Here is a 288,358-nt window from a genome sequence, read left to right as displayed (position 1 = left end):
TAATAGTATCCTTACTATTTGACTTCAGCTGCCTGGGTTTGATCATAAATTCACCAAAAGAAATATCCAGTGACAGGAAGAGATAGATTTACAATTTTCCCTTGGGATCCCAGACATAAATTCAGTTTTTTCTTAACGCCCAAAGTTGCAGGTGCTTTCCATTTTTACAAATACATTTTCATATGACTTGTCTACTACGGCATGTTATAAATAAATTTCAGTTATTTCATTTTTCATAAAAGGCTGTGCATTAAAATCCCATTTCAACGACTAAGGCTTAGAACAAAAGGAATGCTATTCCAATTACTACTGGGCTCTTCATCAGCACACTGAGTGTTTTATTCATCAAGGTCTTCCTGTGGCACTCAAGTTCTGTTTCTAACCTATTCGGTGTGTTCTTTCCCTTTCAGAATATTTTTTACTCCATGATTTCTCCTTTTTCTCTAAGAATCCTTTCACTTAAGCAATACTGGCTCATTTTTCAGCAAAATTTTTATCCTCACTCGGCAAATAAATAAATAAATAAATAAATCACTGCAGTTGCCACCTGTTGGACATTTTCAATTTCCACAATTTCCTCTCAATAAAATGCTGACCAGAATTACAGTAATTCTGAAAGTGTTCTCACTAGCTCTTTATTTAACGCTAGAATAACTTACCACTGATGTGCTATTTCTTTTGATAGTTATACATTCTAAGACTGCACTTTACTACCGCCAAATCGAATGCAGATGGTTTCAATGTAGAAGCCACAATCTAGCCTCGGTCTCTTTCCTGATCAGTATTCTTCGTGGGGCTTTCACTTCAAACTGTTGATCCCAGGAGTCTCTGGCCTTGTCTTTATGACTTATCAATTTTCTACACAAACCACCTTCCCCTCTCAAAGGGTGAAACACTGAGATTATTACAAAATGGCCCCCTTTATACCATCATAACCACTATTCTTTTGCATTTGTCATCACTCAAATCACTATGTTTCAAATACCCATCCCTAATATATCATGCAGACATCATCAGGTTGAGTGTAACATTACTTCTTGAGCACTTACTTAACTTCCTCTCTCCTCCCACCGGTTTTTCAACATTCACTGTACTTTTCCCATCTGTACATGAAATGCTGATTTGCTTTTCCCCATCTATCCTAAATTAGACCAAAACACAAACCAGGCCCTCCACCTTCTCAGCTACGAAGACTTCATAAACTCTGTGTACAGTGGTGTCGTGAGAAAAACTAGTCAAGAGAAAGATAATCCCAGGATAAATGTTGAAAATTTCCATTAAGTCATTGCAGCAGGTTAATGGTGGCCCTCTAAAAGACATGTCCACATCCCAGAAAGTGTGAATTTGATCTCATTTTGGAAAAGCAGCTTTGCAGATGTAGTCAAGTTAAGGATTTTGAGGTTAAATCATCCAAGATTTTTCAGGTGGACCTAAATCCAGTGGCAAGTGTCTTCATAAGAGATACAAGGGGAGACACACAGAGAAGGCCATGTGAAGAGGGGAGCAGAGATTGGAGTGATACAGCCACAAGCCAAGAAACACCTGGAACCACCAGAAGTTGGAGAAGGCAAGGAAGGATTCTCACCCAGCACCTCCAGAGGGAGCGTGGCCCTGCGAACACCTCGTTTGGGGACTTTTGGCTTCCAGGCTGTGTGAGAATAAATTTGTTGTTTTAAGCCATCCAGTCTGGGGCAATGTGTTACAGCAGCCCCAGAAACTAATAAACCCATTGTGATTACATACAGCTTATTTAGGAAGAAACATTCAAGTTAGGACTCCTGAATGCAAAACTTGTTAGGATCACAAAAATTTGGTCACCTAATAGTTCATTCATCCAGTAAGTATTGAACACCTATTGTTTGCCAGGTCCTGTGCTAATTATTGGGAATACACAGGAAAGTGGGGGGCGGGTGGGGGGCGAGTGCTGTTCCTGCCTGCATAGAGCTGACATGGTTAATATTTCCAGTCCAAAATGAAACCAAAGGCAACTCCAATTTCTAAAGGAAAATAAATCTTGGAAATGTTTTTTAACTCTAAGTCCTTAATTATGTATAAAATAATTAATAACATGTGAGTAAGTTTTCTTCCAAGTACCCAGCTTCAAAAAAGAAGTAAAAAAAAAAAAAATTGGTCAAATATATTTGTGACTTTCCTGAGTTTAAGTCTTTGGGAAAATGGTTAGAAGTGCACAATGAACTCCTAAATGACAACGGTGATAAAAATGAATATACCATCATTCGGAAGCGTTGTTTGTTTGCCTGTTTGTTTTGCTTTTGTTTTTGTTTTTCCCGGAAGAGCTCAACACACTTCTTGTATGTTGCGTAAACTTTTTTTCTTCACTGTAGCCTGGACAAATTCAGGAAATCCATGAGGTGGAGTGAAGCATGGAGATCACCTGCTTAACCATACCCACATCTACTGAGAACAACAACTATCATTTATGGTGGCAATTATTTTCCAGGCACTTTGCCTAATGGTTTCCACACATTTGATCTAAAAACATCCCTAAGAGGGAGGTACCAATGACCCACTTTCTTTGAAATCAGCTATTTACCTGCATTCATGAAAACCTCATGCCCCTTCCCAGATAAATGACCATGGATTTTGAAGTTTCTGTAACTCCTCTCTTACTGTTCCTCTCTACCTTCGCCTAGTTTTCCTCCCTTGCAGTTAACCACTGAAATGACCATGACTGTCTTAGAAATATGACCCAAAGTGATCATGGGTCTCCAAGAGTCTCCGTTTCTCATTAGGTAGAGCTGAGGGTAGAAACAGCTCCAGGCTTGAAGGGACTTTTTTTCTTACAGCCTGGGAATGACCACCATCTGCTCTAACCTCCCATGTTACATTCAGACATAATACACACTTTCCAACATACTGTCATTGAGATTCTCCTCACCCTCCCCTCTCCTCTATTACTTCCCTTCTGCTTCATCCTTCCTGTGGTCCAAAGCAGTAGCAATGCCAAATGGAATCTATGGTGGAATTAGCACAGAATTTGCAGATTGTCTGATGCCTAATGGCCCGTGGTAAAAACCTAAAAGATGGGGCTTTAGAGCCACAGGGAATCTGTCATTACAAAACTGTATCTTAGGGGCGCCTGGGTGGCTCAGTGGGTTAAGCATTTGACTCTGGCTCAGGTCATGATGTTGTGGTTCGCGAGTTTGAGCCCTGCGTCAGGCTCTGTGCTGACAGCTCAAAGCCTGGAGCCTGCTTCAGATTCTGTTTCCCTCTCTTGTTGCCCGTCCCCCACTAGTACTCTGGTCTCTCTCTCTCTCTCTCTCTCTCTCTCTCTCTCTCTCAAAAATAAATAAAAACATTAAAAATTTTTTTAAGTTGTATCTTAAAAGGTACAACTGGTACCTAAAAGGTGCAAGACCACCAGTTTCAGAATCTCCTACAGTGTTAGAAAGTCAGCTTCTCAGACTTCATCTCCCCCAAGCTTACTGAATCAAGAACACAGGCTTGAGACCTGGGAATCTGCACTATTAAGATTCCAAGTTGTTTTTAATATGCCCTAAAGAGTAGAAACCATAAGACAAGGAAATTCTCCTAAGCAGTGATCACTCGGTGGATTTATGCTGGTGTAGGTATAAAGGAGCAAGGAGGCAAGGAAAGAGGACAGAATTACCTCAAAAGACAAGCACCAAACCATATGACAACTGCTGGGTCTAGTGAAAAGAATACTGGATTGGGACCCCAAAGGCCTGGGTTGTATGCTCAACTCTGCTGCTCATTCATTCAAAATGTGTGTATTAACTATCTACTCTGTAGCAAACACTGAAGGAGGCTCTGGGGATACAGCAGTAGGCAAATCCCTGACTTCAAGGAGCTCATAAGAGAGACAATAACAAGTATGCAGTATATATTGTTTAGTAATATATGAGTGCTCTGAAGAAAAACAGAGTTGGGGATAAAGAGTGATGGAGGTGATGCTATTTTAGAGAGGGCAATCAGATCTGCGAAGTAGAGGAAATGAGGTAGCAATCCATCCTCGTATCTAAGGACAGAGAATTCAGCTGGAATGAAATTTGTATTAGGATGGAATAGCTAGTGGGAAGCTTTGAGGAAAGGAGTGTGTTTGTTGTATACAAGGAAGAGAAGGAAGCTAGTGTGTCTAGAGCAATGTGAGTGTCTTATGGACTAACTCTCTTCATTCCAGAAGCTTTATTTTCTCAATATGCATTTGTAGGTTAAAGTTAATTTCCTGTGTTTTGACCCATAGTGGGCATGGTCTGTGAAATTCCGATTTAATTTTCTAAGTACAAGGGTGACTTGAGAAAGGTCCAAGTTTGTGCATCAACAAATTAATCAGCTAGCCAACTACATAATCCCTGCTGCCATGGTTTTACAAACTTTCCCTGACATCTCTATCTATAAAGTCATCCTACCGAGCAAGTCAGAAAAGTTCATTGTATCTCAGTAGCTACTATTTCTAGTAACTTATTCTCTTGAATGCACAGAGAACCCTGGAGTTCAAGTTCCTAGCCATGAACATACAAGCATAGATTTGTTTGTCAGATTCGCTGAGGGTCAACGATCTGGATACCTACTCAGGCACAGAAGGGTTTGGGAGTGGAGATGGGGTGAGGAGGAGTAGCTACAATAAAACTTCATTCCTATAGGGAAAAGGACAGAAAGAAGAAAGCAGAGAGATGTCTTCCTATGACCAGGACTCATCATGGGATCCCCACCAAATCCTGGGCAGCGTAGAAGGCAGTATGAGGACAGCATGAGGACTCTAAGTGTGCACACAGCAGGCTCCAAGTGATGGAACCCCTTGAGTGGACCTTGAGATAAAAATACAGAGGAAAACGGGTTCCTGGGTGGCTCAGTCAGTTAAGCATCTGACTTTGGCTCAGGTCATGGTCTCGCGGTTTGTGAGTTCAAGCCCTGCGTCAAGCTCTGTGCTGACAGTTCAGAGCCTGGAGCCTGCCTCAGATTCTGTGTCTCCCCCTCTCTCTGCCCTTCCTGTGCTCATGCTCTGTCTCTCTCTGTCAATAATAAATAAACGTTAAAAAATAAAGAAAAAATACAGAGGAAAAAAACTAGAGACAAAAATTCAAAAATAAATTTCAAGATTGAAAGAATCTTTTTTTTTTTTTGCTATACATGAAGTAAACCCCATTTCCAATTTAACTTACATTAGTGAACCTTTCTAATTCACCACTCAGCTGCCTCTCCTAGGTCTCTTCTGTCTACCTCTCTTCTTCTGTGGGACCCAGCAATCTGCCTAATTTCTAGTCACACAGAGTCCTATTGCCCAGCATCATAGCACCTTTAAATAAAACAGCAGACCTCTATAGTTCCTTCTGGTGTATTTGTTTGTATTTAGGCCATAGTTTTTTTACTCGGGAAAAAGAAAAGATAACCTCTCAAAGATAAATCTGGCTAGAGATGATCTTCTTGGTTTGAAAATGAAGACAGCTAGAATGGGCGATCAGGGAGAAGGAGATGAGAAACGGTCTTAAGAATAGATATTTCCATGTAAAGTACTAAATTGAACAGACACCAATAACAATAGCAGCAAAACAACAACTACAAAAATATGATCTAATCTCTTTGGATCTGGTAGAGAATCCATCCAGGTATTCAAGATCTATCAAGTAACTATACTCTAGGCCACCGAGCTCAAAACCATACTCTATGAGATTCATCAATTCAGAATTTGAATTTATCAATAGGTACACTTTTAGAACCAATAATAATCGGCACCGTAGTTGCCCTTGTGTTTGTATTACTACCAAAAATAAAAAATTCATCTCAAAATTATGTTACTGCTGGACTCCACTGAGTGAAACCAGGTGCTTTCATAGGACTGTTAGCATGTTTCTCAAGCCAGATTCTAAACATCCAATCTCCTATCCACCTGAAGTATGCAGTTATAAATGCAGCATAGAAAACAACATATTTTCATGATTCTACACCCATCTGTCCTTTTGACATTGATTTGCTTCAGAGTTCAGTCCTTTGTCTACTCTTTTTTCATTCTACATACGTGTCTCTGGGCAGTTTCATCCACTTCCATAGCCAGAACTACCATTTAAATGTTGGTTAATTGCAGATCGATCTCCAGCCCAGACTCACATGTCTGAAGTCTACCAGGCATCTACAGATATTCCATGGGGAAAAGAAACAGGAGAAAAGAATGAACTAACATTTGTTGAACATCTACAGAGCTCCAGCACCTCAGACTTGGCTCAGTATCATTTATTACCCCCAAGCTCTGCCTCCTCTTGCATATACTTCATGCCTTCATGGTTCACTTTTTACCCAACCACTGAGACCAGAAACTGAAGAGAAGTCAACTTAGACTCCTTGTTCTCACCTGACAACACATTTCACTAGTAAGAAGACTTGCTAGATTCTGCCTTAAAAATGTTCTTAATATAATCCTTTTTCTATCCCCACTGCCCCTGCCAGCTCCTATTCCTTTTCACGGGGGTTTATGTAGCCACATCAGCTCTTCTTTCTCTCTCTCATCTTGACTTCAGCAAATTTATCAAGATTGTAAATAGAATCATGTCCTTCTCTTGCTTAAAATCTTTCTTTTTTTGTATGAAGTTTATTTATCTATTTTTAGAGAGAGAGAGAGAGAGAAGATGAGCAGGGGAAGGCAGAGAGAAAGAGAAAGAGAGAATGCCAAGCAGGCTTCATGTTATCAGCATGGAGCCCAATGGGAGACTTGAACTCATGAACCGTAAGATCATGACCTGAGCCAAAAACAAGAGTCGGATGCTCAACCTACTGAACCACCCAGGCGCTCCTTCCTTAAAATCTTTCTATGACTATCGATTATCCTCACACAAAGTCCAAACTCATCTCCTGCCGGTCCCTGTTACACAGCACCAACACTGACCTGCACACATTTTCCCAAGTATGCAACATTCATAGTACAGTGCTTTTGTGCATTCTTTTTTGATGCCTCCAGAAAACTCTCTCTGTCTTCTCTTTCTCCTCACCTACTTAAGTGTCCCTTCTCTGTACCAGCATGGTTATATGATAACATTTACCATGCATGCTCTTTTCCTTAAAGTGATCTTTCTGAACTTTTACATTGTGAACTCCTTGAAATCAGACACTATGTCTATCAACCGTATGTCCCCAGCATGTAGTGCAGTGCCTGGAACCTAACAGGCTCTCCAAAGAATTCGAACAAACAAGTTAATGTGTCCCAAGTTCCTTTACCCACCTGTGGCACATGTGAGATAGGAAGCTATGACATGTTGAATAGATCATAAGACTCATGGAGCAAAGTATCAATGGCTAAAAAAAAAAAAAAAAAGGTGTCAATGGCTAAGTGATACCATGACTATTGCACATTCCTAATTGAAGTTCCAACGGTAGCTCAGTCACACATGTTTTTTTTTTTTTTAAGTTTGTTTATTTATTTTGAGGTGGGGAGGGAATCCCAAGCAGGCCCCACACTGTCAGTGTGGAGCCTAATGCAGGGCTGGAATTCACAAACCATGTGATCATGACCTGAGCCAAAACCAAGAGTCAGGCGCTTAACCAACAGAGCCACCCAGGCGCCCCTTCAGTTACACACAGTTAAGGGATTTTTCTCTCATCTCTTATATAAGCATATTTCTAATTAAAAGACAAAACTAGTTAATCAGAATAGATGAATTTTACATAAAATAAAAGGGTGCCTTTGTGACTTAGAACAGCAAATGACAAATGGAGACTCAAAAACAATGAAAAGTTTGGAGGCGATCTTATAGAAAAGTTAGTGGCAAAGCTAGAAGGAAGGAGGAGTGTTCTATTCTCTACACCATACTGCCTCCCTGTGGGAGGTTTTCTGGACAAGGACGTGCCTAAAGAAAAGCAAATCCAATTTTACCAATTGTAAAGTGGTTGTTGCTAGATTTTATGTCCATTTATACCAAAAATCCACTCCCAAATACTAGGCTGTGAATGGTGCCAGGGGGGTGATGTGTTTTCTGAAAGACTGCTGCCCACTTTTACGGATTTGGAATAGAAACATTTTGTTAATTTAAAAACAAGTAGCCCTGGGGATGATTTTTACAAATGTCAAGACCAAGAAATGAAATAACCACAGTCTAATTGTTTTGTTTTTACTACTTTGAATAATTATACTTTAAAGGTCTTAATCATTTAATTTACTTATGAGAAATATATAATCCTAAGATCAATGTCCCTAAAAGTCAAAATTGCAAAAGGAAGACCTTCCATTTGCTATGTACCAAACACAACATTTTTAACTTAGTTTTTAAATTATTTAATTACAATGATCAAAAAATCAATATAGTCATTGAATGTTTCCTCCCTGCCTGGGAGCTCTCCTGAAGTAGAGCTTGACAAACCTAAAAAACATCAGATGTACTTCTGCAAAAAATGGTACAACCAATGTGAGAAACACTACAAAAGTCAATTTTCATTAACCTGGCAGAAAAAGTAATTCATGGAATGCAACTTTTCAAAAGAAAAAAATCTTATGTTTTAGGCACAAAATACGTTTTTCCTGATTTCAGGACTTGCTTATTCAAAGCATGCCCCAAGTTTCTAACAATATACAGGCATCATTCAAAGTCTTCTGCCTTCCACAGAAGTCTTTGAGCAATTTCCAGAAATGAAATAATTGCTCATGATCTACCTTACTGCAAATATCTGAAAGGCTCTGCTTTTGAATTTCCGGAATCTCGAAAGTATTTAAATTCATGACTTGTCTATTTCCTGACCAGTTCTCTTTGAAGTGGTTCTGAATCCATGCTATTATTTGAAAAGTCTGGCTGCCAGTAAATAGTTGCTATTTCCTTGATGTCTGTGAAGCTGCTTTCTTTCCTGTGACCTTTACCTGTGGTACCTCTCGCCGAGACCACGTATGCACGTATAGGTCTGTGTGCTCTGGTCCCTACATGCGGTCCTTGTTAGCTGCTTTTACTGCTTTTATCTCAATGGGAAGGGAAGCACAGCCACAACATCGACCCAGCTGAATTCTTCTTCTATTTTCCCCATAGGTCAACTTCCTTTACTTAATGCACACATACAAATAAAAGCTGGAGTAACATTTTCTTTTTAATGATGGGCAACAAAAGTACACATGCCATGCACATGACCAGCACATGAATTCTGCATTTCTGTACTAGTATTATTAAATACCTCAGAGATTAATAAAGACAACAGTGTGCATAATGTTTTCTTTTGAGCAATCAGAGGCATTAATTCAAGACATGGCAGGAGAAAGAGTTAGCCTGAGGGGAAGATTAAGAGAAAAGAGAGAGGAGAGCTAAGGGAATCTGCCGGGCACTCTCTCAGAAAACAAAGGCAGATACTTAAACATATTGCAAATTTAAGCCAAAGGGAAAAATGGATTGCTGGCAAGAGGAAAAATGCGGAACAAGAAGGAAAGCAAGAATATTTTCCATTTTCTCTCCTTTATACAACTGGGCTTAAAAGAGAGACTCTTCTTCTGAGTCAAACCACCTGGATTTCATCTGGAATTTGCCACTAATTAACTGTATGACCTTGGCCAAGTCAACCTCTCTGGAACAAAGTTCCTTTGTATTTGAAGTGAAATAATAATTATATAATTATTAGATAATTAGGGCCGTTTGGGTTCTAAAAATCAAAAGCACATTCAAGGACAACTGAAGAAGGCCGTTCAAGGATAATTCAAGGAGATGGGATTGAATTACTATTCTCACTTTTTTTAAATCAGATACTGAACACAATCTTCTCTTTAAGAAAACTCCACATGCCCCTAGATAAAACTTCACTGCTCCTCATTAGGAATGAAGGAAGGAGATGGGAAGGAAAGAGAAATAGAAGCAAAAGAAAGAGCTCAGAATAGAAATAATCTGTGGGAGAGGGAAAAGAAGAGGGAGAGAGCACCGGCTGGACAACAGAGAGAGAAGGAGGGAGACCCAGGAAAAGGGAACACTTTGAGACCTATAGATATAGATTTTCATGGCATATGCAGGGAGCAATATGCTATTTGGTAATGATAAATTTGACACGTAAGGAGCTAGAGAGCAAGGCTTTCTGTGCTAAGGAACACTGATTTTATCCTGTCACCAGTAGGACTTACCGCAGGGTTTTAAGCAGATTAGCAAAGTGGGTAAGAGCATGGCCTCAAAGGCCAGACTGCCCAGACCAAATCTTGTCTCTGTCACTTGATGTTTGGGTCATTTGGGGGAAATACTTTACCATTCTGTGCCTCAGTTTCCTCATCTGTAGAGTGAGGATAACAATAGCACCTGTCAGTGCCTGGCACAAAGAAATCATTCAATAGATAAGGACTATGACTAGTACAATCAGATTTTCAATTTATCAAGGTAATTCTATGGGATAATTAATAATTTTAATTAATGTGGAAGATTGAGACAGAAATATGGAGCAGATGTTGGACTAAGCATAAGAATTCTCTATTAAAAAAAAAGAATTTTCTAAAGAATGTCATATCTTTTCTCCCTCTGAATGAATAAACCAAAGTCACAATGACCTGTTTGAGACTCACAGAGGAAATATGTTTGGGATTGAAAATATACAATGGATTAGAAATTATTGTACTGGTCAACATGACCTAGCCAGGGAAATGTTTTTATTATATCATTCATCACTAATGTTATCTCCTTTAATCAAATTAATCACTGGAGATGAAAACAACTATCCCCTAATTTGTCCGTGTGGGTTCTGGGGTAAATAAGCCAATGAAAATGAAGATACTGTCTTATAACTTTCAGCTGCAGAGGATGTGGTTGAGTAAGAAGCTGGTCTTATTGCTAGGATGGAGATAAAACTGGGAGCCATCTCTGAGAACTGGGTCCTGTGAGCACGGGACTCCCTGTGAATACTATATTGCCAACTTGTCGGGGTGATGATGGCCCAGTAACCAAACCCACTCCTCTTGCTTTTTCCTGGCCAGTAAATATGGGAACCTGTACAATGAAGCCATGAACTGGAAGGAGATTTTAAGCCCATCCCTACCCTTCCCATTCTATTGGGAAGAATGCATATACCCTAAAAGATTCTTAACCTGGGACCACAAGAGAAGGAATGGGAGTGTAGAGGGAGATGATGATTAATATCAACTTAGTGTTTTCCCATGTATGTTTTTCTGAATCCAACAAATAGGTCCCTTTTCCATCTTTCAATGCCTGGAGTAAAGAGGGCTAGACTTGGTCAAGTCATGCATGTGGGTTAGGGGAATTGGAATCAGCTCTTTCTCAATTATTTGAGTCACCCAGGAATAACTCCAATAGTATAAAGGCTCACAGCTCTGATAGAAGCTCTATTGAGGGCAGGAAGAGTAATTAACAAATTATCACAATAGCCCAGGCAGGAGGTAATGAGGGGTTGAACAATGGAAGTTACCAAGGCAGATGTAGGAGTCAGCCTGGAGAAGAGGGGCAGCTGCTGCGTGCGGGGCAGCGTGGTATAGCAGTCAAGATTGTGCACTCTGGAGCCAGATGGGACAGATTCCAAATGTCAGCTCTGTCACATACCAGCTATGTGAGTTTGGACAAATTATTTCACTCTTCTGTTCCTTAATTTCCTCATCTAGAAAAGAAATATAGGGAAAAGCAGGCCAGATCTAGAAGAGAGCAAGGGAAGCCCGCACTTGCATAACCCTGAGAGGGTGGGCTTCCTTAAATTTTACTCGCTGGGTGCCTCACTTGACCCACCCTAGTTCCAGCCCTGGTAAAGAATGCCTACTTCATAAGGTAATCATAGAGATTAAATAAGTTAACATATGCAAAGTATTAAAGGGTACTCTTTATATGTTTAAGAGCACATAAGAAATGCAAGATAGTAGACACTATTATTGATTAGGTTTGAAGGGTTAATGAGAGGAAATAAAATTTTAAGTGGACTCCCATTTTTTGGTTTAGGTGATGTGATGAATGTTATTGTCACATGCCAAGAGAGCAAGACAGGAAAAAGAACAAGCTGAGGCCAAGGGGTGAAATTGACGGTTGGATTTGAGGTTATGCACAGGGCAAATGGGTGCAGCTAACCAGTAGCAGTTAAATAACCACCTCAAGGTACCTTACTGGCACCCAAAAGTGACGATTAGACATACACTCTCAAAGAGAATGAAAGATGCATTGGTGGCAGCAACAATGGAAGTGGATTACGTCACCCAGGAAGCCAAAGTGGGTAGCTAGTTTTGTTTCTGGGAGACAGACCCCTTATACCTTATTACCAAAATAGCCATGAAGACACAGAAAGAGACAACACCTCTCAGTACCCTGACACAGGCCAAATTAGCAACCTAATTCCAGAGTCTAGGAAGTATATCTACTTAAAACTAAGCTGAACACACAAAATAGACCACCAGTGCTAGACCTCCCTTTGTCTGCTTGCCCAAAAGTCAGTAGGGAGCTTTTCATCCTTTTCTACCACTGTACAAAAAACATGGAAAGCCAGCTCTGACTGCTGCTTTTTTTTTTTTTAATATTTCTTTATTTTTGAGAGAGAGATTGAGAGAAAGAGCACAAGCAGGGGAGGGACCAAGAGAGAGGGAGACACACAACCCGAAGCAGGCTCCAGACTCTGAGCTGTCAGCACAGAGCCAAATGCGGGGCTAGAACTCACGGACTACAAGATCATGACCTGAGCTGAAGTCGGAGGCTTAACGGACTCAGCCACCCACGTGCTCCCAACTATTGCTTTTTAAAAAACACCAGACAACTGATCTCTTGCTACCTCTGTCAATTCCTCACTCTTCTACAATCCAATGAGAAACTAACTTCCAGGAATCTACTGAGAGCGAGTGAATGTGCAGCGGTTGGGGGGGAGTGTTAAGAAGAGAATGGGGTGAGTGGTATGATGCCTTCTGGGAGTCAAGAAAGGTCTTAGTTGCAGTGCATGCATGGAATTGTGTTTGTTTCCCCTGTCCTACTTCTTTACTAGTACTTGAGTTTAAGTGGTAAATGAAGAATCTATTTCAGGAGAGCCAGCATGGCTCAGTCAGTTAAGTATCAATAAGCTTCTGAGTCTTGATTTCAGTTCAGGTCATGATATGAGGGTTGGTAGGATCGAGCCCCTGTATCTCTGCCCCTCCCCACCCGTACTCACTTTCTCTCAAAATAAATAAACTGTAAAAAAAAAAAAAGAGTCTATTTCAGCAAGACCAACTGGAGTCAACCAAAGGCTATAAAGCCATGGGAAATGAGCTGGCTGTGCACACTATTTGCCTTAAGCACATTGGAGGAGATTCTTCTAAAGCCACTAGGTAGAGAGAATAGAGCCAAGGGCAACCCACACATCTTGTGTTGTGAAACACCAAGTATGGATAGGTTTGTCTTTTGAGAAAGCAGAAAAAATACAGAGCTCTATAAGGAAAATTCTTTATAGGAAATGAAACTTTTTAATAAAGACTCAGAGGAACCATACTGCAGGAGGCTGGAAACATTTTAGATATTTTGGTATCCTTAGCAGAATACAAGGGTACATTATTTCTAATAGACAAGAGGAGAAAATAAATGAGTTGAGACTGAAAGACAACAAAATAAGATAAAATATATGTGAATAAGGAAGGATGGAAAGAAATTAAAATTCAATAATATAATTTATATTCTTATAGAAGGCAGTAATATATTATTGAAATTGTGAAAAATCCAATCAGTGTGATGAAAGAAAAATTTGAAAAGACAAAGAGATAGTGATAAAAGAGAGAATAGCATACTCAGGGAAAAGAAAACAAAGATTTAAAGAATTTTAGGATCCTAAACAAAAAGATCATTATAACTGGATCCCACACAATAATTAAAGACTTAATTGAAGAAAACTTTGTTGGCTTGAAAATAAAACACCAGTTCTCATATGATGAGATACCATGTTCTAGTAAACTCAATAAGAGGATATAGCTAAAATCACTTGGCAAATACATGAATGGCAAAGAAAAATACAAAAGGTATACAAGGACAGGGAGGATACTTTTCCAAAAGAATAAAACTCATTTGGGGGCGCCTGGGTGGCTCAGTCGGTTAAGTGTCTGACTTAGGCTCAGGTCATGACCTCAGGGTCCGTGAGCTCGAGCCCTGCGTCTGGCTCTGTGCTGACAGCTCAGAGCCTGGAGCCCGCTTCAGATTCTGTGTCCCCCTCTCTCTCTGCCCCTCCCCCGCTCATGCTCTGTCTCTGTCTCAAAAATAAACATTAAAAAAAATGAAAAAAAAAAAGAATAAAGCTCATTTGGCCATTAGATTTACCAAATAAAACACTGAATGGCAAAAGAAAAAAGGAAAAAGATTGTGCAACAAAATTTTATACTCAGCTACTGTGTATAGGCAACAAAATATATTCTCAGTGACACAAGGGCTTAGAAACACACTATTCAAAGATCTTCTTGGAAAATCTTACTTAGAAATTTCTTCCAGCAAAAATAAATTAATCACTGTTTAGGAGGCTTCTGTGTTCTGACTCAGAAATATAGTCGGATGATGTAAGATCAGGTGGATTCTGCAGACTGGAGAGGAAACCTTGACTCTGTTTCCCCAAGCTTCTACCTGCTGCTTCCTCTCCTTCCCCAGATCAGGAAATTGACCTCGTGCCACCCTTTATCCCACAGTTCTCCTGGAACCTACTGCCATCTTTGATAGTTCATAAAACAATAACTGATCCTATTCTGTTACCTCCTTGCAAATAATGAAGGAACTATTTAAATGGTTAGACATTGTGCTGAAAGAATAAATAAAATCTTTTTACTTACCTTCCAAGCAAGAACTGCCTAAGGAAACATAATGATTATTTCCATTCTAAAGGAACTTGAGTGATGATTTTCTGTAACATGAAAACCCATATTGGCCAGACAAAATTGTTGAGATTTTTTTTCCTTTGGAAAAGATTAATAGAACTCTTGCTGCAGATGTGAGCTTGCCAAGCACCTCTTAATGCAATCTCACAACAGTAAGAAAATGCACAAATGCTAATTACAGCTGTCTCTGGGGGGATAAAATTAGCGGGAGTTATCAGTGTGGATGATGACTAGTTATGATGTCAAGGAAGTCAAGGGGAAAGATGTAATCAGATTATCAGATCTACAAAGGCCAAGTATACCAAGGCTTAAAGGCCTCTTGGAATTGGCAAGGCAAGAGCTGTTTCAGTAGAATGGTGGAGGCAGAAATCAAATGGAATAGTCTGAAGAGTGAAAGTAAAGAAGAGAGGTAGGGAGCGTGAAAAATATCAGAGGTTGAGTGCTGAAGGTAGCTGTCATGGGGCAAAGGCAGAGTTCTCATCCAAAACATCTAAAGCACTATACTGTTGGTTTCCTGTGCAACTACCATTCTCTTGCCTCTGAAAAATCATCCTTAGTATCCTTTGGAAATCCACGTGGTTCCAATAAATCTTACTCTATTTTTCTACAGGAGTGGCTCCCACGGCCCTTGACTAAGCCAGTTAAGGGATTCTATTCCCCTGACACAGTGACTGGTTCATGGGCAGATGTGGGGCCTACTCTGGTCCAAACACAGGGATAATCGAGATTTTTGTCAGGAATTCTGGGCACGGATGTCAGTGCTGTCCATGTCGTCCCTCTGAGAGAAGTATTATATTTCATGTGAATTGTGCCCCCTGGAGTGGCATGACATAGGGGCCCTCAGAGATGTTCTCTCGTGCTCTAGAAAAAATGTACTGTAAGGATATAACATCTAGAAGCTAAGGCTATCTTGTGACCATGAAGAAAGTGAGGAGAAGGACAAAGCCAATATGTAAACAAGCTGAGTGACTTGAGAACAAAACTGAGTAAATCACAAAGCAACAAGCAAGAACACAGACCAAACTTCCGCTATAGTCTGTCCTATCTCTGGATGTTTTCCTTAACATGACCCCATAAATTGCATTTATTAACCCAGTTAGAGCTTTTTCTATTACGTACAACAAACGTTATTCATATGATATAATACTCTGCTTCCTTGTTGGTTCTTACTGCCAAACATTCTGCACAAAGGCTTGAGTTCCATTTTTTTTTACACAAGCAGGCACAGCCACCTACATTCTCCAGAAGAATAAAGGTAAAAATTTAGTAGGACATTTCAGGAATTTACCCATGCCTGGGCCAAGAAGGAAGACAAGGCAAGCCTTTGAAGCCCACCTTATTATAAAGTCAGATTTGAGGCATACCCGGCGTACCATCATTTTTCTTCTACTTCCCTTAATGTTCCCAGTCCCCAGGGAGACAGCCTGCTGTGAGGACCCTGAAGTTCCTGTTCTCCACATTTCCTCCAGAGTAAGCCCATGTTCATGCCTCACTCAATGCATTGCTTAGCCTACCATTAGTAAACTTCCCATTTTCTCCTGCATGTGTATTATTTCTGCATGTTATTCTATCAGTCCATGAAAGTGGAAAATCCTTTAGGTTAATTCTGAAAACAGACATCCAGCTCAGGTTTCTTTCCATTACACCACCATACACAAATGAGTGTCTTTTCCACTGGTCAAAATTTACTAAGTAGGTCTCAATTTAAAGAATTAAAAAGAAAGGAAAATGCATGTTAAACCAAAAAGAATTTAAGAAAAAAGGCAACCCTCAAACCCAAAAAATAAGACTTGCTGTGCCCCACTCTGGAGGGCATTAGCATAATCCTCTATACTCCATGTTTGCCTTTAATCATACTTTGTCTAATGGGGGGTTTCTCTCCTCATGTGAAAGTTGTTAAGTACGTACAAGGTAAAAGCAGCCCATATCTCCTTGATCCTAATACTTCCCAATAGTCTAATTTTCAGACACACAAGGCCATGTTCAACATGAAGTACAGCATAATGATTCCCTCCCCTCTGAGAAGACAAAATTACTTCAAAGTGCTACTCAGAGAGGGGGAAAACTTCAGCTTGACTTCTTGCTATATGGTCATTTACCTACACCATACTCCCCTCCCAAACACACACACACACACACACACACACACACACACACACACACACATACAAAATAATGCACATCCAAGAAATTTTCATCTGGACCCAGGAAAATAACACCTTAAAGACATAGGGGATAAATAAGTATGGAAAATAATGTGTCATCCATGTATTAATATCCAGAGGAAATTCCACTACTAAATCTGTTCTGTCATTACCAGCTGAAGAGATTATATTCTATGGCCCTCAGAAATGCAGTTACCAGCTGGACTGCTAAGTAGTCTACTGGATAGAAGGTAGGTCTCTGGAGAATGACCTAGTTCTATAAAAACACACGGTGAAGAATTTTTAAATTGCTATTGTTGAAAAGACACAAAAATGATCACTTGCTCATATTAACTTCAACATCACTTTCTAGATTACAAATAACCCTTAGAGTATTTTAACTTTTTTTATCACGCTATTTTAATCACATAATATATTTAGCTATTTGACTCCTGATGTCCATTTTGCAAAGACACTGTCCTACAGAAACCTTGGGTACTACATAAATCAGGTCCATTTCATTTAAAATGTGATACTAGACTTCTGAATTAATTACTCTGAATTCTATAAAATAAACTGATTCAAGATTAGCAGTAAAATAAAGGAAAATATACTTACTGGATTTACAAATATATCTCCAGTTTAAGACCAACTATTTAAAAGGTTTTAAAATGTTTTTTTCTATATTTGTATTAACCCAGGGACTCACTAACTTTCATAATACCAAGAGCTAAGAAGAAATTATGAACAAATACTTTAGAAAAGCAAACCATTGGAGAGCCAATTAAGTTATTCAAAGAAATAAAGCCCTCATTGTTTATTAAATTTAACATCAGATGTTGCTTAATGACTATTTTTTTTTAAGGAGGCTCCATGCCCAGCATGGAGCCCAATGCAGGGCTTAAACTCACAACCCTAAGATCAAGACCTGAAGTGAGATCAAGAGGCATATGCTTAATGGACTGAGCCACCCAGGTGCCCCAATGACTTTTTCTTTGCAGACTTTTTCGTTACATGTAACCTATGCTCTTAAGAAAATTATGTTATGGGACTCAAACATGAAATTCTGTTGGACTCTGCAAAAGACATTTTCTTTCCCTTTCTTTCTTTCCCAGGAAAACACTTTTGAAAATCTTTTTTATTTTTTATTATATTTTTTTCAATATTTTATTTTTAAGTAATCTCCACACCCAGTGCGAGGCTTGAACTTACAATCCTGAGATCAAGAGTTGCATGCTCCACCAACTGAGCCAGACAGAGGTTCCGAAAGTCTTTTTTGATAGCTAGTAATCTCCACAATATTTATAGGGGAAAAAAAAAAACCTTCACTGCCTCTGTATGGTACTATTGGGCATCTCCACACTCATGCACGGGGAGTTCAACTATCCAAAATTAATCCTAATGGCCCATCAATCAGTGAATACATTCCATCCTAGTTGGAATCTTAGTCAGAATTTTATGGATTATATTTTAATGCATAATTTGTTCTTAACTGAAAATCTTAAAATCACTATCTACTTATTTCAACTGGCAATTACAAATTTTACTGATGCTCTGCAGAAGAACTCGAATACATTATTAAAAAGATAAAACGTGAAGTTCACACTTTGTGAAAACCACAGCCAACAAATGATGCCGGTATTTGTTGACTTTAACTGGCCTTGCCTATAGAATAGCCTAGAAATTTCCAGTTCCATAGAAAGAGAATTAATATCAAAGTATGTCTTGTGCCCATGGTTTGGAGATGTTTTTATAGGAAAGCTAAACTATGCAAATCTTGCATAGTCTTCCTGTCGAATTGGAAAGATAATAAGAGAAGCAATAAAACTGATAAACACAGGCCTAATGTGTGCATGTAGGCTAAGTTTCTTAAAGCTATCTACTGTAATCTATTTGTCTGAAATAAAATTTGAATCCCAAACTAATAAGCTAAAAGATGCGTCTGATTAGAAATGGCATTTATGGCAACTTGCAAGGCCAGCACTTTGGGAAGAAAGTTTGGAAAAACATATGCTCAAGATGATTCACTGCAGCATTGTTTTTTAACAGAAAAATACATGTATTTGTTAAGTAGTTATAGGTATTGATTTTTGTCATATGCCTTCTTATCATTCATGGGAATAATCACATGATTTGTTCCTTTTTAGTTTTATATAGCGCATTATGTTGGTAAATTTTTTTAAAACTGGAAAATTACTACATTATGGAAATAAACTGCATTTTGTAGAGATGTGTTATTTGTTGTGAAGATGAATTTCACTGATAATTTAATGGTGTTATACTCAGGTGAGTAACAAAGATTTATTTTCTTTAAATCGACTTAATTTTTACACCCTGTCCTCATCCACGGTTGCACTACCCTCCCCTAAGTAGTGTAAAGGGCTTGGAGTCTTACTGACTGAGGACTGAAGATTTGAGAAGGGCTGCCTAAGCCTCCGCTTTCCCTCTCTACCATTACCCCAAGGCTCCCTGGTCTGCCCCACAAAGTCCCTGCAGGTCCAGCCGTGGTTCAGCTGCTCCTCTGCCACACTGAATGAAGAGAACAATGGTAAGACCAGCAGTGCCTAGCCGGCTCAGGTGGTTAAAGTATCTTACTCTTGGATTTCCACTTAGGTCATTATCTCCCAGTTTGTGAGTTTGAGCCCTGCCTCCCTCCAAACTGAGAGCACAGAGCCCGCTTGGGATTCTCTCTCTCTCTCTCTGCTCCTCCCCCACATGTGCTCTCTGTCTCCCTCAAAATAAGTCAGTAAACTTTTTTAAAAAAGGAATAATGGTAAGACCAGTCTGATCACAGGTGCTCCCCAGGACCAGCAGTAAGTGCAGACCTTGGAAGAGGTGGAGCCCACAGAGCTTCATTTCCCCGCCCAAGCCCTAACATTCCTTTAATGGTAGTCTGAGGGAACGTCCTCCCATTTCCGAGTTCTTCTCAGAGGCCTTCCCTTTCACCTCTCCCTCCAAGACCCCTAACACACCTCCTCAATAGGCCCTGGCTTTTAGAAGCCAGACCTGAGAAGAAAGTGACTGGAAGTCAACTCTGGCTTTCCAGATTGCCACAAACTTCCTCTGAGGCAAAGAAGCACAGAGCTGGCCACCTGCTTTACTGCAAAGGGAAAAATGACATGAGAAAAAAACACACACATTAAATTTTTTTTAATATTTTAATGCAAATAATTTAAAAAGTCGCCTGTCACACTAATATTTTATTTAATACATTATTACAGATAGGGGCGCCTGGGTGTCTCAGTCAGTTAAGCATCCGATTCTTGATTTCAGCTCACAGTTCATGAGACTGAGCCCCACGTCAGGCTCTGTGCTGACAGTGTAGAGTCTGCTTGGGATTCTCTCTCTCCTTCTCTCTCTGCCCCTTTCCTACTTTCTCTCTCTCTCTCTCTCTCTCAATAAACTTTTTTTTTAACGTTTTTATTTATTTTTGAGACAGAGAGAGACAGAGCATGAACGGGGGAGGGGCAGAGAGAGAGGGAGACACAGAATCGGAAGCAGGCTCCAGGCTCTGAGCCATCAGCCCAGAGCCCGACGCGGGGCTCGAACTCACAGACCGCGAGATCGTGACCTGAGCTGAAGTCGGATGCTTAACCGACGGAGCCACCCAGGCGCCCCTCAATAAACTTTTAAAAATGAATAAAAAATACAAAATAAACTATTATAGATTTTCATAAACAATACTCATCTATGCTTTCCTTTTATGTACCATCTTTGTATAGTTTGGGTAGCATTGTTATAATAGCTCTTATTCATTTTCCTTTTTTATGAGAGAGAAAGTATCTGAGCAGAGGAAAGGGGGGTGGGGAGGAGAAGCGGGGGAGGGGAGAATATCCTAGGAAGGCTCTGCGCTCAGTGAGGAGCCTGAAGTGGGACTCTATCCCACAACCCTGGGATCATAACCTGAGCCGAAATCAAGAGCTGAGCTACCAACTGAGCTACCTAAGTGGCCCGAATAGCTTTTTACCAAGCGTTTAGAAGCATACCTACACCCCCTGGATTCAAATTTAAATAGAATTAGAAGTTCCTTCAAAGTGTGCTAAAATAAACCTGTAAACTCATCTGAGCTAGGGGAAGTTGACATTTCAAATTTTATCAATATATTCCATAACAAATTATATATTTAATTGTTCTCCTTCTGAAAATATTGGTACTTTTTATTTTCCTAAAAACTTATTTCTTTCAGATTTTTAAGTATATCTGAAAAGGTTCAAATAAGTTACTATCTTAAATCATTTTAATTTCCTTTCTCTTTAGTAATTCCCCACTTATTTCTAATTTTGCGAGTTTATGCAAAAGATTGTTTTTAAACAAAGAAAAAGTGATGAAGCATATTAAACAGAATAATTTATAGATTAAAAAGAAGAAGAAAATTCACAAACACATCTTAGGGAAAAGTAGAGAGAAGAACCAAATTCTGAGCTTCTTCATATGCCTTCTAAAGTGACAAATGACACCATACTGAATTTCATTTGCACATCAATTTGAATTCAGGTTGTTCTGAGTCCTGCTTAGGGAAGATTTAGTCATTTATGTGCTTAGAATGACTCGCTGTTTAATAAGTATAAAATGCTATCTAATTTTGAAGAGATATTTGCACACCATATTCATTGCAGCATTATTCACAATAGCTAAGATGTGGAAGCAACCTAAATGTTCATTGGTGAGTGAATAAAGAAAATGTGGTATATATAAACAATGGAATATTATTAAACCTTTAAAAAGAAGGAAATCCTGTCATATCCAATATGGATGGACTTTGAGGGCATTATGATAAATGAAATGAGCCAATCACAAAAAGAAAAATACTGCCTGATTCCATTTATATATGATACCTAAAGTAATCAACCTCATAGAAACAGAAGGTAGAATGGTGGTTGGCAGGGGGTGGGGGTTTAGGGAATAGCAATGGGTATTCAATAGGTGTAGGATATCAGCCATAAAAGATGAAAAATTCCTAGAAATATATTGTACATGTGCATATAGTTAATACTACTATACCCTACACTTAAAAACAGTTAAGATGGTAAATTCATGTTGTGTGTTTTTTGCCACATTAAAAAAAAACGCTATCTACTAAGATAAATACCATATGATTTCACTCATATGTGGAATCTAAAAAACCAAACACATGAATAAACACACAAACAAACAAAAAAGCAGAATTAGACTTATAGAGAATAGACAGATCGTTGCCAGAGGGGAAGGAGATGGGGAGAGGGTAAAATGGGTGAAGGGGAGTGGGAGACACAAGCTTCCAGTAATTGAATTAATAAATCACAGAATAAAAGGCACAGCGTAGGGAATATAGTCAGTGAAATTGCAATGGTGATGTATGGTAACAGATGGTAGCAACACTTGTGGTGAGCACAGCATAATATACACTGAAGTTGAAGTACTACATTGTACACATGAAATTAATGTGACATTACTCAAAAAAAAGCTATACTCAGCTATACTCAAAAAAAATTGTAATGCTATCTAGTGACCTTCTAAGGAAAGTTCACTAATTTTTTGTATTTGTTTTTGTGTCACTGTCTTTTTTTTTTTTTTTTTCCAGTTGTAAAGACGTTTATACTAACATTTTTGAATTCTCTCACCAATCGGTGCTTCTCTGTAGAATAGATTTGGAATAGAATTCTTCTAACCACAATTCAAACAATAAAAGTGAAAGGACACCTTTTCATAAAACAGCAAACTTGGGGTTCAAAGGGCCTTGAAGAGAGTGGTTTCTCAAGAAGTCTTCTCTGAAATGAGTGGAAGCATGGGTTTTGCGAGGTTATATAAATTACAGGCTTTGCCCAAGCAGTTTAATCCTTAATCTAGACCAGTAGTTCTAAACCTTGACTAAATATTAGAATCACCTGGGGAACATTAAAACTCTTGCTCCTTAAGGCAGGACTCAGACCAATTAAATTAGAATCTCTGGGGCTGAGACCCAGGCATCAGTGTTTTGTTTTGTTTTTTTTAATTTCCCCAACAGGCAGTCAAAGTTGAGAACACCGATACAGGCTCATCTGATGTACAAGCCATCAAAAATGAGAAAGTTTATTCAACTGAAGCACATTCATCAATTTTATATACCAAACAGAATAACTATTAAGTTCTCAGTGAGAACTTTCACTGAGTTAGGTGCCAGTCAAAAATTCTAGAATATTTCACATGACATGAATGTGTTATAAAGAGCTCCAAGCATAAGGGGTATGCAAGCAAATTTTCCATTTTCCTGTACATGATATGAAATAGCTCCTTTCCATGGCTGTATTTTAGTTGAAGATAAATATGACTGGTCACGGTAAAGTTGTAGAATTTGCAAAGGACTTCCAGTCTTTCCTGTTTCTACCTTTCTCCAAATCAAGTCAGATGCCACCTTACCACCTCACTCTACCCCAGCCCGATTGCCTAAGATGACCCTCTGTAAGGGAATGGGCAGAATGCTGAATTTTGTTTCTTTTCCTTCTGTGCGTCATTCATACTGATGTGCTACCTACCCTGCATTTTAGGCTTCTGTTTTTAATTTTATAACTACAGGCTCTCACCCAACATGTTTACAAATGGAATCTGCGTTGGCATCAGGACGCATGGATGGGGGGTGTGGTGAAACTCAGTTTGTGCCTCCATCAAGGTCTCCAGTCCCTGTTCTAGAAGGTTTGGAGAAATGCCTGGAGGGGCTGAAGTTGATGGTCTCAGATTTCCCAAAGTTAGTGAGAAGTTTGTTTCTTCCCAACTGTCCTATATCAACTGGGGACAAGGAGTGTGGAAGACCCTGGACCTCTCTATCAATCTCCCCAAGAACACTCCCCTGTGGCAATCAGATCATTCCAAGGCAAACCCAGGATAAAGACTGAGAGCTACCAAATGTAGGGAAACGTACCCAGGAAGCCTCAACTCAAGGCCATTAATGAGAGAGGCAGGGCTGCAGGGACCTTCAAGTTTGGTGGATTAGGTGGCCCCTAGGGCTGAGTACTAACCCTGGACTGACTGTTTTATCTGCTTACAAGTTTAACCCTCCCCCACAGTGTCGGGTGGCAAATATTATTATTCTCATTTTGAAGATAGGGAGATTGATCCTCAAGAGGTTAAGTGGCTCACCCCAGATCACACAGTTATTAAGTACCTATGCAGCTTTGTGTACATTCAAAAACTGAGAAGTAACATTGCATGTAAACCTCCAAATTCCATCATAAGTGTCTAAATCATGGCCAAGACCAATCTTCAAAAAGTTGGGACATAACAATTAAGTGTCATCTGACCCCTTTCACTCCAACTTTGGAAGATTAAAATGTAGTGCACTCATTTCTATTTTATAATGTAAAGCATTAAAGAAAAGCAATAGAGATTTTAAAATTCATCAGATTGCACATGGTAGGGGAAGGGTGGTTACTGGTTATTGAATTTACAGTTACATCCAAATTTAAATTTTTTTTTAATCTGGTATAGGCATTTGCTCTCTCATCTCCTAAATTATTAAAGGGATTCTTTTTTAAGCAAAGCTAATTTTTGAGATTTCCATATTACATTTTAAATATTACAGCCATAAAAGCCCAGAAACACAGACTGTGGCCTGGGATACCCCAGGTGGATGGAGTCCCAAAAGTGATAATATGATTTATTCTGAACAGTAATGTATCCAGCGTGCATCAAATTTTTATCCTTATACTTTAGACACTTGTCTACCAGGCATATGTTATAAAATACACATAGATGTATTCCTGCGGAGAAAAGAAATATATAGATAGGTATGGTTTGTCCAAAATAGTGTAGAAAAAAATATGTGCATACATGTCATTTCTGACAAGGCTGTTTTGACACAGCTGTGCACTGATGCAGCTGTTTCCATGCAGGGGATTTTTAAATACTGCCCAAAAAACAAACCATTAAACCTTCAGCTGTTTCTATTAACAAGTAATGTGTGAAACAGACATATACTTCCCATTCTAAAATCTCTCCACAGCCTTGCACCTCACCCTTCTGTAGATCCCCACCCCCTGGGGTAGAACACAAGGATTAAGTGGGGATCTGGAATGAGGTGGGGTCAGAGATGGGTTGAGGATGAGGGATGGAGTGAGGTTAGGCATTGTCTGGCAGACAAATTATATGTGACCAGAAGTTATATGTTTACCACACTTACTCATCTCAGAGAAGGCCATCCATCATTCTTAGCAAAGTGCTTGTGCATTCTCTGAGAATTCACTTATATCTTAAACAGTGTGCTAAATTTACAATGGGCATACTCCTTTACAGTCATGAATAAACAGACATCGTGTAAAAATGCTACTTCATCTGTTTTACATTTGAATATTTAGAGAACATTGTGGATACCTCTGAGTTTGGAGATTTCCTAATTACGCACACTTGATTTGATTGGATGTGTACCACACAGTGAGATGGGAAAGGATCTTGGAACTACCATGATTCCCACACACACAAAAAAACTTCAACCTATTTTCTAGCAGTTCTCTCAATTCTTAATGAATTTTTTTCTATTTACAAAAGTAATGCATACTTAAAGAATTTCTGGAAGTAGATAAAATAAAGAGAATGGAGAAACGATCAAGGATAGTCAGGGGTATCCGTTGCACCCGTTACACAATAACAAGTGATTTAACATTCTAAAAGAGAAATGTTACTACCACCAAGTCAAAGAGGATCAGTCCAAAGAACCATCTGAAACTAGCTATTTTAGAAAGGCTGCAGCAACATGTCTGATTTGGAGAAATGCCTACAGATGGTCACACCTAAATCCTCTTTTCCAACATATTGAAGACATGTCTTTCTCTCGTATACTCCTTTTGCATTTTTCATTCAATTGCTTTACTAAAGTCTCCATGGAGTGAAATCAATAAACTTTTTATGTCCTTGCTCCAAGCAAAGCTCTGACGATTGACTTTGGCTATCTTACTAGAAAGAAATATATACAAGTTGCCCACTATATTACAAAAGACTACCTACTAAATTAGTTAGGACTACATTGTACACTATTACTAATTAAACAGATAGTCCTGATTTGGTTGTCTAATTGAAAACACTGTTAGTGGGTGAGTGCGTTCCTAGCTATAATTTAGAACAGCAAAATCTATCTTTGGGCTACTGTGGAAGCCAATGTGTATATCCATTGTTCAGTATGGAAACTATTTCTCCTGAAAGAAGGATTTGGCGTTTTACCTTTGGGGAGTTCTTTGTATGTCATCTGGTTTCAATTTCTTCATGGGCTTCATGCCCCAGTGAGTGTGTGTATATGTGCTTGGGTAAAACATAAGTAAGCCAAACATATCACTGTTGATTCGTATATGTATGAATATACATCCACATTGTTTCAAAGTAAAACTATTATACTAACGTACATACATACAAGAATGGGAGGAAATTGAAACCTGAAGACACAATGTATAAAGTTGTAAAATCAGGATTGAGTTTACAAATTCCCTATATTAGGTCTACAGCACCACTGCACAACTAACAAAGTAAAAATCAGAAAATCAAGTGTGGCTAATCTGTATAAAGCTAATTATTAAAACCCTGCCATTTCACATGGAGCTGCTTAGCACATAAATATATTACTTTATTAAATTTCTTTGAGCCCTTCCTGAATGCTAGGCACTGGTTAGTCATTAGGGATATAGTCAGGCACAAGATGAACTAAGTCCCTGATCTCAAGAAGCTTACAATCTGGCAGGGTAGACAGACAAAACAGGTAAACAAATAATTATATATAATTTCAGATCATGATAATTTCCTTAAATAGAAATAAAGCAAGGTGGGGGACTTCCGAATGACTCTAAATCAAGGGACAGAGTAATGATATTTGAGCAGAGACATGAATGAAATGAGAATTAGCCACGCAGATGTAGGAGGGAAACATGTCCGATGGAGGGGAAAGCAAATAAAGAAGATTTAAGACACAAAAAACATGGTGTGTCCAAGAATCAGCAAGGCCAGTGTGGTTGGGAGAGAGTAGGAAAAGAGAGAGAGGAGAATTAGGCAAGAACTGGAAGAGGTCCTCTCAGACAGAGGAGGAAGCAGTCACAAAGGAGCAGGAGGGGCCAGCAAGGTAGGAGTGTGTGTGGCATCATGGAAGCCAAGAGAAAAAAAGGCTTCCGGAAGGAAGAAGTGATATACTGCGTCAAATGATGCCAAGAGACCTAGTAAAATGAGAACTGAGAATTAATCATAAGATATGGCAAACCACAGTTGTTTCAGTGGAGAAGAGATCATTTCCAAGAGTTTTTTAAGCAGAGAAATGGAGTCCTGGCTTTAGTGGAACATGGGATTGAGAGGTGTTTCTTCTGAGAGACACTATGACATAATAAATGGCCAATGTAAAGTTCAACAACAGTAACAAAGATAAATCTTGCACTATTTCTTGCACGGCATTAGTGTGCAAATATCACGCACACACACTCCCACACTGAAATTCCCAAACACTGACTTGTTTAGTAATGCTGTCAGATCGTTAACTTCCTGTCTGTATTTCTCTTCACCTTGTACCCTAACCTACAGAGATAATTTGCTTCCCAGGGATCCTGAATGTATTAACAATATAACTTACTGTAAAAATACTCCAAAATGCCATCTTGAGGAACACACCAAAGTAAGTCAAAAATGATCATTTCTGGCACAAAGAGCATATGATTGTTCACCTTTTGAGATCCAATCAGAATGTAATCAATGTTAGTATAACTTTTTTATTCTGAACACGATTTTGGAAGAAATGTGTGTCTCCTCCAAACACATACAAACTGCTCTGAAGGACACTGGCAGAATATGTAAGTCAGCACATATATAAAGACCAGTGGATTTATGGAAAGAGTACAGGTGAGAAACCAGACAAACAAGATGGCATCCCAGCTCTGTCAGGTACTAGCATTTTACCTCAGCCTCCCTGAGCCTCAATATCCTCCTTTGTACAGAGGAAATAATGATGTCCAGCTCGGAGCAATGTTATAGGAAATAAATGAGTAAAAAATGTAGGTAGACTGTCTGGCACATATACAGTGTGGTCAATAATTGATTTTTATTATCAATTCAATTAGGTATGTTTTCATTTATAGTACTATAATATTTTTATCCTCCTCCAATGTTCTTTCATTGCATAAAGGTGCAATGATGTACAGTAGTAAGGCATTAAATTCTTAGAATTAGTTCCCTACAATCAGTTGAAGCTGATAGACTGCAAGAAAGCTGTTATCTCTTCAGTGGTAACTACTAATTCCTTTAGAAGGAGGAGGAGGAGGAGGAGGAGGAGGAGGAGGAGAAAGAGAAGGAGAAGAAGGAGAAGGAAAAGGAGAAGAAGAAGAAAAGGAAAGGTACATCGAGCTTTCTATTGGAAAGAAAATCTGTTTGGGAAATGATCGTATAGGAAATTTATCCTTGTAACCAAGAGAAAACGTACTAGAGCAGTAGTATGTAGTTGTTGTTGTTTATTTATTATTGTTTATTTTGAAAGAGAGAGAGAGCACAAGCAGGGGAGGAGCAGAGAGAGAGAGGGAAGAGAGAGAGTATCCCAAGCAGGTTCCACCCTGTCAGCACAGAACCTGATGCAGGGCTCAAACCCACAAACCATGAGACCATGACCTGAGCCAAAATCAAGAGTCAGATGCTTAACTGACTGAGCCACCCAGGCCTTAGAGCAGTTGTTTTTAAACTGGTTCCCAGACCTAGGGGCTCCTTGGAGGTGTCTTAAAGGCCACAGTGGGGGTAGGACTGGAGAGGAGATGTTCCGTAGGGGGTGGGGGTTCACTCTGCCTCGACCAGAGCACTTCCACTGACATCTGTGTAGACTTTGGACTCTACATCAGATTTCATTTGAAGAAACACTCTTAAGCTAAAAGGACATTTGAAATCCTTGCCTTAAGAGGCCACAGTGATTCACTACTCACTCAAGTCCTTTCACTGCCATTCTGAGTCAACAAATGTGATTTAAGTAATCACTAAAACCAGACATAAAATTAAATTACAAACACAGTGCCTAATTCAAGTTGGAAGTGAGGCTTAAAATTGAGTGGCATTAAAGAGAGTTGCTAGATATCTCAAATGGTTCACTCATGAGGCACCACGTCATTGAAGACACAAGGAAAAAACTTGCTTAGCTTTACTTCTTGTACACTGTCCCATACAGTCAGTAATAGGATTTTCTCCTCTTCAACAGTCCCCAGTGTAATGGTGAGTTGGAAAATTAACTCTAAATTTCCTCTTTTCAAATGCTCATAACTCAACTAACCCTTGAGGGAGAAATTCTCACACACTTTCTCAGGGTGAGGGCCATGTGATTCCCATTGTCTTAATGGAAATCACACTTCTCAAACCCTACAAAAAGACTTTAGCAATTTAGGTATCCACATTTCCATAGCCAAAGCTGTTGCTTTTAATTTCCTCTGGGTGTTCTTTCCCTCCATTAAAACTGTTGTTAGATATTTATGATGCGTATCCAGACACAAGATACTTGTAGAGCCTCTCTTTCCTCCTCCCATGGTGTCTGTCCATAATACCACAGTTTCTTTACCCCAATAATCTTCTACTTGGTACAAGAATTATGTACTAGTCAATTAATTCATAATAGGCATAGTCCCACTTATCGTAGAGACTATGAACTCATATAACTATTATGCCCAAAACTTTACAAATGTGAAACCTCTTTTAACTTCAAATATCTTAATGGATTTCCTCTTAAGAGTAATTGCACTGTTGGCATCTGAACATTAGAAAACACACCATGGCAAGAACACACTATGGATTATAAAGTCCTAATAATGAACCTATACTTGCTTAATTTTAAAGTAGGTTTATGTATGTTAATCACAGCATACATCTGAAAATAGGACATATGTGTGAAATATATCATGTATCCAATCTACAGACAAGCTTAGCACAACCATGGATTTGTAAAGCCTTCATACCAACTCTGGGTCCTCCAGAAATCCTCACACTACATGTTGCAAACTTCTTGTAGAGGAGAAAGTACATGGTCTCTGGAGCCAGAAAATCCTGGCTTAAATCATAAGTGTGCCTCTTCACAGCTACATGAATTTATCCTGATTCCCAGCTTGCTTATCTGATAATTTTAACTTCAGGATAAGGGCTGTGTACATTAAAATACATATAGCATTTAATATGCAATAGTAATAATGGCTACTATTTGTTCCATGTTTACTATGCATGACATATTAGGCTGACCCAATTTGCATATCTATACATTTCTAAGACATACACTTATAGACAACAGTCTTATGAAGTAGATTGTCATGGTCAAGAGAACCCACATCAGAGTCTAAGCATCTGGATTCAAATCCAGGCTCCAGGTATCTAAAATCTACTAGCAACATGACCGAGGACAAGTTATTTAACTTCCCCAATATTTTCTTCCTCATTTGTAAAAGGAGATAACATAGTGCTTACTCTACGGTAATAATATTAAGCAAGTGCTTAACATAGTGCCTGGCCATAGTAAGAGTAAGTATTAGATGGGATTATTATTATTATCATTTTATAGGTGAGGCAACTGAGTTTGGTGGACTAACTTGCCCAAGGTCACATAGATAATAAAAGGCAGAACTGGGACTCTAGTATGATTTCTCTAATACACATTTAATAGGTGTTGGCTTCTTTTAAACATATGCTTGCTCTTCCTCCTACCAGTCCTACGTAGGTTCACCTCTCCTGGCTAATTGCAAGGGAAAGTCAACTCAATCTAAACAATAAGCAGCTGCAATGGCTCCAGTCACAGGCCAATTTATGCAGACCACCAGGAGAATGAACTCTGTTTTCCCACATGACCCCTTCCAGGGAACAATTAAGACAGAACCAGTGAGGCAACAAAGACTTAAAAATCCTTGGGGCACCTGGGTGGTTCAGCCAGTTGAGCTTTGGACACTTGATTTCGGCTCAGGTCACGATCCCACGGTCATGGGATTGTGCCCTGCCTCAGGCTCTGAGCTGAGTGTGGAACCTGCTTAAGATTCTCTCTCTCTCTCTCTCTCTCTCTCTCTCTCTCTTTCTCTCACACACACACACACACACACACAAAAGAAAAAAGAAGAGAAAAGAAAAGAAAAGACATGAAAAAGAAGAAAGGAAAGGAAAAGGAAAAGGAAAAGGAAAGAAAAGAGAAAAAGAAGTCTTGCAAATCCTTGACTCATTGTATTGGTTCAACCCAGCTGCAGGTTAGACAAGCAGCAGGCACAGTTTCCAGAAGCACTTCAAGCACACAGACCCAATAAATCCATGAACACACAACCCAGGTCTATGCTCCATGATTTCTCATCTTTCTCCTCTACATAAGCCTCTCTAAGATGCCTTTGCCAAGCTTCCCTCAACATGACATTAACCGAATCAGGTTTTCACACCTTTCCTGAATATTAATGCGTTGATTTACATAAGAATATTCTCTTCATAATATATTTACAGAAGGAAAATGCCCTCATACCAAGCCAATTCAGAGTGGTGCATGCCCAGTTAATTCTTTTCAGAAACCTGGACTCAACTTAGTGAAACCCCAAATACCCACTCACCCTACTCGTAGGGTCAAGTATCCAGATACCAGGCAGAAACCTTCCTCTAGATCTCATTGGCCAGATTTATCTTATTGCTGACGATATTTCCACACAAAATCCCCAGCCCTAGACACTTCATTATAATTAATTCAACATAAATTAATCAAAAATTAAGAGTTCAGACACAATGTCTTTCATAAGACCTTCTACCGCATGCAAGTGTGACTTATAATCCTTAAGTTATATTTCTATTTTAATATATCCCAGTCCCACCCAGTAGCCTTGATACAGTCTCTCCTCTCTATCAGTACAATGGCATCCACTTCTCATTCATACCACATGGGACTTGCTGTTTAAACCTGACATCAGAAGTATCTGAAAAATTCCAAAGGATTGGAGGCGTAATGAAGTTCTCAATACCAGCTTTGTACCTCTGCGTGATGCAAAGACTGAACTTTGATCACATGACCTCAAAGTCCTTCACCGTCTGCTTTCTCTCTGCATACCCCTGAGAACTAAATTTTTTTGAGTCCTTTCTTCTCAAAGTTATTCAAAGATTCAAATTTGGGGTTTGGTCTCAAGTTTACATACACTCCCAAAGAACCCTCATTTCTGAGCAATATTCTAAGGGACCACGCTTTGTGATCAGTAGTACAGCCTCTCTATCGTGTGCCTCCATTAGACAAAATCGTCACTGAAATACAAGCAAAGTGGATTAACATGCCCTCAGCAGAAACAGATAAACACTGTACTGAAAGCTTGGTCTCTATTACTGCTGAGATTGTTAATAGAGCCTTTTTAAAGATTATAATTAAAATTTCCATTAGAAGCATGCAAAGCCTTCTTTGCCAAATTGAAAAGGACAAAACTAGTACAAAGAGAATTTCCAAGTTTTTGAAAGGTCATTATGAACACTAGGGTTTGGTTTTTTGGGTTTTTTTAACTATTTAAAAAAAACTTTTGGCACCACCTCTTGAAACAAGTTGAAAGACAAAATAAGCTAAAATGTGAAGCCTGTAACCAGGGTGCTCAGTCAGCCAGTTCCTTGCCAAAATAGTCCCAGTTTCATAATTCTGTCGCATTACTCTCGCCTTTCATGTCTGAAGAACTTTCCTTTGATGAACTCCCCTTGCACTGTGGCACTCCACAGCATTCTCAAGGTGAACTGGGAACTTGGGACCACCGTGGCAGGGCGCTTCCCCACAGGGCAGGCCTTCAGGAGGAAGACAGACAGATTCGCCCAATTTAGGGCTCTCAAGAAGCCCTGAGGATCTAACAATCCAAAAATTGGGCTAAAAAGCAACAATAAGCCTCAATCTGGAAGACGCCCAGCCAAAGCTGTTTTCTTCTCCCAAAACAAACTCACAACAGTTGTATTACTTTTTTATTTTAACTCTGATAAACTCTCTGAACTTTCTGCTTTATATACATGACCAAATTTAACCACTAATTCAAACAGATGGTTGGCAATTAAGTCAATTACTATTATTGGCTGCATAATAATCACAGGAGTTTAGAAGTCACCTCCATCCAGCTGGAGCTCAAAGGGTCAAGAAGCCTTAGGCAGGCATCTATAAAAAAGCTGAGGGAAGAAACTTTTTTGTAATCTTGTGAGGCATCAGGTTTCCAGGCCGATGAGCTGGCCTGCAGTCTCATTGATAATCCTTCTTAGAGGGTAAGGAAATAGAGTATGAAGACTGAGAATTTATTTCAGGAACTATACTAGGCATTGCACAGTTTAAAGGAAATAGAAATAAGTGCCATGGCCTAAAGGAATCTGGGGATTTTGAGCAAAATGGCTTCCTGGCAAATCATGGCAAATCCCTTTCCAAGCCAAACCTGTTTCTCTTTTTAAAGTAGCGAATAATCAGCACCATTCGTACCCACCCCTCCCCCCGCCCCCCCACACACGTTTTCTCTAGCAATCAGCTCTCCTATTCTTCCAAATAATCACTATCATATAATGAGCACCAAGCTAAATGCTTCCCATCTTTTATCTCATTTAAACCTCACAACACTCCAAAAGGTAAATATGTTTCCCTTCCTGCATAGATGAGGAACATGGAAACAAAATTTTAGAGAGGTTAAGCAACTTGCCCAAGTTTGCAGGTGGTAAATAGTCAAAATGAGATTTGGACCCAGTGAGATTTGGACCGAAGTGTTTCTAGTTCCACAGCCACTTCTAACAACCACTCGTTCTAGTAGGAGGAACAAATATCTAGTAAACCCTACAACATTACACTTCACTTTTTATAATTCCTTATATTAATATTCCATTATTTAAAAAGGTGTGAGGCAGAAAATAGCATCATTTAAAATGCTCAGAATACTCACAGTAACATGAATTAGTATCCACAAACCATGAGCTGTGGGTCCTAATTTACCACAAAATCTTGTAACTCCTAATTTCTTCCTTCCTTTCTTTCTTTCTTTTGAGAGAGGGAGAGAGAGAGAGAGCGAGCAAGGGCACCAAGTGAGCGAGGGGCAGAGAGAGAGGGAGAGAGAGAGAGAATCCCACAAGGGGCAGAGAGAGAGAGAGACAGAGACAGAGAGAGACAGAGAAACAGGGCTCACCTGAAGCAAGGCTTGTGCTCACACAAGCCAGGGCTTGAGCTCACCCCATGTGGTGTTCGAACTCATGAACCGTGACATCATGATCTGAGCCGAAGTCAGATGCTTAACTGACTGAGCCACCCAGGCACCCCATATAATTCCTAATTTTCTTGGCCCCCAAATTTTGAAGGGTGTTTCTGATTTTAAGGCAAGAGATACCATTTCAAGTAGCTGAGTTTCAGAGGCAGTGGAAAGATTATCTTTCCTTTTTCCAAAACAAAAACTTCCTCTTCGTGATACTTAAGATTTCTTTAATCCTTAATATAACAGCAAAACAGGTAACATGTGTATAAAATTCAAACTAAGATGGGAACGACCAAATTCATGACCATTCCTGAAATCACATTTGAATGGAAGAGTGAAGCAGGGCCCTGATACAGTCGTTCTCAAACTTGGTATCAATCAGAATGACCCAGAGAGAGTACTAAACAGACTGCTGGGCTCTGTCCCCCATTATTGATTCAGTACATCCGCCATGGGACTAAATAGATTCTCATGTAGTAATTTGAAAAATACGATTTCCTCATCTCAAAACACTTCATGCTGCACTTCACCATTAGTGAATGGGAGGTAAGGGATGGCTCATTTAGTCAAGAATGAAAAAGAATTAAAATTCAGAAGCTTAGATTTCTCTGGGCATGAGTGTGTTTTGGTTTGTGCTGTGTTTACTCTTAGAAAAATGTGGCATCCCGTTTTTATTCTCAAAGGGCTTTAAATGCTTATTTTAAAATGTCCTTTGAAATCAAATAGCTCTTTAAAGGCTGTATTTTGATGATCTGATTGTAAATGAATGAAAAGCATATGGATTAAGTCACACATGGTTTTAAAGAGTTACAAAAGTGTCTAACGAGACACATTGAGAGTTTACCAAATTTAAATGTTTGAAAGAAAAAGCCACAGGATAGAAGAAAGCAAGCTGACTCTACTCTATTTGAAAGGCTAAGATACCTGTATGTAAATATCTATACATTAAGAATTTGAGCATCACCGTTAGGTATCTGTATTTGTCATTTCTGCCAAGGGTCTAATATGTTCTCATAGTATTCCAGCTTAAGAAAACCATCCCAATACACAAATATAAAACAGAAATTCTTTCCTGAAATAGGAGTTTCAGATGAGATAAATACTATTTTGCTTTCTGACCATGCCTAAAATTCAGTACCTAATTGTTATAACCATGGTAATTGTTATAACCATTAGGGAATTATGTACATATACAACAAATGTGTATTTAAAATGTATTTTAAATATTTAATATTTTTTCTCTTAGAGATTTACTTTTTCTCCTCCAAGACCACACTCTAGAATAATGTTACCCTGTGCTGATTGCACAGAGTGAAGGGATAAGGCACAGCAGAAAAGGGAGAAAAGCAGAAAAGATTCAAAGGGAGGATCTACTTGGATTTGTATTCCGAAGCCAATGAATTTAAGTCAACTGAGAGAAAAGAAAAAAGGTTTGGTTAGGGGGTTTGAACAGGTGGGTTTCTATGTCTGTGGGGAAAGAAGTGGAAGCTATGTATTAGTGGGGAGAGTGGCCAGACTAAGAGGCTGGGCCCAGAAGACCCAGAGACAGAAGTGCAACACCTATTATGAAAGCAAAGTCAGCATCTGGGCTGCACTTGAGTGAATGTTAAACATGACTTCTCCTCTGTTACCACATCATCATCCTTTTCTGTAGCAGTTAGAGCTCTTTGGTTGGAGATAATCTTACATTACTGATTTATTCCTTATGCTTATTTTTCATGGTCAGTCTGTCCAGAAACATGTCTATGTTATTAAAGTTATCATGCTACTAAAGTTTTCAAGGAACCACATTTCAGTTTTGATGATCATCTCTGTTGTTTTTTATTTTGTCTGCAGACTGGGTTGCTTTTTACATCATTTTTGTTATTCCTTTTCTTCTGCTGTTTTTGTGTTGCTTCTGTATTCTTTTCCTATCTTTATAAATTGAATGCTTAATAGTTTCATGTCAATTTTTTAAAGAAATACATTGCAGGCTATAACTCTCCCTCTGAGTGCTGCTATAGCTGTATCTCACTAATTTTTATATGCACTAGTTTTATTATCATTTACTATAATTATTTCAAAATTCCAATTTATATTTCCTCTCTATCCCCTAGTTTAGTTACAATTATGTTTTCTAAGTTCCAAGTGTGTAAGAATGTTTAAAATATTTTATTATCAATTTATAATCAAAGGGTATTTTGGGTGGGAAATATGGTCTTTATGAAATCAATTAATTGAGCCATTTTTATACGTTCCATGATGTTCCTGGAAGAAAAATGTGTGTTCTCTAGTTTTGGAGCTTAGTGGTATCTAAATCAAGCTTTTAAACCATATCATTAAAATTTTCTATATAGTTATTAAATTTTGCCTTACTGATCTATTATTTGTGACACTCCCACACACCTATATATAAGCAATTTTATTAATTGTGCCTCATCTCTCCTATATTTCTTTTTGTGTACACAAGCTGATACATATGTTTTATTTTGCCTTCTCTTACACAAAAGATAACATACTATATATACTTTTCTGTGCTTTGATTTTTTACATTTAAAAATCTATCCGAAAAATCCCCTCAATAGCCAAAACAATCTTCAGAAAGAACAAGGATGAAAGTATCACATTCTCAGATTTCAAACTATACTACAATGCTTTGGTAATCAAAACTGTAAGGTAGGGGTGCCTGGGTGGCTCAGTCAGTTAAGCATCTGACATCAGCTTAGGTCATGACCTCATGGTTTGTCAATTTGAGCCCCACATCAGGCTCTCTGCTGTCAACACAGAGCCCACTTCAATGTTTATTTATTTTTGAGACAGAGAAAGACAGAGTGTGAGCAGGGGAGGGTCAAAGAGAGAGGGAGACACAGAATCCGAAGCAGGCTGCAGGTTCTGAGCTGTCAGCACAGAGCCCAACGCAGGGCTCGAACTCACAAACTGTGAGATCATGACCTGAGCTGAAGTCGGCCACCCAACCAACTGAGCCACCCAGGCACCCTGCACAGAGCCCACTTCAGATCCTCTGTCCCCCTCTCTCTCTGCCCCTTCCCTTCTCACATGCTCTCTCTCTCTCTGTCTCAAAAATAGACATTTAAAAACAAATTTTTTAAAAGTAAGTTAAGGCACAAAAGCAGACACATAGAATCAATGGACAGAATAGAGAGGCCAGAAATAAATCCACATTTATGTGATCAATTAATCTACAACAAAGGAGGCAAGAATATACAATGGGAAAAGGACAGTCTCCTCAATAAATGGTGTGGTGAAAACTGGACAGCTACATGCAAAAAAATTAAACTTGACCATTTCCATACACCATACATAAATATAAACTCAAAATGTCTTAAAGAGTTAACTATAAGACTTCAAACCATAAAACCGTTAGAAAAAACACAGGCAGTAAGCTCTTTAACATTGGTTCTCATGATATTTTTTTTGATCTGTCTCCTCAAGCAAGGACAACAAAAGCTAAAATAAACAAATGAGACCACATCAAACTAAAAAGCTTTTGCACAGGAAAGGAAACTATCAACAAAACCAAAGGGCAACCTACAGAATGGGAGAAGATATTCACAAATGTTATATCAGCAAGGGGTTAACATCCAAAATATATAAAGAACTCATACAATTCAATAGCAAAAAAAAAATCTGACTTAAAAATGGGCAGAGCACCTGAAGAGACATTTTTCCAAAGAAAATCTATAGATGTTCAACAGGAAAAGATGTTCAATATCACTAATTATTAGAGAAAAGCAAATCAAAACCACAATGAGATATCACCTCACACAAGTCAGAATGGCTAACATCAAGAAGACAAGAAATAGCAAGTGTTGGCGAGGATGTAGAGAAAAGGGAACCCTCGTGCACTGTTGGTGGGGATGTAAATTGGTGTAGCCACTATTCCTCAAAAATTAAAAATAGGACTACAGTATGATCTAGCAATTCCACTTCTAGGCATTTATCCAAAGGAAACAAAAACACTAATTCTAAAAGACATTTGCATCCATATGTTCATTGCAGCATTGTTTACAATAGTCAAGATTTAGAAGCAACCTAATGTCCGTCAGTAGATAAATGGATAAAGAAAACATGGTGTGGGGCGCCTGGGTGGCGCAGTCGGTTAAGCGTCCGACTTCAGCCAGGTCACGATCTCGCGGTCCGTGAGTTCGAGCCCCGCGTCAGGCTCTGGGCTGATGGCTCGGAGCCTGGAGCCTGTTTCCGATTCTGTGTCTCCCTCTCTCTCTGCCCCTCCCCCGTTCATGCTCTGTCTCTCTCTGTCCCAAAAATAAATAAACATTGAAAAATTAAAAAAAAAAAAAAAAAAAAAACATGGTGTGTGTGTGTGTGTGTGTGTGTGTGTGTGTGTGTGTGTGGGTATATTTAATGATAATGGAATATATATAGATGTAAGTATATACTGGAATATAAATATATGTATGTGTACAATGAAATATATGTGTATATATGTAATGGAAAGTTACTCGGCCACAAAAAGGAATGAAATCTTGCCATTTGCAACAAAATGGATAGACCTAGAGGGTAATATTATAAATGAAATAAGACAGAGAAACAAATACATATGATTTCATTCACATGTGGAATCAAAACAAACAAAACAAATAAACAAAACAAATAAAACAAAATAGAAACAGACTCAGATACAGAGAACAAACTGATGGTTGAGGTTGAGGAGAGAGGGGTAGGGAAATGGGTGAAATAGGTAAAGGGGAGAGGCACCTGAGTGGCTCAGTCGGTTAAGCAACTGACTTCAGCTCAGTTCATGATCTCCCGGTTCGTGGGTTCAAGCCCTGTTGCAGGGTCTGTACCGACAGCTCAGAGCCTGGAGCCTGCATCAGATTCTGTGTCTCCCTCTCTCTCTGTTCCTCCCCTGCTCATTCTCTGTTGCTCAAAAAATAAATAAATGTTAAAAAAAATTTTTTTAAGAAATAGGTAAAGGGGATTAAGAGATACAATCTTCCAGTTACTAAATACATAAATAAGACATGGGTATGTAATGCCCAGCATAGGGAATATAGTCAATAATACTGTAACAACTCTGCATGGTGACAGATGATAACTAGACTTATTATGGTGATCATTTTGTAATGTATACAAATATCAAATCACTATGTTATACACCAAAACCAATAAAATATTGTATGTCAGTTATTCTTCAATTAAAAAAAGCACTCTATATGTATTAATAGGTTTGCTCCTTATCCTTTTCTATAGCTATGTGGTACTCCATTGTGTAAATGTACCATAATTTAATCATAATGTACCAGTGTATAATGTATGAGCATTTAGGTTGACTACAATATCTTGTAGTTACAGATAATGCTTCAATGAATAATTTTTTTACATATATTTTTGTATTTTGGGAGGTATATCTTTATGGCAAATTCCTAAAGGGGCGTTTTTGGGTCAAAGGGGAAACGCATATGTAGTTTTATTAGATGTTGCCAAATTCCCCTCCATAGAGGATGTAACATTTTGGCAGTCCCATCTGCAGTGAATGAGAGTTCAGCCTGGCACTTCCTCACAGTCTGGCCACCAGAGTATGTTGTTAAACTTTAAAATTTTTGCCAACCTAATAGGTGAGAAATATTACCTCAGTATACAATTGATTTGCATTTCTCTTATTATGAGTAAAGTTGAACATATTTTCATGTTTGAGATCCATTTTATATCACTTTTGTGAATTGTCAGTTCATGTCTCTTGCTCATCTGTCAATTGAATATTTGGCCTTTTCTCAAATATTAATTTTTTTAATATACATGAGATATAAGCACTTTATAATACATATTGCAGATGTTTTTTTCATAGCTTGTCACTTGGTGCTTTTTTTTCCATGAAAAAGGTTTGTTTGGTTTTGTTTGGTTTTGTTTTGTTTTTTTGTAAAATGGATCAGTCTTTTCTTTTATTGCATCAAGACTTAGATCATATTTAGAAGACTTTCCCCTATACATGGGTTATAGAGGAATTCACCAATGTTTTCTTCTAGTTTCATTTTTTACATTTAGATCTCTCATCTGTTTGATGCTTATTCTTATGTGAGGAATAGATCTAACATTTTTTTTTCCAAATAACTATCCAGTTGTCCCAAAACCATTTATTTAAAATTCCATCTTGGGGCACCTGGGTGGTTCAGTCGGTTTAGCATCCAACTCTTGACTTCAGCTAGGTCATGATCTCAAGATTCATGAGGTCAAGCCTCACAATGGGCTCTGCACTAACAGTGCAGAGCCTTTTGGGATTCTCTCTCTGCCTTTGTCTATCTGTCTGTCTGTCTCTCTCTCTCTTTCTCTCTCCTCTCTGCCCTCAAAATAAATAAATAAAATTTTAAAAATAAAATAAAATAAAATTCCATCTTTGTCCCAATTTTAGACACTACCTTTGTCCTATGATAAATTTCTGTATCTACTTGAATCTATTTTGAACTTTCTATCCTATTTCATTGATCTGAATGTATATGCACCAGTACCTCATTGTTTTCATTACTGATTACCTTAATTATTGAAAATCTTTTTTTACACAGAGCCATAGTAGTCCCTCCCCTCCACCACCAACCCAAGGTGCTTCCTTTTGAGTGTTTATTAGCTATGTTTATGTGTTTCTTTTTTCACACAAATTTTATTACCAATTTGATTTCCTCCAGGTAAAAGGCTTGATTGTATGTTTGTTGGGATCACTAATGTATAAATTAACTTCACGAGAATGATATTAAGATGCCTTATCCAAGACCAAGGATGTTCCGTTTGTAGTATTTAGGAGTACTTTATAATTTCCACATAAGTTTAACACATTCCTTAAGTTATTCCTAAGCTTTTATCTTTGGAGGTGGGAGGGTAATAACTGTAAATGGGTTTTCCCTCCACTATAACTCCTAAATAATTATTTGTGCATAAGAAAGCTATTTCTTTTAGCCTATTAATTTTATATCTTGCTGCTTGGTTAAATTCTTTTAATGTTTAAGTTACTTTTATCATTGATTCTCTGGGGTTTTGTTCAGGTATCTATCTGCAAATAGTTGTTCCTTTTTTGCAATTATTATGCCCCTGCTTGTTTTCCTTTATCTAATTATACTGGCTCATACTTCAAAAAAAAAAAGTTAAGGAGTAGTGAAGATGGTAGGCTTACTTGTCATGGGCCTGGCCTCTGTGAGAATGTGATTTGTAGGATTTAAGTATAATTTTTATGATATTCAGGAAGTATCCATTTATTCCTATTTTCTACAGTTTTTATTAGAATGGAATTTCATCAAAGTCTTTTTCAGCAGCTATGAAAGTATTCATATGATTTTTTCTCTCCTGGGATTTATTATATAGTGAACCATATCAATAGATTTTCTAATATTGAATCATCTTTGCCTAATTGATATAAATCCCACTTGGTCATGGTTTATTGTTTCCTTGATGTGGTGATAGGGTCTATTCACTAATATTTCACTAAAGATTTTGCATCAAGGGCACCTGGGTGGCTCACTCAGTTGAGCAACGAACTGACTCTTGATTTTGGCTCAGGTCATGATCTCACAGTTCATGGGATTGAGCCCCATATTGGGCTCTGCACTGACAGCATGGAGCCTCCTTGGGATTCTCTCTCTCCCTCTCTCCCTGCCCCTACCTCTCTTTCTCTTTCTCTTTCTCTCTCAAAACAAATAAATAAACTTAAAAAAATTTTGCATCCATATTCACAAATGACACAGTGTTGCTATCTTTATCAGGCCTGGATATCAATGTTATACTCACTTCATTTTAAGAATTTGGATATTTTTTTCTCATTTTCTTCTTTTTTCATACTCTAAAACAATTTATATAGCATTGGGTTTATCTAACCCTTAAGGTTTAATACATTTACCTTATGAAAACTTCTGGGCTTAGTAGTTCCATGATAACTTTCTCTATTTCTCCTTGAATATTGGTCTATTTAGAAAAAAAAAAAAAATAAAAATAAATAAATAAATAAATAAATAAATTAATTAAAAAAAAAAAAAAAAAAAAAGGGGCGCCTGGGTGGCGCAGTCGGTTAGGCGTCCGACTTCAGCCAGGTCACGATCTCGCGGTCCGTGAGTTCGAGCCCCGCGTCGGGCTCTGGGCTGATGGCTCAGAGCCTGGAGCCTGTTTCCGATTCTGTGTCTCCCTCTCTCTCTGCCCCGCCCCCGTTCATGCTCTGTCTCTCTCTGTCCCAAAAATAAATAAACGTTTAAAAAAAAAAAAAAAATTTTAAAAATTTCTACTGGGGTCAATTTTAGTAAATTTGATTATTCTCTATTATCAATGTTTAATGTTAATATATATCCAATAGATCTGCCTCATTGATTATGTTCATTAGCTCTTCTATATTCTTAGCTTTTTTTGTCTACGTTGACTATCTTGTATTGTGAGTGCTATATTGAAGTGTCTATTATTTCTTTGTCTTGGCATTTGTAGTGGGTTGAACTGTGTCCCCCCAAAAAAAGATATACTCAAGTGTTATACCTGTTAATATACCCTAATTTGGAAATAAGGTCTTTGCAGATGTAATTAGCCAAAAATCTCCAGATGAAATCATCCTGGATTTAGGGTGGGCTCTAAATCCAACAACTAGTGTCTTTATAAGAGAAAGAAGAAAGACATGTGGACACAACAAACACAAACAGAAGGAAGAAGGTCAGGTGAAGACAGGCAGAGACTGAAATGATTTAATTATAAACCAAGGAATGCAAAGAGCCTAAGAAGCTAAGAAGAGGCAAGAAGGACCCCTCTCTAGAAACTTCAAAAAGAGTGTGGTCTGCGAACACATTGATTTCATACCTTCAGAACTATGAGAGAATAAAATTCTGTTATTTTAAGCCAACAAGTTGCAGTAATTTGTTAAGGTAACCATATGAAACCAATACAGCACTTAAGATATAACTCGGCAGATAGAAAATACTTGTCTTCTATATTCTTTTCTTGAGTTTCTTGAAAATGCTTCCCAACTATATAATTTGTTTTGATAAATTTAATGCTAATTTATTTCTTATATTTATTAATAAATGTAAAGACTTTTAATTTGTCTTTACAGTCTTATAATTTTATTAGAATAACTCACAGAGTTCATTGTTTTGAGTCGATTTTCCCAGAATTACCATGAGCTTTTTCAATAGTTAGGTTTAGGTTTTCTCTCATTTCCCTAAAGTTTTCTTGGATTATAGTTTTGAATATTAGTTCTGTTTCATTGTTATGTTTTATCTTTTCCAGTGACTCCAATTATACTTAGTTTGGATTTTCATCACCTTTTAATTTAATCATCTTTGCTGGCCCTTTTACTTCCTTCTTTATATTATTTTTCTCTTGACTATTTTTCTACCTTTTAAAAATGCCTTTTACTAAATTATCATTTAAGTCTATTCTCCATTGGGCACCTTGTAATTTGGTCTTCATTGCTGAGATTATTTTTTCCTTCAGTATCTTTCCCAATTTCAATCAATCCTCAATACATTTCTTACACTTTTTAGTATTTCTGTTCTTAATACTTGACTTTTTTATTCTCACTTGATTTTTTAATAGCTCCAAATGCTTGCCTGATATCAAATTCAGTGTGGAGTATTGCACTGTAACTTTCTTCTACCCATTGATTGATTCCTTGGGGGAAATTTTCATCAGCTGAAATATTTTTATTTTCACTTTTATTTTCTTCTTCCAGTACCTTCCAACTGAGTCTGATTTTATCTGTTATGCGTTAGGATTTCTAGTTCAAGATCACCCTCTTCTGTCAGTAGGGTGAAGTGCAGTTTCTTTAAATGAATTACATTGTTGGCAGGGTGAAAAGGAGGAGTGGGTGTGTTTTCTTTTTCTTTTAATTTCTGGATGTTTCTTAATTCTTCTTTATTACTTCCTTCTTTTCCTTCTCTGCCATTCTTCAGGGAAAATCCCTTTTCGCTATTTGCTTGGAAGTGTTAAGAGTTTTAAAAGGTTATATATGGTGCTTCAACAGTTCCTGGTACCCGGTGGGTACACATTAAATGTCAGCTATGATTATATATTTAGAATACTGAAGTCTAGATCTCATTCCCAATAGGGCCTTCAACCTAGACTTCTCCTTCTCAAAATCCCTAGAATCAGCCAGGTAGACCTTTATCTACTTTATCTATTTTCCATAACTCCATCATCCAATTTGATTTCAGCATCCACATACCACTTTCACTTTCTGAAACCTCTTTTAGATTCTGGCTTCGTTGTGTGTTCAAAGTTCCCTTATTGCATTTCATAAAAACAGTAATAAAAAAAACTAAAACATTTATAGGACTCTTCATAGCTTCCATTCGAAAACCAAGATAACTTTCCATCCACATCTGATAAGAAAATTCCCTGCAACAGCACTGAGAACGTAGGCTGAAGGCTGCCTGTTGGAATTTATATCTATCCAAGCACTAAGAATGTGTATGATTCCTGTCTTTCCTGTCCATTTTGGATAATCTTATTGCAGTAAGCTAGAACAGTCTATGTTCCAAAGAAGAAGGTAAAGCCCTTGACAGCCAGCTGCATGGGGAGAATGGGAGAACAGTCCCACACCCATATGTGTATAGAAACAGCTCAGGTACTTTGAGTATAATTGCTTTACACTATAACCTTTGCCAACTATACAAAATCAAAAGCTTCACACCCGAATTCCCTCTAGGGAATTTATTTTATTATTTCTGAAAACTGAAAACAAAGCATCCAAGGCAAATAATATTTTTTTTAATGGCAGGAAATAGGAGATGGGGGAGGAAAGACAGCATAGGGAAAGGAGAAGACACCAACTCCAACATATTCTAGTGTAAGGCTTAGAGAAAGTTTTATTGTATCTATTGTTGGTCAATATCCTTTTCTGTAAAAACTCTTTTTTAAGCCTATAGGTCAAAGTCAGCCAGGTTTCCTGCTAAAAAGCCACCCTGCTGTGAATAATATAGAGGAGAAAAAAGTAGAGTCAGAGGACTGAGTACAGACTGGGCAAAGGATAAAGGACAAGATAGAGCTAGAGGCCAGGTCTCTGAAGGAAACACTTGAGCTAGATCCATCAGGTTGTTGCAAAGTGACATGCAAAATAATACGAAAACTACCAAAAACTGGCAAAAAGTATGCTTGGATTTTTTTTTATGTAACCTAGTAAAAGGACTGAGTTTTGCATCAAAGTTTGTACGAAGCTGGAAAGGATCCCAGGCAGATGACGAAATTCCTACATCTAGGTTATGATAGGAATGGAGTCTCCTAAAAGGTTATAGTAGGAATTATGTCTCAACGCAATAAAAATTTTAAGGTATACAGTGGGAGGAAATAAATATGTTTTCTGTATGGAAAGATGGAAAATGTAGAGAAATAACACTACAAAATGTTGTTGTTTAATACCAAGGTCTCTTTTCATAGCTCCCTCAGTGGCTTCGGTTAAGGACATTGGCTCTGAAATACTTATGATAAGTATTGAAGGTATTGGTCCCATCTCCCAGGACCACCATCAGTAGGAATAGAATTAATACCTGCTAATCAGCCCAGCATTGTATTGCCTCAAGCAGTACAGGTGGCCACATCCAGATGAAATGCAGAAATCACACATCCCTTCTATTCCTGTGTGTTCTTGCCTAGTGATCTGTAATTCTCCTGGCTATAAACTATTCTTTCCTAGCAACAACATACCATGATTTCACTTATTCATTAATACCAGCTGCTTAGCAGTGCCTGAAGGTATCAGAAGAAATATGTGTCGATGTTTTTACCATATGGTTTTTTAAAAGCTGATGAAGCCCTTTCATGTAAAGCTGGGGTTGGCCACGCACAATGTGCACACAGCAAAGTCCAGCAAACCTAAATGGGGACCAAGGTTCCCTATAAAAGGAGAGTTCTATTGTCTTCATCACTTTTGGTTTATGACCTTCTTTGTACTTAGGTACTAAGATTATCTAAAAATATCTCAGGCAGTGTCACCACTATGAATTTATAAACTGTGTTCCAAAGAGTGTTCCTTATTTCAAGAATTAAACCTAAAGGCAGGGGGTATGATAACTCTTTGGGTAATAATGAAATCTCTTGTCACAAAGGTGTTTCTGGCTGACAGTTATTTGCATTATAATTTCTTATTTCAGAGTCATGCTGAACGATAATACTTTATCAGAGATGTTTCTATTATGTGGAATATATTGTTTTTCAGTAACTAAATGCCTATTCTGGTCCAGGCATATTTTGTGCTGAGGACATGATGTGAGTAAGTTAGACACTGTCCCCATCTGCACAAAACTATCTATGGGAGAAAACAGATGCAGCATCAATGATGTGAGTGCACTGAGTGTGACGAGTTGGAGAAAAGGGTGTATATAACAGGTGAGCCAAATCTAGTCTGTGAAGCCAGAGAAGATGACGTCCTAAAGAAAGTGATATTTCAACTAAGACTTACTGGGGACAGAAGTGTTGGAGTTAGCTAAACAGTCGGAAGAAGGATTTTACTGGAAGAGGGTACATGGAACAGGGGCAAAAGAGGGCATGCCTGAGTGGCAAAGTTCAAGACACTTACAGATGTTTGATATGGCTGACCTAAATAAGCACGTGAGAGATGGTGAGAGGTGAGTCAGGACGTGTGGACACTGTTCCAATCATGATAAGTATATTCAACTTTATGTCAAACGCAACAGAAAGTAATGAGAGCAGGGGACAGGCTTGATCAGATACACATTTTCAAATGATCACTCTGGCAGTTGCTGGGCAGGGGAGAAAGCGGATGAGTTGCCGATGGTCTGTACTAGACAGTAGTTGTGAGGATGGAAAGAAGTTGCAATCCCCTGAGGTATGGGAGTGACAAATTGCATTTCAGTTCCCAGGCACTGGTTTCCCCATTCTGCCAAACATCTCCAACCCCAAAACCATGTACATTTTTTTGTCCATTCTCTCTGTGCTAAGAAGGCCCTGCCAGGTACCATAAGCCATGGCTGTTGATAATAAATATGACCAGAATTTTAGCTATAGCTGCCAGACAAATGGAACTAAAACAGACCAATGCAGTGCCTGCAGGGATAGGGTTTTGAGACTTACCGTGGGATCAGAATGGAGGTGACAGCGAGAGAGAGAGAAAAGGAGTGGATGGAAAAAGGAATCACCAGTTACCCCTTCATCTGTCTTCCAAACAGTCATGAGAAAAGCACTCTTTTGATAAATGTGGGGGCGTGCACCAAGGAAGCCCGACACAGCCAGATTTCCTTCTGCAAGATAGATCTTAAAGCCTTGCTGAATTTGATTACCTAAGAAACACTCTTGGCGATGAAGATTTAAGAGCAGAAAACCAAATGAAATCAATACCAGAAGATGCTTTTTGGAGGCCATTTCACACTGTGGCAGCTAGATATGCATGAGATCCCAAGACTAATCCGAAGGCCTTCCACTGATGGAATGGCTTACCGTCTGTTATGACTCAGAGACCTACACCCAGGCCATCACATGGTGTCGTGTGAACACTATTGATCAACACTGATTGGCAGGCCAAAATTATTCACATCTTGGCATTCAGTCAGCCTTCAAGGAGAGAAGCAATGTTCACCTGAGTGTAATTTTTTTGGACAAGGCAGGTGGTAGCTGACTGACAATAGGATATCCAGGCAGATGTTTTAAAGTTGAAGAAAGTTGACACTAAACTGAAGAAATGTTATGAATGTATAATGAAATATAAATCAAATGAGCAAACATATCTGTAGAGCAACACAAGATATCCAAAGATAACACCAAGCTTATGTACTTATAGAAGCTGATGAGTTTTTTAATTAACTTTTTTAAATAAAAGGTCAACTTGACACTGAATGTGATAGAAAAAAAAAAAAACTTAATAAAAAGACCACCCAACCACTGAAGCTGCATCAACAAAACAAAAAATTTAAGCAATCGTTACATATTCATAGATTTTTTAAAAACAGCACTTACATGCATGCAGAGTCAAGAGAACTTTTGACCAGAATCTAGTGTTCTCAATCATTTCAGAATCATAAATATGACCTCAGCCAATGGTTTTTGCTCCTCACATGAAGCTGAATCCTGGGTTAAAATAAAAACACTAAGTTTCTCCTCAATTCAGTTTGGACATCATCAAAAGCCCCAACAAAAGCACAAAGTTCTTTGCTCTTGTCATTTCTTGGCCTCAACATAAGCAATTGAAATTACTTTATTGGTCAGGTAAAGAAGAAAGGAAAGGCATTTGCCTTCACATTTTTATATCAGTTGAACTTAGGAGAATTTGCTACTCTAAAGAATAGCTCTGGAGAACCAAAACTGGCTACAATTTTTTTTTTACCTCCTTCCCACCAAGAGGTAGAATCTAAGACACCTCCACTTAAATCCTGGACAGCCTCTGTGATTACTCTGACCAATAGATTATAGGAGAAGGAATGGTGGGGCAGTTTCCATGCCAGAATATGGTAGCTGCTACTTCCTGTCACTTCCAACACTCAGCCTGGGAGAACCAGATGCAGTGTAAAAATTCAACTATGAGACTGCCATACTGTGAGAAAACCCAGTCTTGCCACTGGGAGAGGCTTCATGGAGAGACAGGTGCCTGGCCAGTCTCGACCTGTTCCAGACAAACCAGTCTAGGTGCCCAGGCACGGAGTGAGAGGTCATCTTGGACTTTAGTCCAGTTGAGCCTTCAGATGACTCCAGCCCCATGTGACATCTGACTGTAACCACATGAGAAACAAACAAAGAAACAAACAAACAAAATTGCTGTTTAAGGTACTAAGTTTGGCGTGGTTTGTTACAGGAATAGCCTTTTGTCAAAATCTTGGTGCAATGTTCAATAGTTAAATTCTACAGACTTGTGTCGTGAGAGTAGCTCCTAGCCATAGGTAGCTGTTTAAATTTGAATTTATCAAATTTAATATTTAAAATCCAGTTTCTTAGTCACACTAGCCACATTTCCAATGCTTAACAGCCACAAGTGGCTGATGGTCCTCTTATTGCATAGAGCAGATTATAGAACATTTCCATTATCACAGAAAATCCTACCAAACAGCACTATTACAGAACAACCCAGAGCAGTACTCATGCTGCTCTGTAGAAGGATGAGGCTGAGAAGGTACATTTTGACAATGCATTCTGTGCACATACACCCAAAACTAATTCAAAGCATCGTTCTAAGACCTAGATCTAACTGAACTGAGGTAAGAAATTAAAAACTAGATTCAAATATAGATGAAGGTTGATAACACTTGTCCAGGTTTAATTTTTCATAGCACGAATCCAAAAACAAAACCAAAACCAAAAACAAAAACAAAAAACAAACCTATTTGTTAATGGCATTCTTCCAGCAGTAACTGGTCTCGTTTTGTCACTGAACATGGGAGAGATTCTTAGAGGAAAAAATTATCTCAAGCTTAGCCTTGCAAAGCCGAGGCAGGCATGCTGCTGTAATTGAATAGGACATTATGCAGAATTCATAAAGGCTTTTGCCTGACAGAGAATCATTAAGATAAATCAACTGGAAAAGAACAAGGATCCGGTACCTTGGCACGGATCCATAAAAAATGTTGCTTTTCATTATGAGATCCCCTTTGTTCCTTGTGGAAAATTCTGAATCTACGTGGATGTATATGTATATGTCTACATGGGAGAGCTACAGAGAGAGAATAGACAGTTAGGCACGCAAACCAGTTATGCATATGTACATGCACGGGTATGTCTCTAGAAAGAGGATACTAAACATGTCATCATTTTAAAAGCCTTTGGGGCAATTTGATGTTTTTTTATAGGTAAAGATCAAGCTATACAATTTCAAAAGTGATGGCTTTCTAATGACATTTAAGATGGGAATAAAGTTTGGAGCACCTGGATGGCTAGTTGGTTAAGCGTCCAACTTCGGCTCAGGTCATGATCTCACAGTCCATGAGTTCAATCCCTGTATCGGGCCCTGGGCTGACAGCCTGGAGCCTGCTTCAGATTCTGTGTCTTCCTCTCTCTCTGCCCCTCTTCTGCTAGCATTCTGTCTCACTCTCTTAAAAATAAACATTAAAAAAATTAAAAAAAAAAAAAAACAAGATGAGAATAAAGTTTAAATCAAGTGTGAGGTGAAGATTCAAGACTCATGAGAATGTAAGATACGGGGTATTTTATTTTATCTTGTGTGGGTCCAGAAGGAATTCCTGCCTGCGCTCCTCCTCTTTTCTATGTCCTCAAGAACGTTTGTTTATCTTCATACACCAATAAGCCTCAACCACCACCATCTACGAGGGCTGCATACTTATTCTTTATTTTTGGATGAGGTGTGAAGGTGTATTTACAGCTCCATTTGTAGATATCCTAGGACAAAAATAATGTCTGCAGAATAGCTCCAAGTTTGGCAATGTTGACTACCAAAACTAAAACTAAAGAGACATCTTTTTCAATATAAATACCTAATGATCCATACTTTCCATGAGAAGCCACTTTTGATTTCCTAAATTACATATCTGCTACGTGGAGCAGAGAATGGGGGGAAAGAATATGATAGAGGCTTGAACTCCCATCCCAAGAGCCTCTGAGACAAGGCATTGTATGCAATCCATCACAGTTATCGGCTAACCAAACATATTAAAATGCCATGGGAATCTAATCTAAGGATCTTTGTATCCAGTGTTTCCATATAGAGGAATAATTCCTGCAAGGACAAAACATACCAGATAACAGTGAGCCTGCTCCAGTTACTTCAGGAAATGAGCTGAGTGAAATGATTTTAGGTCTAGGCTATAAAGGCTTTTTTATGGTTCTAGCTGAACACACCAATACCATACCCATATACTATAACCTTTCCTTTTTCCCCCTTCTTGCCTCCATTGAAACAAGAAGGGGTACATATGATAGCCAAAGGAATAGCCCTGCAACTTAAAAAAAAATAATTTTTTTAAATACCTTTGAGCTTAAACCAGGCATGGAAAATTTCAACCCAAAAGATTAAATTTGGAGAAAGTTACTAGCAGATGAGGAATAAAGTTATAATGGAAACCACATTGCAGACACTATTATATATGAGTCATTACTAAAAATGTTGCTTTGTATATACAGTAAGCTATATATATACTGTATGCTACAAATTTATTGAGATCAGATCTAGGCATTATCTTGAAAATGTCCACTAATGTTTGCAAAGCATTATAACCTTTATAAAAGAAAGATACTATCCTTTCCTTTAAAGGATATTCAATACAAATTTGTGGCATTGAATTAAATTTGGATTGCATTATTTTCGATTTTGTGATAACCTCATCCGTGCTAGAATTAAGGTTATCTTTTGTAACTACAAAGAAAAGCTCTGATTTCCTTAAATAGTGCCAGCAAGATGCTAGAGATGAAAGTAGACAAATTTAATTGGAAACCAATTTTTAAAATTTAATAAGTTATCTGTGTGCAAATACATGTTACCAATAGCAAATAACTTTAAACTACCAAAACAGATGAACTTTCAGAGAAGTTAGCCCTAAACTTTCCGTGCTTCGAAATTTATACCCTCCTCCCCGATATTCAATGAAGGGGTGGGATACAGCCAGATGGGAAGATGGGATGGATAAGAATAAGACTGATCATCAAAAAGCTTCCTTCCATTGGTGGTGTCCATCTGAATGACTAAAAAAAGCCATTTGCATCTAATACAGGGACTCTGTTAATACAAATCAAACATAGGGGCGCCTGGGTGGCTCAGTCAGTTGAGTGTCCAAGTTTGGCTCAGGTCATGATCTCACGGTTCGTGGGCTCAAGCCCCTCACTGGGTTGCTCGCTGCTGTCAGTGCAAAGCCCACTTTGGATCATCTAACTCCCTCTTTCTCTGCCCCTCCCCTGCTCACATGCACACTCTCTCTCTGTCAAAAATAAATAAATATTGTAAAAAAACATACATACACACACACACACACACACACACACACACACACACACACACATAAACCAAACATAGGAAGAGGTCATAATGTTCCCGAGCATATAAGCACCATGAACACAGGGACAGTCGTCAACTCACTGCTATGTCCTTATCAATTATAATAGTGACTAGCACATAATGGTTGCTTGATAAATATTTATTGAAGTCTTCCATGAACAACTAAATGACACCAGCTTTATCATTTCACAAGGAACAGGATTGAGGTTATTTTAACAGAAGGAATTTCCTTTACTCTTGTGCTGTCTGGGGTAGAATTAATCATGACCTTAGAGATGTGTTTGGTCCTTGGTAACTAGCAAGGAAGCAGCAACAACTCCAACTGATGGGGAAACTGAGCTGGAATTGGAATCCACATTCCAGGAAGGACCTCCCTTAATATGTGCAGGATCCAGAGCAGGAGTATTGGCAAAGCCCTCCAGCCAAAGATCACCAGGGAGGCCTCTATACTGCGATGGGAATTTGGGGAGAATGTTTATCATGGGGAATGTGGGACTTCTTATTAAGAGATTACTGGAAGGTGGGGTGCCTGGCTAGCTCCACTGGTTAAGCGTCCAACTCTTGGTTTCAGCTCAGGTCATGATCTCACGGTTCATGAGTTCGAGCCCATATTGGGCTCTGCAGTGACAGTGTGGAGCCTGCTTAGGATTCTCTCTCTCCCTCTCTCTCTGCCCCTCCCGTGCTTGTACTCTCTCTCTCAAAATAAATAAATAAAAATGTTTAAAAAGTTACCAGGTTACTGGAAAGAACATTCAGGATTTGGGCTTGTGTTAGGTGACTTTGAGGAGAGTTTAAGACAGTGAGACTTTGCTCAGGATTAGATGCCGGCAGGAAACGGGTATAATTTTATATTTGAGGATCTTAATATTCTTATCTACAAAATGAGAAGAGAGTGGAAAAGAAGTGCTGGTAAAGAGTAGCAGTCTCTCATAATAGCTAGGAGAAGGAGATGTTTGCTCATTTTTCAGTTTGAAAAATATTCTTTTTTTTATTATTATTGAAATATAATTGACACTGGAAAATATTCTTGTACCCGGAACATGGTTCCAGAGTGGTCCCGTTTCTGTCTTGCTCCATCACAGGCACAGGGTGACCTGGTCTGATGTCAGCATCCTGTGAAACCGTCTCTGTCCCATCGACACGACAGCCTGGCTGCAACCAGGTCGGCGCCTAGCCACCTGATCTCAGATGTACAGAGCTGTTTTTCTCCTTCCCAGCAAAGATGCAGGCCATATATCATTTATCTAAGTATTTAAGCGTTAAATCTCAACCAAACCATTGAAAGAAGTATGTTTAATCCTCCTACCTTGACAAATACATTCATAACAACAAAACTGAAAAGATTGTACGAACCTGTGGTTTCACGTGACTTAGAGTTGGCAACATTTTTTAAATGACAGAATTTAATCACTATATTGCATATATGAATGTTCTGTTGATGAGTCAGTGACATTTTGTGTGACTAATAAAATACCTGTGTTTTTTGTAAATTATTATGTATTTGTTTCATAAAATTTTCTTAGCTACATTTCAGAAAAATCATTAAATATGTTGTTACCGTGACCACTTTTACATAATGTGTGTTCTACCACCAATAATAATCTAATAAATTTAAAATAAAATATAATGATATTTAAAATATATAAAATTTGAAAATACAAATTTAAAAATTAATTAAAATACATAAAATTTGGCAATACCGTCATCAAAAAATAAGAAATAAAATAAAAATTTTAACTTAAAATCTTCTGTATATTTTTTCAAAAACAATTCTTTTTTTCCAATATATTCAAAATTATTTCAGAAATCAAAAGGCAAAATAAAAATTATTATTATGGAATATCAAAATATCAAATAAAATTATGTAAATCAATATAAATATTAATACTTTAAAATATAAGTAAATCTTCTTAAATACATTTATAAAAGTCAAATTATTTGTGATTCTAGCATTCAATATCCCTCCAATTGCCAATGTAAATAATTGCTATCATTCTTCACCAATATAGTACATCTAATCCAACATGTATTAAAATGTAAGTGAGGAATTGTAATGTTGAAAAGTGATCTTAACAGTGAAGAAATGGGCAGAAAACATGAATAGACACTTCTCTAAAGAAGACATCCAGATGGCCAACAGGCACATGAAAAGATGCTCAACGTCGCTCCTCATCAGGGAAATACAAATCAAAACCACACTTAGATATCACCTCACGCCAGTCAGAGTGGCCAAAATGAACAAATCAGGAGACTATAGAAGCTGGAGAGGATGTGGAGAAACGGAAACCCTTTTGCACTGTTGGTGGGAATGCAAACTGGTGCAGCCGCTCTGGAAAACAGTGTGGAGTTTCCTCAAAAAATTAAAAATAGACCTACCCTATGACCCAGCAGTAGCACTGCTAGGAATTTACCCAAGGGATACAGGAGTACTGATGCATAGGGGCACTTGTACCCCAATGTTTATAGCAGCACTCTCAACAATAGCCAAATTATGGAAAGAGCCTAAATGTCCATCAACTGATGAATGGATAAAGAAATTGTGGTTTATATACACAATGGAGTACTACGTGGCAATGAGAAAGAATGAAATATGGCCCTTTGTAGCAACGTGGATGGAACTGGAGAGTGTGATGCTAAGTGAAATAAGCCATACAGAGAAAGACAGATACCATATGGTTTCACTCTTATGTGGATCCTGAGAAACTTAACAGAAACCCATGGGGGAGGAGAAAGAAAAAAAAAAAAAAAGAGAGAGATTAGAGTGGAAGAGAGCCAAAGCATAAGAGACACTTAAAAACTAAGAACAAACTGAGGGTTGATGGGGGGAGGGAGGGAGGGGAGGGTGGGTGATGGGTATTGAGGAGGGCACCTTTTGAGATGAGCACTGGGTGTTGTATGGAAACCAATTTGACAATAAACTTCATATATTAAAAAAAAAAAAAGAAAAGAGAAAAATTAAAAAAAAAAAAGAAAGAAAAATGAAAAAGTGATCTTAAGCAATCATGTACAAACTGTTGGAAGTGGCTCACTAATTTCTTATGTATCTCTGGACCCAGAAATTGGAGCATAAAGAGAAGAAAATGGGCTCTCAGCACTGATGGGAAATGATACTTCACTCTGCAAGAAGCTGTTGCATTTATTCTATCTGAAAAGCTGATTTTGAGGAAGAAGAGTTTGGTGAGTTCATTAATTCGTCTTTTCTCTTACCTAGGCATCTTTGCCGTTCAGATCCTTCCTGCATGCTGAAGTAGTTTCTATCTCTGATAATGACAGCAGCACAACCCATGTGGCATACAGACATGGTCACCTTCTGCTTCAAGGACAGAGGGCAAGAGATGAAGAAAGCATTTCACAGGCCCTGGACCCTGAGTCATGCTGTAACTGCACTGAGCTCCAGAACTCAGGGGGCAGAGGTGCCCAGCCACTTTTAAATAAATCTACTTTGTGTGTGTGCATTTATGATAAACAGGGTCTTCCAGAGCATGAGGTTTAGTCCAGCGTCCCCTTTTGCTCTCATCCCCTACATGTTCCTCGTCTCTTTCAACTCAGTCAAGTTTGGCCAGAGGACAGTGCTCATGAGTAAATACCAAAGCCATTGGAGTTTGCAGAACACTTGTAAAAATCAGAGAAATTTCCCAGAGCAAAGAAAACATATCGGGATTTGAGGGCTGAAACCAGAAGTCTGCAGAAAGAGGAACAGGGATGAAATAGAGAGAGAGCAAGGGGGTGGAGAGGGGTGCTCAAAGGGGTTACTCTTCTACTGAATGCCTAAATCTGTAGGCCTTGGTGGCACAGGGGTGATCAGTAAGTTATAGGCTTGCCTCACTCTTCTCTGCACCACTGTTTTTGAGGTACAGCTGACCTGTTAGTAAAATCACTATGCTCACATCAGTCAAATAGAGATTTGCTCCTGAAAACCTGCAAGAAATGCTGTTCAGTGCCAGTTCTTCACTTCATCCTTGGTCCTTATAGTTACATGCTCAGTTCTCCCTACATACGCACAGGTGGGTACAAGTAACAAAATCTCAGGATGTACTATTCTTATTCTGGGCTAGGCTGGAGGACCCTGGACATTAGGGAAAACAGAAATAGAAATGGAACTCACACCCTTATGAAGTGGCACCTGCAGGTCTGCAAGGTAAAATGGCTATTCCTATAGACCTCTCAACGATAGTAAACATTCAAAGGTCAGAACATAACTGATTAATAACTCTGCAATTAAGGGGGCGCCTGGCTGGCTCAGTCAGTTAAGCATCCGACTTCAGCTCAGGTCATAATCTCGCAGTCCGTGAGTTTGAGCCCTGTATGGGGCTCTGTGCTAACAGGTCAGAGCCTGGAGCCTGCTTCGGATTCTGTGTCTCCCTTTCTCTCTGCCCCTCCCCCACTCACTCTCTGTCTCTCTCACTCTCAAAACTGAATACATGTTTTAAAAAAAATTTTTTTAGAGTCTTGTACAGTCATACGCCACAGAACATCTCCCTAGCTAATGTTTTACGGTGGAACATCTTTTGGTTCTCAATACGTAACTTCATGGAACACATATATATACCTCTCAGCACAACTTATTTTGGCTGGTGTTTACATAAAAAAGATTTACATTTGTATCTCTAAAACTAATTGTATTGGGGTTCTTCATAGAAAGAGAACTAATAGGATATTTATAGATATACATAAGAGGAAATTTATTCTCAGATTGGCTCATAAGATTATGGCAGGCCAGAAATCAGCTGATCTGCTGGCTGCCTGCTGGAGGCCCAGGAAAGCTGGTGGTGTCCAGTCTGAGTCTGGAAGCCCAAGAACCAGGGAAACCAATGGTGTAAGTCCCAGTCCAAAGACTCAAGAATCAGGATCACTGATGTCAGAGGGCAGGAGAAGATGGATGTCTCAGCTCAAACGGCAAATTTGCCCTTCCTCTGCCTTTTTGTTCTATTCAGGCCCTCAAGGGATTGGACGATGCCCAGTTGCATTGGTGGGGTCGATCTTCTTTACTCAGTCCACCAACTCAAATGCTAATTTCTTCCAGAAATGTGCTCACAGGCACACCCAGAAATAATGTTTTGCCAGCTATCTGGGCATCCCTTAGCCCAGTCAAGTTGACACATAAAATTAACCATCACATTCATTACAACATATTAAACAAAATGATGTATAGGAAAATTCTGCAATTCCAAATACAACTAACTGTTAAAATGTCAGACTCTATACAAATGTTTTTAAAAGGTGAAGAATACTCACATAGGGGAAACTCGACATGTTGCAGCATGCAAAGCGATTATTTATCAACGACTATTTTTGTTGTTTGGTGATAAGGACACAATACGGTAAGCATTTATTACTTATACACATAAGTAATATATATAATTACTGGTTTAGTTCCACTTAAGGAAATTGGTGGAGAGGGAGTGGTATATCATACTTATATTTCCTATTTAAAGTGATAAGAAGTGAGCTCCAAGTCAGCATTTGTTGTACAGAATATCAGAGTTTCAAAAATGATTTTCTGATTTTAACACCAGCTTTTTTTAACAAAAGTTACATTTCATTTTATTTCAGTAACTCAGGTGGCAAGGAGGATTCATTGGTCACCCTGTCTTAGGGGAACATAAAGTACCCATGTCCATTCTTTTTTTTTTTCTAAGTTTTAGTTATTATTTATTTTGAGAGAAAGGGAGCATGCACGAACAAGCATGAACAGGTGAGGAGCAGAGAGAGAGAGGAAGAGAGAGAATCCCAAGAAGACTCCACGCTGTCAGCACAGAACCCGACACGGGGCTCAAACCCACAAACTGTGAGATCGTGACCTGAGCCAACATCAAGAGTCGGAGGCTTAACTGACTGAGCCACTGGGGCACCCCGCCATGTCCATTCTTACACCCTGAGAAATTAGCAAGCTTTAACTGCTTCTCATTTTGGGATGTGTTCATTGGATAAACAAGGTCAGAAGATTGCTTTTCCTCTCCATGTCAGCAAATACCATGGTGGCAAGAAGGCCTTTGTAATGTTGCAAAAGCTATCAAAGGTTGTGGATGCTGTAACAAATGCTGTTTGCACAGGCGCTGGCTACCAGAATTCAGTAGCCTAGAGTAACACCATCCAAATATTTCCTGAGGGCTCTCCACGTACTGAGATTATGTTAATTGTTTAAACACAGGTAACAAACAGAAAGTCCTAATTCGTCTTCCCTTGGAGTCAAAAATGAACACACGAAAGTGCTAAGGCAGTTTTTCACAAGTGGACGCGGTACCCGATGAAGAGCCTGCAAGACCTTTGTTTCACTACAAAAGGCATATCCACGACTCCGTGACTGAGTAGGTTCACTTTGGTGAACCGTGAGCTGGAAATGTGCTCAGAGTTTCTGGGACCTCGTGTTGTGACCCCTCCGATTTAGACCTTAATGCTGTCAAAGATACAAAAAATCATTCTTCATAAATAATGAGAGAATGATAACAGAGGTGCTGTTGTTTCTGAAACCCCATCGTAGTTGCAAACGTATGAGCCGAATTCTATTTTTAAACGAATCAGTATATAAAGATGGGTCTGCTCAAGGCATGTACAAGGAGGTAATCCGCTTCAAAAATCTCTGTACTTTATAAATGTGAAAGTTCTGTGTGTCTCTGTTTTTAACTCAAATATATACAATTGGATGAATTTTATCAAGGAAAGATCATAACTTTTGGTCTAAGCTTGTAACGAAGCAAATTCCTATTAATACTACAAGTATATTGGGACGCCTGGGTGGCTCAGTTGGTTGAGCATCCGACTTCAGCTCAGGTCATGATCTCGCGGTTCGTGGGTTCGAGACCCGCGTTGGGCTCTGTACTGACAGCTCAGAGCCTGGAGCCTGCTTCCGATTCTGTGTCTCCCTCTCTCTCTGCCCCTCCCCTGCTCATGCTCTGTCTGTATCTGTCTCTCAACAATAAATAAGTGTTAAAAAAAAATATTACAAGTATATTAAGGTATCTAAATACAGAAATATTCATCACACTTTCAAAAGGGGCTGACAATCAACTTCTGAAAAAAACATTTTTTTCTTTCCACGCACAAAAAAGAGGTTTTCTCTTTTTTTAAGTTTATTTATATATTTCGAGAGAGAGAGAGAATGCATGCATAAAGTGGGGGAGGGGCAGAGAGAGAGAGAGAGAGAGAGGAGAGAGAGAGAATCCCAAGCAGTCTCCACACTGTCCATGTAGAGCCCAATGTGGGGCTCAAACTTATGAATCACGAGATTATGACTTGCACCAAAGTCGGTCGGATGCTTAACTGACTGAGCCACCCAGGTGCCCCCAAAAAAGAGGTTTTCATAGATACTCAAGTAAATGCACACACACATGCATGTATGATTTTGTGTTTTCAAACTAAGGAGCAAGTATTTGGATCCTAGATTATCTTTCACATGTTGTATATTAGTTATGTCCCTTATTGAACACTCCCCAAATAAAAACTGAAGCGCAAATACGTAACATTCGCTCTCTTCTCCCACAAACATTCAGATTTATGGTGTCTAACCTAAAGTAGATACTCAAATTTTTGTTTTCTTTCCTTTCTTTATAAAGAAATACAAAAATAGGGGCGCCTGGGTGGCGCAGTCGGTTAAGCGTCCGACTTCAGCCAGGTCACGATCTCGCGGTCCGTGAGTTCGAGCCCCGCGTCGGGCTCTGGGCTGATGGCTCAGAGCCTGGAGCCTGTTTCCGATTCTATGTCTCCCTCTCTCTCTGCCCCTCCCCCGTTCATGCTCTGTCTCTCTCTGTCCCAAAAATAAATAAACGTTGAAAAAAAAAAAAAAAAGAAATACAAAAATATAAAATCCCTTCAGGTATTGCAATGGGATGAGGGTAGACCTCAGCTCATAATTGTGACCCAGACTGGGAGACTTTATGGCAATGAAAATAAATAACTTACCAGCTACAGGTAAAAACCAGAATGATTTTCACAAACACAAAAGCAAGCATTATTAGACTCCAGACAAAAGAAGGCATACCATATGACAGCATATATATAAAGTTTTTAAAAAGTAGGCAAACCAAACTCTGATACTTAGGGATGATAAAACTATAAATAAAAGCAAGGAAGTGACCTCCCAAAAAAGAATGTGGTTTGCTTTGTGAAGGAAGGAGAAATAATGACTGGAAGGGGGCATTCAGGGCATTTCTGGAGCAATGGCAACATAAGTTTCAGGGAGTTCATGAAATCTATGAAGCCTATCCATATACCCCTGGTTTTAAACATGAACATGAATTCCAGAGGGCAATAGTATCTGAGTATCTGACTGGCAGGAAAAGATACAGCTTAATTAGACAAAAAGGAGCCAGAACAAATTTTTTTCTCCTCAAGCTTCAATAAAACTCTATAATGTAGACGGTAGAAATTGCACCATCGATCGTCCACTACGAAATTTTCAAGTATAGCATCTCTTACTTTTTCTTTTTTTTTTTCTCTCTTATTCTTTCTCATACCCAGAAAAATGGCAGTCTTATGAAGAACTCCTCAAGACTAATGCATAATCCTGACTTCCCCTCTAAATTGTTAAAAGAGAAGCTAAAGGCTTTCTTTGCAATTACTTCTTCCCTGTGTATAGTCCTGACCCAGATGGATGAAAATAGAAATGTAGTAAAGCAAAGCTGATGAGACAGCTCCAGGCATGGGACCAACCTCTCTCGCTCAGATCTTCCCTGGCAAATGGATCTGAGACACTTGAACAAGAAAGAGAACAAAGAAGACCCTCAGAGCTCTGACATGCTCCATGCTGTGCTTGCCAGGAAGCCCCCACCACATCACACTGAACCAGATCATCATTCATAGATATATGGCCATATTCTCTCATCTTAGCTCCTCATCCCAAAATATACTCATCGGATTATAACTATAAGCCTATTTATGCCGCCCCCTAACCCACCATTCTTTCCCCCACTCCCACAAGACTGAAAGGCTCACTTAAAACTTGATGATGTTTAAGGTTATAAATACAAATATCTGGAATCCCACATGTCACAAAACAAGCTGGCTACTACGTGCTGTAGCACAGAGTTGGAGGAGCAGATTTGAGTACTTAAACTGGTGTTTGTTCCCTCTGCCTCCATGGTCTACATCCTCATTGCCCACCCAAGTGCCACATCAGAGAGGGAGGCAGGCTCTGCCTAGAAAATATGGGAAGACCAAAATAAGATACAGAATGAAAATTTATGAATCTCTTATTGTGTGCCAAGAACTTTGAGTTAGCCACTTTCAAATATTTTAGCTTATCAACCCCAAAATTCCTGTGAGATTTTCATGTTATAGGTGAGAAAACTGAGGCTCACAGAAGTGAAGTAACTTCCCCAAAGACATACTTGGCTTTGACTCTTGTCAGAGAAAGAAAACATTTGGCTCAGAGTCATATTGAAATAACTGTTTAACCATAGCCAACCGTGAGCTACAATCAAGGACACAGTCAGTTTATGAGCTTAAAATCAAGATCCCTCAATAATACTTTGCTAAGGATCCCTTCCAGGGCCACCTTCAATCTGTCTTGGGAACTTAAACGTTGTGACAGTTCCTTGCATGACAATCTTACCTAAGGCTTCTATGCTTCCATTTTATATGAAATGGGGAAGTTGCAATAACTGACTCTTTCCTACTTCCTAGGCAAATATCAAGAGCCAAAACAGGTTCTGTGGGTGGGGCTAATTAAACAGAACTTCCAGGGGCGCCTGGGTGGCGCAGTCGGTTAAGCGTCCGACTTCAGCCAGGTCACGATCTTGTGGTCTGTGAGTTCAAGCCCCGCGTCGGGCTCTGGGCTGGTGGCTCAGAGCCTGGAGCTGTTTCCGATTCTGTGTCTGCCCCTCCCCCGTTCATGCTCTGTCTCTCTCTGTCCCAAAAATAAATAAACGTTAAAAAAAATTTAAAAAAAAAAAACCCTGTGGAGTCTGATGCTAACCCTAAGTAGTTGGTGTCACAATAGGATGGAATTGTAGGACACCTGGTTGGTGTCAGAGGATCAGAGAGTTGGAGAACTGGTGTTGGAAAAGACACCACATGTTTGGTGTCAGAAAACACTTGAGACCAGTGTTCACATTTTCTTCAATATCCATAAAGTTTTATTTTCTTTTTAACAATGTGAGCTCAAATGTAAGAGTGTAACTTCCTGAAATCTATAAAGAAGTTTTAAGGCAAAAAATGTAATGGCTCTGTTCCATACTTACTGTTTTTTCCCCCATTATTTCTGGAGCAGTTGCTAATGCTATTTAATATATTTGATTTTTTCTAATGTAGCAATATTTCAACATTTGTTTTTTGATACTTAGAGTTGAGCAGGAAGATACAGACAGGATATTTTATAAGAAATGGTAAAACGTCATCAAATATTTTTGAAACAATGAGTTTTAAAAGTATGCTATAGGGGCGCCTGGGTGGCGCAGTCGGTTAGGCGTCCGACTTCAGCCAGGTCACGATCTTGCGGTCCGTGAGTTCGAGCCCCGCGTCGGGCTCTGGGCTGATGGCTCAGAGCCTGGAGCCTGTTTCCGATTCTGTGTCTCCCTCTCTCTCTGCCCCTCCCCCGTTCATGCTCTGTCTCTCTCTGTCCCAAAAATAAATAAACGTTGAAAAAAAAAATTAAAAAAAACAAAACAAAAACAGAACTTCCATTTTGATGCCTTGTTTTGCTCAGGCACAGAGACATTGATCTGGAGTATGAATTCTAAGCAGGTACAATGAAGGACGGAGAAGCAACTTTGGTTGTATGATAAATAAGGAGAAGGAATTCAAGCTCATAAAATATAAATGCCAGTACAAGATATCTCTCACTTTCATTTTCTCATTGTGCTAATTTTCTCACTCGGTTATTATTTTATCATGTTTTCCCATATGAATACTCATCATATATCTTAAGTATTTTTAGAAAAAAATCAAGAAAAAAAATTAATGTCCATCCATACAACCCAAAGCAATCTACAAATTCAGTGCACTCCCTATCAAAATATCAACAGCATTTCTCACAGAACTAGGACAAATAATACTAAAATTTGTATGGAATCACAAAATACCCCAAATCCTCAAAGAAATCTTTAAAAAGAAGAACAAGGCTGGAGGTGTCACAATCCCAAATTTCAAGATCTGCTACCAAGCTGTAGTAATCAAACCAGTATGCTACTGGCAGAAAAACATACACATAGATCAATGGAACAGAATAGAAAGCCCAGAAATAAGTCCACTTTTATACGGTCAGTTAATCTATGACAGAGGAGGCAGGAATATACAATGGGAGAAAATAGTCTCTTCCATAAATGGCGCTGGGAAAACTGGACAGCTACGTGCAAAAGAATGACAATAGACCACTTTCTCACACTACACACAATTATAAACTCAAAATGGATTCAAGATCTAAATGTGAGATCTGAAACCATAAAACTCCTAGAAGAAAACATAGACAATAATTTTTTGATATTGGCCGTAGCAACATTTTTCTAGATATGTCTCATAAGGCAAGAGAAACAAAAGCAAAACCAAACTATTAGGACTACATCAAAATAAAAAGTTTTGCACAGCAAAACAAAATAAATCAACAAAATGAAAAGGCAACCTACTCAATGAGAAAAGATGTTTGCAAATGATATATCTAATAAGGGGTTAATATCCAAAATATATAAAGAATTTCTACAACTCAACACCAAAAAAATAATAGTAATAATTTGATTAAAAAATGAGCATAGGACCTGAATAGACATTTTTCCAAACAAGACACACAGATGGCCAACAGACACATGAAAAGATGTTCAGCATCACTAATCATCAGAGAAATGCAAATCAAAACCACAGTGAAATATCATGTTACACCTGTCAGAATGGCTAGAATCAAAAAGACAAGAAACAAGTGTTGACAAGGATGTAGAGAAAAAGGAACGCTTGTGCACCATTGGTGGGAATGGAAATTGGTATAACCACTGTATAAAACAGTATAAAATCTCCTCAAAATATTAAAAATAGAAGTATCATATGATCCAGTAATTCCACTACTGGGTATTTACTCGCAGGTAATGAAACACTAATTTAAAAAGATATGTGCCCCCTGTGTTTATTGTAGCATTATTTACAATAGCTACAAGTGTCCATCAATAAATAAATGGATAAACAAGATGTGGTATATATATACAATGGAATATTACTCAGCCATAAAAAAAATGAGATCTTGCCATTTGCAACAATGGATGGACCTAGACAGTATTATGTTAAGTGAAATAAGTCAGACAGAGAAAGACAAATACCGTATCATTTCACTTATATGTGGAATCTAAAAAACAAAACAAATGAACAAAAAGCAGAATCAGACACATAAATACAGAGGACAAACTGATGGTTGCCAGAGGGAAGGGTATAGGGGATGGCTACAATGGATGAAGGAGAGTAGGAGACAGAGGCTTCCAGTTATGGAATGAATAAGTCACAGGAATAAAAGGCACATCATTAGGAATATCGTCAATGGTATTGTGATAATGTTACATGGTGACAGATGGTAGCTACACTTACGGTGAACATAGCATAATGTATAGACTTATCAAATCACTACGTTATACACCTGAAAGCTAATGTAACACTGTGTGTCAACTATGCTTCAAAAGAAAAAAAAGAGAGAGAGAGAAGTTTTTTTAAGTTGTGACAGATACTAGCTAAATGCTCAATAATCTCTTTAATTATGCCCAGGAATTCAGGGAAAATACATTTCCCAGACTTCCATGCCCTTAAATTTGGAATGACGTGACCAATCCTGAACAGTAGAATGTAGAAAGGAAGCCATAAAGACCCCTTTCAGGCCTGGCCCTAAAACCTTTGCACGATCATCTCTGCTCTGCTCTTCCACAGTGACCAAGGAAATCACAAATTGAAAGCAACAGTGTCAAAAAATATGATATACATGTTACCTGCAGACTGTGATAAGTGCAAGCAAGAAACTGTTTTTGTATTAAGTACCAAGATTTTGAGATTGATATACCAGTTAGTATTGCTTATTGTGATTATGTGTTAAGCTCCTATTGTTCTACCTTTTAATACTGGCAAAACAAAAGGTGGAAAAAAATAATTTTTGAAACCCTAGCAAAGAATTATACAAACCTATAGATCATTGAAGCTCCAGGATCTATTTCAGCTTCTAGCAGAATTCCTGACATGACCCTCTGTTACTCATTTTCTTGTTCCATACATTTAGCTCTTTCTTTTCAGAAGCTGCCACATCATGTTAATATCTTGAGATTTTTAGTTGGTTGAATGGGACCTATTTCTCACCCCACACCCCAGGAAAGGCATGTTCACAACCTATTCCCCAGAGACTCTGAATGTGAACTTATTCAGAAAAGGGGTCTTTGCGGATATCATTAAATTAAAGATCTTGGGATAAGATTTCCCTGTATTACCCAAGTGGATCCTAAATCCAATGGCAAGGATCCTTATGAAGTGTAAAAGACACAAACACACAGGAGAAGGCCATGTGAAGTGGGAGGTAGAGACTGGAGTTGTGCATCTGTAAACCAAGGGACACCTGGAGCCACCAGAAACAGGAGGAGGCAAGGAAGGATTGTCTGCTGGAGACTGCAGCAGGAGCATGGTCCTACCAGCACCTTGATTTCAGACTTCTGGCCTCCACGATTATGAAAGGACAATATTTTGCTGTTTTAATTTTTTTTAATGTTTATTTATTTTTGGCAGAGAGAGAGAGAGACAGAGCATGAGCCGGGGAGGGGCAGAGAGAGAGGGAGACACAGAATCTGAAACAGGCTCCAGGCTCTGAACTGTCAGCACAGAGCCCGACGCGGGTCTCAAACTCACAGACCGCGAGATCATGACCTGGGCCGAAGTCAGATGCTCAACCGACTGAGCCACCCAGGTGCCCCAATATTTTGCTGTTTTAAAGTGCCATTTGTAGTAATTTGTGATGGCAGCCTTAGAAAATGAATACAGGCTTCACCTTCCCTACAGATTGACCAAAGAGTATGATGCAGGGTCCCCAGTTGCCCCAACCTTCTTCTAAGGAAAATATCATGGGCTCCTTTGTCCAAATGGATTTTTACTGTTCATTACTATTGGAAATAAGCCAGCGATGACCAAAAGTAGTAACTTGGAGAAATTACAAAAGAAATTTTTAAAAAGCTTTTTTGGTGACTATTCAACTCTGTGCTCTTGACATCCCTGATTATATGACACCCAGAAGCCAGGGTGAACCTCTGTTCTCTACATTTATTTATAAGAGTCAAGCTCACCAAGCTCACCAAACAGCCTCTTCCCTCAGTGATCTCCAATTTCTTTTTTTTTTTAATCGTACGTTTGTACTTACTAGTAGTTTTTGAACACACACCCCCATAAATGTGTATCTTTTTTATATTTTTGTGATGAAACACACATAACATAAATTTTACCATCTTAACTATCTTTAAGTGTACAATGGGGTGACATTAAGTACATTCACAATGTTGTGCACAACTTCCAGAATGTTCTCATCATCCCAAAGGGAAATTCTATAGCTATTAAGCAATAACTCCCCATTCTCCGTTCCACTCAGCCTCTGGTAAGTTCTATTATACTTTCTGCCTCTGCATTTGTCTGTTCTAGGTACCGCATATAGGTGGGGTCATACAATATTTGTCCTTTTGTATCTGGCATATTACTCAGCATGTTTTCCAGGTTCATCCCTATTGTAGCATGTTTTTGAGGAACCGTCATGCTATTTTCCACCGCTATGGTATCATTTTACATTCCCACCAGCATTGCACAGTTTGCAGTTTCTCTACAACCTCACCAACACTTATTTTCTGTTTTTTGGATAACAGCCAACCTAATGGATGTGGTCATTTATTTTTAATGCATGTATCCATTTTACTATAAGTCTTTGTTATTTATGAAATATAAAACTAGAAAATCTGAATTTTAAACTTGAAAAAGATAAATATAATCTATATTTTTAAACAAATTTAAATTTTATTTATTAATGCTTCTTAGAACATTGTTCATACTTCAAACTTAACATTCATATTAATGATTTTACTGTACACAGGTGATTCAATATAACTTGTTCTATTTTTTAGACCTCAGTTCAACATTTTGTGATATCACTGAGTTTTAATGGCTATCATCTGAAAAAAGGCCCCCTATGCAGATATTTATACCCACATGGAAAAACTATATAATTGGTTATAAACCCAGAAGTTTAATTTTCAATGTTTTCCTGTTAAAATGCCACTGATATTAGTCTGTTTCTTTGTAAATGAATCTGAAAATATTGCATTTTCTTATTATTATCAAATAGTTTCAAAACTCGCTAACACTCTCTATTTTGAAGGATGTTTTTCAACAGAAAAATTGGATTCCAATTTTCTAAGTTTGAAAGAAGAAAATTTGTATGTGACACATTTACATTGTTTTTGACAATAAAATCACATAACAGTGGGAACATTTCCAAACATCCAATTTCAATATGCTTTGTTCATAGCAGGAGTTTCTTTTGAAAAGCAATTACTTTCTTTTTCATTGTTAAAACATCACTTTAAACTTGGAGGATAGATTAAGTATGTTTATATTTTCAAAAAACGTCTGCTGGGTAGCATACTATTGACCAACACTTGTCAGCACAGAAAAGGACAGCAAATTTAGAACACTTGTCTTTTTGTTTAAAAAAAATGCAAAATTCATCTTTAAGTTAAACAGCTCTTTAGTGTTTTGCCATGAGAAATGTAGTACAACTGTTAGGATACAAAAGGATTTCCACAGCCTCTCTCCACCTCATTACAAAAGCCACTATTTTATTTTGTTTCTGGAAAACTAAGTGTACCAGTATCATGGAAAAGGCAATACTTCAGGACAGGATTATTGCAAATGAAAGAGTGTGGGGGCCAAGTCAAGCTCACTACTTGGTGGGATTTGTGCTTAATAGTCCAAAACTATCTCCCTCCTAGCCCCATAATGTGGCCTTGCAATTTAACTTTGCAGCTCCTTCCATCAAGAGACAGAGACTATAAGGGTGCCTGGGTGGCTCAGTAGGTTGGGCGACCGACTTCAGCTCAGTTCTTGATCTCACAGCTCCTGAGTTCAAGCCCCACGTCAGGGTCTATGCTGACAGCTCCGAGCCTGGAGCCTGCTTCGGATTCTGTGTCTCCCTCTCTCTGTCACACACTGTCTCTCTCTGTCTCTCTCAAAAATAAATATATATATACATATATATGTATATATAAAGAGATAGAGACTACAGGGGACCCTCAAACAACATGGAGGTTAGGCATGCCCCCTCACCCCCTGCCCACCAGCCAAAACTCCACCTACAACTTTGGACTCACCCAGAACTTAACCAGTAATAGCCTTGCTGTTGACTAGAAGCCTTACTGATAACATAAAGAGATGATTAACACATATGTTGTATATGTATTATATACTGTATTCTTAAAGTAAGCTAGGGAGAAAATGTTATTAAGAAAATCATTAGGAAGAAGGGTCCCTGAGTGGCTCAGTCAATTGAGCATCCGATTTAGGCTCAGGTCATGATTTCACAGTTCGTGAGTTTGAGCCCCACGTTGGGTTCTGTGCTGATAGCTTGGAGCCTGGAGCCTGCTTCAGATTCTGTGTCTCCATCTCTCTCTGCCCCTCCCCCACTCGTGCTCTCTCACTCTCTATCTCAAAACTAAATACACACTTAAAAATTTAAAAAAAAAGAAAAAATCATAAGGAAGAGAAAATACATTTATGGTACTTTAGTGTATTTATCAAAAAAAAAAAAAAACTTGCATAGCTCAAACCCATGTTGTTCAAGGGTCAACTGTATTTCCCCTCCCCTTGGATCTGGGCACCCTTGTGACTTGTTTTGGCCAATGGACTATGGCAGGAACACCAGAGGGCAAGTTTCAAGTATGGGTCCCTAGACACCGAGTGCTTCTGCTCTTGCTCTTGGAATTCAGCTACCAGGTGATCACGTAGAGGCTTCTTAGAAATGCAAATCTCTCAGCCTTTTCCCCCAGAGATTCTGCTTCAGTGGGTCTAAGGATACACATTTTTAAAAAAATGTTTTAATGTTTATTTACTTTTGAGACAGAGACAGAGCATGAACAGGGGAGGGGAAGAGAGAAAGGGAGACACAGAATCCGAAGTAGGCTCCAGGCTCTGAGCTGCCAACACAGAACCCCATGCGGCGCTTGAACCCACCAACCTTGAGATCATGACCTGAGCCGAAGTCGGACGTTCAACCAACTGAGCCACCGAGACGCCCCTAAGGGTACACATTTTTATCAAGCATCAGAAGCAATTCTGATTCAGGAAGTCTTCAGATAACACTTCAGAAAACCTGTGGATCTTGATTATGGAACTGAAATCTAAGCATATTATAAGAACCAGAAAATACATAAGAACTCATAAGGCTCACTAAGAGCCTAAAATGTGTGCCAACTTTGCAAAATTCTTGAGCTGGAATCTAGTCCTGACTTTGCATTTTACTAGCTCCCTGATCTTCAATAATTTCCCTAACCTCTTTAAGCTTCAGTTTTCCTAAATATAAAATGGGAATTTTATTTAGCTCTTAAGTCTATTGCAAGAATGAAATGAGATAAGCACTCAACACATAACCTGGTGCACAGATGTTTAACTATTTATTATTCTTGTCTCATTCTTATATTGCTACCTTTAAATAGCTACTCCTCAGGGCGCCTGGGTGGCTCAGTCAGTTAAGCATCCAACTTCAGCTCAGATTATGATCTCACAGTTCATGGGTTCATGCCCCACGTCAGGCTCTGTGCTGACAGCTCAGGACCTGAAGCCTACTTCAGATTCTGTCTCTGCACTTCCCCCACTCATGCTCTGCCTCTCTCTCCTTCAAAATAAATAAACATCAAAAGAAATTTAAAAATATAAATAAATAAATAAATAAATAAATAAATAATAAACAGCTAGCTTCTCCTCTCAAAGGGCTAATTTGCATTTGTAGACACCTTCAAACCCCTCAACAGAAACCCTGTGTCACACAAAGTTAGGCTCTGGAATCAGTCATACCCTGGTTCCAGTTCCAAACCCCACATCTATTAGCATGTGACGACTTAACCCAAGTGTCAGTTTTTGCATCTGTGAAACGGGAACAAGGGTATGACCTTATACCACAGGGTTGTAAAGATTAGAAGAGTTAATGTATGAAAAGCCCTTCACCCAATGCTTAGCACGTTGTAAACCAGAGCAAATATTGCCTATTAGCTTTATTTCCTCAAGGCTCATCCTCACACACCCTGAAATTTCAATCAAGAAAAGAACACCTGCAGTTTTCCAAGAAACAACCTAGAAATTCAATGGTAAGGCTGCATCACAAGTGTTCTTAGAATTTGGTGGGATTATCCTGTCACATGACAGTGTTAATAGAACGATTAGAGGCAGGACCACTGGAGGAAAGGAAAAAGAGGACCCTTCCCTAGAGGTTTTGCTGAGGCACCAACTCTCAAAGCAGACACATCTAGTATTTGGAGCTGCACCAAAAGGAACAAACTTAGTTTTGCTGGCCTTGCATTGCCCAAAGCTCACCTGTGAGAACACTGAATGCAAAGCATTTGTGGCCACCGCAGACCAGGTCAGAGCTGCGAGGCCCAGGGAGTTATTTGGGTTAATGGTAGAGGCATCCTCTCTTCTCCATGACTTCTTTCAGACCTAAGCCAGGCCCTCCAAGCCTGCCATCTGAAAAAGCTCTTTACCTGGTCCTTCTGCCCCTTGTTCTTCAGTCCCTCCTCTCCACTCAGCTCAGCGTGGCACAGTTATTTACCAAACCCTGCTTGCCTCCTTTTACACTTGTGGGTAAAAACCTATAGTGGCTGCTCCTATTGGGTCCGATATAAATGTCTCATTCTTACTGCAGTAGGCTTTATCCCTCCACATGTATGAAATTCCTCTCAGACATGTTCATAACAACATCAGCAATTCCCCGACTACCAGAGGTGTGTGAAGGTGGTGCTCTCTCAAACATGCAGGTGGCCCAAGTAGATGACTTGGAGTCCAGCAAAATTTCCCCATACCCTGACACCTGACATCGTATCTCATTGCATCCTAGCCAGAAGATAACAAGATCCTTTAGGTTGTTTTAATATGCATTAATAATAAATCTAGCATATCCAATCATTTTCCAATTTTTTGGTTTTCTCACTGCTTACATTTTATTACTTTTTGTGGCAAGATATTCTCTCTCTCTCCCTTTCTCTCTCTCTCTCTCTCTCTCTATATATATGTATTTAATGTTTATTTATTTTTGAGAGAGAGAGGAAGACAGAGTGTGAGTGGGGGAGGGGCAGAGAGAGAAGGAGACACAGAACCCAAAGCAGGCTCCAAGTTCTGAGCTGTCAGCACAGAGCCTGATGCAGGGATCGAACCCATGAACCGTGAGATCATGACTTGAGCCAAAGTCGGACACTTAACCAACTGAGCCACCCAGGTGACCTCAATTTTCTCTCTTTTAAATCAATTTCAGCTTTTAAGTATGTTCCCCTGGTTATTGCAAAAAGTCACTTGCTTGGATAGATTCTCCCATAATCATGTCCTGTGTCTTACTTCAGGATTATAGGGTGGGAATCCTCCACAAGTGATCCTTGGCAGTGAGCTGTCTCTAATGGTAAGGGGATGCCCAGGCTCCAGGAAGTGTGACAAAGTCGCCTTGCATTTCTCAGAGCATGAAGAAAACTCATAACAACAACAGCAACAAACAAACAAATAACAACAACAACAAAACTAAAAAGACATAACTATAAACACTGAAAAGCTTGCCTACTGGCCTTTGGTGCTGAGTATTTTTCTGAGAATTATTTACGGGAAAGCAAATATGTTTTAACCTTTTAGCAAAGGAGAAAGACTTCTCAAAGCCTTGGTTCAGGAGAGGACCCAGGTTCCACCTCTGGCTCTAGCTGAAAATATGAAAGTTTCTTTCTTTTTTTTTAATGTTTATTTTATTTTGGAGAGAGAGAGAGAGACAGCATAAGCAGGGGAGGGGCAGAGAGAGAGGAAGACACAGAATCTGAAGCAGGCTCCAGACTCTGAGCTGTCAGGACAAAGACTGATGCAGGGCTTGAACTCGCGAGCTGTGAGATCAGAACCTGAGCCTAAATAGCACGCTCAACCAACTGAGCCACCCAGGTGCCCCGTAAGTTTCTTTCAACTCAAATATTTCTCAATGTGTCCAAAGAGCCAGGGTTTTATTCTGTGATTCTAAACAATATTTTCTCCATAAACCACACTTCTGAAGCTGATAATCAATTCCAAAGCTTAACAAAGCCTTTAATTAGAATACATACCCAAGTCAAAATATATAACCTTTTAAACAAACCAATTCAAAAGAACTATCCTCCTCAGCTTATTGGATAAAGATATCAAAGCATAGGGTACACAAGAATGACACAAAACACATATTCAAAATTCATTTTCTGGGGCACCTGAGTGACTCAGTTGGTTAAGCATCCAACTCTTAATTTCAGCTCTGGTCATGATCTCATGGTCATTGAGTTCAAGCCCCATGCAAGGCTCTGTGCTGACAGTGTGGAGACTCTCTTTCTCTCTCTCTTTCTCTCCCTCTCTCTCGCTCTCTGCCCCTCCCCTGCTCATACTCTCTCTTGCTCTCACTCTCACTCTCTCTCTCTCAAAATAAATAAACATTATAAAATAAAATAAAAATAAAATGTGTTTTTCCAGCTTCAAACCAGAAATATTAACCTAGGTGACTTTAATACAGATGAGTCAAGGCTACAATTTGAAAAACATTTCTTTAGACGTTAGACAACTGAACAGAAATTGCTAAATACCATCCATCCGATCTTGTTATGGAGCTTGCCAAGGAAGTTTTCCTGTCTGCTTACCAGGCAGGAAAAAAAAAAAAAAGAAATTTTGTGTGGCTAGCTGTGTCCTCTCTCGTATGAGGCAAGCAAAGCCCCCACCCCAGCAGAACTTCTCTTATGGCTCCTTGGCCCAAATTTGGTCCTTGTGGCAATTATAGCTACAAGGGAGTCTAAGAAGCCTAGTAACAAGACTGTCAATGATCATTCTAGGTGCTTCATGACCCGTCCTCTAGGGCTTAGCACATTGCCACCCTCAATACAATCAGAACCCTGTCTGAAAAGAAGATGGAATGAAGATTAAACGACTCATAGTGTCTATCTCAAAAGGGAAGGAAGCAAACATGTTGAATACCTACTACATGGAAAGTTCTGGAATAAGTACTTAGACTTTTTTTAAAAAATATCATTGAGGAGGGGCTGGGATGGCAGAACAGCATGAAAGTTTCTTTTTGCATCTCTCATCCCTGAAATGTAGCCAGATCAACATTAAACCATCTTGCACACCTAGAAAACTGATTTGAGGGTTAACACAACAACCTGCACAATCTGAACCAGAGAACTCAGCAGGCACATGGCATGGAAAGGTGAACTGGGAGAGAGAGGGTAGAGAGCTGTTTTTGCTTGCGGAGAGAGGATGGAGATGGAGGGAGAGTACAGGAAAGCACCCCACACACACAAAGCAGCTAGAGAGAAAAGAAAGAGTAAGCAAGGGACTGAAAAAGGGAGAAAGGAGAAAGAAGAGAGTTTAAATTCCATTAAGACTCTATAACATGGGGAGCACAGAGTCTGAAACTCCACAGCTCGATACCTGGCAGTGCTGTGGTGGGAAGGGCGAATCCCCAGGAGCAGAGAGTGAGGTCCAAGGGGTCCTCCAGCCACACGGGGAGAGGTGGTTCCCCTGCTGGAAGAACATTTGGTATAGGCTGTGCGGCCCCCGGCACCCCCCCCTCCACAGGCAAAAGTCCCAGCAGACCCTAAAGAACAACCACATTTGCTGGTGTTGGAACAAGGACGTTAAGGTGGAACTGATACCAGACGTTTGTTGAGATCTTCCATAATCCCTGAAATGCTGCTGCTTTACAATCACGTGAACTTTTTCTGGGGAAAGCTGGCACCCAGCCGCAGTCTCTGGGCAACGGCAACAACACGGTCCCACAAACATTCCTGGGTGCAGCCAGCACCTAGACATGGCTTGGTGAGACCCTCTCCCAGAAAGTCTGAGCAGGACAAAGCACAGTCTGTCAGAAGTGAGGGGTTGGGAAACAGCCGCATCTGAGATAAAACTTAGGAGGGACGTGCCACTTGGCAACTTGTCGGCTTGGTCATGGACAGAGTAAAAGTGGGAAGTGGATGGAAGCCAGAGACAAAGGAGGGGTGCTTGTTGCCATTCAGGGAGAGCAGAGAGTTCTGATACTAAGACTGGGTAGCTGGGTGACACCATTTTCACCCCTCCCATGCATGTGCATACATGCCTACAGGTGCCACAGCAATCCATGCAAGTAAGCTAAGCAACACCACCTAGTGGAGAACAGAGCCATTCCACTGAGCCCTGCCCAACTGGGCCAACCTTGCTCTTCAGGAACACCACAAGTCTCTCTGCCTGCTTAGTTTATGGACTATAAAGCACTTCATAGTGTGACTTCTAAGGGAAACCAATGTAATTTCAATTGTATTAAAGTCTCTTCTCTCGTTCATCTTTTCAATTTTTTTCTTTTCTTATTCTTGAATACAGAAAGAGAAAAATCATTTTTTATTTTCTATTTTTACTAAAAATATTTTTCATTACTTTTTTCTACAATATCTTTTACTTTTTTGTAAAAATTTTATATTGTATTTTACTTCCATCCTTTCATCTTATTCGATTTTATTGTATTCATTTTTTCAAATTGTCAAGTTTTCCTTCTTTTTTCTTTTCTTGTCTTTCCATTTTTTCCCCTAATCTATCAAGCTCCTTTCAACAACCAGACCAAACACACCTAAGATCTAGTATATTTTATTTGAATTTTGTGGTGTTTTTAATTTTTTAATTTTAATTTTTTACCTTAATAATCCCTTTTCTTCCTTCAAAATGACAAAATGAAGGAATTCACCCCAAAAGAAAGATCAGGAAGAAATGACAGCCAGGGACCTACTCAACACACATAGAAGCAAGATGTCTGAACCAGAATTTAGAATCATGATAATAAGAGTACTAGCTGGGGTTGAAGATAGAAGAATCGCTCTCTGCAGAGATAAAAGAAGTAAAAGCTAGTCAGGATGAAATAAAAAATGCTATAACTGAGATGCAATCTCAAATGGATGCCACAGCAGCAAGGATGGATGATGCAAAGCAGCAGAATCAGTGATATAGAGGAAAAACTTACAGAGAACAGTGAAGCAGAAAAAAAGAGGGAAACTAAGGCAAAAGAGCATGATTTAAGAATTAGAGAAATCAGTGACTAATTAAAAAGGAACAACATTAAAATCATAGAGGAGTCTCAGAAGATGAAGAGAGAGAAAAAGGGGTAGAAGGTTTATGTGAGCAAATCATAGCAGAAAACTTTCCTAACTTGGGGAAAGACAGACATCAAAATCCAGGAAGCACATAGGACTCCCATTAGATTCAACAAAAACCAACCATCAACAAGGCATATCATAGTCAAATTCGCAAAATACTCAGGCAAGGAAAGAATCATGAAAGCAGCAAGGGAAAAGAAGTCCTTAACCTACAAGGGAAGGCAGATCAGGTTTGCAGCAGACCTATACACAGAAACATGGCAGGCTAGAAAGGAGTGTACTAGAATATATGTATTCAGTACATTGAATACATATATTCAATGTACTGAACTGGCAAAATATGCAGCCAAGAATTCTTTATCCAGCAAGGCTGCCACTCAAAATAGAAGGAGAGATTAAACGTTTCCCAGAAAAACAAAAATTAAAGGAGTTCATAACCACTAAACCAGTCCTGCAAGAAATTTAAAGGGGGACTCTCTGAAGGGAGAAAAGATGAGAAAAAACAAATAAACAAAAAAGACCAAAAGCAACAAAGACTAGAAAGGACCAGAGAACACCACCAGAAACTCCTAACTTTACAGGCAACATAATGGCAATAAATTCATATCTTTCAGTACTCACGCTAAATGTCAATGGACTAAATGCTCTAATCAAAAGACATAGGGTAACAGAATGGATAAGAAAACAAGATCCATCTATATGCTGTTTACAAGAGACCCAGTTTAGATGTAAAGACACCTTCAGATTGAAAGTAAGGGGATGGAAAACCATCTATCATGCTAATGGTCAACAAAAGAAAGCCGGAGTAGCCATACTTATATCAGACAATCTAGACTTTAAAATAAAGACTGTAACAAGAGATGAAGATGGGCATTATGTCATAATTGAGGGGTCCATCCGCCAAGAAGATCTAACAATTGTAAACATTTATGCTCCAAATGTGAGAGCACCCAAATATATAAATCAATTAATCACAAACATAAAGAAACTCATTGATAATAATACCATACTAGTAGGGGACTTCAACACCCCACTCACAGCAATGGACAGATCATCTAAACAGGAATCAACAAGGAAACAATGGCTTTGAATGACACACTGGGCTGGATGGACTTAACAGATGTATTCAGAACATTTCATCCTAAAGCAGCAGAATACACATTCTTCTCCAGTCCACCTGGAACATTCTCCACAACAGATTACATACTGGGACACAAATCAGCCCTCAGTAAGTACAAAAAGATCAAGATTATACCGAGCATACTTTCAGACCACAACGGTATGAAACACGAAATCAACCACAAGAAAAAAAGAAGTTAAAGAGGAAAGTAAAAAGTACAAGGAAGCCAATGAAAATGATAACACCACAGCACAAAACCTCTGGGATGCAGCAAAGGTGGTCATAGGAGGGAAATACATAGCAATCCAGGCCTTTCTAAAGAAGGAAGAAAGGTCTCAGATACACAACCTAATCTTACACCTTTAAGACCTGGAAAAAGAACAGCAAATAAAACCCAAAAACAGCAGAAGACAGAAATCAATAAATATTAGAGCAGAAATCAATGCTATCAAAACCAAAACCAAACCAAACCAAACCAAAACAAAACAAAACAGTAGAACAGATCAATGACACCAGAAGCTTGTTCTTTGAAAGAATTAACAAAACTCATAAACCCCTCGACAGTTTGATCAAAAAGAAAAAGAAAGGACGCAAATAAATAAAATCAAGAATGAAAGAGGAGAGGTTACAACCAACACAGCAGAAATACAAACAATAATAAGAGAATATTATGAGCAATTATACGCCAGTAAAATGGGCAATCTGGAAGAAATGGACAAATCCCTAGAGACATATACACTACCAAAACTGAAACAGGAAGAAATAGAAAATTTGAACAGACCCATAACCACTAAAGAAATCAAATTAGTAATCAAGCATCTCACAAAAAACAAGAGTCCAGGGCCAGATGGCTTTCCGGGGGAATTCTACCAAACATTTAAAGAAGAATAAACACCTATTCCTTTGAAGCTGTTCCAAAATACAGAAATAGAAGGAAAACTTCCAAACTCTTTCTATGAAGCCAGTATTAACTTGATTCCAAAACAAGACAAAGACCCCACTAAAAAGGAGAACTACAGACCAATTTCCCTGATGAACATGGATGTAATAATCCTCAACAAGATATTAGCCAACCGGATCCAACAATACATTAAGAAAATTGTTCACCACGACCAAGTGGGATTTATACCGGGGAGGCAGGTCTGGTTCAATATCCATGAAACAAACAATGTGATTCATCACATCAATAAAAGAAAGGACAAGAACCATATGATCCTCTCAGTAGATGCAGAGACAACATTTGACAAAATACAGTATCATTTCTTGATAAAAGCCCTCAAGAAAGTAAGGATAGAAGGATCATACCTTGAGATCATAAAAGCCATATACAAAAGACCCACCATTAACATCATCCTCAATGGGGAAAACCTGAGAGCTTTCCCCCTAAGCTCAGGAACAAGACAGGGATGTCCACTCTCACCACTGCTATTCAACATAGTATTGGAAGTCTTAGCCTCAGGAATCAAACAACACAAAGAAATAAAAGGCATCCAAATCGGTCATGAGGAGGTCAAACTTTCACTCTTAGTAGATGACATGATACTCTATATGGAAAAGCCAAAAGATTCCATGAAAAAGCTGCTAGAACTGAATCATGAATTCAGCAAAGTTGCAGGATATAAAATCAATGCACAGAAATCAGTTGCATTCCTATACACCAACAATGAAGCAACAGAAAGAGAAATCAAGGAATCAATCCCATTTACAATTGCACCAAAACCCATAAAATACCTAGGAATAAATCTAACCAAAGAGGTGAAAATTTATATACTGAAAACGATAGAAAGCTTATGAAAGAAATTGAAGAAGACACAAAAAAATGGAAAAATATTCCAAGCTCCTGGATAGGAAGAACAAATTTTGTTAAAATGTCAATATTACCCAAAGCAATCTATATATTCAATGCAATACCTGTCAAAATAACACCAGCATTCTTCACAGAGCTAGAACAAACAATCCTAAAATTTGTATGGAACCAGAAAAGACCCCGAATAGCCAAAGCAATCTTGAAAAAGAAAACCAAAGCTGGTGGCATCACAATCCCAGACTTCAAACTGTATTACAAAGCTGTAATCATCAAGACAGCATGGTACTGGCACAAAAACAGATCAATGGAACAGAGAACCCAGAAATGGACCCACAAATGTATGGCCAAGTAATCTTTCAGAAAGCAGGAAAGAATATCCAGTGGAATAAAGACAGTCTCTTCAGCAAATGGTGCTGGGAAAACTGGACAGTGACATGCAGAAAAATGAGCCTGGACCACTTTCTTACACCATACACAAAAATGAACTCAAAATGGATGAAAGACCTAAACGTAAGACAGGAAGGTTTCAAAATCCCAAAGGAGAAAGCAGGCAAAAACCTCTTTGACCTTGGCTGCAACAACTTCTTACTCAACACATCTCCAGAGGGCAAGGGAAACAAAAGCAAAAATGAACTATTGGGACCTCATCAACATAAAAATCTTCTGCACAGCGAAGGAAACAATCAGCAAAACTAAAAGGCAACCAACAGAATGGGAGAAGGTAGTTGCAAATGATATATTAAAGGGTTAATATCCAAAATCTATAAAGATCTCATCAAACTCAACACCCAAAAAACAAATAATCCACTGAAGAAATGGGCAAAAGACATGAATAGACACTTCTCCAAAGAAGACATCCAGATGGCCAACTGACACATGAAAAAATGCTCAACATCACTCATCATCAGGGAAATACAAATCAAAACCACAATGAGATACCACTTTACACCTGTCAGAATGGCTAACATTAACAACTCAGGCAACAACAGATGTTGGCAAGGATGCGGAGAAAGAGGATCTCTTTTGCACTGTTGGTGGCAATGCAAGCTGGTGCAGCCACTTTGGAAAACAGTATGGAGGTTCCTCAAAAAATTAAGAATAGAACTACCCTACAACCCAGCAACTGCACTACTAGGTGTTATCCAAGGAATACAGGTATGCTGTTTCAAAGGGACACATGTACCCCAATGTTTATAGCAATGCTATTGACAATAGCCAAAGTATGGAAAGAGCCCAAATTTCCATCATTGGATGAATGGATAAAGAAGATCTGGTACATATATACAATGGAGTATTACTTGGCAATCAAAAAGAATGAAATCTTGCCATTTGCAACTACATGGATGGAACTGGAGGGTATTATGCTGAACAAAATTAGAGAAAAACAAGTATCATATGATGCCACTCATATGAGGAATTTAAGATACAGAACAGGTGAACATAAGGGAAGAGAAGCAAAAATGATATAAAAACAGGGAGGGGGACAAAACTAGAGATTCTTAAATATAGAGAACAAACAAGGTTGCTAGAGGTGTTGTGGGAGGGGGGATGGGCTAAATGGGTAAGGGGCATCAAGTAATCTACTCCTGAAATCATTGTTGCACTATATGCTAACTTGGATGTAAATTAAAAAAATAAATTATAAAAAAAAAATCTCATTTAACGTAATACCCCCAACTCCCCTATAAATGAAGCTCTTTGCTTTTACCATATCACCTCTGCTCTCTTTCAGAGTTACCCAAGTATAAGTCCTCACTCTAGAGCCCTTTCTAAAAAGATGGCCTTTTAAAACTTTCCATTTAATATAATTTTAATCAGTCAAAATGGAGTTTTCAAGTTTGTCTCTAAGCTATATTTTCTTTTATTGAAGTTCTTTGTTCTCTTTTATTTATCTCTGGTAGTAATAGAAAACTTTTCATGAAAACCTTGAGCGCAATATTTTTAATCCATTAGAGATATGAATAAAAGGAACCAAATCCCTTCCCTATTGTTCCAAAGATGTAAAAATATAAAGAACTTAAGACCCCCAGTACAGCCATTATTCACTATATGGTGACTGCCTTGAGAGATTGGGACATTAAAATTTTTCTTTTGTTCTCGTTTTTTGTAAGGAAACTAAATGCAAAGAAAAGTGTTAATACAATGCACAGGATACAGATTAAAACATCAAAGTCAGGAAATGCAGAGGTGAATGATTTCATAGGAAACTTAGCTCGTGTCCACTGACCACAGGCATAATAATCATCTGTCAGCCCTACTCATCTGGTGTTTCTGCTGCTAAGTTGACCTTCTGGCCACCAACCTTTATGAATCTGTATTTTCCTGGGCAGTTGTTATAAGTACAGAAGTGAACAAACTACTATTGGAATTATTGCTTATTAAAATTCATATTTATTTTTACTCTCTGCAATTTATCTACTTTAAAAATATAATTATTTGTAATCACAAATTTTTAGTTTCTATGACCAGAAGAAATGTTGCTGAATCAACAAGATGCTAAAAACTCTGGTCTATTCAGTAAACAGTTCAGTTAACATAGCCCTGAACTGAGTCAGATTGAATGTCTGACAGTTGAATTATTTGGACATTTAAGTGTCATAAACAACCAATCTCACTCCCGTAATAGGAAACAATTGAACATACATCACCCTGATTTATTTGACTTTGTGGGGTTAAATCTGCTGAAGGTCTTGGATGCCCTCCCCTTAGCCATCTCCCCCTATCTTCCTACTCCCCTCCAAGTCAGAGAAGGGAATGGAAAGGTGAGAGATAGAGACTAAATATGGTGTGGATTGCTCCATTTCCCAAGCCTGTCCCCTCCTCTAGTAGAAACTCTGCCATCAGAACCCCATCAGTCTAGAGCAGAGGTTGGCAAACTCCTTCCAAATAAGGGCCAGCAAATATATTCAGCTTTTCAAGCCAAAAGGTATCTGATTCAACTACTCAACTCTGCTTTTAGAGCACAAGAGCAGCCACAGACAATAAACAAACGCGTGTAGCTATGTTCCAACACAACTTTATTTACAAACACAGGCAGTGAGCCAGGTCATAGTTTGCCATCTCCTGATCTGGGGAACTAGGCTTATCTGTTTCGTTTTGGTGTTTTTTTTCATATTTTATCAAGACTATGGTCCATTTTATAGCTTGGTAACTCAACTTTTTTTTTTTTTTTTTTTTTTTTTACTATATATACACTGTTGCCTAATTCTATTTTATATCTTGTCACCACTATTCAAATTGATTCTATCATTTATCCTCATCATAAAGTTTCTAACCCCTAGTCCAGATGCCTTTATTTCTCTTTACCTTTAACCACAACTCCAATTTCCCCAGCCATTGTCCACTGGGGAGTACAATTGAGTCAGGATACTTGAGCTGTAATACTTGTATTAATCAGTGATTTCTGGAGGTATCTGGGTGTCTCAGTCAGTTGAGTTTCAGATTCTTGGTTTTTGGCTCAAGTCATGATCTCATGGTTTGTGGAGTAGGCTCTGCCTAGGATTCTCTCTCTTCCTCCCCCTCTACCCCTGCCCACTCTCACACACACTCACTCTGTCCCAAAATAAATAAACTTTTTTAAAAAATTAGTGATTGCTATTTAACAAAGCACCCCAAAACTCAGTGGCTTAAAACAATCACTTATTATTTTTCATGAGTCTCTGGGTGAGCTGCTAAGTTATGTCTATCCTCACTTCTCCTAATTTTCTCACTTATTCCTGGTATTATTCCAAATGAACTGATGAAACTATTTCATCTAACTCACCCCTCAAAAATTCATTGAGGTTTTAATTGCCTCAAACACTTAATTGTGAGAAGATTGACATTTCTACGATATTGTCTTTTCACCTAGTACCATAGTATACCGCTCCAATTTTTTAAGGTCCTGCTTCATAGCTTTTCGTAACATTTTATAGTTTTATTCAACTAGACCTGTTTCTTTTCTTTTTAATTTTGTTGCCAAGTATTTTACAGGTTATGTGGCTACCATCTGGGACAGGTTACGTGGCTATCATCTGGGACTGGGGCATTTTGGGTTCACAAACTTGAGAATTTCCCTGTGAAATGTGAAACCGGCCCCCATAGCTGGAGGGCAAGGAGAGAGGGAAGAAAGAGACTAGGCACTCTACATTGGGAGATGGCAAGCTTAAGAAGCAAGGGAACTTACCTAGGAAGCTTCTCTTCGGCAGCCGGAGGACGAGATCTCCCCCATCAGCCCACCGAAATTTTAAAAGATTACATAACAGCCTTAACAGGATTCATTCACACATACTGTCCAGGTGGTCCCCCTAACACACAGCTCTCTCAGGTCGGCAACCGTGGAAACGCGAAGCGCAGGGGAGGGGTGAGGAGCCTCCAGCTGCCGGCCCGCCCACTGTCAGTTCCTGGGTCATTTGGCGGTCACGCTCACCCGATGACCTCCTCCGACAGACATTTTCATTCGTAGTCAAGTATTATTAATACAGAAATTTTTGGTTTTGCACATTTTGGGTGATTTTGGCTTTTGCACATTTATCTTACACCCAACCTCTTTACCAAAGTTAACTTTTAAATTCTCGTCTAGCAAAATCATGTTATACTCAATTTTTATTTCAATTCTCATTTTTAAACTTTTGTTTTCCCCTTCTCCTTTCTTAATATTCTTTACTATGTCAGTTACTGTTATAAGCATTAAACAAAATAACACATGTAAAGCACTTAGCAGTTTCTTGAAAATAAAATAGTAAGTACTCAGGGGTGTCTGGGTGGTTCAATTGGTTAAGCATCCGACTCCGGCTCAGGTCGTGATCTCGAGGTTTGTGGATTTCAGCCGTGCTTCAGGCTCTGTGCTGACTGCTGAGAGTTCTGGAGCCTGCTTCAGATTGTGTCTCCCTCTCTTTCTGCCCCTCTCCTGCTAGTGCACTCTCTCTCTCTCAAAATAAGTAAAAATATTAAAAAAAAAAAAAAATAGTAAGCACTCAGTAAACATTAGCTATTAAGATTTCAATGATTTAAATTTTTTGCTATTCTTTATTCATCACCCTACTCTTAGCTATGAGATCTTTTCACTATGAGCAGGAAAAGAATCCCTATGTGGAAAAGTCTGGGCAACAGTATATAATTTTGTACCTCATATTCCTAATACCATAATACCTGTTATATCCCCAGGAGATGCAAATAATTAGCTAGTAAATGACGCACCACTTATATAGTTCAATTCTAAAAGTCAAATATATTTAAGATTTTTGCTTTAATCAAAGGTGTCAAACAAGCTGAACTCAGCTTTTATCTGAAGTGTAATGCTTGTAAAATGCAGCTTTAATATAACTGATGTTAATTAAAGCAGACCTTCCTCATTAAACTTAATGTTGAGAATAAACTTTCTTTCTAATCCTGATCTACCACTCCTCATATTTTAAAATATATTTCATTGATCTCATTTTTCAAAGTGCCACCATTTTTTCAATGATTCCTTTCTTTTGCATTTGAATTAGTCTATGCTTGTTTTAGACAAATGTGTGTATTTTTCTGCATTTTCCCCTTGCAAAAATGTACTTGTTTTCTTAATCTAGAAAACACAGAAGTTAGACACAAGGAAAATGCAAGGGAAAAAAGCATGGCTGAACCAGGAACAGTGTTTGGATAGTCTTAGATTTGTTGGTTGCTTTTTTTTTTTTTTTTTAACGGTTATTTATTTCTGAGAGAGACAGACAGGTGGAGAGACAGGGAGACAGAGGAACTGAAGCAAGCTCTGAGCTGACAGCACTGAGCCCAGTGTAGGGCTTGCACTCACAAATCTTGATATCATGACCTAAGGTGAAATTGGACCCTTAACCGACTGAGCTACCCAGGTGCCCCTTAGATTTGTTATCTAACATGTATTTGTATTTAGTCACTTTGTGAAGTGGGCTAGAGAACAGTGTTACTATGCACATATTACAAGGTCTTGTCTCAAAGATATTGGGATCACTGTATTTCTTGGCCAAAAGACTACATCTTTAAATATGATGATAAAAGATTACTTTACACACACTGCCTCATAATTCCTGACTATGACCTTCACAGGTAAGGAAACAGGCTTCATGAAGCTGCAGGTCACAACCAACAAGGAATTGGTCAAATTTTATTTCCAAGCCTGAATTCTTAAATCACAAAACTGTACTCTCTCTTAAGCTTGTTCCTTGGCTTAAGCCAAAACATCTAAATATCTAAGCTTTTAACTTTTTTCTTACTCAAATTTCTGTAACGGCTGTATGAGTGGCTCATTGGAATTAGCCCACAACATGTCGAAAATCAAATTTCTATTTCTGCACCTATGTAGAACATTTATATATACATGCCCCTAGATCACACAAGATAACACTAACCACACTGAAGATGAAAGTCTTGTAGGGCAAACTCTGGGCAGCCAGGCAGTGAATCCAGACATGTTGACATTAACTCCTCTTGCTTGAAGCGGCTGGTTTTTCTTGGGGAACTGATTGCGCAGCAAGGCCTCAGTATGCTTACTTTTAACAGATGCCTATGTTCTTTTGGGCAATTGGAGTGGTTGTGCTGCTGGGGAGAACAAACACTTTTCAAAGAGTTTAAGCCAGAGCTGTTGTGAGGAATGCAGTGAGGGAGCTCATATTCTAATTCATTTCAATGCAGAGAAGACAGATCATTACAGATGCTCAGTGCTGGTGCAGGTCTGGGAGAGAGGTCCGTGATGAAATTTTCCATGTTTCATATTTCCTCAAATCTAGGCCCTCAATTCTGGTGCCATTTTCCTTGGGAATTTGGGGAAGCAGGAAGTCAGGATAAGAAGGAGGCTTCAATCTTAACATACCCCTGCTTAGTCACTCCTCAAGTACATATCTTTAGGGAAGCCAGCTTTTACCTCAGTCCAGAAAACACTCGCTCAGAGTTAAGTGGGCAGGATGTTCCTTGTGCCATTTTTATGTAATTATATTCAAGACAATAATGTGTGGATCAGGGAATGGAATCCAGCAGAAATATAACCCAAGAGGTTTGCAGGCCCTCCAAGAAATATACCACACACAGAAAAGAGACCCAGTGGCCAAATACTTCCTTACTTTGTGAGCCAACCAACCCCTGGATACATATGTGCTAGTAAAAATAGACCATGTGTAAGAACCATGACTTCCGAATTTTTCTTGATAAAGTATCTGAATGCTGACTTCCAAGAGACAGACATAATTGCTCCCCTCTTAGATGAAAATAAAACTCAAATATGTGGTCTGGATTACCAGAGTAGAACAAAGAATTGACAGATTTAAAACATTATTTTTGCCAAGATGATTGCACTTTCTTTTCCTCCTTTCTTTAAAAAGGAGTGTTTTTCCATTCTCTTTTCCAGCTGATGGATAGATAAAAAAATGGCACTGAGATTTCCAAGACCACTTGGCAGGAGAGGTTGAATGTAAAAAGGTTGAATGTTTTAAAGATTGGTTTGGGCTCATTTTTATGGACTGGGAAGAGGAAAAATGAAATTTGTATCAGATATTTTGATTAAAGATACACAAACCAACATGTGAACTAGTGGAAATCATTGGGTGCTTCTATTTTCTTCCCCATTTCTCTGCAACACACAAGTGGGTGGCCAATCCCAAGGGCCCAGGGGCATAGAATTACGTTTTCATCATGTCTCTCTTTGGCAGGCTGGAGGCCAGGGGGTACAGTGGGGACCAGATTCAGGAAAGGACAATTACAGATAGAATAGAAATCTACTTTTTAGAACACATTTCATCCTAATGCTATTAATCGTAACTTCTTTTCTTCATGATCTCATCTTGATTTTATGAGTATAAAGGACAAGTTTCCTAAGTGCCAAGTTTTTAAAGATGTTTTTCTTCTGTATTTTTAACTCTTAAATACACAGCTGACAGTAAAAATCATCTTGAAATTTAGCAGTATCAAGATTTTTGTATGAAATACACATTTTCCTCCCATGCTTATGTTATGATCAGGGAGCTTGATGGCAAACAAGAGAAACTCCAGATAATTTTGGTAGCAAAGAAATTTATAGGAAGACTATTGGGTATCTTAGAGAATTGATGGAAAATGCAAGAGAATGAGGCTCAGAAAATGGTATGGAATGAAATGAAGCTGATATGGAAGACTGACCCAAGGTCACACCACTGGAATGTTGTAGACGGGATACTACTTCTGCACAGGAGACCCCATCCCCACGGGCTCCACTTCCACTTGACATCACAGTCCCCAGAATCTCAACTCTACCGCTGCCACCATGAATCCATGATTCGTTTTGTCTCTATATCTTTGCATCACTTCCTACACATTTTCAACACTTTAGGTAGGAGTTTCTAAATTAGCTGAGGTGCTATGTTATACCTTAGCTGTTTGCAGTTGGAGAGGGAAAATCTATGGGGCCCTTCAACCTATGTAGACTTATATAAAGGAGTTCTCCCTTAAAAAAGAGATCTAGAAAATGTGGCACCAAATTAATACCAACTGTCACTTTTAATTGTTCCCGTAAACATATCCATCCATATAACTCTCTACATCACCTAATGAATATTTTTATTCAGTATTCACGAGTGAATAAATCTATCCACTAGAAAATATCTACTCATAGCCTCCATTTTTTTCTATTTACCAACTTTCTCACTGATTCCTTCCATAATCCAATTTTACTGTTTTTACATTTTTCCTTCTATCTCTTTGCCTAGTGATATTTTATTCTCATTTACTTTAATGACAATACACTATCTCCATGTATACTCTGCCATCTCATTTTAATGCTAAATTTTTAAAGAGTAGATCATGATTATTTCACAGAAAGTATGCTTGCAAATCAAAAATGCTGGCATCTCAACCAAAATTGTATATCCAGCTCCTAAATAAACATCTCCACTTGAATAGTCTACTTGAGGATATCCTACAAAAGCAAACTGGATACGATGCCCCCTCCCCAAATGGACCATCATCTCCCTAGCTCTATGGCTAGTACCACCACCTTAGGGTGTTTAAGAATATTAGAGATATTTGGGGAATCTGGTTGAATTTTTGGACAGGATGCATTATCATTTTTCCATTTAAAAATTCACTATGAAAAACAGGAGCTAATTATTAGATTCAAGGAATGGAAAGATGCCTGTATTTTCCCTCCTCCGTCAGAAACTTTTCACAAGAAGGAAAGGTTAAGTGTAAACAAAACAAAAAACATCATATAAATAAGAAGCCAAAAAGTTTAATGTTATTGAATAGATCGAAAGTTCATTCAGGGCTTACACAGATCATAAGAATAGATTATAACAGCTAAGAGATCAATAGCTTCCTGGAAAGAAGGAAGGAAGGAAGCAGTTTATATTTTTCAATGTAGAAAAAGAAAACCTAATTGCTACAGATGTCTTGTAAAATTCCCCAAACGAAGTCTAGCCAAGTTTATTGTTTAGTGGACTTTTTCTTTTTCCAAGGGATGAAAAATGAGATTCAATGTGTATACTATTGGTTACAACTAATATAACAGCTTGAAAAAATCATAAGACAGAAGCATAAATATAATATAAAAAGACAAGATTTTAAAATTGCACTGTAAGAATATTAACTATAATAAGTGGAAAAGATACATTAAAACCAGCAGTGTATTACACTAGTTCAAAACAAAACTCGTAAGGCAGACCAAAACTGACGCTAGTTAAGGAAAGTGGTCTGTGTTGAGGAAGCATGTCCAGACAGACACCACCACAAAAAAATGCCAACAGGAACTACGTGGTCCCTTCGTTACTCAGTTAAGTGTCAAAGGTAGAGTGACAGGGTCAACAGCTTAAGCTTTCTCCAAGGATTTGTAGTATTCCATCAGCACAGTCCAGGCTTTGGGAGCCATAAAGCCTTCCGGAGGTTTCTGGCCTTCTCGGGCAAGTTTGCGCATTCGTGTTCCTGAGATAAATTCAAAGTCTTCATGGCTGAAACAGAAAAAAAAAAAAAAAAAAAAAAGAAAGAAAGAAAGTAAGAAAGAAAATTACATCCCATTTCTAGAATCTTATGGATAGTGAAACTTAAAAATTTTTTTTCATGTTTATTTAATTTTTTTGACAGCGAGGGAGACAGTGTAAGCAGGGGAAGGGCAGAGAGAGAGAGAGAACCCAAAGCAGGCTCTAGTCTCTGAGCTGTCAGCCCAGAGCCCAACACAGGGCTTGAATCCACAAACCTCAAGAATGCCCTGAGCCAAAAAGTCAGACTCTCAACTGATGAACCACCCAGGCGCCCCAGTGACAGTGAAATTTTAAAAAGCATTTCTTCTTCTGTTCATGGTAGATAAGCTTAATGGAAACAAAAAGATCTGGATAAAACATAGTACTGTACTTGTAAATGAATGTTCAATCTGATTTCAAATCTGTCATTGAACAAAAACCACCATACTATCAAAATACCCATTTTTAGAACTAGGAAACAAATTTTAATTGAAATATCTACTGAGATCACTGAAGATTCACATGTAATTGTAAGATATAATACAGCAAGCTCTCATCTATCCTTTATCCAGTTTTCCCCAATGGTAGCATCTTGCCAAACTATAGCATAATATCACAATCAGGTTATCAGTATGAATACAATTTACCAATCTTATTCAGATTTCCCCAGTTTTACTTGTACTCAATTCTCTGTGTATTTAGTTCTGTACAATTAAAAAAAATTTTTTTTAATGTTTTTATTTATTTTTGAGAGAGAGACAGACAGAGCATGAGCAGGGGAGGGGCAGAGAGAGGGGGAGACACAGAATCCGAAGCAAGCTCCAGGCTCCAAGCTGTCAGCACAGAGCCTGACACGGAGCTTGAACTCACGGACTGTGAGATCATGACTTGAGCCAAAGTCGGATGCTCAACCAACTGAGCCACCCAGGCACCCCTAGTTCTGTACAATTTTATTACATATGTAGGTTCACATATCCACCACAGTCAAGATGCATTAACAGTTCCAAAACCTTGAAGATCCCTTGGGGTGTCCTTTTATAGCCATACCCATCTCCCTCCCTCACTTCCTCTTCCTCAGCCCATGGGAACTACTAATTTAGAACTAGAAATTAAAAACAAACAAACAGGGGCACCCGGGTGGTTCAGTCGGTTGAACGTCCGACTTTGGCCCAGATCATGATCTCACAGTTCGTGAGTTTGAGCCCCGCGTCGGGCTCTGTGCGGACAGCTCGGAGCCCGGAGCCTGCTTCAGATTCTGTGTCTTCCTCTCTCTCTGCCCTATCCCCACTCGTGCTCTGTCTCTGTCTTAAAAATAAATAAAACATTAAAAAAAATGAAAAAAAAACAAACAAAAAAACCCATTAAATCCAATTTAGTTATGCAGGCAGAAAGCTCTTTAGGAAGTCTGACTCTGAAAGGTTAAACGTATACTGGAACATTAAAAGAAAACTAATTTTTTAATAGCAAAAACAGGTAAGTAGCAATAAATGATACTCTTCCACTGATACCACCGAAGTATTGTTAGTTTTTCTCATCTTCTTATATTCAAAAACACACAAAGGCCCTTAAACCATTAAGCACTGAGCATGTATGGCTATGGCACAGATTGTCCACTAGTAATTTTATCCTCTTCCCCCAAACAAAAAGAACCAACCTAGATAGCAGACCAGGACCCAGCAAGAGCTCTGGATCACTCGGGTCACCAGATCACAGGCTATGTTTGCTCCTAGCTAACAGCTGTATGTTCCCTCCCACTTCATTATTTGTGGAACATAAATCATAAACTGCCACGTGCTTCTAGAGAGATGCCAAGTATATTTTCTAACTAATAATTACACTTCTAGGAACCTATGTTAAGGAAAAAATCAGATGCACACAGCATCTATGTACAACATCTTTATGTTATGCATAAAGATAGCTAAGTGGAAGTTGTTTTAGGATAGTAAAATACTGTAAATGACCTGAAGGTTAAAGTTTCTAAATAAATTATGGTTTAGCCCTGAGTAAAAGAATCAGGACACAAAACTTTCTATGCAATACAACTACAATTCTGTTAAAAATACAGAGGGTGTGGAGAGAAGGCTATTAACAAATACACCCAAGGGGCGCCTGGGTGGCTCGGTAAGCTGTCCAACTGTTGATTTCAGCTCAGGTCATGATCTCAGCTGTGAGCTTGAGTCCTGTGTTTGGCTCTGCTCTGAGTGTGGAGGCTGCTTCCGATTCTCTTTCTCCCTCTTCCTCTGCCCCTTCCCCACTCAAGCTCTTGCTCTCTCTCTCAAAGGGGGGAAGGAGGGAAGGAACGAAGGAACAAAGGAAGGAGAAATATATGCAAACTGTTTTGTTTTGGAGAGAGAGACAGAGGAAGAGAGCTCCAGCAGAGGAGTGGAGCAGAGGGGAAGGGGGGAAGACAGAGGGAGGGAGAGCGAGAGAGGGAGGGAAGGAGGGAGAGAATATCTTAAGTAGGTTCCATGCTCAGTGCAGAGCCCAACGCAGAACTTAATCCCACGACCCTGGGATCACGACCTGAACTGAAATCAAGAGTCGAAAGTTCAACCAACTGAACCACCCAGGCGCCCCTACCTAAATGTTACAGTGGTTATCTCCATACAGTATTACCACAGTGCTATTAATTTTGCTCATGTTTTCTGTAGTTTTCTAAAAATGATTTTTATCAATTATCAAAATCAAAAAAATCAAATAATTTCTATAACGAGTTAAAAGTTTATTTAAAATAATCTCCAGCCATTTGATTTTAAGTAATTTTTAAAAATTTAACCTTAAATTAACCTGAAACCTCAATACTGCCCCTGATGAAAGCAGATAAATAAGGTCCTGCTATACCATTATGCTTCCTATATTGGTCTCAAAGTAGTTATAATGGCTATTAACTCACACTTATGTACCAGGCATTAACAGTAAAGAGTGTATCTGGATGGTGCTAGCTACACAGAACACATTCAAAACTATTTCTAATTAGGAACTCAATAAATATTTGGTGAAATATAAAAGAATGCAAAAGTGTATGCATAGAAAAATTTTACTGGTTCAATATAGAACGGTGCATATCTGGTCTTAAATGAGTCACTACTCTTCATCTTCTGGCAAAAAAAAGGGAAATGTAGGATTTCTGATTGCTGTGGTTAATTTAAGCTACTTGTATATTCCCTTTTATCTAGTTGTTCCCACTAGAAATTTCTCCATAACTTTCACAACGATCTCTTCCATAATCATCTGCACATCTACCTTCTCTCTGACCTTGCTCACCTCCACTTCAGGCAGGGGAACCCACATACACCTTCCTAACCTGGCTCACTGTCTACCTATGAGCCCTCAGATTGTGGACTCCAGACCAAGAAAGAAATACTGTGATTTCCTCATGATCCAAACTGTGCATTGGTTTCCAGTCTCTCCTTCTGCTTTTCTGATTCTGTCTGCGTGCTCAATGACCCCACTGCTCACTGGGCTTCTAAACCTTGGAACTGGTTTTATCACCACCAGGCTCTGTGCCTGATCACAATTATCATCTGGCCTGGCTCTATGCCTGATCACAATTGTTAGTTCCTAAGATCAACATGACTCTTGGTCCTGAATCTAGTTTTACCTCTTAGGATTTGCTGCTGGCCCCCGTTCTGGCCTTTCCAACTCCAGAGTGAGATACTCAGACTTTAGTAATTGCCCCAACCCCCTTTGAAACATATCTAAGAATTTTACTGTGGAATATCATACATATAGGACATCAATACAAAATAGTATGACTTGGGCATCTGGGTGGCTCAGTCGGTTGAGCGTCTGACTTCGGCTCAGGTTATGATCTCGCGGTCCGTGAGTTTGAGCCCTGCATCATGCTCTGTGCTGACAGCCCAGAGCCTGGAGCCTGCTTCAGATTCTGTATCTCCTTCTCTCTCTACCTCTTGCCCAATCACATTCTATCTCTCTCTCTCACTCTCAAAAATAAACATTAAAAAAAAAAAAAAAAAACCATTCAAAATAGTGTGACTCATTTCATCAGTCATAGGAAAAGCATCTCTAACTATTAGGCAGAAAGGGACTACTTTAATTCAGGCATGCAACATCTTCCCCTAGTCACCCTGTGTGCTCTACCTATTCCCTCAACTACAAGAAAGACAGGAAGATATACCTATGCATTCAACTCAATATATAAACAGCTCTCATCTGCTTAGGTAAAACATATTTTAAATGTCTATATAAATTTTCAGAGATGATCAATAAAAATGAAAGGCTAACAGACATTGCTTAAAAGATGGATTCAAACTAGTTTAAATTTAGGGGTCTCTCTCACTTCTATCATCTGTTCAATGTGTCAGACAAGTCAGATCTACTATAATAAACTGGCCCATGCAGATGGGCTGGTTACCACAGGGAAATAAGCCAACCCCCTTCTCTCATACACATGACAACCTGAGGGGAGAAAAGAAATTGACTGCATGTGAGATGGGCCTAGACAAGAAGCAAGACTGGGAGACAAGATTCCAAAAAATTCAGTAAGGTTGGGGTTAGAAACATAATTTGTAAATTTATCAACACTAAAATGAAGACTGTGTTAGAGAAAACAGGTAAGCTCTCCAAAAAAAGATGACTCAGCAGAAGGAAAAGCATTTGTCAAAGGAGTAGGAAGAAAACCAAGGTGATATGGAGGTCACAGGAGAAGAGAAATCCTAATGTGTTAAGGCCACAGAGAGGCTGAGAAAAGGACCATGAGGGGGAAAAAATAACTACTGGATTTACAAATTGGAATTTAAATCTTCTTAACTGAAGAGTTTTAGTAGATGGCAAAGGAAAGAGATGTGGTGGTAAGCTGGCAGAGATACAGAGTGGAAAAAGAGATGAGTTTTTTTTTTTTTTTTTAAAGGAAATGGGAGGTTTCAGCAAGTGTATAGGTGGAAGAAAATAAACGGCAAGACTGAGAAAAGGAAGGAAGATGAAAGCCAGGAGAAAATGAAACATGAAGAAGAAAAGTCTGACATGAAGAACACAGGAAGTGGGGCTTTGACACGGAGGAGCAGCAGGAGTGAAGGAAGGTAGAAACAGGGATGGTTTGGGGTGAGAAAAAGACGAGGCAGTTAATGCAGCACACTCCCAACCTTCTCAATAAAGATGTTGAGACTGCCCTCAAGGAGAACAAGAAGCTGTGTGGGAATGGATTAATAATAGAATCCGTCAACACTACGGACTTTCTCTCCAGGCCAGCCAGGTTCCACCTGAGGTCAGAGAGGAAGCCAAGAGGGTGGAGGGGTCCAGAGAGCTTTCCAATTGTATCTAAACATCCTCACTCCAATCTGATGTAAAATCAGTTAGTTTAGTTAGAATCTACCTGACAAAACACTGGTTGAATGTTGCAGGTCCTCAGAAGGTTCACTGATCAGCTCCCTATATAAGCTTCACTAAGGAAAATTATGACCCTGGAGATTTATGGCCACGTAAATCTTAAACTTTGATTTCAACAAAGGAAATCTTGTGTCCCATGCATAAAGTGCTTGCTCGTGATGGCAATGAGAACGAAGTGAGAGTACAGCTTTCTGGATGACTGTCTTGACTATTTGATTAAAGGAAAAACGCCAGACCAATTACAGCCCTTTCTTTCCCCTAGAATGCCAAACTGTCTGGAATCCAGAAGTCTGCTTGCATTCTTTCTGAAATTGCATTTTAAAACCAAGGTCCCTGGGTACCTCTTTTCCTGACTCTATTTCACACTCCATCTGCCCCGCATGCCACAAGCATTTCTTCATCACATGAAATGGGAGTTTCTGTTCCCACATGGTGGCGGTTCCACTCCACCCTGGCTACAGAAAACACATTTATTTTCCTCTGCCTCATACTTGTACTGTCACATAAGGATTTTACTTTTTATAAGAAGTCAGGTGCAAGGACTTCGTACAAGAGTCACATTATCTAGAATCAAATCATATTTTTCACAATTCATCTTTAATTAGACATGACCTTACAGAAATAACTGAGTCAAGTAAAAACTCAGGCATTTGGGGAATAATCTAAATTTAGCTCTCAACTTTACCTGGGAGTAATCAGGAATCTGCCACAACAGAAAGGCTACCAAATAAATGACCCTGAGGGCTTTCACTACAAAGCAATTCTAATAAGCCATCTAATTACACTAGTTAACCAATCTCCCATGGTGCCTGGAAAAACAACAACAACAACAACAACACACAAACACACAACTATGTTTGATTTTTTTTCCTTCTCAAAACCACTTGGTCATAGCTTCTTACAGTCCACATCTCTTAAAGAAAGAAAAGGGATGGAATGGCAGGGAGAAGGAAAAACACGCCATCTAGCAAGCTATGCGGGGACCCTGTGGACCAGCATCCTGTCCCACGTGGGATATACTAACTACATGTGGCCAGCATCTTGACTAACTCCGAAGTACAATGACTCTTGGCCACTTGTTGAAGATTTTAAATCTTTACAACCATCTGCTGTCTCTTAGTCCACACATGTGGTCATCAGAGCCACCAGCAGCATGAGTTGTTCAAATGGACAAGAGCTGGGGTCAACAGATGGCCCATCAAGTGTACCTTTTGAGGGTTCGTTATTCAATTAGTATGGGCTTTGTAAAAAAAGGTAACTAGATGATAAGCAAGCAGAGGAGCAAAGGGGAATTTCTTCTCTGATAGAACTAAAAATCATAGTGGTAACTTCTAAGTGAATCAAATGAACTATTTGGGGTCTAACTTTTCATCCAACTTGAAAGAAGCTCATATATGACACTGTGTCGATCAAAACACTAAGAATTCTTGGGCGTGAGGTCAAAAAGTCATCTCTCCAAAACCAGATAAACAGTTATTTATGGATTTCTTTCTCAGAACCAAAAAAACCACTGGCTGGCAATGTATGTGACAAATTTAACAATGTTTAGTTTCAAACCAAAGACCAACTGAAATACACAAAAAATTCAACTATCTAGAACCTACCTAACCAAAATCCTTAATTCATCATACTTCCCTCCCAACACCCCAATCTTTTAAGTAAAAGCTAGAGAACAGTTCCTATCAAACACTCAGACAGGTAACAAATTTCTAGGGGTGCCTGGGTGGCTCAGTTGGTTAAGCATCTTGACATGGGCTCAGGTCATGATCTCACAGCTATGAGTTCAAGCCCTGTGTCAGGTTCTCCCTCTCAGCACAGAGCTCACTTCAGATCCTGTCTCCCTCCCTCTCTGTCCTTCCCCCACTCTCGCACACGCTTTCTCTCAAAAATAAACATTAAAAAAAAACCAACAAATTTCAAGGACCGTCCCTAAGTGCACTGCAGTCAAGTCAATTTTCTTTACCAAAAAGGGTCACGAAGACTATAATCTACCACAGTGTAGACAAACAGAGGTTTTGAACTGAGTGCCAATGGACAGGTTTCAAAAGGATCCATAAATACCTTAATGGCCAAAATGGGGCTTCTGTGCTGGGAAAGAGCATATCAACTTTCACCTGGTTCTGAAAGAAGCCTCTGATTACTCAAGAGTGGATGGTGGATCTCAATTTTTTGAAAGTTAAACTCAGAAGCTCTCAGGTGCCCATCATCCAAATAAAATTGTCTGGTATGAGGTACATGGCTGAAATCCCATTGTATGAAAACTTCCTCTCAGCAGACTGTAGTGACCTCTTCTGAGCACACGCTGATGTCCCTGAGTGCTGCTCTCTGTATACAGCCTGTTTAGTTGCAGTAGGTTATAGAGACCGAAATAATACATTTTCAAAGGGTTTTCAAAATTAGTAACTCAAGCAGCTTAGGCATCCATGAGTTAACCAGAAAATTAGGTAAACCCAGGACACTGCTAGATGGCAAGGACACTGCTTTGACTACATTAAGTAATTTCCTTTATATCTGTCACCAGGATTTCTTCATCTTGTTATTTGCTTTCTACTTTTAAGAAACATGTGAATATCCTCATTTACTTAGAAACCAGGATATCTGTTACTCTCAAAACATCTAGATCAGCTCCAAATACAAAAGTAAAAAGAAGTCTCTGGAGTAAAAAACAAAAACAAAAACAAAAACAAACCCGTATTTTTGACTTGTGACTAATGACAAAATAATTAAAAAGAAAATAAGTACCCAAACATGCCAATATTGTTACAAACCTCTGATTCTCAAGAGAGGTGATTTTGCAACCTCACTTCCTCCTCCCCAGGGCACACATTCTAGAATGCCGCGGATGGCACCCCTTCCCAACCAATTATCTGGTCCCAATGTCAATAATGCCAAGGTTGAGAAAGCCTGTCTGCTAAATGGCATGTTGTTAAGAAAGAAATTGATTTGATATTGTTATACTAAGTAAATCCCAGTCGTACCCCAAAAGGGCAGAAAGCATAAAAAAAATGAGGAGACCCCAAAAGTCATGGGAAAAAAACAAAGCAGAGAGAAAACAAAAAATCAAGACATCAGACATGATGATTTGTGGCTCTTTCCTCCTGGAACTCTTTGCAGTAAGACCAGTGACAACACGGCACAGCTCCACAATCTGAGGGGAGATCATGACCAGGTCTCAGTAGAGCAGCATTTGAAAGTACAGATACGGAAAAACTCTGCTCCATGTGTGCGAGACAACGGGGTAGAAGGGGTGGGACCAGATATGACAAGCAGATGCTACCTGCCCTCGGTGATACCTAAGGACAGAAGTTGTGTGAGGAAGCCTCTCAGCCAGTCTTGTTCCACAGCACAGAGGGAACCTTCCCAAGCTTCCTCACTCGGCCCTGTGCTGCACACACACCATTGGGACTTGTGGCATGGTACGGTACCAGAACGAATAATAGAATGTATACAGAGAGCTTACAATAAATACGTGCTTACATGAGCTTAACATGGAAAGATGCTCATGAAAAGTAAATAATTAAAAGCAGGGTAAAAAAAATCTATTATAAACTCAACTATGTTAAATCAACGTACAGAAAAAGAATAAAACTCAAAGCACACACATAAAATAGGTGACTGCCTGAGTGTTATTTTTCTTTTCAATGTTTCCATAATGATTTTATTGGTTGACCACTGGAAGAATGCATCCTATTCATCTGTTACCCCAAATTGCATCAAAATCAGGGTACCCCACTCACCCAGAAAGGAACTTTCTAGGAACAAAGGTTTATGACTAAGGCCTATTTTCCTTCCACCAGGCTGGAGTGTTAAGATCACCTTGGATTGCTCTCCGGGGAGACCCAGATTATTCTCCCCTAAGCTCTGTGGGAACTCTTTCCCAAGAACTGTCTCATTTGCTCTTTCTACTTTTCCCCTATCACACATGTCCGTTTATCTCATAAGAGTAGTCAAAACTGGTCAGGGCTCTGAGGTGTAGGGAAGGAGCAGATCTTTGGCCTTCTTTGGTTCAACGCTTCTTTGGCGTCCTTGGCATTAAAAAAATAAATCTTCCATATAGTCTATTCCAGCACAATAGAGTGTGATTGGGACCTTTATATTGGTTACCCTCCTCCCCACCAATGTCTTCTCTCTTTCAGATGTTGTAACTGATTAAAAAAGGCAGGACAGGAGTACTACTGGGTTTTATAATGAAAATACCACAACATCTCCTTAGGATGTCCTATCTATTATTCCTAATATTAACCTCCAAAGAAAAAAGTTACTTTTATTTTACTTCTAGAAAACTTTCTCACTTCTCTAGAATGTCTGCAAAAGAGGGGTCTATGAAAGAATGAAGACAAATAATGTTACTACCACTATAGGTCATTTGTATGGCAAAATAGTGAAATTACCTGGGTCTAACCTAAATTACTGGAGCCCTTTAAAAGCAAAGACTTTTCTCAAATAATAGAAGGGAAAGTCAGGGAGATTTGGAGTGGGAGAAGGATTCACCATGAAGGAGATTCTGTTGCTGGGATGGAGGTGTCTAGAAGAAAGGATCTAAAATGGCTTCTAGGATCAGAGAGCAATCCTTAGCCAACAGCCAGCAAGAAAATGGGGACCTCAGCCCCACAACTGCAAGGAACTGAATTCTGCCAACAAGGGTCACCTTGGAAATGGATTCTTTCCAGAACTTTCAAATGAGAGCCCAGCCTGGGCAGAGAATCCAATGCAGTCCACCCAGACTTCTGACCCAAAAAACTGTGAGACAGTAAGGATTGTTTTAAGCCACTAAATTTGTAGTCATGTGTTAGCACTAGAAAACTAACACAATTAGCAACTTGGAAACAATGAAGTATAGCTTTAAAAGTCATTGCACAGAAACCACTAGAAAAGATGAGCTTTCCTGTGGAAAGCACATAAAAGAAGGGAAAGCTATATGAAAAAGTGTCTATAATTAGAATATTTTTTAAATGACACTAACAGTATGTGAATTAATATCAACTTCAACATTAAAGCTATGGAAACACTCTACTGATAATGTGGAAATAACCAGACTGGAACATTTTCGTCCACCTGTCCCTTCATATACCCATTTCCACAAGGCACTCTTACTCATGTGTGCTCTTTTTGTTAAGTTGCCATTTCAATAATCTGAACCATAACTTTGAATTTTTTTACCCAAATACTAAGAAGATCTGCATAAAGGAGAAAACATTACAAATAACTGAGAATTCTAAAAGTTTGTTTGTAATATCTGAAAGAATGGAGTTCAGTCTTGTAGTCCTAAAACTAAATTTCCTTGAGTCACTATTATAGCAAATACGAGCCTACTTGAGCTTCCTAAGTATAAACAGATGATTTTTATCATTATTCCTATCAATATCTTACTTGAAATCTTCATAAAGTTTGTTTTTGTTCTCCCTAAGCCTTGTCTTACACTAGTGTTTAATTAAATCAAAAGCTGCAAAATCATTAATTACATAAAAGCTGGCACTGAATAACATCCATTAATCAAACATAAGACAACCTCATATGTGCATAATTAATAACTGTGTTTTCTCACTACATCAAAGACTATCGCCTTTCCACAAAATTTTAATCACTTTCCAACATGTTCCCATCAACTTAATTATATGTGAACACAAATATAAAAAATCAGAAAACTAAGGCAGTTTTAAGGCTTCCCAAGTTACAATTTATTAAGATTTGGTAAACTCAAAAAAATTCCAAGAAAATGAGCCACTCATGCAACTAATATAGAATTCATCACTGGAAAATCTTATGAGAACTGATGTAATTATTTAGCTTTTGAATGATTAAAAGAGAGACTTAAAGCAATACTACACAGATTTAACAAAACGTGAAAGTTATCAAGGGCTTCCCCCAGCACGTCTGTCAACTACATACAGATGGGTTCTAGGTCCTGCGGGTGATTAAATCACCTGATCATGCATGCAAAGAAACCACAGTAATGAAACATCAGTAAAGGAGAAGTGAGAAAGAAAAGCCCAACTCTATTTAGTTTTGTTTCCTTAACTCACGGACATGGAAACTCACCTAAGTTTTAACCATGTGGCCACGGGCAGAATGATTCTACTTCTCTCTCCTCACTCTGTAAGTGACTGTTACTTTCAGAAGAAGATTATGTTCATAACATCTTGTACACAAACTAAACAAACAACTGCATGCTGGATCAGAAGTAAAGGGTTTCCTAGCCCAGCATTCTGTCTCTGACACTGTATGTTTTACAAATATGTAGAAAGCAATGCTACCCTCCATGAGTCACACTGAAGGGTCTGCAGCTGGGGAGCTTACAAAAGAACTGCTGGGGTGTAGGCCTCTCCCCGAAATAAGTAAATTAGAATCTCTAATGGAGGCACTAGATAATTTTAACCACAAAAAGACAGGACTGTATTGGAAACTTTTTACTTTCCTTAACATTTAATTTATATTTTCAGTTTCAATCACCTTTTGTGGCAATATAGTTCAAGGTTTACTCAAATTGTTTTTATTTTTTTAATTCTTTTTAAAAACTGTTTTTGCCAGCACAGAGCCTGATGTGGGGTTAGAACCCACAAACCATGAGATCATGACCTGAGCCGAAATCAAGAGTCGAATGCTTAACAGACTGAGCCACCCAGGTGCCCCTTTACTTAAAATTCTCTTGTTAAAGCTTCTGAGGCATCCCTTTGGAAGAGAAGGGCCCATTTGCGACTCTCAGCACACCCCTCTTATAGATGCCCTGTTTGTGAGACAGTGACATTGCTCTGTGTGCACATACATTATGTAAGTGTATGTACACATACATACATGTATAAATAGACATACAAACAACATACACATGCCTATATATTTTTAGGCTGGAACAAAACAAAACATGCCACGATTTAAAACTATTTCTATGTGTTGGCAAATCCTGATCTTTTATAAAAGTAAAAATGGTCTGGATTATTGCAAATTCTTCTCTTGGTTTGGTTCAGAAGTATACTAGAATCTGGACCACATTTCAGATTTTCAGAAAATAATAGTCTAGAATAGCTCCTGTCTTGAATTCCACACCTAGGCCCCAAAGTGTACTTAGGAGTTCTTTTACACTTGCCTGTATCAGTTATATAAGCCCTTTCTGTTCACTGACTCATAAAATTTTCCTGCATTTTAGCTCCAGTTCATCACTCAGAAAAGCCTATCATCTAAAATTATGCATTTTTTCTCCAGCAGTATTTATGCCTTAAGTGAAAAGCCAATAAATCTCTCAAACTCTACTGTAAATAGCAGTATTTCTTTACCCAATTTACCGTTAATCACAAAGAAATTAAATGACACCAAACTTCATGTCACTTATAGAGACAAGAGAATGTTTTGATCTTTAAAAGGTTTCTTTTTCTTTCTTGTCCATCCCCATTATTACAAAATGGGCTACACCAAATGAGGACACAGGGTCAGGATCAGTGTTCTCTGTTCCTGTACACAGAATTAACTATAAAGTATCATGGAAAAAAGGATGAGCACTCTCAGATTAAAGGTTATTAGACCATGGACAATTTTCAATTAGTACCTATCAGTAAAGATAAATGTAAGAAAACATAAATAAAAAAGTACTTCTCCATTCTACTTGCTGCACATGAATTGTAATTTGTACTAAAAAAGCATCAATCAACAAAACAAGTATCTGCTAAAAATGTAAAAATAACTAGATGCTACAGATCATGGAAAGAACTACAGATTTTGAACTAAGATGGAATCAACTCATCTACTGCCATCATTTTAGAGATGAAGAAACAAGGCTAGTCACACAGCAAAGAAAGAGCTAGAACCCATAACTTCCTATTCTAGAGCCCTAACGTGTCACTCTAAATTTAGAATGTACTAACAACTGGGGCGCCTGGGTGACTCCGTCAGTTCAGCGTCCGACTTCGGCTCAGGTCATGATCTCATGGTTTGTGGGTTCGAGCCCCATGTCAGGGTCTATGCTGACAGTTCAGAGCCTGCAGCCTGCTTCGAATTCTGTGTCTCCCTCTCTCTCTGTCCCTCCCTCACTTGTGCTCTCTGTCTCTCAAAAATAAATTTATTTAAAAATAAATTTAGAATGTACTAACAATTGTTATTATATATAAATAAAAATTAATACAATTTTTCATTAAAGGGACACAGATACATGTTCAACACTACCAATAATTTGTACTAAAAGCTTGTTAGTGTTTTGCTCCTCCTAGGATCTTTGAAGAAAGAAGTTACACTCTTCGTGGTCAAGAGCAAAGGCTCTGGAGTCACACTGCTTGGGTTCAACTGCTGGGCTGCCATTTAACTGCTCTGGGCCTTATAAAAGTTATTCGAACTTTGTATGCCTCAGCTTACTACTAATTTATAAAATCGGGATAATAGCACCATGGGATTGTTGTAGGGATTAATTTAATGCCTATAAAGCAATTAGGACAGTGTCTATCACATAAGTGATTGCATAAATTCTCTCAATACTAAGATATTTGGGGCTTACCAGAGTAATCATCTCTACTACATGCTCCATAACATACAGGAGATATGGCAGAAATAGTCATGTCAATACTGCCCTTACACACTCTACAACAAAAAAACTGAACCACTACATGCCATTTATATATGAACCTGAAGCATGAAACCAGATTCAATTTTTACTTCTACTTCTAACTGCTGGAATACTGAGAAATTAGTTTCCTTGGTTTGGCCTTTCTCTGAAATGTGTACCACAAAGTTGGTACAACAAAGTGATGTTATTATAAAACTGAGACAATACTTTAAAGCCCTGGGAGCAGCTTAGAGCACAAGGCGTTTCATAGATTTGTGACAATAAAACTTACTGTTCAGAGTCATAGTAGTCCATACGCTTCTTTTTCTTGTTGTAGGCTGCAACTCGAAAGGGAACTATTTCCAAGGTGATGAGCCCAGGGGCCATTGTCAGCACTTTGGCACCATGAGTTGGCTCATAAAGATCCTTCCCTGTTTCGGGATGAGGCATGCCAGCGGGGTCTCGTCCGACAATGTAAAAATTGGCTCCTGCAACCATCCGTGCTCTACAATGCCACTGGACCTAGAATAAAAGTTTTCATACTTGAAACTATGCTTTTATGCCCATACTTAGAAGTAGTAAATGGGTAATAAATGTGTGCATACAGATGGTCTCAAACTTACAGTCCCTGACTTTATGATGGTTCAAAAGTAATATGCATGCAGTAGAAACCACACCTTTAACTTTGAATTCTGATCTTTCCCCAGGCTGGCAATAGGCAGTAGGATCCTCTCTCAGGATGCTGGGCTCACCAGCCACCAGTAGGCCATGCAATCAACCCACACACTTACCTGTACCCATAGAACCATTCTGTTTTTCACTTTCAGTACAGCATTCAATAAATTATATGAGAGAGTCAACACTTCATTATAAAATAGGCTCTGTGTTAGATGATTTTGCCCAACTGTGCTCATGTAAGTGTTCTGAGCACATTTAAAGTAGGCTGAGCTAACCTAGGATGTTCAGTAGGTTAGGTGTATTAATTGCATTTTTGACTTAATGGTATTTTCAACTTATGGGTTTATCAGGACATAACACCATCATAAGTTGGGGAGGACTTGGACTACCTATACAATCAATATCAGCAGGAAATCTCAACAAATTTAAATATTGTCCTCTTGGGAAGCCAGAAATAAAATTGGCAAGCCCTCCCCGCAAAATCTAAAAGTATGAATGTGTACAGACGTTTATGTACATGTATTTATAAATATTTTTGACTTAAGAAACAAGTAAATGTATATGCATATATATGTACGATTTTAAAAACCACTACCTGCCATTTATATATAGTTTAAAACCTAATCTATTGCAAGTCAGGGTAGCGGTGGACCCTTCGAGGGAAGAAACTGGAAGGGGCTTCTGGGATAATGATATTTTTTTTTCCCAGTTTTACTGAGTATAATTGACAAATAAAATGGTATATATTTAAAGCATTCAACATGATTTGATATACATATATACTGCCAAATACTGATCACAACCAAGTTAATGGACACATCTATCACCTTGGAGTGTGTTTGTGATGAAAACAATTAAGATATACTCTCATCAAATTTCATACATACAGTATAGTATTATCAACTATAGTCACTGAGCTGTATATTCCAAATTCAGAGCTTGTAAGGTACACACTCTTCTTTGTTACACTTGAATAGGTTTTTAAAAAGCTATTGGATTTCAATTATATGAATACTTACATAAACTGGTACTGAGAAACCCTACAGCCAAGTGACTACTACCAAAGATGCTAGGTAAGAATAATAGCAAGGGTTGGTTGTGACCACACAGCCATGCTGCATCCAAAACCAGCTCTGAAGCTCTGATGCATTCACAGTAGTGCTTGTTTAAAAACAAAATTAGTTTAACACCCAGAAAACATGGAACTTTAGAAGCTAAAGTAATTTTAAAAACCATTTTAGCCATGTAAGAGATCATCATTCTCACTAACATTTGAAGAAATGAGCGCCCAAAGGTTAAGTGACTTATCAAGAAAGTGCAGAGGAAACCCAGTCTAGAAATCTGTTCTCAGCTCCTGGGCACTTGAGTGGCTCAGCTGGTTGAGTGTCTGACTCCTGATTTTGGCTCAGGTCACGATCTCACAGTTGTGGATTGATCAAGACCTGTGTCGGGCTCCATGCTGGGCGTGGAGGCTGCTTGGGATTCTTTCTGCCCCCTCCCTCTGCCTGTCTCCCACGTGCACATGCACACACACATGCACACTCTCTCTCTCATAAACAAACAAACAAACAAATAAGAAAAAGAAAAAGGAAAAGAAAAAAGAAATCTGGCCTTGGCTCCCTTTCAGTGTTAGGCTCCACTACTTAATGATTTACAAAACCATTTCTGCTCTATCTGAAAATAAGATAAAAATGATGACCACCCACACATCATTGTCCTTTGATCTCTCAATACTTTGATACCAAGACATACTTTTATTGAAACAGTTTAGAAAGTGCAATAGCACAAGGACAATCCCAGACCCTGTACCTGAAATGATCACCCTGAGGAGTTCTAGCTTTTTAAGCTTACTGATATTTACCTCTGTGTTTCTAAGGTTTCATTTTTAAGTAATCTCTACACCCAACACTGGGCTCGAACTCCTAACCCCGAGATCAAGAGTTGCATGCTCCAAGCCAGCCAGGAGCCCCTACCTCTGTGTTTCTAAATGGCATGTGTATACTGCTGATCTATTTAATTTTAGATATTATATTACTTCTATGTTATTTCTATTTCCTACTGTGATGATGCTTGACTCACTCCACTGTCCTTATTCCCTACCCCATTTATCCAATAAATATGGTGATATCATCACTGTTGGTGAAATTCATTTGTAAAATGGTAATTACAACTGTATTTATCTCAGAGTTTTTAAGAAAAGTAATATGGGGAAATGTAAAAACTTAGAATAGTACCTGGTATAAAGTACACAGTAAATGTCACCCATTATCATCTTTATTTCATCCCCCTCCTTGTACAACTGTTTGTTTTTCCTATAGTAAAAACTATCTTGATTTTTTTTCACTCACTTACTTTCCCAACTACCTGTATTTCTATGTACCTTATACTATCCTTCCTGAGCACACAGTTTAATATAACCCTCAGTATATCTTGCAGTGTGGTCATGTGGCAGAGATTTGGTCCAAAAAATAAGAGCCAGGGTACCTGGGTGGCGCAGTCAGTTAAGCGTCTGGCTCTTGATTTCAGCTCAGGTCATGATCTCACAGTTCATGAGTTCAAGACCTACATCGGGCTCTGCGCTGAGAATGCAGAGCTTACTTGGGATTCTCTCTCCCTCTCTCTCTGTCTCAAAAGATATAAACTTAAAAAAAAAAAAAAAAAAAAAAAAAACAACAACAACCAAGAGACCCAGAGTGATGTGTACCACTTCCAAACAAGGACCATTCAAAAGCTGCCTGTGCACTATTCTAGTTCTCTTTCCCCATATGCTAGCTAAATAAAGAGGACCCCAAGGTCCTATATCTCTTCTACTATTCAGCATTACTACTGTTTGCAACAAGCTGTAATAGTTCTGTACGAACAAGATGACAAAACACAACGATAAAAGACTTGTGTTCCTCATAGACACCACCTCTTCCTCCAACCACCCTGATTCAGTCCTTCATGAAAATACTGCTCACTCCTCTCTGCCCCTTCACTGTAGATGCAACTAGTTCAGACTCAGAATTTTTATCAAAGGGTCAGTCAGAATCAAATCATCAATGAACCATTTTGCAACTTCAGTTAAATGGAAAATCATTTCAGCCTCATGCAAATTAGCTACTGCTTACAGAGTTAAATTAAAAGACCAATCTACATTCTCTGAATTTAGGTGAACTTACTTTGCTCATTAAGTGTTTATGTCTAGGTACTTGAATCATTCAGGTACCAAATGGTTTATGAACAAGGAATGTATAGCTTAATTTTAATATGTAAGGAAGCTCAGATCATTTAATCCAACCCCCTCTGCCCTTTTAAAAGGAGAGGAAACCAAACCCAGAAAAATCAGTACCTTACTGAATCACAAAGCATATCGGTGGCAGTGGCCAGTTCTAATTTTGTCTTATAAAATAACCAGAAAATTGAATTGCCTCTTCGAGTTCTTCTAGAGGTTAAATGAGTAAATTAAATGTAAATACAACAAGCATAGACAGAGTCAACACTGTCCTGCAAATAACCTGAATGATTTCAATTTATATTCTAGTGAATGGTTTCCCTATGAGAATACTTTTAGCATTATAACAACCAGGAATGAGCAAATCACATGTAACACTTCCAAGAATGACTGGTGTGAATCAATTTACAACCCACTGAAAAGGTACAATATTTTTCAGTCAAGAGAATCCAAGTCCGCCCACAGCCATCCTATATCCGGTTTAGGAACACAGGCTTTAGAATCAGGCTGTCCTAGATTTAAACCATAGTTTTGCCTCTTAACGATGCAATGTCCTTAGTTGATTTCCTAATAGAAGCCTCAATTTCCATTTATAAAAATGAGAGGGTCGCTGGGGGACTCAGTTAGTTAAGCGTCTGACTTGGGCTCAGGTCACGATCTCACTCATGAGTGAAAGTCCCGCGCTGGCCCCTGTGCTGACAGCTCAGAGCCTGGAGCCTGCTTCAGATTCTGTGTCTCCCTCACTCTCTCTGACCCTTCCCCATTCACACTATCTCAAAAAAAAAAAAAAAGTATAAAAATGGGAAAGATAATGTTTAACACATAAATTGATGGGAGATTTGAAAGCACTCAAGACAGCACCTGACCCTCAACAAAGGACAATCGCAAACACCGCTGCTATTACTCTGTGAAACAGTCCATGACAATCCCAGTTGCATTTAATTGCTTCCTAGCCAGTTTCTAAAGAAAATTCATTTGCTCTCTGACAAAGAGGACATGCTGCCTAGAAGGTGGTCACTAAAACCCAGTGAGAGCTGCCTGGGTCTCTCTCTAGCACACCGAGGTCAAAGTGTATTATTGCGTTCTTATGCCCAGTGGCAAGCATGTTTGGAATACTGAATGCATACCGAAGAAGAAATATAAGATGAGGTCTACAGGTTTCCTACAGAGCCTTCTAAGGATCCATAAACGGCCAACCTAACAGCAAATGACTTATTTTCTGCTTTACTTGCATCCGTGTGCCAAACACAGATTGGCTTTTTTCCTGATTACAAAAGTAATTTAACTCCTATGTGGCAAATAGTGCTGGTTGCCTATACAATAACTGATTTCTCTTTGCCCTTATCTATTTCTTGATGACAAAAACCTCATTCTAGAAGATGAAAACGCCAAGCCCTTCCTTGCCATACAGCGTGGGCATCTGAGCATATAATGCAACCTCTGGGGAAGTCTGCTGGAAGACTTCTGAAAAACTTTTTCCAAATAAAATCCTCAACTCTTACCTGAAAGTATCTTTACTTCATCTTTATTTTTGTTTGAATACAGAATCCTATAGATTAACAGGCTTTCTGTTTTTCTCTTAAAGACGTCACTGCATTGTTTCTACTTCGTATTGCTCCTGAGAAGTCAGACCTCCTTGCCCCCATCACTTTGCTTTTAAGGCTCCTCTTTATATCATTAATTTTCAGCAGGTTGACTGCTTGTCCCTAAGTGTGGTTTTCTTTGGATTTATCCTAAGATTTATTAGGCTTCTTGAATTTGTAGGCTAATGTTTTCCATCAATTTTGGAAAACTTTTAACCATTTTTTCAAAAACCTTTTCTGCCACGGGCACCCAGGTGGCTCAGTCGGTTAAGCATCTGGACTCTTGATCTCGGCTAGGTCTTGATCTCAGAGTGAGGTCCAGCCCAGCAGTGGGCATGAAGCCTACTTTAAACAACAACAACAACAACAACAACAACAACAACAAAAACAACAACAACAACAACACGAAAAAACCTCACACCTTTTCTGCCACATTTTTTTCTCTCTCTCCTCTTTTCAGAACTCCAATTACACATTTGTAAGATGGCTGGATACTGCCCACAAGTCACAGAGGCTCTGCTCATTTTTTTCCCCATCTAATTCCCTTTTTCTTTTCTCAGGTAACTTTGAGTGACTTCTAGCTCATTGACCTTTTATTCTGCCACCTCTAGTCTGCATTTAACTCCATACAACAAATGTTTTCATTTCATATCTACTTCAGTCTTTGAATTTCCATTTGATTCTTTTTTTATATAGTTTCCTTTTTTTTTTTTTTTTGAGATTTCTTATCCATTAGACCATATTTGCTTTAAGAAGTTTTAATGCTCTTAACTGCTAATTCTTACATCAGCATCATCTCAAGGTATGTTTCTAGTGACAGTTTTATTCTGAATTATAGATCACCCCTTTCTGCTTCTTCATATTTTAAACAATTTGTTACTGCAAGGTGGACTAGCACATGATTTCTTCTAAGAGGTCTGAATTGTGTGGTTTTCCTTTAAAGTGTCAATAGCTTCATTCTAGCCCACAGGTAATTTACTGGCACTTCTCATTTTTTTGAGGCTTTTTTTTAATGTTCATTTATTTTGAGAGAATGCACAAGCTGGGGAGGGACAGACAGAGAGGGAGAGAGAATCCTCAGCAGGGTCTCACTGTCAGTGCAGAGCCCGATGCAGGACTTGGATCCCATGAATTGTGAGATCATGACTGGAGCTGAAATTAAGAGTCGGATGCTTAACCAACTGAGCCACCCAGGCGTCCCTTCTGAAGTTTGTTTTTAATGTTTTTGGGCATGTCACTCTAGCTTTTTGTGCCAATTGTCAATCAGTTGTCTCTCAACTCCAAATTCACCCTTCAGTACTTGTTCTGAGACAACAGATTGAACTCTTTTAACACTATGCTCACTGTAAAAAAGAAATGCTTAGTTTTATCAGTAGAGGGTATCAGAGACATTGTAGTAGGAAGGGGTTGTCCAAGTGGCCTGTGTATGGAGGATATGGGTGGCACTCGGGCCCATGGGCAAGCCCAAAGTACACAAGCCTTCAACGACCTCAAGCCCTAGCCTGAGCCCAATGACCACCTCATTGCTGCCCTCCTAGTGCAGACACTGGTGCATTCCAAGCCTCTCAGCAGCAGTAGCTTTCTGAGTCCTGCCATTCACCCACCCACCAGCCTGTGCTCACCCGTGCCCCAGAAGGTTATTTCCTGCATCCACCTCAACACAGCTATCACACTCTGTGCACTGCTCTGGCAGCAAGAGGGCTCCCTCCCAAAGTCCTGACCCACTCAGCACTGGTTTGTCAGCCTCAGCTAGCCTGTTCATCAGAGGGTTGTTTCCTGCTTTCTGGTTTCTGTGAACCAGTTATGGTCCAGACAGTCTACTGAATTTCTCCACCATGTGGTGGGATGAAACCATGCTTTCTCTTTACTTATTTATGGGGGCTGGGAGGGCAGAGAGAGAGGGATAGAGAATCCCAAGCAGGCTCTGTGCTGTCTGCGTGGATCCCAACGCAGGGCTCAATCCCACGAACCGGGAGATCATGACCTGTGCCAAAACCACAAGTTGGACACTCAACCAACTGAGCCACCCAGGCACCCCTAAACCATGCCTTTTTCAATGAGGTCTGAAGCCCAGCTTTAGGGAGGGGGATTTCTTTTCTAAGTTTATCTCTACTTTTGTAATCTCCCTCAACCCTAGGGTACCCTTCAGAGTTCACTTTACATTTTCATAATTACTCTTCTATTGAAGTCTAGTAATTCTTTAAACTTCTCCTGTTCAAATTCTACCTAATATTGAGGTCCAACAATTATCTCACTTCATTTTCAAATAAGGTTTGAGAAGTCTCTTATCAAAATTTTACATAGACTATGGACTACTTAGAATCAATAACTGTAGGTAAAATAGATATTTGCTTGGAATTTCCTCCCAAAGTACATTGTGGGGGCTAAGGTTTATTCAAATCTTTAATTTCTATATTGTAATCCAAGTCAGAATTAAGTTTTGCTGTTCAATAGTGTGAATAGGGAAGTAGTTCATAATTCAAATTATAATGGACTCATATTACATTTATCTATGCAAATATTAATCCTATAATGGCTGCTCCTTGCCACCCTCATAGATTTATTAAGATATCGTGTGACTAATGAACCAAAAGATTATTGATGGACACAAACCCAAATTATACATCTCCATACACACAATTTATATTTAGGCAGATGTGGGTGGAATCTAAGTGATCAGCAGGACGCGGTGAGCCCAGCGTCCTCGTACTCCGCCATCTTCTCTCTCTCCCATACACAATATTTATAATGTAAATATCTTAGAATTGCTCTTGTCCCATACTGCTCATCCCAATATGTCCATCTTACCCAGAAAAGTGTCACATATCCATTTATTTTTCTCTTACCCATTTTTAATTGACATCCCTTTTGACAAACATAAAGTCCATTTGTTCCCTGACTCCATTAGAAAAATAGCAGCCATCACCTATCCCCCTACTCTCAAACCTGGCAAAGATTTTGGTAAATTTTATTTTCAGTAGTTTCTGAAACAAAAAATGAACAAACTTTCCAAATTTAAAATTATGTTATCGGGGTGCCTGAATGGCTCTGTTGGTTGAGCGTCCAGCTTCAGCTCAGATCATGATCTCATGGCTCGTGGGTTTGAGCCCCACATAGGGCTCTGCACGGACAGCTCTGCTTTGGATTCTGAGTCTCCCTCTCTCTCTCTGTCCCTCCCCTGCTCGCTCGCTCTTGCTCTCTCTCAAAAATAAACACTTAAAAAATAATAAAAAATAATAAAAAAATAAAATTACATTATAAAAATATATAACTAGAAATACCACCTCTTATAATACCACAACTCCTACCTACACCATCCTCTCCTGCCCCAGTTGAGAAATCCCACTATCCCAGAAGCCTACCAGATTAAGTATATATGTTCAACTTTTCTTATTAAGAATATTGAGAATAATAAGTAGAACAATATATGGCCAACTTAAATGACCGATTTCTTTATATGTTTATACCGACATTTGCTTTTAGAGAAGTGTAATAAATTTTATCAAAGTCAACATTCCATATAGCAAAACTGAAATACTCAACTGGTTTATAAAAGAACATTAGGCACAGAAATGATTTTCTTACATAAATGTGCAAATTTTGTTTTCCAGACTATCTAAAACGTACTTATTTTAATAGTACACAAAAATTCTTTAGAAAGTCAAATCCGTGATCTACTTTTGTTGGGTAAAAAGACTACCTTCATTCATCTCATGAATTGCATGTTAAAATACCCCTCTCTTCTTTGTATGTTAATCACTCAAATATTAATCTATTTTCTTGAAATTCCCAAATCATAGTGGCTTGCCTCCTGATTTCTCAGCAGTAGGCATCATTTTAAACTCTTCAAGTGACTGGAAAATCTAGAGAGACAAATGAAAAAGGAGGTTCATCCTTCCCATCATTAGATTCTGGTTCTAATGGCTTTCTATCTTAATGGTGCAACTAGTACTCTAAATGCTTCTACCAATATCTATTACTCTGTATGGTATTCAGTCCTGACAAGAGTCACATTTCTGATGTACAATGCAAAAATTACAAATTCTACTTAGATGTTTAATTCTCCAACTTGTAATTATACACAACTTAGAATGACTCTCACACAATCCTCAGAGTTGAAAGGGAGTTTTGACTGTGGAATCCAAATCCTTCCTTCTGCAAATCAAGAAACTGAGATCTGACATTCAAATTACAAGTTTTTCCAAAGGTCCCCTTTTTCACAAGGAATCTCAGCTGAGTCTTCGAACTAATACAACTCAAATGTAAGAGATGTATTTGTTCAGAACCATAAGCAACCAAACTAATTTTATTTATAAATAATGCTGTCCTGGTTGAGCCCAGCCTTGCCGAGTGGGAAGATTGGGGAGGGGAAATTCTCCCATGGTGGGTGGGAGTAAATCCACCATGGCCCAGATTGCCCCTCTTGCTCCTGCCTGTCAAGCCCAGGGTCCCAAAATTTGCTTTTAAAAAGAGACCAAAGAGCTTGATTTGCTTCTGCCTCTCCACTCTCTCAGCGAGTATTATTTTAAGGAACCAAAGGTGGTAAGGCACTGGAAAACATTTCATGAAGTCCTTTACCAGGGTCAGAGAAGATCAAAACAGGTACCAATTACTGAGCTCTTCCTAATATGCTAGTCACTGCACAAAGTGTTTTATAAATATTATCCCATTTTATACATACAGCACATTGATCAGTTACTATTCCTGTTTTATAAATAAGTACACTGGTAACTTAGAGAGTTTTAGTAACATGTCCAAGGCTGCAAAATGAACAACTCAGAGATCAAGTATTATTCCTGGGCATCTCCAGCCCCCAAATCCATGCATACCTATTCTTACTGAGCCTTTATACCGTGTCAGGCCCTACAGTAAGATGGAACGCCAGCAGAAAAAAATTCTAGTTAGCACTGTATTTAGGAAAGAAACAGTGTAGATTAAATAATTGCAGGAAACCTCGGAAAACCAGACTAACAGACAATATTAGAACATGATGCTGCTTTAGTAAGAAACCAGAACAGATGCTGAGCAGAGAATCTATAGAAAAATCAGGAGAAAAAAGGGATTATTTTCCACCATGAAAAGCATCCTAAAACACTTATAAAATTTAATGTCTCTGAATTAAATTAGTAACTTCAGTTATCAAGAAACTATAAATAAGCTAAAAATATATAAAATATCAGACTATACAGATCCTCAAAATTATTATTATTTTTTTAGGTTTATTTACTTTTGAGGGAGAGAGAGCGCACACAAGCGGGGAAGGAGCAGAGGGTGGGGGGTGGTGGGGTGGGGGACAGAAGATCCAAAGCAGGCTCTGCGGTGACAACAGCAAACTGAATGTGGGACTTGAACTCATGAACCACGAGATCATGACCTGAGCCAAAATCACATGCCCAACCAACTGAACCACCCAGATGCCCCTCAAAATTACTTTCAAAATAAAAATACATCAACAGATTCTAAATGTTTTCGTGCAACAGACCCCATATCTGCTTATCCAAAAACCTGAAATCCAATTTTTCCCAGCTTTATTAAGATATAATTGACATACGACACTGTGTGAGTTTAAGGCATACAACAGGACATATGTACATTTTGTGAAATTACAATTAGGTAACACATCCCTGTGAAAAATCAAAAACCCCAAACGCCGAGCTTTTAAAACTAATTTAGTCGTAAAACCCGATCAAAACTGACATGAAATTAGTTACGGGCTCTACTGATCCCACTCGGTGTGAAGAGTCATTCACTACAGAAATATTAATGTGCTTTATATCCCAGGGGAATTAGGTAATACATGACCCGAAAGATTCTGGATAAGAGACTGTAAGCCTGTGTTGCACTACTCTAGAAACATGAATAATATAAATGAGAAGACAAAATTATCAAAGACCCCAGAGAGGGTCAAAGTTTATAATTAAAATTTGGGAGTCTATGGCTCCTATAATTAGGCTCAGATCTCAAGAAGTAATGTCCCTTTAGGTGGTTGGAACTCTTAGAGAAGTGCTTACAGGGAGAACAGATGTATATCCTAACAGACATCCTACTTACGCTGCAGATCCTGGTGCGAAGCACCGACTAATTAAATAAACACACTGGCATCCAGGTGGCAATATGCTCCTACTGTCCCCCACGTAGGGCATCTGCTCATTTACACAGAAACAGTTTCTATTAAGGAGTCATTTACTCATGCATGGATAACTTCCACAGCAAAGAGAAATCGCTACCTCCAACTGTATGTTTCCTCCAAAATTCGACTGGTTAACCTCATCCAAATGTCTTAAACCAAGGATGTAGCTATTAGCTGCACACATTCACGTTCCATAATACATGGGACTTTCAGCACTCTCATGCATTTATTTATCCTTCACAAAAATGGATTTAGTATTTTGTGAGATAGGACAACCACAATTTCCTACAGTCAACGGATACCTCACAAAAATGAAAATGCATGCACATAACACCTTTTCAGCATTAGAAAAGTAACTCTCCCTCCACATGCCTCCCCCACCCACCCAATTCCTAAAATGGAATTTAGGAATCAAGCCATTAAATCTTTACAGACTGGAAAATCAGGGACATCCTGTTGATAACCAAACAGGCTTAACAGCTGCTCATTGCTCTAAAAAGCATTTGTGCTAGGGAAACAAATCTGGTACCAATGCCTTCTAAATGACCTACAGAAAATGATTAAAGGAAGAGTCATTGTTTTTATTTTTTTATTATTATTAGTTGGCAAATAAGCATTACTGGCAGACTTTTTCCTGATGTCACTGGAAAAGCTACAAAAAAATGAGTGTTTTTTTAATTACAGAAAAATTTTTCACTTAAGGCTGTGAATAAGCCAAATAAGTCAAACACTCAAGGGCGGGTGGGGGGGGGGGGGCGGCGGTGCACTTGAGATAAAGAAATAGTTTTCTTAAGTCACCCAATCTAACAGTTTATACCTGCCAGGTCGTAAACAGTAAAACATTTAAGGGGTTTAAAATACAAAGGTGTTTACTAGAACTTCTAGTTTGTTCTTTAAAAGTTCAGAAGTTAAAAACTGCCCCTTGCTCAGGTACCAGATCAGTGCTTCCTGACAAGAGCCACACCCCTTAGCTTATAACTAATACTCCAGATAGAGACCTACAAGGCAGATAACAACTTTAAGGTGCTTTTATACTCTTCTAGAAAACGTGAGACCTCTGTGCAGGCACCTGACTTCTTTGCCCTCCCACCCACTGGCAAAGCACAGGCCCCTTAGGGACTTCCGGGCAGCAAGGAGCTCTGGAGAAGAGAACAGCAGGCCATGGAATCAGGCCACAGTTTCAGCACCACTCTGCAGTCATGCTGGTGAAAGATCTGACTCGCTTTTTGACCTAACTCTAGACAGGCTCCTCTAAGCCCTCAGTGTCCTTCCATGCGACCCAGCTTTAGCAAAACTCTTGCCAAGTCAGGTTAGCCAAAACTCTCCATCCTCGACATGTGATAAAATTCTTCTTCCTCACCTGCACCCCCCAACCAAGTGATACTGGATCGGGTGGCCTACTTTCAGCAAGAATCCTGCGACGTCTGCTTAACTGGAATCATCCCTTGCTCATAACTTCTGATGTTTCCTCTTGGTAATTTTCTAGCCACTGACTAGCCCCCTCCCAACCACCTCCCCACCCTTTCCCCACTACCACCCACTCTGCCCTTTGGCTGTCAATCCCCACTTTAGCAGTATTCAGAAGTGAGCACAGTTTTATACTGGACTCTTTTCCCTATCGTAATAGTTCCTGAATAAAATCTGCCTTTACCACTTTACTGTCCCACTCTTGATGTTCTCTGATGGACCACCATTGCTACTTGGCCTCTCTGAGCTTCAGTAACCTCATCTGTAAAATGAGAACAAAGCTGTCTCATTGAGTTGTTGTGGGGATGAGATTATACAATGTAGGCAAAGAATCTATTCAGTGTGACAGACACACACCCAGGCACTCAAAAAGTGGTTATTTTCATTGTCTTTTTATTATTTATTTTCACGTTCTTTATATATTATCTCAAACACCAAAGGACATTCCAAACCAAAGGACATGAAGTCTGTTCCAGAGGAGGTCACCCCTCCAAAGCTGAAATTCTAGGACTTCACACAGATTGACAAGTGCCCTGAGGTATAGGCAGCTCCCATGATGTGGGGACAGAATCCTAGGGGTGTTGAGAACTTGCAGCAAAGCAGTTTGTTATTGTTTTTAGTAAAGACGGTTGATATTATTATCATGTGCTGTCACTAACCAGGCAATGTATTAAATGATTTACATCATCCTATCCACTCCTAACAACAACAACAACAAAAAGATAGGCAGATATTACTAATACCATGAGGCAGGTATCATAAGAATACAAAGAGCAAGAATACAGATGGACAAAAATATCTCACAACCCACAATTCTAGGCTGTGATGAACAAAAAATAAGTTTGAAAGCCACTGTGTACAAGTTCCTCTTCCAATGAACACCAGACAGGGCCATCTGACCTCACTGTTTTGGGACTCTTATAGGATGATTTAAGAATTTATTTCCAAATTCTTTTTCAAAACATATGTGGCCACTTATTTCAAAACATATTTTGGGGTGCCTAGGTGGCTCAGTCAGTTAAGCATCCGATTCTTGGTTTCAGCTCAAATCATAATCTCATGGTTCATGAGCTCGAGCCCTCCACGGAGCCTGCTTGGGATTTCCTCTCTTTCTCAAAGTAAATATTTAAAAATATATATTTTAACAATATACCACAAAATTAAAAAAAAAAAAAATTGTGGAAGTTATAGTACATGGCCCTGGACCCAGACTATCTATAGATAACTCTGTGATCTAGAAAAGTTTATTAACAGCTCTACCTCAGTTTCCTCATCTGTAAACTGAGAATAATCATACCTACCCTCTTAGTGTTACTAGAAAGAATAAGTTAGCTACTACACATAAAATCCCTGAAATGTTGCCAGGCAAATACAGTAAAAACTCAATGAAAATGAGCTATTATTATTTTCCATTTCTCAATCATTGTATATAAATACAACTCATTTCCCACTTCTCCATTTCCTCTCCAGTAAAACTGGCTCAATGAAAACATTTTTGAGGTTGGCTAAGAAGTAGTAAAGTATTATAAAATGTGAGGCTAAATAGGCTAAAGGAACAAACTGGCTAAAATGGAAGAGAAGAGATAATCATGTATAGTGAGGACATAACTTATTTTCTCACTTGGGAGAGTAGAATGGTACAACCACAAGGGAAAACTGATGGACAGCATGTGCTGAAGCTGAACAAATGCATACCCTATGACCCACCAATGCTAGCCCTAGGAATATACCAACACAAATGTCCATGAAAAGACATGCACTTAAAATCCTCATACTAGCACTATTTTTTTTTTATGTTTGTTTATTTTTGAGAGAGAGCCAGGGGGAGGGGCAGAAAGAGAGGAGGACAGAGAATCTCAAGCAGGCTCCACACCATCAGGGCTCGAACTCACAATCCGTGAGATCATGACCTGAGCCAAAATCAAGAGTTGGATGCTTAATCAACTGAGCCACCTCCAGGATTATTCTTTTTTTTTTTTTTTTTTTTATGAAATTTATTGTCAAATTGGTTTCCATACAACACCCAATTGTTTTTCCAGCATTATTCTTAATAGCAAAGCACTGGCGATTGCCCAAATGCCCACCAACAGAATTGGGTATAGTCACACAAGTACGGTAGTACTTAGTGACTGTACTAAGAATAACCACACACGATGTGAGTTTCAGAAACACAATGTAAAGTGAAAGAAACCAGACACAAAAAAAGTATATACTGCATGATTTCAGTTATAAAAAGGCTGGACTGGATGTTGTGATGCAACACTTGGGTCCCCCCAGGAAAAGAGGACTCTTTCCTAGCTTCTGGGAGAGGGGCCAACACACACCCAGCAGCTGTCAGCCTTCTTCAGAAACTGCCTCTGCAGAAAAGAGCAACAGTGGCCAAGGGCATGCCCCTTCCCTGGGCAGCCAATCACTGGTCAACACAGGGGCATCAGTGACTATTTCTTCTGCAACATGGAACATCTCTGAGGGCCTTTCCATGACTCCATAGGGTCAAATCAGGCTTCCGCTAAGACTGAATCACAGCTCAACTTTTCCCTCTACCCAACCCCACTCCCTTCCTCTCTCTCCTCTTCGATGACCATTGATCCCAAGGGCTCTCCCTAATAAATTTCCTGAACTCTGACCTTGCTCTCAGAGTCTGCTTCCCAGGGTATCCACACTTTGGCACAAGCAAATTGGACCCACGATGTAAGAAGTGAGGATAGCAATGACCACCTGGGGGAAAACAGGGAGGGAACAAAAGGACAGGAAGGACAGCATCTAGGGTGCAGATTAATAGTCTTTGTTTTTCAAAGTCTGGATGCTGGCCGTATAACTGTTCAAATGGGAGAAATTCATTGAACCATACATCTGTAAAACGTGCGCTGCTTCCTACGTATGCTACACTTAAATATGAGGTTCAAATAAAATAAGACAAACTAGAAAATGACCTGGAACAGACCCTTTAAAGAACATTTAGTCCAACCTCCCTGTGCACCAGTTAAATAATCATTTATTGTGCATTTAAATGTAACCCAGAGAAGTCCAAAGAAGCCTAACCTGAGATTACAAACCAACCAGTGGCAAACCACAACCATGCCTGGACCCCCCGGCAGCAGGCTTGTAGTGTCTTCACCAGACAATGCCCCAACGGGTAGCCACAAGAGTCAAATCTGAGGCCAAGGAAGGGCCTGTTAAAGCCAGCTCACCAACAAGTCAGCTATGCTTGCCAAAAACTCAACCCTTAGATAAGCCAAAATGCTTATCCCCAAATGTACCATTACATACCTTCACCTTTGAATCTTCCATAAGAAACAACCCAGGTTCTGAAATCAGAAGATGTAAAAACCTTTCCGATGTAGACAAAACAGCATGCTTCCATCCTCTGTTGTGTTCTCTCAAGAATGCATAATCTGTTTTTACCATAGCTGGCTGTTTTTACTATTTATCCTCTCAGCCTCACCTTTTTAAAGGCAATTTTTGGTTTATTTAAAATGTCATCTCTCTTCCCCTTTTACATAAGGACAAAGAAACGAAACACAAAGAGAACAAAATATATCCTGAATTGGGATGGTAAAGCCCTTCCCTTTCCTAAGTAGCCTATTCCTGACGCTGGTCACTTGGGTCACTCCCATTTTCAAAACCACTCATCCAAACTCCACAGAATTTCAGACCAAATGATTCCTTTAAAATGATGATGAAGACAACACCAAAGGAAAGGGTGTGGAACTACTGAAACAAAATTCGTTACTTTTTCTCAAAAACAATTTAATCACTCTTTGAGATATAAGAACTAAAGGTCGCAGTGGTCTCTAGGAAACTTAAAGGGTGATCACTGCCCCATTTTCATGAACGTTTGATACCAACAAAGAGAGAAGAATATTAGGAGTTTTATCTACTGAAGTTTCAATGCATTATTTACATTGGATCTAAGAAGAGAGTCAAATACATTTTAATCTTTCAGCTTTTTTGTTATGATTGTTTTATCTTTGTCGGTTTTTCTTGGATAAAGAGTAAGAGTGTACAACCCCGCAACTAAGTTCCAATGAAAATTTTTAGGCTTGAGCCTAAAAGCCAAACACGCTTGGATTTCCTAAATGTTTTTGGAGGAAGACATCACAGAATATACACAAATTATTTAGATCTTTTTTAAAAGGGTTTGCCTCCCAAGTAAATATAAATAAATTGATAATGTGCACTTCATCTTGAAAATTCAACAAGAAGCTGGCTAGGAATTTGCCACATACTGTTTCTTCGGTCAATCATTGATTTTTTCATCCATTCAACAAAATTTTTTTTGAATGCCTATTCTGCCTTGAAGCAAAAACCTGATTAAGTGTTCTTCTATATGTATGCTCATAAAAAGATCTCAAAACATTCTTTTTGCCCACTAAAGAGAACTCCAGAACCCTCCTCCCACCAAATATCAAGAAGTAATTTTGGGGCGCCTGGATAGCTCAGTCAGTTAAGTGTCTGACTCTTGCTTTGGTTCAGGTCATGATCTCACAGTTTAGGAGTTCAAGCCCTGCATCAGGCTCTGCGCTGTCAGTGCAGAGCCTGGTTTGGATTCTGTCTCTCCCTCTCTCTCTGCCGCTCCCTGGCTCATTCTCTCGCTCTCTCTCAAAATAAATAAATAAACTTAAAATAATTTTTTTTAAAAAAAGTAATTTACTTCCTGACTCTATTCTGCTCCAGTCTTTTATAAACAGATGAAAAATGTTTTCTGAGAATTTTTTAAAAGGTACCATGCCTACCTTCCCACTAAAATACCTGTGGCCCTTCCAAAATTTAGAAGCTACAAAAATCAGACCAAATCTGTTTCCAGGGAAGAATGACAGTACTTTGTTAAAGGACTAAGATGGGTATTATCAGAGCTCAGTCTGTAACCTAGCCAACAGTTTTAAGGGGTACCTCTGTCACACCTTCCCAAGCTCACTGAGCCATCTGTCTGCAGGGAATGTTCCCTCCTTCACAAAACTGGGACCAAAAGCCAAGTCTCTGTCTTCTTGTTCACAAAAAGGCTGCTTTTCTGGGGCCACCTCTAAAGAACATTCCCAACAGAGCATGAGAGTACTCCAGGCAATGACTGGAGCAGACCAACAGATCAGAGAAATATCCACTCTAGCTGTATTAGTAAATGTGATTTCAACTGTGCTGCAGTTCAAATCTTAAAAGCAGTCTACCTCAGTTGGCCCAGCATACATCATGGGAGATGGGAAGATGGCCACCACTGTTGTTTCTGGATTCAGGACTCCTTCTTCCAGTACTGCAGCATGCTGCTTCATACGCCACATCAAAGGGACATCATCATCCTTGGTCCAACCCCCAAGAGGGTGAAGGAGAAGGACAGGGCGCCGATAGCCCCTCTCTAGAAGTTGTTTATGGGTATCCTGCATTAACAGAGCATGTCCATTGTGCACTGGGTTGCGTAATTGAAATGCAAAGACAGCATCTGAAAAGAGAATTTCCAGAGTCAAGAATAGTACTTTTCTAACAGATTACCTTCCAAAGGATAAGCAATTCTTCCTAAAGCTTGATGCTTAGGATTAAACAAACATACATGCCCACAATCAGAGACTGGTGAAAAACATATACTGCTTTGACCTTTTACTCCAAGGCAACTTGACCTCTACTTCTGCTATGTTTTTACTTTACAAATTTTACATGTCTGAGGATGTGTAATAGAATGGTCACGGATTTACAACAATTGCTTTCTGCATTCATGGGAAACGAGAATAATCACCAGACTTTCTGGTCCCAACATCCTGGTTCAGCTGCTCACAATGGATATAATTTCTTGGCCTGTGCCTTAACTACCCACCAGGTCAATCCCTCCATAGTACCTAAGACACTGCATTATTCAAAGGAGACAGGAAGGTAGAAAAATTTATAGTTTAAAAAAGTTACTTACTATCCAAATGTGCTCATATACACTGATTTTAACTTTGCTTGACTAGAACCCTATGTTGTTTTGTGATGCCAGGTCTAGATTTTGTATTAGTTTTTAGCAACAACACTATCCCTCACAAGAGCCATTGCTATTACCCAAGCAATGAAAACTCCTAGACTAATTCTGCTTACAACCCTGGCTTTACTCCCACATGGAGCTTGCTAACAGGCTATGTTCTTAGAAAGCATGGTTCTTTGGAGTCATAGAGAAATTTCACAGAACAGAGTGGTGAACCCAGTTAGAAGAGCTGTGTGTTTTACTGCCCTCACAACATGTGGTAGAGCATCAAGCCATGTTGGTCGAAGCCTGACTCAGAAGAATTATCTTCCCCTCTTCTAACAACTGTAAGCCAAATCATACAATGTCTTCCCCAATCTGTTCTGAATTCTGTCTTCTATCATGATGACAAAAGGCCACAGGAGGAAATTTGTGGCACCTTATTTGACCAGCAGTTTGGGTTTTTTTGAGCGCGGGGGTGGGAGGGGGGGGCACACATCCTGCGATATTCCAAGATTTACAGCATTATTGTTATGCTTTGAAGTTGTTAGGTTGTTACCTTTTATACATGAACAAGGCTGGTTTTCACCCATGAAATAGCTGATACAAGGTACAAAGAATAAGAAAGTCTTGATACAAATATATGAGCATTTAAAACTATTCTGCCTTAAGGAGATGGGAAGACGGTACACACCTGAAAGTTTTTCTATCCTGAATTCACTTCAAATTTTGTTTTATATATGGATATAAAAAGATCCCCAAACATCCCTTTGACCATTAAGTAAAACTCCAGAATTCCTCCTACTCTGGGAGCAAGAAGCAATTTTACCTCCTGACTCTATTGCATATACTCTAGTCCTTCATAAAAGGACAAATGAAGAATGTATATATTTCCCCACTTAGGAGATTACTGCCTGACCTTACCCCCTCTGATTCCGGCCTAAGTCTGGTCACTCACCTCTCTTCCCTTCACTTTATGCTGCCCATTCTTTATAAACAGCCTGATCTCAACAAACACACTTAGTAAGCATCAGTGAATCCTCCTCCTGGGCCAATGGGAGTCACTGCACTGATAGGGAGCGGGGGGAGACTCCAGACTCACACCTCAGGGAGTGGGGAGGACTCTGGGCCAGCACAAGCCTGCAGGACCACGGCCCATATATTGCTTATATACAGCAAGGGAGGGCAAATACGTAAATATAGTAAGGATAATGGGAGCCAGGATTCTCAACTGTAGGAGATGGTGGCGCCTGGGTGGCTCAGTTGAGAGCCACCCAGGTTGGTGGTTGAGAGTCTGACTTTGGCTCAGATCATGATCTCACGGTTTGTGGGTTCAAGCCTGCATCAGGCTCGCTGCCTGATGGCTTGTCAGCGCAGAGCCTGCTTCGGAACCTCTGTCTCCCTCCCTCTCTCTGCCCCTCCCCGACTATTAAATTAAAAACATTAAAACAAAAAACTGTAGGAGATGGAAGGCATAAATACGGAAAGGAGAAAGGCTAGAATAGACTATGTGGTACTGAATTAGGACTGAAAGTATCGGCATGAGCTCATGGTCTTCACCTATAAATGTGTGGGGTTATTTGTGTGTGTGTGTGTGTGTGTGTGTGCATATACATATACACACCTCTTAGTTCTGTCCACTGAAAGGTCCTGCAAGCAACCACTACCCAAGGACAATGAGCAAAATGAAAGCACAAATTTTCTATTCTAAATACCACTGGCAAAATGGCTGATTCTAGGGCTAGGGCAAGGCAAGTACAACATGAGCTGGAATATCTTGTGTGTCATAAAGAAAGGAAGTGCTCAGAAAATGAGTGGGTCAACCAGTATGACCCAATGACTAACCCCAATGGCCAACCCAGGACAAGTTAAACACCAACGTAAATAATAATGCTAATGATGGTAATGAATTGTAACCTACTGAGTAAAACAGGAATATGTGAGTCCATAAAGAATAAAATAAACAAGGGGCACCGGGTGGCTCAGTCAGTTAAGCATCCGACTTCGGCTCAGGTCATGATCTCGCGGTCTGTGAGTTCAAGCCCTGAATCAGGCTCTGTGCTGACAACTTAGAGCCTGGAGCCTGCTTCAGATTCTGTGTCTCCCTCTCTCTCTACCGCTCCCCCGCTCATTCTCCCTCTCTCAAAAATAAATAAACATTAAAAAAAATTTAAGAATAAAATAAATGAATAAACCAATGGGAGAGAATGGAATACTCTACCTTATGGCAGAAGGTCAACAAACAAATGTAGGAAGGATGATAATTAGAAAACTCACCGCTTGGCAGTATCTGGTTTTTGTTTGTTTGTTTTGTTACTTTCTATAATTTATTTATTTTTTATAATTTACATCCAAATTAGTTAGCACATGGTGCAACAATGATTTCAGGAGTAGATTCCTTAAGCCCCTTACCCATTTAGCCCATCCTCCTCCCCCCCCACAACCCCTCCAGCAACCCTCTGTTTATTCTCTGTATTTAAGAGTCTCTTAATGTTTTATGCCCCTCCATGCTTTTATATTATTTTTGCTTCCCTTAAAACTAGTGGGTAAAAGTTTGATAATAGGATATTTATAGTTTCAAAATCTCTCTCCAAAAATACTTCTTAGTAAGTACAAAATTTGTTAACTTTACAGCAGGAAAACCTGGCAAACACAATCCTAAACAAGAGAGAAATGTAAATTTTTTTTAAAAGTTAATCTTAAAAAAAAAAGTTTAGGACAAATCAAAATTGTGAGCCACCAAATATGATGCACTGAGAACTCACAAATGCTTCCAGTAGGATCTCTGACAAAATTGTATAACCTGAATCTAACTGTGAGGAAACAGCAGATAAATCCAAACGACAGACATTCCACAAAATAAATGATAGGTACTCTTAAAAAATGTCAAGGTCATAACAGACACAATTCCAGACTGAAGTAGACTAAAGAGACATGACCGAGTCCTGAACCAGAAAGGAAAGGTGGCAAAGAAAAAACATGATTGCTGTTGTTGGGTTTTGCTCTAAAGGACCTTCTTAAGACAATGGCAGCATTTGAACAGAGTATATGGGTTTGACAGTGTTACATCAATATTCTTTGCCAGAGTTTGACAAGCATGCTATGGTTAGGCAGGAGATTGGAATTTTTAGGAAAGGCATGTAGACATACTAAGGGATAATGAGGCATCCCCTCATGTCTACAACTTTCAGACAGAGTGAGAACAAAGCAAATAAAGCATAATGTTAGTAGCTGTGGATTCTGGCTGAATGTACAGGAATTTCTGATACTATTTTTGTAATTTTTCTATACATCTAAAATTATTTCAAAACAAAAAGTTAAAAAACGTAAAAAATTATGACAAGAGACATATGAAGCAAATACAATGTGTGGACCTTATTTACATTCCGATTCAAACAAACTATTAAAAAAAGTGACTACAAGGAGGGGCACTGGGTGGCTCCATCAGTTAAACACTAGACTCTTTTTGGGGGGGATTTTATTTATTTTGAGAGAGACAGATACAACGCAAGTAGGGGAGGAGCAGAAAGAGGCAGAAAGAGCGAATCCCAAGCAGGTCCTGACCTGGGGCTCATACTCACAAAACTGTGAGACCATGACCTGAGCCAAAACCAAGAGTAAGACGCTTAACTGACTAAGCCACCCAGGCGCCCTAAACATCTGACTCTGGATTTCGGCTCAGGTCATGATCTCACAGTTTGTGAGATCAAGCCCCACGCTGGGCGCAGTGCACAGCCCCAGAGCCTGCTTGGGATTCTCTCTGCCCCTCCCCCACCTACACACACACACACACACACACACACACACACACACACACACACTCTTTGTCTCCCAAAATAAATGAACTTTAAAAAAAATTTCAAATTTGGGGTGCCTGAGTGGCTCAGTCGGTTGAGCGTCCAACTTCAGCTCAGGTCATGATCTCACAGCATGAGTTCTAGTCCCACGTCGGGCTCTGTGCTGACAGCTCAGAGCCTGAAGCCTGCTTCAGATTCTGTCTCCGTTTCTCTTTGCCCCTTCCCCACTTGCGCTTACTCTAATATAAATAGACATTAAAAAAAAAAAAAAAAAAAAAAACCTTTGGGGGCACCTGGGTGGCTCAATCGGTTAAGTGTCTGACTTCAGCTCAGGTCATGATCTCATGGTTTGTGAGTTCGAGTCATGCGTCAGACTTTGTGCTGTCAGTTCAGAGCCTGGAGCCTGCTTCGGATTCTGTGTCTCCCTGTGTCTCTGCCCCTCCCCCGTTCACACTGTCTCTGTCTCTCAAAAAATGAATAAACGTTAAAAAAATTTTAATTAAAAAAAAAACCTTTTAATTAAAAATTTAAATAAATAAATAAATAAATAAATATTCCTGGCAAGAAACTAAACCCACTGTTCTACTGGTGGCTCAAGGTCCACACCAACATAAACTCACACTGTCAGATGGTGTTTGCAAGATGAGGGTGCGTTAGCACTGTGCTCATTAGCTTCTGTCCTCCTTAATCAGGAACAGGCATCTATCTTTGAATAGGGCCCCTGGGTGATATATCTCAGGTACGACCACTACATGCCTAGACTTCAATCAGATCAAATCTGATTTTGCAAAATCACCATTTGGCAGGATTATTTATACGACAGGATGTGCAAAAGGAAACATATAGAATAAACGGTCTCAAAGACACATATTTCACAGATCCTTGTAATTTATTATCTATGCAGGCTTTCTTTCCAAAAAGAATTAATCTAGCTCCACACTGAACATTTAACAGATAAAGTTAAGACAGATGACTCAGTAAAAATGCGTTAGCAGCATATGAAGGACTTTACTGCCAACATTTCTTCCAGGTAGAATTATTTCCTTACTATCCACTCCTCAGAAATCTATCTGCCCATTTTTTCTTGCCAATATTACCAGGTCTTTCCTAAACTTCTAGTCAATCTCTTCTAACTATTTATCAATGAATTACACAAATGGCTTTAGCTGTTAGTCGCAGGCTGTATTTTCATCCCTACCATCTGGTTTGTCCACTAGAGAACTTACCTGGATGAACAATAGGAATACCTGATCCATTGGAAGCTGACACCCCAGGATATATTGTCCCAACTAACACAACCCCGATGCATCACTATTAAATTTTCCTCCATCAATTTTCCATCAAGGATGGAAAAAAAAATTATGAGCCACTATGGACCCGGGGCCACTAATACTTACAGCAACTGTCATTATTGCCTCACATCCTCATCCTCATTTTCTAAAGGACAATGATTTTCCTAACTGTCACACACAATGAGTGTCAAATATTTGCCTTTCTACTTGTAATTCTTTATGGCTTAGTTTAAGACTGTTTTAACTGTGTTTGAAAATGGGAGATGATCTACAAGATGACTAAAATTTAATATTTATACTTCTGATTTCCATCTCTTTCTAGACCTCTGTCTCCATGTTCCTGGAAAAAGACCAGAAATTCTATAATCTTGACTTCTAGAAAGTACACTGTGAAGCTGCTGACACCATGCATAAAAGCAAACTTTTTCTGTAAAAAGCCAGAGTGAATCGTTTAGGCTTCACAGGCCATGGGGGATTCTGCTGTAACTATGCCAACCCTGCCAAAGTGGTGCAAAAACAGCCACAGACGATGGATAACCAGTGAGTATGGCTGTTTTCCAATAAAACTTTATTTACAAAAACTGGCAGCAGGCCAGATTTGGCCCGCAGACTGCTGTTGACTGACCTCCGATAGACAAACGCAATGGGGCTGAGAAGTCTACAGAGCACCGCAACCAAGCTGACCGGTGTGAGCCAAAGTGTTAAGAGAGGAAAGCAGAGACGTGTCTGGGGAACAGAGAAGCATTCACTTTGCCAAAGGTGGATATAAAACCTGGCACAAGATTATTACGTAGAATTTCGAATGCCAGGTTAGGAAGGAGGCAGCGTACTCAACAGGGGCTGTGACTCAGTCAGTCATGTTTTATAGAAAATGGGTCTCCACAGGACTGTGCAGGATTGACGTCGGAGAAGGTACAGCAAGAAGAGAGACCACAAAATTAGAAGACTGCTGCTGAGGAGCATGTTCCCACACTTCCATGTAAAATAAAACTTCCACCAACTCTTCCTCACGCTTCATTTATTCCTCCCCCAGGATTCTGACAGGCTCGTCTGACAGACACAACCTACGCGCTGGGGAATGGGGTCACACTGTGGCAACAGTGAAGGCAGGCGAACCCCTTCCCTCAGACCTCTCCCCATCCCGCGCCCCCCATTCCTGAGGTCACCGAGCGCTCCATGTCAGTGGCTCCTGAATCTGCATCCTCTGACTACAACTCTCCCCTGAGCTCCAGACGGTCTCCCCGGCTGCCTCCTAGCACTCCACAGGCACCGGAGTCTCCACTCCTGCCGACCTCCCTGCAGGCTCTGTTCCCGCCCTCCTACATCAAGTGCAGCCAATCAGTGAATCACGCTGTCCCCAGATCTCAGCTCCACTTGCTCCATTACAGCTGCACACATCAGCCTTCACTGCCCCTTCACCAGACGCGCCTACGAACTGGTCCCCCTCCCCCATCCAGACTCTGTGCACCTGCCAGGGCAGCGAGAGGTAGGGAAGAAACCAGTTTGGGGACAGGACAGAAATTCTGTTTTAGATATGCCTTCCTGAGGTAACAATGGTGAAACTGGTCCTACCCCCAGGACCAGTACAATCTAGTCAGAGGAGGAGAAGCAAACATTCACTAATCAGAGGAGAAGTGTATGATAAAAGGAATACAGGTCCTTCAACTCCAAAAGAACATGATTAGATCTTTGTCTTCAGAAGATACGCCTGGTGACAGCGTGAAAGATCAAGCGATGGAAGAAATGAATGGGACCGCATTCATTTACTTAACCAATTCTTTCCTGTTGTTACTTAGTGAATACGAAACTCCTGCCAAATCCAATAGGCACTTTGTTTTAAAGGGTCCTGATCTGGGGTGCCTAGGTGGCTCAGTGGGTTCGGCTCAGGTCATGCTCTCACATTCATGAGTTTGAGCCCTGTGTCAGGCTCTGTGCTGACATCTCAGAGCCTGGAGCCTGCTTCAGAGAGAGAGAGAGAGAGAGAGAGAGAGAGAGAGAGAGTCTGCTTCAGTGTGTGTGTGTGTGTCTCTCTCTCTCTGCCCCTCCCTTGCTCATGGTCTGTCTCTCTCTCAAAAATAAACGTTAAATTTTTTTAATAAATAAATAAATAAATAATAAAGTGTCCCAACCTCTCCACTGCTTCTGACAAAAAACACCGACCCCACGGCCTTCACAGTCTCAGGGCCTGCCAACCATGGCACCAACCTTTTCTACTTCATCTTCCCCTTGACCCTTTTAAGTAAAAACCATGAAACACTAAGGACATTTGGGGGGGAAAACTGCCTACAAATGCACTATCCTGGATTCCAGGAAGATGGCGGCGTAGGAGGACGCTGGGCTCACCGCGCGTCCTGCTGATCAATTAGATTCCACCTACACCTGCCTAAATAACCCAGAAAACCGCCAGAGGATTAGCAGAACGGAGTCGCCAGAGCCAAGCGCAGACGAGAGGCCCACGGAAGAGGGTAGGAAGGGCGGCGAGGCGGTGCGCGCTCCACGGACTGGCGGGAGGGAGCCGGGGCGGAGGGGCGGCTCGCCGGCCAAGCAGAGCCCCGGAGTCTGGCCTGCAAAAGCGGAGGGGCCTGACGGACTGTGTTCCGACAGCAAGCGCGACTTAGCGTCTGGGAGGTCATAAGTTAACAGCTCTGCTCAGAAAGCGGGAAGGCTGGAGGACAAAGGGAGGGAGAGCTGCTGAGCCCCCGGACGACAGAGCTCAGTTTGGTGGGGAACAAAGGCGCTCGCCAGCGCCATCTCCCCCGCCCATCCCCCAGCCAAAATCCCAAAGAGAACCAGTTCCTGCCAGGGAACTTCCTCGCTCCGCGCAAACACCCAACTCTGTGCTTCTGCGGAGCCAAACCTCCGGCAGCGGATCTGACTCCCTCCCGCTGCCACAGGGCCCCTCCTGAAGTGGATCACCTAAGGAGAAGCGAGCTAAGCCTGCCCCTCCTGCCCCTGTGCACCTTGCCTACCCACCCCAGCTAATACGCCAGATCCCCAGCACCACAAGCCTGGCAGTGTGCAAGTAGCCCAGACGGGCCACGCCACCCCACAGTGAATCCTGCACCTAGGAGAGGGGAAGAGAAGGCACACACCAGTCTGACTGTGGCCCCAGCGGTGGGCCGGGGGCAGACATCAGGTCTGACTGCGACTCCGCCCACTAACTCCAGTTATACACCACAGCACAGGGGAAGTGCCCTGCAGGTCCTCACCACGCCAGGGACTATCCAAAATGACCAAGCGGAAGAATTCCCCTCAGAAGAATCTCCAGGAAATAACAACAGCTAATGAGCTGATCAAAAAGGATTTAAATAATATAACAGAAAGTGAATTTAGAATAATAGTCATAAAATTAATCGCCGGGCTTGAAAACAGTATACAGGACAGCAGAGAATCCCTTGCTACAGAGATCAAGGGACTAAGGAACAGTCATGAGGAGCTGAAAAATGCTTTAAATGAAATGCAAAACAAAATGGAGACCACCACAGCTCGGATTGAAGAGGCAGAGGAGAGAATAGGTGAACTAGAAGATAAAGTTATGGAAAAAGAGGAAGCTGAGAAAGAGAGATAAAAAAATCCAGGAGTATGAGGGGAAAATTAGAGAACTAAGTGATACACTAAAAAGAAATAATATACGCATAATTGGTATCCCAGAGGAGGAAGAGAGAGGGAAAGGTGCTGAAGGGGTACTTGAAGAAATAATAGCTGAGAACTTCCCTGAATTGGGGAAGGAAAAAGCCATTGAAATCCAAGAGGCACAGAGAACTCCCTTCAGACGGAACCTGAATCGATCTTCTGCACGACATATCATAGTGAAACTGGCAAAATACAAGGATAAAGAGAAAATTCTGAAAGCAGCAAGGGGTAAACGTGCCCTCACATATAAAGGGAGACCTATAAGACTCGTGACTGATCTCTCTTTTGAAACTTGGCAGGCCAGAAAGAATTGGCACGAGATTTTCAGTGTGCTAGACAGAAAAAATATGCAGCCGAGAATCCTTTATCCAGCAAGTCTGTCATTTAGAATAGAAGGAGAGATAAAGGTCTTCCCAAACAAACAAAAACTGAAGGAATTTGTCACCACTAAACCAGCCCTACAAGAGATCCTAAGGGGGACCCTGTGAGACAAAATACCAGAGACATCACTACAAGCATAAAACATACAGACATCACAATGACTCTAAACCCATATCTTTCTATAATAACACTGAATGTAAATGGATTAAATGCGCCAACCAAAAGACATAGGGTATCAGAATGGATAAAAATACAAGACCCATCTATTTGCTGTCTACAAGAGACTCATTTTAGACCTGAGGACACCTTTAGATTGAGAGTGAGGGGATGGAGAACTATTTATCATGCTACTGGAAGCCAAAAGAAAGCTGGAGTAGCCATACTTATATCAGACAAACTAGACTTTAAATTAAAGGCTGTAACAAGAGATGAAGAAGGACATTATATAATAGTTACAGGGTCTATCCATCAGGAAGAGCTAACAATTATAAATGTCTATGCGCCGAATACCGGAGCCCCCAAATATGTAAAACAACTACTCATAAACATAAGCAACCTTATTGATAAGAATGTGGTAATTGCAGGGGACTTTAACACCCCACTTACAGAAATGGATAGATCATCTAGACACACGGTCAATAAAGAAACAAGGGCCCTGAATGAGACATTGGATCAGATGGACTTGACAGATATATTTAGAACTCTGCATCCCAAAGCAACAGAATATACTTTCTTCTCGAGTGCACATGGAACATTCTCCAAGATAGATCATATACTGGGTCACAAAACAGCCCTCCATAAGTTTACCAGAATTGAAATTATACCATGCATACTTTCAGACCACAATGCTATGAAGCTTGAAATCAACCACAGAAAAAAGTCTGGAAAACCTCCAAAAGCATGGAGGTTAAAGAGCACCCTACTAACGAATGAGTGGGTCAACCAGGCAATTAGAGAAGAAATAAAAAAATATATGGAAACAAACGAAAATGAAAATACAACAATCCAAATGCTTTGGGACGCAGCGAAGGCAGTCCTGAGAGGAAAATACATTGCAATCCAGGCCTATCTCAAGAAACAAGAAAAATCCCAAATACAAAATCTAACAGCACACCTAAAGGAAATGGAAGCAGAACAGCAAAGGCAGCCTAAACCCAGCAGAAGAAGAGAAATAATAAAGATCAGAGCAGAAATAAACAATATAGAGTCTAAAAAAACTGTAGAGCAGATCAACGAAACCAAGAGTTGGTTTTTTGAAAAAATAAACAAAATTGACAAACCTCTAGCCAGGCTTCTCAAAAAGAAAAGGAAGATGACCCAAATAGATAAAATCATGAATGAAAATGGAATTATTACAACCAATCCCTCAGAGATACAAACAATTATCAGGGAATACTATGAAAAATTATATGCCAACAAATTGGACAACCTGGAAGAAATGGACAAATTCCTGAACACCCACACTCTTCCAAAACTCAACCAGGAGGAAATAGAAAGCTTGAACAGACCCATAACCAGCGAAGAAATTGAATCGGTTATTAAAAATCTCCCAACAAATAAGAGTCCAGGACCAGATGGCTTCCCAGGGGAGTTCTACCAGACGTTTAAAGCAGAGATAATACCTATCCTTCTCAAGCTATTCCAAGAAATAGAAAGGGAAGGAAAACTTCCAGACTCATTCTATGAAGCCAGTATTACTTTGATTCCTAAACCAGATAGAGACCCAGTAAAAAAAGAGAACTACCGGCCAATATCCCTGATGAATACGGATGCAAAAATTCTCAATAAGATACTAGCAAATCAAATTCAACGGCATATAAAAAGAATTATTCACCATGATCAAGTGGGATTCATTCCTGGGATGCAGGGCTGGTTCAACATTCGCAAATCAATCAACGTGATACATCACATTAACAAAAAAAAAGAGAAGAACCATATGATCCTGTCAATCGATGCAGAAAAGGCCTTTGACAAAATCCAGCACCCTTTCTTAATAAAAACCCTTGAGAAAGTCGGGATAGAAGGAACATACTTAAAGATCATAAAAGCCATTTATGAAAAGCCCACAGCTAACATCATCCTCAACGGGGAAAAACTGAGAGCTTTTTCCCTGAGATCAGGAACACGACAGGGATGCCCACTCTCACCGCTGTTGTTTAACATAGTGCTGGAAGTTCTAGCATCAGCAATCAGACAACAAAAGGAAATCAAAGGCATCAAAATTGGCAAAGATGAAGTCAAGCTTTCGCTCTTTGCAGATGACATGATATTATACATGGAAAATCCGATAGACTCCACCAAAAGTCTGCTAGAATTGATACATGAATTCAGCAAAGTTGCAGGATACAAAATCAATGTACAGAAATCAGTTGCATTCTTATACACTAACAATGAAGCAACAGAAAGACAAATAAAGAAACTGATCCCATTCACAATTGCACCAAGAAGCATAAAATACCTAGGAATAAATCTAACCAAAGATGTAAAGGATCTGTATGCTGAAAACTATAGAAAGCTTACGAAGGAAATTGAAGAAGATTTAAAGAAATGGAAAGACATTCCCTGCTCATGGATTGGAAAAATAAATATTGTCAAAATGTCAATACTACCCAAAGCTATCTACACATTCAATGCAATCCCAATCAAAATTGCACCAGCATTCTTCTCGAAACTAGAACAAGCAATCCTAAAATTCATATGGAACCACAAAAGGCCCCGAATAGCCAAAGGAATTTTGAAGAAGAAGACCAAAGCAGGAGGCATCACAATCCCAGACTTTAGCCTCTACTACAAAGCTGTCATCATTAAGACAGCATGGTATTGGCACAAAAACAGACACATAGACCAATGGAATAGAATAGAAACCCCAGAACTAGACCCACAAACGTATGGTCAACTCATCTTTGACAAAGCAGGAAAGAACATCCAATGGAAAAAAGACAGCCTCTTTAACAAATGGTGCTGGGAGAACTGGACAGCAACATGCAGAAGGTTGAAACTAGACCACTTTCTCACACCATTCACAAAAATAAACTCAAAATGGATAAAGGACCTGAATGTGAGACAGGAAACCATCAAAACCTTAGAGGAGAAAGCAGGAAAAGACCTCTCTGACCTCAGCCGTAGCAATCTCTTACTCGACACATCCCCAAAGGCAAGGGAATTAAAAGCAAAAGTGAATTACTGGGACCTTATGAAGATAAAAAGCTTCTGCACAGCAAAGGAAACAACCAACAAAACTAAAAGGCAACCAACGGAATGGGAAAAGATATTTGCAAATGACATATCGGACAAAGGGCTAGTATCCAGAATCTATAAAGAGCTCACCAAACTCCACACCCGAAAAACAAATAACCCAGTGAAGAAATGGGCAGAAAACATGAATAGACACTTCTCTAAAGAAGACATCCGGATGGCCAACAGGCACATGAAAAGATGTTCAGCGTCGCTCCTTATCAGGGAAATACAAATCAAAACCACACTCAGGTATCACCTCACGCCAGTCAGAGTGGCCAAAATGAACAAATCAGGAGACTATAGATGCTGGCGAGGATGTGGAGAAACGGGAACCCTCTTGCACTGTTGGTGGGAATGCAAATTGGTGAAGCCGCTCTGGAAAACAGTGTGGAGGTTCCTCAGAAAATTAAAAATAGACCTACCCTATGACCCAGCAATAGCACTGCTGGGAATTTACCCAAGGGATACAGGAGTACTGATGCATAGGGGCACTTGTACCCCAATGTTCATAGCAGCACTCTCAACAATAGCCAAATTATGGAAAGAGCCGAAATGTCCATCAACTGATGAATGGATAAAGAAATTGTGGTTTATATACACAATGGAATACTACATGGCAATGAGAAAAAATGAAATATGGCCTTTTGTAGCAACGTGGATGGAACTGGAGAGTGTGATGCTAAGTGAAATAAGCCATACAGAGAAAGACAGATACCATATGGTTTCACTCTTATGTGGACCCTGAGAAACGTAACAGGAACCCGTGGGGGAGGGGGAGGAAAAAAGAAAAAAAAAAAAAAAGAGGTTAGAGTGGGAGAGAGCCAAAGCATAAGAGACTGTTAAAAACTGAGAACAAACTGAGGGTTGATGGGGGGTGGGAGGGAGGAGAGGGTGGGTGATGGGTATTGAGGAGGGCACCCTTTGGGATGAGCACTGGGTGTTTTATGGAAACCAATTTGGACAATAAATTTCATATATTATAAAAAAGAAAAAGTAGTTCCCAAGAAAAACCAAAAAAAAAAAAAAAAAGAAAAAAAAAAACAAATGCACTATCCTAACGTAGCTGTTTTTGGTTGTTTTGCACAATCCCCTAGTTTTCTCTCTATACATACATTTTTTTTTTTTTTTTTTTTTACAAAGTTGTAATCAGATGTGTATGTTTTATATTCTGTGTGGCCATTTCGGGCTGATCACTTGTTTCTGACATCCTGTAGTCCTCTCAGAGCAATAGGTTCATTGCTGTGTCTTATGAAGTGCTTTCTTTGCATACTCATTCGGGAAACTCACCCCTTCGCCTGGATTCAATTACTGTGTGCACACAGATGGCTTCTGTTAGCTGCATCTCTAATTCTGACCATCCAATTCATCAGTTATAGAGACTTATTACTGAAAGCATTTCAATACATAACGTTCACTGCTGTCCCCTCTCCTGTCAATCCTTCCACCTTCACTATTACTCAAGCCAAACACAGGTCTGGCCCCCAAAACCTATTCCTTCTTATTTGATGTCTACATAAAGGGACAACCCAGTAAAGCAAGTTCTCTCCCCTTCCCTCTAGTCCAGGAGCCAACACACTAGGAAACAAGTACAGTCTGATCCCTTTCCTTCCAGCAGGTGGGAGGGGAGGAACACAGGAAAAGGTTCTCAGCACGTGCTGACTTGTGACAGGGAAAGGAAATGACAACCACTAGCTCCTCCTGGTGGTAAGAGCATGAGCACTGACCCCCGGATTCATGTAGGAGGACGCGGGGTTGCAAATGCCACTGGGCTCAAAGAACCTGGCTCCGACCCTGCTCTGTGGCTTCTTAGCCCAGTGCGCACAGACAACTTCAGTTCTGGCAGCAAGGCTGTTCCGAGCAACAGATGAGGTGAGGAGCGAGAAGTGCTCCTGACTCCCAGTCACCCTTCCCCCAGATTTCTCCAAACAGTGTTCGCTGCCCAGCCCACAGTCAGAGCCTTGGTATGCATCCCAACCACTAAACCCAGAATTACAACATCTTCCTGCTTCCCTCCTTTCAACTTCTTCTCTGTAAAACTGTCCTACATGCAGCACTAATTAATAAGTCTCTCCCAGTCCCACTCGAGCTTTATTATCGGCCACTTTACCCCAAAGCTCTAATAATAGGCATTTCTGATTTTCCCTAAGTCAATATAGCAGCTAAACAAGAGTACAGACAGTAGTTCTAGAGTTATTAGGGAAGGTTGTGTGTTTAATGTTTGTTTTTGTGGGAGCTTTTTTGAAGAGAGTTGCAAGTAAGAAAGAGTTTGGTTTTTCTTCCTTCCTCTGGACCATCATAAATTACTGATCTTTCTTTCACTTAAACTGCTTAGAAGGGGGAAAAAGAATCAATAAGACAGGGCACTTGAGTAAACATGAACATATTAGTTAGCATTTTTCACAAAGTGATACTCTTATACCCCAAAGTATGGCAGCAATAAATATTTTTCCATTCTCAAGCCTAGAAATGCTTTCAAATTATAGTAAAAAAAAAAAAAAAAAAAAAATTGAATGTATTGCCAATTGGGCTCTGTCCTACTTGTTCTCCATTCTCCTTCCTGCCTAGTCTGTTGTGTGTCTGTGTGTGTATCTGTGTGTCAGGCCATGGGGGCTGTACTCCTGCCTCCGTGATGTGCGAGACATTAACAGACAACCAGAGAACAGAGAAAGTTTGTGGGGGGCTCTTGCTCCAGCACCATTCTGCCTCAGCACTGTGATTCTGGCCTCCATCCCCCTACAACCGGGGGGTGAGTAAGGGCATTCTGGCGACAGCCCCTCCTCACAGCTCAGTTCCTTTCACCCAGCTTCAGAAACACAGTCTCCTAGCGTCCTCAGGAGGGGTAACACTACACGAAGCTGCTAATCACTGGAGGCCTCAAGTTTCCTCCTGGGTTCCCTTAACCCTGACCACCCTTCTTCAAATACTTCGTTAAATTATGTTGACAGCCTCATCTGAGTGTGCCTTGACCTGACTGACAGAGGCTCCCTGCACCCAACTTCGAATCACGGTATGTCCAGTTCGCTGTCATTTATGGTCCAGAAAGTCTAGTGCCTTCACAGGCAAACTATCTGCTTCTGCCTCAGCCTTCTCATGTATTGTTCCCAATTTTGCGTAAAATATCCACCTGCCGTCTCCATCCATTCTAGTTTGTAGTTCAACAACTCTACAAAGCTTTCCCAGATTTCTTCAACACTGTGATACTATACTAGCCTGGAAGGAGTTATGTCAACTTTTTCTTATTGGTAATCCAATAAGAGAACAATATTCTGTGTGTAATAAATACTAACTGGCTCTCACTTAGGTTAAGTGAAATCCATTCTTCCTTTCCAAGACAGTGATCAACCATCAGTGACTCAAAGAACCTGCCCTCTGGGACTGTGTCACCTTGCAATCACTGATGTGGTTATTAAAGACTTCTCAATCCTTCCAAGCTACAGAACAGTCTCAAAGAAGCAGAAGTGATCATAATAATGAGCACAAGACAACACCCCACCATCAGGTAATCAAAATTCTTCTTCTAAGATGCAGGAAGGAGAAAGAGGGAGAGGTAGGAAAACAAACCCCAAGTAGAAGAAAAAATAAAGATTGTGTTTTTCTCTCCTTGAACTATGTAGGAGATATAGGCACATCAGCAGAGGACTTGTTAATGGCCTCCTAAAAGAGGGAACAAGATTACAAAAGAAACTCCTGGTCTGTTGCTTGTCTTAGTCTAAAATGGAAAAGTAAACAATAATACTCCACAATCTTTGTTGTCTGATGTAAGGATAATTGGCTCTCAGCTACTTTAAACAAAGTTGCAATCACTCATTATGCAACAAATTCTCTAAATGACCTAAAATGTTTGGCTCGAAAAGAAGAGCATAAAACAGATGTAATATTAAAGACTCCAATTATGAATAATTCCTTGATAAGACCCCTCATCAGTGCCAACAATGAATTTACTAACATGAATTACAGTTATGAATTCAAATTTTGGCAAAAAATTAAAGTAAATATGGTGTGGTCTCAGCACGCTTTCCATTAAACATGTTCTTGTTTACCAGGAAAAAAAGCAAAGGCCTATATGTCTTAAACCATCAGATGATTATGGCTGCATATGAAATAAGATCCAATTCGAAGTGTCTTAAATAATTCACGCATTCACAGTCTTTGAATAAGAAATCTGGATATAAAGGACTCCAGGACTAGACCAGAAACTCAGTGTAAGGTTCTCATGGATTCTCACAGATACAAAATAGCTACCTGAGCTGCAAACACTGTATCCTTCCATGACAGCATCCCAAGCAGGAAGAAAAAGTATAGGAAAAGAGGACTTTTTGTCCTAAGCCCGTTTCTTCTCAGGAAGAAAAACCTTTCCCAGAAGCCCCTCTCTCTTACATTTCAATGCCAGAACGGACTTACACAAGGACCCTTAAATTGGTGACTGAAGAGAATGAGGTGCCATCACTGACCTACAGCAATCACAATTCCCCTACGACTGGCCCAAAGCATGTTAGCAAAAAAGAAGAAAATATATTATCGTACAGGCAGGCACCAAGTGTAGCATCCAGAAAAACATCTGCACACGTAGTTTCAGTCATGCTTCAAATTCAGAGATGAGTGAAGTTAAGGAGGGGTGGGGGCAGGGGCCCTAGGCTCAGATACCCTACATGGGCCAAGCAGAAACTGTGAACAAATGAGGCAGGCTGGGTGGGAACTGCACAGCTCTGAACAGTGTGTGGCCTCCAGTTCTCCACTGATTTTACACTCTTATCTCAAATATCAGTGAAGTACAGTAGAGTTTAAGAATAAACAGACATTCGGGGCACCTGGGTGGCTCAGTCAGTTGAGCATCAGACTTCGGCTCAGGTCATGTCGTCATTCTCACGGTTCGTGAGTTCAAGCCCCGCATAGGGCTCTCTGTGGTCAGTTCAGAGCCCACTTCAGATCTTCTGTCTCCCTCTCTCTCTGCCCCCCTCCCGTGCATGCACGCATTATCTCTCTCTCTCAAAAACAAACATTTAAGAAAAAAAGAATGAAAAGATATTCTTTCTCTAACCTTTACACAAATAGGTAAGACTAGCTTCAGACTCAGAAATTATGACACATTAACCTGTTACCATGTACCCTTTACAGTGCCGCAAGCAACTTATTTCACTTTTTAAAATAAAATGTTATGTGTTAGGTATCACCTGTCCTCATTTTTACAAGTGAGGGAAGTGAGCCTTAGAGAGGAAAGTAATTTCTCAACAACCACATGACTTCTGGGTGGTGAAGCGGGAAACAACACGACTACCAGGACCTGGAGTTCACAGAAGCTAAACACGACTCAGGAAACGAGTGCTCTTGCCCAGGTTCTGTAGTCACTTGAGAAGGAGGCTCCTGGTTAACAAATATGGCTCAGTGGCCAGCTAGTTCCTTACAAAGCAACCATTTTCACTGGACTTTTCTCAGCCGTGTCCACTCCATTTCTACACAGAAAATATTTTAAAAGGCAGCAGCAATGCTTAGGGCTTAAGCACTTCGGTAATGGGTGAGAATTCATTGGTAGCATGATTGCAGCAATCTTCAGATCTTAAAAATGCCTCCCAAACTCTACAGCGAATGCTGGTCCCTGACATGGAAGCTTGAATTTGTGAGTGTGGGTGCACCAGTGTAAACACATCATTTACCTACCTCTGTGTGAAAGACCTACTATTCACAAACTGTCAGATAAGAAAATCCCTGCCTCAGATAAGATAGGGTCATAAAGAGCAACGGGGCGCCTGGGTGGCTCAGTCGGTTAGGTGTCCGACTTTGGCTCAGGTCATGATCTTGCGGTTCACAGGTTCGAGCCCCACATCAGGCCCTGTGCTGACAGCTCAGAGCCTGGAGCCTGCTTCGGATTCTGTGTCTCCCTCTCTCACTGCCCCTCTCCCACTTGCAATTTCTCTCCCAAAAATAAACATTAAAAATAATAAAGAGCAGCATCTATGGAGTCTACTCATACTAGTCCATTTCACCCTAATCCAGAAATCTGAAACCATTATTAACCTACTCTTCAACACCTTTTCCTGTTATCTCCTTTACATCTCTCTCTTATACACCATACGCTCCAGTCTTATTTGTTAATGGATCCTCAGCACTTGCACCTGGTATGAAGGTGCACAATAAACATTTGTTGAATGAACAGCAAACATGATATTGTTTATGCAGTGATATGTTAGACTCATAAGATATTCCAATATATAAGTGAATTACTCAATTTCTCTTCCATAGCTGTATTCAGCTTTAGCATATGAGTTTTATAAGACACAAATAAAAGGTCAATCTGTAACTGGCAAAACCATCTTCCAAATTACACCAATCTAACAGAACTACATAGGTTGGATTAGATCAACTACCTCTCCCAACACATTCCATTCTACATTTACTCATCATTCTCTTTCACACTTCAGTAAGTGTTGGAAAAAATAGAACATTCCCATCAAGCAGAAACTCCAGGCTAAGTACCATGTTAGATAATCAGATCCATGTCTTACCAGCATTCATATCTTTAAACTTCTGCTTTAGCTCAGTAGGAGTGAAACGATACTGATCAAGACCATCATTCCAGCGAATTCGGTCCAAGACTTGAAGATCTCCTCCAATCAGCCAATCTCCTTGTTCCATAACCATCTAATGGGAAGAAAAAAAAATTTTTTTAACGAAAACAAGATCAAAATAAGGAAGAACATTTCCCTCACATGAGCTACATATAGTTGTAAACTAATCTTAAGGCCAATGGTAAACATGTTTGGCTTATCAACTGAACTGGGATTAGAGACGCATTAAAATTAGAATGTATTTGGGGCACCTGGATGGCTCAGTCAGTTGAGCGTCTGACTCTTGATTTCAGCTCAGGTCATGATCTCATGATTATGAGACTAAGCCCCACATCGGGCTCCATGCTGAGCATGGACCCTTCTTGGGATTCTCTCATTCTCGCGCTCTCTCGCACGCACTCTCTCTCGCTCTCTCTCCCTCTCTCTCTCTCTCTCCCCCTCCCTCTTCCCCGCTCATGCTCACTCGCTCTCTCAAATAAAATTAAAAAACAAAACAAACAAAAATTAGAATATATGTTATAATTTCTCAGAGGTCTTGTGACACAACTAGGATATTTACATCGTAAAGGCAAACAACGTCAAAGTAAGTAATTATGACTTGTTATGTAACAAAACATTGTCTTCATTGTTGTACGCTGTTGTAAAGAAACCTTTGTAACCCTGAGTAAGCCCACCCCTCCTCTGACTATTTAAAGCAATGCTGATGGAGCTGGACGCAAATCCATACCACCTCCACATCACCTCTAATTTCTCACAACTTCACTCATGTTCCTTCCCAGCATCTGAGAGTCGGGGTGTGACCTCTGGGACCTGTCCACTTCCACAGCACAGCTGAAACTCACCCTTCCCTCCCTGGCTTCAGCTTAGGTACTAATAATATACCCAGACCACTGTAGTCCCTTCCTACGGGGTCTATAAAGTCCCTCGCTATAAAGTCCCTCCCCATCCATCAAATCCTTCATTCGATAAATATTTACCAAGTAACTCGTACATGCCAGGGCCTTTGCTGGGCACCGGGAAATGCAGCAGAAAATGGGAGAAAGATCGAAGAGACCTTACGTTCTAGTGGGACACTGAACAGAAGCCAGACAGGCAGTGGCCAGTGACGAGTGTCACAGAGAAAATAACTGGGGCAATGGAACACAGTGCCCAGGGAGCAGAGTGAACGACATGTAAGAGCAAGGGGTCCGTGAAGGTCTCTCTGAGGAGGGTGGCACTGAACCCGAGAGGACTAAAAGGAACCAGCCACGGAGGTAAAGTATTTCAGGCAGAGGAAGAACAAGTAAAAAGTGCTGGAGCAGAAACAAAAGCCTGGAGCATCTGTCCTTGAGAAGCAGCCCAGGGCCAGGAAAGTCAGAGCAGGGATAGGAGCAGAGGTAGAGAGAAAGAGAGAGACAGACGGACGGACAGACAGACCGACCGACCGACCATGAGTTAGAAGGTCAGGGCTGGACCTCGTCGGGACTTGGGTTTTATTCTATTGACAACGAGCAGCCCCTGGAGAGTTTCAGAGGATAGAGTGCTATGCTCAGATTTATATTTTTGAAGGCTCACTCCGGCTGCTCCAAGAACAGAAAGGCAGTGGGCATAAGGAAGCGGCATTCCAGCCAGAGCACAGCAGATGGTGTAGGCTGGAGACCTGGAGAGCTCGGACAGTACCAGTGCAAGTGGTGGTGGGATGGGGATATCCTGCACAAGACCACCAGGCCAAGCTTCTTAAAGTGCTACTTTGTGACTGTCTCATGCTCCCAGGCTGCCTGTGACCTCCACTCCTAGCAAGGCAGAGCAGCACAAAAGACCCAGGACAGACTCTAATCCTGACTCCTAACTGGTGCCTCTGCAGGTCTGGGCAAGCCAAACCCAAAAGAAGACTCCTCAAGTTAAAGAAAACTGGTCTACCTCCAAGGATCATTGTAAGGACCAAACGACAGAAAGGCAGTTTGAAAAGCATAAAGCATAAATATATGTAAACCACGTGATGACTGAACATTTTAACATCTCAGGGTAGAATGCTAAGCCTTCTCTCTTCCCAAGGTCCTCTCTCCCGCTTAATAACCAGCCATTTCTCAAACACATGGAGTCTTTGCTCCTCCTGATCCCTAAAACTGGAATTGTGTTTCTCACCGTTCCTTATCGAAATCCTGCTGGTTCCTCAAGGTTGCATCCTAACAAGTTGTGCAGATTACCCTAAATAGAAGCGGCACATGCATCAGTAATTACTCTCTGCTATAGATTATGGAAGATGGCTCTGAAGCCCCAAAGTCCTTAATTCATTTTTTTTTTAATTTTTAATGTTTACTTTTATTTTTGACGGGGGGGGGGGGGGAGAGGGAGAGAGAGAGAGAGAACGAATGTGAATGGGGAAGGGCAAAAGAGAGGGAGACACAGAATCTGAAGCAGGCTCCAGGCTCTGAGCTGTCAGCACAGAGCCTAATTCAGAGCTTGAACTCACGAACCAAGAGACCACGACCTGAAGTTGGACACTTAACCGACTGAGCCACCCAGGCCCCCTGCAAAGTCTTTAATTCAAATCAGACCCTCATTCCACTTATTAGCTCTATAATTTTGGTCAAGACATCTATCCCCTGTAGGTCTCAATTTCTCCCTGTGTAGGATAGAAATGCCACCCATCCTATAGGTTTGCTACGCGGTTTGAAGAATTTACATAAGCATGTTTTGTAAACCATTAATAACTGTAGAATTATGGAGTACCTGAGTGGCTCAGTCGGTTGAGCATCTGACTTCAGCTCAGGTCATGATCTCACAGCTCCTCAGTTTGAGCCCCGTGTCAGGCTCTGTGCTGACAGCTCAGAGCCTGGAGCCTGCTTCGGATTCTGTGTCTCCCTCTCTCTCTGCCCCTCCCTCACTTACAGCCTGGAGTCTCTCTCTCTCTCTCTCTCTGCCCCCACCCCAACCCTGCTCATGCACTGTCTCTCTCTCTCTCTCTCTCCCTCAAATAAACATTAAAAAAAATTTTTTTTAATAACAGCAGAATTTTAACTTTGAAGAAACATCTGACACCATCACTAGTTCAAATTCCTTATTTTCTAAAACAATATATCTCCCTATTTTAAAAAGTGTATCACTTCTTATCCTTCATGGGATGAGATTTAGGACATTGTCAGGATCTAAACAGACGTCATAAAAAATTTTCTAGATAAAGCTACTAAAATTTCACTTAATTTCTTTTAAAGCTCATAGTGTACTTTAAAACAACTGACAGGAATTTTACTTCAATAACATTTCACACATAATACATAAAATACACGAGGCCCTCTGGGAAGACTAAATGGATTTCACTATTTTCATATCGGAAAAACGTTCGACTGGAAGTCCAGACTAGATAAAATCACCCTGCCATGGGCTCCCATAGCACCCTGTCTTCAGAGCCGACCTGTAAGCACATGATGTCTGCTCCACCACCAGCCAGTAAGCTCCAAGCCTATAAAGAACGTGCCTGCTGTGTACATCAGCCATATATCCCCAGAACTAGCACCAAGCTCAGTGCCTAATGCAAAAAAGATTTACTGAACAATTATTTATCTGCACCAAAATGACAAGATCATGGTTCATCACACTAATCTAAGATCCAGTGCCCTTTCTGCAAAATAATTTTTTTTTTGACAGAGAGAGAGCACCCGCATGCACAAACAGGGGAGGAGCAGAGGGAGAAGGTGAGAGAATCTGAGGCAGTCTCCACGCCCAGCGTGGATTCGATCTCACAACTGCGAGATCGTGACCTGAGCCGAAATCAAGAATCAGACGCTATTGACTAAGCCATCCAGGCGCCCCCCCATTCTGCAAAATATGAACAATTCCAACAGAAGAGTCAACATATGGGTGATGCCCGCACTGCAGCACAAACACTATTGGCAAATCAAGATACAAGGCAGCAAGGTTTGCTCAGGACCTTGATGTAGGGATGGTTCTTGCACGTTGTTCCCCACTGCCTGGCACAGCGCTCCTCCTTCCTGTGCTCAAAAAACTCTGGGTTGCGAAGAATAGCCACACGGCAGCCCTCATACATCAGAGCAAATGCGGTGCAGCCGTCCAGCCTCTCTCTGTCTTCATGAGTAGCCGGCAGAACTATAGGTACTGACAAGTTAATGACACCCCCTGCAGGACACAAGAGAACATGAAGCACACAGCTTGGATTACTCAACAGGCCATATATCCACCTTCCACTTCAGGGGATGCTCTTCAAATAATACAAGATTTATGGGTCAGTGACAGTACCTGGCACAGAAAATCAGGAGAGAGAACAACCCCCCCACCGCAAACAGGTTTAAAAAAAAAAAAAAAAAAAAAACCAGCAAAACATTAAGAGCGTCAACACCGTGTAGCAATGTACTTCCCACACTTTCCACAACAATTCATGAAACTGTCTTTGGGAAGAAAAAAAGTGGTATAAAATCACAGACATAGAAGAAACAGTTTAACAAGGAAGAATCAACTGGTTAAGCCTGGTGTCATCAAAATATACTGAGCACCTCCAATATATGAATAAGACAAAAAATGTTTTCAGGGCCTTTCTAGGAAAATGTAAATCCGTTCTGATAACTATACTTCGAGTGGCAAGTATACTTGAGTCTGCTGGGGATACTTGGGTTTCCTTGAGAGAGGAAGACAAAAACACCCAAAAGGTTTTTTGATTTCTTCGTTTTTAATCAGAATTAAACCAATACCAGTGATTACTGGCCAAGAAACAAAGGAAGCAAGTGTGTCTATTTCAATCCAAATATGTTGTCTATGAGACAATAAGCACATCCTCAGTTTCCAACCTTTCAAGTTCTAAAAGTTTTTTTTTTTTTTTTTTCCTACTCATCATGCCCAGGTTAGAAAAATAAAATGCACTCTCAAATTCATATGTGGATCTTATTTACAGACCAGATAAAAGCATACTTTCTTGGAAATCATGGCTTGCCTTCCTTGGACAAAAGAGGTCAACAAAAATCAGTGATAACTGCTTGGCTGCTTTAAAGTTACCACCACTAGGTACAGTTTAAAGGGGAAAATTAATAGGTAGATTTGCAGCAAACACAAGGCTAAATCATTCCTAAGGAGGCAGTCCACAAAGATTCTGCCATTGGTTCCAAAGAAGAAAAATCAAAAAGCAATATTTAACACTTACATTTTTGTGATACAAGTTTCTTGAGAAGAATGACTAGGAGTTACAATTTCTGGTATCAGTTTCATTCCTTAGTTAAAAGTCATAACACAGAAAAACGTGCTGGCTATTTTATAGGCTTAGTGACATTTAAAAATATTTTATTTAATGTAACAAATTAATCTTACCAACAGTATACAAAGTTCTGGGTAGCTGAATTGTCAGTAAAATATATTAAACATCAATGCCTTTGACAATTTTTTTTTTTTTTTTTTTTTTTAGTGCTTTAAAAGAGGAAGAAGAACCATCACTTTAACCATCTATTTCAGGACTTCTTTGTTTTGTTTTTAAGATTTTATGTTAAGGAAACTCTACACCCAACTTGGGGCTCAAACTCACAACCCTGAGATTAAGAGTTACATGCTCCACCAACTGAGAGGCAGCCAGGCGCCCCTATTTCAGGACTCCTTAACTTGGCCTTGCTGATTCCTTATTAGAACACTCAAGCAAGCAGGGGCACCTGGGTGGCTCCATCGGTTGGGCTTCCAACTTCAGCCCAGGTCATGATCTAACGGTTCATGGGTTCAAGCCCCATGTCGGGCTCTGTGCTGACAGCTCAGAGCCTGGAGCCTGCTTTGAATTGTGTCCCCCTCTCTCTCTCTCTGCCCCTTCCCTACTCACACTCTGTCTCTCTCTGTCTCTCAAAAATAAATAAACATTGAACAAAAATTTAAAAAAAAACACACAAGCATGGATTTCAGGACAGCAAAATTCAGGATATATGTGCACTTTCTCAGAGAAAGGCCTTCCATGATGATCAGGTGGATACAGCAGAGGGAAATTCTATTTGTTTCTTAAATCCATTTTCAGCCCTTATGCCCAGGGAAACCTGCATATATAAACCTGCATATCTCCCTCTGCAATAAATCACAATCCAGAAAACAAAACAAAACAAAAAGATCTCACAGTTCACTTCAAACATTCAGTACCGATGTAACTTGGTCTTAAAATACTATCTTGCGGGGCGCTTGGGTGGCTCAGTTGGTTAAGCATCCGACTTCACCTCAGGTCATGATCTCATGGTTCGTGGGTTCGAGCCCCGGGTTGGGCTCTGTGCTGACAGCTCAGAGCCTGGAGCCTGCTTTGGATTCTGTGTCTCCCTCTCTCTCTGCCCCTCCCCGACTTGCGCTCGCTCTCAAAAATAAATAAAACACTTAAAATGCTACCTTCATTAAAGACATCACCACTACTTTTTAGAGGCAGTGATGAATTGCTGCCCCTGTGAAATTTCTCTTCCATACTCAATGTACAATTGAATGCAGAAGCTCTTACCATCCAGAAGACAGTCAAAATGAAGGCACTGCAAGTACTCCCTCTCTCTCATAAAGCCATTCAGGGGGGTTGCCCAACCTTCTGCCAGAACCTGTACCCACTGCATATCCACCTAGTAAATGAGACAGTAAAGGAAAATGCTCTACTTCATATGCTTATGAACAAAAGCAGTAATAACCTTTAAGAGTTTAATCTGGAAAGCAATGGAAAGAAACACCTCAAGAATGATTATAGATTATACAAATCTAATAAAGATTAAGGGCACTAGGAAAATGTGCATCTCTCCTAATAAATGTGCATAACATTAGTCTTCAAAGCATTTCTAATAAGGATGGCATCTCCTAAACTAGTGGCTCTCAAACTTTAATATGCTAGAAGAAACCCTGGGAAGGCCTTTATTACAACAGAGATTGTTCCACCTCCACAGATTCTACTTCAATCGCTTTGCTGTGGGGCCCAAGAATTTGTATTTTTAATAGGTTCCCAGAAATGCTAAATGATAGTCTGCAAGTTATACTGTGACAACTAATGCCTTAAACTAAAACAAACTTTACATAAAAATATTTACCAGAACAAGTGCCTGACCAATGACAGGGCACCCTTTATTTTATAAAGATTATGTTACGTCTTCACTTTTAAGATTTCTAACCTATCCTACCAGAACGTTAAGGAATTGATGGACTACATACTGTTAACAGAAGCTGGATATGCTCATTTTTTAACTGTGCGTGTGTGCAGCAGTGGCTCTCAAATGAGAAAAGAGAAAGCAGCTGGCCAACTGGGTGCAGTAAAATGTAGCTTACCATTTATTCCCAAAGTATGTGGGCCAATGTATTCCCCTCCTGTAAGCCACAGGATAAATTATATACATAGACCAAATTGTTTCACTTACTTTCAAGTTTTCCTCTTACCAATTATTTCTAAACCTTGGACAGTGGCCACTATTTGTCTCTACTGGAATTCAATTCTAGATGGTATGTGTTATGGACTGAATGTCTGTGTCCCCCCTCAAATTCATATGTTGAAGTATGTGACTGTATATGGAGATGTGGCCTATGAGGAGGTGACAAGGCTAAATGAGGTCATAAGGGTGGGGCCCTAATCCAACAGGTCTGGTACCCTCACAGGAAGAGGGACACCAGAGCTCACAGCTATCAGCAAGCCAGAAAGAGTCTCACCAAGAACCAAATCAGCCAGCACCTTGATCTTACACTTTTCAATCTCCAGATCCACAAGAGGGGCAATTCTTGCTGTTTAATCCATCTAGTCTACGGTATTTGCTCTGGCCCCCCAAGTTAATACACTATCCGACTTAAGATGGATTTTTTAGTTAATTACTTTTCATAACTGCCGTGCAAAGAACAAGCCACTACATTAAAAGAGCTACTGTGGGGGCGCCTGGGTGGCGCAGTCGGTTGAGCGTCCGACTTCAGCCAGGTCACAATTTCGCGGTCCGTGAGTTCGAGCCCCGCGTCGGGCTCTGGGCTGATGGCTCAGAGCCTGGAGCCTGTTTCCGATTCTGTGTCTCCCTCTCTCTCTGCCCCTCCCCCGTTCATGCTCTATCTCTCTCTGTCCCAAAAAATAAATAAATAAACGTTGAAAAAAAAAATTTTTTTTTTTAAAAAAATAAAAGAGCTACTGTGTTTCTGTGTTGTAGAGCTCTGCTGACCTGGACTCACAATCATTCATCCTCATTCTGTGTATATATATGTACGTTCACTCCATGCAAAGTATGTCAATGACAACATCTGTTCCTTTGCGACGGCCACCTTCCTACGTGGCTCTGTTCTCCGGCTCTCCCTCTCTGCTCCCTCACAATGTCCTGGCTTCTGGTCAGAGACCCAATCCCATAAAGCACATCAAATAATCTACTTCTAATCAGGGATTTGAATAATTACTTAAAGAGGCCTTCTCTAAGCCCAGAAATTTGTTGGTGCTTAAAGATTTGGTGCTTCCCTGGGTGTTCTGGATTTTTAGTAACTAAATGAAAGGCTGGGAAATTCAACTTCTGGTCCAGCTTCTTATTCATCTCTCAATTTTAAAAGTACATCTAAAGGATATAATTTAAAATTCTCTAATATTTGAAAATGATAAATTATAGTTTCCAATGTTGTTGTATCTAGTTTACCTCAGTAGGTTTTTTTTGGCGGGGAGAACAGTTAATGAGAGCTAAGACATGCACATAATGACTCTTACCAAAATAAGAGATTCAAGGTTTTGGCAGAGGATTATGAAACATGTTTGGAGGGAAAAATTGTTCATTTTAATTACTATATAGTACTTTGAAGCTTTAAAAACTCATTCCTTCTGATAAACCTAAAACTTTTACACAATCTTTGATCTTTGCTATTTCAAAATAGATAAATCTTATGACATTAAATACATTAAATACATTTCCAAATCCTGGAAATTGTGACATAAACTACAACTAACCCCCAGCCACCAGTACCCATGCCCTTAAACATAGCTAAAAAACAAAGTATACAGACAATGAGTATATATTAAGGCTAAATCACTAGGTACGAAGACCAACAAAGCACTTACTTTATTAATTTTCAATGCTGGCAATGTTTCTGCATCTGTTTTTGCCAGATGGAGTTTGTTTTCTGGCACATACAGTTCTTTTACTTCGTAAGAGGCATCCACAGGTACGATATCCTATACAACAACAAAAGTACAATTAAATGTTTGCCTCAACAATTTAAAGTTCTCCAAAGGGTGTCTTGATGAAGAACATTAACATTTCAAAGTGAGACTTTATAAAAAAAGCATAAAAGAGGGCTCTGACTGCGGTGCCCCCTCCCCAATTTTCCTCATGTCAGCTCTCTCAACAGAGAATATCCCACATACAAGAAGTCACTGAGTATCGTGTCCCATTGCCTAGTGAAAAGAATGAATTCCAAGAATGTGCCACATATGTAAAACCCAGCAACTGCAAAGAAGAGGTGACCTCAACTAAGAGGGAACAATAGAAAGAACTTGGAAGTAAATACAGTCACTCTGAATACAATCATTATTATCTTTAACATGTCACCAAACCATTTTATTCCAGCTTTTGTATGCATCTTTATCACTAGCGATCACCTTCTCAGTCCTGCCACATGAAACCCAAGAGTATGTCAGCTTTACTTCCACTCTGGCAGTTTAGGGAACAGCACTTTTTGGTCCCATATGAAATGCAGTCTGGAAATTTTTATCTGAACTCCAAGTATGCATTTACACAACATTGGGGCAATGCTTGTCTCTCAGAATATACAAGAACGTATTTGTGATTACCACAACATAGCTCTTGAGCTGATCTTTACAAGGCTTGTTCGCAACGCTTATCATACCCCAAGGAATAATTACTAAATGTGTTTAATTACTTCAACTTTCTTTTAAGCCAAATCTATTAGGTAACCTTTATAAGCATACAAAATTGTCAACGATTAAGGACTTTTCATACATGTGTTTTGTCCAAGCAATACTTTGTTATTCAAAATAGAGGAATACTGAAGAGAATGAGAAGATAAGCCACAGAATGAGAAAAAATATTTGCAAAAAGCATATCTGAAAAAGGACTGTTATCTAAGATACACAAAGAACACTTAACATTCAACAATAAGAGGGGCGCCTGGGTGGCTCAGTCGGTTGATCGTCCAACTTCGGCTCAGGTCATGACCTCACAGTTCGTTGAGTTTGAGCCCCGTATTGGGGTTCTGTGGTGACAGCTCAGAGCCTGGCTTCAGATTCTGTGTCTCCCTCTCTCTCTGCTCCTCCCATGCTCATGCTCTGTCTCTCTCTCAAAAGTAAATAAACATTTAAAAAAAAAATTTTTTAATTCAACAATAGAAAAACAAACAGCGCAATATTTAAAAAATGGGCCAAAGATCTGAACAGAAACCTTACCAGAGAAGATCTACAAATGACCAAGAAACAAATGAAATGATACCTTACATCACGTCAGCAGGGAAAGGCAAATTAAAACAAACAAGAAACCACCACACAGCTATGAGAATGGCCAATATCCAAAATACTGACAAAAACCAAACGCAGGTGAGGATGTGCAGTAACAGGAATTCTCATGCACTGCTGGTAGCAATGCGAATGGTATAGACATTTTGGAAGACAGGTTGGCAGTTTCTTACAAAACTAAACACACTCGGGGCACCTGGGTGGCTCCATCAGTTGAGTGTCCGACTTTGGCTCAGGTCATAACCTTGTGGTTTGTCAGTTGGAGCCCTGCATCAGGCTCTGTGCTGACAGCTCAGAGCCTGGAGCCTGCTTTGGATTCTGTGTGTGTGTGTCTCTCTCTCTGCCCCTCCGCCCCCCTCTCAAAAATAAACAAACATTAAAAAAAAAAAAAAAACCTAAACACACTCAATTGTGCTCCTTGGTATTTACCCAAATGAGTTGAAAACCTATGTCCACACAAAAACCTGCACAGATGTTTCCATCAGCTTTACTCATAATTGCAGGACTTGGAAATAATCATAATGTCCCTCAGAAGACAAATGGATAAACTGGGACATCCAGACAACGAGTGCAGTAGAAGAAACAAACTATCAAGCTACGAAAAAGACACTACAGAACTTTATACTACATATTACTAAGTAAAAGGAGCCAATCTGAAAAGGCTCTATACTGTAAGATACCAACTATATGACATTCTGGAAAAGCCAAAACTATGGAGACACTAAAAACATCAGTGTTGCCAGGAGTTATGGGCCAAGGGGTGGGGGTAAGCAGATGAAGAACCAGAAAAGAGGGCATTTTTAGGGCAATGAAATGATACTACGACAGTAGATAGTGTCATTATACATTTGTCAAAACCCACAGAATTTACAACCCTAGTGTAAACTATGAATTTTGGATGACGATGTTACACTAGGTATATCAATTGTAACAAATGTACTACTCTGGTGAAGGGTATTGAAAGGATAGGCTTATGGGGGAAGAGAGCAGGGGGTATATGGGAACTCACTGTACTTTCCACTCAGTTTTGCTATCAACCTAAAACTGCTCTTAAAAATAGTCAATGGGGGTGGGGAGGGGTTGGCACCTGGGTAGCTCATTTGGTTGAGCATCTAACTCTTGATTTCAGCTCAGGTCATGATCCCAGGGTTGTGGGATCAAGCCCCTTGTCAGGCTCCAAGTGGAGCACAAAGCCTGCTTCAGATTCTCTCTCTCCCTCAGCCCCTCTCCCACAAATGCTCTCTAAAACAGAAGTTAAAATAATAAAATTAGCCCATTAAAAAATGCAGAACAACAAAAGTAATTCAAAGTATCAATGGTGAGGGCCCCTGGGTGGCTGAGTCAATTAAGTATCCAACTTCCGCTCAGATCATGTAAGTTGGAGCCCTGTGTCAAGCTCTGTGCTGACAGCTTGGACCCTGGAGCCTGCTTCAGATTCTGTGTCTCTCTCCCTCTCTGCCCCTCCCTTGCTCAGGCTCTGTCTTTCTCTCTCTCTCAATAATAAAATAAACATTAAAATAGTTACTTTAATTTAAAAAAATAAATAAATAATAAAATAAGTATCAATAGAAGAACCAGATTTTTGAAGATATACTCTATTTTCCTGAGGAGTAAGTATGGGAAGAAACTTCCAACTTATATTTGGACTTATACTAATATCTTCAGTAGAGGAAAAAAGCAATCAGATATGTATATCAAAGCTAGCTGATCTCATAGAAGACCTAGTGCTACTATTCAAGTAGCCCCTATGGATTCTGAAAATCTAGAAAGATTTATTCTCAGGGCACCTGCGTGGCTCAGTCGGTTAAGCATCTGTCTTTGGCTCAGGTCATGATCTCACAGTTCCAGTTCATGGGTTCGAGCCCTGTGTCAGGCTCTGTGCTGACAGCTCAGAGCCTGGAGCCTGCTTCAGATTGTGTCTCCCTCTCTCTCTCTCTCTGCCCCTGCCCACCCCCTCAAAACTAAATAAAAACATTAGAAAGATTTACTCTCCCACATTTCTCCTCAAAGATGAAACAAAAGAGACAGTTTGGCATCAGCTAAATCGTATGCCAAAATCAGTCTCCTCCTACTGGTAAATTCAGGTCCTCTGATCTTTCTCATGATAAAACCAAGGATAAAGAGAGTAAACATGAAGGAAAAGAAAAAATAAGTAATAAAATTTCAACACAGGAAAGAAATTAAAAAAAAAACACCACTTGCTACGATACCAAGTTTAGCTAATTGCTCTGGTGTGCAGACATGAAAGGTATTTTTGTCCCTTGAGCATCCCACTGCTCAGAGGAGGAGGCAAGTGGAAAAGTGAGTGTGTAAAACATAAACCATGCACACAGCCCAGGGCACTTCATATACCTTCCAGGCCTTCTGCAATGAAGCAGCCAGCAGGCATCCACAGCTGCAGGCTATTCATTGTGTTTACATGGCTAATACTACGTGAGGACATTAAAGACAACGGTGAAGGAAGAATGACAGCTTCCACCACCTGCCTCTATTTTCTCTTCTCTTTGTAGGTTTCAACACTATACAACCTGTATTAATGAGGCAGATTGTTTGTTTGTTTGTTTGTTTTTTTATTTTGAGAGAGAGAGAACAGGTGAGAGGGGAAGGGGCAGAAAGAAAGGGAGGAAGAAAATCCCAAGCAGGCTCTGTCAGCACAGAGCCCAATGTGGGGCTCAAACTCAGGAACTGTGAGATCGTAACCTGAGCCAAAATCAAGAGTTGGACATTCAACCGACTCAGCCACCCAGGTGCCCCAAGGCAAATTATTTCTAATGATGCCAAGCAAAAGAGGGCATGTCTTAAAGTTTGCCATTGGGGTCTAAGTGGTAAGTATACATTCACAATTTATATATAATACTTGATTTCACTGTGTACCTGAAGAGGAAATCACATATAGCAAAGTCTCTTGTTTTTCTGGTATGTCAATTATATCTCAATAAAACCGAATGAAAGAAGACTCTTCTTATAATCTAGCAAAAGAAGTAACTTATGGTCATCCATTCTGTGCATTCTAATTCCAGGAATTACTGTTAGTATATTTATTTTAAATTATAAAAGAGCAGTAAAGAGAATTTGGAATTGAGAAAACAAATCACCCCACATACAGTTATCATTGTCTTTTTCGTATATTCCCTTCCCATTACAGGGCACCGGTAGTTTCAGAAGTCTGTACAAAACCTATTATTTCATCAACTAGAAAATAAAAATTCAGGATCAACTTTTCCTGCACAAACAACTTGACATGCATTAGGAGAACTGCACACACCCTACCATGTTCAATTAGCTTCTTAGAAATGCAAAAGCTCTCAGAGGTCTTGAGACACACCCATTTTTCCAGCTGCAAGATAAAGACCAGAAATCCTCCACACTAGGAACAAATGCTAAAATGACATTACACAAAAAGTCAGGCATTCATTAACAGGAAGACCATGATAAAAGTTCACAAAACAGACTTAAAACCAGAAACATTAGAGACACAGTATCTTCAAAACCAAAGATATTAGCATCTGTGAACCTGTCTCCTCCTCAACTGTTTAAAATAGATATATATGCATATATGGTACAGGCCTGTTGTGAAATTCAGTAATTTTAAATCTCTGAAGTGCAGTGGTGCCTGGGTGGCTCAGGCGGTTAAGCATCCGACTTCAGTCAATGACCTCTCGGTCTGTGAGTTTGAGCCCCGCCCTCATCAGGCTCTGTGCTGACAGCCCAGAGCCTGGAGCCTGCTTCGGATTCTGTGTCTCTGTCTCTCTCTCTGCCCCTCCCCAGCTCATGCTCTCTCTCTCTCCCAAAAATAAACAAACATTAAAAAAATGTTTTTAATAAAAATAAAATACCTGAAGTACAGGGACTAACATTAATGCCCACTACCATGCTAGGACATACTTAGCATTGTCCTAAGGGCATATGAATGAATCCACTTAATCTTCATGCAATCCTACCTATGAAGATAGAAACATTCTCCTTTAACAGATTTGGAAATTGAGGCTCAGAAGAGGTCAATAACTGGCCCCCAGTCCCTGCCATACTATCTGCCAATACACTTAACACACAAAAAATATTCAATAAATATAATGTGCTTGCTACGTTCCAGGAGCTGCTCTAAGCACTCTGCATATACTAACTCATATAGACTCCTCGGTACAATTCTAAGACAGGTATGGTAATTCTCATTGAACAGACAAGGGAATTGAAGCCACAGAAATTAGGTATTTTATGTAGTTAATTGATAAATATTACAACTGGGATTCCAACTAAGGTCCAAATATTATCCCCCCTCCCCCCAAAAAAACCAACAACAACAAACCTTTACTGTCTCTCTCATGAAAACTAAGTTATGAGACATTCTGTCACACAAATTGTTCTTAGTTTATCTTCTTAGTTCATAATTTCCCAGGAATTCTGGTCTGCATGTGATCTTCACAAGTTGATAAAGTTCTGGACAAAAACTAAAAATACTCAACATTTCAATTAGTCCTCATCACTTCCATGAAGGTTAAGTGAGGGATTTTCAACCAACTTTTTTCAAAACCCAGAATCCACAGTCGGGCAACAACTAACATAGGGAACCCAGGGAAGAGAAGAATTTCACGGACACAAACAACTCTACATAAAGTTTTCTTTGCCATTTCTGAAAGTTACATTATTGTAAGAGTGGGAGATCTTTTTTACGTTGCAGGAGTTGACTATTCTGCTCTGCCACCGCATTTACCGCTGAAAACTGTCAACAGTTTTGGAGGGCCACAGGACAGCATCCAACAGACCAATCTTTTTTACCCCTGTTGGATGCAACAGGGCGTGCTGAGCTGGTTCCCAAGGCCGGCATCACTAGATTCGGCTCACAAATAGTGACAAACAGCAGCGGCACACACTGTCCACCATGATGCTCCAGGCACGTGGCTCCAGGCACCTTGCTTCCACCCTGGAAACACCCCTCTCCAGAACCACACTGGACACTGGGGAACGTGAACCCACTCCCGCTGAAGAGACGCTCAAAGTAAGAACTGAGAACAAATATTTCTATGTATCACGTCTTCCTTCCAACCACACCCTAGGTTAAGAGAACAAATATACAAATAATTTGTGAGAAAATCTAAGTGTCTCCAAGGAACTTGTTTGAACATCAAAGAGTAGTATCAATACTATGAGCTCAAATTATTTTTTTAATGTTTTGTGTACTCATGCAGCCATGAGCACATTTGGGATGAATACATTTTTAGTAACTTGCTACATTATATGCATGGACATGGAGGCTATAATAATCACTTTCCTTTCAAGAAAGGGGAATTTTTTTTCATTTTGAATCAAAATCATTTTTTTCATTACAAGCATTACCCATAACTGTTCCCTTTTCAAAATTCACGTCCAGCAAGATTTTTAAATGAATTTAGCCTCCCAACTTAAGTACAAAATTCTTCCAATGCTTAACTAAAGTCAAAAAAAATTCAAGAGGTTGCTACCGTTTTTCCCTTCCAAAATAAAAAAAAAAAAAAAAAATACATCAAGTGAATATTTTTTGAATCAGCACAAACATAACAGCACGAATCAAAAGAAACATGGAACATTTGCTCAAAGAATGCAAGTTCTATATAGATTCTATGTGTAGAAAGAAGAGAACACTCTACGAGGAATACAAAAAGAATTTTTTAAATGAAGACACAGCCAGTTTCTAGCACATTCTACTGACAAATCTTTTCAGTTTCCAAAACCACTGCCAAACATCTAAAAGGAGCAAAACCACCTCAAAGTGAGACAAGATATCTGGACAACATAACGTGAAGTCCCAGCCACATGAGCTATCCATTCTATTTGGGATTCATTAGGATTTCCAGAAACACAGTCAGCTGTTAGGAAACAATGTGTTCTTCTTCGCCTCGTACACAGAAAACTTTTTATTTCAGGGAATTTCCTCTAAAACAAAAATAGACCACAAGCCAGGCCACGAGCAAGAGTTTATATACCTAAACCCCTCACGTCCAGTCTTAAGAGCACCACAGTCACCCAGCTTTTAAGGATAAAGGGAATACAGGGGAAGCTCTTCAGTAGGGGGTCATTAATTCACATGCTACCAGGAATCACCTAGATCTAGAAATATTGAAATATTATGAATGTTTAAATATTAACTTAATTCTAAACTGTTACATGGGTATTCAAAAGTGGTTTGTTTGTTTTTTTTTTTTGCTTGACTAAACACAATCTAAGAGCTAACACACTGTATCTGTAACCTTTGTTCAAAAGAACAATTGTTTGCTTTTATCTGGAAACTGGCAGACAGAACATTCACTACCTGAAAATAGTAGTAATCTTGCCTTCTCTTTTTAATCTTCCTAAAGAACTGTGAACACGTTAATAAACATTGTGATTCCACATTCTAAGTTTTGCCTTTAAGTATTTTCTGCACTTTTTTCTTCAGCCAAATCTGCTCAACAGATTTGAACACTACAGCTCATTCATATTTTATGTAACTATTAAATTTCTATTATCTAAACTACATGCATCCAAAGCATGAACACCAAACGACATTCTGGCAACACTTTAAAACTGAGCTGTGAAGTCAGGTTTTTATGTGCAGTATAAAATCCATTTAGAGCACTAAACCACCATTTCATAAAAAGACAAACCTTTAAATAATTTATAGCACTAGTAAATCTAGAGTTCCTAGCAGATTTAAAAACAGTATTTAAAATATCACTTTAGATTAAAACCAGCAGCAAGAATCCTACTTCCTTATGTCATAACACACCAAGTTAAATGCAATCCCAGCAGGCCATCTAGTGACCATTCGAGGGTTTGGGGAAAAAACTTAAATCCAAAATCCTCAGCATTTTTCAGTGCCTTCTACTTTCTTGAATAAAATGTGAAGATACACCAACAGAAGCACATTAAGAAAATAAAGATGCTCTGACCAAACACTTGAGAAATGAAGTATTTATATAAACGAACACATTTCCTTATTCCAATTATAGTACAAAGACCAGACAGAAAGAGAAATAAGACAATCCAGGGACGACTGAGAACATACAACATTATGCTGATCAAAATACCCATCATCCTAAAATACCCCTTGTACAGAACATTAAAAACAAATTTTTCTTGGACAGCGAAACCAGTGCCATATCTCAAAGAACGTAAAAGAAACAATACCTGGTAGAATTCATTTCGGGAAGTCTCTCCAAAGCAATACCAAGCATCAGATAGAAAAATTCCTTTGCTAGCTATCATGGAGACAGCACTTCTCAAACAGCTGGATCGTCTAGAAAGCCGCAACCATGCTATCCCTCTCTGCTCCAATAAAAAGTCTGCCATGGGGGCGCCTGGGTGGCTCAGTCAGTTGAGCATCCGACTTTGGCTCAGGTCATGGTCATGATCTCACAGTCCGTGAGTTCAAGCCCCGTGTCGAGCTCTGTGCTGACAGCTCAGAGCCTGAAACCTGCTTTAGATTCCGTGTCTCTCTCTCTCTCTCTCTGCACCTCCCCCACTCATGCTCTGTCTCCCCCTCTCTCTCAAAAAATAAACATTAAAAAAAAAAAGTCTGCCATATATTACAATGGGAACTATATATTTGGTCTTTGTCCCTGGTTCCTGGCACAGAGTGCTTAAAATTCATGGAATCTCCTAACTGGAAAGTGTGTTTGATATGATAATGTGATGATTCCAGGCTAAGGGGGTCCTCAAAAAAGACCACACCATACTTAGATTAGAGCGTTGGAACTTTCAATTCTGTCCCCAGAACTCTGGGCTGGGGAAGAGGCTGGAAACTGAGTTCAGTCACCAGTGGCCAAAGACTTAATCACGGCTATGTGATGGAACCTCCATAAAAGCCCTAACGGTTAGATTCAGAGAGGTTCTGAGTTGGTGACAACATGCCCACAAAGGGCATGGAAGCACCACAGCTCTCCCTGCCCCATACCCTGCCCTACACATCTCTTCCATTTGGCTCTTCCTAAGTTGTGTCCTTTATAATAAACTGGTAATGGTAAGTAAAGTGCTTTCCTAAGTTCTGTGAGCTGAATTATTCAACCAGGGGATAGGGGGTCTGGGTAACCCCTGAATGTACAGTCCGTCAGGCAGAAATGTAGGTGTCTGTTTGCAGCTGGCAGCTGAAGTGAAGGCAGTCTTGTGAGACGGAGCCCTTCACCTGCAGTGTCCAAACTAACTCTGGACAGTTAGTGTGAGAACAAAATCGAATTGCTAGACACCCAGTTGGTGTCAGAGAATTCGACAATTAGTTGGTAAGAGAGTAAGACAAACCAACCTCAAAAATCTAACACACTGAGGAACCCGAAAAAGAAACAAAATGTACTTAGCTTTATTATTTTAGAAATAAGATTTTCTTCTATAACCCAAGCCACTCATTTACTATTTAGATTTAGGTGTCAGTACATAAGTAAATTGTAATTCATCTGGCACGATGGGCCCCAGCTTTGCAAGTTAAATTAGGTAACTGACAATCACTTGTTATTTCACACTACATAGAATACACATTTCACACTAATCAGAGACAGGCACAAGCAATTTACTTCTTTACAAGGTCAACATTCCTTCCAATTCAGACAGTGCTGCCTCTGATCTGCTCTGAAGTACTCTGAAAGTAGGCTAAAAAATATGAACTCCTTCTAAGACCCAATACTCTCAAGTTCTCATTCCCAACTATGCTTAGGAAAAAAAAAATGGTCAAGGAATGTGAAAAAGACCCACAGAAAAGACTGATACTTCAGACACAAACGAGAAATGGAAAGAATCTAGATAAAAGGCAAGGCAGTTGGGAGAAGAATAGGCTCTTGGATCGCAGAATCCAACACACCGTGTTCAAATCTGACTCTACCCCCCCCCCCCCCCCCCGCTTCCTGGGACAAACAGCTTCACTTCTCTGACTTGTTTCCGCATCAGTAAAATGAGGATAATTATAACTTACTTCTCAGAGTTTTGATATAACATTACATGTATTTTTTTTAATTTTATTTATTTTGAGAGAGGAAGAGACAGCATGAGTGGGGGGAGGAACAGAGAGAAGGGGAGACAGAGAATCCCAAGTAGGCTCCATGCTGCCAGCTCAAAGCCAATGCAGGGGCTCGAACCCAAGAACTGTGAGATCATGACCTTAGCCAAAACCAAGAGTCAGATGTTTAAGTGATTGAGCCACCCAGGCGCCCCCAACATCAAATGTATTAATGCTACCAGAACAACTACTGAAGGCCTTGCCTGTGTGGGAGTTCTCTTGGACTTCTATCTTTGCCTGCCACTTTCCCTTCTAGCGCACACAATTCCATTCATACGCATAATGCTGATTACTGCACAACCTCTAACTTCATATCCTCACTCCTTGCTCTCAGCACTGCACTCGACATCGTCATCCCCTTCACTTCCCAGTCTAGATTTGTGCAACCAGCTCTACCCTGACCTCCCATGAGCCACCTCTGGAAAACCCCACAAATGCCTCTGTGATGACAATGAGGTTGTGCTGCATGTGCCACCCTGGACCACCAGGGAGGATCTGCTTCGGAAGGTGCAGACCACACGGAATTCCCTTGCCATCAGGGTGCAGCAGGCAAATGGACTCCTTGCATCACCAACCATCAACTCCAAGCTGAACGTCAGGTGCTTACTGGTTTACCCATGTGCCCTAATGTTCGTCTGAGGTTCAACTTTGTGGAAAAAAAAAAAAAAAAAAAAAAAAAAACAATCAAAGGAGAGTAAATGTCAGAACAGAAGTAGTCATGTACGGGTGTGTATTTCTTCCCTCAACTACATTCATAAATTCTACATCATGCTAATAAAAGAAAAAATGAATTTATACATTCTAGTCTACAACTATAAATAATGGTAACTAAAACCAAAAATTAAGATCCATGAGGCAGAATTGTTACCGTTTAATACGATGCCACATCCCCAGAGCTTTACAACAGTACCTACTATGTAAGACACTAAGTATATGTTAAATTAACTAACAGGATCGGGGTGCCTGGGTGGCTCCATCGGTTAAGCATCTGACTCTTGATTTCAGGTCAGGTCATGATCTTGTGGTTTGAGTTCAAGCCCCATATGGAAGGACAGTGCAGAGCCTGCTTGGGATACTTTCTCTCCCTCTCTCTGTCCCTCCCCCATGTGTGCTGTCTCTCAAAAAGAAACAAACATTAAAAAAATTTTAAATTAACTAACAGGTTCAACCAAGTAAAACACAGAAATACATACTTTTAATGAGAAGTGAAGTCCTATCTTTTCCCCAAATGAGGGTGATACCAAAAGAAAGCAATTGCATTAAGAAGCCATTTGCATTTCTTCTGTCACCACTGAGCTTTAGGATAAAAATAAAAATTTTTTCATGGGGCACCTGGTGGCTCAGTCAGTTGGGCATCTGACTTTTGATTTCAGCTCAGGTCATGATCCCAGGGTCATGGGATCAAGCCCTGCATCGAGCCCTGCACTGAGCATGGAGCCTGCTTGGGATTCTCTCTCCCTCTCTCTCTCTCTCCCCTCCCCCTACTTGCATGCTCCCTTCTCTCTTTAAAAAATAACAAACATGGGGCGCCTGTGTGGCGCAGTCGGTTAAGCGTCCGACTTCAGCCAGGTCACGATCTCGCGGTCCGTGAGTTCGAGCCCCGCGTCGGGCTCTGGGCTGATGGCTCAGAGCCTGGAGCCTGTTTCTGATTCTGTGTCTCCCTCTCTCTCTGCCCCTCCCCCGTTCATGCTCTGTCTCTCTCTGTCCCAAAAAAATAAAAATAAACGTTGAAAAAAAAAATTTTTTTTTAAAAAAAAAATAACAAACAAATAAATAATTTTTCAAGAGAAAATTTCCCCATCTTAAACTAATATAACCAGAACACCTTTCTGGTTATAGATTTAATTACATTGCACTTTAGGTATGATGAGAACACTGTTGAAAGTAAAAGCCAGAGGCAAATGGAAATGAATCCTAGGAATTCATACACCCAGAATCCTAGGTATAAAATACAATATGTCCATAAGCGAATTACTTAGTATCTCTAAAACACCGCAGGGGTTTACTGTATTGAATAAAACCAGAGTACTTACACAAAATACTCAGCACAAAGACCACTTGGGAAACTGTCACATCACAGTCAAGTGAGAAGTGGCTGAAAGCTAAACTAGGAGAAAGGTCACTTCCACCCAGCTTCTAACAATCAAAACAAATATTTTAAAAGATACAAAGCAGGGCTCCTGGGTGGCTCAGTAGGTCAAGCTTCTGACTTCAGCTCAGGTCATGATCTCATGGTTCGTGACTTCTAGCCCCAAATAGGGCTCTCTGCTGTCAGCACAAAGCCCACTTCAGATCCTCTGTCCCCTCTCTCTCTGCCCCTCCCCTGCATGAAAGCGTGTGTGCACTAATATAAACATTTAAATATATTAATAAATAAAAGACACAAAGTCCCACACATATGACCCTTAGATACTCAGTAAATGTTAGTTTTTTTATCTAGACAGAATGAAACTGTCCAATCATCGACTGTCTAGCAGGTACAACATAGACTACCATCTATAAAGAAGAACAATTAGTATAATTATTGATTAGGGGCAAACACATTGGAAGCAAGGCTTTAATTAAAGCCACAGACACTAAAGCAAGCAACAACAGCACCAAGAAAAAAAATAGTAATAATACTGTGGCAGAATAAATACATAAGGACAATAATAAGAAAATACGTAGCTTGGAACCAAACTGTGGAGAACCTTGAACACAGATCACCTTAATTCTATAAACCATGGGAAAATCAGTAAATTCTGTAGAGTAAAAAAAAAAAAAACAAAAACAAAACCTAGACTACACTTTAGAAAGATGAGTTTGTGAACGATACAGGATGGAAGAGAAGGCATATCAGGGGCGCCTGGGTGGCTCAGTTGGTTGGGCGTCTGACTTCAGCTCAGGTCATGATCTCGCAGTTCATGAGTTCAAGACCCGCATCAGGCTCCCTACTGTCTGTTCAGAGCCGGCTTCGGATCCTCTGTCGCCCTCTCTCTGCCCCTACCCCACTCACACAAGCTCACTCTCTCTCTCTCAAAAATAAACATTAGAAAAAAAATTTTTTTTAATCTTTAAAAGGCATATCAAACTGGAGATGGGGTGACCAGTTAAGGAAATATCAGGTAGTACAAGCTGAAAATCATACAGGGGCAGTTTACCCTCAATTTTTAACCACTGGGGACAGGGGAACTGCAAAAGTCCTGGGCATGACAGGCACTACCTGAAGTCTGTGTTTTCATTTCACAGAATCATGGTTAAAAAACAATTTAACACTAAACACAGGGTGAGATCCTAGTACAGGACAGGACCTTAGTGGAAAAACCTGTGAAATACAAGTAAATTTGTCATGTAGTTTACAGTATCTTACCAGGGTCAATTTCTTAGTTTTGAGAAATGTTCTATAGTCATGTAAGGTATTAAAATAATAGGAAGCTGGGTGAAGGATATAAGGAACTCTCTGTACTCTTTTACATTTACAGAAAAGTTTTAAAATTTTCTCAAAATAGTTTTAAAAAACAACAAAATCACCTGCTCACTACAGAAAAAGACAAAAAAAAAAAAAAAAAAAACCTCCATGTAGGTGAAGGGTCAAACCCAAAGGATGCTATTCTATGTAGGGCCTCAAAGAAGTGGTTAGGAATGAAAGTAAAGACAGAAAGGAGATGACACAGCACCCATCACACGCTAAGTTTAATAGCCCCTTATATATATAAGTATCTGAACTACCTGGTTTTAATGTTTTATTCATTTTTGAGACAGAGAGAGACAGAGCATGAACGGGGGAGGGGCAGAGAGAGAGGGAGACACAGAATTGGAAGCAGGCTCCAGGCTCTGAGCCATCAGCCCAGAGCCCGACGCGGGGCTCGAACTCACGGACCGCGAGATCGTGACCTGGCTGAAGTCAGACGCTTAACCGACTGCACCACCCAGGCGCCCCTGAACTACCTGGTTTTAACTGGAGTCCCTAAAATGGCTTCAGAGATTCATGAGCCCCCTACATTATATATGAGAGTATCAATGTGTATTTCCCTGAGGTTCTATAAAACAATTCAGAATCACTGACTAGAGGGACACCTCGGTGGCTCTGTCTGTTAAGCATCTGACGCTTGATTTCAGCTCAGGGTATGATCTCACAGTTCACGGGATCAAGCTCTGCTCTGTGCTGAGCATAGAGCCTGCTTAAGATTCTCTCTCTCCCTCTGCCCCTCTCCCCCACTCGTTTGCTCTCTCTAAAATAAAAAAATTTAAAAAGAACCAAATTATGATATAATTTCTGTAATGATTATCGAAGTTTAATAATTCTAAGTGTCAATATACTGGATACAACAGAGGAATGACTAAACTTGAAAATAGAGTAAAAATTATTAAAGCTGACAAATTAAAAAGAATGAAAGCACAGAGCACATAAACGCTGTGGGACAGTATTACATTGCCTAACATATGTCTAACTGGAATCCCAGGAAAAAGAGAAAAAATAGGGCAAAAGAAATATTTGAAGAGACAGTGGCCAAAAAGAGTTTTCAGAAAGTAATAAAAGAACAAATCAAAGAACTCTAAACTGAAAGAAAAAAAAACCTAAAAATATTGAAAGACCCAGACACACCATACTCAAACTGCTAAAAACGAAGGAATAAGAGAAAATCTTGAATTCAGGTGGAAATAAAAGGAAACATTACAAGGAGAGGAGCCAAGAAATGAACTTCTCATCAGAAGCAATGCAGAGGACCACAGAACATAGAACATCATCTTTAAAGTACTAAAAGGGACAAAACCCGTCAACTCAGAATACTATGCCCAGTGAAAATATCTTTTATTTTTTTTAATGTTTATTTTTGAGAGAGAGAGCGTAAGCAGGAGAGAGAGAGGCAGAGAGGGAAGGAGACAGAAGATCCGAAGCAGGCTCTGTGCTGACAGCAGTGAGCCCGATGAAGGGCTCAAATCACAAACCATGAGACCATGACCTGAGCTGAAGTTGGGTGCTCAACCAACTGAGCCACCCAGGCACCCAAAAAAATCTTTTAAAAACGAACACGTGAGAAAGATCTGGAATAAAGCCTTTCCAAACTCATTCTTCTGTGCCTCCCAGAACGCTCTGTGCACACTGAAACCATGTTTCTAACACATCTCTAGCAGCTGCACCCTCTTATCCCCACTTCCATCACCAACAGTGTAAATCCCTCAAGGACAGAGACATGGCTGATTAATCTTTGTATTGCCAGTGCTCAGGACTGTGACAAAATAAGTAGTGAGCTTCTGACAGACGTCTGACTGCTGACGATGAAAGAATGGATAATGAAGAGGGAAGCCAGAGGCACCGCAGCAGGAGCAGCAGCAGAGCTCAGAAGCCGATTAACAGGAAACCCAGACAGCAGAAAGACGAAGCACAGAAAACCTCCCAGGATGGGGTCTCGTGAGCCTGCAGACTGTACACCAACATATACGGAGAAAAACATCGGAGCAGTGCCATTACACATTCACATTATTTCTACGCATTTGGCGAAAACGTTTAGGGAAATACATTCGGGAGTTCCAGGTAAATTATCTGGCAGATATTTTATAATGTGAAACCAATTCTAAGGCCAAACATCTATAATATATCCAGACACAGGTAATGTTTTTAAGTTGATGTCTAATACATCCAGTAAGAAATACTAGATGACAGAGGTCATCTTATGGTAATAAGATGTGAAACATCAAGAGGGGGTTCAGATGCCCCAGGCCACAGTTAAAACAGAATGGGGCACAGTGATGCATTGTTGTCTGTGTACCACTAAACAGGAGTTCCTGCACAGCACTAGGCAGCAAAGGTGGGGACACCGTGACTAGGAGAAAGAGTAACAACTGACGCCCACCCAAAGGCCAGGTCCTCCCTGAGTTAAGTGCATGACCCTCCACTGGGCCCATGGAAGTGTGAAGAAAGGAGCAGGGAAAGAAAGAAAAAGAATTTCTAGGGGGCACCTGGCTGGCTCAGTCAGTTGAGCATCTGACTCTTAGTTTCAACCCAGGTCATGATCTTACCATCTCATGGGTTCAAGCCCACCATCGGGCTCTGCTCTGGCAGCGCAGAACCTGTTTGGGATTCCCTCTCTCTCTCTGTCTTTCCCTCCCCCGCTCACTCTGTCTCTGTCTCTCTCAAATAAATTAAAATAAAAAAAGAATTACAAAAAAAAGAATTAAAAAAAAAAAAAGAATTTCTAATTATGGAGACTGCACTAAACTCTGAGAGAATCATGTATCTAATAAATGGCTTGAGTCCTTGGGAAAATAGCCAGCCTCTTTATGCTTCTACATGCTCCGGAACCAAAGAAAGATCTTTATGTCCTGGAACCTTTCCCTTCCTAAAACTCAACCATAAGGATATCATCATGTTGCACAGGCTAAGATCTGGGCACTCGCTAAGTGTCTAGGAAAAGTTACCTGCATTATGTACAATAACGTCGGGGCGCCTGAGTGGCTCAGTCAGTTGTGCATCCAACTTCAGCTCAGGTCATGATCTCATGGTTTGTGGGTTCGAGCCCCACATCAGGCTCTGTGCTGACAGCTCAGAGCCTAAAGCCTGCTTCAGATTCTGTGCCTCCCTCTCTCTGCCCCTCCCCCACTCACACGTTGTCTCTGTCTCTCAAAAACGAATAAACATTAAATAAAAAAAAAAAATACAATAATACCAAGTTGTAGAGCTAAATAATCAAGGCTGAATATTCTCTATTAGGTATTTGTGTGGTAAAACTACTGGTAAAATAAAAGATTTTTTGGCTCCCAAGCCTCCTATGGTTCACGTTGACCAACGTATTTCATACTGTATACACTGGGGCCCCCACAACACCTAACACAGGGACGTACACTCTCAGAAAACTGTCAGCACCATATACTACATATTAGCATCACCTGTTTTTTTGTTTTGTTTTGTTTTTGGCGGGGGAAGATCACGAGATGAATATTATTTATTCTGATGATTCTCTCTTTGACCTTCCCTTACCCGTTCCTGTAGAAGTTCCACAACCTGCTGGACACAGTCGTTCACATCACAGGAGTCTGTTTTCAGCACCAATTCTGGAGCCTCTGGTTTTTCATACTCAGAATCGATTCCAGTGAAACCTACAAAAGGTACCAGAGCATTGAAGGGGGTAGAAATTAAAACAGGCTTGTTTCTTTGGTGCAAGTCTCTGCTATGGTGAAGTTCATATTTACACTACCCTTCTGAGTTACAAGGTTATAGTATTGAAACTTCTTCCTTGGGAGAACACTTCTGATTAAACTTTTGTTTCTCCTTTAAACATGTACAGGTAATTCTCACTCACAGTCCAACAAAGTTGCCACGGACACTAAGTGAGTGACTACTGAAACCACTGGCCCCTAGGGGAAACATGGGGTCAGCTTCCTGCAAGGCTCAGTCATCAACAGATTCTTTTTGACACTTCTTTACAATATGAAAGCTAAAACAGGAAGGCTGGGTGTCACTTTGTTCAACTTCAGCTGGGAACGTGTACTCGGGTGGGAGGACTAAAATTTTTGCCACTTTGTGTGTGTCCACAAGTGACTGCCTAAGCACCATGAGTACTCATGTGGGGGGTTAAAAATTTTAGCGGGTAGGAAAACTTGCAAATATGGAATCCTCAAATAATGAGGATTGACTATAACTTCTTCTGTCACCTTTTTTCTTTTAACTAAATGCCCAAACTGCCTATGAATAAATAGGAATAAATACCAAGTGATCCAGGGCATCTCAATGTCTCCATAGGAAGACAGAATACAGTACTTAAACCCTAGTCATAAACCAAACTAGATGAGGTTTTTTTTTCCTCTCAATGCAAACACTGACACCAAGTTAATCTGTTCATTATATTCACAAGGATTATCTACAGCCAAACTGAAGCTGTGAAGGCTGCTTCTGCTACCAGGATTAAGTGTTCAAGACAAAGTAACCACTATTAGCTTAAGCAAAACGTAACTAAGGGAGCTAATCCTGTCACATCACAAAATACATTCTACAATCAAACATAATCAGTTTATGTGTCAACCACTATTTAGATTTCCCCTTTAAATATGTTACCATGTAATTGCCAAAGAGAAAGAATACAGGATGATTCCCAAGAATGGGCTAGCTGAGTTGAAGATATGTTGTTCCTATCTTACACCCTTGACATGACCCCCTACAGAAGTCATTTAAGGCTTGTCTGCCTTGAAGTGCTTAGGTCAACCTTGGGGTTAAAATGGTAAACATTACTTTAAAATCATTACTATTGGGGCACCTGGGTAGCTCAGTCGGTTGAGCATCCGACTTCGGCTCCGGTCATGATCTCACAGCTCGTGAGTTTGAGCCTCGCGTCAGGTTCTGTGCTGACCGCTCAGAGCCTGGAGCCTGCTTTGGATTCTGTGTCTCCCTCTCTCTCTGCCCCTCCCCCGTTCATGCTCTGTCTCTCTCTCACAAAAATAAACATAAAAAAAAAAAAGTTAAAATCATTACTATTGACAGCCTCTTCTCTGCTGTCATGCCAACCACCCCATTGCGGCATATTCAATAAACCTCTATCTCCTTAAAAAAAATAACTAAAATAAAATATAATAAAGTAAAATAAAATAAAACAAAATAAAATAAAATAAAATAAATTACTATTAAGAGGTGCAGTCACCAAAAGAGTTCTAAAATGTAATAGACAAGTCTACAGCCCACTTGTTTTCTTCTATTTCATGTTTCTAAGTATCACATGAAGACCTGAATCCAAGAAGAGATTTCTGCATTATCAATATTCCTAATAGTATTTAGTGGTGAGTCACAATAGAATAGCTAGGGAAAAATAATTCTGGTTAAAACACTAGTTCTTAAGCTCGAATTCTCAAATGCAGCTAAACAATGCAATCGCCAGGTCCCATCTGCATTAGATTCTGATTTGGCCTTGGCACAGGATTTTTTAAAGTTCACTCAAATAATGCTATTGTGCGGCAAAGCCTGAAAACCACGGTGTTAGAAGATTTGGCTTATTTTAAAAGCCCAGGAATTCTCTTTCTAGCTAATTTATCCCATAAATGATTATAATAAATGTATGCTTAAGCAAAACATTTATATTTAAGTAAATAACAACTACTTGAGCAGTAATCATGAAAATAATCATTAGAATGGCTGACACAGGGATAGTTATAGTGTCACAAAAAGCCCTCTAAAAGCCTGAGGTCTGCTGAATGTATACAATCTCTTCTGTCCTTGAACATTTACCATCACAGCTCTGAAACAGCATTTACCATTCTGAAAATGAGTAAACGGTTTTTAATTTTTTTTTTTCAACGTTTATTTATTTTTGAGACAGAGAGAGACAGAGCATGAACGGGGGAGGGTCAGAGAGAGGGAGACACAGAATCTGAAACAGGCTCCAGGCTCTGAGCTGTCAGCACAGAGCCCGACGCGGGGCTCGAACTCACGAACTGTGAGATCGTGACCTGAGCCGAAGTCGGACGCTTAACCGACTGAGCCACCCAGGCGCCCCAGTACACGGTTTTTAAATACTAACAACTCCAGGGGTGCCCGGGTGGCTTGGTTGGTTGATCATCCACCTCTTGATTTCAGCTCAGGTCATGATCTCAGAGTCACGGGATGGAGCCCCATGTCAGGCTCCACGCCGAACACGGAGGCTGAGGTTCTCTCTCTCTCTCTCCCCCCCTCTCCCCTACTCATGCGTGGGGCTCTAAATAAATACATACATACATGTGTACATACATACAACTCTACAATCGGGGACTCTAACACATATTTTAATCTAAGGAACATTTTATTAATGTCTACCGAGAGGAATAGACAGAAAACAGTCAAGAAAGTAAGTGGGGCGCCTGGGTGGCGCAGTCGGTTAAGCGTCCGACTTCAGCCAGATCACAATCTCGCGGTCCGTGAGTTCGAGCCCCGCGTCGGGCTCTGGGCTGATGGCTCAGAGCCTGGAGCCTGTTTCCGATTCTGTCTCTCCCTCTCTCTCTGCCCCTCCCCCGTTCATGCTCTGTCTCTCTCTGTCCCAAAAATAAATAAACGTTGAAAAAAAAAATTTTTTTAAAAAGAAAGTAAATAAGTAACACAGAGAAAACTAAGCTACTACAAACACACTCCCAAATATAGAATGCAAATTACAAATAACTCAAGGTATTTTGCATGTGGTCTTACTCATCTTTCCATCTCAGCAGCAAACACACAGCTTGCAAGCAGGTAGCATTGATCAATGTGTGTTGAACATCCAATTTCCACTCCATCTTCTAATCTATCCAATAAGCATTTACTATGTGTGTAACTCTAACGATACAAAAATATTCAAGATGTTATCCCTGTTCAAAAGTAGTTTACTCCAGCCAGAGACAAATCTACCTCCCTCACCAATCCATCCTTGCAAAAACAAAGCCAACTAAAATTAAAATAAGATTCAGATTTCAAGATCCCAGACACATCATTTTGCTTCTCTTTGCCAAATCTGTATTTTGAGAAACTGAAGTGAAAAGTGGCCATCGACAGAGACAGGCGGACACAGATGATGAAGAGCTGAACTGGTTTCCCTCCTAATGTCGTCAGTTATTCAGGTCAGGCAACCTGTTCTCTTTGAGTCAAGAAAGCACAGGGTGAAACTGAGTTTCCCTGGTGGCACAACTGAATGCCAGCCTTGCCTAAGGAACCAGGTTTCACCACAGCAGGTGGAACTTGCCCCACACTTGCCCCAACTGGTTAAGCATCCCCAGGTCCAAATGTAGAAGAGCCCAGAATAACAGCATAGTCCTTCCTGTTCCACCTTTTGCTATGCAGAACCAGAAGCTGAGTGACAAAATCTTGAATTCACAGAGCTCCTGTGATAGTCCCAGGCTATTATACTCCCTATTGGGAAGGCAGCAGTTACCTGCATGAATCATTGATCCCTACACAGCGCTGAGTAATCAATCCCTGGCACGTCCTCTGTTGTTAACAATAATAGAACAGAACTAATATTAAACGATACCTAGAAGATTAATATAATTGGTATCAAAGGTCACATCAGACAGGTTCTAAATGTCTCCTATGTCCAAATGTTCATCGTAGCTGTCACTTTAGGAGCAAAGCATAAAAATTTTTAAAATCAAGGTATCTTCATTTTGATGGAATCAGAGATATATTAATTCAACCTAATTAAACAAATGTACACCGAATGAATAAGGGACCATTCCACACCATGATATAAATAAGAACAAGGCACTGGTTTTGCTTTCAAAATGTTTACAATTCCCATGATCTATGGAATTTCCTTCATTTTCACCGGAACAAAAAGCAGAAGTGGCAGCAGCTAGCAATTGCTATGCAGTCTAATGCACCTAATTATACCAAGTAGGTTTCCAACAGCCCCAGAAGTCCCAACCTTCTAAAACTCTGTCTTGGGAGTAGGATTCCAACCTGACCAATCATTCCCACTGAGTATTACACACGGTGCCAGGTACTGCTGGTAGGCTTCAGAGACACAAGAGCGTAGTATTAAGGCCCACTTTTTCTTCTCAAGGAGCTCCAAGTTGTTTGAATATTCCCAATCTCTTAGCAAAGACGATCAGTCTCAGATATGGCAAGATAAAGTATGCAAAGGGGCGCCTGGCTGGCTCAGTCAGTAGAACATGCAGCCCTTGATCTCGGGGTTGCATTTGAACCCCACACTGGGTGTAGAGATTATTTAAAGTCTTAAAAAAAATGCAAGCAAAGGGAAACTTACCTTTAATTTCTCCGGCCCGTGCTTTTTTGTAGAGTCCTTTAACATCCCTCTGTTCACAAACATGCAGAGGAGCATCAACAAATACTTCAAAAAACGGTAAACTTGCACCCTCATGAATTTGCCTTGCATTGTTGCGATCCTTAGAAAAAAGGTGTAGAGAAACATAATAAAAGGTGCTCATACGAATCAAAGGTACTATAAATGATCAAGGATGAGTAAAAGTGCTTTATCAGCTGAGGCAGTGGAAAATTAAATATTAGACAAAACTTAATTTATATTTTAAAATATAAACAAAAAAAATTTAACCCAAGAAACTATTTCTTCATAACGATTTTTAAAATTTGATATTCTAGGGGCGCCTGGGTGGCGCAGTCGGTTAAGCATCCGACTTCAGCCAGGTCACGATCTCACGGTCCGTTGAGTTCGAGCCCCGCGTCAGGCTCTGGGCTGATGGCTCAGAGCCTGGAGCCTGTTTCCGATTCTGTGTCTCCCTCTCTCTCTGCCCCTCCCCCGTTCATGCTCTGTCTCTCTCTGTCCCAAAAATAAATAAACGTTGAAAAAAAAAAAAAAATTAAAAAAAAAAAAATTTGATATTCTAAAAATCCAAGATATTGGGGAGTTCCAGGAGGGAAAACAACAGATGCCCTGTAAAAACTTTCACCTAAATTTTACAGGGAACCACAGTCAAAGCCCAGCCTGAATGCAGGTGCCATCAGGCCTCTCATAACATGTTCAATCTTAGCCTGAGCCAGAGTCCATTCAGAGTCCTCAAGGTGGTTTATCTCCTTGCCAAATACAAGGTCCTGCGACCACTTCTCATCTCTAGCACTCCCAAAACTTTACTTTTCTGTCCTGCCCCGAACCCAACTCTCTGGTAATCACCTTCACTGCTCCGCCCTGTCCTCCGGAACGGTTTCCTAAGTCAACTTCTTCTTTCTGTCTAAGCTAAAACTGTTTCCCCCTTAAGATCCACTCATCTTTCCATACTCAAGGCCAACTCCACATTCATATTCTGGACACAAGCAGCGCCAACATTTCCAAAGCCAGCCCTGCAACTCCCGCCACTCTATCCCCACACAGCTCATTTTGCCATTCACATTTCTTATGGCCCCTACTTCCACTGTCACTCCTCTTCCGCATTTCAAAATGAAGATCCGCAGGCACGAATGCTCTCAATCTCCTGTCAGCCATATAAATGTATCCACATGCCCAGCAACCTTTGTCTCCCTCACTCCTGCTACTCCTTCCTCCCTTTGAATTCCAGAGCCACCCCTCTAATGGACCTTCCTCAATCCATTCCCCCCTCCATCTGAAATCCTCCTCTTCCTTCTCTGCCAGCTTTTTCCCCTGGCAACAAGTCACTTATCCATTAAAAACAAGTGAACTGCGGGGGCATCTGGGTGGCACAGTCGGTTGAGCGTCCAACTTCGGCTCAAGTCATGATCTCACAGTTGGGTGTTCAAGCCCCACATCCAGCTTGCTGCTGTTAGCAGGGAGCCTGCTTCAGAACCTCTCTCCTCCTCCTCTCTCTCTGCCCCTTCCCTGCTTGGGCTCTCTTGTGCATGTGCGCACACGCTCTCTCTCTCGTATAAACGTTTTTAAAAAAAGTGAACTAGGGGCGCCTGGGTGGCGCAGTCGGTTAAGCGTCCGACTTCAGCCAGGTCACGATCTCGCGGTCCGTGAGTTCGAGCCCCGCGTCAGGCTCTGGGCTGATGGCTCAGAGCTTGGAGCCTGTTTCCGATTCTGTGTCTCCCTCTCTCTCTGCCCCTCCCCCGTTCATCTCTGTCTCTCTCTGTCCCAAAAATAAATAAACGTTGAAAAAAAAAAATTTTTAAAGAAAAAAAAAAAAGTGAACTAGGGCGCCTGGGTGGCTCAGTAGGTTGAGTGTTTGACTCTTGATTTCAGCTCAGGTCATGAGCTCACAGTTTGTGGGTTCAAGCCCCACATCCAGCTCTGCACTGACAGCCAGAAACCTGCTTAAGAGTCTCTCTCTGCCCCTCCCCCACTCTTAAACACGCTTATACTCTTTCAAAATACATCAACATTAAAAAAAAAAGTGAACAAATCACAAAAAAATCCCTTAATCATAAGTACTCTTCAGCCTTTGAATTACAGGACTTTCTGCTGCTGTTCACACTACTAACTCTATATATTCCAGTGACGCTATTTCCTAATCATTCCTATGCAGGCTCCCATGGCTCCTCCTACTTCCCCATCCCTTCAACACTGGTGTTGCCCACAGCCCATTAGGAGCCCACTGCTCACATTAAGTCAGTCCTTGAGCACTTTCTTCAGCAGCCTTCACAGTGTCGACTACAACATATACACTAATGCTTCAGCCTGAGCCCTACCCTCTCTCCTGGAAGTAAACACACCTTTCCAACCTCCTCCTAAATATACCCACCTGGAGATCTCACAGGCACCTGAAACTTAGTATGTCCATAATGGCATCCACCCTCTTTTCTCCCCAGCTGGCATCCCTGCCTATACTGCCCAAATCAAGGATGACAGTACTATTCACCCAGAATCCCAAGAGTTGTTCTGGTTCCTTCCCTTCGTTCCACACCCCACCCCCTCTGCCTTCTGCCACGAAGTCCTTCAGATTTTGCCTCTATTACACCAACCCAGTCTGCACGTCTTCCCTACTCCCGAGTTCAACCTCATTCCTGGCCAACTGCAACAACATGCTTTTAATCAGTCTGCTAGCTTTTAGCTTTGATCTGCTCAAAGCCATACCCTAACACTGTCCCTAGAATAGCAGAGGATGCAAATTCAACCATGTCGCTAACTTTTCAGAGATTCCCTACCACCATCAGGGTAAAACCCAGGCTTCTCAGGGAGAGGCTTCAGGTATTCTATACCTGGCCCCACCCTTCTCAGTCTTACACTTGATATTCTATTAATAATTAACACCTGGCTGTTACCAGGTGTTTGGACCTTAGGCCTTAGCCACCCTCCCTGCTCAAAACCCTCCACCCCTCTCTTCTGGCTAAAGCATGTTCTCCTCATAGCACAGTTCTGTGCTGACATCCTCCAGGAAGCCCAACCTGCACGCCCAGGCTGACGGAGGGCCCTTGCTTCCTCTGGCTTCTCAGAATACCTGCTATATACCTATCATAGATCTTATTCTGATATTTTTCATTAGCTATAATAACCACAGCATGTGGTAGAATGATTAAGGTGTGACCTTAACTGATCCCAACTGTCCTTTTACATGAATGTATTTCCAAGTTTCTGTCCACGGCTCTCTTCTCATTCTATACAACTCTTCTATATATATATACTCAACTTCGACTGGGTTTTAATTAACAAAGTTAGTGATTCCTAAATCTATCTCAATTCTACACAGCTTTTCTGAGAACCAATTTTCCAATGACCTGCTTACTCTACTAGGATTTCAAACCTAACCCACCTAAAATGAAATAGTCCTCTCCTCCCCTCCCCTCCTGTATTTCCTAACTCAAACATACCATCTTCTATTCAGAAAGAACCATCGGGGCGCCTGGGTGGCACAGTCGGTTAAGCGTCCGACTTCAGCCAGGTCACGATCTCGCGGTCCGTGAGTTCGAGCCCCGCGTCAGGCTCTGGGCTGATGGCTCAGAGCCTGGAGCCTGTTTCGGATTCTGTGTCTCCCTCTCTCTCTGCCCCTCCCCCGTTCATGCTCTGTCTCTCTCTATCCCCAAAATAAATAAACGTTGAAAAAAAAAAAAAATTAAAAAAAAAAAAAAAAAAAGAAAGAACCATCATTCGTGCTCACCCCAAATTCAACAATCAAGCAGGCACCAAGTCCTACCGATGCTACAGGCTTAAGAGCCCTCAAATAGGCCCCATCTTTTCCATTCCCATTGTTGCTGTTTGAATTCACTCTGAAAGCCTCCTCACCAGTCTCCTATCTCCAGACCACTCTCATTCCAAGCTTCAAAGGTGACCTTACTAAAATGCAAACCCTGAGACAGCATTCCTTAGAACAACCTCGAACTGTCAAGTTTTGCCCTATGGGGCAAAGTCCTGAGTCAAGGTTCATCATCGAACCTCTGCAAATAGCTCTAGCTTCATCTCCCCTCACATTCACCCTGCACGGCAGTCGTAACAAAGTACCTACAGTTCCCCAAAAGACCAGACTCCCTCACATTTCCATGCTGCTGCAAACACTGTACTATGTCTCTGTTAAAATAGCTTTCTCCCTCTGGTCTCAATAGTGTGCTCTGATTCATCCTCCATCACTCATTTCAGGCATCATCTCCTCTGCGATTCTTCCACAGCACCTCTCATATACATTTACCTGCCTCAACATATTGTAATTGTTCACATCTCTATGATCCCACCAGACTGGCTAGGAACTATCAGGTTTATTTTCAGAACCAAGATGGCCAAGTTCAATGGTGACATAGAATAATACACATATCCTATATCATATGGTTTGATGCAAATATCACAGATTTTGACATGACCTAAGCACAGTCCAAACCTCACTCTCTGTGCTTTTAGAAGTGAGAGCAACAAATTTCGCTCCGTACTATGGAAACAAGGGGGCCAAAAAGCAGATCAGTACATACTTTTAGAAATCCAGCTGAGAGCTCTCCAAATCACGTTACTTTCTCCTCTTCTAAGAGTTGCAAAGATTTCCAGAATGTGCAAGAGTATCAGTTGTTACATTACGATGAAACTGTTTATATCAAGGATTCAAGAACTCAAACAACTATCATTGTCTTACACACTTCATGATCCAGTATACTTTAAACGGATGTATTGATGCTGATCCCAATGTTTCAGGCAAATGAAAAGTACTTAGTCCTCACAGAACCCTTTAGGACTCCTGCCATGGTTCAGTTAAGTGAATCTTTACAATTAACACTCCATCTGATACTTACCTGTAACTCTTACAGTTCATGTTTTATTTTGGCTTTAAAGAAAAAAGTCTATGTAACCATCCAAATTCATGATACAACACTAGAATTGTGCTATTATTTATATTTACTCAATACTCAGTACACACCAGGCACCATGCTGAAAGCTTTGAACGCATGATTTACCTAATCCTCAGAACAACACTGGGAGGTAGGCATTATCTGAGCTTAGGAAAGTCAACTCAACCAGCCAAGGTCATAACAGGCAGAGGTGAGATTCCAACCCATTGTTTCTGGCTCCAAAGTCCCTGCTTTTAACCACATAGTAATTCACCTGCTCTTTCACATCTGTACTATGCTGTCATTTAACAAACACTAAATATCTACTGTATTCCAGAAGCTGGGCTTGGCATCAAGATTATAAAGATAAATAAGATGTAGTTTCAGCCTTCAAGGAACCAGTGGGGGTTAGAGGCAATAAAGCATGGTGAGTAAGAATATGGATTCCAATGACATTGTCTGGGTGCCTTGCTCTACCATGTACAGTGACCCTGGGTAATTTACACCTTTTTCCTCATCTCTGCCTTCTTCATTGGGTGATAAGAACTACGTTGAGTTCATTCATGGTATACAGCTGGCGTTTAATAAATGTTAGCTGCTATTATTTTCATTACTACCACCACCACCACCACCATGACTGCTGCCACTATTACCACCACCAACCAATGAACTAGCATTTGTAATAAAACAAAGGGTTAGGGCACAATAACAAGGGCACCAAAGACAGGTACCCCACAAAGGCTGAGGGAGAAAGGGAAGGCACTCAGGAGGAGGAGATGCCTAACCTGAGCCTGAAAGCATGAACAGGAGTCAACTGATGGCGAGAAGAGAACGATCGATCGAAGGAGAAGAGTGCCTTCCAGGTGGGGAAACAAAAATCTCACGTGAGAAATGACATGATTTTTTAAGAGAACTACAAAACAGTGAATTAGTGCTAAAATAAGAGGAGGAATGTGATGAAAGAGGAGAGTGCTTCTGTCTGTGAGCAAAGAAGCCATGGTCAGGCACATGTTAAGAAACTTAAGACTTTCCCTGGGTGTCTGACACACATTGAGTATTCATTATACATTTATTGAGTTGAAAAGTCAACCTTGAAATAATGTGGCCACTGGCTTGAGGTCAACAAGTTTGGTTATACTTTGGGAGGCAGGGGCAGTCATAACAGGTTTTATTAAAATGGAATTTACTCAGAAAGTCCCAGCACAAAAGTGTTGTAGGTTAATTATTTTAATTTGAATTTAGCTTCGAAGCATATGTGAGCGTTTCAATTACTTGTTTTGCCTGAGGCCATCTCACTCGATGATGTCAGAACAGTAATGGTACAAAAGCCACATACCTGAGTATAAGGGGATATAAAACTTGTGATGCACACTAAGCCAGCATCTGCAAACAGCTTAGCAACTTCTGCAATGCGTCGAACATTCTCTTCTCTGTCTTCAGGACTAAAGCCAAGATTTTTATTGAGGCCTTGACGGATGTTGTCACCATCCAAAGTGTAGCATGGGATACCGTGGCAAACCAAGTACTCCTCCAGAGCCATGCTCACTGTGGTCTTTCCTGCTCCAGACAAGCCTAAAATTGAATAGTCCAAGCACATTTCATATGCAATGTTAGGAGACCACTTAGTAACAAAGAATTTAAATCACTGGCTTCATAACACTCATTACACGTAGCAATCCCTCAGTAACATTTATCCCACATTTCTCTACAAGATTTAGATCTTAGCTAGAAAAACATCTATAGTTTAAATAAAGTAAGCATTTATGTTTTTTAAATAAATAGACATTCACGTAAAGTAGTACATTTGCAGTTCAAATAGTTCTAAATTGTACACTTCAGGTTTACCCAACTTCTTTGTTTTTTGGGTTTTTTTTTTTTTTAACTTTTTTTAATGTTTTATTTATTCTTGAGAGACAGGGACAAAGCATGAGCAGGGGAAGGTCAGAGAGAGAGGGAGACTCAGAATCCGAAGCAGGCTCCAAGCTCTGAACTGTCAGCACAGAGCCTGACATGGGGCTCGAACTCACGAACTACAAGACCATGACCTGAGCTGAAATCAGACACTTAACCGACTAAGCCACCCAGGTGCCCCTGGTTTATCCAACTCGTAAAAAAATGTTTCAGGGCAGCTATAACCACCAACTTAAACTCCGCGATTATTTCTTTGCCCATTCTTTTCTTTCCCAAATAACTTCTTTCAGATATAGTGCAAAGTAAAATTTATCCTGCTCATATTTTGTCCACTGCTCTTTAGACAAGATACACAGCCTTATAGTCAGGTCCACTGCTCTCTGAATGCAAAACAAGTTGTCATTATACAGGTTCTCAGGAAGCTTTATGGCCTCTTTCACATCATCATGTTCATAAATGGTAACACCTCGCATTAACCCCAGTTTATTGAACCCTGCAGCATTGTAACACCATTTTCAAATACCCTCTGGCCACCAGCCTGACGCGCAACAGCAGGCCTGCTGGCCATTTTACCCAAGACTGCAGCACTGTATACTCAAGTATTTGTTTTTAATAATTCCTGTCTGTGCCCAAAGGCATCCTAGAAATCACTCCGTTTCAGATATGCACTTTGTCCTCCTGTTAACACTACTCCAGAGCTGCATGCCAACTTAAAAACTGAGTTACATGCCCAAATTATTTCTGGTGAGGGAAGAAAAAGGACAAATGAAGCTATCTCTATATCCTAGGATCAATACCTCTCAGAGACAACCATAGATAAAAGTATCTGGGAATCCAATTTAAATTAACCTTGAAAGAATATCCTCATTTCAACTCACCTTCCTGTACCAATGATGTTTATTCACTAAACAACAAGAAGGAAAAGGAAAGCATACATTCATGCAGAAATACGTGCCATCTTACTGAGTATGTAATTACAGAATTCATAACCAAGGTGGTTACGAGGCAAGAGATAATCATGTATGGATTCCCCTGAAAGACATTATGATGGTACAATTGATATGTTAAGAGAATCAATGGTGTTGAGGCACCTGGGTGGCTCAGACGGTTAAGTGTCTGACTTCAGCTCAGGTCATGATTTCACGGTTCATGAGTCGGGCTCTGTGCTGACAGCTCAGAGCCTGGACCCTGCCTGGGATTCTTTCTTTGCCCTTCTCTCACATGTGCGCCCATGCATGTGGTCTCTCTCTCTCTCTCAAAATAAATAAATAAACTAAAAAAAAAAAAAAAAAAAGGAGGATTAATAGTATTAGTTGCTTTATACATTAAAAACCTGTATTAGTTTTATATTAAAAAATTGTATTAAATAAAATAAATATTAAATATTAAAATTAAATATTAAAAATTAAATATTATTAAATAAATAAAATTAAATTAAAATTGTATTAATGAGCATTGCAGACATTTTCCAAAGATGCCCACAACAGAATTTCCAACCCTGCAAACTATTGGACAATGTGACATCGCCACTGTCACATCAATAGGCAGAGTCTAAATCTCTACTCTTGAATCTGGGCTGGCCTTAGGACTCACCTGTTGCCAAAAGGATGTAGTGAAAACGACAATGTGTGACTTCTGAGGCTGGGTCAGAAAATGCTACCTGGACACTCCGTTTGAGAGAAGCCCACTATTAATACCCTGAGGCCACCGGGCTCAAGACATCACTAGCAAGTGTTTCAGCCAGCTAAGCTCCCAGCTGACAAGTGGCATCAAGTGAGTTCGTGATCACGGACGCCAGCCAGGTGAGCCTTCAGAGAACTGCAACCAAGCCAGACATCAGGGCAAACCGCCCAGCTGAGCCCTCCGGAAGTCCTTACCCACAAAATGGGAAGTGAATTAAAATGGTTGTTTTACACCACTAGATCTTGGCTAATCTCTTACACAGAGACAATAACTAGAAAAAAGAGATGGAGACGGGGAGGAAAAGGAAAAACAGTTTTCTGCTTTTTATTGTTTTTAACCACCAGTTGGACACTAAGCATCAGAAAGAAAAAAAAAAAAACGCTGAAACCGGAAATCTTAGACTTTTCACACAAAACAACCTAAATCATAATAAAAGTACCTATTTATACACACATATATATATTATATATATATAATACATATATACACACATACACATACATACATATACATAGTTTGAAACAAAGAATAGACTACTGAAAATTTTAGTTACTGACACAGGAAGTTTCGTTGAGATTACAGTGTACACAGACAAAAAGACAAAAAGCTAAAGCAGTTAGAGAAAATTAGCAGATAATTACAAAACAGATAATCCAAAACTTAGATAAGGAAAATGTGTATACCCGAAGAAAAGAAACCAAATGTACGAGATTGAATAATCCCCCACCTCCAATTCATACACATCTGGAACCTCAGAATGGGACCTTAGTGGTAAATAGCGTTTTTGTGGATGTAATTAAATTAAAACGAGGTCATATAGTACCAGGATGGGCACTAAATCCAGCGACTGGTGTCACTGTGACAGGGCCATGTGAAGACGAAAGCAGGAGACAGAGTACTGCATCTACAAACCAAAGAAGGCCAAGGACTGCCAGCAACCTCTGGCAGCTAGGAGAGAGGCCTGCAGCAGACTCTCCCTCAGGGTCTCTAGAAGGAACCAACCCTACCAAAACATTCATCTCAGACTCCCAGCCTCCAGAATGGTGAGAGAATAAATTTCCGCTGTTGGAAGCCTCCCTGTTATTTTGATGTGATTTGTTAGAATTAGGATGGAGAGAATTAGGGCTAAGACCCCTCCTAGGTTATTGGAGATGGATCCGAGAATTGCGTATGCGAACAGGAAACATCACTCAGGCTTAATGTGTGGTGGAGTACTTAGGAGGTTGGCAGAGGTGTAGTCGTCTGGGTCTCCTAGTACACTAGCCCTGGTAAACTAGTACGCCAACCAACGTAGAAATATAAAAGAAAGTTTATCTGGAGTACAATCTGAGAAAAAGCAAACTATGTTCCAGGAAAATGACAACCCACTCAATACCCCAACAGATCCTGATTAAGCTACTGAATTGTGAGAAAAAGAAAGAAATCTTTACTTCCGGGGCACCTGGGTGGCTCAGTCGGTTTTAGCAGCCAACTTTGGCTCAGGTCATGATCTTGGGATTCTTGAGTTCGAGTCCCACGCTGGGCTCGCTGCTGTCAGCACAGTGCCGCTTCAAATCCTGTCCCCCTCTCTATCTGCCCCTCCCCCGCTGTGCACTTTCTCAAAAAGAAAAAAAAACAGAAAAAGAAATCTTTACTTCCAATTCCAAAAATATTGTCAAAAAAAAAAAAAAAAAAACAGCAAAGGCTATAGAAAATTTGACAACATAATTAACAAGCTTGATCTAATGAGCATATCTAAAAACACTGCACGTATCGGGAGAATAGATGTTGTTTTCAAAAAAATTTTTTTTAAGTTTACTTATTTTTGAGAGACAGAGAGAGACAGGGCATGAGCAGAGGAGGAGCAGAGAGAGAGGGAGGCACAGAATCTGAAGCAGGCTCCAGGCTCTGAGCTGTCAGCACAGAGCCTGACATGGGGCTCAAACTCAGACTGTGAGATCATGACCTGAGCCGAAGTTGGACACTTAACCAACTTAGCCACACAGGCACCCTGATGTTCTCTTCAAATATATATTTATGAAAACTGATTACATACTAGACCATAAAGCAAGCACCAAAAAATCTGATAAACAGTATTTATAAGCATCATTAGTGGTAAGATAAATGGAATATACCACACTCAAGAAAAGGATTACCCAATATTCTAAAGATCAATTTTCCTCAAATTGACTTTTAGATACAATGGAATCCCAAACTGAATCCCTATCAAATTTTAGAGTTAAAACAATCACAAAGTTTATACAATAATGCAAAGAGCCCCCCTGCCCCACCACCAAAAAACAGTCAAGATAGTCCTGATGAAGAATAAGGTAAGAGGACTTATTCCACTGGATTTCAAGACTTATAAATATATAGTAAGACAGTGTGGCAATCACAGAGGAACAGAAAAGAATAGATCAGAGAGCCCAGAAACAAATTCACACCTAGGTGGAAACCTGACATAACACTGTTGGCACTGAGGGGAAAAAAAAAAAAGGATGCCCCTTCATCAATGTATGCTGTTGAGACAACTGATTATCCGCATGGAAAAAAAAGAAAATAGACCCCTCCCTCACATATACACAAAAATCAACTACAGATGGATAAAGGGCCTAAATGAGAAAGGCAAAACTGCTAAAAGAAAATATAGGAAAAGAAACAATTTTTCAGGCTTCCAGATGAAAAAGGAAACCTCCTAAAAAGGAAAAAAAAAAATCAAATTAGTCTCACACTTCTTCACATCATTTAATACCAGATTAAAATGGAGTAATGCTTTAAGAATTCCAAAACACAGTATGAACCAAATATATATTTTATCTAGCCAAATCATCGTAAAAGTCAGGCAGACATTCTCAAAAATAAAAAGTCAGGAAATTCAGGGCTGCCTGGGTGGCTCAGTCAGTTAAGCATCTGACTTCAGCTCAGGTCATGATCTCCCGGTTCCAGAGTTTGAGCCCAATGTCCGGCTCTGCACTGACAGCTAGGAGCCTGCTTCAGATTGTCTCTCTCCCTCTCTCTGCCCCTCCCCCACTCACACATGTGCGCACACTCTCTCCTCCTCTCTCAAAAATAAACATTAAAAAAAGAAATCTCAGGGAATTCAAAATCCAATGGAGGACTATCTTACAGAAACAACAACAGAACACTAACACTTAAAACTAGACCCAAAGAGAGAGCTCATGAGTGGACACACCATAATAAAAGGACTGATGATGAACTGGTGGATATAGAATCAACTTACAGAGCTCAAACAGAAAACAATCATGAAAATTTAAGACGTGAGAACAGAATGTGTTATGAACGTAGACAATGGAAAAGTAACAATTTAACAACAAAATAAACTTAAGAATAAGGAGATGAGAAGAATGTGAGGATGGGGTCTTCTTTCCTACAGAAACAATTAGACTTGTCTACAATTGAAGCATATAATTAAAAATACACACACAGGGGGTGCCTGGGTGGCTCAGTAGGTTGAGCATCCCACTTCGGCTCAGGCCATGATCTCACGGTTCGTGGGTTCGAGCCCCACATCGGGCTCTGTGCTCAGAGCCTGGAGCCTGGTTCAGATTCTGTGTCTCCCTCTCTCTCTGCCCCTCCCCTGCTCATGCACTCACACTCTCTCTCTCTCTCTCAAAAATAAATAAACATGAAAAAAAAATTTTAAAAAACTCATACACACAGAAAATAGGAATGCTGCTTTTCACCCATCAGCAAAAATTTTAAGGATTGGTAATATCCATGTTGATGAAAGGACACTTGGAAATGGACCCTCTCCCACACTGTTGGTAGGGGAGTAAATAGGTATAAAATTTTGGTGGTTAATTTTAAATACAATTAAATATTTTTAAATTAAATTTAATTTACAATTAAATACAAAATCTTAAATACAATTACTAGAAGTGAAAGAATCCGTCATTCTTATATGTTTATTTTTGAGATAGCACAAGTAGGGGAGGGGCAGAGAGAAAGGGACAGAGGACCTGAAGGAGGCTCAGTGCTGACAGCAGTGAGCCCAATGTGGGGCTTGAACTCACGAACCACAAGATCACGACCCGAGCCTAAGTCAGGTGCTCAACCGACTGAGCCACCCCAAGAATCCATCATTCATAAAGCCACCTCCAAAATCTAGATCAACTGACCCTCTCACCAGCCCGCGCTGGCTGACCCGAAGGGAGACTCTGGGAGAACCAACGAAAAAAACAATCAGACGCCAAAGCAAAAATTCTTTTTTGTGAAATTCTTTATCACTGTTTCTCTTCATATCGTTTACATCATTAGCTTCTTGAAGGCAGAATCCAGGTCTTGGTGCATACAAAAATTTATAGAATATAACATAGCTATTAACTAGAAAGTAGTTTTAAGATGCATTCTGGTTTCCCCCTTTACTTCAATAGCAATTCTGTAAAGAACAAAAGGAATTACCAAAAGGAAATAGGTTATAATTAAGCAACGCTGCCAGGTACATGCAGTGATGTTCCAGACACAAAAATAGCTCAAAATTTAAATAAATACCCTTAATCCTTGTTCAAGACTGTCTATAAACACTGCTTTTGAAATTAACTGGTTTATTTCTCTTGATCTTACCTGTCAGCCAAACTGTGCAGCCACGAAAACCACCTCTGGTCCCCACGACCTGACCTCTCTTGTTCCTGCTGACATGGTGAGCTTGATAGGTGACATTAGTTGCTCTCTGCATCCCCTGGAAAAAATTAAAAAAAAAGAAAAAAAAGAATTCTGATTTACCTCAGTCCTTTAAAAAGTAAATACACATATTCCTTGCTGTCGCTATTCTATGTAACATGCCAAAAGCAAGGAAAAAGATTAAAACTAACAGTTTTCGTTATAGTACCTAAGCATGGTGTTCAGTGTTTTGCCAATTAATTTAATTAATAATTTAATCAACTCAGCTAGTTTAATATTTGATTTAATTAATTTAACCCTCTGAGCCACCCAGGAACACAAAAACTCTTACTCCTGTGTTTTTACAAATGAAGATGTTAAACCTGAGAAAAGCTAAACAACTTGCCCAAGTGCCAGTTAACAAGGGAGCAGTGGACTCCATAACCCAGTCTTCCACTCACTTAGGCCCTACTAGTATACCATGTGAACTAAACAGGGTCCCTACCCTCACTGAGCTTACATCACACTGGGGGAGACAAAGCAGTAAAACTTGGTCGTATCAGAGCATGACAAGTGCGACTGTAAAAAATAAAACATGGTAAGCTGAAAAGAGACATCAGGGATGAGTACCTCTCTAGACAGGATGATCAAGAAAGGCCTCTAAGAAGGTAGCATGGAAGCAGACTCCTAAACAAAGTGTGGAAGGAATGTCTGTAGGCATCATGAAATGCACAGTAGTAAGAGCTTTTGCGTTCCTGGGTGGCTCGGAGGGTTAAATTAATTAAATCAAATATTAAACTAGCTGGATTATTAATTAAATTAATTGGCAAAACATGAAATTCATTGCTTATTTGTAGCTATTCCACAAAAAAAAAAAAAAAAAAAAAAAAAAAGGAATGCAATCATTTTCCCAAATATTCTTCAACAAAAATGGCATAAATTTATACAGGTCTCAAAGTATCCAAATGGACATTTCTCCAAGCAAAAAATACAAATGACAAAAAAAGCAGATTAAAAGATGTTCGACATCATTAGCCACCAGAAAAATGCACAGCAAATCAAAACCACAAAGAGATATGTATATGATCCACCAGGAGGGCTATAATCAAAAAGACAGTAACAAGTGCTAGTGAGAATACAGAGAAATTAGAATCCTCATACATTTGTGGTGAAAATGTAAAATACTACAGCCACTTTGGCAAACAGCAGTTCTGAAAATGTTAGTTACCACGTGACCAAATCATTAAACTCCCAGATACTCACAAGAAAACATGTCCACACAAAACATACATACCTAAGTTCATAGCAGCTTTATTGATAAAAGCCAAAAAGTGGAAACCCAATTGCCCACCAGTTGATAATTAGATAAAATATTTTAAAGTTTACACGATATACCCACTCAATGGATTATCGGGCAACAAAAAGGAATGAAGTACTCAAACACGTTACAACTTGGATGAACCTCAAAAACATTAGGCTAAGAAGCCAGTCACAAACACCCATGTATGGTATAATTCCATTTATTGAACTGTCCAACACGAGAAAAGCTAGAGAGACAGAAAGCAGATTAGTGACTGCCTCAGGCTGGGAGACTGGAGGGCAGGGAGAGTGACTGGTAACACGTAGAGGGATCTTTTGGGATTATTAAAATGCTCTAAAATTGATTGTGATCATGGCTGCAAAACTGAAAAATATTAAAAGCCATTTATGCATTTTAAACAGATAAGTTGAATGGTATGCAAATTATATCAATAATGTTGTTTTCTATACAAAACAAAATGAATTAGAGTCTCTATTTTCTCTCCCTATGGAGCAAAAGCATAATTAAGGTTCTTTTTAAAAGCATGTCTTTACAAAATAGGTATGTGACAGCATCCTTTTTTGATAGGGTGTTTGTATTTGATACTGCTTATAAGCTCTTACTTTTTAAGGCAGTTTTATTCATCATTCATTCAAAACTATTTACTGAATACATACTACACGCTTGACATTCCTCTAGGAATGAAACAGTTTACAGTACCAATAAAAAATCACTGTCCTCTTGGGACTTTTATCTGGTCCTCACTCCTAGTGCAGTGGTTCTCAAAGTGTGGCCCCAGAAGAGCAGAATCAGCATTTCCTGGGAACTGTTAGAAAAATTATTAGATCCTGCCTCCAGGCCAACTGAATCAGAAACTCTGGGGCAGGGCCCAACAGTCTGTATTTTAAAGCCCTCCAGGTGATGATGATACAAGTTAGTGTCTGAAAGCCACTGGACTAGGGACGCCTAGGTGGCTCCTGTCCATAGAGTATCAGACTCTTGATCTGGGTTCAGGTCATGATTCCAGGGTCACTGGATGGAGCCCTGCAATGCTGAGCCTAGAGCCTCCTTAAGATTCTCTCTCTCTGCCCTCTCCCCCTGCCACTCTCCCACTCAAGATTCTTTTCCCCTTCCCCTGCATATTCTCTTTAAAAAAAAAAAAAAAAAAAGTCACTGGTCACTGGAAGAGACAACAGGGGGAATAAAGACCAAAATGATTAAGTAAATTATATAAGTTATGCAGGAATAAATATCAGAAAGGAGAAAAGTAAATAAAGCAAAATTGTGAAGAAATATCAGAGAAGTGATGTTCAGACAGAGTGGCTTCAACAAAAAGAGGACACTTAAGACCTGTGATGAGCTGGGGCGGTGGGGGGGAGGTGAAGCACCTCCAGACAGAAGGAAGAGTGAGGACACAGAAAAGTGAAAACATGGACCAGGGAAATCTAGAGTGGATGGCAGGCAGTCTGAACAACTCCTGTGAAGTCAACACTCATAAATCAAAGCAATACCAGTCACTAGGACAGTGTTTTCCGCAGCCACATCAGGGACACAGGTTGAGGCATGGAACAGTCAGAGTAGATCCAACCAGGGCTGTGGTTTGGCCCAGAGGTCTTCAAAATGGGGAACAAACACCCTTGTAGGCATAGAAGCATGACCTTTGTAAAGGAATGCATTTCTATCCAGATCTTCAACTTCCAGATGTACTCTCTTCTAAAAACGGTCTGCCCGAGGCGCCAGGTCTCTCTTCCCACTTCCCCGCCAACGGTGCAGGTACTCCTAGTGCATCAGAGAAAGGCATCTCTGCCCTTCTGGGTCCTACCATCACTCATTGTGGAAAATCCTCTGAGGCCAAAGGGACAATCTGCCAATTCTTTTTAATAAGTACACCACAAGAGTCACACCCCTCACCCACTAATCGTCTCATTAACAGACGGATTTCCAACAAAATTATAAATGTTCAATAATCACTTATGAAAAATTATAATATGGGTCACCCGACTTATTTCTCTTCAATAAACTAATGAAGCAAACATAACTTTCCAGCTCCACATTTCCAAGATCTTAAACAAAAACAAGGTTCCCCACACAGATATCCTCATCTCTTGAGGAGGGACACCTCTACCCAGAGGTCACTAGTTTCAGCCCCCAGCCAGGCTGCCTGGGGAGAAGGGGGTGGGGTGGGGGGTGCTACACAAGTCAGCTGCAAAACCTGTTTGACTCAGGTCATTTTGCTTTGGGATTTGTTCCAAGTTATTTCACTTTGGGGCAAGAAGAAACATGTATCTAATGAATTTTAATTCATTCTGGCCCTGTAAAATACCTCCTGCTTTCTTTTTAAATTGAGTAGAATATATAAAATTACCTGAGAAGCTATAAACCAACCACTGAGGATGTGGCTGGGAGAAAATATAGGATAAGCAGAGATTGTCTGTTTTAATCACTAGAAAAGAATGCTACCTCAGGGTTTCTTGCCTCCCACATTTAAAAAAATTCTGGCAGCAGGGATGGCAGTCTAAGGACGCTTATTGTTTATAGATGTTTGATCTTTCTCATATTACAAAACAATCTTAAAAAGAAAAAAAAGATCTGCCACAATCTCCTACCTCCCAGTTTCTCAGAGTAAATTAAAGAACACTTTTCTTAAACTACTGGAATAGCAAGGAAGTGGAATTATGCCTGAACTTTACTAAGAACCTAAAGGCCACTCCCACATGCAATCTCCTAGTTCCCCTTCCCTTCTTTTCCACCCTCCTGCTCACCAAATCCTTCCCCCAATTACACCCACAAGAAATGACATTAGTGACTCACTAAGGGACAAGAGTGAGTTGTTTCCTTCTGATTCTACATTCCTGCTCAGTCTTCAAGGGCCTAGCTTCTATCCACAGGACAGAGAAATCAGGTTTATGGTTTCCTTCCTAATCGTCTGGGTGGTTTGTAGAAATATTTATGTGGCCTGGTGTGTGCACCCAGGCAGTCCCTGTAACATTTACCGCCTATATGGTTTGACTGTTCTTGAGGGACCGTTTTATACTTTCGGGGTCTTTCTCTGTACATATGTTTTGACTTCCTTGGGTGGGTAGGTCAAGCGCAGGGAGCTGCAGTTCTTGGTATTTTCCCCAACGTTCCAACTCTTCTCTTGTGCCTAGTCAGTGCTCAGTAAAAGTTAGATATAAGGCACTTATTTTAAGGTATGATTTGTTTTCCCTGCCTAACGTGCCAATGAAGACCAACATTCAGCAATCTTAAGTCTAGCAGAACTGGGATGATTCATTTCAACAGAATTTATTCACTTTCAACACGTAGGGCTAAACAACTCTCAGTCCTGTTACCAGGCTAACTTCACATGGCCTCTGACAACTGTGGTGCACATTTTCTACACATTTGACACACTTCTGTCATGATGCACACTAGTGGCCCAGGGTGCCTTTTTTGACCGTCCTTAATTTCCACATGGGCGGTTTTATTATTTTGTCCACTTCCCTATGGGACAAATGAACTTCTCCTATGATGCCATTTAGAGAATTTTATGCCTTATGAGTTTATCATGACTTTATGAGCAACTCTGCCTTTTTAAGTGGAATGTGTAAAAGCAATGAGCATATACCAAATAACAAGTATAATTCTGGACTCGACATCTATCATCCATCCCACCACCCGCCTTAAGCTGACTGCTAAACAGTGTATTCCTGAAAGGGTGTTACGGAAACTGGTCTGGATCACCTGGCAGAAGAACCAAGCGGCACTCAGAGATCTTGGAAGGCAGGAGGTTTATTTTAGACCAGTGGGCTCAGAGATCACCCTCCAGAGGTCTGAGCCCAGAGCATCAACAGAGGGGACAATTTATAGTCTATTACTTCTGCATTCCTCATTAGTAGTAATTTGGTGCCAGTGGCAGCAAGCAGGGTGGGAAGAAGAACCCGGAAGGGGAGTCTTCAGGCTGGAGGGACTGGAGTTCCCCTATCAGTCCTGTCGGCCATCTTATAACAGATTTTCCCCTGTCAAGGGAATCTCTGAAACGGTTACAGTCATGTTTCTTTCATGTCTCAAGACATACTATGGAGAGATGGTAGCGTAACATGTGAATAAAGCGAAGACATGGCAGAGTACATACAAAAAAGAAGAAACCTTGGGGCGCCGTGTGGCTTGGTGGGTTAAGCATCCGACTTACACTCAGGTCATGATCTCACGGTTCGTGGGTTTGAGCCCCATATCGGGCTCTGTGCTGGCAGCTCAGAGCCTAGAGCCTACTTCGGATTCTGTGTCTCCCTCTCTCTCTGCCCCTCCCTCACTCATGCTCATGCTCTGTCTCTCCCTGTCTCTCAAAAATAAATGAACATTGAAAAATAATTTAAAAAAAAAAAGAAGAAACCTTCAGTTCACAGTCACTGATAACTTAGTTTAGTTACTCACAAGTGGAATTAATCTTCTGAATATTAACAAGCCAAAGGCAAACAGCAAAAGTGAAGATCATACATTGCTGGAGGCTGAGAAAACTTGAAAATACTATACTTAACACCGTGAGATTCCAAAACATGCTGCACAGCAACACTGGAATGATGTTGCTCATCAGGAAGCGAATCTCAGGCTCTCCCCCAGACCTCCTGAATCAAAACTAAGTCCCTAGGAGGCTTATCTGATTGCCATCAACTACCATGCATGCACTCTGTATATACATCATAGGTACCCAACTAGTCTGTTTTAAAGATTAAGCAACATTTATATATTGAATCAAAATTTCAAAATGTCGGTACCTTTAATGGAAGGGCCCTAGGATGACCTCCAGGTAGAAAGCCCAGCTCTAAGATTCCTAGAAGTGAGAAATGAATCTAAGTCTATTTTAGTCATTGATCCCTTCTAGATACTGGGGATAAGATAACATTTCAGGTAAGGAGACAAACTATAAATAAAGAAATCATTACGCCATGACAGACCCCTGCATCTCCCACCATAGTGACAGTGGGGCACTCCCCATACATACGAAGGGAGTTCAGAAGCTGGACAGACAAAAATACACTAACGTCTACCTCAGATGTTGATATTAACTACTAAAACCATGCGAGAGTACACAAAAACCATGGACACAAATGTTCACAACAGCATCACCCATAAAAGCCGAAGAACAGAAACTCAAATGTCCATCACCTGATGAATGGATAAACCAAATGTGATATATATCCATAAAATGGAACATGATTCGACCACCTAAAGGAATGAAGTACTGATAACATGCTACAATGGATGAACCTTGGAAACATTACACTAAGTTAAAGAAGCCAGATGCAGTAAGCCATATGTTGTAGGATTCCATTTATAGGAAAATTTGGAATAGGAAAATCCAGAGACAGAAAACATTATGGACTGTCAGGAGCTAGAGAGAAAGGAAGAGGTAGGAAAGGGAATGACTGCTCATGGGTACAGGATTTCTTTTTGAGGTGAAAAAATGTTCTAAAATTAGACACTGGTGATGGTTGTACAACTCTGAATATACTAAAAAAAAACTTAAACATAGTTGTACAACTCTGAATATACTAAAAAAAACTTAAACGTACGAGAGATACAGACACAGAGAAAGGATGCAAACATCAAGGAAACTAGAAAGAAGACACAGAACAATGGCTACATTCACCTAAATTGAAACTGGATTCTATACATAATGTCTAACATTCCCACTATTTTTATTGGTTAAAACTCACTCGGTAAGGAATTATATCCTTAGAAAAGGGCATTTCACAGAAATAATTACCACTTAGGTAAATACCAAAAAATAAAAAAAGTTATTCTCTTCATTTACATTACTTAGTAACTTGCTTTCAAAACAATTCAGAGTTGGGAGTTTTAAGTGTCCGACTTCAGCTCAGGTCATGATCTCACAGTGAGTTCGAGCCCCATTCGGGGGCTCTGCGCTGACAGCTCAGAGCCTGGAACCTGCTTCAGAATCTGTGTCTCCCTCTCCCTCTGCCCTTCCCCCACTGGTGTGCGTGCATGCGTGTGTGCTCTCTCAAAAATAAACATAAAAAAAAAAGAGCAAAAGATGGTAACTTCCAAGCTGGTGAATAAGAAAATGTTATTATCAACTGGATCTTACTTTAAATTCCTAATTTTGCATGTCAGAGCTATACAAGTTCCTTTCCCTTTTTCTTACCCAAAACAAAGCGGAGAATAGTGTCTCTCAGCTTCAGCAATAACGACTCCTTGAACCAGATAATTCTTTGTTGTGGGAGCCATTCTGTGCACTGTCAGATGTTTAGTAGCATCTCTGGCCTCTATCCAACAGATGCCAGAAGCACCCCCAGCACAGGCACACACTAACAATCAAAAATGTCTCCAGATACTGCCAAACACCCCCTTGCGAGTGGCAAAATCTTATCTGGTTGAGAGCCACTAGAGTAGAGAACTACTTCTCAAAATTCGATGTAACAGAGCTCAGGCTGGGAAAGTTTATTTCACAATTCACATGTAGAGACACAAGTATGCTGAGGGGGAAGCTAATACTGCCAGGTATCATGCCAGAAGCCAGGGCTACAGAATCACCCAGAACTAGGATTCCAAAGTAGCCACCAGCTCTCAAAATTTCTTGCCCTGGAAAAAGAGTAAAAATGAATACATGAATACATAAATACACATAGAGTAGAAGAAATGCTGGCAGCCACCCCAAAGTTACTATCTAGACATGCCCTGTCAATACAACTTTCTGAGATGATGAAAATCTTCTATACTGTACTGTCCGATACACTGGCCACTAGGCAGTGGAGTGCCTGAAATGTGGCTAGTGCAGCTAAGGAAAAGAATTTATTACTTTACTAATTTTAACTAAATTTAAGTTGCCACAGGTGGCTAGCAGCTATCAGATTCGACAACACAGATCCAGACCTTGTTATCGTTCTTGTTATTGCTGTTAGTCAACATTCGTAAGAGTACATTCTTGGTGGAAATCCAGCTTTCCTTCTTCTTCAGGCAATTTTTCCAGCAGCAGATCAATACCTGCCCCTGACCATGGCCAGGCCAATGCTCTGAAGAACGAAAATATTGGCCTCTGCCTCGGCCTTTCATAAGCTGGGTGTTCTGCATGCGTGTTTCTGTTCTGTTCCACCTCAGTCTCCTCCAAAATCCAGAATGAGGTACTGGCCTTCTGTGAAAGGCATCTAACAGTGTATGGGACAAACTGCTCAAAAAAGGTAGAACTGGTAAAAGGGAGAATTATCTCATTCATTTATTTGTTTGCTTTTTAATTAACTCTTTCCCAGGTAGAATACAATACCTTCTCTGTCTTTTTACTACTGCATCCCTAGCACCTAGAACAAAGGCACACACAGAGTAGGTGTTAAATATTTGATGAATAAATAATAACAAGGGGGCACCTGGGTGGCTCAGTCAGTTAAGCATCTGACTCTTGATTTCAGCTCAGGTCATGATCTCACGGTTGCGAGATCAAGCCCCACATGGGACTCCATACTGGGCATGGAACCTGTTTAAGATTTTCTCTCTCTCTCTCTCTGTCCCTCCTCCCCCCCCCCAAAAAAAATAAAAATTGATAATAAAAAATAAGAACAACACCTTAAATATTGTTCATGTGCCAGGTATCACCATAGTATTTCAAATATACTGACTTACTTAAACCTCACTACAGCAGCACCTGGGTGGCCCAGTTGGTTAGGCATCCAACTCTTGATCTTGGCTCAGGTTGCAATCTCACGGTTTGTTACATGGAGCTGCCCCCACTCCCACCCCTACGGGGCTCTGTGCTGACAGCACAGACCCTGCTTAGGGTTCCCTCTCTGCCTCTCCCTCGCTCATGTGTGCATGTGCACACTCTCTCAAAATAAATAAACTTTAAAAAAAAAATTTTTTTATAATGTTTATTATTATTTTTGAAAGAGAGACAGAGAGCAAGCAGGGGAGGGGCAGAGAGAGAGGGAAACACAGAATCGGAAGCAGGCTCCAGGCTCTGAGCTGTCAGCGCAAAGCTCGACGCAGGACTCAAACCCACAGACCGCGAGATCATGACCTGAGCTGAAGTCAGCCGCTTAACCAACTGAGACATCCAGGCACCCCTTCAAAATAAATAAACTTAAAAAAATAAACCCCACTATAACCCTAGGAGATATGCACTATCTCCTAGTGGAGATATAGGTCCACCATAAGCTGTATCTTATTATTCACATTATTACCTTTGAGGATGAGGCACAAACGTATTACGGTAACATGCCCAAGATCACACAGGTGGTGACAAAACTATAATTTGAATCCTACCACATATGAAGCATATTCTCTAAAGCTGTGCAGAGATATTAATGTTATCTAAGGATTTTAATGTCTGAAGCACCCAAGCTTACTATGTACCATATTCCTTATCCCCACCTTGTTATATGAGAAGCTCAGTGTAGACACAAAACATCTGTAATGAAGTATCACTACATAATACGTGATAGTGGCAGCATGCAACATAATACAGGGGTGCATACCCAATTCAGCAATGTGTAAGAGTGCGCGCACACAGGAGGGAGGGCCACTGTATGATAAACAAGCCCACAGCTCTGCGAAGATTCTAGGAAGTGACAAAGGTTAACATGCAGCCCAGGCACAAGGAAAGGCTTGTGTAAAACCATGAGGATGAAAGGTACAGAAGAAAAATTGGGGCTGGAGATATGGAGCTATGGAAATTTGGGGAGTAGCAGGAGATAGGGGTATGGAAAGGCAAACCAGAATGAGACTACAGGTTGCTTCTGAATGTCAGACCACTCCGTGGGCTGGAGGCTCCAACTCCCCAGTAAGGCAGGTCCAAGCAAGGAATTCAACCCAACATGATTCTACCAAATGGGTGAGTAACCACTGGACCTGAACTGAGTGCCCCACATCTCCCTCAGCCCAACTCACACACTCATAAGGGCAGATAAAAGCTAGTCCCACATTGGGGCGTCTGGGTGGCTCAATCGGTTAAGTGTCCTCTTGGTTTCGGCTCAGGTCATGATCTCACAGTTACACGAATTCGAGCCCCATGTCAGACTCTGCACTGAGCATGGAGCCTGTGTGGGATTCTCTCTCCCTCCCTCTGCCCCTCCCCCACTCATACTGTGTCTCTCTCAAAATAAACAAACCTAAAAAAAGAAAAAAAAAGAAAAAAGCTGGTCTCAGTATAGAAAGGTTCAGTCAGATGGAGAATGAAATGCATTACATCTGATCCTTTGTCAGACTGAGGTATGAGGAAGCTAACGAAGCAAGTTTATTCCTGATTTCTCTTTAACCATTCTTGTAGACGTATGGAGACATCTCCCTCTAATACTAAATAATGCTCCCCAGTGCCAGAACATTATATTTTCCTAGGTCTTTCCTAGCTCTCATGAAGCCCCTTCTCTTACCTGTTCCTTCACAGGAGATACTACCCAAAGCTTAGGACTTAGTCTCTCATTTTTCTCTTCATTCTCTAACTCAAATTTAATCATCAAATCTTTATTTCCAATCTTAACCCACCTCAGTCCCTATCATGTTGTCCACGTGTCCCTACTGAGTATTCGAAATGAGGCTAGTCTGAATTGAGATGTGTAAGTGTAAAATACACCCTTAAGTAATATATCTTAGTAATTTTATGTTATGATAGTATTGAAGTTACATTTATGTTGAAATGACTGTTTTAAATATGTTGGGTTAGGGGCGCCTGGGTGGCGCAGTCGGTTAAGTGTCCGACTTCAGCCAGGTCACGATCTCGCGGTCCGTGAGTTCGAGCCCCGCATCGGGCTCTGGGCTGATGGCTCAGAGCCTGGAGCCTGTTTCCGATTCTGTGTCTCCCTCTCTCTTTGCCCCTCCCCTGTTCATGCTCTGTCTCTCTCTGTCCCAAAAATAAATAAACGTTGGAAAAAAAAATAAATAAATAAAAAATAAATATGTTGGGTTAAATAAAAGACATTAATCAAATTTATTTCAACCTGTTTCTTTTTTCTTCAATGGACCCTCTAGAAAATTTTCAACTACATTATGTGGCTGTCACTATATTCCTATGGAGAGCATATCTACTAAAAGCTGTCTCGCGTGTGCAGCATGCTTAAAATTGGATCCACCACTAAGAAACTCTATGACATCGCTGTGCCTCAGTTTCTTCATCTATAATATGGAAATACTACTTGTAATAAATGGGATAACTGTAAAAATAAGAACTATACACAACATTTACTATATGCCAGGCACTGTAAGCATTTCTCATATATTAGCTCCTTTAAATCTTCGCAACATCCCAGTGAGACCAAGGCTTCCATTTTACAGGTGAGCACAGGGAAATCAAGTGACTAGCCAAAGGTTATGTGGTTAGTAAAGAGCAGAGCCCAGATTTGAGCCCAGGCAGCTTTAAATGACTATCTCATGATATCCACTTCAGAAATGTTGCAAAAATTCACTAAGTTAACTGAAGTAAGACATTTAAAACTGTATTGGGCACACAGTAAATTCTCCTTCAGTGTTTAACTTTTATCAGCATTACCCCAGCCTCCAGCCTACTTCCCAATTTCCCAGCACGGCACAACTTTTCTCCCCATTTCTCAAGATTAAAACCTCAGGATCCAACTTTTAACACGCCTCCCTCTTTCATTCCCTAATTCTAGTTAGTCAGCTCCTTCTTACTCTTGTGTTTTTAATGCACCTATTCTGCTATTCCCACAGGCGCTTTAACCCGGCCCTTTGCACCCTCGCATCGGATAAATCAATACCAAGAACAACTTAAAGTGTTCATGTACCAGCACGCTCTAAATCTATTAGTTCATTTAGACCTCACTATAACCCTATCTGTTTTCTAAGACTTCTACATCTAGGCTCTAACAGTATCTAATTTTCCCAGTAGCCCAACCTTCCTGGAAATCCAATTTCATCATGTGATGGAAACTTTAAAGGAGTATGGGTTCTTCACACTTGTGTGTATCAGCTGACTTCAGTATGTGAAAGGAAAATATGACGGATGTTCTCTATTGGGGCAAAAAAAGACTTATAAGGCCCAGAAAATTAAAAATTCTAGCCTCACCAAAAATCTCCCAAGGAATCAAGTCTTAACTGAGCTAACATTAACAACTGCATAACCTAGCCCCACCCTACCCATTCAAATTTCTCTCCACTCCCTCGGTAAAAATTCTCCAGAGTGGTTAAACAAGGTTTCCTTGTTTTCCTTGTTTCTATAAAAAATAGTATTATTATTAATTCTTATTTCCAGCCTTTATTCATACAGTTCCTCTCTGCCTCACAAATCTGGGCACATTTCTCCTCCATAAACTTTCCCCAAACATTTAGGATAAACTAATCTCCCTTCTAAACTGCGATAAAACATGTCTTGCACTAGTCACTGTGGTCTGATATACTCATCACCTGGCAAATGCCACTTCCAGCCCCAACCAGGCCATGAGCAACTGGCTGGAAAGCATGGAGTCCCTCATTTTTCATCTTCTCCATCAGTGGCAAAGGTGCTCTACAAAGAATGAACACCTATTTGGCCAACAGTTAAAAAACAAATTATGGGGGCGCCTGGGTGGCACAGTCGGTTAAGCGTCCGACTTCAGCCAGGTCACGATCTCGCAGTCCGTGAGTTCGAGCCCCGCGTCGGGCTCTGGGCTGATGGCTCAGAGCCTGGAGCCTGTTTCCGATTCTGTGTCTCCCTCTCTCTGCCCCTCCCCCGTTCATGCTCTGTCTCTTTCTGTCCCAAAAATAAAAAAAATTAAAAAAATTAAAAAAAAACAAAAACAAATTATGGACGGTGTAAATGAAATCATCTGTAAATACCCTAATTTTGCCAACCTTATTTCACGAACTAAAAAATACCATGAGGTACAAGAGCCACACCAAGTTACATGGTAGTGGTTTCACTGCGCTTTCAAATTCATTATCTTCTTTGCTCCTCGAAACAACCTACAGAAGTGCACACTACTACACCCTTGTTAAGACAGCTAAGGGTTAAAGAAATAGAATGTTTTTCCTCAAGTTCACTCAGCTACTAAATGGCAAAGCTGGAACCAGAGACCAGGCCAGTAGTCCAGTGCTCTTTCCAATGTTCTAATTCACCTTTTATTCCTTTCCCTCCTTATCACATAAGATTAAATAATTAAAAGAAGAAAGGAATCAGGTGAGAATCTTAAGTAACAACAGATATGATAAACCCACATCAAATGAATATTTGCCTGAAATGGCTTTTTTTTTTTTTTAACTCATCAAGGTTAATGATGATTTACGAGGTTGCATTCAAAATTAAACCTCATGATCGGATTGTACTGTGAAATAAAAACCCATCTAAACTTAAAACCAGCGCCTTTCCTGACTCCAAAGTTGGACACCACCTCCCCCTCCCCCACCTCAATCTGCTCTATACTTACAATATCTTAAGGCTGTTTCTCATCAAAGAAATAAGGAAGGAAACAACCTCCTGAGGACACAGCACTTAACCATCAAATCCAATTGGCAGTCCTTGCTAAACGTTATAAACCATTAGTCTACCCATACCTTACTGTCTCCAGGAATCGAGTCCTTAAAACTCCATGTTATTTGTCAAACATTCCGATTTAATACTGAGCCACAAAGAACCTCAGTTCAGAGCAGTCTCAACTCATGAATGGCCACATTGTTGGGTACTCTCCCTTCACACTGAAACTCGCAAATGGAAAGACGTGGCGATGGATCCAAACCTGGGATAAATGCACTGGCAGAGCCAAGGAAAACCACGAACGCAATGAAAATGCGCCCGCCTTCGCCTCCTCTGCAGACCTTCTGGCCACTCCAAGAGATGCGGGAAGCATCCCCTGTCGGGGGTGCACGCTTCCGTAGCGGTCAGCTCATTCCCGAAAGATTTTCTGCGAGGTCTCATCTGAGTCGAGGAGCACGGTAAGGGAGCATTCTTCCCACGAAGGGTGGGTCGGACCGCACACAGAGCCCAGCCCGAGACCCCCGCCGCGCCAGCCCGTCTGGCACCCCCCACCGCCCCAGCTGGAAGGCGCCGCGGGCCTCGGGTACCATCCCCCGAGCTCCAGGGAGGATGCAGAGGAGGCGGGAGGTAAGGAGCGGCTCCGGAACGAGCTGCAACCAGAGCCTCCCAGAGCCTCCTTCGCTTCTCTGCCCCGACTCACCCAGTTCTGCGCATTATTGCTCAGCTTGACTTTCTTGCACAGGCTCCCAGGTACCTCCATAGCTGCAGAGCGCGCGCGGGTGCCGGGATCCTAAACACCAGGACAGTAGCCGGAGGAGAGGCCGACGGGGGCGGGGCGGGACGAAAAGGCGGGGCCTCCTTGCGCCCGAGTCGGCGCGCGCTTACGTACGCACGGGCTCGTGCTCGTACCTCCTACTGCGTGGCGCGTTGGTTGCGCCTCCGAAATGGATCTGGAGCAGAGGTATGTGGGGAGGGGCGAAGCGGCGGGCCAGAACCTTAGGCAGGAGCTGGGGGTGGGGCTTTGGCGCTCGCAACGGTGCGAGCGCGCACGACGCTCCTCCCTCTTGATTCTGAGGAAGGGGCGGAGCCTGGGAAGGTAGTCGTGGAAGTTTCCTGGCCTCTCCCGGGCTTGACGCCTTGTGCTGCGCAGGCGCTGAGGTTGGAGCCAAGTCCCAGGCGCGGGCCACCCACGGAAGGGCAAGGGAGGTTCTTGGCTCCCTGCAGCTGATGCTGGCTGGAAAGAGACATTGATGGAGTCTCCTGCCCCTCTGACTTTTCCTCCATAAGCGCGGCCACCAGTCTTCTGCCGCGCCCATTCTGTATCCTTTTCACCCTGTCCACATTTAAAAAGGGATTTTCCAGCCTCGCAAAGGGAAGAAATGATTTACTGAACAGCTTATTTTCCACACGTTCCGCTTGGCGGCTTTAAAATTCTGCTCAACGCGTAACTTCAAGAAACAGTCAATGCCCCTTCCTTGGTCATCAATAATTAATATCTCGACTGGGATTAGCGGTCATCTGCAAGGTGCTTCCTTCCCCACTTGGAGACCTCGCTTCATATCAGGAGATTTCTGTCCAGTAATTCTCAACCGCTAGGCCAAAAGGGCCCCTATATTATTAGTTTTTCCGAAAAGTCTTAGAGGACTGAATTCCAGGCTTAGGGAGGGCAGCTGGTTACCAAAGGGTAGACTGCCCACCTGTGCAGGACATTCTCAAATTCACCTAATTATTATAGGACCAGTTCATAGGAAAATGGGGGCGGGGGGGAGGACTTCCTCCACGAGTTACTCCCCGCCCCCTCCATTCTAAGGGCTTTTCCAAAGCTTGCTGCAGGCACAGAAATAGTACTCTGCACCTGCCCCCTCCCACACGCCGCCCACCACATCATCTTCAATCACTAAGACCTGAGGGTACTGCTTCTCAATAACTAGCAAATCAGTCTATTTCCCCCACTGTTACTGTCGTTTGTTAGGCCTTCCCCCTATCCAAGATGAATCACAACTAATCCCCTTAACTGAGCACCCTCCACCTGTGCGGCTGCTGCTCACACGCATGTTACTCCATTTTTGAATTGCTGTCAGAGTGGTACTTATAAAATTTTAAATCCAACCTTGTTTACTTGACCATATAAAATGTCAATTCATTGGTTCCCTATAGCTTTTTCTAAGGGGTGTTTAATTTGAAGTCTGTATATAGAATTGAATTTCGATATAATTCTCAATTCTCAAAGAGCGGGGCAGGGACAGAGACAGAAAATCTTAAAGCAGCCTCTGGGCTCACAGCGCATGCGGTACTCCAAATCTCTAAACCATGAGCTCATGACCTGAGACTGAGCCACTGAGGCGCCCCAGCCATTTCTTCAAGGAGTCCTAGGAAATGGTATTTAAAGGGAAATGGTATAAAGATATCACAGTCTGGGCTTTTAGTTGTACTCGTTGCTTCTCAGTCCATATTTGTGAGCTTTTCCCAATGAAAGACATTTTTAGGGTTAAAATACATCATGACTTTATATTGATACTGAGTTCAAATTCATGATTCCAGACATCAGTCATGCAAATGAGCCTGCAACATCTTGTCAAACCAGAAACAAGGAAATCATCAAAAAACACTAGGATTGAACAAACAACAACAACAAAAAAACCCACTAGAATTATGTCAAAAGGACTCAGAAGCCAACTTTAAGTTTTCTCCTGTCAAAGATGGTACAATTAGATTAGAGCACTAAAGGGATAATAACTATAAGGTATTGAAATAAACCAAATATGTTTAAATGTCCGTGTTCATAATGATTATAATTAAAGACAACTCATTGCTACCCTTGGAGGATGCTAGTGAGCCAACTCATTATTTTGAAACTGATGAATAAAAGGAAAGAATTTACCCTGCCTTCCCTGCACTAACTGTAAGTAAGGTAATGAAAAAAGTTGATGAGAGGAAGTTCTCTTTGTAGAAATACAGCTAATAGATGAAGAAAAGATGGAATTATAATATCACCATTTTGTACCTTCTAATGAAATAATGTATAAAGACAATGCTGCTCATGGCTGCTAACATCATGACAATAAAGGACATCAGAACTTTTTTGACTCCTGATGACACTTTGCCTCCTGTGGTATTAATGCCCCTTACATTCAACCCTGATTCTAATCAAGCCTTCAGATCTGATTACCAGTTTACAGTTAATGCAGAGGAAAGATGTAAAATCACCATAAATGCAAGCAGCCAAATCCAAACTGTGGAAATCTCTACATAAGGACCTGATTCTTCAATAATTAAATTAAAAGGAGAAGGAAAAAAAAAAAAACAAATGAAGAACTGAAGATTAAAAGAAAACTTAAGAGAGGTATTAAGCAATTGAACCATATGAAACTTATTTCACGACTGACTCACATAGAGAAGAATTTTTAATGTACACAGCAATAGAGGAAATTTGAAGAGTACCTGGATTCTTGATAGTAAAGAGTTACATTTTTTGGTGATAATAACATTGTTATATTTTTTAAAGGAGTAATTTTAGAGTTACATATTGAAGGATTTATCAGTGAAATGGCAATGCCACAAGTATTCAGAATTAAAATGAGGCTCTTGGAAATTAAAAACAAGGAAACGGAAATGGAAGAAAAGGTGAAGATAGCTTCCAGAATGCAGAGCAAAATCCCAAAAAAATAGAAATAGAATTTTTAAAAGAATAGTCCAGGAAATCCAACATCCACATATTAGAAATTCCAGAAAGAGAAAAATCATAGGAGGAAATAACTAAGTAAATCATTAAACAAAATTTCCTAGAAGTGAAGGACTGGAGTCTTTCCCTGAATGTCCAGCTCAAAAGATAGAAATTGAATGTACAATGCATAGTACTGTTGCCTGGAAATCCTACAAACTTCGAAGGAGAAGGACAGTTCAAAAACAAAGAATCAGGAGTGAAAATGAATTGAAGGTACTAAGAAAAACACTGAGAGCTAGAAGATAAATAGAACAATACCTTCAGAGTTCCAAAAGAAAGGCATTTCCCACCTAGAATTTGGAATTATCATACACCCTTTCTCAAGGAAATATTGGAGGATGTGCTCCACCTAATGGAAAGAGGGCATTCAGAAAATAGATGTTTCCACACAGGAAACAGTCAAAAGGAATTCCCAGATTTATGGTGAAGGAAGATCTGAGAATGACGGCCATGTACCAGGTCTAGAGGATAATTAGTCAGAAGGCTCTCCAAGAAGTCAGAAGGCCCTTGGAGACACTAGTTTAGGAAAATAAAATTAATATAGCATCCTATGGGAATGACCATACTGAAAATGATTCAGACAACTGACAAAGAGTTTGTGGTTGTATTAGTGATAACTGCTTAGAAAAGTAAGTCATCAAAAAGGACAAATTTATCACAGCCTTTCTGTACAAACTGTATTTCAGAGTAATCAAATAGCTGATGAGGAAAGGTTCATACTGATAGAATTCTAGTTAATAAATGCAGAAGGAATGTTGGCATTTAAAAATCACCATCTTAAGCGCCTGATGAGGCAATTAACATAGGCAATAATCATTAGTGTCTGCTAAAAGTATCAGGTGGAAGACAGTGTGATAGTTTATTTTGTGTGTCAACCTGAATGGGTTCACAGGGTGCCCAGATATTTGGTTAAACATTATTCTGGATGACTCTGTGAGGGTACTGCTGGATGAGATTAACATTTGAATCAGTAGACTAAGTACATTGCTGTCCATAATGTGGGTGGGCTTCATCTAATCAGTTTGAAGGCCTGATTACACTAAAAAGACGACTCTTCTGCAAGTAAGAGGGAACTCCTGCCTTACTTCCTTGATTAAGACATTGGTCTTTTCCTGCCTTCAGATTCGAACTGAGACATTGGCTCTTGGGTCTCAAGCCTGCTATCCTTCAGACTGGAACTTATGCCATCAGCTCTTCTGATTCTCAGGCTTTGGGATTTGGAGTGGAACTATACCATCAGCTCTCCTGGATCTCCAGCTTGCTAACTGCAGATCTTGAGACTTCTCATCCTCCATGACCACGTGAGTCAATTCCTAATAGTAAATCTCTATTTATCTATACTATTGGTTCTGTTTGTCTGGAAAACCCTGACTAATACAGGCAGGAAAGGGAATTTTATAATGGAGGGATCAGGCTGGTACTATCTGCACCCACTTATCAATTTTAGCATCTTCTAAAACTGGGACACCAGACATCATGTACCTTAAAATGTGATGTAACAGGAAATACTCAGCACTAATTATCTTAGGTTGTGTTGTTTAAGAAGCAGGACATGGGGGGCGCCTGGGTGGCGCAGTCGGTTAAGCGTCCGACTTCAGCCAGGTCATGATCTCGCGGTCTGTGAGTTCGAGCCCCGCGTCGGGCTCTGGGCTGATGGCTCAGAGCCTGGAGCCTGTTTCCGATTCTGTGTCTCCCTCTCTCTCTGCCCCTCCCCCGTTCATGCTCTGTCTGTCTCTGTCCCAAAAATAAATAAACGTTGAAAAAAAAAAAAAATTAAAAAAAAAAAAAAAAAAAAAGAAGCAGGACATGGAAAGAAGGATTTGAGTACACATTATTTATTTGGGAGGTGAGTCCAAGAAACACCATTGGTGAGTGGGAACATGATACATGAAGGAAGTCAATAAAGCAGCCATTGTGAGTAACTCAGTTTAATCCCACTGAGTAACTCTAAGAAACAGTGTTGAGGGGCGCCTGGGTGGCGCAGTTGGTTGAGCGTCCGACCTCAGCCAGGTCACGATCTCGCGGTCCGTGAGTTCGAGCCCCGCGTCAGGCTCTGGGCTGATGGCTCAGAGCCTGGAGCCTGTTTCTGATTCTGTGTCTCCCTCTCTCTCTGCCCCTCCCCCATTCATGCTCTGTCTCTCTCTGTCCCAAAAATAAATAAACGTTGAAAAAAAAAAAAATTAAGAAACAGTGTTGAACACATGCTTCAAAATATATTACCCGAGAGGAGAGAGCTGGGGAGTCATTATTCAAGGATGCTGCCTAGGGAGAAGAGTGTTCATCCCTTGGAATTTTGGATTGCAGTGCCCATAGGTAGAGAGGGCACTGGTCCCAAAGAAAGCCTTCATGCAAAGAAATGGAGGTGTATTCACATGTGGAAGTCAAGATGATATTTTCTACAATAGCAAGGGCTGAGGGAATATGCATGCAGCACCAGAAGTATTTGCTATAACCATTTAATGAAGTATTCCTTAAAAAAAAAAAAAAAGCATGAGTGCATTTCTCTACTTTTTCTTTTTCACATAAGAGGATACTTATTTTTAAGAAGAGAAAAAAAATAAAGAACTCTACAAAGAAAGCCACACACACACACACACACACACATGCACACACACGAAGAAAGAGAAAAAAAGAAACTATCTCCAGAGTACTACTATCATGGTGGAAAGGAAGAATGGTAATAGTTTTACTACTTGGCTAAGCTTTAAATCACACGTACTTGGTCATAATAATATAAACTATGAATAAAACCTTAACAAAATTGCAGTATCACCACATGGAGTGGTTAAGGGGATGAAAGAAGTGTGTGTGTGTGTGTGTGTGTGTGTGTGTGCGCGCACGCGCATGTGTGCCAGAAGAAAGAGGGATAGATAAATCTTCATTTTCTATGGTGTGAAACCAATAGATACTGCCTAAAACATAAAGACCAAGAATAGCAATACACCTGTTATTTCAAGATATGGAGATATGTACCAAGAGATTTACCTGAAAGATTTAAGAGTCTCTAGGGCAGGAAAATTGGGGGAAGAGAGGAAGATGACCAGGGGTTTGCTCTTTGTCTTAAAATTCCTTATAGAATTATTTGGCTCTAAACTATTTGGATATATAATTTTGACATAGACATACAAAAAAATTTTTAAGACTAAATTAGAGGTCAAATGAAGTGAGCATGTGGGAACAGCCCTTAAGATGTTTGGCTTAGGGGCACCTGGGTGGCTCAGTCAGTTAAGCCTCTGACTCTTGATTTCAGCTCAGGTCAAGATCTCATGGTTGGTGAGTTTGAGCCCTGCATCAGGCTCTGCACTGACAGCATGGAGCCTGCTTAGGATTCTCTCTCCACCCCACCCCCCTCTGTCTCTGCCTCTTCTCTCTCTCTTTCTCTCTCTCAAAATAAATAAATTTTAAAAAAAATGTGTGGCTTAAAAAAGAAGAGAAATGAGACATAGCTGAAAGACAATACAGAATCAAGGTAGGATATTTAAATTTAAAAAAAAAAAAAAAAGGCTAACCCAGAGCAAATTGTATGCTGATGAGAATGACCCAACAAAGAGCAGAGGTGACTGATGGATGGAAGCCCTTGAGGGTTGGAATCCAGGGCACAAGTGAAGATGGGCCTTTGACAGGGAGTAGGTAATTCCTGCAAAATATAGTAAAAGGAGAAGATAGGCACAGATGCCAACCCATTGTATAGGAGGTGGAAGATGAGGGACTTTCCACGGAGGGACTTTATTCTCTCAGGTAAATATGAGGCAAAGCCATTAGCAAGAGAGGACCCATACTCTGAGGACTACTGCTCTAAATAATGAATGTGCATTCCTAGATATCTGAGATACTGTCCCGTGTAACCTTGAATATTCCAAAAGTCATTCAAAACTGAGAAGAGCAAAGCAAATATTTTAATCTAAACCAAAGAGCTATAAAACTTGGGAAACCCAGAGCAAAGTGTATTTTAACCCTTTCAGGTACTCCCAGTAAAAGGGTAATAGTTACGTAAGCTTGGTAATACCATCACTTACCTCACTAGTATTGGAGCATCAGTCTCAGAAGGTCATCTGGGATAAACAGAATTTAAAAGTTGCTGCACAAGTGGGGCACCCGGGTGGCTCAGTCGGTTAAACATCCAACTCTTGATTTTGGCTCAGGTCATGATCTCACGGTTTGTAGTTCAAGCCCCATGTCAGGCTCTGTGCTGACAGCTCAGAGCCTGGGGCCTGCTTCAGATTCTATGTCTCCCTCTCTCTCTCTGTCCCTCCCTGCCTTGTGCTCACTCTCTCTCTCTCAAAACGTAGGTAAATAAATATTTAAAAAATGTTTTTTAAGTTGCTGCACAAGCCAAAGGCAATGTGCAGTAGGATCTTATTCACCCTCCACGCTTCCTATTGTTAGTTAAATCCCCACCAGTTTCTCAGCAATTTGGAAGCAGGCCAGGATATTTTATTTCTGTCTGGAAGGAATCACTGCAGATTCTGGAAAATTCTCTTCCTCCTACTTACTACAAGTCTCTGGGGCTTGCCAAGAGATCAGTTTGTAGAGAAATTACCTCTCTAGTCGAGGCAGCTCCATTTCTTCACATTTTGCGTTATGTGGGGAAGATACATGAAGGTATGTAAGGCATATCTTCTCCACGAGGGGGATTTGATTGAATAAAGAACAAGATAAGAGGGGCGCCTGGGTGGCTCAGTTGATTAAGCATCTGACTTTGGCTCAGGTCATGATCTTGTGGTTCATGAGTTTGAGCCCTGCATAGGGCTCTGTGCTGACATCTCAGAGCCTGAAACCTGCTTCGGATTCTGTGTCTCCTTGTCTCTCTGCCCCTCCCCTACTTGCACTCTGTCTCTCTCTCTCTCTCAAATATAAACATTAAAAAAAATTTAAAAAGAACAAGGTAAGAGAAATAGGGCTGAAAAAAATCCCTGAAACTTCACTGATCAATTTCATCTAAAGCATTTCCTTGTGGTTATTGTCATTTGTTTCCTTAGGAAAAAAGCCCCCAAATAATAAAGTTCATAAGACCAGCTACTAAAAATTGTTATATTTTAGAATTATGGTTTGTTCATAATTCAGAGGAGATCTTTTTCAAAGGGAGTGGAAATAAGTTGCTAAAATTCTAGGCTTTCTAATTAGACAGGTAAATCATGTAACTTCTGGGGTGGAGACGGGTGGGGAGTCAATTGGATAAATTCATCTTAAGGAATTCTTCCGGTTCTAAAATTATTCTGGGTTCTTGGGGCACCTGGGCGGCTCAGTTGGTTAAGCATCTGACTCTTGATTACAGCTCAGGTCATGATCTGACATTCATGAAATTGAGCCCCTTGTCAGGCTCCTTGCTGAGCATGGAGCCTACTTAGGATTCTCTCCCTCTGCCCTTCCGCACCTTGTGCACACTTGCTCTCTCTGTCTCACTGAAAAAAATAAAAATAAAATTATTCTATGTTCTTAATTTAGGTGTCATTTGAACCTGAGAACAATTTAATAAAAATCACAAGTTATCTTCAAGCACTTCACTATATGTGAAACTTTGTGTTAATAATTTCTGTGAAAGTAGCTGAGTAATAAGTAATGGGAAGCAGCACCAAACGCAGCATATATTCTTTTCCCTAGATTCTTACAGCATAATCATGATGAAACCCATCCATGTTGTTGCGTGTATCAATAGTTTATTCCATTTTATTGATGAGGAGTATTCCATTGTACAGTGTTATGATTTCATTAAATTAACATTTGTTAAGCAGAGCACAGGGTGCTGGATGGTGAGTTGTGGCTCAACAACAGAATACAAAAGACAGTGAAGTAAAGAAGTTTATTACTCATAGGTCCTTGAGGAAATACATGGCTCACTTGGAGGGGCCATGCTAGGCAGGGTGCAGGCAGAGAAAGAGGCAAGACTGGATGGGGCAAGTGCCTCTATTAGGATCCCCAGGTGGAATGCTCTGGGGTTCCCAGGCTAACCCCAAATTGATCAATTCAAATCAAAGAGAGCAGGGTTTGGGTAAGCTCTGTTGGGGTGGGGTGGGGAGTCATCTAAGTGACACATAGGGGAAAGTCCTGGGAGGTTGGGGAGACTATTGATCACAAGGGCAGTTAGGGAAGTCATATCAGAAACTTACTTTTGCCTGTGACTCTGCAGGCTATTGTCTAGGGTATGTGCTTGCATGAAGGACTAGTGTCAGTTTAAGGTCCCTGCAGGTCCCTTGAGAAAACAAAATAGCTGCCAAGGCAGAATATCCCGGAGTAGCTTAGCTAAACTCACAACATGTATATACCATGATTTGTTTATTCATCTGTTGAAGGTAATTTCAGTTTGAGGCTATTGCAAATAAAATTGCCATGAACATTCATAGACAAGTCTTTGTGTGGACATTTGCTTTCTTTCCCCCTGGGTAAATACCTAGGAGTATCAGTATCAGGAGGATGGCTGGCATATGTTTAATTTTTTTTGAAAAACAGCCAAAACCACGTTCTAAAGTGGTTGTACAATTTTATATTCCTGCCAGCAGTGCATGAGAATTTTAGTTGCTCCACATTCTTGCCAACGGGTTGGTCTTTTTAAATTTGGTCATTGTAGGGGTGCCTGAGTGGCTCAGTTGGTGAAGCGTCTGACTTCGGCTCAGGTCATGATCTCATGGTTCGTGAGTTTGAGCCCCGCATCAGGCTCTGTGCTGACAGCTCAGAGCCTGGAGCCTGCTTCAGATTCTGTGTCTCCCTCTCTCTCTGCCCCTCCCCCACTCATGCTCTGTCTCTCTATGTCTCAGAAATAAATAAACATTAAAAAAATTAAAAAAAAAAAAAAGGAACTGCACATAATCACTGTACTAGTTGGTAAAGTCATTCCCCATCAGGGGACAGGTTAACAATTCTGATGCTGCTGTACATGTGCAAGGGAATTAAACAAGTGGATGGCACAAAGTAGGAGCCAAGTTTCTCACTGTTGGAGTGAGATTCAGATAAACAAGAGGTGGGGGTTGGATGGGAGGAGGTAATGGATTTGGTAATGGATTCGAATGGAGACGTTGTAATAACTCATGTTTAGTTTAATACAGATGTAGATGATTACATATAGACATATTTATAGATATGGGCATATACATAAGTGATGTACATATGTTACTTTGCTCTGGAAGCTGAGAGGGCTCAAAAGAAACAATATCCCAGTAGCAGTGAGTATACCTAATGCCCAGATCTTGGTTTCTAATACCATTTCCAGTAAAAGGAACCAGAGTTTCTTAGAGAAATGGCTGATTCTAGGACAAGCAAAGAAACACGTAAGATGAGCCTGGAACATCTTGGAGTGTCAGAGTGCTTTTTGTTTGTTTTTGTTTTTTGAAGTCTATTTATTTATTTTGAGAGGAGGGGGGAGAGAGCGAGCAAGCAGGGGAGGGGCAGAGAGAGAGGGAGGGAGAGAGAGAATCCCAAGTAGGCTCCGCACTGTCAGGGCAAAGCCTGACGCAGGGGTTTAACTGACTGAGTCACCCAGGAGCCCCCAGAGTGTTTTTGAAGTACAAAAACAAAAACAAAAAAACAGCAGAATACCATATTCATGCAGGTCTGTCAAAGGAGCACAGGAGCCAAATGAAAGATCTCCCAACAGCCAAAGCTGGAAAAATTTGAGGAACAAAATAAATAAATATAGGATTATCAAAGGATAAAATAAACATCTCTGAGTCCAAACTGACAAATAAATGATTGAATATATGAATAAGCGGGGAAAGGAGACAAATCTCCCATGCAGAAGAATTCCAAATAATTTATGTAGATACTCAAATATCAAGGAGAGGGAGCATAAATTTCTACTCCTTAAATACGGGCTGTACCCCCTTCTTCTACATTATGGAAATAGAAAGCAAATGGGTAACTTCACAGTGAAGAAAATTGACAAATACTACCTCAGCCAGGTAAGCAAGATCAACATCAGCAGTGATAAATCATGTTGACAGGGTGCAGTCTTGGTATGAAGTGATGCAAATGACACTTTACCCCTGTGATCTTCCTCCAGAAACCCAAAATCCCAGTTGAATCATGAGGAAAAACATCAGGCAAATTCCATTAGACAGACAACCTACAACATACCTCACCAGTACTTCTCAAAATTGCCCAAGTCATCAAAAACAAGGCAAGTCTGAGAAACTGTAACAGCCACAAGGAACCTAAGAAGACATGAAACAACTAAATGTAATGTGGTGTCCTGGAGAGGGGCCCAGAACAGAAAAAGAAATCAGGGAAAAACCTAAAAACTAAGGAAATCCAAATAAACCATGGACTTTAGTTAATAATAATGCATCAGTATTCATTAAGTGTAACAATGTCTCATACAAAGATAAATGCTAACAATGGGGAAAGCTGAGTGTGGGGATATATGGGAACTCTGTACCACCTGTTTCATTTACCTGTAAATATAAAGCTATTTTTAAAAAATAAAGACTATTGTGCTTGCTTCAGCAGCACATATACTAAAAAATAGACTATTTATAAAAAAAAAAAAAAAAAGAATCTTGACACCCCAAAGCAAACATGTTTCTCTCTTTTGATAAATCCCCAAATGCTGGGCATCCACTGAGCTTGTCTGGACAACAGCAGGCAAGTTCTGTTTATTCCTGGCATCTCAACTTACTTCTGCCTCATGAGAATTGCGGCCATGCCCACTGATTAACTTGCTGTTTGGATCTTCTGTCAGTATCCTACATCATCTCACTGATGTTCTAGACATGCATTTCTGTGGACATAAACTGAGTTTTCTGGGTGCTGTTCCCCACTCCTCTCCTAGTACCGTAGGGAGTGGTTGCATTTTGACTGCAACATAGCCTTAGACTAGTGGCCAGCAAACCTTTCTCCTTATTTTCCACTGTTCCCTAGAAGAACCCTGCTTTAGAAATTAGTGAAATCTGCACATTTCCAGCTTCCCTGGTGTTCATGTGCTCTTTCCTTCCACCTGCACCTTCCTCCTATAATTAATTTTCTCATTTTCCTTTCTGGTAGTCAATGGGGAAAAATAACATGTCCAGACTAGAATTTTCATCATATATTTCTGAGATTCTTTAAAGAAAAATCCTCACCTGTAGCCAGCTTCCTCTGCAGCTATTGATCAAAGAGTTTCCTACAACATTTGAAAACACTGAGCAGGTCCTTTGCCAGCTGACTCTGTCCTACCTGTCGTTGGCCCCACTGGTGGGAGCTCCTGCTGTGTTTGCATGCTTGCAAAAGGCCATGTCATAGTGGCACTTCTCCCCTGACTGTGCAATTGAACACACTGTTTTCTTATTCTGAGTAAGAGAATATAGGTCTCACTCCCTGACATCATGTACTAATTAGGCTCTTTCAGATAGTAGGAAATGGAGACATAGGTGACTACCTTAGTTAACAGGGTTTTATCCTAAAGATGGGGGAAGAAAGGGAAAGAAGAGGAGCTTTCAGCAGCCACACAAATAGGATAAGAAAAAAATATAGCACCCTAGTGCTCTGGAGAATGGAAACTTATTTATTCTCTACTCCTGCTTCTACTACTTCTACCTCTACCAACTAACTGATTTTCTCACAAACTATCCAAGTGACAGGGATCTAATTGGATCTCCTTATCACAATCCAATTTAGGCTACTCCTACTGGTAAAAGCTCCCATGCCAGGATATCTTTTAAGTTGCTGGCCAGCCTGCAGACAGGTGCCTCTAGGTCAGGTGTCTATCTGGAGTCTAATCACCTGCAACCAGGAGGTAGGGTTCTGTAGTCTAAGATACAACAATTAATTCATTAGAAAGCAGCTAGATGGGGGTTGTAGGTCTGGAAGAAACTCAGAATCATGTACTCTTCTCTTACATAATAGACCTATTTTCCCAAAGTTCCTCCTGTTGGAAACATTAATTCTTTGTAACCATCAACATGTGTTTTGTGGAAAAGGGTCCTATGATAAATCTGGTTCAACAAATATTTATAAGTGATTACTAAATGCCAGGCACAGTTCAATGCACTTAAATGTGTGGGAAATGTGGGTTAAACTAAGTTTTTATACGGCAAAATCCGAACTGGTTTTAGCATGCCATTATAAGCTCAAGAGAAGGACTATTGTTTGCACTGTCTTTCAAATTTTTTAAACCAGGTTCTCTTTTCTGAAAAGCATTTCTTAAGCCTCAGATTACATGAAAGATACACCCTGAGAAATACTCAATTTTACAACTAAATTTCCAGAAAATGATGTTGTCAAGGGACACATGTGCTGTAGTATCTAGTCTCCACAAAGTACCTCCTCTCCCCTGAGGAACACCTCTGCTGGTATTCACCTCCTTGTGTGCTCTTCTCCCACCCTGAATCTAGGCTGATGCTATGACTCACTTTAGCTAATAGAATGTAGCAGAAGTGACTGTGTCAATTCCAGGCTTGAGCCTGACAATTTAAGAAATCTGGCTACCTTGCCCAAAGTCCTACAGTATGAAGAGGTCACATGGAGAAAGAGAGGCCCTGATACTACATGGAAAAGACCAAGGAATCTGACCAACAGGGAGAACCAAAGCCCCAAATATCTGACCGCAATGGAAATATATGAGGCAAACCTCATCATTTAATCCATCCTAGCTAAAATGGCAGACATGTGAGTGAAGAAATCAACCTGGACATTCTAGTCCTAGTAGTGAAAGCCATAGCCAAATCCCAATCCACAGAATTGTGAGGCATAATAAATGGTGGTTGTTTTAAGCCACTGTTTGAAGTAGTTTGTTAGATAGGTAAACAAAAATATATAAATAATTTGAGGGCCTCTAGGGTGGTTCAGTCGGTTTTGCATCCAACTTTGGATCAGGTCACAATCTCACGGTTCATGACTTCGAGCCTCACATCAGGCTCTATGCTGACAGCTCAGAGCTGGAGCCTACTTTGGATTCTGTGTCTCCCTCTCTCTCTCTGCCCCTCCCCCATTTGTGCACATGCGTGCTCTCTCTCTTTCTCAAAAGTAAATTTTTAAATGTATATATAAATCATTTGAAAAATTATTGCATAAATTTAACATATTGTAACTAAATTATATTTATAAATTCAAGTATCTTTCAGAAATGACCCATTTTAAAGAAAATACAGGTATTTATTTATAAATACTTAAAGAATTTTACTGTTTACTATAATCACTTGCCTTCTTTTAATTTTGGAAATAACCATTTTGTCAGTAAAAATTAAAAATCAAATAAAAGAAGTTTTGAAATATTTAATCACAGAAATGCCAATTTAACTGTGCATATACTTCTTGCAGTAAACAAAATTAGAATACTTTCATACAATAAGGAACTAAGAAAAAATTGAATTGAACTTGAGGCATCCATTTGTTTATAATTGGCAAATCTAATTTAAAAGCACATCTGCTCCATTTAGCCTGCAAATAGCAATAGCAATTAGGGAATTATAAATTCCTAATATTAAAACAAGATCCTAATGTCAGTCAGGGAATATTATCCTTTATTTACAAGCTTGGGGACACTAATTATTTACAAAAGATAAAATGTTCAACACAATTCTCTTTCTCTCCTCCTCCTTTTCTCTTTCCTTCTTCTCTGCCACCCCCCTCATCCCCAATTCTTTTCTCCCTGGATGTCCAGAATACTGAGTTGGCCACACTGGTTTGAGTGTTTGTGAGGTAAGATTCCAAGAAACCCATGCATTCATTTCAAACAAGCCAATCAGAAGCCCAGACCTTGTGTTATTATGTTGTAATAGCAAGAAATCACCCCCACCTTAGTATCCGTCCCTTTCTAGGTTGAGCAGGCTAGCAACGTAAGATGCATAGGATCCTAAAATCAGAGCTCTTCACTTCTTACGTAGCAGTTGTATTCTCGGTTGACTTTATTGGACACAACTTCCAGATAGTCACGTGAAAATTATTCCATACAGATATTTTAGTAAATGAAATTCATAAAAGCAGAGTTGTAGAATAAGAATCTAAATATTTAGGAGTAAGTTATTGTTTTGGAATTATGAGAACATATTTCAAGATGATATGAAAAGACACACTATGTCAGTATGTCCAATGACAGTATGTCGAATAAAACACAGAGTTAATGTTGTTAAAGGAAAAACTGGAATAAAAGAAGGCACTATCAGGGACAAATCTCTTCCCACTAATGTGTCCTAGTGCTTGCTATGTTTGCGTCCTCCCAAAATTCACATGTTGAATCCTAATCTCCAAAGGTGATGGTGTTAGGAGGTGGGGCCCTTAGGGATTGAGGTTATGAGGGGGGAGCCCTCATGAATGGGATTAGTGTCTTATAAAAAAGACCCCACAGAGATCGCTAGCCCCTTCCACCACGTGAGTGCACAACAAACAGGCACTAGCTATGAACCAGGCAAATGGCCCTCACTGAAAGGCAGCTATGCTGTAGCCTTGACCTTAAGACCTACAGCCTCCATAACTGTGAGAGATAAATGTCTGTTGTTTATACCCCCAGTCTGTGATATTTTGTATTAACAACCCAAACAGACTAAGACAGTGCTTATTTCTATTGTTTCTCTAGGGCCCCTATTTATGTCTCAGTTTGTAATTTATGCAGAAACGCAACTGGAGAACCAGAGTCCATAACTATTCAGGCATAGTACCTTTAATGAAATATTTCCTCCAAAGATATAAACTGGTGACAGTGGTCTCTTTCCTTCAATATAACAGTTGCTCTTAAGATTAGTATAGCAGGATCTGATTTCTGATTGGAAGACAAAGGACAGTTAAAACCAGGCATTGCAAGCTAAAAGATGAAACAAAGTAGAGCAGAGTACTATTGTTACTTGATAGAACTCACAAATTCTTACAGAAGACCCAGAGATGAAAGTGTAATACTCCTCTGTCAAATATGTATATACGCTCCAGCATTTACCTTGGAATAATCAGATGTAGGGAAGGACTAAAAGGCCAAACCTAAAGAGAATGAAGCCGCACATGTTAAAAAGAAACAAAATAAATGCAGTTAACATTATGCTGACATCCAAACACTGGGTTGCAAGAAAGAGAAAAATAATTCTCTATTACATTCAAGAGTTAATCTGGACAAAGCAAAGATACAACAAAATATGTGCAAGTATGTTTTATCTCTCATCAAATCCTACAAAGGTCATTTTCTCTAAAGAGAGGAACCCAAGATGAATAAAATCTTTGATATATTTACTCTATTTTCCCTTACTCTGTGTGTGTGTGTGTGTGTGTGTGTGTGTGTGTGTGTCTGGGGAGGGGGGGAATGGGGTGGGTATACACAGTTTGTATAAAAACAAGGCCAAGTTTTTTTCATTTGGACATTGAGTAGGAGGTACTACAAATGTTTGTTAAAGCAGAATTTTCAGGGAAAAATCTATGCTTACCAATTAACTTTTTTTTTTTATTTTAATGTTTATTTTTGAGAGAGAGATGGAACACAAATGGGGGAGGGGCAAAGAGAGAGTCACAGAATCTGAAGCAGGCTCCAGGCCCTAAGCTGTCAGTACAGAGCCCGAAGCGGGACTTGAACTCACAAACTGCGAGATCCTGACCTGAGCCAAAGTTGGATGCTTAACTGACTGAGACACCCAGGCGCCCCACCAATTAACTTTTTTTAAATGTTTATTTATTTACTTTGAGAGAGAGAAAGTGACAGAGAGGGAGAGAAAGCATGAGTGGGGAAGGGGCAGAGAGAGAGAGAGAGAGAGAGAGAGAGAATCTTAAGCAGAGCTTGACTGGGGGCTCGATCCCATGAACCATGGGATCACGACCTGAGTCATGAGTCAAATAGATGCTCAACCGACTGAGCCACCCAGGTGCCCCAGCAATTAACTATTTTATTTAACTAACAAAATTAGTGAAGTCTTTTGTTTGAAAGCTACTGAAATCATTTAAATGGATTTAAGCTGAAAATGACTATTGGCACAGCTGGTTCTAGGTGTTCAAGGGATACTTGGACCGTTCCTATCTATTCCTTGGCTCTACTTTCCTCTGTGTCATCTTTACACTCAGGAAAGTTTTTATCAAGAAACATCAGTTTGGTCAGCAGCAACTCCAAGGCTTATGTCCTAGCCTAGCAACCACAGAAGAGAAGAACCAAAGAAAAGTCCTCGGAAGTGACCTGGGGCTGAGTCTCATTAGTCTGTCCCAGACACTGTGCCTACCTATTCTAAACTAATCACAGGGCTGGGGGAGGAGGGACGGTATGTGGTATGTTCTGTGGCCAAACTGAACCATAAGTCTTCTGGAACGTGGTCAGGAGTAGCAGAGTAGGGATGTTATCCCCACAAAACCACAGAGAAAGACAGGGGGAAGGAATGACTCACTGAGGAAAGCTGGGGATTCTTGTACCAATATAAGGTGGGATAAATGAACATTTGGCAACCAACATCTTCATATTAACCTACCTATTTTTTTTTCTTTCTTACAAAAGAGTACACAGTAAGTGGGGTGAGGGGGCCAGCTATTTGCACTTAATAGTTCAATTCTACACCAGGGAGAGTCTTATCCAGTGAAAATAAAAACAGATTCAAGAAAAGGTTAAGGACTATGGAAATAACTAGGTCTCAGAGAAATGTACCACCTGAGCAGCTAGTCAAAGAATCATACTACTGAGGTTTTGAAGTTGATTCCCTTTGTGTGCCTTTTCCAGTATACGACCACCTCTCAAGAACCCTTTCTCTGGGCATTTTCCTGCCTTTTGATCCACTTGCACAAGGCGGAAGTCAGAATACTCACTCTCGCACACTCAACTCACAGCTGGGTTGCAGGCATGGAGTCTAGGCTTCTCCAATCACACACACCCCAGTGAGACGTCAAACCAGAAACGAGCTACATGACTAGACAAGGACTGCAAGAAATCCTTTTTTGTTTGTTTGTTTTGCCAAGGTGACAGCTTAAATGTTAACTTTCATTGAAAGAGGACTTTAACTGCCTTCATTTTGACCTCTGTACTTTTTAAGTGATTAAGTTCTTTCCAGCTTAACTTTTAACTCGGTCAAAGGACCTGTTGGGCAGAGTGTCTCTGATGGGAACCCAAACCACCCCTCGAGCAATAACTGACCCGAAGGCAATGATCTACCTGACCTTTACTGCCACCTGCATATACCCACCAAACTTTTCCTTACATAAATTTAGAAGTATTTGAAGACAGTCTTTGAGACATTATTAATCCCCTGTCTTCCCCACATTGGCCTCACTGAAGTAAATTCCTTTCTTGTTTCACTCTTACTCATCTCTCTGCCTTTGGATTTTGTCAGCAGCAAGGAGCCTAACCTGGTCTGTTTCGGATCCCTGGAGCCAGGCGCTCTTGCACCCGTGGGCCCCGGTTACATCATGATCAGAAGATAGAAGTTCTGGCATCTCAGGTGGAGAGTGAGTGGCCTGCACTACAGCATCTGGTTTCATCAGAGCTGTTACTGGCACAATCTCACAACATGGCTCAGGCGTTGTTCTGAAGTGCATAGCCTCCCAATCTGGCTCTCTAGTCCTCTAACGATTCTCTGAGCTATCTACTTTTCTTTGAGAAATGTTTATTTTCTTTTTAATTTTTTTAAGTTTATTTATTTATTTTGAGACAGACAGATAGGCACACACACACACACACACGCGCGCGCGCGTGCGCGCAACTAGTGGAGGAGGGGCAGAGGGAGAGGTAGAGAGAATTCTTAGCAGGCTCCGGGCTAACACAGTGCAGAGCCTGATGTGGGGCTCAAACTCATGAACTGTGACATCATGACCTGAGCGGAAATCTAGAGTCAGATGCTTAACCGACTGAGCCACCCAAGCACCCCTCTCTTTTCTTTCTAAACTAGCAAGAGTGTTTGTATTTTGTCAAACTAAGACCCGATTAATACAGTGACTCTATTAGTTGGCTAGTATTGCCATAATAAACTGCCATACCTCCACAGATTGGGTGGCTTAAACAACACAAGTTTATCTTTCTCACGGTTCTGGAAGCTAGAGTCTGAGACCAAGGTGTTGGCAGAGGCAGCTTCGTCTGAGGCCTCTGTCTCCTCAGCCTACAGATAGTGGCATAGATTGCTGTCTCTGTGCATTCACACAGTCTTGCCTCTGTAACCATCTGTGTCCAAATTTCCTCTTAAAAGGACACCAGTCATACTGGATTAGGGCTACTGTAATGACTTCAATTAAATTAATTACCTCTTTAAAGACCTTATCTGTAAATATAATCACATGCTGAGGTACTGGGGGTTAGGACTCCAACGTATGAATCGGGGATGGGACACAGTTCAACTCATAATAGTGACCAAAATTGGGTTGGTGATCAGAAAGAGGATCGAGTGGAGGAGACAAAGTTAATCACTACTACTAAAGAAGTCAATAAACATACTTCACAAATAAGACTAGAGTACTGTAATATTTGTATATATACTGAAGTTTGACAAGAGTATAGCATAGATGTAAAAGGGAAAAACGAGCATTTGTTGGATGAGTTTATTGGTGCTAACACCAGCTCCAGATAATAAAAATAATAAAACTAAACTTTCCAGCTAATGTTATATAGTGACTTCAGTCTAAATTCTGTACTTATTTTATTTTTTTAAAGTTTATTTGTTTTTGAAAGAGACAGAGAAAGTGCAAGCAGGGGAGGGGCAGAGAGAGGAGAGAGAGAATCCCAAGCAGCCTCTGGCTCTGCACTGTCAGGACAGATCCCAGTGCGGAGCTCAAACCCATGAACCATGAGATCGTGACCTGAGCCAAAATCAAGCGTTGGTGGTTTAACCGACTGAGCCACCCAGGTATCCCTGTACTTATTTTAGAAAGAGCAGGGGCACCTGATGGCTGTCAGTTAAGTTCCCTACTTCAGCTAGGGTCATCATCTCATGGTTGGTGAGTGTGAGCCTCATGTTAGGCTCTCTGCTGTCAGTGCAGGGCCTACTTTGAATCCTGTATCCCTTTCTCTCTGTCCCTCCCCCTCTTGTGTTCTCCCTCTTTCTCAAAAATAAATAAACAGGGGCGCCTGGGTGGCGCAGTCGGTTAAGCGTCCGACTTCAGCCAGGTCACGATCTCGCGGTCCGTGAGTTCGAGCCCCGCGTTGGGCTCTGGACTGATGGCTCAGAGCCTGGAGCCTGTTTCCGATTCTGTGTCTCCCTCTCTCTCTGCCCCTCCCCCGTTCATGCTCTGCCTCTCTCTGTCCCAAAAATAAATAAACGTTGAAAAAAAAAATTAAAAAAAAAATAAACATTAAAAAAAAATTTTTTAAAGAAAGAAAGAGGAATAACACATGGATTAAGAACATGGACATCGGAGCCAGCCCTTTAGGTTTAGACAAATCACAGTTTGTACCTCAATTTTTCATCTTTAAATGGGAGATACTAACAGAGTAATTATAGAAGTCAAAGGTGTATTACATGAAAAGCACTTAGAATCTCTGGCACTCACTAAACACTCAAGTGGTAGCTTTTATTATCTAAAAAAAATCCCTCAACAGTTGTAAACACAAAATACATTTTATTTTTTTAAGTTCACATACAATACATTTCAATTACCAGTTGCTCTGTTCTCCTACCTCTTCAAAGATTTTACCCTCAACCTTTTCCTCACATTTTTATTCTCCCTAAAGGATCCTGTGTATTTGCCTTTTTCTTGTTCCATTGTCTATCCTCATTCATTTGCTGTCCTCACATGTATATACACACACATCTTTAGTAACCTCCTTCTTTCTTAATTAAAAAAAAACTCTCATTTACCTGAGGAAACTCTCTCTTGATCTCTGGCTCCAATTTCAAGAGTCACAAGATCTTAACTACGTTTTAAAATAATCTGTTTAGATTACATTAATTTTATGGGGCCAATTCTAAAGGTGAACACTAGATGGCAACATTCCTAAATTGTGCTGTTTTCCTAAGGCTTGGTTTCTGAAGTCTCAAAATGGGAGTGTCTAATTCTTGAATTTCTTAAACATTTTGGTTTTGTTTTAAAAATTGAGTAATCCTTTGGATATCTCCATAAAGGAACTCTATAGGGACTCATTCTTGAAAATTAGTTATTCCTGTTTATACCTTGTATGGCCACTAACTTTTACCTTTAAAAAAAAAAATGTATGAATCTTGCTGGATTTTTTTCCTTAAAATAATGCAATATAAGTTGTGTCTATTTATTAATTATGTGATATTCTGTTTGTGGCATTTTAGGTAAATTTAGTCCTTTTACATAAGTAATAACTTTTTATTTCATTTCACAGGGATCCAGAAATGATATTTTACATGATAGACATAACAGATTTTTTACATAACACATTTTTCCCTTTTTCTATGTTTGTCTTATGGAACTTTGAGTTCAGGGACTGGAAAATAATAGATGTGACTTTCCTGATAGTGAGGATGAGAGAGCAGAGGTGCATTTTTTTTTTGAAAAAGGAATTATTATATAAATCTTCCATCTAATTTTACTTAGGAAAGTAAAACGTTAACTGGGATTTCATCTCTTGTAAAAAATAAAATTTATTAAATAAAATTACATTTTATTGCTGTTAAGGCAAGAAGCTTTTAATATAAAGTTCATTTAGGACTCCAAGAAAAAAATGGACAGAGATTGTGAACAATACAAAGGAAGAAATGAAAAAAGCCAATTACCACATGAAGAAAATTGAAAATCGCAAGCATTGAAAAAAAAGCAAAAATAAAATTTTCTTTAGCCAAAAACAATGTTTGGTTCATCCCCACCCGGCCTCTTTATACTGAGTTTAAGAGAGAGTATAGTGACAGCTTGAGTGCAAATCCCAGCTCAGAAATCCACCTGCTATGTGACCTTGATCAAATTTTTTGACCTCCCTTTGCTGCAGTTTCCTGATCTGTGAAATAGGATTAATCAGGAAAATGAGGGCTAAATGAGTCAATACAAGTAAAGTTCTTAAAAGAGTACTTCACTGAAATGGTAATACTTTGGGAATATGGGGTTAAATACAATATATTACTAAAAAAATTTTCAGAGTATCTGGCACATACGTGTTTATCTAATGTATGTAGCAGTTATGTTAGCACCATATAAATGCTACCTAGTATAACTTTTGTAACTTAACCATAGACTGGAGGATTGGGTATAGAATATATACTGAAATAAATAATTAAATTATTTAACTTACAATGGAATTAAACAATGAAATTAAAGATAAGCAGGCAAAACAAGGCTAACAGGAACAGTATGATCTGAAAAAGAAGTAAAGTGTTTTCTAGAAAGATAATTGTTATGGGGTGCCTGGGTGGCTCAGTCAGTTAAGCGTCTGACTTCGGCTCAGGTCATGATCTCACAGTCCGTGAGTTCAAGCCCCGTGGCGGGCTTTGTGCTGACAGCTCAGATCCTGGAGCCTGTTTCGGATTCTGTGTCTCTCTCTCTCTGACCCTCCCCTGTTCATGCTGTCTCTCCCTGTCTCAAAAATAAATAAACATTAAAAAAATTTTTTTTTAAAAAGAAAGGTAATTGTTAAATTGTTATTGAAAAAATCAATAAACAGATTAAACAGGTTTCAAGATACATAGAAATTTTAAATTCAGATACATCAGTAATCATCATAAACATAAATGAACTAAACTCACCAGTTAAATAATGGATTGTTCAGTTGCATTAAAAAATCCAGCCCCCCCCCCCAAAAAAAATCAAGCCACATATTGTTTAGAAGAAAGGAGCATAAAACATAAGGATATATAAAAGTTGACAGTAAAAGTAAATGAAAAGATATACTTGACAGGTACTAACTAAAAGAAAGCTTCATGACATGTTAGCATTAAAATAGGTTTTATAACCAAAGAGAAACCAAAAAAACCAAAACATTATTAAGGAAGACTGAGTCCATCAAGAGGGTATAAGAATTTTAGGGGTGCCTGGGTGGCTCATTTGGTTAAGCATCTGACTTTGGCTCAGGTCATGATCTCGTGGTTTGTGAGTTCAAGCCCCAGGTTGGGCTCTGTGCTGACAGCTTGGAGCCTGGAGCCTGCTTCAGATTCTGTATCTCTCCCTCTCTCTGCCTCTCCCCTGCTTGTGCGCTCTGTCTCTCTCTCTCAAAAATACATAAACATTAAAAAAAAAAAAAAAAAGGATATAAGAATTTTAATTTTGTACGCATCTGATAAAAGAGGTTTAAAAACATAAAGCAATAATTAATAGAGTAACAGGAAGAGATTAACAAATCTACCATATAATCAAATATTTCAATATCCATCCACTTATTTTATCCAATAAATATGTTTGAGTGCCTATATGCTAGGAATTCCTACTCATTAGTGATACAGCTATGAATAAAACAAAATCCTCAAACTTTTGTAGCTTATGTTATAATGAAAGGAGAGAGCAAAATATACAAATAAATACAATAAAACCTTGTAAAAATATACCCAAGATTTCATGAATTCTGAGATTATAGAATGGATGATTTGCTTCCGTCTACCACTCAACCCCACAGCTAGAACAAAGGGAGGAAGGAAGATAAAGTTCTTATCTTCTGAGGTTGGGAAATGGTATGGGCACAGGTAGAGTGGGGAGCCAAGCAGAAAAAGAGCACAAAACCCAGAGGGGAGGTGGAGTTCGAATTCTACTTGCTCAGTAATCTCCCAACTCAGTATTCCCAAAATGGGCCAAAAAAACTGGCATGCTGGAGCCAGGAGTCCAGCTTCCTGGAATCATTGATGTTTTCCTAAAGGCCAGTCAGCTACAGACCCTGAGTCACTCCCATCAGTGTATAAACTGGAGTGGGTAATTAACCACCAGATGGTGCCAAACTGCAAGGGGGACCGGGATGGAAGTGGGCAGTGAGGCGACAGTCCCAGTGCTGTGCAGGCTCGCCTAGTCGTTTTATTAATCTTACACTGAAAGACAGGAAAAATAAATCAGAGACAAAAGATTGGAAAAGAAGACAAAGGACTTCATTATTTCACAAATGATATGACAGTCTATAAAAATCTAAAAGACAACTTATTAGAAATAGTAAGAGCTTACCGTGAAATCAATATGCAAAACTCAGTTGCATTTCTATAAAATCTAATAAGTACTCAGCAAACATTTCTATAACCACAAGCACATAAAAATGTAATTTAAAAATATATTCTATTTAAATAGCTCAAAAATGAGATATTCAAAATTAAATCTAATAAAAGATGTATAAGGCCTGTACAGAAAAAAAAAACTATAAAATATTATAAAAAGACATTCAGAAGACCTAATAAAGGGAGAAATATGCTATGTTTATGGAAAGGAAAGTTAATTTTTTTAAGAGAATTCTCCCCAAATTGCCCTGCAGAGTTCATATAATTCCAACCAAATATCAACAGAGGTTTTTGTGAAACATGACAGCTAATACTGATATTTATATGACAAAGGGAAATATCCAAGACACTCCTTAAATATTTTTTAAGGTTTATTATTTTTTTTTATTTTGAGAGAGAGAGAGAGAGAGAGAGAGAGAGAAAGCACATGCACAAGCAGGGGAGGGGCAGAAAAAGAGAAAGAGAATCCCAAGCAGGCTTTACACTTTGTGAGAGCCCGAGGTGTGGCTCAATCTCACAACTGTGTGATCATGACCCGAGCTGAAATCAAGAGTCAGAGACTCAACCGACTGAGTCACCAGGCACCCCTCCAAGACCTCCTTAATAAAAGGTGGGAACTTGGCCAATAAGACACTGAAGTCATGATGATTGATAATGTTGCTTTGACAAAGGGAAGACCAAATGACCAATTGAACAAGAGAGCCCAGAACGATCTAAGACCATATGGAAAGTTGATATATGACAAACATGGCCCTGCTGATCAGTGATTAAAGTTCATACTTAGATTAAATAAATAGATGAGTTTCTACTGATAATAAATAAATAGAGATGAAGGAAAAATTTTTCCTTATAGTAGAATCTCATGCAGAAGGAATGATGGGGGTAGAAAATCATTTGGCAAGCATTGTAATAATAATTGACTCTGCCAAAATTGTCAATGGATGCCAAAACTATTGGGTTGAAATTTGATGAAAAACAAGATAGTTACACAGTCTCAAACATCTCTCCACAGGGGTGCCTGAGTGGCTCAGTTGGTTAAGCATCTGAGTCTTGATTTTGGCTTAGGTCATGATCTCACAATTCAGGAGTTCAGGAGATCAAGCCCTACATCAGGCTCCATGCTGACAGTGCAGAGCCTGCTTGGGATTCTCTCTCTCTCTGTCTGTCTCTGTCTCTCTCTCTCTCTCTCTCTCTCCATCTCTCTCTGACCCTCTCCCACTCATTCTCTCTCTCTCTCTCTCTCTCTCTCTCCATCTCTCTCTGCCCCTCTCCCACTCATTCTCTCTTTCTCTCTTTCTCAAAATAAACAATAGAAAAAGATCATGGGGTGCCTGATGCCTCAGTCAGTTAAGCATCCCACTTCAGTTCAGGTCATGATCTCATGGTTCATGGGTTCGAGCCCTGCATTGGGCTGTGTGCTGACAGCTCAGAGCCTGGAGTCTGCTTCAGATTCTGTGTGTGTGTGTGTGTGTCTCTCTGCCCCTCCCCTGCTCATGCTCTGTCTCTCTCTCTCTCTCAAATAAAATAAAATTTTTTTAATCTCCCCACAAATTAGTTATTAACTACAAAGAGGGAAAACAGTGCTTTTAAAATGGATAAACCTGGAAGACATCACCTTAACCAACTAATCCAAGTTGTCATCACCAAAAATGGGAAAACTGACCTTATGGTTTTCCTGAGTGTTGCACTGAAAAGACATTAATCCTGCCAAAAATCCACAACTTAAATCTAATTAGGAAGAAACATTCTACAAAAAAATTATGAAAGAAACCCACACTGAGAGATATTCACAAAATAATTGTTCTGAACTGTTAAAAAAAAAATGTGAAGGTTAAAAACCACAAAGACTGAAGAACTGTTCCAGATTAAGTCCAGAAAGCTACATGTGATGTGTGACCCTGGACTAGATCCTGTGGTGGAGTGTGGGGTGTGGGCATAGAGGGATAGAGTAGGATGTCTCTAAAGGATATTTTATTAGGGTAACTGGTGAAATTTGAAAGCAAACTTTGATTAGATAGAGTAATGAAGCAGTGTTAGATTTTTTGATGTTGATAACTGAATGTTTTTAATCCTTGTTTTTAGAAAATGTACACTCGAGTATTTTAGAGGCAAAAGAGCATGCTATCTGCAACTTATTCTCAAGTGGTTCAGAAATAATAATAACAACATGCGTAAGAGAAAGAGAAGGAGAAAACAAATGTGGCAAAATGAATCTGTATACAGGAATTTTTTATAATATTTTTAAAACTTCAGTGTTTTCAATTGTTTTGAAATAAAAAGCTAAAAAAATAGCAAGGAAATGATAAATACAAAATCTCTGTAAGTAAGGGGAGGCCAGAGAGGGGAGAGGGAGGAACACAGGTAGATGCAACACTACTGATTATGTTCTAGTTCCTAAATTAGATGATGGGATTATGGACATTCATTTTATTATTTAGCTGTAATGATGACATATATTATATATTTGTGTACATATCAAAGAATATATTTTAAAAGATAATAAAGGGGAAAACAAAAACATAATAAGGCCTGAATCGATGTATCTGATAAGTTATGTGTATGTATGACCCGCATGCCCTTGAGCATGGTTCTTTCCCTCCCTGAAGTTCACTTTTCTACCACTGTGTAGTTTTGTTGTGAAGTGCTTGGTAGTAAGTGCTCAGTAAGTGACAGCTGCTGTTATTTTCTCTGATAGGTGGAGATAAGGGAAGTACACCCTCCAGCACTAGGCTTGGTAAATGCGATAGAGGTTTAGAATCATCTTTATGGCCAATTGGAAAGGAAGGTATCTAGGGAGTAAAACCGAGCTAATGTTGGAAATCCCCAAGAGAGCCAATGAGCTTTGTGTATCTTTTTCCAAACTGCACTCCATAATCTGGAAGTAAGAAGTGGAAGAAAAAACAGATATGTATATCGGAAGGTCTAGAGGCAGGTCACTGATGCAGAAAAGTGTACTGACCAGGTTTCACTGGTCAGGGCATCCTGCCTCAGCAGTAAGCTTTCTCTTATCTAAAATTCGGAGAATTTAGGAGACTCTCTTTAGTGGAGGTGGAAGATACAAAGGGAGCTGGGAATTTAGTACATTAACTAGAGACTGTACGAAAGCACACCACGCAGAATAATGATTTTCCCAGTGCAGAATAAGTGAATCCATTCTGACCTTTATTTTGCAGCACATAAAAAATAACTCTTACAGGATATATGTACACACTGTTTGGACAATTTTCTTATGGCTTACCTACTTTTTATATACCAGAGGCCCTGAGCAAATTGCAAAATACGACAGAAAAGCAACAACCAAAAAGCAAGCAAAATGTATTGAGCAGTCATTTCATTGAAGGATGGCTCTGCTGTAAGGGATACAATAAAGGAGCTGTGATAAGCCAATCCATAGCTGATTTAAAATTTAATTTTTCCATAGTAATGGCCTTATAAAAATGAGTATATATATATATATATACCACACAGCTAACTTCAGCTTATGCATGTAACTGAATTCATCAGGTGTGAACAGTAGAGCAAATTTGATGATGCTTATGCATTTCTAACGGTCAATTCAGTGAAGAAAATCAATGATATCAATTGTCATCTCAAACCCTAACTGTTTTTCCATTTAGATAGCATACAGAGATAATTTGTCACCCTAACTTACTAGAAATATTGCCAAAAAATGACCATCCTAGCTGTTGGTTTATAGGAGGTGCTTTTGGTTACTTGCTTTGGTGTTTAATTTCTTAAACATTCACTACTTAAATTATATATCAACTATTATCACCTTATTTTTATATCAATATAATACATATTCATTAGCACATTTTTATCTGTTATTTCTCCTTTCCTTGCTTCATATACTATAAATATACGACAATTCCAGAGATGAAGGCAGGTATATGTAGTATTAAAGTTAAGAATTTTAAAAGAAACTCGTTACAAAATTCTTGCAATTATATGTACAAGAATTGGTAACCCAACTATTGCCTTGTTTTTACTTTGACAGCTTTACATCAGCCAGTATATTCTCCAAAAATATAATCATGTAGAGAAGCTATGACAACTAATGTAAATGTCCTAAGAAATGCGATTTTAGAGGATCTGGAGAATATGGGCAGGGATGGTACTTGCATAAGACTTGCTTAAGACATAAGAATGTTGTATTTGAGTCAATGTAATAAACTGATAATGGAGAAGCACTGGTGAAAGGAAAAGGTTTTCAAGAGAATGATAAAAAGTCATGTGTGAACAACTAAAAATCACATTTTCAAAGGCAGATCAAAGAATGATATTCGTCTTATTTTAATCCTCATGATAAAAAAAACGACTCAATTCATTACTTATATTTCTGCCAAAATTATCTTTGAAAACAGATTCCATAATGAAAGATAAAGAAAGAAAATAATGCACTATCACAGGATTTTAAATAGAAATGGGGATTTCTGATTCAATAAGGTGAATAGGGTGCATTACTTCCATTCTCTCCTGGATGCCTATTAAAATAACAATATTTAAAATATATTTAAAATATATAATAATATATGTAATAATATAATATATATAATAATATATTTAAAATATATAGCTCTAAAAGATTTAAAAAAAAAAAAACAGGACACAGTGGGTAGGAAATATCACCATGTTTTGGAGAGTGGAAAGCTGATGACTTAGAAGAGTAGGAGATGCTGAACCTGGGTTTCTTCAGCAGGAGGAAAGAAAACCAAGCAGCAAATGCTCAAAAATGGGGTTTTGCAGAAGGGGAATGTGAGGTAACAGAATCATTTGAAAGTGTGCCTAAGAGACACCCAAATCTCAAAGAGCCTGGTGACTTCCCCTCCCAAATTCTCAGACTTAAGGTTGATTCCTTATAGAACATGAGTCAAAAAGGTTCTGCACTTAAGGACAGCAGGTACAGAAAAACTCAAGGAGTTGAGGGGCTAAAAATAGGTCAGTTAAATGGAAGTCTATGTATTTATCAGAGAAACATACCCTCACCCACCACCAGTCCCCTTTCCCTATTCAGGTCCCCACCTGCAGCCAGGCACAAGACTTAAGTCTCTTTCTGGGCAGAAACTGAATGCCCCTCAAAATATTCTGCAGACTCGAAGCCATTCTTAGGCATGCAAAGTGTCAAACAAATAGGGAGAAAACCTGTAAAGAAGAAAACATGATTCTCAAAACAAAGGATCCAAAAGAGAAGAGGATGAGAAGATTTCCCAGGATAACAGCAAAAAGAAAGTGAGGAATGACAAATCACAAAATGGGGCTAGAAAGCAATCAGTCAAGATTGCAGTAGGGGAGCAAAAGTTTCTGGAAATAAATTAAAAATGGAATTCAGATTATCTGACAAATATTGGGTTATATGAAAAGTTATCTAGATGACTACCAAATGAATAATTGGCACAATGACTCCAGGGGAAAATCAAGGAAGCATAATCATGGTACACTACTAGATCCGGCAGTGAAAAAATATGTAGACAATCAAAATAGTGTAAATACAGAATAAAATATAGGCAAATCTGTGTTTGATTATACTGGGAAGTTGGAGGGAAGGGAGGCTAAATCCTCATTTATCAATGTAAAAAGATCAGTAGATCACATATAAAATGGCTGAATCAAGGGATGCCTGGGTGACTCAGTCGGGTGACCATTTGACTCTTGATTTCAGTTCAGGTCATGATCCCAGGGATCCAGCCTCACTTTGGGCTCTGCACTGAGCACAGAGTCTGCTTAAGATTCTCTCTCTCTCGGGGCGCCTGGGTGGCGCAGTCGGCTAAGCGTCCGACTTCAGCCGGGTCACGATCTCACGGTCTGTGAGTTCGAGCCCCGCGTCAGGCTCTGGGCTGATGGCTCGGAGCCTGGAGCCTGTTTCCGATTCTATGTCTCCCTCTCTCTCTGCCCCTCCCCCGTTCATGCTCTGTCTCTCTCTGTCCCCAAAATAAATAAACGTTGAAAAAAAAAATTAAAAAAAAAAAGATTCTCTCTCTCTCTCTCTCTCTCTCTCTCTCTCTCTCTTTCTCTGCCCCTCCTCTCTGGTCACTCTTTCTCTAAAAAAAAAATTATTAAAAATGGCTGTATCAAGATATAACAGCATAAACATATAATTCTTAATGTAGAAAGATAAATACTGGAAGACATATGGGAAAAGGATCAGAAATTGATGGGTGAGACTGGGCACAGGGACAGGTGGGTCATTTTTTAAAAATTACAACTGTCAAAAAAATTATAATGGTCTATTATATCTCATTAATTATATTAGTGAAAAGCAGTAATACATGGACTTCATTCTGTGTTTCTCAACAATTTTTAACCCATGCTTATATTTGATAAACAAACAAACAAACAAAAACCAACCACCAAACCCATGTATTCTTTCAATGTCATTTGCAGATTAGAATAAAACATTCTTTGTGACTAAAAACAATTTAGAGGCATCTGAGGGGCTCAGTCAGTTAAGCAAGCATCTGACACTTGGTCCTGGCTCAGGTCATAATCTTGCAGTTTGTGAGTTTGAGCCCTGCATTAGGCTTCACACTGACAGGGCAGAGCATGCTTGGGATTTTCTCTCTCCTTCTCTCTCTGCCCCTCCCCTGCTCATGCGCTCTTTCTCTCTCTCTCTCTCTCTCTCTCAAAATAAATAAACATTTTTAAAAATTTAAAAAATATATAAAAACAATTTAAACAATCTTTAAACACTTTTTAAATTTTATTCTAGGGAGAGAGAGAGAGTGAGCTCATGAGTGGGGGAGAGGGGCTGTGGGAGAGAGAGATTCCCAAGCAGTCTCCATGCTCAGCATGGGAGCCCAGCCCAGGGCTTGATCCCATGAACCGTGAGATCATGACCTGAGCCAAATCAAAAGTCAGATGCTCAACTGACAGAGCCACCCAGGCACCCTTGTGACCAAAAGCAATTTAAACTGATGAGACAAAATGCTGTTTTTCTTTCATACTGAATATGCCCCTTTGCCCCTACTCTAGAGTTAAATACCTGCATCTCCATCCTTGTAAAAATAGCAACTGTTCACTTTTTCTTATTTCCTGGCTGAGGATCTTAGAATGTCTCCTTGTTTCAATCAATCCAATTTAATGCATTCAATATACTTTTTTTTCTGTGTGGCTTTCAATGCCTGTTCTTCTCTTTCCTTGCCCTCTACCTATCTAAACTTATTTTCCATTACATCACAATAGGCAACTCCTGTTCAAGTTGGATGGCTCTCTCAGAACCAAGCATACCTTGGGCCATGCCTGCATTTATCTTTTAGGTCAAGCTATTGCCTGAATACCTGGGCCCATCTCCTCTGGACCTGGCTAAGGCCTTCCTGTCCTTCAAAACCTGCTTCAGGAGGAGCAAAGATATTTCTTCTCATAATTCTACTACTTTATCATCTTCAAAGATGTTTTTTTTTTTCATTAAAACTTATAGAAAAAGTTGAATGAAAGACACCTTTGATGACCTAATTAGGAAGGCAAACTTCAGCGAATGAACATTTGTCCAAATCCAAGAGACTATGCTAAATCTATTGGGTTGACACCTACCAGTAACTTTCACAATGTGATGTGCAGTGATTTTTCCAGTATTATGGCATTCTCTATGAAGGAAAGATCATCTTTTTTTTTTTTTTTAAGTTCACTTATTTATTCTGAGACAGAGGGAGGGACACCAAAACTGGAGACATCACAATCCCTGACTTTAACCTGTATTACAAAGCTGTAATGATCAAGACAGTATCCTATTGGCATAAAAACAGACACACAGATCAATGAAATAGAATAGGGAATCCAGAAATGGACCCACAAATATATGGCCAACTAATCTTCAACAAAGCAGGAAAGAGTATCCGATGGCAAAAATAATTAATTAATTAATTAATTAATTAATTAATTAAAAGCAGACAGAGTGTGAAAGGGGAGGGGCAGAGATAGAGGGAGAGAAAGAATTCCAAGCAGGCTTTGTGCCATCAGCATGGAGCCCAATACAGGACTCGATCCCATGAACCATGACATCATGACCTGAGCCGAAATCAAGAGTTGGACACTTAGCCAACTGAGTCATCCAAGCACCCTGGAAAGATCATCTTTTTAAAGTATCCAGTCCCAATAACATGAACACACATGTAATTTGTCATTGTATATTAGAAGGGGTAAATAGCAAATTAAGGCTAGATGGAGATAAGTCAATAAATCTGATAAAAATTTATTTTTATACTGATCTTTTCTGTTAATTATTTAAAGGTTCCCATTTTGGGGGCGCCTGGGTGGCTCAGTCGGTTGAGCGTCCGACTTCGCTCAGGTCACGATCTCACGGTCCGTGAGTTCGAGCCCCGCATCAGGCTCTGTGCTGACAGCTCAGAGCCTGGAGCCTGCTTCAGATTCTGTGTCTCCCTCTCTCTCTGGCCCTCCCCCCGTTCATGCTCTGTCTCTCTCTGTCTCAAAAATAAATAAATGTTAAAAAAAAAATTTTTAAAGGTTCCCATTTTTATTGTATTTATTATACAAGCAACATAATATCAAAGAACTAGAAAGGAAAAAGTTTATCTCTACTTCCACCAAACTGTTTTCACTTGTTCACCTACTCTTCCATTTCTCAAGCCTATACATATGTAATTATACATACAAAGTATTCTACTTTTTACCCTTGCTTTGTAAACATTTTCATGTTGTAAATGTTGTAAAACCTCCATAACATTTTAATATTTATACAATAATCCATCTATTAGTATCGATAAAATTCATCTATTGCAGTACCATAATTATCTCTATCATTAATTAGTCATTTATAATTCTTTCCAATTTTTTTCAGTAATCTGTGAGCAAATAGGCAATTGTATGCATTGATAAAACTTCTCAAATTTAAAATGCACATATCCTCTAACCTAGTAAATCTACCTCTTAGAATCAATTCCTGAGAAATAATTTTAGAAGTGTGTGAACATAAATATCATATTTGCTACATTATCTTATGGTAAGAACTAGAGATGATCTAAATGATCCACAATAGGGTAATAGTTAAATAAATTTTGGTATACCTGTATTAACATATAATATGGTGATGACTAATGAGTTAGATCTGTTTGGATTGACTTGTAAGGTATCCAGGTTAAACTGATAAATGGTGGGGTGGGAAAAGAGGTTTAGATAAATAGTTGGAGCCCATCGTTATGAGAAAAATACTATATGTGTGCATTTATAATAAATATATAGATAGATATTTCCAAATATATACGAAATAGATATAGACTATGGAACAAACAATACTGATTATCCTTAGAAATAGGATTAGGTCGAGCAGTTAGAGAAATGTTTACTTTTTTCTTTATATCCTTCAATATTATTTGAATTACTGTAAGCATGTATTACTTACGTTATTTTTGAAAAAAAATCACTTTTGTTATAGATAAATAATACCCATTAGGGAATTATTACTTTATCTTCAGAGATGATTCACTCCAGCAGCTCTCCCCTGCACTGCCCCTCACCCCCCACCCCCCCCCCCCAGAAGCTCTTTCTAAACGCTCAAGAAGGAATAGGAGACTTGGCAAAGCTGGTCAGTCCTCTCCACCTAACAATGAGGAGAGCCCAATCTTCTCCAGAGTTGAACTCATTTTGGATCACAATAGATTCGTTGGGTACTGAAAATCAACACTATTTTGATGTGTTATCACTCTAAGTATCAGAGGGGCTTAATTAGACCAATCAGAAAATGGTTTCAACTTTGGGCCCTCTCAGTTTTGCCCTTCCCAGGGGCACCTGGTGGCTCAGTTGGTTAAGCATCTGACTCTGTTTTTGCTTAGGTCATGATCTCATGGCTTCATGAATTCAAGCCCTGCATCAAGCTGATGGTGCAGAACCTGCTTGGGATTCTCTGTCTCACTCTCTCCCTGCTCCTCCCCAACTCATGCTTCTCTGTCTCTCTAAAAATAAGCTTTAAAAATAAATCAATAATTAAAAATTAAAAAAAAATTTTTAAAGATCAATTTTGCTGTTCTTAGAAACCTTAAAGCTTTTACAGATAGGCAAAAATTTCTATGAGTCCTCAAAATCATCCAGAGTTGTCCATTTTAGATTTTGTTTCTCTACTCTTTCATCTTATGGAAACTGGAGTGCAAATGTATACAATCAGATTTCTGATTGTGAATATTTTTAGTCTAGAAAAATATGTTAACAGGTTAAATATAGGTATATTGCAGGGTTTCCCAACATTGGTACTGTTGACATTTTGAGCCAAATAATTCTTTGTTGGTGAGGATGTCCTTAAACTCTACCTACTTGATGCCAGTAGCCAGCTTTCCCTCCAGTTGTGACAACCAAAAGAATATCTTTAGACATTGTCAAATGTTCCAAGTTGGGAACCTATATAATGCAAGAGTATTAAGCCACCAGAAAGCATGGATTAATTCTAAACTGTTTCCAAGATAAAATATTAAGTGAAAAATGAAAGGTCCAAAACAGTGTGGTGAGTATGCAGACAATATAGTGATGCAGATAATATCATATGGAATCAACTACCTGCAGTGGAATCTTTTTTTTTTTTTTTTTTTTTTTTTTTAATTTTTTTAAAATTTTTTTTTTTCAACGTTTATTCATTTTTGGGACAGAGAGAGACAGAGCATGAACGGGGGAGGGGCAGAGAGAGAGGGAGACACAGAATCGGAAACAGGCTCCAGGCTCTGAGCCATCAGCCCAGAGCCTGATGCGGGGCTCGAACTCACGGACCACGAGATCGTGACCTGGCTGAAGTCGGACGCCTAACCGACTGCGCCACCCAGGCGCCCCCCTGCAGTGGAATCTTAGCTCTTCCAAACTTGCTGTGTGACCTTGGACAAGTTCCTTAACCTCCTGTTCCTCCATTTCTTTCTCTTTAAAAGGTACTATCATAGGGTTTAGTACATATCGTAGACCTAGTATGAGGATTAAAGAAATTGATTTATGTAAAATATTTACAGCAGTGTCTGGCATACGTGTTGTCATTTATGATCATTACCATCACCATCATTTGTGAAAATATAATATTCATACACTATCTCTGGAAAATTTTATAAGAAAGCTGGTGAGAGTGGTTTCCTCTGGGCAAAGCGGTCAGGAAAAAACTTTATTTACAATAGCTGCTCTTTTGGGACTTAAAAGTTTTTCTATTATTATTTATTCAAACATTTAAAAAAGGTAATTTAGTTTAAAAAGGTTTAATGAACGTATGTTGAGCTCCTACTTTATATTTTTTAAAAAGACAGATTGAAACTTCTGAGTAGCTAGCAATTTTATCTCTGCTGCTAAAATAATCAAAATCTGCTTGTTAGTGATAACAAGGTAACATCAAAATTGTCCCTATTTTTTTTTCCTGGGGGTAGGAGAAAGAACACAGAGAAATGTCATTCATTTCCAATAATGATTTCACCTGAATAATTATATTCAGACCTTATTAAACATCTTATTTTATAGTGAACTCCACATTCACAGAAATAGGAAGCCAAAGTGGCAGTTGGTTCAAAATAACATGTAATGAAAAAAAAACAGGGGGTGCCTGAGTGGCTCACTTGGTTAAGCCTCCAACTTTTGATCTCAACTCAGGTCATGATCTCATGGTTCATGAGATCAAGCCCTGTATCTGACTCTACACTGACAGCACAGAGCCTGCTTGGGATTCTCTCTCTCCCTCTCTCTCTCTCTCTCTGCCCCTCCCCACCTCTCTTTTTCAAAATAAATAAATAAACTTAAAAAAAATAATGTGTAAGGGAGGAGTTAAGATGGCAGAGCAACATGGAGACCCTGAGCTTATCTTGTCCCTGAAATTCAGCTAGATTAGCACCAAACCACTTTGAAAACCTAGGAAATTGATCTGAGAATTAACACAGAAATCTGCATAACTTGAGCCACAGAACTTGGCAGGTACACAGTGCAGAGAGGTGAACTGGGGGAAAGAAAATCTGGGGGGATAGGGAGCTGTTTTTGTGGAGAGAGGACAGAAAAAGAGAAGGGGGGAGAGTGTGGCACATCAGGATCATGCAAGAAAGGCACTCTCCTGTAAGTAGCTGGAGAGAGAGAGAGAAAGAGTGAAAACACCTCAGGGGACTGAACAAGAAATCTGTTCCCTAAAACCATTGACAGGAAGAAAGAGGGTTTCAATACCACCAGGATTCTATAAACAGTGGAGCACAGAGTCTGAAGTTTTGGAGCTCAGTGCCTGGCAGCGTTCTGGTGAGGAAGTAGACCCAGGAGCAGGCAGCGGGGTCTGAGGCGTCCTTGTGCCACATGGGAGAAGCAGTCTCCCTGCTTTCAAAGCATTTGATAGAGGCCATACAGCATCCCCACAGGCAAAGGTCCCGGTGGACCCCAGAGAGCAGCCATGTTTGCTGGTATTGGGACAAAGATGCCAGAGTGTGGTGAAACGTGAGGCTGACTGTATGTTGTGATTTGCCATAATCTCTGAACCTCTGCCACTGCACATTCACACAAATGTTTTCTAGGGCAAGCCAGCACCCAGCCATTGCTCAGAGAGACCCTCCTCCAGAGAGTTGGCAGGAATCCAAGCTGCAGGGGTTTCTGAAGTGTGGGGTTTTGAACCCCACCTGAGATAAAACTCTGGAGGGAGGTGCCACCTGGCAGCTGTCCAAGGACAGCTTGGACATAGACAGGGTAAAGGCAGGGAGTGGATGGAGGCCTGAGACAAAGGAGGGGTGCATGATTGTGGGTTGGTGAGAGAGCAGAGTTCCTGTGCCAGTGACTAGGGAGCTGCAGAAACCATTTCCACCTCTCCTGCGCATGCACATACTCACCACGCTGATCCACCCCAGTAAGCTAAGCAGTGACACCTAGTGGAGAACAGAGCCATTACACCAAGCCCCACCCAACTGTGCCCTCCAAGCACATTCCCTAGAAGACCAGCACAAGTCACTCCACTTAGTGTATGGACTATAAAGGGCTTCATAGTATCAGTTCTAGGGGAAACTAGATGTAACTTCATTTGGGTTTCATTCTGTATGCTCGTTCATTTATTGGCTCATTTTCTTTGCTTCTGTTTTTGCTTAAATTGTTTTATGTTTTCTTTCTTTCTTGGATACAGAAAGAGTATCCAATAAAGATACTTTATTCTTTTATTTAAAAAAATTTTTAATCTATTCAATTTTATTTTATTTTATTCTATTTTTTAATTTTTAATTTTTTTTCTTAATTTTCTTTTCTTTCCCTTTTTCTCTATTCTGTTAAGCTTCTTTCAACAAGCAGACCAAAATACACCTAGGATACAGCTTCCTTTAATTGATTTTTTGTTTTGTTTTTAATTTTTAAATTTTATTTTATTAATTTTTTTCTTCATCTAAAATGACAAATTGAAGGACTTAACTCAAAAAGAATAAACAGGAAGAAATGACAGCCAGAGGCTTAATCAAGACAGATGTTAGCAAGATGTGTGAACTAGAATTTAGAACCACAATAATAAGAATACTAGCTGGGGTTGAAAAAAAGCATAGAGTCCCTTTCTGCAGAGATAAAAGAAATCAAGTCCCTTTCCGCAGAGATAAAAGAAATAAAATTTAGTCAGGATGAAATTTAAAATGCTATAACCAAGATGCAATCTCAAATGGATGTCACAATGGCAGAGATGGATGAAACAGAGAAGCAAGTTGGTGATATAGAAGATAAAATTATGGAGAATAATAAAGGGGGAAAAAGGAGGGAAACAAAGGAAAAGATCATGATACAAGACTTAGACAATTCAGTGACTTACTATAAAGGAATGACATCCTAATCATAGGAGTCCCAGAAGATGAAGAGAGAGAAAAGGGAGAAGAAGATTTATGTGAGCAAATTATAGTAGAAAATTTTCCTAATCTGGGAAAGGACACAGACATCAAAATCCAAGAAGCCCAGGGAACTCTCTGGCTTTTTTTTTTTTTTTTCAACAAAAACCGACCATCAACAAGGCATATCATAGTCAAATTCACAAAAAACACAGACAAGGAAAGAATCATGAAAGCAGCAAGGGAAAAAAAGTCCTTAACCTATAAGGGAAAACAGATCAGGTTTGCAGCAGACCTATCCATAGAAACTTAGCAGGTCAGAAAGGAGTGGCAGGATCTATTCAACGTGCTGAATTGGAAAAACGTGCACCCAAGAATTCTTTATCCAGCAAGACTATCATTCAAAATAGGAGAGATAAAGAGTTTCCCAACAAAAACTAAAGGAGTTCATGACCACTCAACCAGCCCTGCAAGAAATTTTAAGGGGGACTTTTTGAATGGAGAAAAGACAAAACAAAACAAGAAAGACCAAAAGCAACAAAGACTAGAAAGGACCAGAGAACATCACCATAAACACTAACTCTACTGGCAACACAATGGCACTAAATTCATATCTTTCTTTACTTACTTTAAATGTCAATGGACTAAACGCTCCAATCAAAAGACATGGGTTATCAGAATGGATAAGAAAACAAGACCCATCTATATGCTGCTTACCAGAGGCTCATTTTAGACCTAAAGACACCTGCAAATTGAAAGTAAGAGGATGGAGAATCATCTATCATGCCAACGGTCATCAAAAAAAAAAAGCTGGAGTAGCCATACTTATATCAGACAAATTAGATTTTAAAATAAAGACTGTATCAAGAGATGAAGAAGGGCATTATATCATAATTAAGGGGTCTATCCACCAAGAAAAATCTAACAATTGTAAATATTTATGTCCCCAAAGTGGAACAACCAAATATATAAATCAATCACAAACATAAAGAAACTAATTGATAATAATACTATAATAGTAGGGGACTTCAACACCCCACTTACAACAATGGACAAATCATGTAAGCAGAAAATCAACAAGGAAACAATGGCTTTGAATGCCACACTGGACCAGATGGACTTCACAGATATATTCAGAACATTTGATCCTAAAGCAGCAGAATACACATTCTTCTCGAGTGCATATGGAACATTCTACAGAATAGATCACATTCTGGGTCACAAATCAACCCTCAACAAGTACAAAAAGACTGAGATCATACCTTGCATATTTTCAGACCACAATGCTATGAAACTCAAAACCAGCCACAAGAAAAAATCTGGAAAGACCATGAATACTTGGAGATTAAAGAACATCCTACTAAAGAATTAATGGGTTAACCAAGAAATTATAGCGGAAGTTTAAAAGTACATGGAAGCCAATGAAAATGAAAATACGACAGACCAAAACCTTGAGATGCAGCAAAGGCAGCCATAAGAGGGAAGTATATAGCAATCCAGACCTTTTTAAAGAAGGAAGAAAGGTCTCAGGTACACAACCTAACCTTACACCTAAAAGAACTGGGAAAAGAACAGCAAATAAATCCCCCAAACAGCAGAAGAATGGAAATAATAAAGGTTACAGCAGAAATCAATTATATAGAAATAAAAATAACAGTAAAACAGATCAATGAAACCAGGAGCTGGTTCTTTGAAAGAATTAACAAAATTGATAAACCCCTAGCCATATTGATCAAAAAGAGAAAAGAAAGGACCCAAATAAAATAAAAAATGAAAAAGGAGAGATCACAACAAACACTGCAGAAATATAAACAATAATAAGAGAATATTATGACCAATTATATGCCAAAATATTGGGCAATCTGGAAGAAATGAACAAATTCCTAGAAACATATAAACTACCAAAACTGAAACAAGAAGAAATAGAAAATTTGAATAGACACATAACCAGTAAAGAAATTGAATCACTAATCAAAAATCTCCCCAAAAATCAAGACTCCAGGGCCAGATGGCTTTCCAGGGGAATTCTACCAAACATTTAAAGAAGAGTTAACACCTATTCTTTGGAAACTTTTCCAAAAAAAAGAAATAGAAGGAAAACTTCCAAACTCATTCTACAAGGCCAGCATTACCTTCATTCCAAAACCAAAGACGCCACTAAAAAGGAGAACTACAGACCAATTTCCCTGATGAACATGGATGCAAAAATTCTCAAAAGATACCAGCAAACTGGATCTAACAATACATTAAAAGAATTATTAATCAAGTGGGATTTATTCCTGGGATGAAGGGCTGGTTCAATATCCACAAATCATTCAATGTGATATATCACATTAATAAAAGAAAGGATAAGAACTACATGATCCTCTCAATAGATGCAGAAAAAGCATTTGACAAAATACAGCATCCTTTCTTGATAAAAACCCTTAAAAAAAATAGGAACAGAAGGGTTCTACGTCAAGATCATAAAGACCATATACAAAAGGCTTACAGCTAATATCATCCTCAATGGGAGAAAACCTGAGAGCTTTCCCCCTGAGGTCAGGAAGATGACAGGGATGTCCACTCTCACCACTGTTTTTCAACATAGTACTGGAAGTCCTAGCCTCAGCAGTCAGACAACACAAAGAAATAAAAGGCATCCAAATCAGCAAGGAGGAAGTCAAACTTTCACTCTTTGCAGGTGACATGATACTCTATGTGGAAAACCCAAAAGATTGCACCCCAAAACTGCTAGAATTGATCCACAAATTCAGCAGAGTCACAGGATATAAAATCAATGTACATAAGTCGGTTGCATTTCTATACACCAATAATGAAACAGCAGAAAGAAAAATCAAGGAATCAATCCCATTTACAATTGCACCAAAACCCATAAAATACCTATGAATAAACCTAAGCCAAGAGGTGAAAAATTTATACACTGAAAATTACAGAAAGCTTATGAAAGAAATTGAAGAAGACACAAAGAAATGGAAAAGCATTCCATGCTCACGGATTGGAAGAACAAATATTGTTAAAATGTTGATACTACCCAAAGCAATCTACATATTCAATGCAATCCCTATCTAAATAAAATCAGCATTCTTCACAGAGCTAGAATAAATAATCCTAAAATTTGTATGGAACCAGAAAAGACCCTGAATAGCCAAAATAATCCTGAAAAAGAAAACCAAAGCTGGAGGCATCACAATTCTGGACTTCAAGCTGTATTGCAAAGCTGTAATCATCAAGACAGTATGGTACTAGCAAAAAAAACAAAAACAAAAACAAAAACAAAAACAGACACATAGATCAATGGAACAGAATAGAGAACCCAGAAACGGACCTACAAACGTATGGCCAACTAATCTTTGAGAAAGCAGGAAAGAATATCCAATGGAAACAAGACAGTTTCTTCAGCAAATGGTGTTGGGAAAACTGGACAATGACATTCAGAAGAATGAACTTGGACCACTTTCTTATACCATACACAAAAACAAACTCAAAATGGATGAAGGACCTAGGGGCGCTTGGGTGCCTCAGTTGGTTAAGTGTCTGCCTTTAGCTCAGGTCATGATCTCACAGCTTGTGAGTTTGAGTGCCACATCAGGCTCTGTGATGAGAGCGCAGAGCCTGCTTGGTAGTCTCTCCTCACTCTCTGCTCTCCTCTCTCTGCCCCTATCCTGCTTTTGCTCTCACAAATTAAATAAAATTAAAAAAATTTTTAATGGATGAAAGACCTAAATATAAGACAGGAAGCCATCAAAATCCTAGAGGAGAAAACAGGCAACTATCTCTTTGACCTCAGCTGCAGCAACTTCTTACTTGACATGTCTCCAGAAGCAAGGGAAACAAAAGCAAAAATGAACTATTGGGACCTCATGAAGATAAAAAGCTTCTGCACAGTGAAGGAAACAATCAGCAAAACTAAAAGTCATTCAACGTAATGGGAGAAGATATTTGCAAACGACACATCAGATAAAGGGTTAGTATCCAAAATCTATAAAGAACTTATCAAACTCAACACCCAAAAAACAAATAATCCAGTAAAGAAATGGGCAAAAGACTTGAATAGACACTTTTTGAAAGAAGACATCCAGATGGCCAACCAACACATGAAACAATGCTCAACATCACTCACCATCAGGGAAACACAAATCAAAACCCCAATGATACACCACCTCACACCAGTCAGAATGGCTAAAATTAACAACTCAGACAACGGCAGATGTTGGTGAGGATGCAAAGAAAGAGGGACTCTTTTGCACTGCTGGTGGGAATGCAAACTGATGCAGCCACTTTGGAAAACAGTATGCAGGTTCCTTAAAAATTTTAAAATAGAACTGCCCTACAACCCAGCAATTGCACTACTAAGTATTTATCCAAAGGATTAGAAGGGACACAAACACCCCAATGTTCATAGCAGCACTATCAACAATAGCCAAAGTATGGAAAGAGCCCAACTGTCCATCAACTGATGAGTGGATACAGAAGATGTAGTGTATGTATACACATATACACATGTATATCTACACACACACACACACACACACACACACGATGGAATGTTACTTGGTGATCAAAAAGAAAGAAATCTTGCCATTTGCAGCAATGTGGATGGAACTAGAGTGTATTATGCTAAGCAAATTAAGTCAGTCAGAGGAAGACAAATATCATATGATTTCACTCATATGTGGAATTTAAGAAACAAAACAGATGAACATAAGGGAATGGAAGAAAAAATAATATAAAAACAGAGAGGGAGACAAACTGTGAGAGACTCTTAAATACAGAGAACAAACTGTGGGTTGCTGGTGGGGTGTTGGGTGGGGGGGATGGGCCAAATGGGTGATGGACATTAAGGAAGACCCTTGTTGGGATGAGCACTGGGTGTTATATATAAATGATGAATCACTAAATTCTATTCCTGAAATCATTATTACACTATATGTTAACTAATTTGGATTTAAATTTTAAAAAAATAAAGAAAATAAATAAATCTACAGTGACTTACAAACAAAAATAATGTGTAATGTGTAGCTTTATAATGTGATTTTGTACTTACATTTGAATATAAGTATGTTTCACAAGCACATATGTCTATACTAAAAATCATTCTAACAGTGGAAAGGCACTAGAATTTAATTTAATAAGTAAAGGCAGCAATTTATTGGAATGTGTAGTCCTAATAGTGACAGGAATGAGTTTATTTGAAGATGTTTACAACGAAACACCCAATGCAGTGAAATTGAAAAGAAATCAACTATTAAAAGATCATGAAGAGAAAACCTGGGTTTCCAGTTTGGCACACAAAGAGCTTAGAAGTTGCCACTCAGTCCTAACAACAAGTACAAAGCTGAACAAGTGTAAAAATCAAGAACTCCTCTTAAATTCCTCAGAGAAGTGAAGTCACAGAGCAAGCCACTCCCCCCAAAATTGGAGAGACATACACGCAGATACAGATACAGTCACAACTTACCAGACAAGAAATCTCCTGGGATTATATGACTGTCCATGTAATATATGAAATAATCAACAACAACAAAAAACACTCCTGGAACTAACAAGTGATTACAGCAAGATTGCAGGATACAAGGTTAATATACAGAAGTCAACTAGCAATGAACAAATGGGATTTTAAATTTAAAACACATAACCATTTACATAAGCACTCCCAAAAATGAAATGAATGAAATAAATCCAACTATATATATATATATATATATATATATATATATATATGATCTATATGAAGAAAACTATAAAACTTTGGTGAAAGATATCAAAAAACTAAATAAATGGAGAGATGTTCCACATTCATGCACAAGACTTAATATTCTCAAGATGTCGATTCTTCCCAACTTGAATCATAGATTCAATGCAATTGCAATCAAAAGCCCAGCAAGTTATTTTGTAGGTATTGACAAACTGATTCTAAAGTTTACATGGAGGGGCAAAAGACCCAGAATAGCCAACTCAATTTTGACAGAGAACAGAGTCAGAACACTGACACTACTTGACTTGAACACTTACTAGAGAGCTACATTAACCAACACAGTGTGGTACCGGTGAAAGAATAGACACATAGATCATTGGAAAAGAACAGAGAACCCAGAAGTAGACCTACATGCATAAAGTCAACTGATGTTTGAAAATGGAGCAAATCTTTTCAACAAATGATACTGGAACAACTAACTGGTCATCCACATGCAAAAAAAAAAAAAAAAAAATCTAGACACAAACCTTACACCCTTCACAATAATTAGTTAAAAATAGATCATAGACCTAAATGTAAAATGCAAAACTATACAACTCCTGGAAGATAATATAGGATAAAACCTAATTGACTTTGAGTATGGAGATGACTTTTTAGACACAACAAAGGGACAATCCATGAGAGAAATCATTAATAAGCTGGACTTCACTACAACTAAAATCTTATGCTCTGTGAAAGGCAGTGTCAAGACAATGAGAAGACAAGCCACACACTGGGGGAAAATATTTGCAAAACATACATCTGATAAAGGACTGTTATCCAAAATATACAAAGAGCCCTTTTTTCCCCTTCTAGAATTATTTGGCACATTTGTATACGAAAAGAATTAGAAACTATTTGCTACATCTAAAATACACACACAAACACACATTATAACTGAAGCATCTATCTTTAGCATCTGAAATATGAGCTATTGGATAAGGCTGTAATCGTAGATAGCACATCAATTCCCAAACTGAAAGATTCCCTTATTTATCTCAAAATTGCCATGGGAAATGCTAGTTGTGCAATATTAACCATCTCTCCTAAGGGAACACTCTACCAATGCTTAGACATGACATTTATCTTCACTAAACACACATCCTTTGCCAAACCTGTTTGAAAAACAATTCATTTGGAAGGTTTAGTTGATCAATCTAGTGTGCAGCCAAGACACCTGTCAGTCCTGCAGTCAAAATTTGGAGCATGTTTTCAAGCCAGACTGGATACCATATATAAAAAGGTAACTGTGAGATGCGCCTGGGTGGCTCACTCGGTTAAGTGTCCAACTTCAGCTCAGGACATGGTCTCACAGTCCTTGAGTTCAAATCCCAAGTTGGGCTCTGTGCTGACAGCTCAGAGCATGAAGCTAGCTCTCCCTGCCCTTCCCCCACTCACACTTTGTCTCCCTCTCTCAAAAAATAAACATTAAAAATTTTTAAAAGGATAACTGTGAACTAAATCTTAGTAAAACAATCTATAAGAACCACATAATCAAGATGAAAATTTCACTGCTGAGCTAGGTTAAAATTACATCCATATAAAAGGGACAGAAAAAAATTTTTTTGTTGTTTTTATGGTCAAAATAAACCAACCAAACTCTTTAATCTGCTCCCTTCTCTTCAACTAAAGAATTCCTCTACTGTGTAGTACAGTTTAGTGGTTAAGACTACAGGTTCTGGAGTCAGATTCTCTGCATTTAAATGGCACTTCCCACCACCTACTAGCTCCACACCCTGGACCAAGTGATTTAACTTCTTCAGGGCCTCAGTTACACCTTCTGTAGAAAAGGGCAAGCAATACAACTAGTTTCATAGAGTTGTTGAGGATAAACAAGACAATACAAGTAAAATGATTAAAAGGGTATTGACACAGAAAATACTAATTATTATTGCTTGATATTATTATAATTCTTCATTTAGTTTCCCAATTGTTCATCTATGTCTTCCAACTCAGAATATAAAATTGCCGGGCACCTGGGTGGCTCAGTTGACTGAGCATCCGACTTAATATTAGCTCAGGTAGTGATCTCATAGTCATGAAATCAAGCCCCGCATTGGGCTCCATGCTGAGTGTGGAGTCTGCTTGAGTTTCTCTCTCTCTCTCCCTCTGCCCCACTCCCCCACTCTCTCTCTCTCAAAATAAATGAACATTTAAAAAAAAAGAATATAAAATTGCCATTAAGTGGGAATTAGGTCTCTCTTGCTTATGTCCCCACAACTAGCACAATACTCAGTGCATAGCATGGGCTCACTGTGTGTTTCTTAGAAGAAAGGAGGGGGGCGCCTGGGTGGCGCAGTCGGTTAGACGTCCGACTTCAGCCAGGTCACGATCTCGCGGTCCGTGAGTTCGAGCCCCGCATCAGGCTCTGGGCTGATGATGGCTCAGAGCCTGGAGCCTGTTTCCGATTCTGTGTCTCCCTCTCTCTCTGCCCCTCCCCCATTCATGCTCTGTCTCTCTCTGTCCCAAAAATGAATAAACGTTGAAAAAAAAAAAAAAAATTAAAAAAAAAAAAAAAAAAGAAAGGAGGGTGGGAAGGATAGAGATAGGAAAGAGGAGAGTGGAAAGAAGAGAAAGAAGTAGGAAAGAGGAAGGGAGAGGCAAGGGCAGGCAAAAAGGAAAGAAAAAAAGGGAGTAAAACTGAAAATGTATAGTGAGGAGTAGAAAACCAGTAATAATACACCATGATTTCCTGTTTGTGAGTAGAACTCTCTATTAATTTCACAGGTAACTTGATTGTTCTTCTAAATCTACTTATTTAATACTTTTGATATATATGTTCAGTCACAACAGTCTGAATACATTATAGATATGCCTTTTGGTTTGCTTTTAAAATATTTAATTCACTTAGTTCACACACAAATATTGAAAACTATAAGGGAGCATATAGAATGAAGCATAAATTCATGTACACGGGCAAATTCAGAGTTTAGTTCTTTTTTTTTTAAGTTTATTTATTTATTTTGAGAGAGCGGGAGAGGGGCAGAGAGAAACGGAGAGAGAGAATCCCAAGCAATCTCCACACTGTCAGCACAGAGTCTGATGTGGGGCTCTATCCCACCAACCCTGAGATCATGACCTAAGCCAAGATCAAGAGTTGGACATTTAACCAACTAAGCCACCCAGGCACTCCCAGAGTTTAGTTTTTAGATTTGTTTACCTCAAAGCATTTCCATGGGTAGGTATTGACCAAACAATTAGGTAGTTTAATTTGTTAATTCAAAAGCTTTATAATAATCTTAACAAGAAATAATAAGATTGTTGTACTGCTTAAGATATTTAATAATCTTTTTGGAATCAATTATTTACTGCATAGTGAAATTATAATCATACATAGTAATAAAAATGAATAACAATAATATAATAAAATGTAAAAATACATTAAAAATGGTCATTATACTGCTAATTTAGCTAAATCTAATTAGAATGAATTTGAATAGTCTAAATGATCTAGTTTGGCTGACTAGTTAATAGTCAATTTTTCTCTTTGCTTTGTATCTGATAAACTTAGTACAAAGGTTACTTGTTTATCATTTGAAGTGACCTATTTTTCATGATTTTCCAGAAATGCTAATTCCTATAGAACAAATATCTTCTAAAAATATTTTCAAGTATTTTCTCAAAATTTTATGCTCTACTGATAGAATCTTTTTATTCACTAAATAAACATTTTCTTGTTTGTATTCGTGTGTGGGATAGTTCCTTTTAAAACCACTCTAATTATCCAAATATTTATCTTACAAGTGAGATCATAATTTTTGTGGCTGTTTCATTTACTATGGAAAGAATACAGTGTTTTACTACAAAGGACACCAAAAAGCCCTTTAATTCTAGAACTTCTTGCCCTTGTGCCATAAAAACAGGCTAGGAGTACGGAGGAAAAAAGATTAGAAGGCAGTGTTTATAATCGTAGACAAAACTATGCCCTACACTAGCTACAAAAAATAACTCTTTTTAAAAACATCACACTCAGAACTATGATTTTCAACCCCTTAATTTAACTTTGTTTTGCCTTTGAAGGCAAAAATACCTTGAACTCTAAGTGGCTTTTAGATTTTAACTGTACTCTCTCATTGAATCTTTCAAGTCCCAAAGTCACTATTTGTTGGATTATAGGTAACATTTGTAAGGGAGGCCCCTTCACATGTACGTATGTGTTGTTACCAAGTACCATTTCTAGAGCTAATTTCCATCCTAGGGACCAAAGGGTGAGGTCATAATACACCCAGTGGGTAGAACAAAGGCTCTGAGAGCAACACTGTGTTGCTTTCAAGATCTCTTATCTTTCTCACAAATTTTTAAATGTACTAAATAAAAGTGGAAAGGAGGAGAAGGTGGAAAATGATTTCTTTTCTTGGCATATAAAAGATTGGGCAAACATCTACGTTAAATCTCATAGGAAGTCTAGGTTATTGGATATTGATGTAATGACTACAAAGGGAAAAAATGTAATCAGGTAAACATTAAAATAAATTACCAAAAAATGTGACCTGCATAAGAGGTTCTCAGCCCCAGTACATATTAGTATCACCTGGAAAGCTTTTAACTTATATGAAATGCCTGGGCCCCACCTTCCTAAGATTCTGACAAAATTGTCTGCAGTGGGGCCTAAGCACTGGTGTTTTTCAAATCACAGAGATGGTTTTAATATGCAAGAGGGCTGATAACACAGGTCTACATCTAACCAATTAAATACTTGGGCAGATTTTTAACCAAAGGAAGCGGTTGCTTTAACACCAATAAACCCTCACAAAGGGCCTGCAATTGCCAGGCGCTGTGTTAGGCTTTGAGAATGCAAAAATATTTGAAAATGAAAGACTTTGAAAAGTAAGAACACAAATGGCACTAACAATGAAAATACTTACTCATAAGAAATGAGAATCAATGATTCTAGGATTCAGGTCAACACTAGAGTTAGGAGTTCAAACAAAAAGAGGAATTATAAGTTCAGAGTAGATGGCCAAAAGACTCCTCTCAGATTTATGCACAATTTTTAATAAAAATCCTGAGATTAAAAATGTCTATCACGGGGTGGGGGGGCGCCTGCATGGCTTAGTCGGTTAAGTGTCCGACTTCGGCTTAGGTCATGATCTCTCGGGTTCATGAGTTTGGCCCCACTTAGGGCTGACAGCTCACAGCCTGGAGCCTGCTTCAGATCCTGTGAATAAATGTTAAAAAATTGGAAAAAAAAAAGTCTATCACTTAACTATGAATAAGCCAAGAGACCCCTCATAAAACAAAGGAGACAGAAATCACAAATGCTGAAAAGCAAGAAAATGCAAAGAAGCCAGTTCATGGTAGTGCTTTTGGTAGAGAGAGAGGCTGCTTACCAGCAATAGAAAAGTTGAAGTGGTGAGATGACTTTGAACAATTAAAATTGAGGAAATCCCCATCTTCCTCAGCCAGAAATTTAATATGGCTTTATTTCTCTTGGTATATAAATTCTAAGGAAGCATAACAATCCATATTGAACTGTAAAGACAAAAAGATAATCCATAGTTAAGTGAAATTACTTGTAGGTTATTAATAAATGAATTAAAAACCTTAATTTGATCCATAAAGGGGCACTTCCACAAAAGCTGAGAGCTTGACTTAAAAAAGCTTAAACAATAACTTGGGCTTTATTTTATTTATTTATTTATTTATTTATTTATTTATTTATTTATTTATTTATTTAAGAGAGAGAGCAAAAGAGAAGGAACTAGAGAGAACACACAGGTGTATGTGAGTTGGGGGGCAGCAGAGTGTGAGGGAGAGAGAGAATCCCAAGCAGGCTCCACACTCAGTGTGGAACCTGACATGGGGCTCAATCCCACAACTCTAGGATAATGACCTGAACTGAAGTCAAGAATCAGTTGTTCAACAGACTGAGCCACCCAGGTGCCCCTCTTGGACTTTATTTGAATACCCAAACAATAAATATCAGTGCTGGTGTTACGACCCGCAGTAATGGATATTGGTCTGATTCCAAAGTGAGAGCTAATAATTGTGTTTCATGAGGAAAGTCTGGAGAGTACATATCACCTGCTATAAGATATTGATTAAAAATATATAAAGTTTGGGGTGCCTGGATGGCTTAGTTGGTTAAGCGTCTGACTTTGGCTCAGGTCACGATCTTGGGGTTCATGAATTAGAGCCCTACGTCAGGCTCTGTGCTGACAGCTCAGAGCCTGGAGCCTAGTTCAGATTCTGTGTCTCCCTGTCTCTCTATGCCCCTCCCCTACTTGCTCTCTCTCTCTCTCTCTCTCTCTCTCAAAAATAAATAAACGTTAAAATTTTTTTAACACATAAAGTTTTCCTCAGATTTAAAATTAATCTCTATGCACCAGCCACCTGTAAAAAAAACATTCTTCTTGAGAAAACTGTTGCACTTACCTTTACTCTCCTTGTCCTTCATTTCTTGAGAATTGCAATGCTTTTTCAATTATAAGTTGTATGAAGTTCTTACCAACTGATATCTTTACACAGTCCACCACTTCTGTATGTAAGTTGTTTACTATCATCCCCACCACTAGTAATAATAATGATTTTGATGAGGAAACAATTCACTGGGCTCTATTGTATACCAGGTCCTTGTCCTTCGTGCATATTAAGCATTTTTATATATTATCTCACTTAATCTTCATGATTAACTTATTTATTCATATTTTAAGAATAGGAGGATTATGGCTAAGCAAGATTTAAAAATTTGCCCAACGTTGGGGTGCCTGGGTGGCTCAGCTGGTTAAGCATCTGACTTCAGCTCAGGTCATGATCTCGCAGTCTGTGAGTTCAAGCCTCGCATCAGGCTCTGTGCTGACAGTTTGGAGCCTGGAGTCTGCTTCGGATTCTGTGTCTCCCTTTCTCTCTCTGCCCCTCCCCTGCTCACGCTCTGTCTCTCTGTGTCTCTCAAAAATAAATAAAACGTTAAAGGTAAATTTTTTAAAAATTGCCCAAGGTTACAGAATTAGGAAGTAGCAGAACTAAAATCCAAGTTCTTTAGTTTTCTTTTTCTTTGTTTCTTTTTTTTTTCCAATTTGGAAACCTAAGACATTCCAATAATACATGCACACTGTAAGAAAATCCTAAAATATAAAAAAGTCAGCAAGAATAAAAAGGCATAGCCGTGTAAGATAACTGTTGAAGTATGTTCTGTGTGTTACCTTCCCATCTTTTTGTTGTACTTGTACACCAGTGCCTGTGATCTCAAGCACCAAGCTCGGCAACCGCTCTATGATTCCTTCTATGTGTATTCAAAACCCATCCTTTTAGGGATTCCCGACCATTCTCTATTCTCCATACCTAGTGCTGTAGGCAGAAGTACACCCAGATGCACAAGGAGTTACATCTCCTTTCCTACCTCCCCTGGGATTGTCATTCTCTGTACCCTGTCTCCTCCTTGCCAAAAGAAAAACTGGCAAAAGAAGCAAAACTCAAGTGACCAAATCATGAATTTCTTTGAAACACCCCAAAATAACACAACAAATCTCTGGGATACAATGTCTCAGGTCTGAGTGTAGAGACAGAAGTTGTTATCAACCCAGGTCTCTGAGAATGGGTAGTGTAAAAGCCTTAGAGTTCAACAGGAATCTAATGAAGTATGATTTAATCTCTAATAAAAACATGCGTGCGTGCGCACGCACACACACACACACACACACACACACACACACACACACACACAACTTATAAATGCCTCCCTAGTGTCTTTCTTCTTGGGTCAATATTTCTGGAACACAAATTGCAGAAAGTATAGATTGCTGTGACTTCTTTGAAGGGCATTTTGGAAATAGCTATAAGAATGTAAAATATAATTACTCTTTAATCAGCAGTTTCATTTCTAGAGATCTTTTCTTCAGACCTAACTGAAATACGTACACAAAAAGTATACACAAGGATATTAGTAGAGCATTGTTTGTAATTGAGAAAAATTAGAAAGCACTTACGTATCCATCAGTGAGGGACTATTGTGGGAGCATAGAAGTGGTGCCCGCCCTCATAGAAGTTCATTCCAGTGGATGTCTGACTTACCCTGCAGAAGCTGTCTTAGCCTAAAGCACTCACTCTGTGAGTTTACATTCTGGAACCACTCCACTGCTACCTCCGATAGTATCACTGAGAGATCATAAGATTAACTATTTTGTAATGCTGGCACAGCAGGAACAACTAAAGCTAAGTTGTGTCATTATTTGTTTCCTTTAAATGTTCCAGGAGTGCCATAAAATTAACCCACCTTTAAAATTTTTTTCTACTGCAACTCTTAAAATATGCTTTTCTCTCCCCAAAGTGGCAAGGAATTCACATTCTCTATTTGCCTTCCAGATTCCCTTGCAGTGTGACAGTGGCAGCTGGGTACCCATATCACATTTTTTTAAAAAGTTTATTTATTTATTTTGAGAGAGAGAGGGAGAGAATGAAAGCATATATGTGAGTGGAGGGAGGGGCAGAGAGAGAGAGAGAGAGAGAGAGAGAGAGAGAGAGAATCCCAAGCAGGGCTCCACCACATGACCTGCGCCGAAATCAAGAGCCAGATGCTCAACCAACTGAGCTACCGAGTCACTCCCCAAATCACATTTTAAAACACCAGAGCCACCACTGAGGTCCCTCCCGAATGTCTATGGTCTTCAGAAATTGGGGAAGCATGTGGAAAAGAGTGAAATTCCTCTCAAGTCATTCTCCACAAGCAGAGAGTTTCAAGAACAAGGATTACAATGTGAGTTGTACCCTGAACAGCAAACATTTCAGAATGTGAGCAAAACATATCTCTTGGAAAGTAATTGAGCAACATCTATTGTAAATCTTTGAATGGGGATTATAGCCAGCCATTGAGTGTATGTTCTAAAAATTGTCCTTTTTCACTAATGCAACTAATTAGGGAATGATAGGAAAGGTCAGATAAAAATCAACGTCTAGACTATATACTTACTTTAAATAAATACAATTTTATTACCTTCATATAGTGATATATATGAAACTGTCACAAGAATAATGCCAAAAATTTTAATAAGGGTACCCTGTTTATTTATTTAGAGCGTGCTAGCACGTGCCCATGTGGGAGGAGCAGAGAGAGGAGAGAGAGAATCCCAAGTAAGCTCCATGCTCAGAGCAGAGCCCGGTGTGGGGCTTGGCATGGGACTCGATCCCACTCTGTGAGATCATGACCTGAGCTGAAATCAAAAGTTAGACGCTTAACCCACTCAGCCACCCAAGTGCCCCTAGAGTATCTTGTTTTAGATTAACGCATTAACTATATGTAAATTGGACTCCTAGCATTTGAAAACAATTTGTTCAAAACAATCCCTAAAATCTTACACCCACTATAAATTTCTATGTCAAGCCATTTTGATAGGTCTTGAAGAAAAACTTCAGCATAACCAAATTCACTGTTTTCACAAATTCAGAATTAGTGACAATTTAGAAACTTAAGGTTGGAAGAGACCTAAAGTTTATCTGGTTTAACAATCCAATACTCTGTAACATCCCTACCAGTTAGTAAGCATGTATTTGTTGAGCGTATACTATGTGATAAGCCAAGGGTTTCTGAAGAAAATCTCTAAAAGGAGGAACTCCCACCTCACAAAGCAGCCCATTCCTCCTTGGGAAGCTCTAACAATTAACCATGAGCTGGCAGCTGCAACGTATCCTCTGAAACTGTTCTTACCATATTTGCCACTGACCTCCCTACTGCAAAAATCAGTGTCCTGTTTTTAATTTCATATTGCTTGAACTACCTGGAGCACTTAACACTAATAACACACCCTTTTTTTGAACTTCTCATCTAATCTCTTCTTCCCAGATTAGATCAGATCCCCTAGTTATAACCTATTATAGCACCCTATACTTTGCTTACAGAACACTTATGAGAGTTTGTAAATAAATGCTTAAGACCATGGACCTTGATGCCAGACTGCCTAGATTCAAATCCTGCTGTAACACACACTGCCTGTGTGACCTTGGGCAAGTTTTTTTATACTTCAGTTTCCTTATCTATAAAACAAGAACAATAATGGTATCTACCTCATGGGTTGTCGAGTATTAAATAAGTTACTATTTATAAAGTGGTTAGAACACTGTAAGTGGCAAGTACAGAGCACTATGTGTTTGTAAGATAAATGGATGATTTGATTAAATTCTGTGGGTCTCTACTAGATTGTAAAGTCTGTAAGGATAAGAAATCATGTCTACTCCACTTACCATTTTATGTTTACTACCTAGTTCTGTGTCTTTTGCATCAAAGTGTTTGTTGAATGAGTGAAGGAATAAGTGTACAAGTGGAGGAAGAATCAAACAATGTAACTGATATAGATTTTATTGTTTCATACGGAAAGAGTGCACCCATCCAAAGCTTACCCCATATCTGGTCCATAATGGTCACTCATAAACACCTATTCTAGACAATTTCCCTGGAATGTTCCCTTCTTCTTGAAAGCCCTCTGCTGACTGCCCTTGGTCTCTTCCTCTGACTTTCACATTTCTGATTACACGAGCTGAGCTTTGAGAAATGCTTCTGGCCCCTTCAATCTTGGCAACATGCATAGATACCACTTTCTAGCATTTTGAATGGGCTCCCTCCTTGCCTTCAGTTTTGCTCTTGCCCTTGATTTTGGTGTTTCCCCAAATCCCAAGATCCACAGCTGCTGTGTATTTAAGCTGACACAGGAACCCAGCTCTCTGACTCATGGTGTATGATGCCATTTAGACTCTAGCAATATGCAGTTCTTGGATAGAAGGTTAAGAAATTTGGCAATCTACTACTCAGAGTACTTTTTATTTTCCTCTTAATTTCTCTGAGCTAGGATCTTTCCATTTTGGCCAGTGAAAGGTGTGGCTCCTATTCAAGTTTTGCCTTGTGTGCATTTGATAAAGTCAGCTGTGCATTTGATAAAATCAGCTTTGCATTTGCAACTTTACTCTGTTTTGTTCTTGTTGTTGTTGAGTTTTCTGTCATCTTTTAAAAGGAGTACTTTATAGCATTTCTATACTGCCAAACACTGGGACCATACTACAAATTATTTGGCAAAAGGGAAGATTATGGGGGTACAAAATCAGCACTGCTATGAAATGGTGGCAAAGATCCTCATCGTTTCTAGGCTAAGAGATGATAATAGGATGTGGGAGGAAAGGAATATCAGCAAGTAGATTTTCTCTAAAAACCTTGGAGTCCTCATGTAAACATTTAGTCATAGGGCTGTGAAAATGTGCCCACTGTAAAATAGCTAGGTCAGAAGCAAAATTTGAAAGCTTACTACACAAATTCGTGAGTATCAAAATAACTTTATCCTTCTGGGTTTATTTCCTTTAGGCAGAATGATTAGTAGAAGTTGGTTGAGGAGGTTCACTTCTTGGTCCTTGAAAGTCAAGAGAATTTAATACAACAGAACCATCGGAAAACTAAGGTCAAAGATCACAAAAAGGACTCTCGAGAAGGGCTCTTCAAATAAATCATTTCTGTCTCAATTTACCCTCTGGATAGTTATCAAGAAAACAAAACTAGACATGCTTACTATGTACATGTAAGTAGATTCTATTTTCCCAGAAATAAATCCTTCTCTAAGACCATAAATGTGGTAGTAGAGTTGACTCCAAATTATGCGGGGTTTTAAAAAACATTATTGAAATGTTCAAACCCTTCCAAATACACCCAGACATGCACACACACATACATCACACTTCAAGTTAGTATCTGACTTTGTTGTTGTTGAAGATCTGTCTAGTGATACTATTTGCCGTTGACCTGCTTTTAGGGTAAATAGTTTAAAATTTTGTATCAAAGAGATGCAACTCAGTGGGCTAAAAATAATGAAGTCTATTTTTCTCATTTAACATTCCCACAGGGTGAGTAAGGCGGCTGTTGTGCTTTACATAGTCACTTAAGGATCCAAGTTCTCCCCAGCATTCTAACTTACTTCACTTGCCTTTTTGAACATCACACTTAGCTGGTATACCTCCTATCTTTTTTTTTTTTTTTTTGGTCTCTCCTCTGTTTTGAGTGGGCTCGTTCTCCCTCATCAACCCTACATCCAAAGGTTAAGGGCACAGGGTTCAGTCTTTGGATCATCTCTTTTTTCCTTATCATTCACTCCCTAGGTGATCTCATCCCGTTTTGTAATGTTAAATAACATCCATATGGACGACTTCCAGATAAATACCCTTAGTTGGGATCCTTCTTTTGACCATATTTTTAGTAGTCATTTAACACCTCACTTGGAATCTAATGGGCATCACAACTTTGACATGTCCAAAACTGAGTTCCAGATATTTCCCTCTAAACCCTCCTACAGTCTTCTCAACCTAAATTAATGGTAGTACCATTTTTTAAGTTCCTCAAGCCAAAATCTTGATGTCATCCTTGACTCTTCTTTTTTCTATCTCATACCTCATATCCAGTCCTTCCACAAATCTTGGCTGTACCTTCAACATACATCCAGAATACAACAGCTTCTCCTCCCGTTGCCTTGTCTATACCTGTATTTGGTCTCATTTCACTTCCTTATAATGGCCTAATACCTAGTCGATGTTTCAAATCTCCCTTCCCTGCCTTATTTTTGTCCTTAGCACTTATTTGTAACAAACTGTACATTATACTTATTCACCTGTTTTTATTGTCTATATGAGCTCAAGGAGGGGGCAAGAACTCTGGTCTCTTGTTCACTGAAATATCTCCAGCATTTAAAATGCTACCTGCAGGGGCGCCTGGGTGGCGCAGTCGGTTAAGCGTCCAACTTCAGCCAGGTCACGATCTCGCGGTCCGTGAGTTCGAGCCCCGCATCAGGCTCTGGGCTGATGGCTCAGAGCCTGGAGCCTGTTTCCGATTCTGTGTCTCCCTCTCTCTCTGCCCCTCCGCCGTTCATGCTCTGTCTCTCTCTGTCCCCAAAAAATAAATAAACGTTGAAAAAAAAATAAATAAAATAAAATGCTACCTGCAAAGAGTAGATTTTCAGTAAATATTAGCTGTAAGAATGAATGATTCATGTTTCTCCCCCATTGTCTAGGGAGGCATGTACATGTAGTGTTTTAGGCTCTAAACCTCATCACTACCATTTATATTCTATTAGGGAGACCTTAGATAATGGTCATATCTAGCTATATGGGAGTTTGGAAATGGCACTTCTAGCTTGTAAGCTATGGCCCACCTACAACTCTATAATTTAGAAAAGGGTGGAACAGAATTTGGTGGACAACCAGCAGTCTCCACCAACCTGTTATTTACACAACTCATTTTATTCAGAATGACAACAAAACCCACTTTGGAGTCCCAGAAGTAAATTACAGGCTGAAGGCAGACCAAGCTGTTCAACAGCATGCAAACCTAAGAGTATTTTATAAACCTTTTATCACTAGTTTGCTCCTTAAAGCATGGCTGAGGCAAATCCCATTTGGAAGACTCTGCCAAGTCCTAGATAGTCTTACTAACTGCTTTAGACCGAAACTTCCCAGAACACATGGACCATATCTTTAGACTTTTATTATTTTATTGCTCAGTGCCACCTGCAAAAGTTTTGCAGAAATAGTATTGAGAACAAGGGAAAAAAAGAAGTGTAGGTGAAAATCCGTAAATAGTATGGTGAAAGAAACTTGTTACTGAGTTTCCTATTATTATCTCCTCAATTACTAGAACCCCTGAAATAAAACAATGGACTAAGATTCCTCCTTCTAATAGATTCTAGCAATCTATGTGAATGACCTCCAGAAAACTGGATGATGTAGAAGCGTGGGGTGTGGAAAATCTACAATCCAAAGTCCAAGCATAGATCTTTGCAGGAAACAGTCTCAGGTATTGAAATTAATCAGTAGTCTGGAAGTGACATTATTGTGCTTTATCTAAAGTTTAAAAAGTCTCAAGTCCCTTTCAGTCTTATAAAATTAATTAATTGAAGCTAATTTCCATAGTCACCAGATAGCATTTATGATCTTTTATTTTTTTATTTTAGAGACACAGAGTGAGAGAGAGCAAGCAAGCAGGGAAGAGGGGCAGAGGGAGAGAGGGAGAATCTCAAGCAGTCTCCACACTAGGTGCAAAGCCCAATGTGGGGCTTGATTCCATGACCTTAGGATCATGACCTGAGCCAAAACCAAAAGTCGGACGCTCAACTGACCAGCCACCCAGGCACCCCTAGAATTTATGTTCTCATGTGTCAGAATATAAACGTAATATAAACACACAAAAAATTTGTTAATGAGGACTACTCTTTTGACAAATTAAATGTATTACATACCTGAAAATAACCATGGTTCATATAAAAAAACATTTATTATTGCCTCACTGCAAGAATTCATGATATTTTAGGCAGTGAGTTTATTCGTCTGTCAAAAAATACAAAGAAACCATTTCAAATGAATACCCCTTTCCTCTGGTTTTCACTGTGTATCATGAAGGGTGCTCAAATAAAGGGAGCTGGTGGGAGTAAGACAGGAAGATGGGGCCTCTCAATTGTACACATAAAACTATTATCTCAATTACTACAGCTAAAAAATCAGCTTCTAGATTTTCTCTTCAAGACCTTCCCTTTTAAATAACTAACAGAAGTTTTGGGGCGCATGGGTGTCTCAATGGGTTAAATGTCTGACTCTTGATTTCAAGTCCAGTCATGATCTCATAGAACATGAGTTTGAGCCTCGCATCCAGCTCTGTGCTGACAGCATGGAGCCCGCTTAAGATTCTCTGTCTCCCTCTCTCTGCCCCTCTCCTGCTCATAAGTAAATGAGTAAGTAAATAATTAAATAAACAAGCATTTGAAAAATCATTGGAATAACCTTTTAAAAAAAATTTTTAAGTTTATTTTTGAGAGAAAGAGAGAGAGACAGCGTGAGTGAGGAAGAGGCAGAGACAGAGGGAGGAAGCAGGCTCCAGACTCTGAGCTGTAAGCACAGAGCCCTAGGTGGTGCTCAAACTCAGGAACTGCAAGATCATGACCTGAGCTGAAGTTGGGATGCTCAACTGACCAAGCCCCCCGGGCGTCCCTGGAACAACTCTTTTAAGGATCGTTCATTAAAATACTAGAACGTTACCTGAATGGGTCCTTAAGTTTCTCGAAAACTAAGTAACTGCAAAGAAAAATTAATTTTCAAACAGCTGAAATATGGTACAAAGCTTTAGAAATCATCTGGACTGAATGATACTCAGAATTTTACACTCACCTTCATACCATTTTCGCAGCTGAGAAGTGCTCATTTCCCTTATACTCAAGTATGGAATCTCTGGACTTTTTTTTTTAATGTTTATTTATTTATTTATTTTGAGAGAACACAAGTGGGGGAGGGGCAGAGAGAGGAGGGCAGAGGATCCCAAGCGGGTTTGATGCTGATAGCAGAAAGCCTGATGTGGGGCCCCGAATTCCAAACTGCAAGAGCATGACCCAGGCCAAAGTAGGATGCTCAACTGACTGAGCCACCCAGGTGTCCCAAGAATCTCTGGACCTAAAAAAATTTTTTTTTAAATGTTTATTCATTTTTGAGAGACAGAGAGACACAGGGTGCGAGCGGGGGAGGAGCAGAGAGAGAGGGAGACACAGAATCTGAAGCAGGCTCCAGGATCCCAGCTGTCAGCACAAAGCCTGACGCGGGGCTCGAACTCACAAACCAGGAGATCATGACCTGAGCCAGGACGCCGGACTGACTGAGCCACCCAGGCGCCCTTTGAATTTCTGGACTTTTAAAATGGGACTCAATGGACGATCAAGAATCATAAATAATAATAGTGAGACCAGGGTAAGACTGGCCTGCTGTCCTTTCTAGAAGGCCAGCTTCACAGTCCTGTGGCAAATAGGACTTGAAAAATATTTGTTCAAACCTCATAGTGTTCAGTTCGGTGGATCCAGCCCCTATCTGCCAATGGCTTTGGAATCATTTTTCTTCATGGCCATACTTCTAGCTGTCAAGTAGGTTTTTATTAGTTTCCCATTTCTCTTAAGGTTACACAAATGAGACAGAAAAGTGAAACTATTTTTCTGTGGAATAAGGCACGTAGTAAGTTTAGTAATAGCTCCTATTTACTGCCTTAGGACTGACGGCTGTCGGCCATGTCTTGAACAGTGTGAGGAGTCACACACCCTGTGCGATCCTAGCACTTTTTTGTTCTCATTCTCAATCTTCTGAAACAATTAGTCCATCGCCTCTCCAACCTACTTTTATTCTGTAGAGGTCATGGTTGCCATCTCTAACATTTACTTAAAACCAAGAATTTATTGTTCTTCTGAACTAATACATCAATAAACAGTAGATCATATAGTTTATGTGATATTCTATAAATAATGCTTTTAGACTGCTACCTCCTTTTTAAATATTTGATGGTTGAACTCATAAAAACATAACTTGAAATGATAGCCCTTTCCTCTTCTGATCCATAGGTTTTCCCTGTTTCATTGGGGTGGTAGGTTTCTACACATAATTATACATATGCTTCCCATACACCAAATTTAAAAGAAATAAAATCAGTTCCCAGGCCAAATGCAAAACATGTTGAATTACATACTTATAAAAAACATCTCAAAAGGTACATGCTCCTTGGGATTATTGTTAGAATCTCAATCAAAAACAAAATCCCAGGGGCGCCTGGGTGGCGCAGTCGGTTGGGCGCCCGACTTCAGCCGGGTCACGATCTCGCGGTCCGTGAGTTCGAGCCCCGCATCGGGCTCTGGGCTGATGGCTCAGAGCCTGGAGCCTGTTTCCGATTCTGTGTCTCCCTCTCTCTCTGCCCCTCCCCCGTTCATGCTCTGTCTCTCTCTGTCCCAAGGATGAATAAACGTTGAAAAAAAAATTTAAAAAAAAAAAAAAAAAAACAAAAAAACAAAATCCCAGCTCAGGCTTTGCAAATGTGGGCAGCACCACGGGCATTCTTTGGAGTGTTAAAGATTTTGCAGCTTGGTATTTTTTGGTTATTCTTTCCTAAGAAACATACAGGGAAAAAAATGTCAAGCTTAAGAGAAGGGTCAGTGAGGGGGCTATTTAAACCCACTTTTTATTTCTTGAATTGATGGTAGGAGGCAGCAGCTTACAAGGGGGTGAACAACTGCCTTCAGATTCACCTTTTAGCAAGGACCCTCTCTGTTTACTGGCCCCTCCTTCCTGGAAGTTTGCACATGTGCTTGTAGCATTGGAAGTTTGTGGGCTATCCAGTTAACATGAAGTATTTTCCTGCAGGATTGCGTGCCTTTCTCACAACCTTGACAAAGCACTACCACCATCATCATTGATAACCTACAAAATGTGTTATGAAATGTGACTCTGTTTCTCTGGCATTGTACCCAAAGTCACACTCCAATCCCTTAAAAACAAAACAAAACAAAAAACCCACTGCTGAGAAGCAGTATCATAGTATCATTGAGGTCAGCAGCTGCCCACTACAGGTCACGGACCACAACATTCCATCCTTAGGACAAAATCACAATTCTTAGGGTTCCTGGGTGGCTCCATCGATTAAGCATCCAATTCTTGTTTTTGGCTCAGGTCATGATCTCATGGTTCATGGGTTCAAGCCCCACGTGGGGTTCTGCACTGACAGTGAGGAACCGCTTGGGATTCTCGCTCTCCCTCCCTCTCTCTCTGCCCCTCCCCTGCTCACATGTGCTTTCTCCCTCTCTCCCTCTCTAAATAAATAAATAAACATTTAAAAAAATCACAATGCCCAACATGGCCCATAAAACCTTGAATGGCATGTTCCCTGCCTACCTCCCGCATCAAGTCATACCCATCTCTGTGTCAGACGCTACATGACAACCACCCTGGCTTTCTTCCATTCCTCAGAAGGGCTAGATTTCCCCCACAAGACGTCTGCTGTTCCTTTAGCCTTCCCATCTCCCCAGGGCTCATCTCCCACCCCTCACACATGAAGGCTAACTTCAACTCAACTGTGCATGCTGGTCAGAAACTGTTTGTATGCTTTCTTCTGTTCTCCACACAGATTGTATACTTTCCTACTTTCTTCTGGATGTCTCCCTCCACTTACACAGTTAGAAGGCATTAAAAAGCACTCCTAGGAGCTGTTTGTATGTCTTCAAACATTAGGTGAAGCTAAGGAATGTTCTCTCTGCAGTCCTTCAAGCCAAATTGTCACATGCTATTGGGCCTGAACTTCAAAAAGAACATTCATATAAGTATAATCCCTTATCCACAGAGTTCTTTGACGAGGAAAGCTTAGAACATGCCACTATTTTGTTCCAGGACAGCTGATGCCTCAAGACCTCCTTATGCAGCTCTGGGAAAAGCCATGGCTGAAGCATGTTCAAACTAGCAGTGTCACTGGCCCTGATATTGGACATGTGCAGCCCTATCTCATGCTCTTCTGTCTCTATCATGCTATGGAAAGAGTGTTGCTCAGTTATAAAGGACACAGTCTCATGAGGGGGAACTTCGTGGCCCTCTGTTGGCAGTCATCTGTGGAAATCAGCAAAATCCTAGAGCCCCTGGTAATATAACCCCTAGCCCTTGGCAGGCACTGGATCATATGTGCACTCCCCATAGCTGGTAACTGACCCCTGGTTGTGGCCACACCAGAGACACCCCTTAGCATCCAGTAAGGCCACGAGCATGACTAGTACCGGTTACAAATAAATGATTGTTAGAAATTCTTGCTCTAAGCCAGCTGACTTTACATTTCTTGGGCCATTTGTTTTAAGTGTAGTTCCCTTGCAGTTCTTAATAGGTCTTGGCCATACATAATTTATGGCTTCTATTTTAAAAGTGCTATCAGAAATCAATAAGAATATAAACACACCACTGTTACAAATGTCCTCATAGCAACTGTCATCCCATGCCATGCTATTCTTTTCACAGATATAACTAGAACAATTGATGCCCTTCTTATATCAGCTGTTTTCCTCAGGTTGAGCCACAGCTGAATGAAATATTAGCCAGTTTTAAGGAAGAACACTCTACCCTGAGACGTTTAACTCAGGATGAATCATTTAAAGCGTAGTTGGAACTTAGCTGTGCTGTAGCACAGTTGAGGTTTCACTATATTAAAGAATGTCTACTGTATAGATTATGTTGGGATATTTTCCCAATCAGCAAATTTAATTAAATTCCTACCACACAAATCTCTTTTTGGTATTTACTGAAGTCTTTGACTATATTACATGTATTTTGTAGTTTAACACTAAAATGTCATAATTGCTTTATTACTGTCAAACCAATACCTTCATTAAGACATTCAATAAACATTTATTAAATGCCTACTATGTACCAGTCACCATGCCAGGTATTGGTGTTACCTGATGAATATTCTGCCTCCAAGGTGTTTCCAGTCTACTCTGTTTCCATGTTTAAATTCTTCCACAAACTCTGGAAGATGGGCAATAGGTCTCATTCATCTCTATATTTTAAGTGTCCCACGGAGTGCCTGGCACACAGTAGGTACACCATAAATGCTTGTTATTCAAGTCAATCAAGGAATAAACTAATAAATGAATGACTGAATTAAGAAATAGAAGCTACTGAAAAAATATTTGAAGATCTAGGCTGCCAGAAACCACCAGACCAAGAAGCAATAGCCATATTTTTTCTCTCTTAAGTTTAGAAAACAGAAGAGACATACTCTTTGCCTACCTTTGGCCCCCATTTAGCCTCCAGTACCTATTTTTTCCTGAATACATTATTTCCTCTTGCTCTTTCATTTGTCCTATATGAACAAATTGTCTAGAATAGCATGAGGCAAGGGTATTGAGTTAAACCACAGCTTCCTTCCTTTCCATTTCCTTCCATTTCCCAAAGCAAGTCATAGGGTCAGTTACCATCAGATTTTGAGATTCTTCTAATATATGCATTTCCTTCCATGAATTTATTAGACCCACCCTGTGCTTCAGGGTCTCCAGAAATCAGGTGCTTCATAGGAAGTAGAATGTAACACCAAGGCCAGTCAAATCCTTGCATTCTAAAATCCACTATGTAAATGAACTTGAGATTTGAACGGGGCACCAGATTACCATGTGTTTCTCTACTGACAATGGCTGAAAGTCACCTTATCCCAGTGAGTCTAGAAAGAGCCTATGCAAGTGACCACTCAGCAGGTTCCCAGAGGATACTAAGGCACTAGCATTGAGCACCAGTTTCTGGACACTTCCATGAAGAGACCTAGGAAGAAATTGGGTTTTCTCAGTTTAAAACTGAGGGGGAAAGTTCTAAGTCATGAAAAACAATGGTCAACATAATGTCTCTTCTCTGAATATAGATCATCAGCTTGGACATCAATCACTATTCATCATTCTACTTTCAAGACTGTAACATCTGTGTGGATCAGAAAAATCCTCAAAAGATTCTTTGGTAAAAAAATTATTCATTCATTTAACTAAGAATTTGCCTACAAGGTGACAGGAAACAAATTAGGTGAGTGTAGACCACTTCGTGTTCTGAAGGAATAATCCCAAATGTATCAAGTGCTGTGGAAGAACTTCTACAAACTTCTCTCAGGGCAAAGAGATAAGAGCAACATCCTCTGTAACATGCAGAGGAGGGTGTGTAGCTCTGTTCCAAAAAGTGCAAGCTCTGGAGACAGAGGGCCCCAACCTACAGCCCACCCTCAGGCCTCACAGGGCGTGAGATTTCAGTGAGACAATACATATCAAGCATTTTGTAAACATTTAACACTTCCTAGCTCCTCTCCCCAGACTAAAATGCCTGGCTTGTTCTATACATTGTTATTTGGAACACTATCTTTGCTCCACGTGTAACTCCATCTTTTTCCTTCATTATTGAATAGCCATTCCCCTCCCCCAAAACTTTATTAAAAATCCAAATACATATTGTTGTTGTGCATTAGCCACTAAAAGTTGTTTCTAAGACTAATGAGGATATTGCCAAAAAAAAAAAAAAAATCAGGCCTGAAAGAACATAGGTCCCAAGGGCATAGCCAATTGAGGTGGCCCCAAGTGCAACACCAAGGAGTACTCAAGTCTATTAAAAATCCAAATACATATTGTTGTTGTGCATTAGCCACTAAAAGTTGTTTCTAAGACTAATGAGGATATTGCCAAAAAAAAAAAAAAAAAATCAGGCCTGAAAGAACATAGGTCCCAAGGGCATAGCCAATTGAGGTGGCCCCAAGTGCAACACCAAGGAGTACTCAAGTCTTCCAGTGTCTAGGTAACCAGTTTCTTTTTTTCAGTAAACACGGATATACCCTTGAGAGATGGAAGGACCTAAGCAGGACAACAAGAAGTTCCAAAAGACCTATTTAATCCCAGAGCTATCCCTGGGCTACATTTTGAGGACTGGGGGCGGGGGGGGGGTGTGTGACATTTCCCTACTTCCTCATTTTCCATAGAGAGAGGGGTACATTTCTAAATTTCAGCCCTAGGAAGAGAGAAAGGACTGAGAGACTTCTGGATTCTCTTCTGGATTCCCAAATAAAGAGGAATTATGTCTCTGATTGGTGATGTGGGGAAGAAGCCTCAGAGCTCTTTTCCTCTATTTTAGACACCTGGTGTCAAGATGTTGTAGGTGGAATTGTGTCCCCATAAAAAAGATATGTCAAAGTCCTAATCCCCATACCTCAGCATGAGACCTTATTTGGAAATAGGGTCTAGATTACAGAGGTAATCTTGTTGAAATGAGGGCCTTAATGTGGTTCGTAACCTTGGATGACTGATGTTTTTATAGACACAGAGACAAATGTGCACAGAGGAAAGTCCACATGAAGAGACAGGAAGAATGGTGGGAATCACTCTGCTACAAGCCAGGGAACATCTGGGGCTGCCAGAAACTGGAAGAAGCAAGGAAGGGTTCTTCCCCTACAGGCTTCTGAGGGAGCATGGCCCTGCTCATACCTTCATTTCAGACTTCTAGCCTCCAGAAAGGGGAGATGTAAATTTCTGTTGCTCTAAGCCACTTAATTTGTGGTACTTTGTTACAGTAGCCCTAGCAAACTAGTTCACCGAGACAAACACTTTCCCTGCTCACTCTGCCCCTACAAAGAAAGACATGTCCATCCTGGCCTCTGACCGAGACACTCCAATCAAAGTGGTGAAGTGGAGTGGGTAAGGCAGGGTCGTGGTGGATCATATTAGCAAACCCATCAGCATGCCTCCTTCTTTAAATGCTTTTTATTGGTAGCAAAGCTAACAGATCAGCATCTTATTTCTCAGTTGTTGAATTTGAAACACATGGGCTTGATTTTCTTTTTCTCGTATTTTTTTATGTTTATTGACTTATTTTTGAGAGAAAGAGAACCAGTGGGGGAGTGGCAGAGATTGGGGGCAGAGGATTCAAAGCAGGCTCTGTGTTGACAGTAGAGAGCCTGACACAGGGCTCCAACCCACGAACCCTGAGATCACGACCTGAAGTCGGATGCTTAATCGACTGAGCCACCCAGGCGCCCCAGAGGCCTGATTTTCTAGCCTAAACTCCAAATCTAGGCTGAAGCACATAGTGTACACGTATTAATTCATTTAACCTTCATAGCAGCCCTATAAACGTATGTCCTTCTATTAGGCCTATTTTACAGATGAGAAAGCTTAGGCATCAAGCAGTCAAGTAATTTACCCAAGGACAATGAATGGTGAGGAGTTGGTTGTAGGCAGCCTGGGGCCAGTCTGTCCTCCCTGCCTTGGCAAAGGCTACATTCCAAGAGCAAGCCATTAAATAGTCCTATTGAAAAGGGATCTTTGGTCAAATATATGAAGAGAACCCTGGGTGAAGAAAATAAACATTTCTTTAGTGTCTCCTGATCTTCTCAGAGCTTTTACAATGTCAATGTGCTTTATGACTCTTTATCAGGATATGGAGTTCACCATTTGTTCACAGAGCATTTTTAAGGAAGCTTGGGACTAATGTTCTGAGGAATACCAGTTTGAGAAACGGGAAGAGAATAGTTTGGGGAGGGGGAGATACTCTTTGGTTTGGATACAGATACAGGATTTTTTATAATTTCTATATGCCATTTAAAATACTAAGAAATTCCTTCATTTAAACTTTACAAAGAATTATATGTAAGGCTGGGCCATTCGGGGGCTAAAGCTGACACATACCCAAGCCATTGCAATAAGGGACAGTGGAACTGTTGTAACAGAGATACAAAGCAAGGTCAGCAGGGGGCACTTGGGGGGCTCCGGTGGTTAAGCAACCAACTGGATTTCAGCTCAGGTTATGATCTCATGGTTCGTGAGTTCAAGCCCCGCATTAGGCTCTGTGCTAACAGCACAGAGTCTGCTTGGGATTCTCTCTCTCCCTCTCTCTGCCCCTACCCTGCTTGTGTTCTCTCTCTCTCTCTCTCAAAATAAATAAATAAACTTAAAAAAAAAAAAAAAGCAAGATCAGCAGAGGGCAAGTCTAAATCTCAGGGGATGAAAGGGATAATTTCATGGACAAATTGGAGTTTGAGCAGGACTTGAAGGATAGGTGGACTTTAGACAGTTATTTTGGATTAAACTATGTTAGGCCTAAATCATTTCTGCTCCAGGATGGGGCCAGAAATACTGGAGACTCTAGAGGTCATTTCTGAACCTAGAGTTTGTACAGGGGCAGTGTTCCTACAGCTAATCAAAGATCACAAGTTGGCAGCCCCTAAGAAGGATGTGACCAGCAGACTCTTGTTTGGCCAGCTCAGTGTGGCTGCTACATGTATGTGTAGATGTATGTACAGCATCCTCCCTCTCATCCATGGTTTCGCATTTCACAGTTTCAGTTACCCATAGTCAACAGCAGTCTGCAAATAGACACTCTTCCTTCTGACGATATGTAGTAGCCTAACGCTACGTCACCACACCTACATCATTCGCCTCATTCCATCTCATCTCACAGCATCACAAGAAGGGCAAGGACAGTACAATAATATTTTTTGAGAAAGAGAGAGACCACATTCGCATAACTTGTATTATAGTGTGTTGTTGTAATTGTTCTGCTTTATTAATAGTTATTGTTTTCAATCTCTTACTGTGCCTTATTTATAAGTTACACTTTATCGTAGGTGTGTATGTATAGGAGAAAACATAGTATACACAGGGCTCACTGCTATCTGTGCTTGTGGGCATCCACTGGGGGTCTTGGAATGTATCCCCTGGGGATAAGGGCAGATTACCAATTACCATATAAGTGAAGGCTTCATTTAACACATGTACTCTTGTGTCCCACCATCAATACTATTTTACTCACCTGTCTGGTCCCTGAAGTCTGGTCCCTCTTCCAGGCTGGTGTCACTATGTGCCACAGCTCAAAGATGCAACTATCTACTCCTCTGTCAACATGTCAATATGACAATATCATGGAAAACTTCAGAGTTGGGTCTCTGTTGGGGAATACATATGAAATATCCCTCTGGAAATGGTTGGCTGATTCTTCCCAAGTTGGTTATCACAACCTCCCTCCGAAAAGGAATTCTCAGTCCAGGGCAGTGGCTCATACCTGTGCTTAGCCCTGCCTATAGCATTTTAGTTCAGTAATTTTTATGATGGATTGTATTACATTAAACTCGGCACATCTGTCATTCTCTTAAATATGCTGGGAACAGGAGAAGCATAGGATGCCAAATAATTTAAAATGTAATCTTTAAAAATCATCAGATAATGATCTGCAGGCCAGCTAAGTCATTTTCCTTAGGGTTTTTTTTTATGTTTCTTTTGAAATCTTTTATAGTTTTGGTTGTTCTTCTGAACTAGTATAGTCGTTTCATTAATGTTCAGAAAGTAAGCAGTGTATGTTTACAACATATTGTTATGGTTATAGGCACTGGAGTGCAATAAAATGCATCCCTACATACCATACACTTGTAGAACTGTGACCACAAGAACCATTCTATGCCTCTTTATAATTATGGCCACACAGGATCTGGACAAAGGTACCAACAGAAAGCTTTTGTGAGTTTCTTCTCACCCTTTTTCTCAAGAGGGACAGAGATGGGAAATCACTCCTTTTACTTCCCTTGTGGAATGCGGTCCTCACAACTTTAAGCTATGCCACACACAGAATTGGTTTTTCTTTCTTCTTCCAGTAGGCGTCTTCCTAGTGAGGATGCTGATTCTGAGAGATCACAGGATTGCGCAGAGCAGTGACCCAGAAATGCCCTGTCTGCTTCCTAGCTTCCTCCCTGGGCATCCCTCCCTCTAAAGGGGCATCCAGCCCCAGATAGTAAGAGGATCATGGGACATTCCTCTCCCTTTGTAGCCATCTGTGCCTCCCCCCCCCACCACCCCCCCCCCGGGGCAGGAAACCATACGCAGGTTCTATGCTGACAGACACCATGTTTAAACGTTTATAAGTGAATGGAGAGCAATGAGCTGGAAAGGGTGGGGCAGGAAACTTTGCTTTTCATTATTAACCTGCACTATTTGGTTTGTTAACTAAGCGTTATTACTTTAATTTTTAAAAAATGTTTAAGTCTGGAGCGCTTGGGTGGCTCAGTCGGTTAAGCATCCAACTCTTCGTTTCAGCTCAGGTTGTGATCTCATGGGTTTATGAGTTCAAGCCCTGTGTCGGGCTCCACACCAAGTGTATAGCCTGCTTGGGATTCTCTCTCTCTCCTTCTTTCTCTGCTCCTCCCCTGCTCATTCTCTATCTCTCCCTCCAAATCAATAAATTAATTAATTATTTTGAAAAAAAAAAAAGTTTCAGCCCGCTCTTGAATATTGGAGCTGCTGTATACCTTTGTTCCTCTTTGGGGGCAAAGCTACCTGAAAGAGCTTTTGATGCTCCCATTTCCCCTTCCTCACTTTTCATTCAATATATTTTAAAAAGTTAAAATGTGTAACTGATTCTTATGCAATTTATACATACAGTTTTGAAATATCCAGCTAGTACTAAAAGGTTTAGGGAAAACTAACACTCCCCTGCCCAGTCTACAATCCTGTTCCTCACCCCACTGGCAGTGAAAACCACTTTCAACTTTTATGTTTTTTCTACTAGGAATTATGTGTGTTTTTTAAAATTATACGATCATACTGCTACTGATTGATCTATTTTAAACAATTTCCATACACTTCTTGTTACAGAAGTTAAAGTATGTCATAACAGACGTATACACATGTCCCTTTCCTTCTTCATCTTCTCAGTATAACTTTATTGTAATATTTGGCTGTCAGCAGTCATTTACATTACTATAACCAGTAAATATTCACTGTTCAACTCAAGTTGTACATAATGAATATTTTCTTTTCATACAGCATTTTCGTTTTCCTGGACTCAGACTGCCATTTCTTAGCTTCCCTTATGTTTATTATTTATTTTTTTCTGAATGTTCTTTCCAAGAGATTTGATGAACCTCTGAATAATTTTTCCCAAACATTTTAACACATCCATTCCATTTTTTCACCTAGAGACCTTTCTCCTAAAGCCCTTTGTCTTCTGTTTTAGTTGGGAGAGGTTGGCTGCCCTCTAGAAAGTTTTGGTGCCTGACAGACAACCCCTTCACTCTTATTTGCTGTTGGATCCTTTTGTATTAATCGTGGTGGGATGACCACCATTATAAACAGACCCCAAATATATTAAAAGACAAACTATTGACATTTATTTCTTCCTTACTGCTGTGCACTGAATTGTATCCCCTTCTTTTTTTTTTTTTTTCCTTTTAGGGAAACTTTTATTTATTTTTATTTTTTTTAATACGAAATTTATTGTCAAATTGGTTTCCATACAACACCCAGTGCTCATCCCAAAAGGTGTCCTCCTCAATACCCATCACCCACCCTCCCCTCCTTCCTACCCCCCACCAACCCTCAGTTTGTTCTCAGTTTTTAAGAGTCTCTTATGCTTTGGCTCTCTCCCTCTCTAACCTCTTTTTTTTTTCCTTCCCCTCCCCCATGGACTTCTATTAAGTTTCTTAGGATCCACATAAGAGTGAAAATATATGGCGTCTGTCTTTCTCTGTATGACTTATTTCACTTAGCACCACACTCTCCAGTTCCATCCACGTTGCTACAAAAGGCCATATTTCATTCTTTCTCATTGCCACGTACTATTCCATTGTGTATGTAAACCACAATTTCTTTATCCATTCATCAGGTGATGGACATTTAGGCTCTTTCCATAATTTGGCTATTGTTGAGAGTGCTGCTATAAACATTGGGGTACAAGTGCCCCTATGCATCAGCACTCCAGTATTTCTTGGGTAAATTTCTAGCAGTGCTATTGCTGGGTCATAGGATAGGTCTATTTTTAATTTTCTGAGGAACCTCCACACTGTTTTCCAGAGCAGCTGCAGAATTGTATCCCCTCCTGAATCCATACATTGAAGTTCTAATCCCAAGTGATTATATTTGGAGATAGGGCTTTTAGGAGGTAATTAAGGTTAAATGAAGTGCTAAGAGTGGGGTCCTAATTGGATAAGATTGGTGGCCTTATAAGAAGAGGAAAAGAAAGAAATCCTCACGAGAAGGCAACTGGCTATCTTCAAGCCAGGAAGAGGGCTCTCACCAGATTTCCCAGCCTCCAAAACTGAGAAATAAATAAATGTTTAAGCCACCCAGTCTTTGGCATTTTGTTATAGTGGCCTGAGAAATCTAAGGCAGTGACTTTTCGCTGGGTGAATCTGAAAATATCAGTGTTTGTCAGTCTTTTTTTAGGGGTAATTTAGGTTCTCCAGAGAAGAATCCTCCCATCTGCTTACCAGTCTGTTGACAGAATTCCGGGAGCATAGCAGGGGAAAGGCATCCAAGAACTATAATTCGGTATGAAAATGTGCATTTAATCTGCGTATTTACAACTCCATGCCTTGTCCTGTCCTTTCACTGGACTACGTGTCCCAAAGTCAAAAGTGTCTCTCTAATCCAATTTCTCCAGAGAATAAAATTCTTGGGCAGGCAGGAGACACATGGGAATGTAGTCCTCTGGCTGAGTCACATAAGGAAGGGAATCAGTGAGCTTGGTCACTGTATAACAACTTTCAACGAACATCTCTATTTTCATCCAGGTACTCACATCCACCTTCTGAAGTACCTGCTGAGTCCAAGTGCAGAATATCTAAAGAGTTCCACAGGGCGAACTGACTTGTTCCTCATCAAAACTCCTCAACCCTGCCACTGCCCCCAGGTACCTAAGCATATATCCCCCCCTATGCTCTGCTAGGTCAAGTCAGCCTCTACTTCCTGTGCTTTCCATCTTCCAAAAATGTGTTGATACTGCTTATCTGCTGTTGCCTCCTTTCCTATTAATTTTGACCTTGTGGTTTGTTATCTCTTATTGTTCCTCATTTCTTACTTGGTGGAAATACATTAAGATGCAGTCCCCTTGTATATCCTCAAGCCATTTTGGCAAACTACACCTTAGTTTCCATCTCCACAGAAACTGTCCTTTCCAAGGTCAGTAAATGTCTCTATTATTGCCAATGTGGTGGAGGCTTTTCTAAACTTATCGTACTTAATTCCACAGTAGGAGATGACACTGTTGATCCGTCTCTCCTTCATACAACACTCCTTTCCAGACATCTCCTGGTTTTCTCCTACATTACTGCTTCTAATCATTTGCCTCCTTTATCGGTTTCTCCATCTCTAGTTGATGTCAAAATGTTGGAGTTTCGCAGGTATTAATATTGGAACTTCTCTTTCCTAGTCAAGCCTTTTCCCTAGGTAATTTTATCAAATTCTCATAGGTTTAACTATTTTCCATTCCCAGATTAATATTTCTGGACTTCACCTCTCTGATCTATAGACTCTTCTATCCAACTGTCTATTTTACATCTCTTACACGTCAATAAATCCTACCCCTAATCTGTACACTCTTCCATATCTCTGAGGCAATGTCCCTAGTCAACAACGATTGTCTTTCGTCTCTTTAAAATATATATGTATTTATATTATTTATATACACATATATGTTTATTTATGTATATATTTATATTATTTATATACACATATAGATTTATTTATATATATATTTATATTATTTATATACACATATAGATTTATTTATATTTCTATATATTTTAAAGAGACAAAAGACAATCGTTGTTGACTAGGGACATTGCCTCAGAGATATGGAAGAGTGCACAGGTTAGGGGTAGGATTTATTGACGTGTAAGAGATGTAAAATAGACAGTTGGATAGAAGAGTCTATATATATATGTGTGTGTATATGTGTATATATGTGTGTGTGTGTGTATGTGTACACACACACACACACACACACACACACACACACACACATATATATATACACATATGTATATTAACCAAGTCAAATAGGGCTCCGGCATCAAATTTGGGACAGTTACTGGGGGTCTCCTGCATAGGAGCTACAACAACTGCAGGGTCATATCTTCTTCTAATAATTGGGGGAGAGTCCCTCACTCACTTAGAAATCCTCTTGCTTTCATGTACTCCAAGTTATTATCCTCCTAAAAGAAATTTTTTTCTCATTAATTCAAATTTCTTCTATTTTATAAAGAGAGAAAAATGCTGAAGTGATTTTTTTAAAACAATTCATTGTGGTAGGAACCACCAAAACAATATGGAAATCAGAAGAAACAGCAATAAAATTTTCCATTTGGGGAAAGGAGAAAAACACAACTAGGAAAGCATTCCTTTGCTTTTTTCTCTCTGCCACCCAAGTTCTATTTGTACTTGACAAGGCCAAACTAAACTTTTTGCCTTGTTAGGAACTGCAAGGATTTTTCCATTCTTCTTTGCTTTTCCCAGACCACAGCAGTGCCTTTCTAGTATAGCTGGTTGACTTCAGCTTTTCACTATAATTCCATTGGATTTCTTCCCCCCATTTTCTCTACAGAATGCCATTTGAGTACATATTTCAGCGCAAAATATAATAATAATAATGAAGGAAATTTCAGTTGATTTTTTTAAATGTTTATTTATTTTTGAGAGAGAGACAGAGCACCAACAGGGAAGGAGCAGAGAGAGAGGGAGACACAGAATCTGAAGTAGGCTCCAGGCTCTGAGCTGTAGCACAGAGCCTGGTGCGGGGCTCAAACCCACTAACTGTGAGATCATGACCTAAGCCAAAGTGGGATGCTTAACTGAGCAGCTCAGACGCCCCTGTTTTTTTTTTTTTTAAATCGCTGATTACTACTCAGCGAAGCTAGGACACTGCCAGATAAAAAAAGGATTCTTTTTTTTAGACACGTTTTTGTTTTGTCGGAACTGTGCATTCATCCTTCTGTTGTTGGTGCTGTGAAAGACTTCATGGGAGCAGTCCTAAGACTAACAAATTGCCTTATGAAACGGTGGCCTTAATTTGCTTTGGTTTATTGACTGTTTCATTCATTTCCTTAATATTTCTGCTCATGCAAAGGAACAACAGTGCAGTGGTTAAGAGTGTAGTGGTTCTGAAGCTAGCTGCTTAGGTTTAAATCCCAGCCTGGCTATTTAGTTGTGTCACCAAGGGCTCCTCACTTAACCTTTATCACTCAGTTTCCTCATCCTATTGATACGTAAGATTGCGACAGGCCCAGTGCACTCTAAGTGCAATGTAAATGCTAGGTAACCCGTAGGCTAAGTTTACATTTGTTGCTAGGGATCAAATGATAGGCAAAAACCAACATCTTGCTCTATGGAGCTTTCTACCTACGACTTAAGCAAATGACTTCACATAAGCCTCAGTTTAGTTATTTGTAATCGAGTGTCTCTCTCGCAGGATTGCTGTGGGAATCATAAGAGATAAGCTAAGGAAAATGCTTAACAGGGTATGGCAGATATTAAACACTCAGTGCGAGCTAATATCGTCCAGCAAGAAAGGCAGATAATTAAACAGCCTACGGGATGTCATAACTTACGGTAGAGAAGTGTAGGGTGCTATAGAAGCACCCACTAGGATGTCTTCATTGAGTCCTGATAAATAAGGATGAGTTAGCCAGAAAAAGAAGGGCAAGAGAGTTTCCAGCCACTGGTTTAAACACAGTGGAAGTTTAATATGAAGAAAAGGAACTGGGAGTGAGTGGCAAGATTTAAAACTGGAGTGGTAGGTAGAAATCAAGTCATAATAGACCTTTTCAGCTATCCTCAGAGTTGTACTTTATCCTGAGAAATGGGTGGAATGAGAAGCCATATAATGGGCTCAGGTAGGGGAGTGATAAAACCAAAATGGCCTTTTAGAAAGAGCCAGATGGCTGCAGAATATAGAATGGAATGGAGGGTCCACAACCGGAGGCAGGAAATCGTTTGGAGTCTGCTGCCTGTCCTAGGTTCTAAGTGAGGGATAGAAGGGTGGTGGCCTGGGACAGGGTAGAGATGGGGAGACTCGTATGCTTCTTTAGTCCTGCCATTTTGGTGAACACTTCATGTCTTCAGTTTGAAATCGTCTTTTTTTCTTACATACATTTTTCCTGTGACCGTTTCTTTGGCTCACCCCCTCTCATCTACTACAGTGAGGGGTATTTTTTGTCCTCCTGAAACTTCCCAAAACATCCTGCCAGGGCAGCAGGCTCTGGAGAGTTCACCAGAGTTTGCTGGTTTGAGTACTGATTGTCTCCCACAAAGAGAACAATTCTTTTTTTTTTTTCTTTTATGTTTTAAAAAAATATTTATATGAAAGAGGGAAAGACAGAGTGTGAGCAGGGGAGGGGCAGAGAGAGAGGGAGACAGAGAATCTGAAGCAGGCTCCAGGCTCTGAGCCGTCAGCACAGACCCTGATGCAGGCCTAACCCACAGACCGCGAGATCATGACCCAGCTGAAGTCAGATGCTTAACTGACTGAGCCACCCAGGCGCCCCAAAAAGAACAATTCTTAATCAAATACTGCTTGAGGCTCACACCATTTGTTTTGCACGCTGCCATCTGGAGCTGCCCCCAGATAGGTCACATGACAGAAGTGCTGTAGAGATGATTAGAACTGCAATTTTCCATCTAGAAAGTTAATGTTCACCTCACTGGGAGGAGTAGTGCAAGTACTTCATAAAATAAAATAATGAGTTACCAACTTCTTCACCACCTGACCATACTTTGTCCAATCACTTAAAAATAGTTCCTTGAAAATGACTTGGGTGTTGGGCAAGGGGGGGGTGGTGTATCTAGCTCTTTCCTGGGAACCCACCCCACCCCAATCGTTTAGTTCACCATGAGAGTTCAATGTGACTGGGCATAATCCGATATTGAAGTCATGGGTTGCGATAAGATAAGTAAGCAATAAATACCCTATTCAAATAAGAAGACATGACATTTTAAAGGTTATTGGCCTCAATATTTTTCTCCTAAGCCATTATGGGATTTGAAGAGGGGGGAGTTTTATGGTTTGCTTTTGTTTCTGTTGTCATCTTTGTTCAACAGAAGCCCTGATGAGAATAGCCTCAAGCAAAATTGTAGGTAATGGATGTGAATTTAGACAGCATTTCCCACTTGTTGCTACTCTGCATTGCCAGCCTTTAATGCCTTCTTGTGATACTCACTTAGAAGCAGGAAAACAAATGAACTAATTCCCAATAAGTCTTTAGTATGTTTGTCTTAGTGTAAGGTGTAGACGCAGTCGCAGGGAAGCAAAGGTGATCTCAGATTCAGAAGGCCTGACGAATTTGCTGAAAACATGAATTTTGGGATCATGAAACCAACAGGAGGAAGTCCATCTCCGAACCAGTTCAGTTGAGATCGATGTCCAACCTGACTGCCGTGAACAGCAAGTCTTCCTCCCCTCCTCTCTGGCAATCCCCTGTGTAGTTTTGACATTTCACTCCACAAATCTTCCAATACCCTAATTTCAGGTCTTTAACTTCTGCTGAATAGCAAGCATCACTCCGTAGTATGCAAAAAGTCCCCTTGGCCTGAACTGTGTTCAATCATCTCTTGCAGCTGTGTCCACTCCAAAATAATAAACTTATAATCCCTCTCTCTGAGAGCCGTGGCCTCAAACCTGCATTTCAAGTTCATGGAGACTTCAGTCTTTATCCCTTTTCCTAGTCTCAGCCCTTCCTAGCTTTAGGGCCTCTCTAATCTGAATTCCATTGCTTCGTTCACTGAACTAAATTTATCAGGTTTTTACTTTATGTTTGACATTGTTTTAGACCAATTGTTTTCATCCTTGGCTGTACACTGAAATCATTAGGAGACCTTTAAGCAATACTGTGCCTGGAGCCCACCCAGAGATTCCAATTTAAGTGGTTCGGGAATCTCTTTTCTTTTTTTTTTTTTTTAATTTAATGTTTATTTATTTAGAGAGAGAGCGCATGGGCAGGGAGAGGCAGAAAGAAAATCCCAAGCAGGCTCTGTGCTTTCAGAGCAGAACTGGACCTGGGGCTCGATCCCACGAACTGCGAGAACAAGACGCGAGCTGAGGTCTGACGCCTAACCCACTGAGCCCCTAGGCATCAGGAGTTTCTAGAGCTCTCCTGGTGATTCTAATCCACAGATAAGATTAGGGACCACTGCTCCAGAGGCCAGAGATACAGCAATGACCAAGAAAGTAAGGCAGAGCTCATCTTCTAATGAGTTCAAATTCTATCCCTCCTCTTCTTACTGCTTTAGTACTCTCACCAGTTTACCCTTCTACTAAACTAGTCTCCCAGGTCCTGATCCCAGATGAAACCATCCAACTGTCTCTACTCAAGCACCCGGGCATCCTGGCACAGCTGTGTTAAAGATATAATTCTGCTGATTAGCTTCATTATATATTTATGAGCTCCATCCTCAGCTTGGCTCTCAACATTGGCAAATTTTTACTTATCTTTTGCCAGCTTCCTTTCTCATTTCTGAAAGCAGACATCTCAAATCTTTCTCTCTCTCTCTTAAAACCCTGTATCAAGATCCTGCCTCTCTCACTTTCAGCCATTAACTCAACCTCTTATTTAACAAAGAAAATAGTATAAGTAGTAAAGTCCTTCAGCACTCCTCCTTTCCACCTTAACATTATAGCTTTCCTCTCCTTTGTATCTGTAATTTTTCTCCATGGCCAGATCCTTCTCTGTTCTCCACAAATGTGCTCAAGTATTTACCTATTGAACCTGCTTAGAATCAGTCTATTCCCTCCCTGTTCTTTCACTGACCTATATCTTTTTTTTTTTTTTTCAACGTTTATTTATTTTTTGGGGACAGAGAGAGGCAGAGCATGAACGGGGGAGGGGCAGAGAGAGAGGGAGGGAGACACAGAATCGGAAGCTGGCTCCAGGCTCTGAGCCATCAGCCCAGAGCCCGACGCGGGGCTCGAACTCACGGACCGCGAGATCGTGACCTGGCTGAAGTCGGACGCCTAACCGACTGCGCCACCCAGGCGCCCCCCACTGACCTATATCTTGAAAGAATTCTCTGTACCTGCAGCCTCCACCTCCATTTCTCTGCTTACTCCCCCTGAATTGCAATTTGACTTCCACTGCTATGACCTTACAACTGTGCTTTCCACACTTTCCCATGCCGTGGCAACCAGAGGAAATTACTGTATTTACTTGACATCCTAAGGACCCCCATCAAGGTCGCTTCAGCCCCTTTCCTGGCCATGTTAGAAACTTAAGGGGCTCATTTCTCAGGTCACCTGCAATCGCTCATGGCTCAGCAGCCTCCCTTGTCTTACCACATGGGAAACTCTGCTTCACTGAAACTGCTCTAGCAAAGGACATCAGTGACCTCACTGACAAATGCAATGTTTGTTCCCCTGTCCTCATCCGTTCTGTAACAGAGATTATTGATCATGACGATTCTTTATTTAAAATGACCACAGTTTGGTCAAGATAATGTGGAATGGAGGCCAGGAAGTAGGTGGAGATGAGAAGAGCAGGCTACTTTCCTTTCACTGTCTCCTTGATTAAAGCCCAGTTGTTTCAGAGAACTCTGCTATCAACAGACAATGCCTGGGAATCCATGGTCAGATTATGTGGCCCACAGAAGGTCATTTGCTACAGGAAAAATAGCCCGAGTCTTCATTGACTAAACAATTGGTAAATTGTGACACTTAAGAATCATTTTGTGTATCACCCTACCCCTAGAATGCTTCCACAAATTAATTCTAATTATTTAAGATCCTAAGAATGGATTATTTGCATATTTCTGAGGAGAGGCCATTTAGGGAGTCTTTGAATCACAAACCTTAGAATGATTTTTGTTGTATGTGTGGTTTAATTTGGAATTATCCAGGGGCATACCTGCATAACTGCTTACCTTACCTTCATGGTGGCTTCTTTTTCTCCTAGTTACTATAAAGATAAGGTTTAGCATGACCCAAGAGCATTTTCCCACAAAAGCGACAAGGAATGTAATGTGAACAACTTGGCCACGTTTAAAACATACAGTAATTGGTGTAGGGGAGGAGTTTGGGAGGGTGATTGGTTAGGCTAAACTCTGAGGTCATTGGTCTTTATAATATGCCCTATTACGCCTATTCCCAACTGGGCTGAGGATGCTGGAGTTCACTGCCTTTAAAAATATCTTGTCATCGGGGCGCCTGGGTGGCACAGTCGGTTAAGCGTCCGACTTCAGCCAGGTCACGATCTCGCTGTCCGTGAGTTCCAGCCCCGCGTCGGGCTCTGGGCTGATGGCTCAGAGCCTGGAGCCTGTTTCCGATTCTGTGTCTCCCTCTCTCTCTGCCCCTCCCCCGTTCATGCTCTGTCTCTCTCTGTCCCAAAAATAAATAAACGTTGAAAAAAAAAATTTTTTTTAAATAAAAATATCTTGTCATAAGGGTGCCTGGGTGGCTCAGTCAGTTGGGTGTCTGACTTCGACTCAGGTCATGAACTCATTCCCACGGTTCATGAGTTCGAGCCCTGCATCGGGCTCACTATTGTCAGCACACAGCCCACTTGGGATCCTCTGTTCCCCTCCCCCTCTCTCTGCCCCTCGCCCACTTGTGCTCTCTGTCTCAAAACCAGAACATTAAAAAATATATATACCTCATCATAAACCCATCTGCCATAGGTCCCAAAACTCTGTAGGGAGCTATGCTGTTGTTATTCTCCATTTGCCCTTCCAGATCCATTCTCACCCTTCTCAGCCCTGTTCTGTAGCCCTGGACCCTGAACTTTACTGACTGTATCATCTGGGCTTCCTCACCCTTCAGCTCCAGGTCAGTCACCAGCAGGAAATGTGGGGGCAGGAGGAGAGAGGTCAGGGTCACTGTTCATCTCACTCTCTCCACTCTGAATGGCTACATTCCTCCACCTGCAGCCACAGCTTCTGTCTGGCAGCCCATTTTCACAGTGTTAGCTCTTATTGGCAATGGAAACATCTTTCCCTCCCTTCCTTTTCAGGCCCAGAGGTGGTAATGACTTCCCAGTGTGCCTGAGTGCTTCATCATTTCTTGTTTTATCTTTGTACCAGCCTCTCTGACTACATCCTTTATAAATAGTCCCTTCATTAAACTCTTTTTAGTTAATCTCTTTGGGTGTGCCAACTTTTTCCTGCCAAGACCCTGGCTATATGGGTACATGTATAGCCATTTGCCTATGGTGTGGCATTTTAGTGAATATAATTACAATTATTATTCTGTGTTTTCCTCTTAACTTTTTCCGTTAATGCAATTATATCCAACTTAAATCACCTAGCATGTTTCAAAGGCTGTTATCCTACAGATGAAGGGGCAGTGGGAAGCCAGAAGCCAGAAGTGGTTGGTTGACACTGGTAGACACAATTAAAGTGGGTTCTAAGCAGGTTGTCATGGGGCCCATGAGTTGGAGTGAGAACTTTTGAAAACAAGTGTGAAATAAATGCATTAAATTTTAAGTTACTTCTAGGTGAAATATGATCACATTCTGACACATGTAATTCTAATGTGTTCATCTTGTTTTCCCAACTGTATTGAGAACACTTTGAAACCAGGGATATATGCTATACCTTTGTCTCCCTATAAAACCCAGCATACAGTAGGTACTTGATAAATGTTTATGGGATAGATGGACTCAAAACAGGTGACAAGTACAACTAAACAAATGAGTAGTGACAGGTTGCTAAGTGGAGAAACCTAGAATATATATAATAAATAAGATAATATTTTTCTTCAGATTTAATCAAAGGAAAAGTAAATAGAATGAATGAAACCAGACCAAGGAATAAATGGTTAAAACAAGGACAAGATTAATTTATGGGAACTAGCTAAGAAAGGGCAAGGGCAGGAGAGAATGAAGAATGCCAGGTTGGGGGTAGCAGTGGATGATATAATGTTAAGAAATTAAGCATAGGGTGTCTGGGTGACTCAGTCAGTTAAGCATCCACCTCTTTTTTTTTTTTTTTTTAACATTTATTTATTTTTTAGAGAGATAAAGAGAGAGAGCAAGCTGAGGAGGAGGCAGAAAGAGAAGAAGACCAGAATCCGAAGCAGGCCCCAGGCTCCGAGCTGTCAGCACAGAGCCCAATTTGGGGCTCAAACCCACAAACCAAAATGGGAGATCATGACCTGAGCTGAAGTTGGACACTTAACCTACTGAGCCACCGAGGTGCCCCAGCATCTAACTCTTGATCTCGGCTCAGGTCTTGATCTCAGGATCGTGAGTTCAAGCTGCAGATCACACTGGGTGTGGGGTCTACTTAAAAAAAAATAAATAAACAGAAAACAATGGATTTTAAAAACACAAAGGAAAATGAGAAATGTTTTTAAAAATTATTAGAGTCAGTTACTTTCTTCTGAATCTTGGAGCATGCATATTCAATACTGAATGCAGACTAAGGAGCCATCAAAATTTAATTTAAGAGGATGTTGTAAAGATATAATACATGAGTTAATGTTATATGAAAGTATTCTGGATTCTTTTCAATGACATTAGTATAAAAGCAGGTGTTATTTCATGTCAAAATTATAAATTGTATATATGATATAGTTTTTAGTGGCCACTGCCTAAAAATACACTTATGACTGGAAGAATTGAAAAAGCTGTGAAGTCAAAGATTTTCATCTATCTTCCGTGTCTCTTTATCCCTGACTATATTTAGTCACTAGGAAGTAACATGTAACTTGTAACTGAAAACATGATTGATATAGTATTTATTACGTACTAAAGGTCATTGACTGGATACTTTCATATAGAAAGCACAGGATGCAATTATTACCTCCCTTCATTCTAGAAAGGGCTTGGATAACCAGGTGGACTTTGTACCTTTTGCATTAGACATCTCAGTTTGAACTAATAGCTGAAAAGTCAGATCTGCATAAAGTTAGCATGTCCTCTAGCAATATCGTCCTCCTTCACGTTTTAAATTAGGGGGGAAAAGTCTGTTAAAATTTGCGATTCAAGTCCCATTCCTTTTAAGAAGGGCAGAGTGGGGTAAGGTGATATAATCACATGTAGTGCCCTAATAAACGGTATGGAGGGAGGATGTGTGCACACATTCTAATTGGAAGGGAACCAGGGGGAACAATTGAAGAGGCAGTGAATGGAGAAAGTGAGTGTGGCCTGAGAGGCTATCAGGCTGTCCAATAAGGACATGTGTCCTATAAGGAGTGACTTCCCTGCTGTGGGTACCTGTCTGTGAAGTCTGGTCTTTAGTTTGATTGGCTTAAAATTCAACTTTGCTAGAGCATCAAGGTGACTGGCCCACTAGAGACTGACTCACAAGAATCATAGTCACAGAACACTCTAAACATTAGAATATAACTATTAAGCTTGTTAGTAAATTCTCTTCCCCTAGACTAGTCTGGATGAGTGACTCACACAGGGAAGGAGTTTGGGAGTAGAATGGTGGGGGATGACCCTCCCTCTTGAAAAGGAGCCTCCAGTCTCCCTGAGGAAGCTGGTTAAAGTTGAAGTGCCCTCCATCCTCCCTTCCCTCCCAGCTCTCACCCAACCCCAGACAGTCTTGTGATTCCGATAGGCCCTTCTGAGATGGCATGATCCCAGGTTGAAAATTATGGCTAGTGCTTCTTTAATAAGAAAGCAGTTTGCTCAACAATAAAGGGAAAAAAGGTAGAGAATCATTACCTTGAGGTGGAATTTTCCAATTTTTTCTCAATATTCAAATCATCTCAGACACTGACTTAAAATGGTGTCTGGAATCCCTCCCCTGAAGATTCATTAAGTCATGGGTGGGCTTCACACGATGACGATTGTTACAAAACTGGCAAGTTTGGGCAATGCTGCTCCAGGCTCATCTATCTGGGAATCAACTCATTGTCATCTTTTGTTGTTGTTGTTGCTCCTGCTGAATTTTCTAAGGAACTTTTTCCCACTACCTTCCAGGAGACTCTCGGAACTATTTCTGCCATTTCTTTTCTCATGTTGTCCCAACACTTATCCCTTTATGGTGGAAGTGAAGTGAGTGTCATACAATAAAAAAAAAAAGCAATCTCAACATTAGCCAGTCAAGCAGACCCCAGAGGTTAGATCAGCTCTTACTTTTAGTTCAAGTACTATATTTCAAACAACCAGATTCTTCCAAGTGATGGATATTTGGTACTGTTCTCTTTAGCCCAATCCACTTCTGCTCCATCCACAGCCGTGCCCTATCCTAGGTGACTCCATGGCCTCCTATGTTGATCAGTAAAGTGTGCCCCCCCCCCAACTCCACCCCTACCGGATCTCTCTCTCTCTTTTCCCAAGAAGAGCTGCTCAGTATTTTCAAATCCAGTTTCTCCTGCCTATTTCTAAAACATTGTCATGATTTGTCACTCATTGTGAAGTCTATCTAAGTGCAGGTGATTAGGGGCCAATTTGTGGATTTTGGATCCTGAAGGAGGAAAAGGAGAGGAGCAGGGGTCCTTATAGTAGTTTGGCCTCGGAATGGAATAGCCAATATAAAATGAGACCATTTGCACTAAGATTAATCTCCTTTTGACATATCTCCAGAACTCTATTACGCTAAATAAGTATGTCTCCATTTCAGCCTTGAGTTATATTACACAAGAATACCTTTTACTACCTTGGCTTTGGGAAAGGGTCAAGCTGTCAGCTTCAGAAAATGTAGGCAGTGGGTTTAGGGAGAAAATCTCCCCCAACACCTGCCTATTCCATCTCCATACATATTTCCATATACTTATTTCTATAATACTCTGTGACTTATTTCCCCGATGTCTCTGACTCTAACCCAAGGCTCCCTAAACCCTTCTCCTATATCCTCTGAAATACCTACTTTATGATCACAGATTCTCTTATCTGCTCAATCATGTCTCTGAATCTCCCCCATATCTTTTGGCCTTATGTGAAATCTAGGGACATGCTTTCCTTGAAGCCTATCAAGGATATCTGATTATCTTCTCACACTCTACATCCCTTGGAGTTGAAAGGTGAAGGCTGTGTCTCTTTGATTTCTAGATATATGTCTGGACTGAGATTATGCCAGGCTTTCGTAAAGTGCCCTGCTTGTTTGAAGCGTTCACATCTTTTCTGCTATCCTCTTCCTCTCTTCATTCCCACTTATTGTTTGGCAGCTGATTTACAGTCTTCTACTCCTAGTCTGGCCATCGTTCCGGGTAACTTCAGCAGCCATGAGAATTGCTCTTCTAGTGCCCTGTACTCTTTCTCTTCTCCCTCCCTCCACCTCAGCCACCCACTCACAGCCACGTTTCAGGCCCTGCCATTGCCCAAACTACTCAGATAAGTAGTTCATAAGTCTCACCACCCAATCTCTTGTGCTTCCGACTTTTTCTGTCTCTTACCCCTGGTTCACATTTCTGCCATGTCTCCAGGATCTCTAGGCCACTCGTCCTTTTTCTTGTCCCTTCTGCATCAGCCCCCTCGTAGTGGCTATAAAGGCAGAAATAGTTCTGAGTGTTTTTGCTTCTCCCCCTGACCTTCTTTTATTCCCTAGTCCACTGCTCCACTGACACTATCCTAGACTCCCCCCCTCCTTGCCTGTCTATCCCATTCACCACCCCCATTCTTGGTGCCCATGCCCTGGTGTCTGAACACTGCTGGAGAAGGACATTCTTGGTACCACTGCGGCCTGACTTGAGTCTTCAGTAGCATCTGCCAAATTTATATTTTTCTAGTCAGTTCACATTCCTACTCTGCAGTGTGGTGACTTCAGACTGTTTTCATTCTTTCTAAAACCACCCACCTCTTCCACTTCCTTATTCTTAGTTGACTATGTCACCTTAGGGTCAGCAGAATGGGCCCCCAAATTGTCTCCACCCTAATTTCTGGAACCTGTGAATATGTTACATTACATGGCAAAAGGGACTTTGCAGATGTCATTAAGATTACGGGCTTTACAGGGGCGCCTGGGTGGCGCAGTCGGTTAAGCGTCCGACTTCAGCCAGGTCACGATCTCGCGGTCCGTGAGTTCGAGCCCCGCGTCGGGCTCTGGGCTGATGGCTCAGAGCCTGGAGCCTGTTTCCGATTCTGTGTCTCCCTCTCTCTCTGCCCCTCCCCCGTTCATGCTCTGTCTCTCTCTGTCCCAAAAATAAATAAACGTTGAAAAAAAAAAATTAAAAAAAAAAAAAGTTAAAAAAAAAAATTTAAAAGATTACGGGCTTTACCATAGAAAGAGTATCTTGAATTATCCAGTGGGCCCAATTTAGTCATGAGCCCTTTAAAAACGGAGACCTTTCTCCAGCTGAGGCAAAGACACGTGGCAGAAGTCAGAACAATTGTAAGTGTGGGAAGGGTTCAGCACTCCATCTTTAACTCTGGGGCCGATGCCTCCGGCTGCCAAGGGTAGCCCCCCAGCTGACAGCCTGCAGGGCAACAAGAGGGCTTGGTTCTGCAACCAAAGGGACCTACATTCTGCCAAGGGCCTGAATGAGTTTGGAAGCTTCCCAGAGCCTACTGATAAGAGCCTATCCTGCCAACACCTTGATTTCAGCCCAGAAAACCGGGAGCTGGGAAACTCAGCAGAGAGTTTGGAGGGCTTCTGACCTGCAGAACTGTGAGCTAATATTTTGTGTTGTTTCAAACTCGTAAGTGTCTGATTTGTTACAGCAGCAACTGAAAACTAATACCCACCTCTGAACTCCTAAAGAAATGGAAGAATAGAAAGCAATGATTTCAACTTCCTATAAGCAATCTACAAACATGAGTCCCATGCTTCTTTTTTCCCTTTCCCCTCTTATATTAGAGGAGCTGTTCCTTCTTGCCTGTTAGGCCATTCCTTCCTTCTGTGTGGTGGGTACTATCTTCTCCTGACTTCTCCTGAACCTTGACTACTGATTATCTTCCCCATTGTCTCTCTCCTCATCTCCTTTACTGATGGCTTCCCATCAGCATTCAATCAGTTGTAGATAAATTTTAGAACATTTTCATCACCCCAGAAATAAAACTTACATCCATTAGCAGTCACTTCTCATTTCCTACCAAACCCAAGTTGTATTTTATAAAGTTATTTTGTAATGCTTTGGAATCCCTATAGACTAGCACTCCAGGAAGCCAAGTAAGCTTCTACCCCAGTCAGCCCCCTGCCAACCCCAGCTCTTCCTCACTCCCACTCATTCAGATTCCACTCCATCTTGGCATAATCATCCCCCCATTGCCCACCCCGGTTAAGGCAACAACCCTGTGTCACCAAATCCGTGGACTTTTTTGGTCTTTATTTTATGTGCTTTCTCAGGAGCATTTAATGTAGAGTTTCCTTAACATTAGTTTCCTTAACATTACACTCTCAGTTTCCTTAACATTGCACTGTCCTACTTTTCTTCCTAGTTATGTATTTTCACCCATTTGCAGGGTTCTCCTTTACCAACCCTCTAATTTTGGGCCCTCTCTTGGACTCTTCTCTTCTTACTCTGGATACTATTTCCAGGCCATCTCATTTTTTTTCCCCCTTAGGATCTACATGCTGACTATTCTAAAATTTGTCTCCAGATCATACCTCTTTTCTGAGTTCCAGACTAACATCATCAGGTGCCCACTTGACATCTCCATTTATACCACCCACATCTCAAACTCCTTTTTTAAAAAAATTTTTTTTTAATATTTATTTTTGAGAGACACAGCATGAACAGGGGAAGGGAAGAGAGAGAGGAAGACACAGAATCCAAAGCAGGCTCCAGTCTCCAAGCTGCCAGCACAGAGCTCGATGTGGGGCTCAGACTCACAAACTGTAAGATCATGACCTAAGCCAAAGTCGGATGCTTAACCGACAAGTCACCCAGGCACCCCTTCAAACTCCTTTTTTAAAAATCATTCTCTGCCTTCACAAACCTGTTCCTATCTTGGCATCCCTTGTCTTGGTAAAGGGCACCACCATCTACCCAAGTGCTTAAGCAAACAAAAATGAGTTGGAGTCATTTTTGGTTCCATCTCCATAGCGCATCAATCTGCAAATTCTGTTCATTCTACTTCAAATCCACTGTACTTCCTGCAATCCTATCTACCATCGCAGACCATGGCCATTCTGCACCTGGGCTGCTGCAAAGCTGGGAGCTGCCCTCCTACACCCTCCCCGTCTTCCTCTAGGCCAGAGGCAGATGGACAATGATATTAAGTGTGGCACATGGTACCTTTCATTTTTCTGAAGACTCAAAACACTTCTATTTAAGGTAGAACATTTGCACACATAGTATAGTAGTACTAATATAAACAAGGTAGTCTAAGAGTTTTCATTGATAGAAAAATGAAAAAATATTATACTAACCCCCCAAATTAACAGACTACCAGATTGAGACTAAGTTCAATAACACATACATGCGGAAGCATATACGATTTTTTGGCATACCATAGAGCCACTAATACGATAATTGTGAGAAAAGGATACAGATATAGTGCTAAATTTTTAAAAATCAGAATAAGAATGCTCTGTATGATGTTGTTGAAATTATCTTAACAATCGAAATTTAAGGAAAGGAAATTAGACACCAAAATGTTTACAGTGCTTATGTTTTTCACTTTTCAATTGCTTTAGAATATGATAATGTTACATTTTTTTTTTAAGTTTAAAATAAACATGTGTTTAAAACTAAAAAAATGTAAGTATTGGGGCACTTAGGTGGCTCAGTCAGTTAAGTGTCTGACTTTTGATTTCAGCTCAGGTCATGATCTCATGGTTCTGAGTTCCAGCCCCGTGCCAGGCTCTGCACTGATGGCTTGGAGCCTGATAGGGATTCTTTCTCTCCCTCCCTCTGTCCCCTCCCCCTGCTTGTGTGCACATGCGCATGCTCTCTCTCTCTCAAAATAAATAGACATTAAAAAAAAAAAGTGGGACACCTGAGCGGCTCAGTCAGTTGAGCTATGGACCCTTGGTTTCAGCTGACGTCACGATCTCGCTGTTTGGTGGGGCTCTGTGCTGACAGTGAGGAGCCTGCTTGGGATTCTCTCTTTCTCTCTCTCTCTCTCTCTCTGCCCCTCCCCCACTCATGCTTACTCTCTAAATAAATAAATAAACTTTTAAAAAAATCTTTAAAAAAAAGTATTGTTAAATGAGAAGAGTTATATCTGTGTAGGTGAAATTTATGGAATAGGTGTCAAAAAGTGTGTATTTTGAAGCCAAAAATTAATGCTTTATGCCCTAGTGATGCCACTTACTTGGGTGTGATCTCAGGAAAATGATAATCTCTCTTATCTTTGGTTCCCTCAAATGCAGAGGAAGGCATTATGAGTACCTAACCTCAGATTGTTGAAGTATTTACATTTTATTCATTGTTAACATATGACAAAGCAAATTATTCATCTTAATTTCCATGTTTTGAAAAATAGTGACTTGTCCTCACAGAAAGAGGATTAAATGAGATAATACAGCTAAAGCGATTTGCATAGTCCCTGGCATATAGTAAGTACTCAATAAATGGTAAATATTTGGCCTTTGGATGGGCCTGGCACACAGTGAATATTTGAAATTCCAAATCCGAAAGGTGAACAGCCTTAATCTCTAGTTGTTCTGGGTGTTATTGTCTCTCCAACTAGACTGTAAACTTCCTATGCCGTGGACTTACATTACTGTCTTCTAAGTTCTAATACTGCTTGTGTTGAACAATAGTCCAAAAATACAAGTTTCTCCTTCACACTCTGCCTTTCTATATCTCACTATTGAGAGGTAATATAGTTTGGTTCTGAAATTTTTCATGGGAGTGGTGTTTGTTTCACAAAAATGGGGTGTGTGTGTGTATGTGTGTGTGTGTGTGTGTGTGGTGTATTTTTCCTCTGCTTATATTTTTCACTGCTTATACCTGTCACTAACAAGGACAGTTTTCTGAAGTCAGAGCCTATGGGACTATTTTATTCTTTTGTCGCCTACATAATATCCCATAACATGGAGTCACTTCACTATTGGTTTGTTCCTTAAGGCTTATTCATTTAGTTTATTTCACTCATTGACTATTACATGCCAGGCACTACACAGGATCCTGGGAAAATAATAAATAATACTGTAATAAACATTCTAACGCAAAATTTTTTAAAGAAACTTTCCCATTACTGACACCTATGTTTAGAAGATGCACATGGTGATTCGGAGATAAACAATGTGGGCACAAAGTATGAACTTAATAAACATTGTTGGTTGAGTCAATGTTAGATATGTCCAGAGTAAGAGTTAGTATAAGAGGAGATAAGTACTGCAAATGTTTCCCTAACTTAATCAGTATGTTTTATCATAACAAAGAGAGATCTATAAAATGTTATTTGAAGTATGCACTAGTTTAGAAAAAATTGACAAGAACATACTGGTCAACCGTTCCTTTCCCTTAGAGCATTCAGCACTATAATTTTTGTAATGTGACTAACCAAGGACTTAGTCAACTTTGATACATTGTAAGAACAAAAAGTTAAAAAAAAAAAAAAGCACCTCTTTCTGTGAGGACAAGTCGCTATTTTTTAAAACACAGAAATTAAGATGAATAATTTGTTTTCCCATATGTTAACAATGAATAAAATGTAAAAACTTCATGCAACTCAATCACAATTATACTATTATGTTCACTGGAGGATATTTAAGTGAATAATAATATGGCCTAATTATTTATTTTACAATATTTAAACTGAGGCACAGTAATAACCACAAATCCAGAACTATCCATTAAACAGCTTTCTGGGAGCACCTGGGTGTCTTGGTGGGTTAAGTGTCTGACTTCAGCTCAGGTTTATGATCTGGCGGTCGGTGAGTTGAACCCTACTTTGGGCTCTGTGCTGACAGCTCAGAGCCTGGAACCTACTTGGGATTCTGTGTCTCCCTCTCTTGCTGCCCCTCCCCAACTTGCAGAGGCGTGCGCTCTCTATCCCTCTCTCTCTCAAAAATAAATAAACATAAAAAAACAAAACAGCCTTCTGTAAAGAAAGTGATCCTCCCCTAATGGAGCTGCGGGATTTACATCATGTAGTAAGACAGACGGGATGGCAGGCTTTGTTATGAATGTTTTGAGTTTATCTTTGTGAATAGGCCCAAAAGTCCACAACATCATTTTTTGAGATCTGTAGAAAACCTTATTTGTACATATCTCCATAACATCCAGATATTTGAACTTTATAAAGTAGGGAATCAGTGGGATATTCACCCAAACTTGCCTGTGGCTACACATTTGAATCTAGTCCCAGGACACCCAAACTTCTGATGAGGTCTGTCTGTGATTCTCCACAAAAACTGTTGGTTTGAATTTCCATTTACTTTGACTGCATCCTAGCAAACCAATCTATTTGCTATTGTCTTCTGGGCAAAATGCCTAGGCTTTGTAAAATTGAAAATGAATTCCTCCTGAAAAGGAAAAATAAACCCAAGGAAAATTAACTTCAATTGTTGGTGTGCTCTTCTGGGTTCTTGCCTTTCTGCAGCTTTAAATGAGTGCATTTTTCACAACAACGATGCTGAAACTTTGGTTAATTTCAGGAGCAAGTTCATTTGGGGGAAGCTTCTGTAGTGGAATCTTACAGTTGTGTGTTTTGGAACAGCCCTGTGTGTTTGTTGTTGTTGTTGCTGTTGTTATTGTTATAGTAGTTTTTAATTATCATAAATGGTTGTTTCCCTGCATGATTTCTGCAGTAGGCACCTAGAGATGCCTCTGGATTATTTTTGTTGATTATATGT

The 288,358-nt window shown here is 39.9% G+C and overlaps 2 protein-coding genes and 1 long non-coding RNA gene across 5 annotated transcripts; 1 reads left to right on the top strand and 2 right to left on the bottom strand.

The window, feature by feature from the left end:
* Window positions 1-87,237: 87,237 nt before the first annotated feature.
* On the bottom strand, window positions 87,238-198,581 carry PAPSS1 (3'-phosphoadenosine 5'-phosphosulfate synthase 1). 3 transcript variants are annotated; one of them, XM_045471053.1, is made up of 12 exons: window positions 198,310-198,581; window positions 183,886-184,000; window positions 177,065-177,300; window positions 170,822-170,960; window positions 166,105-166,223; window positions 148,739-148,852; window positions 146,195-146,306; window positions 143,666-143,871; window positions 139,693-139,828; window positions 120,089-120,357; window positions 102,144-102,373; window positions 87,238-87,972 (listed from the first exon to the last, which is right to left on the bottom strand). In XM_045471053.1, the coding sequence occupies exons 1-12, from the start codon at window positions 198,367-198,369 to the stop codon at window positions 87,834-87,836; spliced, it is 1,875 nt and encodes a 624-aa protein (XP_045327009.1). In that variant the 5' UTR covers window positions 198,370-198,581; the 3' UTR covers window positions 87,238-87,833. The 3 variants fall into 3 exon arrangements, with proteins under 3 accessions (XP_045327009.1, XP_045327002.1, XP_045327014.1); XM_045471046.1 differs by lacking the exon at window positions 198,310-198,581 and adding an exon at window positions 197,872-198,081; XM_045471058.1 differs by lacking the exon at window positions 198,310-198,581 and adding an exon at window positions 197,690-197,790.
* Window positions 177,771-178,803, bottom strand: LOC123594321 (cytochrome b-c1 complex subunit 7-like). The gene has a single exon (XM_045471123.1). It carries the CDS (start codon window positions 178,110-178,112, stop codon window positions 177,885-177,887), a length of 228 nt encoding a protein of 75 aa, XP_045327079.1. The 5' UTR covers window positions 178,113-178,803; the 3' UTR covers window positions 177,771-177,884.
* On the top strand, window positions 197,959-269,747 carry LOC123594328. The gene is made up of 3 exons (XR_006710749.1): window positions 197,959-198,067; window positions 202,456-202,634; window positions 269,533-269,747. It is a non-coding gene; the product is annotated as an uncharacterized LOC123594328 (long non-coding RNA).
* The last annotated feature ends 18,611 nt before the right edge of the window (window positions 269,748-288,358 follow it).

This window comes from Leopardus geoffroyi, chromosome B1 (assembly GCF_018350155.1).
Source record: "Leopardus geoffroyi isolate Oge1 chromosome B1, O.geoffroyi_Oge1_pat1.0, whole genome shotgun sequence".
NCBI lineage: Eukaryota > Metazoa > Chordata > Mammalia > Carnivora > Felidae > Leopardus > Leopardus geoffroyi.
This window is presented reverse-complemented; position numbering and strand designations above follow the sequence as displayed.

Bases quoted from the DNA above. Each gene is read 5' to 3' on its own strand.
- LOC123594321 (XM_045471123.1), bottom strand. From the start codon at position 178,112: ATGCGAGGTGTTACCATTTATGAACATGATGATGTGAAAGAGGCCATA.
- PAPSS1 (XM_045471046.1), bottom strand. From the start codon at position 197,982: ATGCTTCCCGCATCTCTTGGAGTGGCCAGAAGGTCTGCAGAGGAGGCG. The intron at 143,872-146,194 runs GTAAGAGCTTCT...TGTGTCCTGCAG, and splicing joins TTTTGACTGTCTTCTGGATG to GGGGTGTCATTAACTTGTCA. The intron at 87,973-102,143 runs GTAAGTTTTATT...TTTCTGTTTCAG, and splicing joins GACTACTATGACTCTGAACA to CCATGAAGACTTTGAATTTA.